The 229,276-nt window shown below is 40.8% G+C and overlaps 7 protein-coding genes across 14 annotated transcripts; 1 reads left to right on the plus strand and 6 right to left on the minus strand.

Annotated features, from left to right (window-relative positions):
- Positions 1–6,402: 6,402 nt before the first annotated feature.
- On the minus strand, positions 6,403–21,248 carry ppp1r13l (protein phosphatase 1, regulatory subunit 13 like). The gene is made up of 13 exons (XM_058634409.1): positions 21,075–21,248; positions 14,383–14,445; positions 14,154–14,278; positions 12,448–13,030; positions 11,935–12,027; positions 11,740–11,828; positions 11,114–11,486; positions 10,014–10,468; positions 9,655–9,792; positions 9,085–9,218; positions 8,496–8,662; positions 7,983–8,176; positions 6,403–7,885 (listed from the first exon to the last, which is right to left on the minus strand). The coding sequence occupies exons 2-13, from the start codon at positions 14,417–14,419 to the stop codon at positions 7,850–7,852; spliced, it is 2,424 nt and encodes an 807-aa protein (XP_058490392.1). The 5' UTR covers positions 14,420–14,445; positions 21,075–21,248; the 3' UTR covers positions 6,403–7,849.
- A 25,656-nt stretch (positions 21,249–46,904) lies between these two features.
- postnb (periostin, osteoblast specific factor b) lies at positions 46,905–61,197 on the minus strand. Of its 3 annotated transcripts, XM_058633700.1 has the most exons (22): positions 61,029–61,197; positions 60,455–60,553; positions 56,076–56,140; positions 55,681–55,838; positions 55,419–55,583; positions 55,186–55,332; positions 54,809–54,950; positions 53,733–53,945; positions 53,373–53,507; positions 52,730–52,878; positions 52,466–52,602; positions 52,184–52,314; positions 51,967–52,097; positions 51,269–51,371; positions 51,080–51,147; positions 50,824–50,869; positions 50,674–50,703; positions 50,096–50,248; positions 49,965–50,015; positions 48,882–48,944; positions 48,766–48,804; positions 46,905–47,106 (listed from the first exon to the last, which is right to left on the minus strand). In XM_058633700.1, exons 1-22 carry the CDS (start codon positions 61,145–61,147, stop codon positions 47,078–47,080), a joined length of 2,373 nt encoding a protein of 790 aa, XP_058489683.1. In that variant the 5' UTR covers positions 61,148–61,197; the 3' UTR covers positions 46,905–47,077. The 3 variants fall into 3 exon arrangements, with proteins under 3 accessions (XP_058489683.1, XP_058489684.1, XP_058489685.1); XM_058633701.1 differs by lacking the exon at positions 50,674–50,703; XM_058633702.1 differs by lacking the exon at positions 48,766–48,804.
- Positions 61,198–66,267: 5,070 nt separating this feature from the next.
- On the minus strand, positions 66,268–79,953 carry LOC131462462 (short transient receptor potential channel 4-like). Its single transcript, XM_058633699.1, has 11 exons — positions 79,696–79,953; positions 78,056–78,468; positions 75,248–75,766; positions 71,444–71,780; positions 70,131–70,270; positions 69,708–70,021; positions 69,402–69,597; positions 69,094–69,288; positions 68,854–68,895; positions 68,647–68,736; positions 66,268–68,090 (listed from the first exon to the last, which is right to left on the minus strand). Exons 2-11 carry the CDS (start codon positions 78,428–78,430, stop codon positions 67,608–67,610), a joined length of 2,691 nt encoding a protein of 896 aa, XP_058489682.1. The 5' UTR covers positions 78,431–78,468; positions 79,696–79,953; the 3' UTR covers positions 66,268–67,607.
- A 14,887-nt stretch (positions 79,954–94,840) lies between these two features.
- frem2b (FRAS1 related extracellular matrix 2b) lies at positions 94,841–163,725 on the plus strand. Its single transcript, XM_058633825.1, has 24 exons — positions 94,841–100,083; positions 101,205–101,294; positions 128,951–129,097; positions 134,323–134,553; positions 137,139–137,264; positions 138,365–138,616; positions 148,232–148,381; positions 149,271–149,480; positions 150,017–150,214; positions 150,304–150,468; positions 152,634–152,816; positions 152,922–153,052; positions 153,185–153,340; positions 154,282–154,585; positions 154,805–154,936; positions 155,436–155,767; positions 157,972–158,164; positions 158,263–158,367; positions 158,534–158,661; positions 158,766–158,900; positions 159,466–159,592; positions 160,052–160,239; positions 160,350–160,496; positions 161,477–163,725. The coding sequence occupies exons 1-24, from the start codon at positions 95,073–95,075 to the stop codon at positions 161,981–161,983; spliced, it is 9,348 nt and encodes a 3,115-aa protein (XP_058489808.1). The 5' UTR covers positions 94,841–95,072; the 3' UTR covers positions 161,984–163,725.
- A 1,168-nt stretch (positions 163,726–164,893) lies between these two features.
- On the minus strand, positions 164,894–183,474 carry LOC131462800 (tripartite motif-containing protein 3-like). 3 transcript variants are annotated; one of them, XM_058634327.1, is made up of 13 exons: positions 183,289–183,474; positions 174,687–174,859; positions 173,057–173,297; positions 172,770–172,921; positions 172,477–172,657; positions 170,952–171,681; positions 170,006–170,109; positions 169,755–169,922; positions 169,508–169,676; positions 168,225–168,284; positions 167,890–167,960; positions 167,635–167,775; positions 164,894–167,029 (listed from the first exon to the last, which is right to left on the minus strand). In XM_058634327.1, exons 2-13 carry the CDS (start codon positions 174,830–174,832, stop codon positions 166,877–166,879), a joined length of 2,316 nt encoding a protein of 771 aa, XP_058490310.1. In that variant the 5' UTR covers positions 174,833–174,859; positions 183,289–183,474; the 3' UTR covers positions 164,894–166,876. The 3 variants fall into 3 exon arrangements, with proteins under 3 accessions (XP_058490310.1, XP_058490311.1, XP_058490312.1); XM_058634328.1 differs by lacking the exon at positions 183,289–183,474 and adding an exon at positions 176,189–176,418; XM_058634329.1 differs by lacking the exon at positions 168,225–168,284.
- A 1,176-nt stretch (positions 183,475–184,650) lies between these two features.
- On the minus strand, positions 184,651–193,071 carry LOC131462965 (FH2 domain-containing protein 1-like). The gene is made up of 12 exons (XM_058634556.1): positions 192,762–193,071; positions 191,243–191,665; positions 190,480–190,541; positions 189,678–189,780; positions 189,502–189,587; positions 189,314–189,414; positions 189,155–189,225; positions 188,954–189,061; positions 188,789–188,859; positions 188,586–188,703; positions 188,351–188,515; positions 184,651–188,251 (listed from the first exon to the last, which is right to left on the minus strand). The coding sequence occupies exons 2-12, from the start codon at positions 191,618–191,620 to the stop codon at positions 187,019–187,021; spliced, it is 2,496 nt and encodes an 831-aa protein (XP_058490539.1). The 5' UTR covers positions 191,621–191,665; positions 192,762–193,071; the 3' UTR covers positions 184,651–187,018.
- A 1,555-nt stretch (positions 193,072–194,626) lies between these two features.
- Positions 194,627–202,537, minus strand: LOC131463209 (arfaptin-2-like). 4 transcript variants are annotated; one of them, XM_058634977.1, is made up of 10 exons: positions 202,323–202,537; positions 202,035–202,143; positions 200,979–201,087; positions 200,213–200,275; positions 199,534–199,620; positions 199,304–199,407; positions 197,773–197,994; positions 197,529–197,686; positions 197,255–197,429; positions 194,627–195,914 (listed from the first exon to the last, which is right to left on the minus strand). In XM_058634977.1, the coding sequence occupies exons 2-10, from the start codon at positions 202,131–202,133 to the stop codon at positions 195,759–195,761; spliced, it is 1,173 nt and encodes a 390-aa protein (XP_058490960.1). In that variant the 5' UTR covers positions 202,134–202,143; positions 202,323–202,537; the 3' UTR covers positions 194,627–195,758. The 4 variants fall into 4 exon arrangements, with proteins under 4 accessions (XP_058490960.1, XP_058490961.1, XP_058490962.1 ...); XM_058634978.1 differs by lacking the exon at positions 200,213–200,275; XM_058634979.1 differs by lacking the exon at positions 199,534–199,620.
- Positions 202,538–229,276: the final 26,739 nt, after the last annotated feature.

The following is a 229,276-nucleotide window of genomic DNA, read 5'->3' on the forward strand; positions in this document are numbered from 1 at the left end:
ACTCTCCACTGTCTGCTGTCCTCCCTCTCTCTCTGTCCTCCTCATATTGTTTGGTGGCGTGTAATATATTCCGCCCCCAGATGCATCAACTTCTTTCTTTTATTCATTAACCTGACGGTGAACCGAAACGACATCTTGTTATAAATGTACAAGGCCAGTGGAGCAGCAGCTAATCAGATCAGACAGTAAGAAAATACCCATACCAGGGCATATTCAACATGCGCACACACACACACATGCATACACACACGGCTGTGTCTCCATGACAACAGAGGACATTAAACGACAATGACTTACTTTTCTTGAGATTCACTCATCTTGTGAAACAATCATGGATTTTGTTGATTGATCATACTTGATGTTGAATCCAAGTGACATACTGTGTTTTGTATTGATCTTTGTCTATAGGACCATTTTCTTTGTCTTTACCTGTCTACAATATGTCACAGAAGGATGGGGGGATACATCCAAAAAAAGAGGATGAGCAAGACGGAGGATTGGATGGTGGTCTTTGGCTTTTGGGCAATTAAAGTGATTAATGTGTCCCACCAAGTGTGTGTGTGTGTGTGTGTGCGTGTGGTTAATAGAGACAGATTAAGAATAATTGCTGCTCTGTAAGTCTGTCTGTAAAATGGCTGACAGAGGCTGAGAACACCCAGAAGGGCTAGAAGAGGAGACAGAGTTAGATAGGTTGTTTACACAAAGTGATGATACCCGGAGAGGACAGTGAACCACCGAGAGGAGGGAGGATGGATGGACAAGGGGAGAATGGGGGGAGAAAAAAAAGTTATGTGACAAAGCACATTCAAGTTCACAGAACAAACAAAGGCTTTGCTAAAAGCTTTCAAATCCGTCTTGTGTGTGTCCCGACCCAACCTGCAAATCCATGCCAACATTAAGTCCTTGGTTGTCCTTTCAATATAGACCTGAGCCACGGTCTGAGTCAAAAGAATGAGGCCACCATTAAAGAAAATGTGCATGTTTGCAGTTTCGATGATACGACAGATCAATGTCAGCCAAGTTCCAGCTTGCAGCCATGTTTACCCCCACTTAGCAGAAAGACTGCACACGGGGGAGGGAAAACACTCCGAGGGTTTCGGAGCAATTAGTTTATGCATTGTGGTCATGTCCTGACGGCACTTAACATCTTACTAGTTCTGTCCTTTGCACACAACGTCATATAACTGAGTGAATCCCGGCTGCCTTTGTAGATGCATTGTAACCGACTGTGTCACAAGTCCTTATAATATTGTCTTTCCTGACTAGAGTTTTTCCACAATGGTACAGTTCAGGTTCGACTGAGAACAGTACCTTTACTTGGTAGGCGGGGTGTGGGCTGTACCTGTGTCAGTGAGATACGTAGCACGGCGTTGTACCGGTGCGCTGACAACGTCAACAACGTACGTCATCCAGCAGCTCGGTTTTTTTCTGCTTAGTTTTTTGTTGAGTTTGTGACTCAACAAGACGTCGAGCTTTGTATGAGAATAGACTGCGGGTGTTGAAGAAACAAGACTGTCCTCCAATAAAACGTACATATAGGCCATATGCAGGAATTACGACCTATGTTTACGTTTTCAAAACCAGCGCCCCTAGCGGTTGTATACATAACAGCAGCCACTTCCGCCTTGGACGCAGTATCTAACAATGGTTAGATTCCTAACCATACCACCTTTTTAATATTTTTTTTTTCATTTTTACTGCCTAACCCTGTCTTTTTTGCCCTAACCCTAACCTCAGTAACACCTGTGCATATTCGAGTTGGAAAATGCTAGTAAAAACATACCTTTACGTCGTATTCAGGGGTTTGAAAAAACGACCCACAGTTACGTTTTCAGAAAACAACCTATATGTACGTTTCAGTTGGAGGACAGGTTGGAAGAAACACCGATCGCAAGGGAGAGACGATTTTCTGTCGCCCAATCAGCTGACTGTTGTGGGTCTAGCTCCATCCGTATCATACCATTACTCCGCTAGTGCATGGGAAGAGTACCAAAAACTTGGGACAGTTACTTTGGTACTATTCCTAATAGAAATGCAAAAAATACAAACCAAACTGTTTCACTTGGTGGAAACACGCATATCAGAAAGGATGTCATTCTTCGATTCAGTAGTAGACTGCTGCTTCCAAATGGGAAACGCACAATCTGGCTGGTTTGTCCATTTGGGCTACTGTAGAAATATGGCAGCACAAGATGGAGGCCCTTGCCTATATTACATATGAAATGCCTATTCTACGGCACACTTTATTCAATTTCTGCCATTAAAACTGTTGTTTTAAAAATGTTGCACCCTGGACCAGCTTTGTCCTCATCTCCCAATTTTGCTCTAATGTGTGACATTCATTGATAATTATTTCCTCTATGTTCCAGATGCAGCAGTGACTCAACGTCCTATATTTATCATTTCATCACTGAATGGCAGAAAAAAAGATTGATAACTTTGACTACACGTACAAATTCTAAGCACATCCTGCAATTAAGAAGTTCTTTTTTTTTCCCCATCAGTCTCCTTCATAAATCTTTTGGCAGCAGGAGGCACTGGGGACACGTTCAAGTGATGTCAATCCTGACAGGAATTTCTGTGCGAAGAGACGACAGGGAGAAGGAGGGAAGAGTTGAGGAATGAGAGTGTTACACATTGGGTCAACCCCTGGCAGAGTGAGAGCGCTTAAGTGAAATGGTTCTCTGTGGGAGAGAGACAGAAAGAGGGAGAAACGGAGAGGGACCACTAACTGGCCTGGTGTGTCTTCCAAGAAGATGTGATGATTAAAAAAAAAAAAGTGAGGAAAGAGAGATGACAGAGAAACAGATTTTTCCTGAATTAAAAGCAGAGGAGGAAAGATGGTATAGACACTTTCTTTTACCAGTATTTCCCTAGCCTTCACTGACGACTTGTCATCCTGAAGGCCTGAATGATTTATTAAAGTGCGGAGTGGCATAGAATAGGGCAGCAAGGCAAGCTCTGATTAACTAGGGGAACGAGGGAGGACAAGCACTCCTCTATTATTCATTACTCTACAGGAGCAGCGAGTAGGAGCATGGCTTGAATAGCAGAGGCCCGGGAAAGCAAAACACATTTAGTGGTTGCTATTTTCTCATTCCGCATTCTTCATTAAAAAAAAAAATCCCCATATTTGTTTGCCCTTGATGCTGGACTCAAGTGGAGTTGTATGTTTCTGCAGGGCCACAGATGTGTCTGCTCACCTCAGCGTCTGAGTGAGCATGGAGCATACAGGCAGAATACACACACACACACACACACACGTAAACAAAATGCATGCATAATGTTTTCCCCCCTGAGGCAGTTTTCTGGCTGTCGTGTTCAATACTCACAAACACAGGGAGACATATGTCCAGTTCTGGTCTGCACTGGACAAGACATGCTAGGCTTTGTTCTATGAGACACACACATTCTAGTACAGCATTCCTAGTGAGGACACTCATAGACATAATGTATTCCTTAGCCATTTACCCTAAGCTCTTAACCCTGAAGAAGCCCTTAAGGTCACGAGGACCAGGCACAATTTCTCCACAAAGATAGGTTTGTGTGTTGTAAAACAAAAAGAAAAAAACATGTACACTCATACACACATTCTAGTACAGCATTCCTAGTGAGGACACTCATTGACATAATCGGCATTCCCTAGCCCCTTAGAATGTGAGGACCAGCCTCACTTTCACAAAATGTCTTTGTTTCCTGTGGTTGACTGTATGTGCATGCCTTTGTTGTTGATAACAGGTCTTGCTGAGATCACACTCTACTTCCCTGTTGCCACTGTGACACAACCAATCTTCTTAGCAGTCTAACTTAAAAGGCAAAAACATACAATATTGATGACCTGTGGGTCTTCCGGGATCCAGTTGCCGTCGGCATCAGAGGCATCATGTAATCCTCATGTCTGCAACAGTGTCGGCATGCATGCATACAAGTGTGTCTCCATACTTTAGCCTCCATCAATTTCAAAAAATAAGAAATGAGGTCCTTCTCATTTATGTGAATCTTTTTCTGTTGGTCAGAACATCAGAGCAGGTGTCGCGTCGTAACGCCATGGTTGACACGGTTGAGCAGTTTATAGATTATCCTTGCATTCGTCTGGCAGGGTTGCCATCAAAATGAAAATGGTGTGGCGTTCTCTGAAAGTTATTGCATTCCCTTTGTAATTTCTCATCATTCCATCTTCCCACGCTGCCTCTGTCATTGTCTCAACTCTCCCCTGTTGCTCTGCAGAGCTTCACTCGGTCTTCCCTTCGTGGCAGGGTCGCTCTAAGTGTTCTTATGTGTTAAATTGAAAGCAGGAGTTAAGGGCGACCCTGTCGTTTCGAGTGTAGCTCGGAGCAGTGACAGGCCCAAACAGGCTGGCTCCGATAATGACCAGCATGTCTGAAATCACAGCACGTTGAGTGTGTAGGTGGGAGGTGATGAAACAGAACTGCATGCAGTGAGGGGAATGAGAATGAGATAGAAATAATAAAAAGAAAAGTGCAACCACGTCACAGATTGGACGAGTGGCTGCACTCCCACCGCTGCCACCCTGAACCAGCTGGCTGCAGACCACGTCAATAACAGTTCATTTTGCTCCATGGTGGCCATAATGGGGTTTCAATGAGGCATCAAATGAGTTCTGCTTGAACAGAATCACTATTCAGCACAAAACGCGTCGTTGCTGCAGATACAATTCTTTCTCCGGAGCGGCGGTGTCAGGGAGCAACAATAAGAAAAGAGTGACTGTACGTTAAAAGCTGAGCAGACCCAAAGAGAATTTATGGATGCAGACAGGAGGAATTCGGGGAGTCAAACTGATTCATAACGGCAAGTTTCGTTTAGACCGGTGGTTCTCAAAGTTTTTCGAGTACCACCTGAGAAAATATGGAGCTCTCCAAGTAACACCATCCGTTTAAAAATACAGTGGTGTAAACAGGCCGAGCAAAGTCAGCTACGGGCTTTTCACAGGAGGCAGATTTATTCCCACTATTTGCTCTCTTGCCATCCTCATCTTCCTCACATATTTCAGACACTGGAATAGTGATATTAGATCAAGATATAAGGGGACTCCGATTATTATTATTTTTGTAAATTTCTCCCCTCCATTCCGATCATATGATATATACAGTAAAACGGTATTTCTGATTTTCCTCCAAGTACCACCAGAAGAAGCTTGTGTACCACTGCTGGTGCATGTAGCACAGCTTGAAAACCTTGACTGTAGAGCAGGGGTGTCAAACTCATTTGAGTTCAGGGGCCACCTACAGCACACTTTGATCTCAAGTGGGCTGGACCAGTAAAATAATAGCATAACGACCTATGAACAACAAGAACTCCAAATTAGTTTCCAATGTTTTATATTTAATGAAGTCTCTTTTTACAAAACATGACATTTCTTGAGAAAATAAGTGGATCTAAAAAAGCACGAACATTTAGTCACAGGTATCTGGAAGTGAAAAAATATAGTATTTTATATTATTATTACATTCTCATTCATCCTGTGGGCTGGATTGGACCCTCTGGTGGGCCGGTTCTGGCCAGCGGGCCGTACGTTTGACACCCCTGCTTTTAGAGTGTGCATGTACTGTGGGTGGAAGCCGGAGAAAACCCACCCACATGCAGAGTTGAGGCCCTCAGATGAACTGGGATTCTAACTGGTCACCTTCTTGCTGTGAGGCAACGATGCTAGCCACTGCGCTTCCCAAAATGAGGGAAAAGTTATGTTGGAATGATATGATATCACGGTCTCTTACTCATCCACTCTCGATGGTCTTAGAAACATCAACACCTTGATGTAGTTGTTGACTTGGATAAAAAAAAAAAATCTAAAGGCTTCATGAATAAAGATGAGACTTAACATGAACAGTGTTTCCTCATCAGGGCCATGTAGTCGAGTTCAGGAGAAGATCCATGTCAGCAGAACATTATGTATGCCGCCACAGGTCGGTGCAGTCCACTTAACTCGCGTGAATAATTCACCAGGCAATCTGCAACACTACGGCGTCTCCCCACACTCGGTGTGTGAGTAAATAGTTTGCTCCTGTGTCATCATTTATTTCCCTTTTTTGTTTCTAAAAAGAAAACAGCAGCCATCTTCAAACAATGTTGACACTAATCTTCCCTCAGGACTCTGTTGAAGCACAAAAGTGTTGGGTGTTTTCTTAATGCCGGCGAGAGTCAGCAGATCAAAAGGCTCAAGTCAGACTTAATTAAAAAAAATATAAATCATGTTTTTTCTTAAAGTAATTATTCTTATGTATAAAAGTGCAGCTAATTGATTCATTAAGAATCAGAGCAGTCGCTCGGGATATCCGCGTAGGATCAGAGGAGACAAAGGAAAGTAGAGCACGGGAATAAATACACCTTGAACAAACTACAAAGAGGATTTGAACGCAGAGAAATGCAACTGCACAGAACAGCTTTGGATCAGTGGTGCTTTTACTGCATATTAGTTTACATTTGCTGGTAGTATTTGTAAAATATAAACTCTACGCTGGCGCTCAGTACGTAATTGTACAGTGTCATCTGCTGGTCAGTAAAGGACATTTCACAGTCTTTATTGTAAGCCACAAACACATGTCCCCCTGAACCCAACGACGCATAACTCGTTTATTTATCGAGTATCAACAATCTCTTGAGACAAAAGTGTGACATAAAAAAAGCTTCATCAAATACGACATGTCCACAAAATGGCAAGTTAATTGTCACAGGAAACAAACACACTCTCCTTAAGGAGAAATATCCATGTAGGTAGCATAAAAAATACATAACAGAGGGCAAACAGTGTTGCATCCAAGCAGAAACAAGCCAAATGGATTCCAGAAGATTGAAAAATACTAAACAGCATCACAGGTAGGAAAGCATCTGTCAAGTTAGAAAAAAAAAACAGCCACTATGACTGACTAAAATCAGATGCCATGGAGAAAAGCACAAACATCTATTAAAAATTAGCAAAAACCGCGATGTGTACTGTTAGGGCTGGTTATAGATGAATAACGTTTGATACAGTGATAATATAATTTGGCATGGACTTTGATGCTGATTCCTGAATTATTGTTTTGCCAATTAATGCAAAAAAAAGATGCTGGTGTGATTAACTCCTCAGGAATTGAAGTTTAATGACGAACCTTTTTCCCCCCCAAAGTTTTATATTCAACCCTATGTACTGTAGAGCCCAGTTGACCTGTAAATAACCAATAAGAGACTTTCCCAGACCGAGATGTCAGTACGTTTGTTGCTGTTAAAAAAACAGAAAATGTGCATTTCTGCTTATTTTAAAATCATGGTTGCACTTCAGAATGTCCTTTGTCATACGTTGGGAATCATTGCCAAACAGTATATATCAGCTGATACATAGATATCAAGACATTTTTAAATGGCTAATATCGGCCCCTTTTTTGGACATGCGCTGATGTACTTGAAGGATTTTGGGAGTAAAGGGAACAGCAGCTCTGTGTCACCACTCTCTTTCTTAAAGCCAGTAATTCCAGTAACCAGTAGGTGGATTGAGCTCATTGGAGCTGCCTGTTCTCTAAATAAACGGTTGACGGCACACTGGTGAGTAGTAGGCGATTAGTAAACAGCCAGTGAGTCAGAAATGTCCACTTCTGACTGGAACATCAGGAAATCTGGGTCCTTGAGTAACCTTTGGACTCTGCTTTAACAGAGCCAGAACACAGGATGCCATCAGATACACCCCTCATCATCGTTAGCTGAAAATAAATACGGAGGCTTCTCCTTCAGCATTTAAAGTCTCCTTGAATGGCAGATCAAAAACATTTTTGTCGTTTCCTGCAGCGAGACGCAATCCTTTCAAACAGTGTGAAGCTTTAAAACGGTTTCTGAGACTCGATCATCGGGATGACACTCAGCACAGAGACTTTGGTCGGACCTTTGGGAAAAGCTGAATAAAAAACAAACAAAAGGAAAATTATTAAAAGTCCTGTTTCATGACAGACAATGTGGTAAGAAAAATGAAAAAAGTGACATTTTTATCTTACCCCAAAATAGTTGTTGGGAACTAATCCCTCCCTGCCACAGAGCGAGGCCCACCACCAAGCTGATCCTTCCGGTTTCTGCAGGATTGTGACCATGTCTCCCTCCCTGAAGCTCAGCTCATCAGGTGCCTGAGCCGGGTAGCTCCACAGAGCATACAGTACCCCGCTGTTCTCCAATCCCATAGCCTCCTCCACACCTGATATCACACAAAACACCTTCGTCAGGGATATAGACATGGTCAAAATAACCTGCCGAAGTTCACACTGAACAAGCACAGTTGTTGGGGTCAGTATTTCAGAAACTGCAGATCTACTTGCATTTTCACACAAAACCATACAGAGAATGGTCTATGGCAATTTTCTAAGCGAAAAATGCCTCACTGATGCAAGAGGTCAGAGGAGAACGGTTTCACAGGAAGCAGCAACTGTCAAATCGCAATATCTTGTGATTCATTCTTTTAGCAGTAAAGCACAATTCCAAGTATGTGTGTGTGTGTGTGGGTGGAGGTGCCTCACCCTTCAGGTAGCTCTCGCACTCCTCAAACCCAACAGCGTAGGGATCACACTTGTGTGAGGCGATAGCCCCGTCACTCTCCGTCATGGCCATGACTGCAGCGCCGTTCCTCACCAAAAACTCACACAGAGGGCGGTCATTACACGAGGCTGCGCAATGCAGGGGAGTCCTGTGGGCACAGAGGAACTAATTAAAAAAACCTGCAATGTTAGAGAGAGTGTTTAACAGCAGAAGTTGGATGTGTGGATTATCACTCATTTGGTTTTCAAAAAATGGTTTAGCCCTGTTTTCCAACTTTTACTGGAGGACCAGATTCCAGGTTTACAGAGATCTGCTAGGGTCTGTGTTACAAACACCCATTTCAGCTTTTTGGTTCACCCTACACAGGCAAATCCACACCCCAGTGAGAAGGATACTGGAGATCTGGATATTCTCGAATCCAGTTGGTGGTACGCTCTTGTTTTGGTCAAAAGAGACAAGAAGAGGGAAACCATGGAAACTTGGCTGAGGTTGTATGAGAGTGCACTAGTAACCACACATGTGAAACATGGTAAGTATGTACTCTACTGTATTTTTAAAAAAGTTTTTTACCAGCCGTGGCTGTCAGGTGAGCTGACATTGGCTCCGACGCGAACAAGGAAGTCCACAATGTTGTAATGCCCGCCGCAGACTGCGTTGTGAAGGGCAGTGATGCCTTCGTCGTTCGGTTGGCTTGGGTCGCTCATCTGTGGAAAAGGTTTTTACAGATTCATTCCAGTGAATCCAGAACAAGGGAGTTTTTTTTCTGACTCTTAGTTGGATTCATCCATTTTTGTTAATAGAACTGATGAACTTTAATTCACGTAAATATAAATATCAAAATATAACATCCTTTAATGCTTCAAGTCCAAGGTCAGGACTGGTGCAGCCAGTGACACCACTTTTATTTCAGACAAACTTTAGGATGAAGAAAAAAAATTAGATAAAGAGGGAAACAGTATTTTAAGAAAACGTTGTCAATTTGACAAATACCATGTACATTATTGATTTTCATGGTTATTCATCTTAAAGTCATACTTTTCGTGTTTAGTAAATTATATAGAATAAAAATGTGCATTTAATTATTGGTGATCTGTATCATTGTCAGTGGTATAGAGTATGTTTACACACACACACACACACCTCCTGAACTGCTCTTTGCACTGTGTCCAGCTCTCCAACCAAAGATCCGTCCAGCAGCAGAACCAGTGGGCTGAGCCGAGCTCGTTTCCCAGAGACTTTGCGCTCTCGAATGGACAGACGCAGAATGGAACGGTAGCTCTGAAGAGACAAAAAACCTGCTTAATTTCATAAAGTAAAACACCTGACCAAAGAGACTTGTTCCACCAGTTAAAACAAATGCATTATAATCTGTTAAATATTCATATTACCATGTAATGTAACATTTAAATGTCTCTAAAGGATAATCATACTTTTTTTTTTTAAAACATTATTACATAATCACAGGTCATTGTGCCATCAGTGTCTGCAAGCCATCTTACACTGAAATCAATGGGAATCATTGTGGATGTCTGGGGGATTGGTGCAGGAGGTGTAGCACTTTCCTCTCCATCTGAGGAGCTGCTGGTCTCGCTACCTTGCTCCCCCTTGTGGCGGCGGCCCTTCCTGCGAAAAAGCTTGTCGATGAGATTTTTGTACTGGTTCGGCTGATAATGCGAAGCCCTCTTCAGGGGCTGTGACTGGTCCACTGAGCCACGTCTCTTTAGCGCCCGCGGGATTTCTGCCCGGATACGTAGCAGCTCCTCCATGTCAGGGATGACCTCGATCTGGGCCTCATGGGCCACCACTGGCTGCAGCCTGGTGGGGCTCAGGGGTCGGGGTGCAGGGGCCGGAACTTGCTCGACTGCTGGCATGTTGGGATTCTCCGAAATCACTGGTAAGTGATGCACTAAGTCCAGCCTTTCTAACTCTGCATCTATATCTGCTGGCTTCAGCACTGCAAATATGAATAGCACAGCCCGTTAGCATGTCAAAGTTAGCTGAACAAAGATCCTATGGATGTACAGTAGTAAGGCTGTCACTTTTCTGTGGAAGGGCTTAAAAATGTAATTTAAAATATACAGACTAGAAACACATCAGACTGTTTGTAAGTCCAGTTCTGCCTGCCTCCACATTTGCTCATCAGAAGAAGACAACAGTAATGTTTTTCTACTTTTGCTGTGACCATGGTGGAAGAAAATCTGGTTCCATAAAGGGCGAAGTAACAAACAAATCTACCGACTCTTTCGGTCTCGAGCTGGCCCTTCTGATTTTAGGCTGATTCAAACAGATTATCTGGATCCCTGGAATCTCCTCCCTCAAATCGTTTGATTAAACACCAAATATGCGGTCCTGTTTCTTGACTTGATTGTGTAATCTGTGCTTTCTCAGGATTAAATCATTGACAATAGGTTACGTAGTTCGTTTAGTCTGTGGTCTCTCACATTTTTAAAATCAAGACAGATTTGAAAGTCCTCTAGTGTGGCTCTGTAGTGTCTTTGATGGTACAGCATGTCACATAATACTCATTCAAACATGACTTTTGGAAAAAGTGACAGCCTTGGGGTTTAGTGTTAGTGTGCAGATGTCAACTGTGTTTTACCATCACTGTATATTGCTGGCTGTCTCAGCTCCGGCGGCGGGTGCTGAGGCGGGAATACAGGATGGTGGAAGAATTCCCTTGGGCCGGGTCCAGATGTTTGGTACGGCGACATGTCCCCTTCTCCTCCCATAATTCTCGGGTGGGTTGTTGACATCACTCTCCAATGGGGATTTTGGAGACGCATGATAACCGAGAGAGGGATGGGCTTGCGCTTACGGGTCTCAGTAGATGTTGGAGGTATAGAAATACGGGAGATGATGGGCTGAGGGTGGTAAGGGGAGTGAACTGGGGACGAAACATCTGGAGGTACTGTTATACGAGTGTTACGTGCAAGAGAACCATGGCTGTACTGGAGGGATGGAGAGCGAGGATCCTGGAAAGGACAGAAACGGGTATAAATTCTTGTTAATCCAAGTCATGTTGGATGTTTGGATATTGGATATTTCCTCATCACTTCCATTAACATTTGACTGATCAAAGTATGTATGGTAGGAACTGACAGCCAAAGAAAAAAAAGTAACACTTGACTTCTGTTAGCAGGTGTTAAGAGTCATATTGCAATGGGATTACGGTATTATGTCTGCTGGATGTGAAACTCGAAGTTTCTCCCGATTAACACCACCCACCTTTTTAGGGCTTGGGGCTGGAGGAGGGCCATCAAGGTTGGATTCTCTCCAGCTGCTGTTTGGCACAGATGGCCGCAGCCACTCTGTCTCTGAAATGAAAAATTGTGAAGAGTGATCAGTGACCTACTCTGCAAGACTTCACTGACACTATAAAAGTTGAGAAATTAGCACAGGAGGTAGCAGAAATCAACCAACTGTCATAGGTGTGGTGAGGTTTCCTCTCATAAGACATGTCAAGATCTGTCTCGTTCCACTTGCTAGGAATCTTTTGCCGCTGCACACCCTCATCTGAGAGAGAGAGAAAATAAAAGCACAACAAAAACAAAAACTTGAGTAGGTAATCACTTTAAAAAAAAATTCAAAGATTCAAATCCTTTAGGGTGGACTGACTGGGTGACACGTGGCCTTTTTCTATTTGGCATTATTCTGTCAGGAATACTCTTGTCATAATTAAACCATGGAAATTCAGACTTGGCACTTGTGTATATGCTCTACAAATGCTCCCTGGATTGGCCAAGCAGCATGCTAAGCCAAACAGGGAACACAACGCAGGAAACCTTTGATTTGGTTTTTGAATAAAGTTTCAAACTTTTGTTCCTGATGAAATCTGATTATAATTAAAGTTAACTTATTACCAATATAGTGTTGTTTCTTTGGCCCACGACTATCAACATAGTATATTGATGCTGGATCAGTACAGCCACTTACCAGGTTGCCGGAAACCAAAATTGCGTGGGAGTGTCTGCGACCCTGGCCGATTGAAAGACAGTGGGGAGGGGCTTCTGTCCGGACGAGGTGACCTGCGGCCCATGGTGCTGCTGTCGTAAGGGCTCAGCAGGTTGGAGGAGTGGAATGCAGTAGCGCGAGACGATGATGAATCAAGAGGAACAACTGTGGGGCTCGCCAAAGGGCTTTTATCAGCATAACTGATTGAACCTTGTGGGCTCCTGTCATATCGATTAGGGGAAGCACGCCTTGGGGAAGTCCGTCCTGGGGACAAATGCCTTGGGGAAGATCGCTGTGGGGACCCACGTCTTCTGGTCAGTGGTGACTGTTTGGGGCTCTGCTGGCCGTAAGAGTAACTCTCAGATCCAGTTTGAGGAACTGAAGATCGTCCCTCTCTGAGGGGTGAGACTGGACTGGTGGTGAAGACGGGGGAGGACAAGCTGTTTTTGTTGCTGTAGATGACCGAGTCCCCAGGATAGAAAAATGATGACGTCTGGGAGGAAGGCATAGAGCTCGAGCTGCCATTACTGCTGGAACTTGACTCTCTTGATCTGATGTCACTGGACTGCAGAAAAAAAAATTATAAATCTTGAAAGACATTACAAGGAAGCACCACTGACACCACACAATTCTACTAGACACTAAAATATGAGCACACTTATCATGTATACACACATTTTTCATGTATACCAGCCTAACAAAATAATGGATATTTTATGTTGGTTAAAATAACAAATTGTGTGGGTGGTATTGTGGTTAGCACTCTAACTCTCACAGACTTCATGAAAAGCCTCATGCAGAAGTGAGGCTTAACAAAAATTGTGTGAATGTTGGTCATGTGATAGACTGGTGACTTGATCAGGGTGTACAGCACCTCTTGTCTTGTATCAGCTGGGACTGGTGACCCTCAAAGAATTGAAACAATGACCAATCGAAACGTCCTCAGCCAGGACAGTAGGAGATACTTAAGAAAGAATCCCACACATGTACAGTTCATGAACCCATTTACATGCATGCACACCTAAGGGTTTAATTGCAGAGACTGAATATTGTACCTGTAAGGATATTTGTATTTGTGTAATAACATCAAATACACCATATTTAATTCCTGCCGCCAATGATCTGGCATTCCAAATCATTGGTACTTTTCCCACTATACAGTTGTAGCACAGCACGGCTCTATAAGTTTGGTTCATTTTCCATTACTATAGTACCTTCTCAATGTGGGCGGAGTCATAGCACAGCTACACACAAAAATGACACCAGGCTCCTCTGTACAATACTGAGATTTTAGAAATTACCTTGCTAAATACTGGACATTAACGTATGTTTTCAAGATTTATTTTATGTCTTCTTAACTGATCTACAGTTCGGCATCTTGTGTCGGATGGCGTGCTCATGACTGTTCTAGTGAAGACACTCTCTGCCAATCAGTGGCCGGCGGTTTGTTGATGTCACATTTAAGTATGGCTCAGCTCGTCTGGAACCTCGCCAGAGCAGGTACTAAAAAAATACCAGGTACTATAGCTAATGGAAAAGCAAAAAGAGCCATGCTGAATAACTCCTACAGTGCTGTGCAAAAGTCTTACAAACAACTAACTAAGAAAATATTCATTAATTGCAGCCCTACTACAAACTAAATTAAGATCTGTAATTATGTATGTGTGTGAGTGAGTGTGTGTGTGTACCTGGGAAACAGACTGGGTGGCGTTGTTGTTGTTGGATGAGGCCTCCTTCAGCATGGAGTTAAACTCTCTGGATAACTCATCCGCTGTAGCCAGTGACGCATTAAGGTCATCATTTATGGACTGGACTAAATTTAAAGCAGAGAGGCCCAAAAAGAACAATTAGTAAAAACATATAACTCTGGTGTGAACAAACAAACAAAGACACTGAGGCAAATCAAGATAAACTCACACAGCATGCTGCTGCCAAAGCTCGTCTGAGAACTCATGGCTGTGAGGTAGCAGCGCTCTGCTCCTGAAAAATAAAAAATAAAAAGCTTTTAGGAGGAAAAAAAAGTCTCACACCACTTTCAGCTAATAAACATTTGTATGAACAAGCTCTGCTCTCTGGTTCCTCCCTTTCTATCTGACTAAGACTGACTCTGCAGCCGTGATTCTCTCTCTCTCATTGCTGCAGGCATCATGCTCTTTCTCCACCTCAGGCACTTTAACAGTGAACAAATAGTTTGTCAACACATGACCCCGACGTCTTTCATGTTTTAACAAGCCACAATTTCCTCATACCTTTCGACACTTTTAGGCCTAGAGTTTAGCAGCCCATATCTCAGCCCATAATAAACCCCCGTGTAGGAGAAGTGGCAGCAGTGCTGAGTCAACCTCGCCATCTGCATGAGAAACCAGGTGTTCCAGTTTGCATCACGTATGGTGGGTCTGCTGCAGCTAAGCCAGTTTCTGGCAGACCGGCGCGATGAAACTCCAGTGGGTGAAGGATCACACTCACACTCCAGACGGCACGTCAGATGACTCATTACAGTTGAAAACTAATGTGCTGAAGCCAAAAGAGTCATCAAGGGCCTTATAGTCACAACTGTAAAATATTCGTGTTGTGACATCGACGCATGACAATCCGGAACGTCATTTTTGGATTTCTGCTCATTCACAAATCTTTGGTCGGTAAACAGTCAGTCTCTGTTTGTGGAAAACGAGGAATCTGCTGTGCAACATTGAACTGTGAACTATTTAAAACAAAACTACTATCGGCTACTGTTAAACTGAACTAAATTAGCAATACAGCCACAATTAGTTTAATGTCCACTCCGTGTACATGTTTTACTTGTAAAATCACAAGTTTTAACCTTCATTTGTTCACCTGTGAAAAATATCTCCACATCTGTTTTCTTCCGGGACATTTATTTTTTTTTTTTTTAACAATTTTTATTGACCTATTCTTTATATCCATTCCGATTGATCACTCACTTCACAGCTGCTTTCAAATCGTCTCCATTTACTTCCCATTGCAACTTATGCACCCGTTTCTGGTTCATATGTGGTTGTTATTTGTATTTTTTTATGAAGTTAAAAGTTCTTTGAATGAAAAAGGTATTCATTGTTTCTTCAATTTCAATGGATACTAATTAATGAAGCTGGAGGGTGAAGCAATTTCCATTAAAAGGTGATTTATGTAAAAAATATTTTCACCAATGACCTCCAGTGTTTAAAACACCGCACTCCTAATTCAAAACAATGCAGCAACATGGTTGGAATGACAGCTATGCAGTCTATGTTCATTGAAAGCATTGTCCAAGTGTGTCTGCTTTAGCTGCTCATGGAATGTGAGGAAACCACATGGCGACAACAGACCGTAAATACACTCTACACTATACGTTAAATATCTACTGAAAGAAGTAAGAGTAAGAGAATGGGAAAGAGTAATGGGAGCTCTGTTTTGTTTCCCTGTCTTCATCAACTTTCATTTCCACTTTTTTCCTCCTCTGGTTGAGATGTTTCAGAGAGGGGTGAGTGAGGCTTTTTAGGATAGACAACGTTTAGCATTTCTGAAGCTTACAAGCTGCATTATTGGCTGGTTGGCAGTGTGTGGTGCTGGCACAACAGACCAAAACAAAACTAAATTTGAAGCCAGTAAAATAATAAAAAAAAAAAACATTGTGACATTTTGATGATTTTTATCAACACCTTGTAGATAAAGAGACAGGAGTAGCGAGTTCCAACCCCAGCTCGTCATTAAACCCTAAACGGTACAATTGTTGTGTTTACGCCTCCAAAAACTAGACCACTGTCAGTGAACATCCAGACCATTCACTGGATAAACAGGGGGTTGAACATTAGCCAGGGACAAGAGGAAAACATGTGTTATATAAGGTCATCAGACCGAGGCAGACTCATAATAACTGTTCTCCACTGTTCGCAGGGAGTCGTCATGTCTCAGTCAGGCCTGATGACAGGCTCACATTCCTCACCGCTCCTCCCTGTGAGGCATTCAACTCTCACACAGCCTGGGCCGCTTATCTCCATCAAGAGCAGCTCACACATGAAGAGATTACACTCTCACTGACTCTCAAAGGTCAGGCTGATGCCTCACTCACTCACGCAATTCTCTTTCCACAGAAGTTCAATGTATTGTCAACGCGACGGGTGAGATCAGATAAGCGATAATCCTGACACCAAGAATTGATATTTTAAATTTAAAAGACAATGGCGCTCTAATTTGGCAATTCAACTCAGCGGCGTCACTGCTTAATGAGTCCTGGCAGTAACTCTTATCACGGGAACGAGGCTTAATGTCACGCTATATATCAGTGCTGTTAATTTGCATATGTTGCAGCCTCTTTGCTTTTTCCAACAAACAAAAGGGAAACCGATTTATCCAGCCACCTTGCACATTGTGAATCTTTGCTTTTGGTATCACCAGCATTCCATAATTGAGATCAAACCCAAGGGCATTAAATCAGATGAATGTTGCGCTCTTTAAATGCACATACAGATGATATAAACGTCTTTATTTGCTTTTCTTATCAGCTCATTTTACTACTGTAGTAGTAAAATAAAACTAAGGTGACCTAGTTTCCTATGGACTAAACTTGAAGGTCTCAGGGTGCAAACAGTACAGAATATATAGGTGAAAGCCCATAATATTTTATGTGTTTTATATTTAGGGCATTTTTCTTCCAGAACATTAATCATCTGAAGTTTTAAGGAGGACTGACAGCTTGTGGTCAGCGCTGTGGTTCTGCCCTCAGGCTTCCTGACCCGCGGCTGCGCTTAGGTCACTTTCTCAAGCGGAGTTTCCTGGAAAACCTCACCATCATTTTCTTTCCAGTTTCTCATCCAGCACTGAGATTACAACGTCAGCTGCTGTGGCCCTTTTTAAAATTAGCTCTCGTTGGTGGTAAAATCAAAATGAGTGCTCCAGAGATGAAAACATGACATTGTCACACAAAAAAAAAAAAAACCTGGCAAGTAAGAATCTTAGTTAACAGACACTTTGAAAAAGCAGGGAGAGCCTGTGGGAAGCAGAGGGAAGATTTAAGGATTAAAAAAAAAAATAATCATTAGCTTTGCAGAATGCCAGGGTGTGTCTGACCAACACTACAAGCAGCTCTTTCTTCTTTCCTGTTCCTTTTCACCGATAATGCTGGTAACTGATTCACTTGTTTGTGCTGAATTCTTTATTCCATTAATTTCCTCCCTCTCCTGTTTCACAATTGTGGCCTCCTCTTTCATATCCTTCCCTCAGCTCTCCGTCTTTGTCTAAGTTGCACTCTTGGCAAAGGAACTTGGCCGAGGAAAAAGAAATTCCTGGGACTGAACAACTTTGTAGGTCACTTTTTGTTTAGCTTTGACGTGGAGACCGACAGTGCACGTCTGGCAACGTGTCCTCATGCAAACACCGGTGAATCAGCACGTCCTTTCAATCGCTTACCTTTAAAAAATAAATACAGCGTAAACACGAAATGAGGGCAATTTCATTGCGGACAAAGATAACGTTGGAGTGCAATGTTTACATTGGCTTTGGACTATCTGAACTATTCCTGGATTCCGAGCAGAGTTTGGCTAATTTTGCAACTGCAAGTGGGAGTTGTTGTGTAAAACATCAGGAATCTGTGTCACAAAATAAAAATGCATCTCCACAAGGAATCCATGCACTTACAATCACTTGACCTTGACCTCACGTGACAGAGGTAATTACAGAGTGATGTTGCAAGGTTTTTAACTAGTTCCCTTTTGCTTATTTGACCTTTTAACCCCCGCACTGTGCTCGTACTGTGCCTGCAGGCTTGAAAATACCTCAGCGTTGCTTTTCAGTAGCCTTGAGTTGAGTTTTTTGGGTCTGTGTAATGTCAAGAATTTACATTCAACTTGACTTTTTTTTTTTTTTTAGAACCAGTGGAGTCGCCCCCTGATGGCCATTTAACAGATTGCAAGTTTGAGACACTTCCACAATGGTCTTTCTTTGTAGAGCAGAGACTATGTTTGTGTTTTATGGAAAAATAACTTTGCCACCACATTCAATCTTCCTGCTCTAATGACACTACCTAAGCAATGACTTTCATTTGACTTGACCAAAAACTGACATGAAATAACAAGCCGTCCTTTTCTCAGCTTTCACAAGTCTGACTTGACTCCAGAGTGACGAGTTCCTCGCTGACATATGACCTTCCACAAATAGCTCACAGAAACAGTCATGTCCCCGACTTCCAGTATTTCATCAACTCTGAGCTTCTGATACTGAAACTCCACCCAGAGCCGCACCTTACAAAATACTTGCTGTTCATCCTTTTCTATATACAAACATGCACGTAGCATTTTCTATTCACGGCAGTGACTGCTGCTGCCAAAGAAAACAGACCCAAGCCGAGGATGACAGGTCGACTCTGCAGACAATGAGAATGGGGATCAGGAACATGACTGAGACTACAATAAATCAATTCATGATTACAATATACGGTGCCTTAATGTATCTTTCTGTCAGTTATGGCTTTCTCTGACTTTGGTAGCTCCCTCTTGACTTCTAGAACACTTTTCTCCACAGCTTGTGACTCAGGAATCTCTCGGTGCGACACAACATATCCCACATTTCTGCAGCAGACATGTTGCATGTCGCTCCGTCCACTGCCTGCGGTGTGTCGTGCCCACGCTGAGGTTACACAGGTTGTTCTGTCCCAGTCATGACAAACGCTTAATGTCTGTATGCTCGCATGTTGGTACACGCATGCATTTAATCACCAAGAGGAAAGTTGAATTGCAGGTGACACTTTAACGACTTTGTTATAAATGAAGTTGACAAAACGCAGCCCAACTGGTTTCGAGTCGGACTCAGAGCAGAACACACACACGTTCCTCTAAATACACAATGACCGTTTGTAAGCGCACAACCCCTGTTCATTTCCAGTGATGTAATGTTTCTTTCTTTCTTGTAACTGAGATTTTAATGTGCATTAATTGCTCTTACACGGTCACTTGCGCACTATTCTTTGCTTGCTCTGATTCTTTATCATCTTTTTTTTTTTTTTTTTTACTCTAAAGCATTTAAGATTAGGGTTATAACAATTACTAGTGTTCAACAAGTTTGTACTTTTGTTGTTTGAGCTTCTTAAATGTGAATTATTTCTGGTTTCTGACTTGAGGATATGGTCATTTTGAGTTTGGAAAACACCAATCATTTCCTAACATTTTTTTTGGACCAAACAAGTAATATAGATAGATAGATACTTTATTCATCTCACAGAGAAATTCACAGTTCAGCAGCTCCAGAATATGTTACACGATAGAAACATAAGAGGCATGCAGGTCTATGTACAGTCTAAATATAAACTGAAACATATGTATAAAAAGGAAAAAAGCAAAAATTATATAAAAAATATAAAGGAAATGAAAGTGATCATTAGTTGCCTTAGTGGATAAAATGTACCACACAAATGAAACTGCCTCATAATACTGCATGGCCAACATCACACAATAATAACACATATGTTATCAGGAAAACACACTTCAATCTTGATAATAGTATTTTTACAACATCAATAAATCCCAATGGTTCTTCTCATTGGTTGCAACATAATATACAATGATAAGCCACAGCATTAAAGGTCCAGTGTGTAACATTTGGGAGGGTTTGTTTGTACGTGTATAAGCCTTTTATATGTACTTTACTAAAGGGCCTCATGTTGCACTTCGCAATGAAACAGAAGCTTATGATGAATAAGAACAAACAATTTTATATTTTTTGGTATGCGAAGGCCACCATAGTTCTGACGCACTTGCGAAACAAAGGGCTGAGTCCACAGTTTGTTAAACTGTGTAGTCTCACCATTGGACGGCACCAGTTCTTGTGGCTGTATATAAACATGTATACATTTATTACTGTACGTACACATTGCGGCTTGAGCAAAACGAGATAACATTACGTTAAAGTTCATAGACAGACAAAGTTACCAAAAGAACAATATTGTTCATCCGTTTCTTTATCCACTTGCAAATATTCCTTGTAAGAATGAATGAAATGAAGAGTTTATTGAAAAAGTGCATTCACAAGTTCAATATACACCGATCAGCTGCAGCTATTGGTTATTTTCATAACTGATTCATCTGTAGATTAAAGTTATTTGGTCCATAAAATGTAAGTCACCAAAACTATTATTGTTCTTTGTTGTATGGAGCAAAGTAGTCAGATATTCATATTTAACTTGTTTTCATTATTGTTTACTTAATAAAGCGTCAATGACTTGATGGATCAGTCCTAATATTGGAAACAAATGATTCGTCTTAATGTCTTAATCGGTGTATGGTGATGAAGTTGTTATGAAAAGGTGTGTGTGTGTCTGCAGACTGTGTGGAAACACGCCAGAAGAACCAGGCACTGAATGGTAACATCTGATTTCCATTAGCTCGAGACACAGAACTGAACTCCTCCTCGTTCACAGCGAACGAGAGGAAAAACCGAGGAAAGACGAAACTAAAACACGCGTCTTTAAAAACACAAAACCTGCAGCCGAACATGGTCAGAGAGACACCAGGACAACCGCGACTGTTAAACATTACATTACAAACACGCATTTTGTCACGAATGTTCACCACACACACACACACAGCAGATGGAGGTCTACAGGGAGAGCGGTTTCTTACCTCAGTAGAAACAAACAAAAAAAGTCCTGTTTTTATTCTCTGGAGAAACAAAAGTGAGTCGTGTTCAAATGTGCTTCTCTTCCTGTCTTTGGCTGCTCTGATTCTGAGGCTGTGTGTGTGTGTGTGTGTGTCTCCTCCTGCAGAGGAGGCTCCAGACATTTAGTCATAGTGACTGTGGCTCACAGTCAGTCAGTCTGTCAGTGAGTCCAGCTGCTGCTCCGCCTCTCTGTGCTGCTGCTGTAACCTGAGACAGGTGAGTCCAACACAGCTGCTCCAGGTGAAAGACGCTCCATGAAGGAAGGAAGGAAGTAAAGTCCTGGCCACATTGTACTGTTATTAAAATACTCTGATGAAACCAAAACATGAGTCACAAAGACCTTGTTACTTTATCTCTTGTTGTAGGACTAACATGAACGTCAGACCCGGTATGAGTGCATGTATCATTTTCTTTTACTTAATATTGGCATAGATATACCGAGTATTCATATAAAGACAGTTTTATCATATAAAACATTAAAGTAGAAAAAAAAAAAAAAGGCCTCGAGAAGTTCTTACTTTATTAAAACTGTTTTCTTTCCTTCTTTATTTGATTGTCTTATTTTTAACATATTCAAAATAAAATAGAAAAATTATAAACAGGTATGTTATCCTGGTAAAAACAAAGATGCTCATGCTGAACTTTACAGCGACCTTTAACACCAAAGAGTGACAAAATAAATGTTTAAATAGATTCAAACACTGTAAACTTAAACGCATAAAAACAAATTAAAAATCTAAATGATACAAAACTTAATTCCTTCTCAAATATTTAAATCTAAACGTCTAAAAGTGTCCATGACAATGTGACAATGTTGGATTTGTTCTCAGGGTCTCCCTACAGTTTGTTAATGGTCAGAAAAAGTCACAGTAATGTCCAGTGCATTTGTTGACATGACAACAATACCAGTGAGTGAACTCTGAAGTAGAGCTGCAAGGGTTAATTTCTATCATTTTACACAGGCTCGAGCGGTCAGGTGATGCGTTTCAGTGATTAGCGCAAGAAAGATATGAAAGCGGATGCTGAGGAGGCACCGACACACCAGGCTTTTTGATTGACTTTCTGAAGCACAGCAGGAACTTGAGGTATGAAGTGTCCAACACTTAAATCATGTGCAAGCTGTCATGTGTAAATGGCACGAAGACTGGCTCGCGCGTAAAGTGATAATACAGGACCTCCACAAGATCACAACATTCCTCTGGCCAGAATTTAACCAGGTGAGAATGTTGTCACACTCAGACAGGAAGGCCTTATGTGCTCATGCCCGCACTCTTCTGCAAGCCATGGCTGCAGGTGCACCAGATGTGGAGAGTCGAGACCAAGAGCTCTCCGGGTCAAACCAACTCCTCCTAGGCCTAGAGTGCCTAAATGTTACGATGTTAACAGAAGACTTATTTTATTTCTTTGTTCCAACTTCCAAGTGGCCTATGTGCAGTAAATGTATAAATGACTCATTCTTGACAAGAGCTGTGTGTGCGCACATTTGAATCATGGCGGGCTGTCAATCAAAATGTACTTGTCGAGCTTGGGCCTAACTTGAGATCCAATTAAAGCTCTAATACAAAGATTTTACTTAATATCAACCTGATTTATAAGCTCATTCTATGCACATTGTTTGAATCACTTGATTCATGAACGACATGACTTCATTGACACAGCCTGACAAACAGCAAGCTCATACAGGTCTCAAACCCAATCCAATGATGCCCACTGCTCACACAGTGGGCATCATTGGAATGCATGATTTCATATTTAACCGTTTTGCATGTCTTCCGTGTGCGTGGGTTTTTTCCGGGTTCCTTCAACAGTTCAAGTACATGCAATATGAGGATCAGATAAATTGGACACTCTAAATTGACCGTAGGAGTGAGAGTGAAAGCTGAGAAGTTGCACGCCAAAGCCAATGTGTGTTTATTACAGTCATTTGTTGAGTTGGAAAAACTCCTGTAAATAAGTTTAAATTTTTTGGCGTGTTTGCTGTTGCTCATTGACACCATTTTTTGTTTTACTTCTCCCCACAGGGTGGGAGTGAAGTATCGTTTTTGGTGGCTGTATGTGTATCCGCACTTGCCAACATGACCAACAGAGGGCGCCATAGGCTTGTTGCATGAATGAGGTGAAGTCTGCCATCTGATTGCTTTGTTTTAAATATGTTTCATACGCCTCAAATGTTAAATTGAACATGCAAACTCTGGTGTTCATGTGCAACTAGTGTTTTTTTTTCTAAATAAAACAATTTGGTTTCCTTTATAAATTGTCAATACACTATTTTAACATGCAATAAATTGTAAAACTGCCAGATATTGAAAGTTATTCTGAAAAAACAAAAAACAAAAGGGCAAAAGCACTTCACTCACAGAACATTTGGTCTATTTTACAGTTGAAAGAAGCAATAAATAATAATTTTGAGGCTTAGGTGTTAAAGGGTTAATGTATTTAAGTCTGATTAAAAAGTGGGTTTCATGTTTCACCATTTATTTTGTCATCGTTTTTGATGAGTTTGTTGCCCCCAAACACAGCATGACACTATAACAGGAGTCAAATGTTGCTACAGTAAAACACAGTCACTTTGTTATAACCTGGTTCAGTTCATATTAATCTCACAAAAGCGTATTGAACTTGTCTGTCTCTGCTGAGGTTGATTAATGCCTCCTTATATGGAGGCCTCAGGAATCACACACACACACCGGTGTGATGATGTTGGGAGATACTCTAAGTAAAGTGGGTCAGATTTGTGACCAAACCAGTGTGAGAATATAATACCATCTAGTGGTGAGTGAGAGGAAGAGAGCAGATTTGTTTGTTTTTTTACTTCCAACAAAAGTCCCTTGTTACTTCTCCACTGTTCAAAGAAACAAATCCAGTTGGAAATGACGACATGAAACAATCCAGGATTGAAAAACACTGCCATAGAAAGTACAACACAAAATAAAAACACTTGGACATGTACTCCAAAAACAGGCAGAAACTTAGAAAATAAAAGTCCAGGACTGACCATTTTTTTATACATATATAAAATAGTTCAAAGTGTAAATGTGAGAATTTGTTTGTGTCATTTTAGAGTTCCTATTTTGTAATAAACTCAAACAATTCAAATGCAATTTATTAGTCTTTTATTCCTTGAAACTATTATTGCCCAAAACACACAGTAATATCAAAGAACTGCCAGATATTGAAGGTTTACAGCCATGGAATCAAAATAAATCCAGGAGGCCTGATTATAATTATGGTCAAAGGGTTTCAAAACATATTCCACCAAAATCTAGACACTTTGAAAGAAAACTAACTGTCTCCACAAGCAAATTCCACCACTTAACTATGACCAGGCCTCAGGGGAAAAACCTGATCACCACATTATTAATATAGAACCTCCCTCTTCCCAACTCCCAAGAAACAACCAGAAACAACCCATGCTAAAAGCATATAAAACAAGTATAGCAAAAACAAGCACAAAATGTCTGTGAGTGCTTCTAGGAGGTCCACTCACTGCAACTGAGGATGATCAGGCCACTTATACCTTGAACTTCCTGTGCAGGACCAATCAGCTTCCAGGATCCTCAAGCACGCACACCTGCAACCCATCTCACACTCACATGCCGTGTGTGACACTTTTATTCTGCTGTGGCTGTGACGCCCCCTGCTGGTGGTACTAAAACTTCATTGTGAGGAATGAAAAAGAAAGAAAAGAAAGGAACTGGAAGAAATAAGGAGAGAGAGAGAGACGGGATAGAAAGAACAGCAAGTGGTGACTAAACGAAATATGGAGAGAGAGAGAAGGGACGGTAAAAAGGAAAACAATAAAGGACAGAAGAAGGAAAGAAAACCAGGATGAAAGGAGGACAGACATTAAAGAAGGGATGTAGGGAAGAAAGAAAAAGGGAATGGAAAGAAAGAAGGGACAGAAATTAAAAAGAAAGGATGAAGGAAGGAAGGGGAAAAGGAAAGCAATAAAAGGTGGAAAGAGGGGATGAAAGAAGAAGAGACAGAACCAACAAAAAGTGAAAGGAAAGAAAGAAGGAATGGACAAAAAAACTACTCACACAGGGAAACCAAATGCATGTGGTTTTTGTGATATTTGAATTTAATGGCAGTATAAATTTCGATTTGATATTTAATTTTTGTTTTATGGAATACTGCTGTGGTGAACTCAGGGAAACATGTGTTACTTAACTTAACTTAAAATAATCCTGCTGTTGCTTGTGAATCTTAGATTAAATCTTGTCTCAGTCAGGTTTGGATCTACCAGGTGCTTCTCATCACTGTAATCAAGACTGCTGCATTTTCTTTCTCTGCTCATCAGACCAAACTCTCTCTGCTCAGTGGTGCGTTTAAGCCCTTTTTTTGGCCCAAGAATTACATTTTTTTTTGGTTTTCCATGTTTGGTCGTCTCTGACTCTCCTGTTCACCGTCATCAGGATTAAATTCCTGTCAACGAATATTCCTTATTAATCCTTTTTGGTTAGTCCCTTTACGGTTTTACTCACCCAACAAACACTGTCATTGATCATTTGTTTTTCATTTCTTTTGTCACGGTCACATGCAACATCTGTGGAACAGCTGGGGAAATATTTAAACTGGTACTAAAACCCACTGTTAGATGTGGATAAATGACACAATTAAATGAAACATGGCATAATAATGTCAGCAATGTTACTTCAGATTACACAAAACAAGATAACGTTCCCCTGAAGCTCTAAACATAACGTGTCAACGGTTATTTCATGTAAAAAACTGTCGGATAAACATGCGCAGGAAGAATGTGGTGATGTTTTTGTTTAATGTATGTTATATAATCTCCTTTCTATCTTTAAGTGATAAGTGATTCTATAAGTGATACCTTGGTAATAACAAAGGGAGGATGTGTGCACTTATATTGATGATAATTATTATGGTTAGCTATAGCAATTCTGATTAACAAGCTATTATTTCTGGAAATAACATGGTATCAGTGCATTATAATCTCCTTTTTAACACATTATTACAATTGTTAATATGAAAATAGAAATTTCATTCGAAATAAGGGATGGGATTTTCCATAATATTACCTCCCTATTTCAATTTTCTTACCTCAATGGGAAGCTTCACATGCAAATATAAAGCTCTGCATATAAGCTTGCATTTGAAACTTTAATCAAGACATTGATTAATTAATGTGTTATACAAATAGGTTGATCGGTCATTCCGCACGTTATCAGCAGAGGGCGCCAAATCATGTCTAAATTCGAAAAAGATCTGATCAGATGTTAAAATGGAGGAAAGGCCACAGATTGTTGTGGATTCAAGCGCATGGAAATTTTTTCTGTAGCACTTCATAACACGATCAGGATTGCAGATCATAAATTTGCCTTTTCAAAGCAGAAGCAAGAGGCAGTAAAAGCCAGCAGTGCAAACCAGTCCGTAATTAATCACACATTGTTTCTTGACCCCGTTTTTACGATTTCAAAAAACGGCTGCCAGTTTTCTGCACGAGACCAGATAGTTCGTTTTGCCTTGAGCTCAAAGAAAAACAAACACCAGTTTCATCACCGTTTTTTGAGATATTCCCACAGGGAATCTTTTATAGGTGATTGTTTCTATCCTGCACAGAACTGAGCTCAGGGATCAGTCAGGATTTGCTCTTCACACACACACACGACAGTAATGATATCACATCTTGTTATGAGTCACACCCAGTGACAGTTTTGATCGTGGACACATTTCTTTCATCAAAAAACTGAGAGTCTTGTCCTCATGACTCTCAGTTTTTTTAAATATTCTTGAGATAAAGTCGGGTGAGCACCATTCAGAATAAGATAAAAACTGAAATAAATGTTATGTGTGTGTAGTTGTATGTAAATCTTTAAACAACTTTATAGTTAAGATTTGAGGGTTAGAAGTAGGTTTAGGTTAAGTTTAGATTAAAAGTCAAGGTAAGGGATTAATTAGTGCTGGTTAAGGTTGGGCTAAGGGGTTAGAGAATGAGTGTCCTCACTACAAATGCTGCACAAACTTGTGTGTTTGTGTTCTTGTACGGGTGGATACTTTGGCTAATCCTCATGTCGAGGCTTAAGCCTAACCCTAACCCTTAGTTTTAGTGTCAGAATTGTGTTTAGGTTAAGTTGTTGTTTGGGTAAGGCATGTAGTTGTGATGGTTAAGGTTAGTATAAGGGGCTAAGGAAAGCATTATGTCTATGAGTGTTCCAGGGTTACAGGGTTCGGGTAACTACTGATTCTGCACAAATGTGTGTGTTTCTGCAATTGTGCATAACTTTCACATGTACCACTAAAAAAATCTTGTGCCAAATATTTTTTCTTCTTCTGTGCAGTCCATGTTTGATGCATATTCACCATATGTTTAATTGTTTTTATTCAACCTTGCCTTCCGTTGTAAAGCACATTAAACTTCATTGTAAGTTAACTTACCATTGACGTATCGTTCTTCAACCCAGAGGTCTTCAACAGTTTGACATCAATTTTATACAATATATATATTTGCATGAGTTTGGGGGTCCTTGGTCCTTGAAGACCCCTGCTTTAGTTTATTTATATTAAACATTTTCAGTTAAGTTATGAAGCTTTAGTGCATGTTGATCCTTACTAGTCAAATGTTAACATGTGCAACTGAACTGGTGGTTTTCACGTTGGTTCACACATGGGCAACAAACGTTTGTTAAAGAAAGACCAAAAACTAGGTCACAGTTCACCCTGATCGTCAGGAGCCATTGGAGACACCTGTGAGGTGTTCTCTCAGCTGGGAGCTGATGATAATCAGCTGGGCTTTATAAGGAGGAGGTTTGTGTCGGCTGCCACAGAAGGGTCAACGCCACCAGTTGCCTTTCTGTTAGTCCATGCTGCCATGTCAATGTGTTTGTAGTTTTGTTGTGTGTCTGTAGGGATGAATAATCCTCTGCCATCTTTTAGAAAACTGGGGCCTGTTTTATTTTTGACTCTTTGCTGAAATGTGCATTGTTTGTTTCCTATAATTCACACACGCCCAATATCAAGAAATGTGTTTTCTGGGGAAACGTGTGATCTTGATCACGTACAAAGGCGGTTTCCATTTGAAATGAAAAATAATAACATTTCAGATGAAGTTTGGTCAGAGTGCAATCTTTTGCCAGAAAAACTTAAAAGTCAGCACAACAGAACAACATGGTTGTGTTCACTGTAAATAATAACAATTACAGACACAATGATGGTTTCATCTGTTTTTGTTTTCTTCTTTATTGCTTCTTTGGTCCATGAAAATAAGCGGTGTTAAAATTTTATCTAACCTAAAACACCATGTTTGCTTTCCTTGTGCAGAAATGAGCCTGAGTAAATGATTCATAGTGTGGAAAACCAGCCAACATTTGAATGATATGCATGTGTTCTGTGCAATAAAAGTGTATAATATTGTCTTTAGATTTAAAATAAGTATAATGGGTAGTTTTCTGTTGCTCTGTGGATCTTTTGCCAGACTTCATGATGTTTTATCACACATTGTATGAATAAGTAATGGTTTCTGTTAATGAAAAACACAATGACAGATGGTGATGTCAGCTCTATGAGTCATCTGTATGTATATGTGTACGTCAGGCCTTTTGAAATTTAACCAGGGTCAGAAGTCAGAGGGAAATAGCAACCGCTCAGATGTGAGCGAAAAGGTAAAAAAGTTTCCTCACTCGTTCGTCTCACCTGTGTAAACACGCTGCTGCTTGTTCGACAAAAGCAGAAGCTTTTCTTCGATTGGCAGACGTGCAAATACACAGCATTGTTACCACACTTTTGTTGTTGTCAATTTTTGTTTTTAATGGCAAATATGTTTTTTTGCACCGTGTCAGTACCTGCAGCAGAATTGTACAACTCGGTGTCAGCAGCACCTGCGAGGCTGTAACTGAATGAATGATTGGCGCAAACACAAGTTACAAAGGTCACACATGAAGGTGAGCTGTAAAGAGCAGTTACTTTTAGTTTCATTCCGTCACTATAACTGAGGCAGGTTTTACATGAGACATTATATCAGGTGGAGTTTTATGCAGTTCCGGAAATATTTGAAATGGCTTACAGGGTGGAACAGTGGCTAGCATTGTTGCCGCACCACAAGAAGGTCACCAGCAAACAACCATATTGCATGTTTTTGGACTGTGGGAGGAAGCCGGAGAACACGGAGAAAACCCACACACACACGGAGAGAACATGCAAACTCCATGCAGAAAGACAGTATATACTGCATTTCTCCTCGTCTAAGTCCCTTAACTAAACTACTAACAAGACCACAATCATTATTTTGACACGGAAAAAGTGTCTGCATCTAAATGAGGATGGAGCAATAAATGGTGATGGCAAATACAAATTTTCTTGTCAACGGTTCAATTAAAAAACAAAAAACACAAGGAGCGTCACATAGTGGATTTCCTGTTTTTGTGATAAACAGATTCATCTTGTTTGGTATGAGGGATGTCACAAATCATAACTGAGCCATTTGGAGGAAAACACGACCAGGACAAAGTGGGGAAATCAGACAACACCTGCTTTCAGTAATGTGTCACAACTCATGTTTTCATTCTTTTCCTGCTGATGGTGAAAAAACAAAACAAGAGGGCAGCTGCGTCCAATGTCTCACATTTTTGTTATTTTTGAGACACAGATGCGTCCCTTGCGCGCACACACACAAACACACACTCCTAATAAAAACCACATGATTTATTTCAGTTCCTAGCAGACATCAGAAGACAAATTTCCCCCCTCAATTCACCACCGAAGCTCATTGTATAAGTTACTGTCCCCGCTCACTACAATAAAATTCTCCTGATTGTGCACCAAGAACTGGTCTGGCAGCAAGTAATTGGCTTTACATCTACAGCAGTGGTCCAAATTTATAACATAAAAATGTTTCTCGCGACTTCTCTTTCCCTGCGTGAACCACTGACCACAAGACAACCACGACAGGATACAATTACTGTGACAAAACACAGAGATTCCTTATGATGATGATGGTGGAGTTGAGGCTCAGGGTTCAGCTCTTCTGTCTTGCTGCCCCATCATCATGGGGAAACTGAAGACACTACATGAACCATAAATACACACTGTGATGAGAAACAACCTGTAGGTGTGAGGTCCCATCAGTCAGCATTTTGTAAGTATGATTTCAGAGAAATGTTGTACTCGGTCGATTTTCTCCTAACTCAGGAGGCAGATTTTTTTTCTATTCCTTTTAAAAGTGGATAAGGAGAAAATGGAACCGAGCACTACACCTCCTTGTAAAATTGTCTCAGCCAAGTGAGTTATTGGCTGACAGATCCTGTTTTGTTTCCAAGGAGCTGCAGGGTCTTGAGCTTTCATGCAAGAAGTTGAAGCAAGGTCCTCACATTGGGGGAAAAAAAACACACACTGTCCCCAGTTCAACTGCTGCGTCTGCCTGCAAGTGTGCTAAATGGGGAATGGGGTTACGGCCAATCTGATGCAGGAGTGATAAAGTATAACATGAAGGTGAACTTTCAGAACTCCCTCACTGTAAAAAGTTGCTCCAATAAATCACTCGGCTTTTAAAAGTTATTCCCTCCTGCAGAGGCTATAGTTAAGTCCTCGCACTGCATGTATAAGCACTGAGAGATAACTGATGTCATTTGCACTAAACTAAGGTATGTTTCCTATAAAAATTCAGCTCAGGAGGTTGTTGTGCCTGGAAGTCATTTAAGGTTTAGACATTCAGCTCTGTACAAGTCCCAAATCCAAGATATTTAACTCCAGTCTGTCCTTTTGTTCCTGCGTTCTAACATTTTTTTTTCTATCACAATTTTGAAAGTTAAAAGGAGCGCCAGAGTCTACTTTGGCTGCCGTAGCTCAGCTATCATGTGGTTGTGGATTATTCACAGCCTGAAGTTTTTTTTGTTTTTTTGTGTCTTGTAGTGACGCATAATTGCAGCTTCATTAAATGCTGATAAGATCACTTTTCGGTTGCCAGGTCTGGAGCTGGAGAAACATAGATGTAAGTAGTCTGATCATTTTTGGAGATACAAGTCAACAAAATGTGCTACTGAATGAAGGCCTGTCGTTGTGAAGCCGTGTCTGAGAATCATGCTCAGGAGTATAACGGAGGTAAAATGTAACCTATATTATTTTCATGCTTAAGTTCAGTTCATTTCCAAGCTTTATTGTCCTATAAGGGGGAATTTGTGTTGGTATTAAAATAAATAAAAGACTTAGGTCAACATAGACATAGCCAAAGTTCATTAGAACTGCCAATAAAGTGCAACAGAAAATAATAAGAACAGTTAAAAACAATTAAACAATAAAAAAAAAATAAAAACAAGTCATGCAACTGGACCTGAAGTGACTGAACATAAGATCAGGCGCACTAATGACCAAGCCAGTAATGGAAAACTTACAAACACATGCACACATCATCGGCGCATTTTCCCAAGACAGTAAAATATCATTGGCAGCAAAGTGTGGGAGTGAGGCCCAACATATCAAGTCTGCTACATCAACATGAAGACGGCCAACAATCGATCTGAGAGGCAGGAAAAATATGAATCATATCAATTTTCTTTTTCTATGTATGTGCAAAGATATAATCAATGATGGGACTTTTTAAAGATGCTGAATGAAACATGGAAACTATTATTGGGGGGGTTAATGACAGATTAAAGGACACAGCTGTAGCATTTCCAAGAAAACATGTGTCCCCGAGAGAGAAGCTCATCACGGTGGACCAGGTCTCCAAAGTGAGTGTTGGAAAATGTATGATTAATGAACTGTGAAAATACCATGTCATGTAGGACAATCACCTCGTCTTGTACAGATGTGTGTGTGTGTACAGCCTATAGACTGTATATAAAAATGGATGCAGTCTTTCGGTTGTAAAAATTAAGTCCCGTTGTGAAGCCTCGACATTCGTGAATTTACAGACGTCATCTGCAACCAGGTCATGCTCGTATGTGTCGTGTGCTCTACTCTCTGGTTTCCTCAAAGTGGGAGCATCATTTACAAACCTGAAATCATGTTCTATCGAAGACGTGAAACTAGCGATTGAGTCCACAGGAAAATGTTTACTGATGTTATAAATCAAGTGAAAAGTAGACGCTCATTTTCCCCAAGACATCCATTTTAAACGGAGTTCGTTTTTTTTGAAGTTGTGACTAATTGCTTCTACTCGTACTTGCTAGACATCTCTTTTCAAACTGAAAGACCATGTCCAGTCTTTATGTCAATGTTTGTAAGGAAGACAATGACTGCCATGCCATAGGGCTGGCTGTGTTTGTGTGGCTCCTCTTCAGCTTCTTCCCACAGATTTGGAGTTGCGTTAACTGGACAATGTGAACTGACCATACATGTAAATATGGGTGTGAATGATTCTTGGGCTCTGTAGCTTGACCCAGTGATGGGAAAATGTCACCTGTAATTGGCTCCAGCTTCTGCCACAACTCTCAAAGCATACACCATATAGATAATGAATGAATAGATGTGTGTCCTACTGTGAGCAGCATGGTTGTAAGCTACACACACGACTGCTCCCCGACCCATCTCTCAAACAGCATCATAAAGTTTGCGGATGATACCACCGTAGTCGGGCTCATTTCAGATGGTGACGAGTCTAACTACAGAGATGAGGTCAACAGACTAACAGCGTGGTGTTCAGTTAATAACCTCAAACTGAACACCACTAAAACAAAAGAAATAATACTGGACTTCAGAAAGGGCAGAGCGGCCCCGACCCCACTGCACATAAATGGGGACTTAGTGGAAAGAGTCCACTCCATCAGGTTTCTGGGCGTGCAGATATCTGACGACTCTCCTGGACTGTCAACACCACGGCGGTGGTAAAGGCCCAGCAGCGTCTCCACTTCCTGAGAGTGCTCAGGAGAAACAACCTGGAGGAGAGGCTGCTTGTAACCTTCTACAACGCCACCATTGAGAGCATCCTGACGTACTGCATTACAGCGTGGTTCGCAGGGTGCTCTGCAGCAGACAGGAGAGCGCTACAGAGGATTATAAACACAGCCCAGAGGATCACGGGGTGCTCTCTGCCTAACCTGGAGACTATTGCCAGCTCTCGCTACCGAAGCAGAGCTGGAAACATCATCAAGGACTCCTTCCACCCAGCTAACCACCTCTTCCACCTGTTACCCTCGGGCAGGCGGTACAGATCCCACAGAACCAGGACTAACAGGCTGAGGGATAGCTTCTTTCCCAGGGCCATCACAGAACTAAATAAATAAAAAAAAGCAATTTTTTTATAGTGCAATAATCTGATGCTAGTGCAATAATCTGATGCTTCAGTCACTTTGTTTACACAAATACAGGACAATCACTTCTCTCTGCTGCTATATTTTGTTATCTTGCTGCTATATTTTGTTATCTGCTGCTATATTTTGTTATCTCATGTTAATGTATACATAGTCATAGTTTCTGGAAAAAATGTAAACAACATTTCTTATTCTTATTTTATTGTTAATATTTTTATTTCTCTTTTAAAATTGTTATTTATATATTTGTATTTTGCACCAAGGGAGTGGCACCCAAATTTCGTTGTCCACAAAATAACGACAATAAAGGCTATTCTATTCTATTCTATTATGCCTGTTTTGTATGCATTATTTTTTATAGCAATGAGCAGTGTTTCACAGATGGTTTTGATCGCATTATTTCTTTCCTTTCCATGGAAATGTTTCTGTGTTCAAACTGAGGACTTAATTGTCAGTTGACCTGCACCTGTGCAAGCTCTGCCTTTATCCAATTATAGATGCCAGAAGGAGGAACTTGGAAGCTAAAGACCTGGAGAAGAAAAGGGACGCTGCCAAACATGAGCTCCGGTGAAGCAGTGCAGGTTTTAGCCCAGGGGTTTGGACTTGTAGATTCCTCCTTCCTTATGTGTTCTCTCTGGTAAGAGCGTGCAGTCAGAGAAGCCAAAAGTATTATTAACCAACACAACCAACTCCTCACCACTGAATTCAGAATAATGCCCTCAGGTGGATGTCTTATCCCTCCATCCACAAAAACCAACCACTCATTTCCCCTTAAGTCATTCAACCCAGTGGCCCCCAGACTGTTAAGACGGCACCATCTGTAAAATAACTTAATATTCTTATTCCTCCTCAGAATTTTAGTATTCATTTCTTCCATTGTTGTCTGACATAGCCAGCACCTGCCCTGGCCTCTGTTTTTGCCCACTGGGACAAATAAAGTTGTCTGATTCTGACACATTTTAATGGACTATTTGTCCAGGCTACACATTTTTAACCCATGATTTTAGTACATTGCATTGTGGAACTAACCGTACTATTGGACACTGCAATTTGGGAAGCTTATAAGTACAGTATATAGATATAGCACACCAGGTAGAACAAGTGCAGCTGGTGTACCCGTTGGGTGTAGAGGATTTGTAACATCAACTACCAGGCTGCTGGAGAGGATGGGGGCCTCTAAGACTCCCAGATAGCATCCAGATGTGGGCCATGGTACGTCTGGTAATGATGTGGCACTGCCAACTTTAATTTGGCCCAGACAAAATAGTTGTGAGCCTAAACTGCCACCACATGTGAAATGACAAATGTGGCGAGAATATCCTTAGACAATTGTGGGCTAACTTAGGTCGCTGATTGTGCCACACTGGTGATACAGTGGTAAGCTTGTGGCACACATCTGGCAGACAGGAGTGGGCTGCCCAACCGCCATCATTCCACACGGTATTTGGGCCAAATGTAAAAGTGTTGGGTACGGACCGGATCTGGGCGCCAAAGATTCTGCTATGTGAATCTGGTGGAGGCTGCTGAGCTAAGCAGTAACTGGATTTGGCAGAAAAGGGAAGACAACTGGCCTGCAAGATGTCCAACATGAGGGGTAAAAGTGTTTGTCCCTGGAGTCTCTGCAGTGACGCACTTCACGCTGGCGTTCTTTGATGCTGGTGTTTATTCATAAAATCCAAGCACATGACTTATTGCGCCACTGTGCAGAAAATCAGTACAGAAAGTTCCAAATAAAAAAAACACTACACTAATGTGCCACAGTGTTGAAAAACCTGTTTGCCCTTCCGGGTCAAACAACTGACAACAAACTCACCTTTTATACCTGGGGACCTCATGTTACACTGCCATCCAGTGTACAAACTGTGAACTACAAATAAACACGGTCTATATCTGTGTCCTGTACCTCCCTCCGATCAGGAGGTTCTGTTTTTCGCTGCATTTGGTTTGTGTGTGAGTAACTTCATTCAAAAAGTAAGGAGGAATTTTCGACAGATGCAGATTATGACTGAGGAGGAAATGACTGGATTTCCTCTGTCCCGATCTGGAGAGGATTCTTTTTTTTTTTTTTTTTTTAAACAATTGTCAAACTTGTGATGGGAATGTAGTGACACCGTGGAAAACTGTGTAACCTTGGTGAAGGTTTGTGTTTTTCGACTGCTTTCATACAACACAACCCACAACAATAACATATTGCTGTACGATACCAATGTCACCACTTGCCCTGCTTCACTGCGGTTCACAGCATTCTTGGCCAAAGGAAAAAAAGACTTGTATTGAGCATGCCAGCACAGATAAAGGAATTCATGAACTGCATTTGGGTGTGGCTCTGCCATATTGTTTCATCTCAGTGCTACAAGAGTCAGTCAATTCCCCCTTTAGGGCCTGGAAAACTTGACATTTATGAATGTAAACTCCCAGTTTTCATGTATGAACAACCCTTTCAGCTTATGTCAGGATATTCTTAACCTCACAGCTGTGCAGCCCTCCGTTAATGGTGATGGTGCTCCTTTTTAAACTCTGTCATGAGCTGGATTTCCCCAGTTAATATCACTGTCCAATCAATTTGTTTCCTTGTTTTCATTTAATTAAGTAAAATGTCAAGTTTATCTTAAACCTATGAGCCCTAAACATCGTAAATAATCTGAATATCACGCACTTCTGACATTACAAAGACTGATAAATGGATTTTCATGAGCTGTTAATTCAAGTGAATGATTAACAATAAATCAGACTGTATTTACAAAGGCTATAGAAGGCTGTTTCAGAATTGCTTTGCTGAAGGGGGAAAGCTTCCCTGCACTCGGTGTAAATCTTAGCTTATAAGGCATGTGCATACGAGCAGGTTTCTGTAACAATGACATGTGCTTGGTAGTAAATCAGTCTAGTATGTGACATACATCAGTGATCAGTACATGGAAAGCATCCAGTACAATAAATGGCATCAGTTCAGCAGGAGACATCTTGTTCCCAGCAGGTAAATGTTGTCTGAATATAAGGAAAATTAAACAATGTTGATTTTGAAGCAATTAAACTCATCACACATTACATTTGCAGTACACATTTTTGTTGCCCTTTTCTGCCTCAGCTTGGTCTTTGTGAACAGAAATGATGGAACATTAATTTGTGCGGCGTCCTTCATCTGAAAACAGGCTCTGTCAAGCAAAACTATCAGAGTGAGGGAGTGTTGCATGTTTTCTTTTCTTGGGCGTTTCCTTGTGATTCCACTATACAGTTTCAACATGTTTGTTTTTTTTTCTTTTCCATTACTGATAGTATCCAGTACTTTTTTAGTACCTGCTCTGGTGAGGTTCCAAGCGAGCTGAGCTGATACTAAATGTAACGTCGACAGACTGTTGGTCAGTGATTGATCAGAGAGTGTCGACAGTGGAAGAGCCATGAGCTTGACGTTTGGCACAGGAATAAAACCGAACAATGCCGAACTGTAGATCAGTTAAAAAGACGGGACGGGAAGAAGCAGGAAGAAATCTCTCACAGAACCAGACTCAAATGTGCGGCCATCTGCCTCGACTGGTTGCGGTGAAAGGACAAGTGGGGGTAGAGAAAGTGTGAGAGAGGGGTGTGAGGTAGAGAGAGCCATAACAGATATTTAACAGTTGTGTCATGCATTATAGATGTCAAAAACAGTTAAGTGCTGTCAAATGTACACCAAGTAAACACATGGCTATATAACTGAATCTGTGAATCTTTGTTGTTCAGAGGAGAGAGACAGTAGGACAACAACAACAACAAAATACACGTATGTGTAAGCGTGTTACCAGTGCTAACAACAATAACACACATTTGGCTTTATCGGATTCCATCATACAACTCGCCTCATGTCAACAAACGTGATGACGTTATTGGAACAGTGGAAACACCAGTGCAGTGTGACATTCGGTGCCAAGTACTCCCTCTCTACACATAAACTCTGTGAAGAGGGATTGTAAAAACATTTTCAAAAATGTGCTTTCTCAGAGATGGAACCCACAGTTCTGTATGAAAAGCTAGAAATGCACAAATAAAGCTACGTTTTTAAAATGAATGCTCACCCGCGCTTATCCCCAATTAGTTTCAGTGTGTCCAGTTAACCCACTTTAGTATTTAGCCAGTGCTCACCTGCTAGTTTGTCTCATGTGAATCCAGCAAGCTTGCCAGCATTTTGTCTGTCTTTGTATGATGTCCTCCCTTGTCTCTAGTCTCTGTTCTTCTGATGTATTTGCCAATTTTGGACTGAGTAGTCTGATTTTTGTGGTCTACTGCATCTGAGAATCCAAGATAAAATTTGTCTGAAATTGAAAAGGAGCATAAATAAATGCTCCTTTTTTTTTTAATTTACGTTTTTATGTTGAAGGAATTTCAAGCTGTTGTAAGCTATCCCGAAATGTTATACTGTTTTTTTTTTTGTTTTTTTTTGTGTGCGTCACATTGGATTTGTAGTAATGGGGAAACACACTGAGCCATTTCACACTGTTCCACTGCTTAAGACAGAAGAAACAGCAGCCTGGAAATCTGGACCTTGGATGCACAGGGAATCCCATCTACGTGGCTCATGGGTCCCAGAGGCTGCAGGAGGAGGAAGGGGAAGGGGAAGAAGAAGAAGAGGAGGAGGAGAATGATGCACGGACATCTGATTTTTCAAGAAAAAAGCCCTATCAATCCTGTGAGCAGAAGCACCAAAAAAAACCACACATAAGCCATTAATTAAGAAGAGATTATGAGGTAAATCCATGCACTAATGGCACATGTGATTAACAGTCCCTAAAATGGCATAATTAATTAAAAAATTGTTGTATTCTCTCCTTTAGATGCTGTGCATTTGTTCATAAATCTGTTCTGATGCATTGTTACCGCTGAGAAAACTCTGAACACTTGGATCCCACAAAAAATAAGTAAAGACAAGGGATTACAGCTGGTTTGGACCACAGAAGAAGTGCCTTTTGGGATTTAGTAACCATGTAATGGCTCTTGTAACGCTATATGGGGTTCACCAAAAACAGATTTATGAAAACGAAACGGTCACATCGCATGTACAGGAGAGGGTGAGATGTGTCAACCTCAAAAGTCGACGTCCAAACATGCGAGGTCCTGTCTCGCTGTCTCCACTACAGCCCCAGATTTAATCTCAACTTTCTGTAACATATTTTTAACTTTCCAAGCCCAGGGCGAGATGACCCAGGAGTCAACATCACTCAGATTATTACATCAGACTAAACAAAGCAAAGACATTTAGGTTGGAATTTACAGGTGACAGGTTCCCTGAATAGCAAGATGGAAAGTGTGCATGTGGAAGTCTGCGAAAGCATTAAAGTTCACATATTGTAATCAATCGATGTGATTACAGCAACATTTGGTTGCCTTTTTATAATTCAGTGAATTCAGGAATAAATGATGGAATAGAAAAATGAAGAACTTTGTGTATGAATGGTAGTTACATCACTGACAATACTGTACAGACTCTCTCTCCTTTGGCACAGTGGGAAACATCTGGAATTTTTTTTCCCGTTTCTCCACAAGGTCGAGACATGAAAATAAACCACAAAGCCGAGCATGTGTAGAAGTCCAATTAAAACCACGTTGCACTTGCCCAGTAATAAACTTCCCCCAAGCTTTCACTGAAGCCAAAGTTTATCAAGCGAATGTCCAGAAAAAACAAATTGTCTGATATGTGTGTAGAAGAAGTCTGTGCACCAGAGGAAAGCAGAACGGTCATACTAGACTTTCTTCTGCTGTTTTGAAGCACAAAACCTGAAACATTTTTCAGGAGTTGAACCTGTTTCTGCATGAAAAGGATATTTACTCACTCACTTACTCATCTTGTACCGCTTTATCCTCCATATGAGGGTCACACGGGGTGGGGGTACTGGCGCTATCTCAGCTGACATGGGGCCAAAGGTGGGGTTACACCCTGGACGGGTCACCAGTCCATCACAGGGCAGAGACAAACAACCATCCACTCTCTCACTCACACCTACGGTCAATTTTAAAGGGTCCAATTCTGCCTAATCCCCCCCCAAATCTGCATGTTTTTGGACTGTGGGAGGAAACTGGAGAACCTGGAGAAAACCCCCAAACGGGGAGAACGCGCAAACTCCTTGCTGCAAAGGCAAAAGTGCTAACCCACGACACCAACGCGTGTCAACATTCATTACACAAAGATGAGTTACATGACACTTCCATGTCTCCGTATATTGTTGCAGGGATTCTAAAGAGTTAAACTCATCTTTGTGTCATGCAGAATTGTCCTACAAGCCAGGGCGTATGAGCGAGGCTTTTTGATGTATTTAGTTTGGCTCAGGTTGTGAAAGGTGTTGAACCTGTAGGCGATTTGCAATTGCCTGTAAACGGGGGGGGGGGGAATAATTGTGTCCTCATATGTCCTTTCATCAGCACGCAGGAAGATTCACGCTGTCAGGAGCTGTAGCTCACAGAAGGTCTTTGGGTCAAAGTAGAAAAGTGCTAATTTGACATATTTTTAAGGGAACACAACGGCAAAAACAAGATGTATGGGCTGTCAGTTGTGTGGCTGCACTGACACTGGGATTCACTGGGAATAATCCAAACACTAGACCAGAAATTATTATTTTGGTTTAATCCACCTGTGTTGGACAGTCTGTTCAGGAAGCTGCTGTTGTATGCTTTGAGCCACTTGTAGAGTTTGTAGTAAATAACAACAACCCTGCAGCTGTTGGTGGTCCAAGTGCCTGTAGTATTTGTTTTTTGTAATTCATACTTTAAAAAAAATAAATAAATAAAAAAATCTACCTCCTGTTGCTTCAGAGATGTGTTATGGTACCACAGGAAACTCATAGTGACATCTTTCATATAAATCTAAGATCCCAACCCTGACTTGGAAAGTACACCAGGAAAAAAATTGATGTAATGAATTATCCGTGTATAAAAGGCTCTGTTTCAGGAAAAATAGATCTCAACCAGAAATGTTCACTGAAAGCTACAGAAGAAGCTGTCAACAGACAAACAATTTTCAGTTTCAGTGGAAACATCACTGAGTACACACTGAAAAGACTAATGCTTTTGTGTCTGAATGTTGCGTAATGCGTTGTAAGTCACTGCATGGTCAGTACAGGTTCATGTTTTCCAGGTCATTTAGTTTGAAAATTACTGCAATACACAAATGTGTCACTGTGTTTATGTTACAATCATGTTGGAATCGACTACAGATCTCACTCTCTGTAGCGTGCCGTCATTGTTCCCGTGTTTGACAAACTGGCCTTTTACCACACATTTTTATCCTGCGCCGAGTTCCAAATTTGCCTTACAGATCCACCATCCATCCATTTTCTACTGCTTTATCCTCCACAGGAGGGTCGCAGGGGTGCTGTGCCAATCTCAGCTGACATAGGTGGTACACCCTGGACTGTTCACCAGTCCACTGCAGGGCCACATATAGAGACAAACAACCAGTCAATCTCACTCTCACTCTTGCCTTGAAAGATCCAAGATGGTAATTATGGAGAAATTATTTTCTCTGAAGAGCTCGCTTTCCTTTTTTAATTCTTCCATTTAAGCTCAGGTCTTCCAGAGCTTTCACAAATGAATGACCCAGAAATTTAAATTGCCTTTGCTCTATTGTATCTAGGAGTTCTGTCTCCATCCCAACTCGCTCGACAAGCACCTCCTTGTTTGTAACTCGGTCAACGAACAAGACCCAGAGCACTCATCGGTAAAACCACATTTTCTGCTGTTGCAGTGTAATGTTTTTTTTGGAGTTTCAGCACTAAGCGACCATGATTCACAGCTGTAGTGGAGGCTTGACTAGACAAAGGCTTTGAGTAAGCGCATCTTGACTGTGATCAATATTTTTCAAGACAGATCTAAGCTTGTTGGATGCGTCTTTTTGAAAGGCTTAGATTTGTTTCTCGCATCATCTGAGGTGATAGAGCTCCAATTTAGCGGGACCTCTGACTTTGAGATGACCGTGCATTTCGTCATTTTACTGTCGACCTCAAGACCTGTGCTTGAGTCACTCACAGCATCGAAAAGTGCTTGGCGTTTGAGTGAGAAGGACTGTATCATCTGCATATCTAAAATTGTTGATCTTGACACGGATCGAAATAAGTTGGCAATGGTACATTTACCTGTAAATGTTCATTCATTTGTAATGTCTCTATTTCCAAAAAGAAATACTTTTAGCTCAGCACAGTAACACTGTTAAACTTTGTGGGTTCAACTCAGTACAGTATATGAATATCAGGTGCCATACGTATGTGATTCACACAACTTTGAGTCAAACACCATGAGGATAATAAAAGAACCCCTTCTTCTTCAAACAGAATTATGGCTTCTCAGTAGCAATAAACAAGAGAATTCTCCATAATGTGACCCGATCTCAACTGAAGTCTTGAGAATTGACGGGTTAATCGTTCGCTGGCGTTGCTGCACATTGAACTCCCAGCTGAGTTTGACAAGTGGCTGTTGTTGAAAAAGAAACGCACATAAGATTTATGTGTACATAAAGTTGTTATACATTGTAAGCCTGGCAACGTGATTTAATCCATATGTTGATTTACTGCGTTGTAATGTATTTTTCTTTTACACTAGAGCCAAACTATTGGTATTTTGGACCTGCAGAGACAAATATAATGACTGTCTGTCTGTTTCTCACTGGACAGAAATGTTTTTTTTCTATTTCCACTTAGTAAACACAAACTTGTGGGTAAGAAACCAAAGTGATGTACATACTTTCACATGGAAGAATAAAGGCAAATTTAGAAAATGGGAAAAAAAATATCCTCCTAAATAAAATGCTTGGTGAAAAAAAGTAGTAAATTGTCTATTTGAAACATGAACCTGAATTTTTATTGTTTTCTCCCCCTTTTTGGCCCTCAGACAGTTACTCCTGCACTCGGTCGGAATGTGACAGATTATGTAACTTTTCAATTCCACTTATATGACACACACCACATGACGGAAAACTGAATTTGATGGGATCCAGGATTTCAAATGAATTATGTAACAGCCACTCAGATAAAAGAGAAAAATGTGGAAGAGCAGATCATTTGTTTCTCACGGTTGAAGTTGGGTCTCTCAGCGTGAGAGAATGGAAGTTTCTTTTTAATATTACTTCTGATGCTTAATTAATTGTATTTAAAGCAGTGAATTTATGTTTCTTATGGTTATTCTGTTAAATTTATGAAGTCTATGTAGATTCTCACAAATCCTAGTCCTATTGTTCCCTCAGTGTCATTAATTTAGACACAGTTCATGCACTAAATCTACAAATTTAGAATCCATCTCCAGTTAAAACTGCATGTTTATCAGTTTGATGATATCACAGCTCACAACTGGAGCCTGCAGTACGGGGAAGAAGGCGCAGCTGCTCTGTGCTGCGAAGGACTCGCCCAAGACTTCCAGGACATGGTGTTAATTTCTTTTCTGGATGTGACAGCTCACACTTGTGGATACTCAGACACAGTAAACAGAACACAGAGTGATGTTGTTTTTCTGAATAATACAGAAAGATTTCATGAAACCCCAAATGTAAAAAAGGCACCATTGCACATGCCAATAAAAATGATTGTGAAATTTTGTTTTTTTTGAATCCATATCCAACGGCACTTACAGGTTTTAGGGATACAACTATTCAAATAACCATACAATCACATGATCAGCACAACTCAATTTCATATTTAAACACCTTTTTGTACCTTTTGGAACTGCCAAAAAGATGAACAAATCTAACTCCCGGTACATTTCTGACAGATATAATCCTGATAATATGAAAGACCGAAGATGGACTTATAAATCAGAACATGCCAGTGCTTTAACCTGGTTTATAAACTGTGGGGAAATAATCATGTTGACTTATGTTTTTATGGCTTAACACCTCATTGGATACCGATCCTGAGAACAGGTGTTTGTCATTCACTCCTGAGGAAAAGCAAAATCCACCTAACTCTTCATGGGGATTGAGACAGAACAGTGAAAGCACACTAGACTTGTGTATAAACTGCTCCACTTAGAATCTCATGTAGTGTAGTGCAGAGTGGAAGTGGGAGCTGGCTGATGTGAGAAGCTGGAAATGTTTTTGAAAGGTAAAAAAAAAATCTTGTAGCCTGAGGTGCGTGCTCACTTCTTGACGGTCTTATAAAGACCTGGAACACTTCAATGACCCCGACACTGTCACTCAGGACATTCCACATTCATGTTGGTTTCACTGTGAAGTCGATTTCAAATGGCTAAACTTACATAATGTGCAATTGCCCGCGCCGTCTTATGTGCATATTGACAGATTTTGTTTTATCATGACCAAGTCTATACACGATGGTACTTTCGTGGAGACCCGTCCAAACCGCGGTGCCAGGAACACGTCAGCTCTATGGAGCCAAATGCTGCATCCAGATGACGAGTTACTTTCACACAGCTGCATTCAAGGCATTTACAGGCGCAGCCAGCGAGTTCTTCTGCAAAGCTAACGTGATTGATGTGGGCTGATTAAAAACAGACCAAAACCTTCCCTGAACTCCTGCAAGTGTAGGTCAAATGAGGTGTACGTACATGTATTCTACATGGAGAACATCACACTATTTGTCATACCCCCCCAAAAATACACATGTAATCTTCCAGCATTTTGAAATGTAATCCGACATTTCAATCATCCGTCTGCAGCGGTGGAAATTGACAAGTTAATTAAACACATTTTCCATTAAAGAACACTAATATCCACAGAGTACATGACATCTGACCCGTCCCACGTGGGATTATACAGAACAAACTGTCAAACATCAGTAAAAAATGGAATAACGATAAAGATGGATGCATGGGATATTAATTAAGTGTTTTGTCAATTATTGAACTTTGGATTTTCTGTCATCTGCAGAAATAATGCAGTTTATTCTCAAACTTAGTTCCAGCTGCTGTAAAACAGTAAAATCAGCTCTGCACCCAGTCGACCACATCCATTTAGATCCATTTAGTTAGTTTTATTTTTTGTGCAGTTTCAATCCCACATATAACATAATGCATGCATGATTTTAGATACTGTATATTAGGCTTATATTATTAGTCAGTGTAACAAAATAGAGAAAGTGAAATATATGGGTGAGCTTCTCTATAATGAAAGAAAAGGGGGAAACAAAAACAACAAAACAATCGAAGTCAACAGAAATTTGACTCTGTTGTCCGTGAATGCAGCGATTCCATAAATGACTCTGTAATTAATTTGTAAAGCTGGGATGGCTGCCGAGATCAGAGTGGAAAATCCAAAGCCACATGGAAAAGCAATAGGATCTACCCCAGCAGATGTTTTCTCGATTCTCAGTCAGCGTTGTAAATGTATAAAATATTGCCGCTTGTGTCAGTTTGGCAGAAAAGCTTTCACTCTCTCTCTTGTTGCAAGATCTGCATGTTTCTGTAGCATAATGGCAACATATTACAAACTGACAGGAGGAGGAATTATTTCATTCTTTTTGGTCACGGGGGTTTGAAACTCTGTATTAAAACCACATTTTCTTTTTACCGTGACACTCAAACTATTCAATCCACTGTAACATGAACTGATACATTAAATCCCTCCTGAAGGGCGCACAGACCACAGACACCCTGCATAGATTCACTAACTTTCCTTCCATATTTAGGCTGAAATAAACAGCTGCATATAATCACCGACATGAGGTGATTAGCATTTAATTTATAAAGGAGCAGCAGGTTGTACTGACAAAGATGTCAGTATAACCCATGATATGAAGTGAACACCACCTCTGTCAATACTAACACAACATGTATTGATTGATTTATATGTTTTTGTGGACATCTTAGCTGATGAGTTCATGTTTTAGACTTTCATTGTTGATTTAAGCGCAAAGAGGCCGCCAGGAGACCGATCACAGCCAAATACCAACAGAGCAAGACAGGTCAAGATTTAGCTGAATGGCTGGAACAAGATCCAAGCCATCACTGCCTATGCCCTTGCCAGTAATAAGATGCCCCGCTGGCATACTTGCCTGGCCAAAGGAAGAGACAGGAGACGCCTACAAAGGTGGCTGAAAAGGACAGGGCTAAGATCCTATGGGACCTCCAGATCCAGGGATATATAGTGATCATCGATGAGCAGCAGAGGAAGGGCAGTGGTGATGGATGAGGCAAGCCCAAGCAACACCGAGAAGAAGGAACATGAAAAGTTACCAACGGCTCTAAGAGGAGCTAGAGAAGATTATGGGGAGTGAAGGCAACTGTGGTCCCAGTGGTGAGAGGAACACTCGGACCAGTAACCCCCCCTGAACTGGGAGAATGGCTCCAACAGATTCCAGGAACAACATCTGATATCTCTGTCCAGAAGAGCACAGTCCCAGGGAACGGCTATGATACTACGCAGAACCCTCAGGCTCCCAGGCCTCTGGTAGAGAATCCAAGCTTGGAGGAGACACAAGACTGTCCAAGTCTGCGAGTGGGGAATTTGTTGTCATGATAATACACTTTACAAAGTAGGATCCATCTCGGGATTGAAACAGTCACAGACTATAGTATGGATCTAAATGTGTGTTTAAAACTCATTTATACAGAACATCAGTTGGTTTTTGTTCCTGCACCTCTGCTCTGACTGATGAGCCATTATTTTGATTATAGGACACAAGATTTCACTTAAGCTGTCATGAGAAATATGACTGAGTAAAGCAGAATATGAAAGAACATTGCCATGTCTTTGTGAATTCAAGCAGTGGCGAAGCAGCTGCCTGGCTCTTAGAAGCCGGTTGCCTAACTCCCACACTTACTTTTAATGTGTAATGGCAGCAAGACAAAAATAAATGGTTTACATTTTACCACATTTGTGGCTCTATCTTGGCACTTGCTCAGATTTTTTTTCCATTAATCGAAGAGGTCATAATTTGCAATGTGTTGCTCATGAAGGGAAGCTGGGTCCAATTCAAACGCCTCAGCACACAATGTAACCTCAGGGCAACTATTTAAAACTCTCTGCATTGTTACAAACATCAGCATCGCTAGGATTTACAACCACTGTTCTTCATTAATGTCGCTAAAACTATAATCAAATTTGTTTGGGTTGAAATGAATTACAGCCTTGTTTTTTTGGTCAATCTAAACGAAACCAATGTTGAACATTCTCTTCAGAAAACCAGTACAAATTGGCTTATTTATATCAAAGAAAGCATTTTATTGGAAGATGTCAGGAAAATAAAAAAAGAGAGAACCTGTAGCTGTATACATTGTTCCAAATTATAAAAGCACTGAGAACATTTACACAAATCTTTGAGCAACTTACAGCCAGAGAAACTAAAAAAAATAATAATGAAACAGTTAAAGCTCGAAAACCCAACAGCAATTTTCAATTCATCATGCTGAGATTTACAAATCTTCCCAAACAGCTAGTAAACTCATCTTGCATCAACCTTCGCCTTCCAGCAAAGTCATTGGGCAGTTTTGAATTGAAATGCTTTTATTGCTACCCTAATGGCTTTTTTAAGGATTTTATTGCTACCCTGTCTTGCTCCGTCTTTAAAGTCATGCCAAAATGTTCATTTGAACAGTTTACACACACTGATCCAAAAACCCCCTTATCAGACATTGCACACTCATTTTAGGTATACATACGTTCAAAGCACCATTAAATTGTTTATGAGAATAGTTTTATTTTTTCGTCAGTTCGGCTCATACTTTTTTACAGTATGTTTTGAAATCACTGACATTTTCCGTGTATCCGCTGTACTGACACACAAGTCTCAACCTCTGGGTCTGGAGTCTCTCTCTGCCTTCACAAGGTCGATATTCTCATCCGTCCACGCTCATTGACTAACTCTCCTCCTGTTGCCAGCTGGTTAAAAAAAAGAAGGATGGAAACAAAAATACATGTCAGTCAGCCAGCTCATGTGGAATAGATTACTATGTTAATGCAAGCTATGTCCTGTTTTGTTAAGCTTTTAAGCTCTGATCTCATCACTCCTCACCGGGAAACACCAAGCTCAGCACAGCAGGGGGTGAGGAGTGATAATTATAACCTCCCCTCCTGAGGAGGAGTGTATAGACACAGAGCCCACAGGTGGACGCTGGCAAAACTGTCAGGTGAGCAATGCAGCGGCAAGCAAGCCAGCAAGAAGATAAAGAAGCTCTCAAGAGTTTGGTACTTTTTGTTATCTTCAAAAAGTCTGATCTCTTGCCTGTGTGCAGCAGCCGACGGAGAAACCCCAAACATAATCTACAAATCCAGTTTTGTAATTAAAGCTGCTGTCCGTAACATTTGGTTGCTGATTATGTCATTATTCTGTCTCTGTTTGGTCTTCAATATTGGAGACATTATGTGTATGCTGCATCTGAAATTGTCAAGCATACTATCAGACCTGACTCAGGGGACATTTGTGTCCCATCACATTGCTGAATGACCTGTACAATTCACTTCTGAAGCTTTTCATGGACACTTCTTTGTGTCGTTCGTCATTCTCCAGCCTGTTCTGTCTTGAAGTTTAAGGAATCACTTCCTGTGTGCAGTCCAGGAATGTCACCGGGTGACACGATATCTATCCCCGCTCTATAGTCCTAATTTTCATATTTAGATCTTATTGGTTAACTCTGTAGACTCTTAAAAATCGCCATTATAGCTCCACACCTTGCTTTTGTGTGTGGATTTAGCAAACAACATAAAATGTGTTATTTATTGAGCATGCAGACAGAATGTTCTATATTTGGACAAAGCCAGACTGTTTCTTAGCACTGGCTGCCGTTTCAACAAAAACATAACAGATGTCGTCTCATCTTAATCGCAGCAAGAAAGAAAATGGTCTATTCTTTAAAGTACAAATGTAGGCAGGAGTGGGAAAAGTAATTCAACCCAGGGATTTGTCTCCATCCTCCAATTTGAACTAGTTAAAGAGTTGGTCAAAGATAAACAGAAAACACAGACTTGTTTCTGATCAATTTGAATTTGTGTGCATTTATAAACTTTTTGTAAAACTTTGAGCAAAGTCGTGTTAGGCTGGAGAAGGTGGAAGAGAAGAAAGGTGAGTCAATAAATGTGTAGTTTCCAGTTCCCTGTCTGTGTCTCTCTCCCTCTCTCTCTCTCTCTGTCAGTGAAGGAAAGATAAAGCTCCTCACTTCTTTTTCTTCTACCGGTGGCATCTATCCAATGGAAATACAGCTTTAAAAAAACAGTGGTGGCTGACTGTATGTAATGCTGTGGGTGTGGACACACATATGCGTGCGAGTCGCAGCAGTTCAGAGAGCTAGTACAGGCTTCATGCACAGGTGAGGAGGTTAGAGTCGCGCCCCAAATGCAAGAGCTCCTTCAACTCTTGCTTGTTGGCGACCATCGAGCCACCGGCAAATTTACTGGTTCTCCCGCAGGTAGGAAAAAGATGCCACGTTAACACAACAACGACAACAACAAGCGGACTCGAGCTGACTGTGTGAACTAGCACACATGCTACGCTGCATTTAATACAAATGCAGGATTTTCTTTTTCACCCTTTTTATTTTTTACCTATAACTCTGCGGGAGCCAGTTCTTCTTGTAGAACTCTCTATAAAGGCAAACAAATGCGTAAGTCACACATTGGGCTTTAATTATTTGCTGAGCTGTCCCAGCTGAAAAACCCACCTTCCATGATTTTGGTAAGTCTCTCACTGTCCAGACCGGCGTTGCCTTCAATGCCAGTGAATTCTGGAAAAAAGAAAACATCCAAGTCACGTGTAAGTGACGTTGCCTTGAGAAGTTACCCACTTCATTATTTTAGCCTAATGATCATGTTGCAATGAGGGTAATATTTGGTTTAAATCATTAAATCAAATTATCATTATTGTCCACTTTCTCGTGTAAAAGTGGTTTGTAAATACATTTGCTGGGGTTTTCTGAGATTAGGGTCAAATAATAATCACATGCTTGTCTAAACCTATGTTAAATTGGCTTTCACTCCTGTATGAAATGACATAGCCATTAGCCTCGAAAGTTTGTGGCAAACCTTTTTACAATGTGGGGGATTGTGTTTAATATGTTAACATGCAAAGTGTAATAGTGTGTATAGTGTATAGTCCTAATACAGACAGAGAATTTACTTGTGGAGGAGAAAATCGTTTTATTGGCCATGTAGGTTACGTCTGACTCCGCCTCCATATCTTTCTGTATCTATCTATAAGCTAGTGCGTATTGAATCAGTTTCCTGTTGAATTTTATGTCATAGAAAAAACAATGAGATGGACACGAGATGGATCTGTATGTTTCATACCTGCTGTACATGTGAATCGTGATACAAATTAGATGCATTAGCATCTTGTGGTTGCTGTGTTGTCAGTGTTCTTTTCTGGCAACAGTTCTGCAGTTTGATTCATGTGCAAAACCGATTCCAGTCCGACTAAGCGTAAACATGAGTAATGCCCTTCCTCTGCTTCTCATCGATGATCACTATATCCTTTGCACCTGCATTATCCAGGTTAGTTTACGTTAGTCCGACTTAAACCGAGCTAGTCTTAGTCAGACTAACAGAATGCATGTAAAGCAACTGATTGTCAGATCTAAGCTATTCTGACGTATTGGTCACATCACAATTCACAAATTATGCAAACAATTACTGGGGAGTGGTGTTTCGGTGTTTAATGCTATTATTTTTTTTAGCAGACTCACTTCGGTTCAAAAGGTTCCTATTTAAAGAGGTTTTTCAGATTTTCTTGCCACAGTTTCACTGACCTTCCATTGCGATGTTGGTGCTGCCACTGCTGACTGAGTACTGAGGGCCGCCTGGAAACAACAGCATTCATTCAGTTCTCAAGACGATAAATGATTAAAAGCTACCAACTCATGCCATATATAATATTTACCTGAGACAATCCTGGTGACTTTGGTGAGGGTTGGGTTATTCTCGATTACTCTTGTGACCTTGGTCACGGAGGGCTTTGCTTCAATAACCCTAGTAACCTTGGTGACACTTGGTTTGCTCTCAATAACTCTGGTCACTTTGGTAACTTCAGGAGCTACAAGAAAATAAATAAAGAAGGCACGTTTCACTACACTGAAGTTTGAGCGAGCACAGCATTGCCCCTCGATGCAGAGAATCTCCCATTTGTATGCAGGTAACATAACAAATGGACCTTTCACTGGATCAGAAAGGTTGCCATGAGATGTGATTCATAATCAAAAAATTATACTAATTATTTTTAAAAAATTAACGCTAAATAAGCTGTCAAACACCCTCATATGTGCATGCGCTCATATACTATGTGTGAAATTATCTGAAATTAACAGAAAGGTGACTGATCTGTATGTGCGGCAGCCTAACAACCTCCCTGTGTTTTAATCAGTTTCATACTTAGAACTATTTCCTTAACCATATATAATCTGCCCAAATTCACTGATTAGGAATCACATGCTGATGATGACGTTATCATCACTACTGTACCTGCCTCGACGACACGAGTAACGATCCTTTCTGATAATAACAAGGAGATATAAAGGCATTAAGCACAGCAGAGAATCAAATAATTAAGAACTGATTTCACAAATGGAATTGGAAGCAGAAAATAACTAAACTAGCAGTTTTGAAACTTACTCATGAATGTGAGGGGAATTTCCTGGTATTTGAATCCAGAAATGTACTGTAAAAAAAACACATTTGACAAATCAGATTAAAAACTGTACTTATTGATTGTTGTTTATAAAATGTGAACACTAATTTGCACTACTACACGTTCTTGTCTTGTAAGTAAAAAAAGAAAACAGTTAAGTCACTTTATTTTGGGAAAAAAAACAGCAGGCTGCCTTGTATTTAAGCTTTTTATAGATTTACAGTAATTTTTATGTGACACCTTGATTTGCATGTAGCTAATGAGCCTCTTCAGTAGCATCATAAAATCCTGGCTTCCAACTGGGATATCTGGAAAGAAAGCACAACGCATGAATCAGGCCTTTTAAGGTAAAAGCAGCGGAGAGTGAATCTGTTGACGTTTATACAATACAAAGGGGATATGAAAAGTTAAATCAAAGCAAGGTTTTACCTCCGGGATACAAGACTTGGTTGACAAAATGAACCACTCCGTTTGTGGCCATGATATCAGAGTCGGGGACTTGGACAGAATTCACTTGTACAGTGTTGTTTGCCTGTGGGCGACAGTCAAAACAATTAAAGACAAGCAAACCACAAAACGACCTGAATGAACCTGTATAAGCTCTATTATTCACTGCTTTACAGTAAATATTCTTATTAACTCGTAGAAGTCACTGACTTTTAAGTTTTGTGGGATGATTGCTATGGATGCCACCATGAAGTAATTACCTCCGGCAAGGTGGAAATGTTTTTGGCTGCGTTTGTCTGTGAGCAGCTTTGCGGAGGGGCGGATTTGGATAGAATTTTCGGGCGATGTATGGACCAAAAGGGGTTTTGGCAGCATTCTGTTTTGACACTGAGGAAATTGAGAGTGCTTTCATGCAGACACAGTTCTGGTTCTGGAGTCTCAGAACCTTGGTGTTTTCTGGCAAAACCAGCTTAAGAGGAACCAAAGTGGGAGGACATTACTCCGTGTTACTCAGGCGGAAGTAAACACAACACAGGTACTTTTTATCCAACCAGAGAAAAAACAACTATTTTTTGGTTCCAGCTGAGAACCAACTTTTCAGCCCTGCTGGTGTGAAAGGGCTATGAGCGGCCTTGGGATTTATAAGAAAGTAAAGTTTTCTTGCTGCAATAAATACTTACAAAAATCAATCTGAGATTGCTGCCCTGCAAAGACTTGAGCAGGTTTGTCACTCCAGTCTCCAAACCACCACCAATGTAGACGCCGTTGCTGATATGATACAGAAGGATGGTTCTGAGTGCATTTATGTCACCTAAAAATAAAGAGAAGCAAACGCTATGACATTCACATCAAGCAAAAGTGAGTTGTTAGAACCAATCAAAATTCACAAGACCCTACCCTTCAACAATTCCAAATCGCTGCTGCTCAGAGAAGCGAAAGCCTTATCACTTGGGGCAAACATAGTGAAGTCTCCCTCCTGTTTCAGCAGATCGGTCAAGCCTGCAGCTTCCATCAGCGACAAAAAGATCCTGCAGCACAGAAGAGAAAATAGTTTTGGAGCTGTTAGAAAAACCACTGAGGGTTGATGGTCTTTTAAATTTCCATCCCTTGAAAAGATACAGAGAATCACAATCTGAGTATTAGGCTGCAGTTTAAAACCACAGAGGATTTTGTACTTACTTGAAGCCTCCGTTAGATGTCAGAATCTCAAAGATGTTATTTTCAGATGGTTTCAAAAACGTCCTCATGAGGTGAAGCGCTCCATTGCTTCCTTCCTTACTGCCCCTGATCATACAGGAGTTCTCAATGCACACGGCCTGCAGAAATAATCCACAAGGCAAGAAGATTAATGTCACGGCTCAGAGATGGGAAAATGACTGCGATGATGCATACAGTATGTGTAGGCACAGTTTTTCTGGCACAAGATCAGAGAGGAAGACTCACTGTGCGATAGATGAATACCCTCAGCATTTTTCCTCCAATGGTCTCGAGCATCTGGCCGTTGTACAGCTGTCCCAGGACAATCTTGTTCTTCAAGATGTGATTCTCCAGGATGAGCTTGAACATCCTCTGATCCATGGACATCATCTCAGCTGTAGAAGAAAGGGGGTGGTTTTATATTTCCCCATAGAATCCAAAAATACCACCAGGATTTTACATCTAAATTGTTGATGTTAACTAAATAAGATGTTATATTTATCATCATTCTTGTTATTTTCACTGTGTCTCGTGCTTTGTAGGTTACAGGCAATTTTATATCCAGCTGCTGCTGCTGCCTTTTTATTCTTTACACCCTCTGAAACCTGTCTGGTGAAAGAGAGGAAATGATCCTGCTCTGATTTTTCTTATACAGACACAAAGCTCTCTTTGAACGAGGTCCAACAATGTTCTCTGGAGACGTGTTTGGTCTTTCATGTCATAAAGCGTCTGCAGTAAATTCAAAATTTCCCCAAAGCTCCATGTATGTACATGTTTGTTGGCTTGTGTGCCAGCACGCAAAGGGAAACAGGAATATGTTCCCCTTTTATTCCAGACCATGACTGAATGTAAAACAGCCGGTGCTCGTACTGAGCCGTATGCAACTCACTAGTGAAGGCAGCGTTGAGGGGAGCCAGCAGAGTGTACTCGGCCTCCGGTCTCATGGCAGCAGAAAGACCCAGCTCGGACACCATGTCGCCAAAAGTCGACTGGGAGCTTCCCACCAGCTCCATCACCTGTTTAGCTTGAAGGACATTCAGACACTATTTAAATATGGATTTATTTAAAACAGGAGAGGACTATTCACAACACAATGATGGGAACAAAAGATAAGCACCACCATGAGGATGCATGAAATAGTCAGACTGGCAGGGAAATCAGTTTGAAGCTGTTATTTAAAAAAAAAATCAAAACATCTTTATGTGATGCCCGCATAATCTTAAATTAGCACATTAGATGAGAATCTTACCTGAGTCTGGCATGAGCACTTGGTCGATAAGGTGGATGACACCGTTGCTGGTGACAATGTCCTTCTTGAGCACCATCTTGACGCCGTCGACAGTTAAACTTTCGCCGTCACAGCCAATCACAATGTTGCTGCCCTCCAGCGTCTCGTAAGTGCTGCCAGCGATTATAGCCTCAGAGCACTGGACTGAGTCCAGGAGATGGAAATTCAGAAGAGCTAAAAATAAATCAAAACAAAGTTTTAAAATCCGTGCATTCAACATAGAGTAAGGTCAGTTGACAGCAAGGGGCTGTTTCATGTTCTCTCCCATGTTACAGTACGGCTGAGGATAAAATGCCCTGGGAACCTGGAGACCCTTTGGATCCCTCGGGTCCTTAACTGAGAAAATGTGTGATTTCTTCATAGCTCTGTGATCTGATCTCACTTCATATGCGGAGCTGTGGACTAATAAAAAGAATATTTGTGTTGTTTCCAACTTGACCAGCTTGTCCAATAAAACAGCTGTGTCCTGTCTGTTGGTGGTATTCACGCAAAACAAGTGAAAGTTAAAAGTGGCGCAATACTGTACGACTTTGTTTTTCTGTTTCCCCAATTATTTTATCAAATCCTAACATTCACTGATGGATCTTCATGGATTATTTGACAACTGACTACCTTCCTGTGTAATTTTCACTGTGTACTCATAGTGGTACAATCCTTTCAGTACAGTATATTGATCCTGTCAGTGATGGTGTTGAATTGTGTGTTGCATTGTTTGACTTTCCATCTACAAGTTCATGCTATGACTATAACAAAAGCTGAAGCTATTTTCATTACTCTTGAACCCAGCTATGTTATGCACAGCTTGCCAAAACTGTGTAAGTCCCAGATCCACTGTGGTAAAAAAAACAAAAAAGAGACACTATGTGTGCGTGGTCGTCTGGAAATGACCGTTTCTTTTCCTATATCATCATCATTTAATATAAATGTAGCCTTTGTCTGCTACAGTTAATAAAAAGGAAACCTCTGTTGCTGCTGCCATGTTTTAAATGGCCCCAAGGAGCTGCGAACAACCTTGAAGTATAAAAGTCGGTTTTTACCTTTGACCGCCACCTCGTTGCTCTGAAGTCTCTCCAGCACGTCGATGCCAAGCTTCTCAAAGGCACTGTTGGTCGGGGCAAAGAGAGTGTAATGTCCTGGCTCGCCCAGCTTGTCCAGCATCCCAGCAGCCATAGCCACATCCTAGAATGTCATTCCATCAGCATAATCAGGTTTAGTGAACTTCATTTACAGTCCAGGAGAAACATATATAGGAAATGGACATAATAACCCTCTGAATAAACAGTACTTTTTCTAAGTCTGCATGTGTTCCTCAGATCCTTATGTCAGTTTCAGTGTCTGTTTGGTTTTAAGTTGCACACTACAGTTTCAAATGAAGCAGGACTTGAAACCAGTGTCGTGTTTGTTGTCTACTCACACCCAGAATTGACAGGTCATCATCAACCTCGATAACATTCTGGATGGTGTTTCCGACGGCACTGATCACGCGGTCGATGACGTGCACGACTCCGTTGGTGGCGACCTGGTTGCCGTGGATAATCCTGGCGCAGTTTACAGTCACCACCTGCACATGACACATGTTTGTTAGGGTTATTCTGGTAAAAAAGAAAAAGTAGAACTATATAGAAACCAAAATGTAATAAAACTCACCCCATTGGAATAATGGTTAATAAGGAGATTAAGGTCATTGTACATGGAGGTGACTTTCAATCCGTTCTTTAAATCTTTGGTTAAGAGGCGTTTGTTGACCATGTGATAATGCAGAGCGTTGTACAGCTCAATGTTGACATTGCTGACCAGTGCACTCTTTATTGACTGTTAGTTGAAGGAGAGAAAAAAAAAACAAGACATCAAAACCTCCCAGAAACTGCAGTTTTCTTCTTATTTTCTGTTCTTAGTTTTTAGTTTTCACCTCATCCAAATTGTCCCAGGCCTCATTACTTGGAGCAAAGAAGGTGAAAGATCCAGATCCCTCAACCTCAGGCCTCAGCTTTGAAACATCAGCGTATTTCTGAGTAGATGTGGCTTTTACCAGGCCCAAGGTGCTGTACACATGGTCAATTGGAGCCACTAGGGAAAGTTTTATAATAAGCATTAGTAGGAGTCAGCCTGTCTTTCTGGAAATAAAAATGGGAAACATTTGGGGCATCAAAAGACAGACTCTCCATGTGCGGACAATATGCTACGGCATGCTCTTCAAGTTTATTTGGTCTGATTTCAAAAATAGCACATGGCTGCTTTACAGTTGGTGCTTATGTCCTCGTCTGACATTCGTACATTCGTTTTAGCAACTTTGGCACACTGTACCTGCAGGGCAACCGCGCATGCCGTCCAGCATCATGTACCCGGGGCAGCACTCATACAGCACAGTCCTGCAGGAAAAACACACAGACCACAGATTCGGGATCATGTCAAGGACAAACAAAGAGGTGTAAAAAAAAAAAAATGGTTGTGTTTTTACGCCAGCCTTGTTTTCATGCTGAATCATTACTCAACATTGGTCTCCGTGCGTTCACTGTTTCCAGATGGTACTCATTATCTCTTTCACTGCTCAGATGGCCCATGTGATCCAGCAGTTTTTGCCAAGAAAGCTCTAATGGAAAGTGTGCCTGGAGGATTACGCTCCCTTTACAGTAGTGGGTTTATATTACGGAGAACTCCTCTTTGAAGCTTAACAATTAGTTTGGCCTCGACTTGGCATTTGGTTAACCTCAGAAGCCTTACGACCCTGGCCTTGAAAAAACTTCAGCATAATTAGAGTTGAGTTTCAGGAAATGTTGGTTAACACAAGAAAACTTTTGAAGGTTTGAGATGTGCATGGGAAAGATTGACTACAATATTTCGAGTTGGAGCCTAATTTTTTGCCACTTAATAAGCAGGGAAGATGTGTCTCAGTGTTTTCTCCTCTCTGTGAAAGCATTAGATACCGTAGCCTAAGCAAAACAGTAAAATCCAAAGTGCAGCTGTCGGATATAAACGTGTCTATACTCCCTCCATCAGCGCGTTGGAGCATGTTGGAACCATAGCATTGTTTCCATCGCCTGGTAAACCAGACATTTAAAGATCTAGTTTTCATCAAATAACTGAAGGGTAAGCAACAATAAAAAAAGACCCCCATACATGTACCTATTAGGTATAAACAATACCACATGTGTATGTGTAGTTCGCTGGGAATTTCATTATTATAGTTCACTTGGCTTTTACAGTCAGAATACTTGAACGGTAAAAACGAATTCTCCGCCAGTTAAATGTGATTAATTCCATCACTTTAAATCAAATCCTTGTGTTGTACAAATTGTTTACTGTTGTGCACAACGGTGCAACAGGCAGATGCATATTTGAGTGGAAGTGTAATCACTCTGTGATAAAAATCTAGCAGAGGGAAGATGGATGTACTTTGTTTGAGCGCTTCAAAGTCTCTCCTTGTCAGCACTTTCCCTGTAAATTCTGCACAACAGGAATGCTCTCTCTCTCTCTGTGTTTGCCATTTGCAGCACAAAATGAACAATTGGGACTTATTCGGCACACTTAGGCACAAATGATCTGGTGAAGTAACTGCTACATGTGCAATGATTGTAATTATTTGCACTTGTGCAAACACCCCAGCAACAAGGTTCCCAATATTTAAAACAATGACATGTGCGCACTTAATGTCCTGTAAAGCATTTTTGAGAAAGGTTTATGCACACAGATAAATTGGATTGATGTCACAGTGGTGCGGTGGTTAGCACTGGTCCCACTCAGCAAAATCGACTACAAGGGCCACTCTGTGTGGATTGTCCTTATTTCCCCCACATTTGCGTGGGTTCTGTGAGGACACGGTTTCCCACAGGCCAAACGCAAGCAGACTGGAGGGTAACTGTGTCATTGTTTCTTAAAGTCTCAAATTCTACCTGAGCGGACTAAAATGCAGTTTCAAAAATGATTTCAAACCAAATTAGAGTCAGCTGTGTTTCTAAACAAAATTTTGATGGCTCTTAGATCTAAGAGAAGTGTGGGTGGCAGATGTATCCTAAGTGCTTAATTAATGTGTTTCACTTGAAAACAGATGTCAATCACATGGTGTCCACTCATTGTTCTGTTGAGACCATTGACCTCTCAGAAGCAAACGTTTACTGATATAAATCAAGTGAGAAGTTGATTCATTTTCCCAAAGACTTGCAAACTGAGCTCTTTTTGCGACCACTGGTGTTGCCCCCGTTGGCTAACTGCTACTTCTTTTCCACTTCCGAGACTTTACTTTTCAAACCAGAGGGCTGCTATGTCAATTTCTATGATGAAGCCTAGGTTCAATGTGAATGGTTGCTTTTCTGCTGACCTTGACCTCTCCAGGATGAACCTTGTCTCTTATCCAAAGTCAGCTTGGATTGGCTAAAACCCAGACGCTCGCAATTGAAGCATGAGCTTAGAGAATAAGCAGTATTGATAATAAACAGATGATTTGTACAAATGCCACAATGTGGCCAGTGCTCCGTGGCTTTTATGTCCTGCCGATGTCTCAGACAGGGTATGACCAAGGCTTCTGGTTCATGGGTAATTGAAACACTCAGACTGATGCATGAATCAAAAATGAACGGAGATGGGGGGACTGGGATGAGATCACACAAGCCCCATTGGGGCAATGTCAGCAAAAAAGCCCTTGCTACACTGCTTTTTTTCCCCAACACAACTGGGACTGTGGCTGGCCATGAAGATGGAAACATCTGACTTGTCAGCATCTCTGCGAAGGAAATGTACCACTAAGAATCAAGATAGGTTTGTCAAACATAATATACGGCGTGTGTGGCTCCCCTCCAATTCAACCCGCCATTAATGGGCACTTTGTGAGTCGGTCACACAGAATGTTCTTGTCGACGGCAGCACTGCTGTGGAAACAGAAATGTTCTCATTTGTTGAACTCTGACTTTTATTTTCGTGTTGAACGGATAGACCCATAGGTACATTTTGCTTTTAGATGACCTCTGCGTGATCGTCTGAATTTTGGGAGGTTGGGGATTGGACTGTAATTTCCTGTGTGAAGCCGACCATTAACAGGGTTTCTTTTATGACCATTCCACAACCATAACAGCGTTTTTTTATATGGTAGCATGACAACTAAACTCATCTAATCTCAAGGAAATACGGTTTTATCCACGATAATCTTTCCCTAAAGTAGATTATTTGACTAAAACTGGGCACACAGTGACTGTTTCACAAACTTAAAAAACTGTTTTTTTTATTTTTACCAGTATGATGAACTCATGGCATATAGGTGGCGCTATCTGGGCAGGGAAAAACCCGTCAGACTGTGAATACATAAGAATTAGTGTCATCTAATGGGGAGAGTGTGGATTGCAACAAAAGGACTCCTCCTCTCACTCAATTTCCCAAGTGCTTTAGGGAACTACATTCCAGAAAGGTCATTTACGACTCTTTTAACACACCACTCTCCAACTCTCTGCCCTTTTCTCCTTCTTCTCCATTGGTTTATGTATCAGATTAATGTTGGTGGAGCTGTTTTTCTTGGTGTTAAACGTCCACTTCGACATGCAAAACAAAAGCTCTGGCTGCACATAATGTACATAAAAAAGCATTAATAATTGTAATATATGCACCTATATATACATAATTAAAAGTACGGCTAATTTGTTTCCATTTCTGTCAGTAACCCTAAATCGGCTTGAATTGAAATTCTGATTGAAACAAAAGAACAACATTTTGTTAGATTTGTGAGCTCCTGGGAAAAACCTGAGGATGAGAAGTTTGTGTTTCTTCGAGGAAGGTAAAATGCTCTAATGTGATAAATCAATTGAGTTTGTGTTGTCATTCCTAGCCTTCTGTACATTTGGCGTCCCCCAGTTTGTTCTTGAATAAATGTAATTAACATTTAATTAGAACAAGACAAATTGTTCATGAGTAAAAGTTGTAAACAAATAAAAATGCCTCAGGCTCCAGTGCAGCTCTGCATAATATGTAACTCTTACTGTTTCTCATTTAAGCCACGCTTTCACGAGATCTTGCATCAGCACAGTGTCTGAATCCGTAAATCACTTCGCTGTCTGAATTCAACTTTTGGTCTCAGCCGTGTTTTGATGGATTCCTTAGGTCTGGATCAAATTTTGATTGAAATTCTCTGTTGAGTGCACAGAGTTCATCATAAATTTCAACTTGGTAGTGCTAAGCATGACTTAGACACAATGCAAGCACAGGGGGCAAACTCTGTGTGTGTGTGTGTGCGCAGACATGGCTTTGATCCATGTTTAAACCCCAAACGTGCTGAGAAAGCTGAACGAATTACAGACATAAAAAAGAGAGCTTGCCAGAGTGATTGAGGTGAACAGTTTTCCATTCATGAACACAGGCAATATTTTGCAGGCACATCGCATGCTCTCGAGTCAGTGGTTCACCACTGTGGCGTCCAACAATGATGCGGGACTCCGAAGCCTAACTTAATGTTCATTAGAGCCAATGGGACCAGCGTTCTATACAGAGAGTTTTAAAAGCTACATCCATGAATGTGTTTTTCATTTTACGCAGCAGTTTAAGTCCAAGTATAATAGCAGATGTCCGTCTCTATGGAAACATTTTGTTTTCCATCTTTATGGAGGAAATGGTAAATAAGAAACAGTCCCAGAGGGCTTTCCAAAAAAAACGTCTTAGTCACTGGATTTGCTTATGATGTTAAGGAGAAACAGTACAGTACATACGCTTTCTTTCCACAGATGGCCCCTTGGTACCAATTACGACAAGTGCTGAAGTACTTCTTCTTGGTCCCCATGACCTGCTGGAGTGCACAGACATTGGGTCTGTGGGAGTTGAGGGTGAAAATGGGAATAAAGTGTTAATCAGCAGGTATAAAAATACATTTGGGCAATTACATTTCAATTGTTATGAGTGCAAAACTAAGGACAACAAGCAGTTAGGTGTGAATGATTATTTAGTAACTATACTTTTGCTGCATGGCTGTGAGCCCAAACGAAAAATTCTGATCTGTTAGAGATGAAGTTGTTAGATTTTCAAAAAATGATTTGACTCCAACCCTACAGATTTGCATCTTTCCTAACTAGGAAACAAAAATCTGATATCTTTGAAATAAGAGTGAAAATACAAAAAAAAAAACACATTTCCTGCACAAATGATAAATAAATAAATAAATAAATAAATAAATCATGCTTGCCATGCGCAGGATTGGTTCAAAACTGTTACAAATGAAAATAAGACAAGGCTGCAAAAAATATCATCATGGGAAAAAAAAAACAAAAAAAGAAGTCACAAACTTACCCCTCTTTTCTTGCTCTAATGCGACTGTGGGCGACGATTTTGTCATAAGCTGAGGACTCAGCCTGGTCAAATGTAGAGAGCACAAAGAGTGCAAAGGCAGCGACAAAAAGGGGCTTCATACTTGATTTCTCACTTAGCTCCTCCAGACCCAGAGTAATGGTGCAGACTCAGAGTGGGAGTTTATATACTGTAGCACACTTGAGTCTCACCCTCCACTCAAGGAGGACGGGCAATCTATCATACATGGCCCAGACCACCCTGAACTTCTCAGAAACTATGTTTCTATACTGTTGCTTCATTTATTTATTTATTTCAATGCATTTCCAACTTCTTATAAATGCAAGAGAAAGAACACAATAATCAAATAAAAGAGGAAAAATAGACCAGAAATGAATCAGAAAAATAGAAACAACATTGAAAATAATTAACACAGTTTAAAAATGCGTGTAGTCACATCATGTCCTGGAATAAGTGTCTCTATATACTTATATTATATTAAATATAATATATTATAATGAATATGATAAATAATGGGTTACTCTAATAATTTTCACTACATTTTTTGAAAGGGCCTCCTTTAAATGTACGACCATCCACCTGATTAAAAAAAAAGATATAATACATGTCTAGTGCTCACATATTATTGTATGCATTTGTTTGTGTTGTTTATTTGACACATTATAGACTTAAATATAAAATCACATTGCGTGTTTTGTTTGATACTGGTCCAGATTTAAAAAAAAGGTGAATTTATTGTTTTTAAAGTAATTGCACAAGAAGATAAAGTAAAAAACAAAGTGGTTGAGTGTTTTTAGGAGCCCCGGGGCTTTCTGCCACATCATATACATATATTCCGAGAAGACGGAATATTTGAGATGCAGAGTCAAGCTGCATCTTGTCATTTATTTGGACTGCAAACAACAAAGGTGAAGAAACACCAGAAGAAGATTGGGTGTGTTTTTCTGCAGAATGTATTTTGCACCACCTAGTGGTGAGAAAAACTGGGGGCAGTGTAAGTCTCACAGCATTCATGCTGTACAGCTATAATAATTAAAAATTCAGATGTCAACTGTGAGGGCTGGGGGATCATTTTCAAATACACACTTGAAATCTGCATATCTATCAAATCACATGTAGTGTTTTTTTCTTTTTCGTTTTTATGAGACAATTCCAGAAATGCAAAGCTGTCATCAAAGTAAAAGGCGGCTAATTTGAATAATCAAAAATTTAAAGCATATTCTGGTTTGTTTACCTTTTTGTTTACTGCATAACTCCCCAAGTGTTTCTAAATAGTTTAGATTTATAATCTTAGATATTTAAGTAACAAAGGAGAAAAACAGTTAATCTGGGTAATAACTTGAAACACATGGAAACTGCTATAGTTGTGACATATTTTTACATCATTTGTGAGGCTCATGGCCAAGAGGACAGGAATTGGGCTTGTCACAGGAGGGGTCGCCGGACTGGACAGGTCAAAAGCACCCAATTCCCATTGCTCCCTGGGTGCAGATATGTTCCTGTGCCTGGCTTGTGTGTGTTCATTACTAGTGTGTAAAAAAAGATGTGTTAGATGAGGTCAAATTCACAATCACTAATTGGTGTGTGTGTGTGTGTGTGTGTAAAAATAGCTCATTCTAATAACCCTGAAAATCACTGTTTAAAACATCACAAGGTGTGAAAGTTTTGCGCATTAGCGCAGTGCTTTGTTACCCACAACAGCGCACACAGGTGGCATCACTTACACAATCCATTTACCACATGTTGTTAAAACCTACTGGCAAACCAGATGTTCCAGCTGTGAACAGGCAAGTAATGTACTCTTTGTCAGTGAAGTCAGTGGACTGTAAAAAAAAAAGACAGAAATGGACACAATCCAGTACTGCAGCACAGATCTGGGCTCAGACACCGCAGGCCTCACATGTGTAACTACATATTTGTTTTCGTGTAACAGCAGATAGCGGCTTATTAGGCAAATCATATAGACTAAAGTGACACTTTCACAACAGCAGCAGAGGCTGGAATACATTAACTTTACAATCTCAAGATTCAAGCAAAGAAGCCGGGTCTCAAACGCTTGCCTGCACGGACCGATAATGACACTGACAAGCTCACCACGGCGATAAATAAAAGCAGTGTGACATTTACACTTGAATGAGAACAGCCTTTGTCTGAATCAGTCACTTTCACACACCAACACAGACTCAAACACTGCTGCTTGTGCCACAAAGAATGGATGAAGCAACTTTTCATCCAAAGCATAGATTCCTCTCTTTTGTATCTTGCGAAGAAAAACTCCCTTTAAAAAGATGAAATGAATGTGAGGAGGGGACAAAAAAATGCAACAGCAATCTAAAGTGATTTCTTAAGACATGGTGGCTACAAAAACTTCCCCAAAGCAGCCAGTGATTGGCTTTCTATAGATCGTGTGATTTGCTCTCGGCTGCTATGGCAACAGTAACCCGAGGACTTCCGCGGGCACCCCAGGTTGCTTGCAGCATCAGGCTGACATGACTGTGCAAGTGTCATTATTTGCGTTACTAAACTTCAATAGAATAACAGCCATAAAGCAAACCACCGGTAACAGTTTGCTTATAGAGAGACTAATTACTGTGAAATAAAGTCAAAGTCAGTCATTAAAAGTATAAGCAACACAGCCGGCGCGCACAGTCGATACAGTGAGGCCGTTGTTTGTCCTTATTAAGCCCACAATTCTGCAATAACTGCCTTTATATGCGAACACATCACTAGAGGGTGCTTGATACCTAAGGAGTCTGAAATAGAATCACCAAACCATTAAAAAGAGCTGGACACAACTTACATCATAAAAATGCTTCATAGTTTATGTAAAATCCTGGATCTGCTTGTAAAATGCAGTTAAAGTTTAAAGTATAATTAAACCGTGATAAAAACAACAACAACAACACAATGCATTAGAAACTGAAAATAAAAACATACTGTAGTTAATATTCTTTCACTGCTCTTTAGTGACATGAAACTATGATGTGAAATGCACAAAACAATAATGACTTGTTGTGGGAAAGTTGTGTAAAAGCCCGTTCTTTATGAGGAGACGTCGAGGTGCGATGATTTATTTATTGCTCAAAGGCAAAGAGACTGAACGGGCGAGATGTGAATAATGCACCAAATTTGCATTTGTTCCTGCAAATAAGAGAGTGGAAGTGTATTAAGTTATGCTTCTCGGAAGAAAAAAACACACAAAAAGAAAAGAATCTCCCAGAGGGAGGACGTTGATGTAAACTGTGCACCACTAGATCACCCAATAAACAGCCAGAGTGTAATAAACTATTTACTCAAGTCTTCTCCGCAGTAAACACGATAAGAGGGAAAGAATTCAGCTCTTCACAGAAAAAAACACTTTGTGCAACGGTTCCACTTTATTTCTTCACCTAATTTGACTCAGTTACTCTCTTTTCTTAATGTTAGATTCAAGAGTCGCTCCAAATTATTTTTCAAATTAGGGAAATGGAAAAACAAAACAAGGACTCCAGACAAAACACTCAGAGAGCGCAAACCTCTGCCAAGCCCGATCAGTTTCACATTCAGATCACCACTAACATTTAATGGTTTCTTCCTTGTGCCATAACCTACATCCCGAGAAAATCTAATCAAAATCGGCTCCTAACTTTTTGAGTTATGCCGCTCGCAGACAGAAAAACCGACCGCGCCAGCAAAAACATAATCTACTCGGTGGAAGTAATTACAGCCCAGTGGTTGTACGCCTCGGCTTCACCAGTGCAGTTTCAGTTTACACAATTTCCTTCCAGACTCCTCTAATACAGTATGTGCTCTTTGACCTAAAAAGGAATTAAATATTCAAGTGGTTAAAAATATATTTTATGAGGCCACGGTGACTTTTGACTGCTCAGACCTAAAAACAGGAAATCCGTGAGTCCTAGTTAATCTGTGCCCAAATTTGAAAGATTAAGATCATGCATTATCTTAATCTTAACCATAAATCATCACTGTGTTTTTGATGATGCTCTTAAAAACTATGGAATATTGTAGTGTATTATCATGTGTAAGTAATAGGGACATGGACACAAGAGCGAAATGTGGATCATTGTGTGGGGTTGTAGATTTGTGGATGAGGATTATGTGTGTAGGGGAGTGTTTCCCATCTCTTGGATGAACATAACATTTTTTCCCCCCATCAATATTCTTATGGCAGTCAGACAGGGATCTGATTTGACGAAGTTGAATGACCTACTCAATGGTTCACATGACAAGCCAAGTCAAGTAAAATGACAAAATCGAGATAGAAGAGGCGGGTCTTTAAAAGTCACAGCTTCAAACTTGGCAGGTGATTTACTGCGGGCACCACTATGTGGAGTTTGGATAAGTTTAGATAATAAATACGACAAACAAACTGACACACATTGAACGGCTACTACACTAGTTCATTGAAATTGGGCATCGGCATGTTTAATTGTTGAAACAGTTAGTGCGGAGCAATCTATCATGAGTGAAAGGGGTCAGATTAGACCAAACACCAGAGGAAGTCTAAGGCAAACAATGTTTTGTGAGGTAACAGTGTTCTTGATTACTTTTTTTTTTTAACCAAATTTGGCAAAATCTCCTCAAAGTTCTCCTGAGATTATGTGCTGCCAAGAACCAAGATGATTAGTAAAGTCATCACAGTGACCCTGACCTCACTCACTCACATGAGGGTTGCGAGGGCTGCTAATCCCAGTTGACATTGGTCGAAAGCCAGGGGGAAAACCTGGACAGGTCTGCCAGTCCGTCACAGGGCCCACATATAGAGACAAACAACCATTCACTCCCAGGGTCAGTTTAGAATGTCCAATTTTCCTAATCCCCAAATATGCATGTTTTTGGACTGCGGGAGGAAACATGGAAAAAATCCATGCACATACGACGAGAAAATGCAAACTCCATGCAGAAAGGCCCTTGTTCCGACTGGGTCACAAACCTGGGTCAGTGCTAACCATTACTGACCATGACCTTTGACCACAAAATCAAATAACTTTGTTATTATAAAATAATAATAACAAAAAAGGGATTGTTTGTGCCAAATATGAAGATATTTTTTTGGAGATAATGTGTCTACAGACAACCTAGAAACATGTCGCCTTTGGCCACTTGCTGTCACCAGACAATTCAGCATTAAAAAACAAACAAAAGAGAAGAATGAGCAGCAAAGGAAGTCAGACACACTTTTTTTTATTTGATTGTAGAATAATTCCAATATATGTTTGCACAATAGCAAGACATTGCCATAGGACCCATTTGCCTTTGAGGTTGCGGGTACAATACCTGGCCAAAAAAAGTCACATACTGTAATATTTGACTAAATTCAATTTCATGCGGCCCAGTTATTTCCGTATAGTTTTTGCATTATTAATAGCTTAATTTTGCATCATAAATATGTTCCTATTATGTATCACTCCATATCAAAACACACATTTTATTTTGAAATTCTATGAAATATCATAATTTCCATATTATGGTTATAAATAATTTTTGGCTTGTATCACTCATCCCTACTTTTTTTTATTGACTGGCCCCTGCTGACCAATCTAGATACTCAGTGTCCCTCAGGTCATTTGACTTTGAGACCCCTGGCTTAGACCATACAAGCCTCTGGGGGGCAGTGTTTGATCTGAGGTTAGTTCATTTGGTCAGTTTGAAGTTCTACTGTGTTATATGTCCAAAAACAATGAGGTCAGCTAATTGCCTGAATAAATGGTTTTGGGGCATATTTCAAGATAACAAGGCGGTGATTCATTGGTCACAAATTGTGATCTAATAGTTCAGGGAGCACGAGGTAAACTTTTTCCTCATGTATTGGACACCACAGATTGCAGCTCTTGAGACACTGAGACATTGTCGAGAAGAGTGCTGGAGAAGACTTGACAAAGCCGTCCAACTCTCCATCCATCATAAACACAATGATCTTGGCAATAAGTGAATGCAACTGTGGATTTGAAACAGTGTCGCAACTTAAGTGTGCCTTAATAAAACTAAAGGAGGGCCAAGAAAATGGGAGTCTGTGACTTTCTTTCCCCCTGCCAGGCAGTGCATATTAGCTGATGAAGAGCAGCTGAGGAGGTTTAAGAACAAACTTCATTGTTACACTGACATCATCTCTTCCGCTTCAAAGAAAACCAGGAGTAAAATTTTCCTAACTCACTGATTTCTTATTAGTTTTTCAATCAGTCAAAAAGAGCCAGATATAAGAAGCAGTATATTTTGTTTTCCTTTTGACAGATTTAAGACACATTTCAGTATTTTCAGTAAACGGTTCAAGGCATTTGAGTAGAGATTAGGCAACAGGGTGTCTTTGTTCTTCAGAACTAAGTATTCAAGGTCAAAGGTGGACCATACTGAGGTGTGTCACAAGTCCCTGAGCATCAAGTCACCAGGTCATCCTCATCCTCACTCAGCAATGTTTGTCTTTCTACTCAAAGATGAATGCATGTTATATCATATCATTACACGATCTGATGCAGGATTTAAACAGAAAACAACTACAGCACTCTTTAGTTTTGAGAAGATTCATTTCAATAAACCAAGTCAACAATGACCGCTTTGGTGGGATTATTTTTTTTGCTTTTTTTGCCCCATTTTCACCTCCTTGACGTGCTCTTTGCAAGAATGTTCAGTCGCCTGGATGTTCCTCTGCACCGTCTGTAAGACCTCCACAACTACCTCCCCCATCTTTTGTCCACCAGATCCTCCTGAACTGTTTGCAGACAAAGACGTTTCTTTGCGTTTTTTAGGCCCCGCCTCTGAGACATCGTTGGATAGATGTGTCTGTCCAATAGTGAACAGAGTGATTTCCCCATTGTTTGTCCTGTTAGTGGACATGGAGGCTAAGTTCCTTGGCGGGGACAGGATTGTATCGAACACATTCAGGTTCTGATCCAGCTCATCGGTGGGGAATTTGGGAGAGTATACGAACGGGTTTCCGGGGTATGCCATGGTGCAGCTTGCAACGCTACTTCCTGCTCTACCCAGAGATTTACTCTTCATCATTCCCATGACTTCATAGCGGAAGCTGGAGATGTCCTGCTTAAGCTCCTAAAATAATCGAGAACCAGTGATTAAACAACATAGCTAATGCAGCAGTGGACCATTGCGTATAGCCAATAGGTGTTACTTTTATGAATGAATGTATTTTTATTGAAAGAAAAATATGAATAAAAACAGGAATAATCAGCTAAATACATGCAAAGTCAAAACACAGATGAGTCAACTCACACTGACATGACACAAACACATTTTGATGGATTATTATTTTAGTGACTTTCTGATGTCATGAAAGTGTTTCAGAAATGGACGACATCATTTTAGCTGTGGTGTGTGTGGTCATCCAGAGTTTTAACACACTTCTACTACTTCTGCTAATACTTCTAATCCAGCTTCAGTCTTCTTTGTTGATTAAAAGATACTGCAGTTCCTCCACTGTACCTTTCCAGAAATAAGAGTGGTTTCCGGAAACTGTGCCACTGGTTCGACAGAATAGCTGTGAAAGACACATGACCCCATGGCATGCATCACAAATCCCCCCTGACCAACCCACCCACCTCGCTCGCTGAACATGTAACTAACTGCGGATTTGATTTTCAATACTGACCTTGAAATTCTCTTCTGTCAGCCCCTCTGCTGTCTTGGCAGCTCTGATCTTAGCAGCCACGTACCGCTTCACAAGGTTCCTCATAACCTCCTAAAACACACACACACACACACACACACACATTATTTTTTTTATTTTTTTATAAATGTTTATAAAGGTTTTGGAAATGTCTTTTTTTTTTTTATTTATTTGACAAGACATTACTACCTGATACTCGTGGTTTAGTCTCACATTTCTGGCTGCACGTGTCTACAATTAAAGAAAACAAACAGGTCAGTTAACTAAGCAACAATAAACACTTTCACTTCCTTCATAATAGGTCAACCCATATGAATTTTCAATCAAGTTACTCCCAAGGTCTTAATTTAAGGCAATAACATCAGACAGAATAAATCAATAATTGCATACAGTGGTGACAACCCAGACTGATCTCTACAAAGTCCTTACCCCTACGGATTCGAAGGTCTCCAGTCTCTTTATGCTTGGTCTCCTAAACAAACACGTCTTTATCCATCTCAATAGATAAAAGACTGATTTTGGACTGGGTATTATATTAAATGGAGATGGCAAAGTCCCCCCTTCTTCAAAATAGCTCATCCATAATTTGGTTCTTGCAAATTTCCACTCTATATCTGCATGGTCCTGGAAAGAGTAACAAACAGCAATTTATCAAAACGGATAAACACTTTTCAGAGGGAAAACAAGAAAAATTATTCTGGAAAACTAACAAAGCAGGGAGGGTGCACACTACTCACAGCTATGTGCTGGTAGGAGTTGTTCATCATTGCAATTAGCATGTTCAGCAGCACTACAAGGGAGATCACATTGTATGTGCCAAACATGGTGGTGCCCACAAACTCGGTGAATTCATGTTGTGGTTCCACATTGGTCACATAGAGGGAAATCAGGCCAAACAAAGACCAAAATAATGACTGCAGAGTCTCGAACAGCCTGCAAAGCAAACAACATACATCACCTTCTGCATCTCTACATAGAAAAAAAAGAAGAAATTAATTATTGATCATGCAAATTTGTCAGGAACAATTTGTCCAAGAACTTGCGTTGAGAAGGCGTTGTTTTGTTCATTACAGCGAATACCCTTGCATTTTTTGTCCATATCTTTGTCATAATAAAAGTACAGCTGGTTGAGGCCATTGGCGAACGCTAAAAGCACAAGAAAGTAGATGAAAAGGAACTTGAGGATGTCCAGGAGCATTCGACCCAGTGAGATCTGTAAGGGTCCCAGATGGGAGTTGGCAGTAAAGAGGCAGATGAAGCGCAGAGAGCTGAAGATGTTGGCAATGGCAAACAAAGCCTCTGCCACTAAAGTCGGATGCCCCATTTCCCAGTTGTCTCTGAGTCTGGGGCCATTGTACTGTAAGAAGAAGAAATAAGGAAGATGATGAATAAATGGTCATCCAACCATTCATGCCGTAATGCAACATTATCAAAGCAAACGTTTTCCTCTGTAACATATACAGTACCTTTACATAGGCAACGATCTTCAGAGAAATGGTTGCAAGATACAAGGCGTTCATTATGAAGTCCAATAAGTTCCACCAGTCATCCAAGTAGTCTTCGAAACCATTGTCCCACATCTGTTTGATCTCAGTCCACATGAAGCCTTGGAAAGATAAACAAACACAAGACATGGTCAACACAAGACATCAAACAACATGCTGAGAAGATACTAAGTGCTTCTGATTGACTCTCGTCAAACATGTCGGACGACTGTGTACTGTTAGGCTACATACATACTGTACATGCTACCTTTCCATTTGAAAATAGCATTTTCATTTAAAAAACAATCTGCAAGCATATGAGTATTTCAGCTTCTTATCAGAAGTTATCTGTATCCAACTGCCACAATTTATAATGTCTGTTTGAATAGAAGTCTATGAGAAAACTTGCTTTTTACTTCCCACTTGATTTATAAAGTCACTAAACATTTTCCCGAGGAGCAAATGTCTCAGTCGCAAGTTCCATCTCTTTTTTCATGGAACATGATGTTCAGTTTGTAAATGGCGTTCCCATTTCCCCACATGAGTGGGAACCAGTGTGATTGCCGGGCCGTCAACCTAGCACCGATCAAATAACAGATCCTGATGCTTCAAAGGTGACATCAGGACCAGCTGCAACTTGGCTGTGGCTGATAAAAACCAAACAGGAAATGAATGCGGGTCAGTGTTTAAACTGGTTTAAAAAATTACCTCTCAGGTAATAGGCACTCAGTTCACCCAGCTTCCCAGCCATGCCCTGTTACCACTGGTGTGCCCTAAGGCTCTGTCCTGGGACCCCTTCTTTTCCTATTTACCTCCTCCCCCTTTACAATATCACTGCTATGAGTATGACAGTGAGCTCTACACTGTCACTGTCCCCTCTGCTTGACACTCAGAATCTCCTCTACTTTTCAAATCCAGACAAAAAGCCCATCTGTTTAAATTGGCATACAAGATTTAAATATCTCCACACTCTGTCATCCCTCACTGTCTTCTGTATTTAACTGCTCTGTCTTTGAGTTTCTTGTTATTATAGTGTGTGAGTATTTTACTCTTACATTGCTTTTATTATTTTGTATGGTTTCCTTAGGTGCCATGAAAGTGCCTTCAAATAAAATGTATTATTATTATTATTAGTGGCATTATTGTTTGAAAACTAAGCCACCTGCATTTTTCCAACTTCTCTGTTTTTGGGGCTCTATAATGCTGAGGTAGTGTGGATGGCAGCCTTTTTCAGAGCAGAATGAACATAGCTTTAAATGGCCCTTGTGTCTGTGCTTGTGTTTGTTACACATTACCAAGCACCCAAGGCAGGATCATCCATTCCACAGTGGTGGGAGCTGGGCCCTGAAAGTTCGGGTCTGCAGAAGATATATGCTGCGAGGCTAAAAAGAGCAGGAAGAGGAAGGTCATGTAGGAAGCCGTGTGACAGATGAACTTGATGAAAGGCCTGCGGATGAATAACCCATAGTGGCTCTTTGGAGAGATCAGGTAGAAGATGGATAACAGTGGAAATAGCAGGCCAATGACGAAACACGTGATGAGTTTTCCTGCCCAGTGGCGCCTCCTCCAGCCAGGGAACTGATCGTACCACCGAGACGCCAGCAGCTGCTGACAGTTAGGCTGAGCGACAAACTGAGAGAAAGAAACAGGAAGAGAGAGAAACAAAAACATTCAGAGACAGAACAGTTACACGTCCCCATCATCTAGACACTAAACCCCGAGTCCAAGTGGAGTTTTGAGTACACGGTGTACAAGTCCGAGTCATCATATAAGTGTCCAAATCGAGTCTTGTTATACACTCGCCAGCAAGTTTATTAGGTACACCTGTTTAACTGCTTGTTATTGATAATATCTAACCAGTCAATCGCATGCCAGTAAGTGCACTTAGGCATGCAGACATGGACAAGACCACCTGCTTCAATTCAAACTGAGCATAAGGATAAAGAAGAAATATGATCTAAGTTAATTTGAACATAGCATGGTTGTGTCTGAATATTTCAGAGGCTGCCAATCATGCACAAACATCTCTAAGGTTTACAAAGAATGGTCAGACATCCAGTCAGCTGCAGTTGCAGGGTGAATATGCCGTGTTAATGGTCAGACTGATTCAAAATCATACAACCAAGATATGCTGAAGGTCATCTCTAAACACACAACTTGTCGAATTTGAGGCAGATGGGCTTTTATAGCAGGAGACGACACCAGAATAAATAAATGCACAATAAAGTGACAAATGTTTGAAGATTATATTGTCATCTATAGAGACGGGTAGAAGGCTGGTGAAGTGGTGGTCTGTACTGGAGAGAAAAGGAATCATGGTTAGTAGGAGCAAGACAGATTTCCTGTGTGTGAATGGCAGTGAGACACAGGGGTCGACCATCCAAAGAAATGGACAGTGCACAAGAGAGGTGTAGACGAGATTGCAGACAGGGTGGAGCTGGTTGAGACAAGTGTCAGGGTCTGATGTGTGTCAGAAGGACAGTGAAAGAGAAGGTCTACAACCTGGTGGCAACAGGAGGATGAGCTGTAGGTGACAGAGTTGAAGATGCTGAGATTTTTGTTGGGAGTGACCAAGATGGGCAAGATTAAAAAGAAGCATATCCGCAGGACAGCTCAGGTTACAAGGTTTGCGTTTAAAGTAAATGATGACCCACTGTGGCAACTCCTAAAGGGAGAAGCCAACAGAAGAAGAAGACCTATTAAAGTGGCCAGTGAACAAAAGTGACCAATGAACAGTCTATTATACAAATACATACCAATATCATATGCCAAATCAATATGGCCTACTACAAGAGATTATACCAAACATGTCAGAGTCCTTATCACAGCTCCAGCCCTCGTAGTTCACATGGAGTTACAGTTTTTAACCTTTCAAACTGAGGTTGAATTTCTAAAACAGAATGTGTCTGGACCAAAATTGCTCTACATTGTTACACACATGTAAAACACATTGTGTTTCCCTGTTGTCTCCAACTGCCCCAGGCACATGATGTTAAGACAACACAGACTCCTGAGCTGCCCCCTGCTGTTCATCCACAGCAAGGGCAATACTGAGGTTAAAAACATTATTCTGCAAAAAGACCGAGACAAGAAGAATTAAGTGAAGAACCATTACACAAGTGAAGTGCACAACTGAATGTCAAACCTATTTTCCCCATTCACATCTACTCTGCCCCTTCAGATCTAATATAAACACCATCTGTGGATGGTGATGGAGGCTGATTTCACCTTTAACCACATTATGTCCAAATGGTTCCCCATCATGACTCTATCTATGAGGCAATACGCCGGGATTGATGAGGTCATCGAGCAACACAGAATCGGACATACGCCTCAGTGTGGCTGGAGGCAAAAGGTGGCATCTGACCACAAACTGTCGAGGAAGACCATTTTGCAAGGTAAATATCACCTTGTCACATCACTTCAAAACCAATATTAATCCTGTGCTCTGGTATGGAGGTAATGATTAAACTAATAGCACTGAATTCCATTTGAATGTTAGTTGCACAAGAAACACTTCAGATGTGATCTTAAATTAAGCTCTCAAACGTCAATAATGAATAACTAATTATAACATTTTTAATCTCCCACAATGTTCTGCACATGCAGTTGCTCCAGGGAAACTTTTGTGCACAAAGGTTAAAAACTATTATAAAATATAAAAATCTAAGTGAGGAAGCAGGGAAGCACTGAGTTCTGAATACATTAAAGGAGCGTTTCACCATCAATAATGTGGACGTCCACCAGTAAGTGCTGGCGGTCGGCGCAGTCAATTATACTGCATCACTTTGGGTTCTTTTCTTTACAGGAATCTAAACAGCCAATTCCTTCGAAAAGCCCAGCGTGCGGACACGTTGTTTGTGTGGTTGTTAGCATGAGAGCGCAGATGAACACAACGGTGTATACACATTGGCTGGACACAGCAACTGCTCACTGGCCACCTCCAATTTTATTTTTATTTACTGCCTAATGTTTGCAGCCGTGTGGCTCAGTCTGGAAATATATATAACGTTGGGGATTTGGTGCACAAATCTGACAATGGTGACAGTCATCTTTCAGTTCGATCAAGGTAATAGTACACTCTGTCAGTATCTTATTTTTGAAACTGAAACTTATCAGAAAACATTTCCATGTCATCCTGAATTGTAAACTGATCTAAAAGTGAGTCCTAATCTCATGTCATCTGAGGAGGATCCAAGTTCTCTCCATCTTCTAGACTCTAGATAGAAATCATTGCAGTGACTGTAAACTACTTATAACATTTGTGCTGCTATAGGAAACAACAGGCTCATGATTAACACATCTTTGTTAATTAGTTTTCACAAGCCATCAATACTAATCTTCTCTAACAATCTTAAATAATCAAGGGCGCTAATAACAACATACTCGCGACAATGAGTTGCATATTCAGTTCAATTCAGTTCAGCACAATTACTGAGAGTTACTGTTGCTAAAATCATGAGCCAAAATGGGTAAAACCCATTGAGCTCTCTGTTTAAAAATGTCTTTACAACATACTAATATACTATACTAATAATTACACATTGAGGTCCTGCATAGCAAGTAATGCAGGAAACAAAACGTATCAATTATGATGTTTTTAATGTTGTCTCCTCATTTCTACATATTTGACTAAATTTCATTTTTTTATTATGTCATGTGTGTCAATGTGTAATTGTTGGTCGCTCTCTTTCAAAACAAAGGGCACAAAGTTGGGAATTCTATCCAGCCGTTAAATATTCCTCAGAATACGTTAAAAGACAGTTAAAAGGCTCCCTCCCCTATTAAAATATTATGAGTTTGTATTTCAGGGAAATGGTCATCACTTATTCCGTCATTATCTCCAATTATCTAATTGTCATGGGACTGTCTGAAAGTGCTACTGTAATGCATTTCTAAGAGCCAGCCTGGCAATTACATGTTGATCTACGCTCCCAAAGGACTTGTCCACCCCTTTCAGGCCATTTACAGGTTGTCTTGGCGATGTCCTTGTTATCTAGTCCCTGTTGTTCAAAGAATGGAATTGGCCGACTCATTTCATGCGGTGCTTGTGCGATAATATGGAACAGGTCTTAAGTCTGTACTTTTCTTGAACGTACCTCTTTCTGGCAGAATTTGATAGCGAGCTTGAGTCGTGCCAGATCGCCGCCGTTCTCATCGAGCAGAGGATTGACGTCATCCCGGTGGTTAAGGATTGTCTCCAACTCTTTGGAGCTTCTGGTCTGGTCCAGGAGGTCTTTTGCAAAGTGTTTACATGTATGCGACAGCTCCTCGTACTCCTTCTTGTACTCTTTCTCCATTGCACTGAGCTCCTTCAGCTCCCAGCTGAGCTGAAAGGCCGTGAGGAACGGATCCTCGCTGGAGAGAGCGATGAGGGACGGGCTGGCGAGGGCCCTGTAGATGTTGAGACGGGAGCGCGAGTAACGCAGGCTGTCCATGTCTGAGCCAGACATGCAGTCCTTGCAGTTGCAACGCACGGCATGTGGCTGAGGTATGGAGACGCCTCTCTGCAGGAGCAGTTTGATGATCTCGTAGTTGTTGGTGTGGGCTGCGAGCACGATGGGAGTGATGTCTGGGGTGAAGTCTGAAAACTGTTTTTCCTGCAGAACTGGCGGGACCTTTTCCAGAACAGACAGAGAGAAACAAACATGAGCAGACAAAATAAATATACACCATATGTCACAACCTAGAAAGTGGATGTAGTCATTTGGTTGCCAAACTAAACAGTTTTTGAAACCTGAAGTTTAGAGACATCAACCAGGCACCTATTGGACAATATCAGCTGTCAGTTACACTATGTCTCTTTGCCTCCAAATGGAAACACAACTTAAAAAAAATGATATCATGCTCTATGGAGGAAGATTTGAAAAGTGAGAAGTAGACCGCTTCTCCCATAGACTTTCATTGAAATGGCATTCCAATTACTACTTCCATCCAACTTCCTTGGCTTTACCTTTCAAACCAGAAAGCTACAGCCCATTGATATATAAAGTCTACACAGTCAAATTTACAGTGTAGGAGTCAATTTAACATCAGTTCAGATGAGGAACAAATAATAGATAGTTTTATTTTAGCATCAAATTAATACCAAAGTAATTTGATTCAATACAATTCCAAAGTGTATCGTGTCTTATTGGCAATGGCGTTAAACTGAGTGTGAACACAGTAGAAATGTGCTGTGTCCGATCACTGCTTTTCAAACCCACTCACAGGAAGTGAGACGACTACTTTGAATGGGTCTAATTTCATCTGTCTTGTGTCTCTAACCATCTTCTCTAACAGCAAGTACACAGCTAATGGCTTGTGGTTCAGCTGGCCACAAAAACATCTTCCTGGTTGGAAGCAACTACACCCTTTTTCTTCATACATTTCTTCTCTTCATACACCAAGTCCATTAGGGGGAAAACCAGCAGTGTTTGACAAAAAAAAAAAAAAGATAGGAAAAGAAAACACATTTACAACCAGAGACCCAAAAAACAAGAGAGACTCAATCTCAAACAGCAAATCAAAGCGTGTCAGTGCTGCAACTTTTACATGGAGCACAAATAAAAGTTACATGTTATAAAAATAAACTTACACAGCCATGCCTGAGACTGAGAGAAGAAGAAGAAAACCAGTCATGTTCCCTTTTCATCTACTGCACCAAATTTCAATGTAGAGATTTACTTTTGGGTTAAAGAATCACTAAAGGAAAGACACTATTAAAATCAAAAGAGATGTGACCATCAGTTGGGTAATTATCTTAAAATGAACCAAACAAAAATAATTAAAGGACATTAGTAACCTTCAGTAAGCAAAACTACTCAAAATATATTTAATTTGTCCATTGTGGATTATTGTTATAGCCCACAATGTAATTGTTATATTGTAATAGAGCTGACCCAGCTCCTGATATCAATATAAATGGCTCATTGTGGAGTAATGAAAAACAACACTTCGTACAATCAAGTGCTTCAATTTCTGCCAAATTAAAACAATTCTAGCTACATTTTACAGTTAAATAGGTTTCCTCACAAATGCAAATACATGGCAACACATGCTCATGTCTGTACTTTGTTCCTTTTCCTTGTGAGTGGAATAATTTAAAGGGAAGCAGCACTAAGTCTCACTTAATAAGACACCTCTGTCAAAACTGCAGAAAATGCTGACATAAAAATACAACTTAATGGACGTCCAAGGACACTTCACAGAACAAGCATTCAAAGGCATTTAGTCTGCACTGCATCTCATTAGTAGTTTTGAATAAAAATACTGTATAATAATCAATTCAATTTATGGATGAAAAACTCGTTTTTGCTGCACTTTGCAGCATTTACAAAGTCCCTGAGCAAACTAACATAATATGTGAGCACTACTCAGCTGATATATTAAAGATCAGTGGTGTGAATACAGAGCTACTACAGTACTATAGGTTATGGATGAACAATCAATGGTTTTCAAATGGAAATTGCAATTGCATTTCAAACAACGCAACCAGCCGATCGCAAAGCGTCATACGTGTCAAGCAGGACAAATATTGCTCTCCAAAAAGAAGAAATAAACAGCCTAAACATGACTCAGCTAAAATGTGTCCGATATCCAGCTGATTAAGGGTTAAAGGGTTCACCCTGGACAGATCACCAATCCACCGCAGGACCAATATACAGATACAAACAATCATTCTCTCACAGTTACAGCTACATGTCCACTTAAGATAATCTGCATGTTTTTGGACTGTCGGAGGAGGCTGGATTACCTGGATCCACAAAAAAGGCCCTCAGTCTCACCAGGATCCAACATCTAGGCAACAATGCTAGTCACTGTAGTACCATGTGACCCATCACATTTTCTCCCCCAAATCATTCTGCTCTCCTATAGCTTTGAGGTTACTGAAGGCAAAATGTACAAGGGAAGTGAATGCGGTTCACCTTTCTCTCCCCACGCTTCTTGTGGTTGAGCAGCAGCTCCACAGCGCCCACCACCTCTTTGCGGATGGCGTGCAGCAGGGCATCGCCCACATACACGTTATAGCTGAGCAGCAGCTCGAGGATCTCCAGGTTCTCGTTCTCGATGGCGATGAGCAGGGCGGTGCGGCCCAGCGGGTCGATGCAGTTGATGTTGATTCTGAAATAGATCTCAGCCTCCTCCAGGGCTTCCTTCACACTCGAATAGTCCCCCTTCTCCACAGCGCACAGGTAGGCCTTCTCCAGGGCGGAGAGCTCCGACTCGGCCCGCACGATCCGCAGGGGGATGTGGTCCCGGTATGCTGAGTTGTCAGTTTTTCCATAATACAGCTGCGACATTGTCGCTTCAAGATTTCCAGTGTTCCAGATGAGAATGACTGAGAAATAAAAAAGAAAAGTGGAAATGTAAAAATAAAGAGGTGTGGGGAAACTTTACACAACAGGCTGATTATTAACTGTATTCTTATTGGTAAAGGTTAAACTTAAATTAAGATTGTCTGTCTGTCATGATTAGGCATGGGATGAGATACTGAATCTGACAGGATACTTATCTAAAGTAAAAATATCATGGTATTGTGAGCTCTAAAATGTCACCTACTACAGCCATCAAGCCATTAAAGACAATGACTGCTTGCAACGAACCGATTTTATTTTGATGAGTCATTAAAAGCACCTCATACCTTTGGCACAGTATGAAAGTTGAAAAGTCAAAAGCTTTAGTGGTTTTGATACTTTGACTTTTAAACACTGCGGTGTATATATGAAACCTGTTATTGGCCCATACTTCATCATTACAACCACGTTTGCTGGACAATATTGTAATATCACAATAAACATTATTAGTGCCAACATTGTTTTAAGATAATTAAAGCCACTGATATATTTATAGTATAGCATAATAATGAATGTTCATCCTCTCAAAGATCAATGAACTTTTAATTCTCAAAAATATTCAACATTGGAATTGAAATGGGGGAAAAGTATTATAATACTAAAGACTCTCAGCCTCTGTTTAAAAAAAATAACTGAAAGAATATATAAAGAAAATGTATGAACTTTTCATCCAGGATCTCTAGTGGTTAATACCTGCAAATCTTTCACTAAAGGGTTTGAAAGATTTGTTTAGTTGAGCAAACAATGAAAAGCACTCAGTGATTCTCTTATCGTGTAGACAGCAGTCCTAATAAAGATGAGCTTGGACATAATTGATCGTACACTGGAGACATTCACTTATAACAGCTGCAAAGAGTCAGAGGAAGACAAGTGCAAAATATGACTAGAATAAGCAATAAAATAAGATTTAAAAGTAAAAAAAAGTCAATAAGGAATAAGATGAACTATGAAAATGACAATTAAAAAAAGCATTATTATCACCATATTTACCTTATATACAGTACAACAAACACATTTGCAGACAGATACATCTGTACAGATACACAGTCAATATAAAACACTTGTTATTAATATATAGTTTGCATTATAAATAGTTTGATGATGAATGTTAGCAGGTAAATTATTTAAAATAAGAGCAGATTTCGAATGTTTGATTAACATTTAATCTAGGGTTAAATTCCTCATGCATTTCAATAAACAGAAAACTTTACCGTCCTCCTGTTGCTTTCCACTTTGGATTCACTCATGAGCCACTCGCAGGAGAACTCAGGGCGAAGGCAGTCCGGAAAGAAAGTTGCGCGGACGTTTGGATCCTCATCATATCACTGAAGTCTCCACAGTAACTCTCGCGTAAAACCCCACTCTCCTCGCCCTCACGTCTGTCTGTGGAGGTTTTTCCAGGCACACAAATTTTGAGCGGCACGTTTTTTCTTCTTCTGCAGAGTGCGTGCGTCGGAGCACGAGACGAAGATGAGATGCGTTTAATAATGACATCTGCTCTGGCACAGACTGTGCGTAAACTGCGCTCATCAAGACGCAGCTTCAGCCACAACCGCGCCCATTTTTTTTTACTCCTGCAATAAAATCACCAAAAGTACCGTTGTTGTTGTTTACTAGTGAACAAAAGTATAGACAATACTTTTTATCAACATGTTCAGGGGCTAATTGAGTATAAAACGTGTATTAAAATTAGTTTATCCTCTGTTTTCTTCTTCAGATGTTGTATTCTGTATTTTTTTATCACAACAGGTTAATTATTCATTTTTTTAAGCTACAAACTGGGTATTACATGCTTTTAATAAAAACAGCAACAAAAACATTTTCACTTCTTTATTTGGCAAAAAGCACCACTGTTCTCCTTATACTATTTACTTTATTATTTACTTTTAATTACATGCTGTATATTCATTTGTAAATACAACATCGGATATTCAAATTGCAGTCACAGTTGTTTTTGGTCACATTTTTTTCAATGTTAGCTCTTAACTTCAATAATATTAAGAATAAAAATATGAATAAATGTTATTTGAAGGGGCCTTTCATGGCACTCAAAGACACCGTACAAAATCATATCAGCAATGAAAGAACAAAACACTGAAACATGCCTATGCAGTAATAATAAGTCAGAGCAGTTAAAAACATTGAGAATATGGTGAGCACAGTGACAGGGTGACAGATAGTGAGAAATGAGAGATACTTAAATGTTGTATGCCAGTGTTCAAATGTGCTACATTCAGTGAGTTTAGGCCTTGGAAGGTTCACAATTTTGTTTTAATTTTGTCAAACAAACCTCAAACCCCTTTAGTTTGTGAAGCTCCAGTTTATGACTTTAAATGATGTGGAGACTACAATCAGGATGGAGATGCAGTTATGCAAAGACAGGCTCCAAATACAGTACATATAAGGACACAGATAGAGAATATCATGTTTATATATCAAAAAAAAAAACATAAAGAGGCTCTCTTGACTGTCATTAGAACCAATTACACGATTTAACACAGAGGAAACACACATGCACAGAATCCCTCTTAATGTGAACACAACACATCATATCCCCACAATCACCTCTTTCATATAATGCCAAAATATCCAGACTATTGTTTTTCAGTCATGTATTTTTGCACATTAAGACTTTATGTGTGGTTATCTGAGGAAGCCGCAGCAACATTATTCCACTGTGGACCAAGTGGAAGATCCATTTCTCAGTCTCAGACACTAACGGACAGTAGGGGGAAAACAGTGAGATCAACATCCCTCTTTATCCGGCAGGTGTGTGTGTGTGCACAGTTGCTAAGTAACCTCACGATAGACAGTCTGCTTTGTGTTCCACATCCATACATAAAAAGAAGGAAACTCAAACAATGCTGGTGAAGTCTGCACAGAGGATAGTTTTCGGTTTGCTCCAGATCTGAGGTTTATAAATAAAAACTCATAACCTGATATTAATTTAAATTTAAACTGACTTCAAGGTAAATAAGATGAGATAATGTCACATTTTATTCCTATTATATGTGTATTTATCATGAGACACAGTGTTATTAATGTTTTAGACTTCATTCTTTGTTGTGTTTCCAGCACTTTGGCATTTGGAGCATTTGAAGTAACATCTCACTTTCATCAGTTCCTGTCAGTGTAAAAATACACTGCTGTGATGACTAACATTCACAAAGTGTGTCATGCCGCATGACTCACATTCACTATTCCCTCTTTCGCTCTGGATCAATTGTTGTTAGCATGTTTTGAGATGTGTGCGTGTGCCTTTGTGTACTTTTGACACATACAGTGTGTGTGAGGACACTCAATGATGCGACAAACTTTCCTCGCTCTGAATCAACAGGATTTCTCACCTACAGGATTTGTAGTCATTGTTATTATCAGTGCAGCTTTCATCAGCTGCACCATCTAATCAGCCGTGCTGTGACTGAATACATTATATACAAGATTTAAAGGGGATTTTCTCATGCGTGCACTCTAAACCCTCTTTCATCAGAGTTGCTAATGGCTCATTGTGCACTGATAACAGAAATATGGTTGGCAACCTTGAAAAGTGGCTTCAGTTGGTAACAGTCGAATAGTTAAATAAAGTTAAATCATTCATTTCAGTGAATTTATTTGAGTTTTACTAATTGATGCAAATTGTACGTTACTTTTTTTACCTATGTTGGACTTAATGGACAAAATTAGCTTATGTTCTTCAAAATAACATGTATCCTTCTATGTTGCAGATTGGACAACATTTGATTCAGAGTTTTTGCACATTGAAGGGAAAACATATGCAGGAATGCTGCATGCAAAATTTGAGGAAAATCTGATTTTTTTCCCCTGGAAGTTAAATGTGAGGACAAAAAGCACATGCATGTAAGCCAAATTTAAAAAAAAAAAAGCTCACACTCTTAAAAAGAAAGACAGAAATGGCTGGATGAGGCCAATTTTTCTAATGTTGTACAGTGCAAAGATGGAACATGGAGGCAACATGAAAACAGGCATCAAAAATACAAACTGATGGGGGTTCAGCCTTTCATCTGGATATGATACAGTATGATAAAGAGCAGAAATTGAGTGTCATCTTCAAGATGGCAGGTGAACGTATGACTGGAAACAAGGAGGTGATGGGGTGGTGGGTAGTAGAGTGAGTTGTGGGTTTGATTCCTGGCTCCACTAGTCTACATGCAGATGAGTCCTTGGGCTGCATGGGTGTAAAACTGTAGTGTAAAGACTAGAACAGCACTAGAAATACAGTTCACACTGCAAAGATAAGGGGTAACAAACAACTCTCGGGAGGGGAGACCAGTTCATGCCACAACCCAGTGAAATAAGATGGTAATTTAACTGACTTAAATGATCACATTGGAGAGAACACAGAATTAGACCACACAGCACATTTAAAAAAGTGGACGCAGTATTTTGGTCATCTGCCTGAGGACAACCCTGAAGTATGATTACACTGGAAAAAAAAAAAATCAGTTTGAAGTGTAGATAACCCTAACTCAAGTTAATGCTTTCAATCTCTACTTCCTGTTCTTTTCAATATAGTTCAATCCAATCCAACTTTATTTATAAAGCACATTTAAAACAACAGAGTTTCACCAAAGTGCTGTACAGTCTAAAATCTGTATGTGTAAAGTAGACATAAAAACATTCAATAAAACAACACAAACATGAAAACACTCACAAAACAACATAAATAAAAGTTCCACTCACGAATGAAAACAAATAAGAGATTTAAAAACAGGAATAGAAGACATGATGGTTTTTTTTTGTTAATTACATCCACATTTAGAGGGAAATAGTGGATAAAGAACTTATGTCATTAGTGCCTGGTTGCAGGTGACGACTGTGAACATCCAGTAGCAAAACCTCAACGCGGTGCCAAACCATGAAGCGTCAAAACAGGTGTTCTGTTTTCTGTATTATGGGTAACATCACTACCGGCTGCTGCTGCTGCTGCTGCTGCTGCTTGATTTGGACTAAGAGCTCAGTCAGTAATCAGTCGCCACACGACTCATTTGCACAGGTAGATGCCAGTAAATGAAAAGTCCATAGATTGGGTTGGACGCTCGCTCGCTGTCACAAATCACTTTGAAACAGGTCAAAATATCTGCTGTGTTATTGGCGGAAAAAAAGAGAGATAGCGGAGCACAGCCAGCTGTAGAGTGTTTGTCTCAGTCTCAGTGAGCACCAACACCTGGAGCAATAACAAGTCAGAAAAGGCAGGATTTAATTTGGCTTTCTTAACTGCAGACTGGCAGCTCCACAACTCGGTGCTGACATACTCTGACAGTTTCTAGCATGAGTTTAATTGAATGCAGCAGTTCGGGCGTCAGGATTCATTGCCTCCAGCTGAGTGTGCCCTCTGTAGTAGCAGCAGAAAAGGTTTGTTTATGAGGGCATGAGCTTGTTATGCTCCCCCCCCACTTCAACTGTCCAAAATGTGCAGAAATAATAAAAAATACACGTAGAAGTACAAAGATACATGGCACACAGGAATCACTATGATTTAAATGAATAAGACGCACTGTGCCCCGTGAGCTTGTGCAGTGCAGTGTTAATATTTATTTCTCTCTGATTTATTAGTCTCCTGGATTAGCAGATTACTTCCTTTTTGAATAACCAGACATTTTCAAATTAATTTCTCATGAAATGTTCACATAAAAACCCTTTATTACCAAAAAGGTCAGTGACAAAGGTAATAAGCGATACTATAAGGATTAGACAGAACCTCAGGTGACAACATGAAACATCTAGACATTAATAATGCATGGACACTTCCTGTTTGTGTGCTCTCGCCGCTATAGCACAGTTAAAGGGCTTTGACTGCTTGAAGATCTTATTGTTGAAGTTTTGTTTTCTTGAGATTATGTTTTAGTTTTTTTTTTATTTTATGTCATGTTTTGTTCAAGTGCGTCTTAGTTTTAGTGAACTGATTAAATGTCACGTCAAATACAGTCAACTAGCAGATAATTCAACAGGAACAGGAGGAGAATGAATTCAAACGAGTAAGGAAATCAGGGTGTTTCAGTCTTAAATATCAATAACTTCCTTTAGTAATTACCGTCCAAAATACAAGCAGATGCTTTATTTTCCATTTAGTCCCATGCTGCTTTTATGTGCGAGAGAAGAACTTGGCAGCTGTTGTACAGTTTTGTATCCTCAGGAGCATTTAGGGCAATGTTTTTCTATTTATTTATTATTTGCTAATGGAATGTGACATTGCTATTGCACTAGTAATATTTGCAAACACAACAAAAAAAGTACTACTACTGCTATTACTACCACTATCACCACTATATTAATAATTATCTTAAGGTCATGTTTTTTTTGTTTCTTTCTGTCATCTTTCATGTTTCCTGTTTTATTGTGAAACTATAACCTCTCCTCGTTTCAGGCCACTTCACTTCCTGCCCCCGTCTGTTCTCCCTGTTTTGATTGTCTGCCCCGCCCTCGTTAGATTCACCTGTGTCTCATTGTCTCCCTCCACCTCATGTCTATAATCTATATATGTCTATACACAAGCTATCACTTGTGTATATAAGCTGTGTTCCCTTTCCCCTCTGTGCCAGTTCGTCTTTGTACCTCCGTCTCAAACGTTCCAGCTTTCTTGCAATTCTGTTTTTTTACAGTCTGTTTACTGCTTTCCGCCTTCGCCTCGCCTTGCCTTTTTGGATATGTTTGCCTGAACTGATTGATCTTTGTGTACCCAACCAGCCTTTTGAGATAAGTAAAGGGATTTTGCTTTGTAACCTGAACCTGTTTATTGAGTCCTGCTTTTTGTTGAAATTCCCCCAATTTTATTCAGTGATTTCTGATTCTAAAGAGATGTGGCGGTGGTGGGGACTAAAATATCTGTGGGAGAAAACTCCATAGCAAAGGTTTTTAACATTGCCCTAAAGAAAATAATGACACTGCAATTGACTGAGTGTATTACTGAACTCACTTGCCACTAGAGGGCAGGGACAGAGCTTTTTTCTCTGTCAGACACACTGAAGAGTCTCCAGGGGCACAGACTTTTCTTTAGGCCACCAGACCACTAACTGATGACATTTTCTGAAACGTCTCTCTCTTCAGATCCACATTACACGGCAGAAAAAAAACCCTCATCTCCCTGTAGCGTATAAATATTCTCTTTGAGTTTATTGTGTAGATGTTTGAGAATCATCTAAATCTCCAATAAAGGGTTATGTTCAGTTAGGGTCAGAAAATCTGGGCCAAACATTGGTTAATGATGTTTGCTGTTGCAAGCGAGTCCTCTGGCCCCATTTCCTGGGTTTCGTGTTGATAACTGCATTTTTTTTTTCTTCTTAAAGCGTGCAGTGACTTCAACTCTGGAGCGCCTGCACTTGGACTTTATGTCTTTAATCTGCATATGATGAATAATACACAACTACAGCATGCTTAGAAAAGGAAGTATGTGAAGTTCTTAGTGGGAAAACCGCTGAGGACATTAAAAAGAACTTTAATATCAACTCCTGTTTATGTAAGCTATCACTTGTGTTACGTTTTACAATACACGATCATATTACCGGTGAAAATGAAAATGTGTTTACACTCTCGAGCGAGATCATTTTCCATAAGATGTGGAGTCGAGAGCCACAATTTCAGATGCAAACATTTGCGGTTTATCCGCTGTTTGCAAAGCGATTTACAAAGCTGCCAGTGATTATATGACAGTTGAAATATCCATAACATTTGTTTAGTTGATATTTGCTCCGGCATAATTGAGCATTTATTTGAGCTCATAACGAAAAAGCATTTTGCGCCGCTCATACGGAGATATTTGCAGATGTATGGTGGAATAAATAAATTCCTCTTTCAGATCTTGGATTTCTGATGTCAGGTCATAGCAACTCATTCCAGTCCTGCATGTCAATTAGATGTAGTGTGCCTGGGCCAGATTTCAGCCCCGCTTCTGAAAATGAACCCTGATGCAATAGTGAAGCGGCAGCAGAAATTCAGAGTCATTAGACGAGGCCTTGGGCTCATTATAAGCTTCCAAACTAACCCTGGAGGTCTGTGATGCTGAGTATGAGCTTTGAATCACACGAGACACAATTGTATATGCATTTTGTTGCCCTCTGTGAGACTGGGATGTGGTGCCGCCCTCCACTGTTACCCGACAGACATCAGAACACAGTGTTTTCTAGAAACAGATTTTTAAGTAACTCCTCAGACAACTTAAGCTATTTTTCCATGAAAAGGCATTTGCGGCTATTTTACGGGTATTTTCAGCTGCGACCTGCGTCAAGATGAGAAACGTGGACCATTTTGTGAAGTTACATTTTGATTTGGGCTTCACAAATAAAGAAATGCTTAATATTTCTGGCACATCAGCACCACATTACCTTTAGCATCAGGCTTTGAAAAGATTGTGCAAGAAACTGAGTATGTTTCTAAGAAAGAATCACAAACACAGACCTGGAGAAAATCATGTCTTCTGTGGACTGGCAGAGGAAATGGTTGGTAGTGGTCGAATGCAGGCTGCATCGCTGGTTACATCTGTGTTCTGTTGCTTTTTTATTAATAATACATTAGATAATGATAAAATAATCTCATAATATTATGTCTTTATTATCATAATATTATGTCTTTATTCTCATAATATTATGTCTTTATTCTCATAATATTAATGTCTTTATTCTCATAATATTATGTTTTTATTCTCTTAATATGATTTTATTCTCGAAAGATACATTTTTTTTCTCTCCAGTTTGGTCCTAATACTCCATTGTACCATACACTCCATACATGTCTTTTTTTGTTTTTTATTTCTGTCATAGCTATTATTACATTATTACATCATTAGTAATCTACGTCCAGTAGATGGTGCCCTTAAAGGCCTGTACCTACAGCCAGCTCTGGTGACTTGACCTGAACAATGAAAAGCTGTTTCGGCACATAATAGCCCAAACACTAGTGCACACTGTAAGTCTGTCTGCAGGGGTTTGTTTACTACACTGGATGAGATCAGCCACAGCACATCACCTGACAAAAATGAACTTGTCAGTTTGTGTGCCGGTGCCTATTACTGCTCTCTGCAGGGGTGTGTGTGTGTTTACTTGTATCTATATATTTGTGAGGACCGGCAATTGTAAAGAAACTATAGAAGGTGATGAAAGGTTGGGAAAATTAGGACATTTTGATTGGTGTTTACAATTTTCAAGGGCTTTATTTAAGGGTTAAAATTGAGTTCACTGTAAGGTTAGACATTTAATTAGGTTAGGGTAAGGGTCTGTAGTAAATGCACTGTGTTATGAGTGTCCTCACTATGAATGGAGACCAAGAATGTGTTTGTGTTCAGTGCTGGAGTTAAAAATCACCCCTAATCCCCATAGCTGAAACTCACATCCATCATGAGGCATAAAAAGCACCTTGTTACAACACTTAACGCCAACAGATGACAGCTGACTCTGGCGACTGGGGGGCTAATGGTGAGATTAAGTCAATTACAGCCTGGCAGGGCGATTTAGAAATATTTGAGACATTTCCCAGGAAATGGTGGAACAATGGGTGCTCACAGACACTGTCACAGCTTGGCAGGAAATATTATTATGTCAAACTAATTCCATCAAAATGTGCAAAGTCCTTTGTCTATAAATCTTGATTTTTAAGATAACAACAAGAGTTTAACACACTGTTGAACACACTCAGTTCTGAGCAAGTGGATAATGTGGCTGCTGATTTATTTCCTGATTTGAGATTACACAGAGCAGAGATTACACTCAAGATCAAAATCCTTTCAATTTTATGGAATTATTAGCGAGGGTTTGAAGACCCGGGTTTGCGACCAGGTTGGAACAATGCACAGACTTTGCATGTTCTCCTTGTGTGTGCGTGGGATTTCTCCGGCTTCTCCAGTTTCTTCCCACAATCCAAAACCATGCAGATTTGGGGATTAGACAAATTGGACATCCTAAAGGTGTGAGTGTGAGAGCCAACGGTTGTTTGTGTCTCTGTGGCCCTGTGATGGACTCGCGATCTGTCCGGGTGTCACCTCGCCTTTTGCCCTATGTCGACTGAGATTGACACAGCAGAAGACGAATGGATGGAATCATTTGTCACAGATTATGGAGGACAATGCGTTGTCATTTCATGGGGCTACCGTCAATAAATTGATGAATTAAACACTTCTCCCTTAAACAAGGCAAGTGACCATAAATGGTGACTTCCGTGGATGTCCGAAATGGCATCGCGATGCGGCCCAGTGAGGATGGAAAATCACGTGACTTCTCTCAGCCAATCAGACTACATCACAGACCGGTGATGTCATGCTGTTGGATCAATCAGCAGGTTACCCTTAAATGTCCCTTAGATATCAGGGAAGCCAGCTCACCAGATATTTTTAAAAGAAGACTTAAAACGTATCTTTTTAGTCTTGCCTTCAACTAGCTCCTTTTTATTCCACCCTGTGTTGTGTTTTACGTGCATGTTTTAGTATTTTTTTAAAGTTAAAATAGGGTTTTAACCACTTGACTCTATAGCCTTTTCCCCTTTTTTATTCCACCCTCTGTTGAATTTTACTGTTTTATTTGCACCTTTTGTTTTATTTCAAAGTTGTTAGCTTTTAAATTTTATTTTCCTTTTATTGTGAAGCACTTTGAGCTGCAATCCTTGTATGAAAGGTGCTATACAAATAAAGTTCTAGAATCATAGTGGTCCAAAACAGGGGCCTCCACAACTCGTACAATAAGGTGACTGTACTCTTAAAACTATTTATGTTTTACAAATGATAAATTATTACAGATTTATACAACTTTTATCCAATATTACAAAATACAGTACATGATACAGGTTTTTCTTCTTTGTTAGTCCCTTTGGGAAATCACACACCCTGCACAGTCCCAGCGTCTGTTGTGTTATAATCATGAGTGAAATCTGACAGTAAACTTTGCCTGCTGGTTTTTCAACAACGGGAAGAGGTCACGCGGTGACTCCCACCAGGTGATTTCTCATTTCTCTTTTCTACTGCACTGTAAAAAGAAAAAGAATGAGTTCAAGCCCGCAGGGTGGGAATACATTTTAAGTGCCTCTCAGTTTTAAAACTCATCAGGAGAAGGCAGACCTGCAGGGTATCTGCCAGCAATCCCATTAAATGATGTAACCTTTGACATGAAGGGATCCACACCTCCACAGGAAGCCCACATTTTAGATGTTTTAATAACGTGTGAAAGTCTAAAGTCAGAGACTCAGTTTTTTGGCTACGGATGAATGATTAAATGTCTGCTGGTGTCCTTAACTGGCACCATATCGGTCAGGTTAGGTAGAATACAATGATGGAATCAGTGTCCCGGCAATTACTTTTTTTTGCTGTGAACAGCTTTCAGGCACAGTGTTACACATCAAACTTTGTTAAAATCTCTCTCTAACACAATGTCCTTACAGGAGTTCATGTGCCAGCATCTAACAATAATTGTGCAAAATAAACATGTTTTTCTTTTCTTTTTGTTCATAAAAAACAAGCCAAGTGAACTTTAAACTGTGCTAAATTTCCCAAATTCAAGCCGATTTTAAACATTTAGTACTTTTTGCTCAGGTGTGTTTATATAGTTGGTGAAAAGGAAAGACATTTTACGACATTGCCGGTATGATTAAATAAATTGTTAAAATTTACCAAAGGCACATGATCAAATACATTTTGGAATGAGCTAAAGAACTGATCCAGTCTTGATGGATCACATTGATTGTCATTGTTGACACGTTAGCGTCATGCAGAAGCAGACACAACGGTAAATAATACTTGGGAAAACAGTAAAGCATTAAAGTACAGTATTTAACCTGCTGCCAGTCACATGACGATGATGTGTGCTTGTTTTAATCCGCACACTGTTTTTGCTGTGCCCATTATAATCAACATCCAGTGCAATATTTTTAACACATACAGTAGCTCCTCTATTTTTGTGCTACCAACTGTGCATGAAGACAACATCTGTGACCTTTAGACGTTCTAAATTTGGTATTCTAATTCACAGATAAAGAGATGTTTGAGGTCTAAAATGGGACTTCAATCAAAAACCTGTCACAACATCACGTCTCTGTTTCACTCTGAAAATAAAGCTTTATTAAGTCTGAGATGGAGGGTAATATAATGTTGTCACACACACACACACACACACACACACTGGAGTTCACCCTACTCTTCTTCCCTTTGTGTTCTGCGCTGCACTTTGCGATGAACCTATTCTTAATGTATGCATGCTGTAAATAAATCTAACTTGACTTGAAAGCATTTGTGATCACTCTTGCCATATGTTATGGTCACAACACATGCGTCTACATGTGCCCGGGGGAATAGGGGTGCACCAAAAAAGAAGATTATGATTAAAGTTGACTGGTTCCACTGCCTTTTTAGTTCTGCAGTGTCCCCAGAGTCACATAAGCTGAAGAAGATGGATATGGATGCCAGCACGGCTGTGAATTGTATTTCTATACCATACACAATTGACTTCTTTATTAGAGGGGGACATCAGAGTATAGCTGCTGCCTGCATTCCGGCTTCAATCATCAAAAGAATTGTTCCTGACAGATACGTAATGAACTAAAATAGCCTTGAAGAGTTCAGTGAGGCCGGGGTTGTATAATCTCCGAGGAATAACCACCGACCGAAAATAGACCTGCTAAATCCATGCAATTGTCGGAGTGGAGTCACGTTAGCAACGGCGCTGGGACAAACAGTGGGGTTACATGAAAAAAAGAAAGGCCGCAGACACAATGTATACATTAAACAACATCCACACACACACACACTTATATACAGCACATATACAATTATTAAATTAAATGTAAAAAAAAAAAGTGTGTATTTTTGTTTAAGATAAGATAGATATTTATAAGCGTGTTACAATGTAGGCACAAAATAATAAACGTGTATTTTGACATCTACGAATATACATTTTCTACTTCTTTCCAGTTCTATATTTAGGGGTCGCCGCAGCAGATCGTCTGCCTCCATCTTGCCGCGCGCCCTGTGTCCTCTTCTGTCACACCAAACATCTATGAATATATAGAGAAGTATTAGATACTGAGGTAATAAAATAGAAATGTACAGAACACACAATATAGACAGTAAGAACCAGAATATAATACAGCATGAGCTTTACATTAACAGTATACATCATTCATATCAAATATAGGTTTAGTAGGTTATGCACTTTTTAAAATGTTACGGATGACAATATTTTGTTAAATAATTTAACATAAGAAAATATTATAATAAAAAAAAGTCAACATTGCCTGGGAAAACTTTATGCATTATTGTTATTATTATTATTTTTTTGCATTGTCTCTGTCAAATAAACCAATGAATGTATAGAATTTACATTGTGTAGCTTTGCATAACTAGGTGTATTATAATATTAGAAAAAAATATTTTATTTTTTCACAGAGATTGGAGTTATTTTATTGTTTTACTGCTCTAAAGTGCCATGGTCACCTCAGTATAGGGAAATATGATGCGATTCTGTTCACCTGTAAATTGACTGGTTTGTCGATTTTTATGCAAACATGAATATTACACCCTCATTTTGATGTCAGTGTTACATGTAATGTAATTACAATGTTATAACATGATATTGTAAACTTTTTATTATTATTTTTTGACCTGCACATCTATTTTCTTGTGCAAGATAAGAAAATAAATCTTTATGAACATAAATTGATTTTTTTTTATTAGATTCAGATTTTAGCTGAGAGTGAGCACACAGATGGTTCATCTTAAACGCCCCCCCCTCATTATCCATGTTGCAGGTTGACAGGGTGATGTCACTTCTCAGCACTCAAGGCGCCAAGCATGATGTATATGTCTGTTAACACGGCTACAATAACAGTGGCGACACTGACAGCAGGGGATATAAGCCTCCCAGGGTTTTGACAGGTTGCTGTGTGCACAGTGAGGCAGAAGATTGAGAGTTAGCCACACATGCAAACAATCGACCACACAAAAAAGCAAAGATTGTTTTAGATTATGGATGCATCTAATGTGAATGCGCTTTTATTCATTTCTACGAGGCAGTTGGTATCTTTGAGCTGCTGAGAGAAGCATATTTAGCTGTCACCAGAGTCATCACAAAGCAAAACAAACTGAGTCTGTAGGCGCTAACAGCCACAGAGAAAAACCAGAGGAGCTCTCTGAACAAAGAGCTTTGAATATTTTGTTGTCAGCACTCGGCAGCGAGAAACTGCAGCCTAAAACCATCTATTGTTATTCTGATAAACATTCCACACAGTAGTACACAAAAATGAGCGGAGGTGCAATATTTCAGCCCAATTCCCATCTGCGCCAGACTTTCTGCAGCTTTGCCCTGCAGTAAATCACCTGCACGTCAGGAGGAAGTGGAACTGGGATTCTCACTTCCTTTGGAGACTGACAGCTCCATCTTTTAAGCGGGATTGGTCATTTACAACAAAACTGACGTAAATAGGATATGACAGAATATCATCAAATTTCCTCTCACCACTAAAATAAGCCTGAATGCTTGGGTATGATTCAATTCCCTCTCTGCCACAGCTGCTGTCAGAAACTTCTATTCATCTCCTTTTTCATTTTCTGTTGTAACCGAGAGCTGTCAAGGCCTAGGGGGCTGCGCCGGGCCTTGGCTTTGCCTGTCTGTGTTTATAATTGCACTCTGTCAACACTGTCCAGTGCGAGTCAACGGCGCGGTCTGTTATGGCAGCTTCTGTGTACTGATTTCAACACATGCCAGCTGCGAGACAGTTTGTATGTCATTACTGTGCGACTATAGGAGGCTGCGGACACAAAGGTTGCAGCCATGAGCTTGTGGGTGGAATGAAAATCATCTGAAAGGGATCAGAGGGGACTGTGGAAGTCAGATTCTTCCTGGCAACATCGTTGGCATGGGAGCGTGGGTATGTGTGTACATGCCATGTATACAAAGGCCGTGGGGCAAATTGAACACACGGAGCAGCTGTTTACCAAGTTATGTAGAATAATTCATCACAATGACATCAGATGTCATTCGTAGATAGATAAGATAAGGTAATCTTTTATTCGTCCCACATGAGGAAATTTGCAGTGTTACAGCAGCCAACAATCACAGGTAGAGAGTAGAAATAAAGACAATTAAATGCTATTAAATAGCTGCAAAAAAAACAATATGAAACAAGATAAACGTCAATGGCTTTGCTATAAACAGTATATAAGGGAAGACAAGTGTCTTAATTAGCAGCATACATAAAACACTCCTAACATGACCCCACACACTGCTATAATGATATTAAAAGAACGTGTTAGACTAAGAATGAATTAAAAGGGGCAGAATAACACTGTTTCTCAAAGTAAACTAATGTGCAGTGGCACACTTTGTGGTAAAACTCGACTGACTTTCCGTATAATTGAGTCATTTTGACCTGCCCTGCTGTGTCTGTGCAGCGTCTGTGGAAATGTGTCCGGGTTGAGTGACAGAGAAGGAGAGGCCACTTCATCATGTGTGGACTTGTCAGGAGTCAGGGGAAGATTTTTGCTCTCTTCTTTACTTCTGACACCTGCACTGAGGACCTGTGTGATGTGGGAGGCAGCTCAGGAAATAGGGCAAATGTGTCACTGCCTGCATGACACCAGCGAACAGAACTTTTGACTCATGCTTATACAGGGAAGGAAGGGAGTGTGGGATATGTTTTGCACTGCGGTGGGATGATAATATGGTATCATGTCCAGTGTGGAAGTCAGTGGGCAAATTCTTTCCTCTCCACCAGCTCTTCTTCACATACGCTTTTACAGTGACTCCACTCCGTTTTTGTGGACAGAATCTGTCCGACACATGGCAAAACAGATTTGATTTCTCCACCGTAATGATGGGCTTGAGTGCAGAGTGTCCTCCCTCTTCAGTGGTGCAAGCCACAAGAGGGAGACAAAGATTTTCCCCCCGTCACATTAACAGTCAAGCCTCTGCTGTACAGCTACACTTGTGCTTGCTTTCCATCTTCTGTTAGTCATAGTGTGGGGAGGCTGGAGCTGTGATTACAGAAATGCAGGAGGAGGACGTGTTTAAGACATTTTAGATAGATAGATAGATAGATAGATAGATAGATAGATAGGAATAAGAAATGCAAAATATGAATGAAATATTAGAATAAAGAATAAAAAATGACCAAAATGTGCAAGTGAATAATCCAATTTGAATATTTGACAAAAATGTCATGTCCCTACATTCTTCAACCTGAAGGTCCAACCCACGCGGAATCTTTTTTTTTTTTTTTTTTTTCTTCCCCCTTCTCATCTGCCCAGAATGACACGGTCCACGTCCATTTAAAACCTGGCAAAGGAATTCCTGCAGAGATGTGAGCCAATGAGCTGCGAGGAGGGCGTGACTCTCCTTACTCCAACAAAAGCAGGAGTATGAAGTTTAGGTTATCAGTGCTCAGCTGCTGAGGGAGAATGGTGCACCTCAGTGTGAACGCGCGCGTCTTTTTAATACCATCCAATTCTGGGCTTACATTCTCGCAACTTTAACCGCCGCGGGTTACTACTCAGTCAACACGTTGCGTGTGGAACCGCAGAGGACACGCGTGGAACTTTGCGCGCGCGCGCGCACCCAAACCCACACATACTCACACACACACACACACATACACCACACAAATGGCTTGGATTATCCCCCCGCTGCTGCACGGCTCTGGCTCAGCTCTGATTCTGCTCGCGCTGATTCTGACAGGTGATGCGGCGGCGCAGGTTTTTGACAGCTATGGATTATCTTACGCGCTGAGATCGGAGCTGACAGAGGACACGATACTGGTCGCCAATAACGGGATCCGCGTGCCTTTCGGGAGATCGGTCTTTGTTGATCCCATCAACGATCTGGTGATCCAAGTTCAGCCCGGTGATCGATGCAGCATAACAGTGCTGGACAGTGACCCGCTGTCCCAACGGCCTGGACACCTGTCTCCGAAAAAGTTTCCCTGTGAATTTGGCCCCAACGAGGTGAAGTACTCTCACTTCGGCTCCAGGAGTCCCCCGAGGGACAGAGTGAGATTACAGCTCAGGTATGACACCCCGACGGATACCATTATTATACCTTTCATGATGGAGGTGGAAGTCATTTTTACGCAGCTGGAAGTACTAACCAAAAATATGCCACTCACCGTGGAGAGGCTGCTCGGCACAAGTAATCCCATTGATAGAAGAATTTTAGAATTTACCTTTGATAGAAGAGCACAACAATGCAAAATAGCTTCTCTTTCCAGTGGCAGTGTGTTGCCCAGGTATGGCAAACTCGTGGATGAGGACAGCCTGGGAACAATGGTGGACTGTGATGAGTTTATTAAAATGAACATCCGTTATGAGCACACTTTTGCTTTGAAGTCACCAAGCCGAGATTACATTCCCATGCTTGTGGAGTTACATGATAAGGAAGGCAATTTGCTCAAGCAGGAGTTTTTCCAAATTTTGGTCCGGATTAAAGAGGGAGAGGAGAACACGGCCCCTAAACCCAGCTTTGTGGCAATGATGATGATGGAGGTCGACCAGTTTGTAATGACCGCGATAACCATGGACATGCTGGCCGCAGAGGATGTGGAGTCTAAAACTGATGAATTAATTTTCAACATCACATCCCCGCTCTCCTTTGAGGAGGGCTACATAGTGAGCACGGATGATAGGAATTTACCAATAACCTCGTTTTATCAGGGGGACCTCAAAGACTTGAAAATCGCCTACAAACCCCCTGCTGTGGATTCAGACACTGAGCGGATTTTCCAGATTGAGTTTGAGGTTGTGGACACAGAGGGGGCTGTGTCCGACCCATTTGCTTTCATGATTGTTGTTAAGCCAATGAACACGTTAGCCCCTGTGGTGACGAGAAATACTGGTCAGTTACTCTATGAGGGTCAGTCCAGACCTCTGTCTAGCTCGCAGAATTTGGAAATCAGCGACGAAGACAATTTAGATCGAGTCAAAATCACTGTCATTGATGGGCTGAGGCACGGAGAGTTAACTGTTTTGGGCTCAAGGAGGAAATTTTTCACCCCAGCTGACCTAGACGCTGGAGTTGTCATTTATCAACACGACGGCAGCGACACGTACAGTGATAATATCATTTTCAGAATGACAGACGGCACAAATGAGGTGGAATTTCTGTTTCCCATCACTGTTGTGCCGACCGATGATGAGGCTCCCATAATCAACGCTAACACTGGTTTGATTTTGTTCAAAAACCAAATGTTGCCCATCTCCTCTCTCATGCTCAGTGCAGCAGACATCGACTCAGAGGATTCTACAATTAAATTCACAATAGAGCCTCCCTTTTCTACCATTGGGCAGGTGCTGCTGCGTCAGTCTGAGGCCCCGGCAGACCCATCAACATGGAAGTTTAATACAGACGATGAAATGTACGAGAAAGCGGTGACTGAATGGCTGCAGGAGGATATTACCGACGGCAAAGTGTTTTACAAGCACATTGGGCCCCACAGCAGCAGCACTGTAATGGATCAGTTTGTGTTTAGAGTTCAAGATGACAATGACCCACCAAACCAATCAGGCGAGAGCGCATTCATTATCAAAATCCTCCCTGTTGACGACCTCCCACCTGAACTCTACCCTGGCACGACTCTGCAGATGACTGTGCATGAATATCAGCTCACATACTTCCGAAAGAAATTCCTACATTACACTGACTTGGACTCGGAGGACCGGGACCTGAGATACACAGTCATCCAGCCACCGACCGACACAGATGAGAACAACCCTGTTGTTCTGGGAGCTCTGGTGTTAACAGAGAGGCCAGACACGGAGGTCGCAACTTTCACACAGGCACAAATTAACCACCACAAAATAGCGTACAAACCACCTGATCTAGAGCTCGGAATTACCTCTCATGTTTTGCAGTTTAAGTACACTGTGGAGGACGTTTCTGGAAACAACATGGAGGGGGTTTTCACTATATTTTTAAAGCCTGTGGATAACAAGCCGCCTCAAATAACCAATTCTGGGTTCACTCTGCTAGAACGTGGTAGACATATCATTACAAGGGCTGAGCTTTACACCTCAGACACAGACACAGACAGCCAACAGATAGTATTCACTGTTACGCAGCCGCCACTGCATGGTCAGATACAGTTTACATTTACTGGCATGACAAAGGGGGATACTTTCAAACTAGAGGATATTAGAAATGACAGAATTTCGTACATCCATAATGGGGATGAATCAACAACTGATTCAATACAAATTGATGTCAGCGACGGGATCCACGTTGTCCCAATTATTATAAAGATTAATGTGAAGCCAGTGGATGATGAGACTCCAACTATCAGCCTCCCAGCTGGCACAATTGGCTCCTATATAGATGTGCTGGAAAACGGAGCAACAGAAATCACGAGTAATGTAATTCAGGGACGAGATGAGGACACGGACGACCTACGCTTGACCTTCATTGTTGAGGACCCGCCGTCGTTGGGTGAAATCCTGGTCAAAGGTGTCCCTTCTGGCACATTCACTCAAGCTGATATTATTAATGGCTTTGTGGTCTATGCTCATACTAGTGGGGAGGTAGGCTTTACCACAAAAGAGGACTTTTTCAATCTCACTCTGACAGATATGTCTGACGAGTGGACAGTTGGAGGAAATAAGATCACAGGTGTGAGAGTGCACGTAACTATTCTTCCTCTGGACAGCCAGGCTCCAGAGATCTTTGTGGGGCCGCAGTTCACCGTTGTCGAGGGAGAGAAGAGCGTCATTCATATTCTTCATATAAGCGCTGACGACGTCGACACCCCCGATGATGACCTCCTTTGTACAATCATTGTACAACCGACATCAGGGTATGTGGAGAATATCTCCCCAGCCCCTGGCTCCGAGAAATCCAGGTCTGGGACGGCCATTAGTGCTTTCACTATCAAGGACATCAGACAGAATCACATTTACTATGTTCAAAGCATTCACAAAGGAGTCGAGCCGGTAGAGGACAGGTTTACATTCAGATGCTCTGATGGCATCAATTTCTCTGAGAGGCACTTTTTCCCCATCTCCATAATCCCCTCTAATGATGAAAAGCCAGAGATTTACATGAGAGAGTTTGTAGTTATGGAGGGCATGAACATAGTCATTGATACTCCCATTCTGAACGGTGCTGATGCGGATCTCCCCACCGATCAGCTCACATTCGTTATCAGCAAACCCCCCAAGCATGGATTTATTCTCAATCAGCTCACCACTGGCACCGTTCCTGTCTTTAACTTCACCTTGGATCAAATCAGGGAGGCCTCCAGCATAGTGTATGAGCACGATGACTCAGAAACCACAGAGGACAGCTTTGATGTTGTTCTCACAGATGGAAAATTCAGCGTGGAGAAAACAGTAATTGTTATGATTATCCCCGTGGATGACGAAACCCCAAGGATGGCAATCAATGACGGACTTGAAATTGAAATAGGGGATGTGAAAATCGTAGACAGCAATATTTTAAAAGCTACTGATTTGGACTCTGATGACAGCACGTTAACTTACATTATTCGCTACGGGCCAGGTCAGGGTTATTTGCAAAAAACGACACGCTCCGGGACGTTGCAAAATATCACAGCTGGAACGAACTTCACGCAGAATGATTTGGATCAAGGTCTGATTGTGTACATCCATAACGGACAAGAGGGGATCCGAGACCTCATCAAATTTGATGTGACAGATGGCATCAACCCATTGATTGACAGATACTTTTATGTGACAGTGGGTGGCATTGACATGGTTTTCCCGGACGTGGTCAGTAAAGGTGTGTCCCTTAAAGAAGGTGGCAGGGTCACTCTGACCACAGACCTGCTCAGCACCAGCGATCTCAACAGCCCAGACGAACATTTGGTTTTCACAATCACCCGAGCTCCAACGAGAGGCCACTTGGAGTGCACCGACGCACCTGGGACACCCATCTCATCCTTCACACAGCTCCAGCTGGCTGGCAATAAAGTCTACTACATTCACACGTCTGACGATGAAATGAAAATGGACAGCTTTGAGTTTGAAGTAACCGATGGGTACAACCCAGTGTTCCGCACTTTCCGCATTTCCATCACCGACGTGGACAACAAAAAGCCTGTGGTAACGGTGCATGGCCTGGCGGTGACAGAAGGGGAGAACAAGCTTATCACGCCTTTTGAGCTCACAGTGGAGGACAGAGACACCGTTGACCGCCTCTTAAAGTTCACAGTCACTCAAATCCCAGTTCATGGCCGCCTGCTCTTCAACAACACCAGGCCTGTCTCCTCCTTCACAAAGCAGGACCTGAATGAGAACATGATCAGCTACAAACACGATGGCACAGAGAGTGCAGAGGACAGCTTCTCCTTCACTGTCACCGATGGCACTCACACTGACTTCTTTGTCTTCCCTGACACAGTATTTGAGACAAGAAAGCCCCAGATAATGAAGATTTCAGTCCTCCCAGTGGATAACGGGGTGCCACAGATTGTCGTGAACAAGGGCGCACCAACTCTGCGGGTCCTGGAGACGGGTCACCTGGGGTTCGTTATCACCAGTAAGACCCTTAAAGCAGAGGACAGAGACAGCATTCAGAACGCCGTCACCTTTAGGATTACTGTTGCCCCGGAGCACGGCTACGTGATCAACCTCAGCAAAGGAAATGCCACAGTCACCACTTTCACTCAAGGTAAGAGAGCTACTTCTAAATGCTTTCTAATCCTGTGACATCCTGTTTTGATTTTTCAGCACAGCAGAGACTCGCAGTGATGACAGCTTTTAATTCTCAGAGTTATTTGTGTCCTTATTTTACATTCGCTCACTCTTCTTGAAGTATTACCCTCTGTAGAATGCTGATTTCAAACATAAAGGTTTTTGTTTTCACTCGAGAGAGCGAGTCTATTCTCCGAGAGGAAGTATGTCAGTGCCTCAGGCTGAACAGCTCTCACTGGGGTAGTGCATATTTTGAACGATACCTAATGTATTTGACTTTGGAAATGATTTGTACATTAGTAGTGTGATTTTTTTTTTTTTTTTTTTGGATGCGGCACCAAGATCATTTTAGAGATTATGATGAATAATGCTGAACATGCATATGTCAGAGGGAGGGAGGCATGGAAGTCCTGGCCTAAATCAAACCACTGCAAACTCTAGTCATAGTGGAAAAAAGGTACAGATCAAACAAACGAGAGGTGGTGACTGGGGTCAGTGGTAAATATTAGGCTGGCAGCACCAGTGTGCAGTCAATACTCACACATTGCCTGCTTGCATTTACTGAGTCACTGTGAGATGATTTCCCCAATAGTTCAATATTTCAAGAGGTTTCACAAGCGTAAACAGATGGTAAATAAAGACACCTTCTCCTGGGCATTTGAAAATTGTGGCCATGCATTTTTATGTGTCAACCCTTGGAAGGGATAAGTTTTGACATCAAATTTTGAAGATAGAAGAGGCTGTAAACGTAACTATCTTCTTGATCCAGGGCTATAAAGAACCCACGTCTTAACTCCACACTATTGGGATGGCAAACAGGACTATGCGCTTGAGCCCCAAGTGTCAAGCCATTCTTTATGATCGCTGTCATACCAAAGCCTTTTGGATATACAGCCCTTGTTACCAAGCTTCCCCTTTTCGCATCCACGTGACACTGTGCACAGTGTGCTTGTTTCATTCAATCACACAGACCTCAGACTGGTTTTAATAACAAGTCTCAGACGTGGACATTGACCAATAATCTGACTGGAAGCAATTCAGACTCATTTTACCACGTCATTAAAGCCAAACAAGTGACAAATGCATCTATCTTTTCAGCTGAAATTGATGACATGAGCATCTGCTACATTCTGAGGGATGGTGACAATGCTACAAGTGACATCTTCTCTTTTTCCATTGTGGACAAAGGTAAGTTTAGCATTTAAACATTTCCCTCACACACAGCTCTTTCTATTGACTTGTATTAACATACTGTGTGTATATATATATATATTTTGTTATTGACTGATTATTTATTTATTGCCTTATATACGGAGTTTTATAAAACACCTATTTCTCCATGCAGAGAAAACAGAACGGTTGCTTGTGCTTCCCGCCGAGTCTAATTTAGCATAACTACTGTGTAAAAGGTGTGTGCACAGATAAGAAGAATTCATACATGGATTCACATTTTTTGCACAAGTACGTGAGAGAGCGACCGTTCAGTGGATGAGAAATGAAGAAAGTCTACTATTTACAGATAACTCTCGCGTGCTTCGCCAAAGATTCAAATGTCACAGCTTCCCGGATTGTTTACCTCATTATCGGAACATTCATATTTGTCTTACTGTGCAGTATACTGTAGGTAGCTCAGAGCATATCACCCCCACCCCCCTCCATGATCGCCCATTCTTTTTTTTCTTCCAATCTGGGTACACAAAGTGACAATTTGAGTAATTAGGAGAACACTCAGCAAAGCCCCGTCTTTCAGCTGCAGATATGTAATCAGGAACGAGCTGAGTGAATGAATGCACAGAGGCATTCGTGGCAGTGTTGTTGATTAGCAGAAGCAGCGTGCCTGACGGTGTGCCCTTTCTGTTACCCTTCAGTGGTGACGAGTGAGCACAAAAGATCTCTCTATTCGGGGCCCTCTTTTCCCACGAGCACCTCGAGGGCCCCCTGCATGTATTCTCATTTCTCTCTCTTGGGACTAATTTGTGGCTTTGCTCAAAGAATAGGTAAACATCATTGCCAGCAGGTGGATGGGTGTGCTAATGAGAGATGATAAAAGTACACAGGACAAGATGATTCTGAGTGACAGTGCTTCACCTGAGCTGCCGTTCACTCCTTTGTTCTTGAATGACGTTCAGTCAGTGCCTTTGTCGCTGTCTCAATCAGGTTATTTGTCACGGAAACGTCTTGTTGTCGCTCTCCCCGTCAAGTTCCTTTTCATTCCTGCATTCTTAATGCTCGATCCTTGAATCCCAAAATAGCCGTTTATCATCCAAGCCTGTTAATTAAAATGATTTTCCTGCACTCCTGCAGTAATTTACATTACTTTTAGACTTGACAACAACACTCTGTCCTCAATAACAACTCGCTGTTATTAAAAAAAAACAAAAAACCTTTGCAGTTAGACACATTACTTGTCTGCAAAATGTCATCTTTGAAATTGGATTGTGCTTCATAGTTGCACCTAAATTGCTTGACAAAAAATGACGAGGAGTCTTATTGGATGACCCAGCCGTGAGAAGTCGAGGCAGACGGTGAACACTTTTTAATAACATTTAAGCTGTGCTGGTGGCTGCCATAAATCCCCAGACGGAGCCTCCAGCTCTTTGAGCAGTTGTGTTGCATAGCGTACGCTGGCACACAGCTGTACTCTGTCATGTTCAGCAGTGGGAAACATTCTCCTTCTCACTTCAAGTTCATTGGCAAGTTTACCAACCGCACCCGGCGTTTTTCAGGGTGAAAAGGTTGCTTTTCATGTTGCAGCTGCTTAGCGAGTTTAAAGGAGCAGCTGCGCTGAGCTGTGAGTGTGCACGCAGCGATGCTCCTGCTATCACCTGCTGATTTACGCGTGTATATTAATAAAGCCATGGACGCAGATAATGATAATATTATTTTATTATTCAATGTATTTATACATGTTGTCCAAAAACGGCACACAATCTCCAATCACAAAGAGATTTTCGCAATTCTAGATTAATCTAATAAATAGATACGGCTTGGTACGACTGTTCAGTGTGATGCATATACTGTATAACAAAACCTTGAATACCTATGTTGGTGTTGTCCTTTACCTCATGTGAACAACTTTAACAGCTGTTAATAAGACATCTGTGCTGATGCAACCAGCTATAACCAGCCGTTAAAAAAGAAGCCTTCGGTGACATCATGGTCACAGGATGGCGGTGCAAACATTTCTCTTAACAGCATTTTGCCTCTATCTTTGAAGAAGTAACATCAGATTTTAGGGGTTTTAGAGATTATATAGCAGTTCATTTTTTTCCTCATCTGATTCCAGAGATTTTGGCCAGTATCAGACTGTGTATCGCGTTGGCTCATCTCTACCAGGAGACATGCTATTTTCAATGATGTATTAAATGTGTAAAGCAAAACTGAGCACCAGCATATCAGACAAGAACAAGTGCTATTGTTACCGCACGCACATGGGTAAAAATAGATCATGAAAACACGAGTCCAGGAGGAGAGGGGTGTTTTTTTTCGCTCACTGAGAAGGATTGCCTTCAGACGGAGGCTCTGAACTGCTCTCTGTGACGTCCACGCGGCTCGTTACTCAAGAGCGTCCAGAGCAGAGCGTGAATATGACGAGGGGCTCTTCAATTGTGCTTGTCTCTTGACCACGGCTAAAAAAGCCATCGGAACTCTAGGGCTCTGGGCTCCAGTGGTTTCCCGTAGGTACTCGAATGCAAAAAGAGGCTCAATAACAACACTCATAAAAAGAGAATGAAGGATATTACCTTTATATAATATTATATAATATAATATTCGTCCCTGTCAGGATTTGGCATGCGTACGTCTCATTACCGTAACGTCTAGACCTTCTGTGATCTGGGGATCTGTCAGCTGAGATTGGCACAGCACCCCCTGTGACCCTCATGTGGAGGATAGAGTGGTAGAAGATGGATGGACGGATGGAGCTTTGCTCCCTTTAACATTTTTTGACAACTCAAGAGCCATTAGATCAAAATATATCCAGACATTATGGTAATAAGAGGGTTAAACATGAAAAAGCTAGAAAAGTAGTATGGCAGAAGCTGGAAATAACAAACTTCACAAATATTAAGCACTAAATAATTGTCACCATTTTCTTCTCTCGATGTCGTTTTTTTTTTAAGCTTTCTGTCAATTTGGCTGCTGTCGTACGTTTATCTTTTGCCGCTGCCTCCGAATCATCACTGCATCACACAAATGGCAGTTATTGGGATTCTGCTGGCTGCGCTGTCAATTGCAAAACCAAGCTGTCTCACCACCTGCTCTCATTACAAGGACGACACTAGTTTAACCACGGCATGTCTGCTTCACAAAGGTAAAATCAATGGATACCGTGGAGCCATTCATTACACACTGCTCGAATACTCATAGCGGCTTGACAGCGTTGCTGTTGATCCGTTTCCCAGGTGGATGGATTGTCTCAGGACTTGGTACAAGGCACAAGCTCAGCTCTCACATTAAGCTGCAAGGCCTGAGTTCTTCCTGGCAGCAATGCCTTTGCTACTTGAAGAGTCATTTGAACTGTAAATGGTGTTCCCAGGGCCCAGATTTATGCCTTTGTTGGACCTGGCCTACTTTCGCCCATTGTTTGGCACAGTTATCAGCATATGTAAATATTGGCTGCAAAAACTGACCTGCGCTTTTTTTTGCCCATGACACTTAGATATTTCAGAACTGCTAAAAGTGTCTTGATAAATGTGAGACTTGTAGACAAGTTGCTCTTTCACTCTGTTAACTTATTACATAAAGAAAAGTACTAGATTGGACTTTCCGCCACAAATAACAATATGGCAATTAGGCTGCATCCCAAAATGCTTATCCGTTTTAATTAGTGCGTCACACAATAACAGGATTTGCAGCGTGTGTGCTGCTACTTTCGACTTGTTATTGGTGAAACAGACTTCAGATTAATACAGAATTCACATCAAAATGATGCTGCCCATTGTTTTAAATAGACAATAACTGTATAATCACGGGTAATTTGTGGAGCCTCTGTGCCATTTTTCTCATCATTGTCTCCGGTTGATTTTCTATTTATTTTTTTTTCCATTTCACAAAACTGCCACCGTTTGCAGTCACAAATTGTGCCAAAAACGAGATGACAGTGCTTGTTTTCTCAGCGCCGCTCGTGTGTGCTCGCTATTTGTCAAGCTTGTCAGGGCTTTGAATGAATAATCACACAGGAGTGAAATTACACTTATTCATTTGTGTTGGAGAAACATCACACCTGGACAGCAACATCATGAACAGGGGTGTGTGTGGGGCCAGAAACCTCTGTAATTACTTGGAAAGTGTCTTGTTTAGAACTAAATTGGTGCGTGTGTGTGTGTGTGTGTGTGTGTGTGTGTGTGTGTGTGTGTGTGTGTGTGTGTCGAGGGGGCTGCTGTCATTCATTCTAAGACAGTTAATTGCTGTGCTTCAGCAGACTCCAGCCCTCCCCTTGTCTCCTAGGGATTCAGGGGCATTCAGGTGAGCTTACCTGAGCACACACACACACGTCTCTGCATTCCCAGGCAGTTGTTTGTGAAGCAGAATCTCTGTCTGCCTCCGGCCAGTCAGTCAGCGTCGGGGATGATACGACTGACAGATACATACTGCTGGGGTCTTTGTTTTTCATTCCAGCTACTCGCTACCCCCCTAATTTTTTTTTTCTTTCACTGAAATATAAGAAGGCACCAAGAGATAATTGATTTTTCGTTTCATAACAACGCACTCCTTATGCACGGGGTCAGAATTTCAAAACTCTCCACGGATTACACACGTGACTTGCGATACCCGTAACAAAGTAGCAATATGGGATTTTAGGAATTATTGTCCCATTGTCCTTAATGGGAGCAGCAGACCACAATAAAATGCAAAAATACCACAAATACCAAAGTACCACTTTTTTTAAATCCGATACGATACAGATATCACAAACGCGAGTATCTACCGATATCGATATTAGTCCCATACAGTAATTTTAGCACATTCGTGCTGAGTCGTTTCAAAGACATAATTCTCCAACTGTGTAACAAATATTGTTCTCCCAAAAAGAAGAAAGAAACATCTGTCCGGTATCTGATCCACTGATTTTGACCAGTATCGTACCGATACCTATATTGACCGATACCGATTCCCTTCCCTAGAAAAAACTAAAGACACATTGGCTTTCAGTAGTTGGCTTACTTAATATTTCCTTCCTCACTCTGATGTGTCATAGGAAAGTTATAGCAGAGACAGATTTAAAAAAACAAAAAAAAAACAGTTTGTTACCTTAAATAGAAATACAGATTCTATGCATATAAAGACGTTTTGGCTAATGTAAGTAACAAAATATACAAGAATATTATATTTTTCATCTTCTAAAGGTGATATTGAAGATGAAATAATCCAAGTGTAGAATCACATGATCTGTTGTTGTTTATCAATACCCCAGATTGAGCCTTTTATATTCATATCAGTATCGGGGTCAGATCTATGCCCACAATGGACAAACTAAAGACCTTTTACTCATTTTTGTACATAAATGTATGTAGTCCACCGAGTACAATAGTTCTGTTTTGTTTTGGAATTGGCTCTGCACTGTAACACGGATCAAATTCCTGACTGGATCATCCTCTTACACAGAGAGGAATGTTTCCCCTCTTTCTTTGTAGTGCACGTCCACAGCTCCCCTTCTCTCACCAGACATGTTTTGTTTGTTATTTTGTCTCCGTGTAGCAACATAACTTCAGGTCTCCGTGAGTACCCCAACCTAATAAATCCTCCCAACCGTTTGGGCCTGCACGAGCATCTGCTGTTGTAAATCATATACACCGTCCATGTTATCCGTGTGTTATCGCTTGTCACGCTGAGTGCATACTAGAGTCCATTTCTCTTGTTCCCCTCTCCTGTCTAATCTCAGGTTAGGTGGGATTATCTTTCTTCCCGTAGCGTGCTAGAGCACAGCTAAAGTAAGCGAAAAACATGCACTGACATGCCATTGTGAGGCTGGAATAGACTTTGTGTATCCTATAATACCCTTCATCACACAGCAAGTGATGACTTTGCAGTTTCACTCTGTGTTTCTATCCTGTTATTAATGAAATTGTTTCCTCTACACTTTTCTTGCGGTGCACAACATCCCTCCATCCCGGAGACCTTCCAAGTGAATCACCATATGCATGAAATGTGCTGCAAGCTCCGGCTAATTACATAGCCGGTCCAGTTGTTGTGTTTTTTAAGGAGGTTTTATAGTGTCACGGTCCATCTGGGCTGCAGGTCATAAAACTATCAGGAAGTCATTTTATTGTTATGGAAATTATTTTTGTGATAAAACATTTGGGAGTTGATAACAGGGCTATTCCTGGTTAGCAGCTGCTTCACGCGGGGATGAAAAACTGAATTACAAAGAGGATTTAGGCTAATCGTTTTAGATGCAGAGTGATTTACATGGCTCACTGGTCCCTGATATCTTCACTCGCTAACTTTGAGTTATAATGCTCTTCCCGTCTGCATTGCAGTTACACTCGCAATGTTTATTGCCCAACGTAATGAGGTGTCTCTGCACATTTTCACCATGATCTGTGTGTCTGAGAAGAGCAGAAAGTATCACTGTAACAGCCTGCTGCTCATCTGTGACAGATCTGAGCCAGCGTAATTCATGACGTTTTATTGTCTCCACTGAAGTGGAGATTTGCTCATGCAAGTGGCAGCCCACTGTGATGTCACCCAGTGATTTTTCTCTAAATGAGACCGTCATTTACAAAAATGGATGCTTTTCTAAATCAAAGAAAACCTGAAACTAATTTCCTCAGGATTAAACACAAGATTAGGCTCCTTTTCTCAGACACTTGCATATAAAACCGTCATTTTGCAACCGGTAACGTCGGCCCCCCGATGACCCATCGCCACAGCACATTTTCAAACACTTTCTGGGTTCAGAGAACACATTCATTAGTTTTCTAAACAGTCTGTGTGGTTTAGCCTTGATTTCTCTTGGCTTTTGTTTGTTGGAGTACCCTCAGCTCGGCTCTTATTTTATGCATCTTTTCATTCAAAGCTGTTTCTTTTACTCTTCGCCGCAGATTAATGTCAGTGTCAAATTAAAGTGTCAGAAAAGCCTCCTCTGCTTTCTCCAACGTGTGAGCTGGAAACGGAAAAGACAAGTCCTAAATGTGTTAAGGAAAGATATTTATTTCAAAGAGCAGTGGCTGTATTAAGTTGATTTTACATGTTGGCGAGGGTGGTATAAAATATAGAATTTGGGCTCGAGTAAAGAAGCATTAAACTCTTCATTTTCTCTGTGGAACACAGAGGGGAAAGCCTGTTTTAATAACCTCTTTCCTCTGTTTTAATGTGCTGCTCAAGTAAGTGCTCGGAGCCAAGGTTAATAAAGCTAAGGCAAATTCCCAAAAGTATAGAAAGCCCAGGCCCAGGCTTGTTCCCTGGATGATGATATGTGTCGTCATACCTGCCTTAGGATATCACTCTACCAGAACTGAGGTTGTTCAAGCACTGATGCTGGAGAAAATCCTCCTTTTGTGGACAACATGTGCAGGGTGAAGTTTGTCTTATCAGTTCAGTTCTGACAGTCAGGTCTCCCATCAACCTCACTAACCCCTGAAGAATACTTGTACAAAATACACATCACTGACGACGGGAGAAGAGGAAGAAAAATATCTCAGGAATGGAAATCTTAAATGCTCAGTGAAATGAGACTGGGAAATCCAAATTAAAGTCTCGGTGGCAGATGTCAACATTTCCGACTTGAAAACAAAGGTTTTGTTTTGTTTTGTTTCAAAAATACCCAAAGAGGCTCAGAATACAAACTGTGCTTTTTTTCTTTTGGTACAAATGCAGTTGAAAAATAAGTGGTATAAAAGTTTTAAGCAAAAACAATAAAATAAAACAATGCTTTTTCTTGTATGTGTTCAAACTGTGGGTTAAAGCAGACGTCAGTTTAGTGGTGAACATGTTTTACTTCTGGAAAGCAGACACAATTTAACACAGTCGATTTCATATGGGAAACTCGGGGAGACAATCTTTCACGGGCACAGACCGAGGAGATGTGCCGAGAGGATTTTCATGACCAGGGATTTTCTGTTCACTAGATTTCTACTTATATTTCTGCAAAGAGGTGATTCAGTGATGAATGAAATGAGGTCTAGTCAAATGTCTTTTATACCACTGGCCAAAAATTGCAAAGAGATGGTAGTGACTTGTACGGTGATCACACCACTTGCTGCAGATATAGAACGTTCAACAAAAAAAAAATGAAGTGACACAGCATGCAGTTCATATTACACTCACAAACCTATGTATATGTACAGCGCACAAACGTCTGTCTTTTTTAGTTTCTTGTTTGATTGTGGGCCATTATAATTACAACAGTGAGTTGCAATTATTTTATGACAAATTTGACATTCCCAGAGAACAGCAGGATGTTTGAGTTAGCGGTGCGACAATTGCTGCTGTGACATCCCTTTTTTCTACACTGGCAGTTTTTTTTTTTTCTTCCCTTCAATTTTAGCAAAATCACTCTAGATAATGTGTTTTTGGCCGCTGGTTCTGGAGCTGCTCCTTTCAGCTGTGCTGCATGATAAGTTTGTGACAGCTTGGCTAAGGCTGCATGTGGTGTCACTGCTGCATCCAGCGGAGCCCGAGTTTTGGGATTGGTTCATATCCACTCTTTTTATGCAGAAACATTCACACGCAGCATCCAGCATATAGCTGTCTGAGGGCCAGCTGTCTGATGCAACAATCAGAGATGAAGCTGGCACGGCTAAAATGATGCATTAAGATGCTGGGCATGAGCTATAGTTAAACTGCTAACTGCAATGTCTTTGCTCTCAAGCGGTTGTCTCGTGATTTGGAGTGCAATGGTGGGTCAGGGAAGAAAAAGCACAACCTCAATCAGTTCATTCAGTACGTGACATTCGTGTTAGTGCTATTAGACTTTTAAAATGCATGTAAAAATGTCAATAAATCCAGATTCTGCAAATGGGAGTCAAATTATATAGGATGTATATGTTCAGGTGGACTTGGATGTCCTTCCCAAGTGCATGAGATCCCACCTTTAGACTTGGACCTGGAAATAATAGAGGGATAACACTACAGTGAGGAGAAAAACATTTTCAGACCGACGAGGAGACTGAATGAATATTTCAGAGTTCATGAATGGTTGAAAGATGCGGAAAGGCACTCGACGTGGTACCAACTAAACTGAACCAGAAACAACCCACTACTCACATATTATCACCTCCTCGTGTAGCAGAGGCAGACACACGTCGTTTAATAAATACATCGATTTCCCACGTGTCCTTGTATACTGAGACAAATACAGCAGTCTCATTAAATGGCCCAGGCTGCAGATCAGTCTGTGTATGTAAACATACTTAAAGACATTTCAGTGTGCCAAGAGAAAAAAATATATGTGTGTACAGAGGGAAACTGAAAGTCTTTCACACTTTGAAACAGACTCTCTGGGGAGGCTTTTCATTCCATAAACTCAAAAGCGGAACGCACATGGTAGTCTTGGGACTAGCAGGGCTCTTGTCACATAAAAGGTGCTGATGAAACCCTTTGGGGATTCTGTGTGTGGATAAAGCTCCATCAGCTCCAACAACCCCCTTCCTCCACAAGTGGAGTCTGATCGGCAGGATATGACAATTCATCTCGTTGACAAATGGGAGGGAAGAGCAGCCAGAGGAGATGAAAGATACAAGTGCTCTGTTGGTCCCGGTACTGATGGGGGCAAGGCGTCAAGCTGCTTCCTGTCATCTGCACTGATTGCATGCATGTGCTGATGTACACTTCTCTCTGCAAACACCGCCTGTGTTGACAGGCTTGCGAGGGCTCAAATGTAGCAGGTGAGCACCTCAGGCACTCAGTGTCGTCTGCATCTGATTGGAACTTTATTTTTTTGTTTCTTTTCTCAAAGCTTCATTAAGAGTCAACAAAATACTGTGTGGCGAAGTCTGTACCCCACATTTTCTGCTTATCTAAAAATACACGACGGCCTCAAACTGTGCGGCTGTGCAAGTCGCAGAACATTCCTGTCTGAAACTCGGTGTGTTCCCCCTCAAGCAGCTACAGTGTGTCTCTGAAAAGTCAAACTTTTCACATGAAAAATGGTTTCCAGTTGCAGCGCTTAAAAGAGCTGTCATCAGGTGTCTCGCAATGCAGGTAAAAGCAATATTTTATGGTAAAATGTAGCTGCCCCCATGTGAATCAATCAGTTATGTGATGGTTTTTGGGTTTTTTTCAAAGCTGTTAACCTTCTTATGTTCTAATTTCATTGTGCACATGTAGAGAGAAGAGCTTAAAAAGACAGGGAAGAGTTCAAAGCTTAGATCAACCCTCCCCCCATGAAGAACACTGATGAATGTTTTTTCTGCCTGAAACTATACAGCCCATGTCTGGACTTATCTTAGTTTTGGAGTAAAGAGTTACATATTAACAAGCAAGTGCGGAGAGGGGAAACAAAGAGTAGCCACAGCGACAGACAACTGACAAGTCCAAACAGAGGTTACATTTAGCCTCTCAAATCCGTAAGTAATTGGCTGACACCATTGCAATTGCTCTGTTATTACTGCTCAATGAGCCATTGGCAAGAAGAGCCCCCCCTCCCCCCCAGCATATAGAGCTCCTTTTCCACTAACGCTACTCGACTCGACACAGCAAGGTTATTTTGCTTTTCCAATAGCGATAGTACCTGGTGCTTTTTTTAGTCCCTGTTAATCTCCAACAATTAGCGAAGGAAATGTCTAAAATCTCAATGTTTAACAGAGGAATCTGGTGTATTTAGTGACAGCACTGCTCAAAGGAAGTGATGATTAATTAACTGATTCTCATGATTCAGTCACACTGAAAACAACCTTGTTTGTGTGTGTGTGTCGTGCGTAAAATGAAGTGACAGCAGTTTCATGCAGCCATGCTGTTGTGACTCCGCCCACGTTGAGGAGCTACTTTATTGTAATGGCAAACCAACGCGCCGAGGCGTGGCAAGGCGAGCTGGGACCATGTCGTGGAAACGCTGCACAGTGTTTCATTACTGGGGGAGAACCATCAGGGGCTTGGGATACATCTGGGATAGTCGGCTAACAAATGTTATTTTCCTAAACTTGTGTAAAGGTCATTCTGTGTGACAAAGGTCACAGATAAAGCTGTTGGCAACAATGCAAATTCTGCAATGACATTTTGCTCCCTTGTCCTTCCGATCTAATATTTTTCAGCGTCTATGAAAATAGAACTCATCACTTCTTATGACTTAATTTAATTCCTTGTGGGTTCGCGGTGCTCTGCTCCTGACTCCACACTGTGCATGACGTGTTATCACTTTGAACGTCATGGCAGCTCCGATGCAGAGAGAAGCTCTTTGAAGCCTGTGATGTTTACCTCGTGGTGAGAGTTTCTGACACATTTGATCTGAGACAAATTTTCAACGTGTTGTTTGTTTTGTGAAGTATCCTAGTTGTGAGCTGTACTTGTCTTCATCAGTGAGCTTCAAACAGGGAGCACTGCACTTCTCTCCAATGCTGTTAACATGTGCAGCTCGTTTACACCAACATTAGTAGGACTAAGCTGACATTTGGACTGCTAAAACTTTCACTGCATTTTACTGTCTTTCACAATCTGCACTAAACAATTTTTTGGTAACTCCTTGAATGGTGGCCGGTGCAGATTTGAGTGTAACATAAGCTGTTAGTCAGCGACTGTGTTTAGTTGTATTTAGTGCAGACTTGTTGACCTGGAATTGTGTGACGACATAAAAGTTCATTGTTGTTTTTGACAAATGGAAGTGGAGTTCAACATCCATCATTTATCTGTCTGTCCGTCTGTAATATTGATCATTTAAGGCTTGAGTGCTTCTGGTATGGGAGGAAACACATGCACATTCCACAGTAGAGGTCTACAGGTTCATACCCACAGCTAATGTGAGGCAGTGGTGCTATTTTCGCAATTTGAGGTCTTGCAACAGGATATCAGCTGTCAATCATATTGGCGTCCAACCATAGGTGCTGTGCTTTATTATCTATTGTCCTCTAAATGGCAGCATCATTTACAAAATTGACAGCAGGTGCTATTGGAGAAGACCTGAAACTAGTGATTGATACCACTAACTCCTCAGGAAAAGGTTTAATGATGTTGTAAATCAAGTGAGAAGTGGCTCATGTTCTTCCTTTTCCTTGCAACCAGCAGAGTTTCCCCCTGGGGTCTATTCCGTATATTCTTACTTCCTGATTATCTTCACCCAGAAACCAGTTCCCCAGCAAAAAGTACATCTTTTTTTGTTTGTTTACAGTTTACATCACAGCATAACATCATCATTTTAATAATCACATAATGTAGAACATGTTTTTCTTTGCACCAGTGTAGTTTCACTCACTCATCTTCTACCGCCTTATCCTCCACATGAGGGTCACCACAGATTTCATCACAGTGCAAGTGTCTGTTTCTCCACGAAAACATGTTCCTGCATGTTGTTTGTTTCCATTGTGACATTCACATTGTACAAAAGTGGTTTAGATCTAGTGAAAAATATTTCATGTTGATGTTTTGAGTGTGTTAATGAAATTTTGCTAGCATCCTTTAAAGTCATCTGCTTTCAACATACTTTTTTTTTTAACCTAGTTTCTTTTTACAGTGCACAGGCTAATCTTCAGTCAGATTTAACGAGAGGGAGACAATAACAACAATAAATCCTTAGATGTTTTCTCACTTCTTTTCAAGAATGCAGACTAGCACACTTATCTTTAACGTGCAGGCCCGCACAGTTGTACTTGAAGGCTCCTTTTCACCACTCATGGACAAAGAACCAAAGAGTCATTTAACACTTCTTTAGGAATTACCGTTGCAGCTTTTCAGGGAGCATTTCCCTCTCAGGCAAAAGCCTTTTCTACATGTGAGGATTTGCAAGTAACAACTGTGAAATGCAGCTCTAACATGTCGTTAGAAATGAAACCGGCCCTGAGAATAGACCTGACAAACACCCGGCTCTATTAGTATGGCGCTCGCGAGTCTTTGGGACTGCGCTGGGGCTTTATATTCTATGGCCTCACACTGCTGCTTTCAGCAAACAGTCCACCATTATTCGGTCTGACAAGAGAGCAAACACTGTGCATTCAGGGGTCAAGAAAAAGCCCCCCCTTCCATCGTGCATCCTTAGGCTGCTTTGTTTTCTCACACATTTTCTGAACTCCTTGTTTCCTCTTGTTAGTTCCTTGTTAGTTCTTTTCTATTCGGTCACCAGCAGCAGTGGTGGTCACATGTAATACATGCAGCTCCAACATTATAAGCCTTTCACTACCATGGATGAGTGGGATCTTTTTTCTATATCGATCTTAAAAGTCTGTAAGGAATGTAAGAATTAGTCACACTGTAGCCAATGGAGGACTCCTCCGCTCACCTTTCCCTCTCCCAAGAAACCATAGCGGCCTTTGCATACCACAAAGGATGTTGCTGCCTCGGCAAAGTGAGGCCCTGTTCGTTAATTTAGTTTACTGATGAACAAAGTGTTATTTTTATGCTGCTACAAATTAAACCCTTGGCATAACTAATTTGTCAAAACACCCAATGCCCTTCCTTTGCCTTTTACCTAAACTGAGTGTGCTTTGTAGTTTATATTTCTTTTTGTACCAATGTGTTTGTTATACACAGGTATCATTAAATTAAAAGGGGTTTCTCACAACATTTCCATTACCATGAAATTGCCTGCCTCGTTGCATACAGGTTTCTCTTTGTATTACTTTTCTCTTTCAGGAGTGGTCCACAGATAATTGCCAAACTTAGGACTCACACTGTACATACAGTAACTGACTGGTAATGAGTGAGAAACTCTCCATTTTTAAATCCTCTGTGACCTTTATCTGCGAATGCAGACGAAAAGAACCCTGCAGCTGCTAATTCAGCCTTTTGTTGTTATTTCGTCTGCCATGGAGAGCTCAGGCTTTTGCTTTCCAAACCCTGTGGCTGACTGTTAATTAAGACACTTGAGGCTGCATCATTCTTTGACTGACAGGAATGCCATTCAAGGGCGACCAGGGAATACTTTGTCTGACCTCACCCACACAATCAAAGCAAGCAGAGCCCTCAGCAACAACTTTAATACCTGTTTTTGCTGCTGCTCTAGAAACTCAAGGTCGGTTAATTGATTTATTTACCTTCTTGCGCACAAATACTGGAGCATCAGATATTTCATCTTTTCAGTGTTCAGGTGTAATACTCATCATTCTTTTAAGCAAGGTCAGAAAAATGGTCTCAATGTGATGTCGAATTTTTCTAAAGGGGATTTACATAAATCATGATATATTTTTTTTAATAATTTTAAAGGAAATACTTTTGAATAACTAGTGCCTATTCAACTCAAAGCAGACTTTTCTGAGTCCTGACCTCAGATACTCTGCAGAACACACTCTTTCCCCCAATTTGGAAATCAACAACTTGCGACCATCGGCCGCTCGCTAATCCTGAGGTGTTGTGGAAGATTCTGTTTCAACTCTTCTTTCCAGGCAAGGCTAATAGGATTACACTTAAAAACTTAGGATCATTGAATGTACATATGTGACTCCAGTAACTGGTATGTTGACCCTTGCAAATATCCAAAGATCTGTTTTTTTTTTGTTTTCTGTGGTTTTGAGATTTCTTTTGTGGATTCATATTTTTCAACAGATTTATCTCAGTTAAAAGAAAATCTTTCCAAGCAAAGTATTCCCGTGTTGGTTTTCTGCGAGTTTTCTCTAGCAAAGTGACAGATGACATCATTTGTAGCAATGTGTGAGGACACTGGAGCGTAAAGCATGATACCCAGGACAGGAGTGACCTTTCCTAACAATTGTTTTGTACAATTCTGTACAATTCTGCCACATCGCTGTCCTTGCGTAAAGGAGCCCCTTCTGAAATTGGAGCTGTGGGAATTGTTCTCTGGGAATTCCTTCCAAGGGGAGGGGCTTCTTTGCCGGAACAAAGTGGCGGTTTATCCTACAACCGCGTGCTGCAATTTAAATTCATTCACAGGAAGTGTGGCGACAGGATGGTTTCCTTCTGATAGTCGTGCTTTTCGAGGACAACATTATAGAAGTGCTTTAAAGGCCCTTTTAAAAGGCTAATTTAATTGTGACCTGTAAAGTCAAGTGCTATCTACCTTAAATACATTTCTGTGGCTGTTGGCTAGCAGCGCAGCATTTTCAAAAATGCATTTCTGTCCTTGATCTCGTGAACTATTCTATTTCTGTGCTAATCCGACCATTGCAGGAGTTATTTGCCGGTCTGCTTCATTTGATTTTTTTAATGAATATGATTTATTTCTACACTCGTAAAAATAATATGATCCCAAAAGCCTAAATAGAATAGATGCCTATTCCCTCATGCGTAGCATGTTTCTGTGGAAATTAGCCGAAAGTCACACATGTGAAAAGACAAATGTATTCATAATACAGCCATTGGTAATTTACAAAAGTTGTTTCTTACTTTGTATTCCATATTCGAAAACAGTACAGAGTTAGCTCATTTCTATAGATCTGAAAAAGGTTTACCTGCTGAGAGAAAAGCTTTTCATGCTTTAAGCCCTGCAGTGGCTGCCTGACCCAAAACTTTTGTCTGGAAAGTGCCTTTGGCCTTTTCTTTTTCTTTTCTTTCTCTCAAATATCTCCTCAGAGCGACCAGTGTGTCAGAGTGGACGCGGAGGCGACAGCGTCCAGAGTGGACCCTGCAGAGTGTCCAGATTTACAGCTGAGCGATTCCCTTAAAGGCTGTGCCTGTAGAGAAAGGGTTTAGTGCGTGTGAAATCTTAACAGTTCTAAATCTTTCAAGCCGAGGCCAACTCCCCGCCCGTTACTGCTGATACAAGGCTTAGGATGATTAGACGCTATCGCTCTCTCGCGCTCGCTGCCCTGCAATGTGCGTTCTTTCCTTCTACGGGATTATCATATCCCCCTTTTTCCTTAATTGGAAAGGTAAAAAAGTATGCTGATATAGTCTGGCACATAATGAGGCTTAAAAACAACTAAACTAATAGACTTTGTGTAAACATTGTAACGATAGAAAATTGTCACTGTTCATCACAGGAGCAAATCTATTTTAATTTCCTTTGAGGAGAATTAAAAATTGATTTTTCCCTAACTTAGCTCACAGAGAAACTGCTACACTTTTCTAAATGAAAGTGAAATGTGGGCATCCAAAAGGCACATATGCTACCCTAAAAGAATGCAAAATTGATTAAATTAAAGCATATAAAGCCTCTTAAACATCCCAAAGATGCTACAGCATCCATCATCAACTTCAATATAAAAGTATTAAAAGGTTAAATGTAGTGACAACTTTGTTCTTAGAGGCTTGAACTTTAAGGTTTGTCCATGGACTGTGAAAGGAAATCGTGTGTCCTTAATAGCATGTGTTTATTATCCAAGCACCGTGAACGACCTAACATGCACGTTTTTGTCATTCATTGACCTTTGAGGGTGGAGGTATTTTAACCCTGACACGGTTGGAGGTTGGTCAGCACCAGAGTTGAGTTGTGATACTTGGGTTTTCTCGTCGGAAGACATTGGGACTAGGTCAGGGCACTGGCCATACTTTCCACATTGCATGTCTACGGAGAGTTGCTTAACATTCCTGATTGCCCATATACAGCCCTGGTTCCTTTCATACTAAAAGGAGCGATAGCAGCAATTCCCAGCAAGAGTTTGCCCAAGTTTGTATAGCCTTGTATTCTTTGAGTGACGAGTTTTGGGACCCAAAGTACCTCCTTGCCTAATCTCATTAGGATCCATAGTTACCGTCTTGTTTGTTGTTTCTTATGGACCCAAACAAGCTTCTGTGGAATCAAACTGTCGGGTTGCTCGTCCATTTAGGGTCGGCAGGCACCATTGCAGACATTTATGTCGCACATACCTCTGCGACATGCAGTCACAGACTTACCCAGACCTCATTAGAGAGGTGCATTTCCCATTTTGATCCGTTTCCCTTACTTCTTTCTCCAAGGAACTGAGATACAATCTACCACCTACGAAATGGGACACCCCTTCAAGAACACACTAGACTCTGTTCAATAAGGAGTTTTTCTACTAGACATGCCATCAACAAACACAGCTGCTGTTATATCTCTTACATAGGTTCTAGGCATTCTTTGTACTTGTCGGAAGCAAAGTGCAGACAGTCTACGTACAGACAAAGTACATACAATAGACTGCAAATGTACATGTTTTATTGTGCTAACCAATGTATGTTAAGGCGTGTTTTCACCGAGTGGAACGGTTCAGTACGCCATGTATTTCTTTCCGTTTCCATTAGGAATAGTACCAAAATAATCAGCTCCAGCCGAGCCACTGGGTACCAGAGCATTGGTACGGTAGTAGACCAGCTCCACTCATGACAGTCAGCTGATTGGGCGACAGAAAGGCGTCACTCCCAAAGAACTGGGACACCCGCGGTCTATTCTCATACAATGCTTGATGACTGGTGGAGAGAAACAGCCACAAACCAAGCAGGAAAAAAAAGGCGTAGCTGGATGTCCTCCATTGTTGTTTGTTGTGTTGTTGTCTCTTGTGTCTCGTTCGATGTTTGTTGTCATTGCACGAGTACGACGTCCGTACCATACCGTACCAAACCAAACTGAACTGTACCATGATGGAAGCACAGCTTTAGCCTTGTAATGGTCACATAATTAAGTTACTTTGGATTCAGTTGTTCTGGAAATCATCTTGTAGCCTTAATTTGAAGTGAAACATCTTCATTTTAAGGTCCAGTAAGCCTTTACACTGGGATAAAGTTAAGTGGTAGGGACAAGAAGTGAAATGGGATTGAGTCTAATTTAACTGTTGGCTCTGTGATAGATTATCCCAAACGACAGTCGTTTTTCCAGCAATTTCTAGTGTTAAAAAGCAACAACATACTTAATCTTTTCACAGCCGTTTCCCACTTCTGCTCAGGACCAAGGCAGTTGTTTGATTAAGAATTAAAAACTTTGAAGAATTGTGAGGTAATTATGAATAAATCTGCTTCAAGGATTCTGTGGCTCCCAGTGGAGGTGCAAAAACTCCCTATACAGCAGTTTGTTATGCACATTATTAAATATTTCTGCTCCTGTATGAAGTGTGGGAAAACTTGTACGCCAGCGTAAATGAACAGTTCCCCCACTGAGGCACGGCTTTGATTCAAAAACAGTGTTTACTGCATATTAGGCATTTCTCTGCTCTTTGTGCCTTGATTTAGGGCTTTGATTATGCTCTGAGTTAACTGTCACTAAAACTTATAATAGTCAACATTTTTTTGTAGCTGAAAATTAAAAGTTGATTCAAAGATCGAGCTGACTGGCTTGATGAGCTCAAACTGCTTGTACATTAGCGGTGTAATGATTCTTCAAACCCATGGTTCAGTTCATAGCCAAAATGTTCCTTCGCTGCTGACTAGAATGGGCCCGGAGGTCTGCAGTCTCAGGGTCATTATTCATCTTGAGCTAATTACACTAACCTATTACTGCAGGCATGATTGGACCAAAGATGCCACTCGCAGCTGAAAGACAATAAAATAGTGTTCATGTTGAGACAAAAGACAGTTTGCCGTTTAATACTTAATACATAGCTTGGCCATAAACCCTTTTCTTAAAGTATATAGTAGAGTATATAGAGTTTGTATTTAGATTAATTATTTTATTGAAATTAAAATAGACGATAACATTAAAATCCACCAGGATATCACAGTGAATTGCATGAACTTTACACGAAGCAGGGTAAAACTAAAATCTGAACACTTCACTGGTCCTGCGCACATCTGTCTTACTATCTAGTTGAATGGTATGTTGTGTGACATTTTATTTTTAGTTTTACAGTTCGGAAACTGTTAGCACACAGTCCGTTTGCAGTATATGATTGCTAAATATTTTTAGCTGTATTGTGTGCGTTAAACAGGATTCCCTGGCTGGTCCCAAATTATCCCGACTAATCAGTGTGGTGCTGCCTCTGTGGGCAAGGGCCCGCCTGTCTGTCTGCATGGCTGAATGAACAGATGAGGGTCCATGGGGCATCGCGGCCCCTTCATGGTGACCAAATAAGGACTGTCTGCAACATGTATGCAGGGAGGGGGAGACAAGGACACTAAGTTGGCCGAGTCCAGCCTCTCACATTTGTTGGCCTCTCTCTAAAGGTTTCCATCCTTTATCACGCGTCCAGTACATGAGTGTAGAGAGCTTGTGTCTGTGGAGCTACATGACCTGTACAGGGGTTTTGTGTGGGGTTAATGGAAAAGGCTGGTTATGTGCGCGAAACTGTGGAGGCTGATGCTGTCAGACCATGAAAAAGTGCTAAAAGGCCTACATCAACATTAAAACTAGATTTCCGCAATTCCGTGCCGAAATTTCTAGTGTGCCTGCAGTTCTTGCGGCATGTGTCTTCGCGTGCAGGACTTGTGCTGGTAAAGGATTGAGTGGTATTTTGGTGGAATCACCCTTTGAAAGAGAATAACTCATAAACCCCTCCCACTCCCTGATGCCCCCTCCGCCTTCCGAACACCTGCGTTATAAAATCTAAAAATGTGGATTGAACCTTTAAAAGCATTTAGACAGAGTGGTATTTTGGTGGACTCACCCTTTAAAAACACCAAGTTTTAGAGGAGATAACAAGACGGATCAGAGAGGACTCAGACGCAGAGGCCTTTTAATTGTCTTTATTGGCACTCGTAAACAATTCTCAAGGCAGGTCCTCTTTACTGAGGAAAAACAAAAGCGTGGCTATGAAAACCTATAACAAATTGCGAGCGCAACGCTCTACAAGAGAAACGCTGTGGAACTATAAACGCGGAACAAAAAAATCACTCCGAAGAGGAAACATACTCGGACTAAGGTTATCATGTAAAACTTAAACAGAAAACTCTCCAAACGGAGGAAAACACGGCTCTAAACACTTCAAAACAAAAGCTAACTCAAAAGCACAATCCTAATGATTGGCGATCCTTAACCAACTAAGAATGAGATAAAAAACAAAACGCAATCTAAATGATTGGATCTAACTAATAAAAGGTAAGTCACAAGCCTAGTGATTGGAGTTCCTAAAAGGCTGTGAAAATTAACAAACAAAAAATCTCTCCCAAGGAGGAAAACAAAAGCTATAAATCTTAACTAAGGTATCAGCTAACAGGCTATGATAAGAAAACTTACAAAATAAAGCATCGCTCACCAAGAGGATCAAAAACTTGAGGATTCTGGGGCTGTGACGAGGCGCTATGGTGATCAGGCATGGACGAAAACACACTGGCACTGAAACAGGGGAACAGGGAGTTTTTATAGTCCACATGGCTTAATTGTCAGCAGGTGTGTGTAATCAGGGCCGGCAGAGGAGGGGGCGGGGCAAACTGCTGGAGTGACAGGAGAGAGGGAGAGAGAGAGATTCACAATCCCCTCTGTTTCCCATTCTCACAGAGAAAACAGCATGTTTTAAAGTTGTCATATCTCAAGAACGGTTGATGATAGAGATAAAATTTTTGGTTTGTGAGCGCCAGGAGGCTTTCAGCAGCTCCCATCTCAAAATTTGTGACAAACGGGCGTGAATTGACAGAGAAATCACAGTTTTAAAATCACCCTCATCTTGATTTTCCACAACTCCAAAGCAGACATTTTAACATGGGAGTGAATTGAGACTGTGACCAGAGTTCTCTGTGCTTTGAGGTGATTTTAAGAAAAACTACAAGTCATATGAACATGACAAACACACACAGGGTTAGACGACAACCATGGCAACATTTTGATGTAAAAATTGTCTCTGTAGGTTGGAAATTGTGGGCAGGAGAAGAGTTTGTTTAGAAGTTTTTCTGATTATTTTGCTGGATCTTGCTAGAGTGTGTCACTCTAGCTCACACCTAACGACCACACACACACCCATTATAAAATCAGAAAGCTTTGAAAAAAAGTACAAAACTTAAACTGCGATAGTTCAAAAACCGTAACATGTATCAAAATGTCGACTTAGGTCAGAAAAGTCCCAAGTCTTGTGACCCGTTTAAACTTCCAACCACACTTCTACGTTAAAGTATGACGACACTGTGATGCTCCAAAGCGGGCTTGGTTTTTTTCGGTCTCCCATCCACTTCAATGTTAATTTTTGTTCAGTTTTTTGTAAATATTATCCCAATGGTTATATGAAAATCTTAGAAAAGTCATAGCACACCATTCCCGGTCAAGGCGCACATTTTGATATAACTTGTGTTGGGGGTTTCTCAAAGATGCAGGAGGAGTAGCGTGCCGAAATAACGGGAGGGCGCGAGAATAAAAAGCAGAATAAACGCGCACGATTACAAGAGATGCCTTGCAGCGCAAGGCATTCTAGTGAGAACCCTAGGGTTCTCACTAGAATGCCTTGCAGCTGCAGGCACTAATGACTGCTATATAAGACACATTTCATTATATGGTGAAAGAAATTAGAATAAAATGTGGAAAAAGGTTTGAGACAACATACAATATTGCCGCACATCATCAACATAAATAGCACGTGCAATAAGTTGATTGATAAGATAATCATGAATGTGCAATTTGTCTTAAGCTGTCTACCTTTGCCAACATACAGTCCTGGTGTTTTATTTTAAAGTACCAAGAGCCTGCAACCTTCTGCCCATACCAGAATACTGAAGAGTCTTAGACAAAAAAGATTCTTAAGGCTCACAAGAGGGCAATACGTTTAATAGTCTTTAATATTTCATGTTTCTGGCATTAAGATGAAGGCATCTGGCATTTGATGACATTGGTTCATCTGTTTCCTTTTTCTGGTGCACTAATTCCACGTTTTTTGTTATTATGGACAGCAGGCACATTTATTCACATTTTGTAAGAATAAAACATATATATATATATTTAAACCATAAAGAAACATTTGGTTGTCAATGCCGCAGAATTAGAATAAGACTTATGTATACATACTTTTGCCAGTGGCTAACATTGGTGGCAATGTTTCTACAGCTAGCCAAATGGACAAACTAGCTCTGTATGGTTAGCACTCTTCATACACTGATACAAATGTGTATCCCACCAGTCCTGCCTCGCTCTCAGATTGAATGGGTAGAATTTTTATTCGTTTTTAGTCACTATTTTTATCATAAATGCACATTGTCTCTCCCTGAGATCTGTTATGCCATTGCACTCCTTTATGCCAGTCCTTTATTATTGCACAATTTTTTCCCACTTTTGCACATTTTACATTTTATGTTTACATTACATTTTATGTTTACATTACATTTTACATTTTATGTTTATAATATTGTTTTTGTATTGTATTGCTGCTATGTTAAAACAATTTCCCTTCGGGGATGAATAAAATATTTCTATTCTATTCTATAACTTGTGGTATCATTGTATTGCTAATGCTAGGCTAGGCTAGGCTAAGCTAGCTGCCTGTATTTCATGAAATATGATGAAAAACATGCAGCTAGCTAGAACTTGATGTGCTTGTTGACTACGACATGTTTCTGACATGGCTTCCCTTTAGATGGCAGTAGAGATTACATGTTAAACATTTAGATTATTGCAACAATATATTGTCCGGGGTTTTCATATTGTCTTATCCCTGATGTAGAAGTATAGTTCATAAATGAATAAGAAATGTGAAAATATGAACTCCTCGTACACGTAATGAGAAGCTTTTGTGATGCTTTTCCCTTTTCGAGTGTATGTTTCAGCCCTGAGCTCTGCAGTACACTGCAAAGACCCAGAGGATACTGATATTGTTCACTAAATTCTTCCTCAGTGCGATGAGTGCTGGTTAAAGATTAACTCTGGTGTTTTCCTTGGGGCCTCTTTGAAGTGGACTTACTCCCGCCCTTGCTTATCTTAATTAGAAAGAAATCTGGAGGAGTGAAGTGGTCTTCTGGAAAGCACCTCCACTTCGCAGCTCCCTGAACGCCACACTGCAGCTTTTCCAGGACTCCTAAACTCAATATTTGCTCAGGTGATGGCGCGGGAACTGTATGCCCTGTAGTGTTTAAACTGTGAACATGAAAGATTTTTTTCCCCCTGATATTTGAGTGCACAGCTTTGTGATGTATCCTTGCTGTCACACCTTGCTGGATATGAAAAATAAATAATTGATAGAGCCGGTTTGTTTGTGAATATAGTTGAAGACAAACATTGTGATGTGATTCATCTTGAAAAGGACAGCAGTCTCTCTGAGGCTTAGATTAAAGTGCTGTCTCTTTCCTCTGCGTCATGTAAAGAATTTCCCATTGTCGCCATTTTTCATTGTTATTGAACTATAAGAGGTAAATTCTACCAATAAACAACCCTGCAATGTCTCCTGTCTGAGATGCACATGATCTATTTTGCTCATTTATCTAGAATTACGCTTGGGATCGACGGCTTCTTTTACAAACATCTGTGCCACCGTGGGAAGTCAGACAAAGTGCAAAGACCTTCTCTGTTTCTGTTCGCAGAGGACAGGCTCCTTCACGACTCAAAGATCACACATGCAGCGTTTAGTGGTTGCATGCGTGCCGTGCCGCTGGCTTTAATCCAAATGGTTTTGGGAGGTCCTGTCATACACAGGTTATCCGTCTCCACATGACTGATGTGGGACACACAGGAAACAAAAAACCCTACACTGTGGTAAACCTCAAACATGTATGAATTATTAAAATGTATCACTTGACACATTTCTTTGTGTAAAACAATAGTACAAAGAACCGCAGTGAGCCAAAAATGGTTATATTAGTATTAGTCATTTTTCCTAATCTTCTTTCTTATTGTCTCATATCAGAGATTCCTCCAGAGATTTAATGTTCATATTTTCTGAAGTTAGACTGACGTAGGAGACAGTGTCACCAAGTTTATTCAAGGGTAGTGTAATAGTGTGAAAGGCTGACAGAAAGTGTCATTATTTATAATTGAGATTTTATTGTTTGCGTGTGTGTCCCAGCTCAGAAAAACAAATTATTACTATAACTTCAGTATCAGCCTACAATTTCATGCATCATTAATAATGAAGGAAACAATTCTTAGTGTTAGCCTGTAACAAGGTCAGGGACTCGCCAAGTTCTACGCAGCTATTTTTTAAAACGGTGCCCCTGAAGTCATATCACAATATTTTCAAATACATAATAAACTCTTTTCATAAAATCTATAAAATAAATGATTCAAAATGTGCTGACTTTGCTGTGGGTTGATTCAGAGGTTGAAATGGAGCTATAAGTTACAGGAATGGCCTTTGTTTTCTGTGTTATTATGAGTATTATTATCATTATAATTGCATTTGCAGACTTAACCAGGACTGCACGGATAGAGAAAGAAAGACATTTGTTATTGAGCATCCTTAGTCTTCACAACTCAATTTCCTAAATCTAGTAGGAAACATCAAAGTATTGCTGTGTGTTTATGATGAATAAATTAGGTCCTTTTCATCTAAATGGTTCAAATGAGTTGTTGGTTTTGAGGCAGGGAGGAAAAAAACAACATTGCACCCCTGTGTTTTTCCTTATGCATCATACTGGTGTTGTCCTTCTATCCCAGTTATGGCACCATATTGTCAAAATGGGAAGTGCATTTACTCAGTGAACGCTATTAGATCCAAAGGAAAAAAAGCTCTGAACAGGTGCAGAGGACACAGTCGCACACACAGACACACTAGCTCATAAAAGCATTCACCCTCACACACAATAAAACACCCAGGGCGAATGTGTATAGGTCTCCACATAGCCATTGAGAAAGGGAATGGACAGAGTGGAGCGTGTGGCAGGTCGTGACATATTTACGAAGCGTAACAGCTTGTGTGGGGTGTTGTGGACTCTGAGTTTTGTGTTACACGCTGAGACCTCAGAACAATACCCGCGCACACTTCTGGCAATTTCACTGTTATTCCAGCACTTTCAGGACTGCCAGATTCTTAATGGCAGTCGCCGCCGTCCTTATCCAGTAGCAGCAGGCAGCAACTCTCAAGTTGCATGATACATGCTCATGTTTAAGAACCAGTCAAGCTCTTTAGACCCTTTACAATAATAAGTACTTCCTTGATTTGACGAGTGGTGGTAGTCATTGTTTTTTGGCACACGGCAGACATCAGAGGCTGTCTGCAGGAAGTATTGTGGGACGGATCCAAAAGCATTAACTTTGGCTTTTTGCTGCTTAAACGTGGTGCCATTCTGTGCTTATGTGTTGTGCACCTACTTTCTACACAGACACGTCAGTCAAAGCCAAGGGAAAATCAAGTTTCTGTTCCGACTTAAAGAGGCACAATGTAGGATTTCATTTAAAATAATGTCTCCAAGATTATTTTGATTGCAGTAAGTTTAATATGTATGGGTAATGGCTGGCTGACCTTCTCACATGAACTCAACCAAGTTTCTATGGTAACCATCTCTCTTGCCTTTTTTTTTTTTTTTCAAAATAAAAGCGTGCCCCAAACTGGACTGCAAAGTGTTATGCTATAGGGAGCATTAGCAGTTGGCGTGAACTGAAGATGTGCACGCATTTGTTTGTGTAGGGTCTGCATGGACCCACACAGAAATGGGCATGTGATGAAATTTACATCACATGGACACTAGGGGACCTCGTGAAAAGTATATGATCCAGGCCTCAGAGGATCTGTGCCTAAAAATGCGTTCTGCTCAGTCATAAAACGACTACGATACGTCCTGATAAGAGATGAAGGAAACACGTTAAATTCACAATTTAATATTTAATTTACAATTAAATAACAATTTTGGATGTGTTGTGGAAAAAAAGTGTAGTTTCTTGAAGAATCGTCGTGCAGTTCTTGCAGGATTGGTTCCTCGAACTACCTGGCAGTCCGAGGTCTCTGGGAGGAAGGATGTTTTACCTGTAGCCCCTTTAAAGTATCAATGATGCTAAAGTCGATGTTTCATCAACATTAAAGATTGTTTTAGTGATATTTAAGGTCTTTATTTAAGTCTCCCTACATGGCTGTGACTCAGGAGGTAAAGGGGACTCATCCACCTGCCAGGAGGTCAGCAGTTTGATACTCCATCTTCATCAGTCCCTGTGCTGAAATGTTCTTGGACCAAGACACAGAACACCAAATTGCTCCTGATGGTTGTGAATGGCTTTGAATGTAAACACACTGCACACGGATGCTTTGTATGCATCACATACTTGTGAATGAAAAAACTGCTGTGTAATGCGCTGTGAGTGTTCGTCAGTACTGGAAAAGCTGTGACATCTGTATTGATTAGGTCGAAGGATGAGTGGCATATCAGGAACTTTTACTGTTTGCTACATCTCTGAGCAAGTGTGTGTGGATTCCAGTTGTTTTTTAAGGCCCTACCCTTTTATTTATTCTTTTTTTTACATTTTAAAGAAGTCTGAAAAAAGGATATCCTTGTTTCCCAAATTCTGAAACTTATCATCCTCTACCTTGTTGCCAGGCAATCTTTTATATCTTTTTACAGGAGGTTGGTACTCACTGTTTTGTCCAGGGATCCTTTTCTCCACTGCTTCTTCAAGGCTCTTTTCTCTATAAAGTTAAATATCTTGTTGCCACATGGACTAAAAGATGGTGATTTTCTTTATTCTCAAGCCTTTGAACAACTGGACTGTAGAAGTTATTGTTGCTCAACTTTGGCCACGTCACATCACTGCTCATCACTCAAGTGCTTGGCCAGAGTGAATGTAGCCTTGAGGTGTATCGATAGGCCTCTGAGATGTGGTATCCTGGACCACATGCAGTTATTTTTGAAGAAATTGTCAAGAAGTCAATGTCTAAATGTCTCCATTGCCTCTTCCAAATTAAAATTAGCAGGTGTATGTATGTAACCTAGGAGAACCTGTTAAAAACATTACAAAAACAACAATACCATGGGTTTTAGTTAGTGTTACCGTGGTAACTATTTACTTTGCTCCCTTTTTCAATCAACCTCTCAAATGGTTAGAAGGAATAAATAACAAATATTGAACACTGTCCACTGTTGAAAGTAAGGTTCTCTACAGCCAAAAGAAGAAAGCTTATCACAATTTGTAGTTTGCTTTGCTGCCAAAATGGAAGAAGAAGTTTTTGCAAAATAAGTACTTGCAGGTGTTTCCATTGAAGGGTGTTTTGCGTATGAGCGACATCCCATTTCCTCGTAAAATCTCGTCCTGCGAGACTCCACTTTGAGGAAGATGGCCGAAATCATTTTCCATTCCTGTGGTTTTGGAACAGTGATCTACTGCTGTTGCTATGATTGTTTTCAAGTGTTTCCATTACACTTGTACCATAAACTTTAATATCAACACTTGTGAAAAACTACCTCATAGTAGTAGTAGAAATGTTTTCGCAATGTTTGAGAGGTTTTTTAAATGTAGGTTTTGCGCATTTCTACCCAACTCAACTCATGTTGTCTTTTTTTTCTCTGCTCTTGAGGACTCAAAGCTTATATTTTATTGGATTTTTCTTAGTCATTATTTAAACAGTCAGCCAGTGCTGTAGATATTATAATATTAAAGTGTCATATAAATTATGTATGAATCAGTAGTGTGTGTACGACTCTGCAGTGTTTCCTTCATGCCTGTGTGTTTGATGCCCACGAGTGTGTGTGTGTGTGTGTGTGTGTGTATGAGTCTTTATGGTCAAATGCAATGCCCTCCAGGACTGTAGCGTCGGCCTTTGAATCCAACTTCAAAAGACGAAGGATAAAAAAGCCCAGTTCAGACAGGAAACAGACACCTTTTATCTTAATTAGAAATGAAGCAGAAAGAAAGCACAAACCTTATTTCTTTCTCTTTTTTTTGTGCAAAATTGCCGCCTCTGCTCCCCTCGTACCTCCCCACTGAGTGAAGTCAAGTCCTGAAGCTATCCAAGATATCAGTATAATAATGGGGTGTTTTATTTAATCTTTTCATCTTTTGTTTCCTTTTGCCGTTTCATCTGTTTTAGGGAGACATTTGACGTCACATTAACGGCGCTAATTATTTTTGTCTGCAGGAGGAAACGCGCTCAAGAACCAGCAATACCGGCTGAACTGGGCATGGATATCTTTGGAGAAGGAAAGCTACGTGGTGGATGAAGGGGTGAAGTTCCTGGAGGTGGCGCTGAAGCGTCGGGGCTACCTGGGGGAAACGTCATTCGTCAGTAAGTACACACATTAGCACATGTATTAGATAGATAGATAGATAGATAGATAGATAGATAGATAGATAGATAGATAGATAGATGTTTTCAGTTGGGAATTGAGCATATTGTTCACTCAGGTGTTGTGAATTTAATGAATGAATAAATGCATTTAAGAAAAAAAAAAAAAATAGAAAAGAAATTACTTTAATAATCCCTGAAGGGAAATTAAAATGTTGTAGCAGACAGTTTTGCAACAATGAAAGCAGGACAATACACTTGGCATTACGGGGACAACCGGATCCTAAACACAATCACGATGATATTAAAATGATGAAGAAGGATAACAAACTGGCTCGGAGACAGTGTGATCCATCACCGATAGTAAAAGTAAATGACTTGAGGTTATACAGTGCTTAACAAATGGATTAGACCACCTAAACGTGCACCAAAACATATTTTTCAAAAACGTGTTGAAAACTAAAGCATTTTATTGATTTATTTGACAAAATAATAAACTGAATTCACCTTTGTATACCCACATTTGAGCTGTCTCACTGCGCTTCTTCTCTGAGAAGTCAGAAATGAATCAAGTATAGCATTCAACCACTAAAACTTATGTTTCTGTTCAGGAATGCAAGCAAATAACTATAATTTCACACCTGAATCAAGAAATAATAATGTGCTTTACTATTTTTTTATGTTTTTTTTGTAAAACGTTAAATTTGAAAATTCATGGATAACAATAATAATGATATTTGAGCATTAAACTATCATTACGGTTCAAGAGCTTCTACATACTGGTGTATTAACCATTACTGAATCATTTAAAATTATTTTGAAAATCACCAACCTTGTTAATTTAGGGCAGCTGTGGCTTTGGGTGGTGGTCAAATACAGTTGTGAAGCACTGCATAATATTATATTAAAAGAAAGAAATATTAAATAAAAGAGTAACATTAGATATGCTTATCTCTATGTCGTGATATAAAACCACTTGCTCTTAGAGAAACAACAAAGAAAGACGAAAAACAAATCAGACGCACACTCAGACACACACAGACACACAATCCTTGTCAGAGGATACAGTTTGGGATCCCCTCTTTTGTTTTTTAACTCAGTGGCCTCAGGGCCAAGACTTTGATGGATAAGCCACCCCGGTCCACACAGACACACCAGACAACCTTTATAAAGGCAAGGGTCACGACCTTTCACCTCTGTCATTTGGCCGGTAATATATTCCGAACACACGATAACACAGGCAGGATCGTCCTTTGGGAACTGCAAAAGGTCACATGAAGTTGGCAGCCATGGAAAGACACCAACTCTAAATGTTAGTCGAGGCAGTTTACTGACTGGAAGTAAGTGAACAAAACCTGTTTGTACTGTCAAAACAGCCAAAGCATTTATGAGTGAGAGGAATTTTTACCACTGGCATGAATGGTCTTTTTTAGTGCATTCATTTATTCTGTCTATAAAATGAACTAACTTTAAAGGTCAAATCCCATAGAATATTTATTGTACTGTCACGTATAACTTTGCGTGCTCCGGAGCCTCAGACTAATGACGGGTCTCTGAGGTGATATGCAAATGATGCTGACCTTTATAGCATCTCACCCTGCTTCTCAGCGAGTCACTAAAATTAAATAAAAAAAACACACACACACCTAGAAACGCAGATCGTCATCTCATATTCATATGCTGACATGGAGATAATTCAGTCTAAAAATGAACTGTATGGAAACGACAATGTATAACAATATGATAATGTTAATAATAATATGTATTATTATTATTATAGCGGCTCTCAAAATACAGTTACAAAGTGATGTACAATCAAAACGATCTCAAGTGCTCAGCCGTAGCACGACCTTATTTGGTTCATGACATTCATTTCCTTATTGTACTCATTTACCTGTAGTTAATATAATTGGTCATATTATAATCTGTCCTCTCTAGCAATTTAAAGTGAGGACCCTCATAATGCGAGGACATAATGCATTCCCTGGCCCAGAGGTCTCAAACCTGTGGCATACGGGCCACATGCGGCCCCCCAATTAATTTAATGTGGTCCGCCACTTAATATCAAGTTATAATGAGTTATTTCTGTATGTTTTTTTAATGAATAGATTCATTTTGCATCATGAATAAGTTTAAATTGTGAACTATGTGTTGTTCCATATAAAAAACACTTCATAAATATTATAATTTCTATATATTGTTAAACTTTTTTCACTTGACCAGCCCCCTACTGACCAAAATAGTGAGTTTGAGACCCTAGCCCCTTACCCTAACTCTAATTCATCACCTTAACCTTAACCCAATTATATCCCTAACCCCAAAAATGCCCTTTAAAGATGTGAGGACCACCCAAAATGTCCTCACTTTCCCAAAATACCCTCTCTCCAACAAACACAAGAACACACACACTTTAGTGAGGACTAAAGCAGGCAAATGTCACTGGAACAATAACACTTGTCAGTGTTTGCACAGAATATAAATGGAAACACTCCGGTATCAAACCACCAGCATTGCAGTCACAGTTTAAAGATATGCTGTGCTATAAAACACACACTGCTTTAGCTACACTCCTCTTTCTCCTTCTTTCAGCAGGAGTCTGCTCTTCTTTCTCTCTAAACCTCAGTCAGGATTATATTTTACTGAAAGTGACCCTTCAAAATACAAGTATTGGATTGGGACTCAACTGTAAAAAGATCAGAATCGGGACCGAAATAGCTCATTAGGATATCCCTAATTATATAACTCAAAATATACAGCGGAGGGAAAACAGCAAGTGTAATATTCAGCAAGTTTAAATATTCAGTAAAATCACCGAAGGACTTTTTTGGAGTTATAAAACAGCAAGGGAACTTGCAGCCTTGAGCTTCTCAGTCCGGTTGTTCCACAGCCGCCTGGAAGCCTGTGATTGAAAACGATGTGTCAACGTTCAGTTTCGACCTGCTGTAGATCTGGGAACAGCCAGTAAAGAGGTGTCTGAAGGATCTCGGGGAGCAAGAAGCAGTTTGTGGCTTTAAACGTTCAGTTAAATAACCCGAGGGCAAGGCTGTGTGCAGGGCTGTGAAAGTCAGCAATAAAATGTTTAAAATCGGTCCTAAAAGAAACAGGTAAAGTGTTGCATAGGAAAGATTGGACTCACGTCATCAAATTTCTCGGTCATGGTGAATGTTCCAGGAGCAGAGTTCTGGACAAGTTGTAATTCAGTGATTCAGATTTGACTTTTACCGATGCCAGTGAGCAGGGAATGGCAGTAATTGAATCTGGAGGTGTTGAGTGAAAAACCTTCTAAATAATTAAATAAAAAATGGTCTGATTTAAGAGATATCTGAGCTGGTGGAAACAGGATTTGACTACTGACGGACTATTGTCTTGTTTTGTATACTGTATATTAACTAAGTGTTTTGATGTTCCTGTCGAGGTGCAAGAACACAACAGAAATCTCTTTGCAAAGTAATATTAAACAACAAAACAGTACATTTTTCAAACAATTATCGCATGTTTTGATTTTTTGGAGCACTGCAACAGTTTTATTCGCGGTAGCATCATAAATGAAAGGAGCCTTGCTTTAAGCTTGCACTCACACTTGCACGTAAGTGCCCAGAGACAATGTTCTTCTATTTTCAAATATATATATATATATACTATTATAAGTTTTCATTTGAGTGCTCTCAAGTCCAAACTGTAGTTTTTATTCTGCACAGTTTTCCCATTATTGAAAGCAGCATGAAGGGTAATGATAATGGATGGGAAGAGGACGACTGTCCTCTCCATGCCGGTGATGGAAAGCTCACAAAGGAAAGATGTCATTTTTCAAAGCACTAACGTTGTTGCTTTAACAACGTCCTCCAAAGTATGACTAACAAAAAAAGATTCCTCTCTCGAAAAGTGGTGCCACCACTTGTGTTGTCCACTTCATAATATTACAGCCAGTGCGGATGTTTTACATTTGCAGTCTGAACCAAACGTTTGAACATAAAACATGTCTATTGCATTTGCCCCAAAGGTTAAAATCTCCAGAAAGTAACAAACTTTTCACAGTAATCGTTCTGAGTTCCCATCGTCCTCTGCTGCAGTGAGGAGAGGAGAGCACCATTTTGATTAACCAGCGGAAATAGGCCACCAGAGCAGCCTGACAATTCAAGCCACCCATCTGCCTCATTGTTGCAATGAGATTGTGACTGATCACAGGCCAGTGCATTCTCATTTAGAGTGAGGGTAACTCTCCTTTCCCAGCCGCACCTGAGGAATCACTGATCAGAGGAGCCCACTCATGGACTTGTGCTTCACTGGTCAGTGCAGATGGCACCGGTTTGGAGGCCATGGCGAGCGCACCTGCCACACTGTCTCGGAGTGACTCCTGTGATCAGCGCCATCCAATCCGCAGCTTTGTGAGGGAGATGGAGTCAGGAGAAAATCATCCTCATCCTTCTCCCAGCAACCCTTTGAAGACTGCCGATTTTCAGGCTCTGTTGAACTTGGCCATTTTTATCTCGGCACATATGAGCGCAAGCCTTTCTCCTCCTGTCTGTACTTGCATATCAAAGCCCACGTTTTATTTTCAGCTAAGAATAGAATGGTAATTTACTCAAGAACCAAAACTCAGGCTTTTCATAATCGCTGGCCTATTGAAGGTCTTGTGTGCAGTCATGATTTGATATCTCAGCTTTTTAATCCATAATTTATGGATTTAAAAAAACAACAACAGCATTTTAGAAAAGGTTCCTGTTACTCAACGGCTTCATTTAGCACAAATAATTAATTGCATTTTTTTTTTTACATTGGTGACAGCCTACTGGATTCACACGGGGCGTGCAGCCACATTCTTTATATTAACTGCCGGACTCCCTGCTGTGTGTTCTGTGACCAGTTAGCGAAAAACAATGGAGAGGCGATGTGACATTTCACTGGCTTCAGCACTGCCTCTCAACAGGAATCCTGCAAGTGTCACTGCAATAGTGACTGTGAAGCCCATCAAACTGATCACGTGTTAAAGGTCAGACAACAGAAGTCACCGTCTCGTTTCTTCTGCTGAAACCCGGCTGACATGAGGGATAATTGGCTTCGAGCTCACCAGGCTTGATTCAGTGGGAAACTGAAACTCAGTAGATGTGCACATGTGGGGTGTGGGATTTCACAGGAGATAGATAGAAACACAAACACGTATAAATGAATGTAATGCAGATGTTTTCTTGATTGACAGTGACAATAACCTACATATTCTTCTCAAGGTATCGGCACAAAGGATGGAACTGCAGAAAGGGACAAAGATTTCCGGGGGAAATCTCAAAGGCAGGTGCAGTTCAACCCCGGTCAGACCACGGCCACTTGGAAGGTTCGAATTCTGTCTGATAGCGAATACGAAGTCTCGGAGACCTTTCAGATTGTTCTGTCTGAGCCCGTGATGGCGGCACTTGAATATCCTGAGGTCGCTACTGTGGAGATCCTGGACCCTGATGATGGTGAGTAGTGATGTCATGCTTAGTGATTTGTGTTGTTGTTGTTATTCTGTCTATGTTTGGTCTTTGAAAACAGAAACTATGTAACGTTGTTTGAATGCTGCATCCGTCATCTGAAAACGAGCTTTGTCAAGCAAAACTATCAGTCTTGCATGATAGACAGGGGCGGACAGGCACAAGACTCATTTATCCTATCGATCTACTCAACCTTTTTTTTTTGAGCAGTATAATTTAATAGTGTGACTTTGTGTGGGCTCTTCTTTGTGTTTTCACTCATCTCACTTTACTAGCACATACGGAAAATAAATCCATTGTAGAATAGACAAAAGGTTTCTGTTGTATTTTGAATAACAGGCACACCTATGACAAAGTTAGGAGTTAGGAGTTGTGATTGAGTTTTGGGACAAATGAGTTCCTGGATTAATTCGATTTGCAGCGTTGAACTCTGTGTCATCTGGGTTAGAGCTTACAGTATATTCACACTGTGGAACATAAGACAGAGTGCAGAGGACTCTCTGCACATGTTTCAGTAAACACTGTTGATGATTTCCTTTGCAATCTGGACCGACTTTGTTAGCTTAGCTTTCTGTGCACAGAAAGGTTCCCAAACCAGGCAGATACACCTTATCTAATATTGACTTCCTGAGAGCATCAGAGCACACACATATTAAGAGACCTACCTTATTCTAACATGAAGCCTGAGAAGAGCCGCGAACAGCTTGAACCCAACCCGATAACGGAAATTGCTTAATAATGAGAAAAGAGCAACAAACAAATGTATTGAGCTACATTTTCTTCCCACGAGGACAGATAAACAAGGTCAAACATGAATGGAGATGACCGCACTGACCCACACCTGCATGTTCAATGATCGTTATGCAAATATGGAAGAAGCACGGCGTTCGTGAAAACTGCTTAAATGATTGAGCCGAGATAGGGAGTTGTACAATATAAATAAAGATGATGCTTCGTCTGCTCTTCCCAAAGGGCTCCATGGGGTAAACAAAAGATGAATTTGCTGTCAACAGTTTATGGTAATTATCATGTTTAGTTGGAGCATTGTTTCACAAAATATCAGTCTCTGTAGGGCAATCGACAAAAACTGGCAGCTATCTGTCTCTCTCTGCAACAAACATGCGGAAATACTGTTTTTATTTCTCATACCTGTAACAGCCATACTGTTTATCATTATTATGCATTTCAACCTCTCAAGGTCAAAGAAACTGTGCTGGCTTTTCCACTGAAAGCAGAAAATGGGATAGCCCAAGGGCTGCCGCCATGAAACAGTGAAGAATTAATTATTTCAGGCGGACTAAAGTGGCTCGGACCAACAAAAAGACAACAAAAAACAGCTGTTTGAAGCATAAACTGAACAGTGGCCACGTGAACTTCTAGAATTGCGAGCATGGACCTTGGGTTGTAGAAGGACGGGTCATGTTTTTTTTTTTTTTTTTTAAATTACTAGTACCTTTTTATTAACGTGCATGACCATGATTCTCAGTGAGAGATACAAGGCCTCTTTCTGAGCTCTGCGGATTTCATGGCTGAAATGTTGCAAGCACATTCCCTTTCTGGCTGTTGTACAAAGCTCAGAGAGAGACAAAGAGATGGAGAGTTGCCAGTGAGTTTCACTCTCACTAAAAAAAAAAAAAAAAGGCAAATGGTTGAACATGCCGCCGCTTGCAAACACATGGCCGTGTTCTTGCGACTCACGACAACGCTTACGTTGTTTTGTTTCATTCTGTAAAGGATTACCGGCTATTTTCTTGAGCAGCGGTATCTCACAGAAGACTTTATCACCGACTGATTCACTAATCAGCGCCGTCTCCCCGGGTCACGCTGCATAAGCCACGTCTAAGCCACAGATAAATAATCAGGAGATTTTCTTTTCTGATGAAATCTAATTGAAGCTGTAATTCCAACCCGTGATTAAAGGTTTCTGGTGCAAATAATGTTGATTTTCTTTTTCTTTCAGCCCACTTTTCCTTCACATTCAGACTTGAACTTGAACAAGTGAATTTCCCACAGATGTTCTCCATTGTTGTTTCAACAAACCCATATAATGTGCAGAATCCTCTCCGTATAACATTTGATTTAGAGCGAAGTAAAATAAAGATCAATAACAAAAAAAGAAGTAGAAAAGCCGAGAAGTCATAGCTAAAAGTGTGTACTTATTATTCTTCCAACGTTCTTCCTTTTGAATTTGATCTTGCTGTTAATGTGTTGCAGTTCATTGTATTTCAGTGCTTTTTTTTATAGATTGTTTACATTATGTTAAACATCTCCATGGTAACAGTGAAATCCACCAGCTCCAGACGTCATTATTACACCAGAGGATTGTGGGTGTAGTTCTTAACTTAGTACACGAAAACACATTTCTAATGTCTGTTGATATCACTTGGACTTGGTTTTATAATACCGCAGTGTGTAGATGGTCATAGACATTGAAATACTATTTTAAAATATTTTTCAACTGTGACAATGTGCCGTGTGTAAAGTACAATAAGTAATCATTATATAAGTAGAGAATGGGATTTTATTTATTTGTTTTCTTTTTAAAAACTATGTTATGTGGTGTTTTCTTTCAGAGTCAACAGTGTTCATACCCTCGGCCGTGTACAATATCGAGGAGGACATTGGCGAGCTGCTGATCCCTGTGCGCAGGAGTGGAGATGTCAGTCAGGAGCTCATGGTCATCTGCTACACACAGCAAGGTAACACAGGAGCATAAGTGTGAAATGTCAGCGGTTTAAACCCTGTTCATTCTCTGGAATAGAAACCTGTCTGCGAGTCTTGAGGGAGAGAAATGTGTTATGTAGTGCTGCTTCCTCGGCTGGGGCCCTATGCTTATCGCTCACTTTGCCTCCACGGGTTGCAGCAGCAGATGCTGAATGAGGAAAAAGAAGAAAAAAACGATAAAAAAGAGTGGAGATAAAAACAACTAATGGTGTCTGCGCTTAAGATTTGATAGAATTACTTTCTTGCACTTGCACAAGTAGGTGTGAAGAGACAAGAAACCAGGAGGTGATTCGCCGTTCATCATCAACTCGATGGCAGCTGGTTGATTGTCACAAGATATCACCTTTAAAAATGGAAGTGTGAATTCAAAAGGAAACATAATGTAAGGTCTCGGCCCGACTATATACAGAGCTGCTGCGATTTGACACTATACAATTAAATGTAATTAGAAGTTAGAAAAGTAATTAAAGAGCAAACAGACAACTTTGGTGTCATGGTTCTAGTATCAAGAAGGTAAAGGTGTACTTTTCTGCCACCAAAGAAGTTTTCAATTCCACCAAATCTCCAGTTATTTTCTGAGCTACATGACTCATGACTCCCTCTTCATGGAGTGAATTCCTGTTTGAGATTCATTCTCTATCCTTATCTGCTTTTGTTTTTTTTTTCTCTTGTGAGGTCGGTTTGTTTTGTAAGTTTGGCTGTTCTGGCAGAAGTTTGGCTCTTGGCTATTTATGCCTGGAAAAATCTTTTCTTTTAATCTCTCTCTTGTTTTGGGTACGCGGTGGGTGTTAGAGGTGCTCGGTGTCATAAATCAAGTTGTAATTTTTTTTTACATAAAATCTCCCTCCAGTGACCAAGAGAATACAATAATGACAAATATAAGCACGCATGATTTAGTTTCTCTCTTGTCATTACACTGTGCAGAGTAAACCAAAAAGTTTTCAATTTCTTCCTAAGGAAATAAGTCATGCAGCATGTAAACATTGTTCCGGACAAAAAAAAAAATACAGCATATATATTGATTTTAATGTGAAGTTTTTTTAATGCTTTGCTTTCTGTTTTCTTTGCGCTTCAGTCACGGCCACAGGCACCATCCCCGCCACGGTGCTCTCGTACTCTGATTACATCTCCCGGCCCGAGGACCATCACAGCATCCTGCGCTTCGACAAAGGAGAGGCGGAGAAACTCTGCCGGGTCGTCGTCATTGATGACTCCCTGTATGAAGATGAGGAAAGCTTCAACGTCTCCCTCAGTATGCCCATGGGGGGACGTCTCGGCTCCGAGTTTCCCACTGCCAAAATTACAATCGTGCCTGACCTAGATGACGGTAAGATGACATTTCACCTGTCATAAGTGTGATATGCAGTGCGATACAGTCTGAGCACATGTGGCCCTTCTTTGTCCGTGACCAAGACACATGTTGACTCCATCTTGAATGAGCTGAGGCACAATATTATTCACCTCTGGTTAAAACCTTAACTAAAGCCAGTGTTGTTGTGTTTTTTTCTTGGCTGGAAGATTTGTTTTTATCTGATATAGTTGGACCTGTTACAGTATTCGTGCAGTCTCTTTTTCTGGGTGTAATGAACAAGCACTTTGGCAGTCTCTTTTAAAATAGGTCTTTGAGCTAGTAAAGGGAGTCTCCTCAGGTGCAGATAGAGACACAACAGGCACAGACAAGCGGGCAGACAGACGGAAAACATGTTGGTGTGTATCTTTTTTTTTCTGTGTGCGTGTGTGTGTGTGTTTATGCTTGTCTCCCAAAGTCTTGGTTAGAAAACGTTTGAGTGTGTAAGCTTCCTTCCTGGAGGCAAAAGGCTTTATCGCATATCTGCAGGCTCAGACTGGAGGGCTGATAGTCTCCCATATTTTCCCCGACGCCCTCTTTGTTCCCCAACACCTGACGGCCATTTCTCAAATCCCTATCACTCCGGGTATCTCCAGAAGCACTGCTGTGAAGTCAAGACTGTGTGATAGCAGGCAGGCAAGCTCCAGTGGACCTGAAAAAACACTCTTTTATTTCTCTTGAATCTAAATAAATTTGAAACTAGATAAGTGGAGTGATGGTGCAGTATTCAATTCAGCATCTGTTATCTAACTCTAACCCTAACTCTATTTGAAAATTTGTATTTTTTTCCATTTAACAGATGTGATTGAGGTTTCCAAATCCAACTGCTTAAATAATTTACTTTTACTGACAGTAAATAAATAAATAGTGTGTTGTTTTCATGCACCATGACAACTTTTGAATCCCATCAGTCGGCCAAAATCTTCAGTGTTTATAGTAGCACTTGTTTTTTTTCTACTTCAAGTCATCTACTGTAGTAGTTTTTCAGAAAATTGTCCGAATCAGATCTTGAATATATATAAAAAAAATTGCAAAGGTTAAAAAACCAACAGTCTTCGAGGCTCCTGCAGCAGCAGGTTTAAGAGTGTATAACAGGTTGTTTGGGACTTGAGACAAACACACTTGTAGTGGATTTGTTTGATCTGCTTGTAGAAAGGGAAGTTTTCCAAGGTTGGAATGCTTTTGTACTGCAGCAGCAGCAGCAGCAGCAGCAGCAGCAGCGGCAGTAGCAGCGGCAGCAGCAGCAGTAGCAGCAGCAGCAGCAGCAGTAGCAGCAGCAGCAGCAGCAGTAGCAGCAGCAGCAGTATCGGCAGCGGCAGTAGCGGTGTAACCTGAGCATAAGCTCGGGACTTTTTGACCCCTGCTGCTGTTGAGTGTGTATACCAGACAATAGCTGAGACACACTTGTTGTTTTCATTGGATGAAACTCAGCAGTCATTGCACTTTCAAACTGTGTCACGGGGCTTTATGAGTGTCTTTGTCATGTATGGCTTTACAGCTACCAGAGGGCCTACTGAAAATAATATTGATTCATTTCTTTTTCTCCCTGTTGCTGATATTTTTTTATCGGGCAAAATGCATCCACCACTTCTCTCATTTACCGGATTTATTTAAGGGTCGCTGATTGGTGGAACTCTTTTTCAAAAAAGTGACTAGCAACGTAATGTGGAGAAACTAATAAATTATGAGGACCGGGGGAAAAAAATCGCATCATGGTCTATCTAATTTAATTCAAGGCTGAACAAGATTATATGTGTTTTGTGAGTTTATATAAACATAACTGCATAAAATGGGCATTAAAATACAATTTAATTTTGTGCAGAATCTCATCATGGCAGATTCTGTGATATTGTAGCATATCTTATTGTGTTCAAATTGATTTAACTGTATAAGTACTGCATAGGACAAGATGGATCAACTTGAAATAGATTTAGAAGGACGATGAATGACTCATTTTGTAAGGCAAAGTTTGCTCAAACTGATAAATGACATGTTTATATTCATGCTCCGTATCACCGCATTCAGAGTTGAGGAAGTCAAACTCTATCTTATGATTGCTCCTGCCTCACAGAGACTCAGTCAGTGACTTTTTATGAACAGTGACTTGACTGTGTAATCCAATTTTTGTTGCTTGAAAAGTAAATTAATATTTCAACAAAAAAAAAATGTTTTTGCTCCACTGATTTATGACTTCCTGGCAAGCCCTTGCCTACATTAGAGGTGAATTATCTTGCAGAAACAAGACAAAAGGAGCCTCAGTGCATCATAGAATTAACATGACGCAGACTGACAAGCATTATTAGCACTCTGCACTCTCCTGCTTTATCTGTAATCAGGTTTTCTCTGCCTCTGTCTTTGTACGGGTGGCTTGGCGTCAATCAGAGTCTCTTTATGCATATCAGTTTTCAGAAAGCGGCAAACGCTTCAGGACCAGAATACAGCCCCACTATTGTAGAAACATCCTTTAACAGTGTTTTCCATTGTAATTCTCAAAGTCTGCTGTTAAGACTTTCAGGTTCAATCCCATTTCACCCCTTGGCCCTACCACTTAGCTCTACCTGACCATTTGTGCAGGCATAGGCCGGGTATCCTGATTATTGCTGGGGTAACATGAAGTATAAGGGCTTACCAGCTTCTCAGGGTCATATTTTAAGCGCACTTTAAGGAGCTTTCTGATGTTCTTACAAGCACAGAAGATGCTTTCCAGCATGTCTCTGCTTTGCTGCAGACATACTACGTTTAATCCACAATAGCTCCCTTTTTCTGGCGACTGCATGTTGGATCTATGTCGCATTTTCTTACATGATGAGGTATTATGTTCTTGTCTCATTTCATAGACGTTGATTTTAATTACTGCTCTTTTCTAAGGGGGGGGGGGGGTGCCAAGAGTTACGGGAAGGAACAGGTATAAAAATGAGAAATGGGATTGGACCTCACTGTGACATGGAGGGAAACTAATCCTGGTGGTATTGTGTTAGATGTTTGATTGGTGTTATAAAGAAGACACCTGGCATCAGATGGATTGTCTCTACACACGTATGCATCACAGATACAATATAATGCAGCGACTCCTCAGATTAGATGCTAGAGGTGTTTAAGTTGCCAGCATCCACTGAATTAATGGGACATGAAGAGTGTGGAGAAATGGGGTAGTGTCAAACCTTCATATTCTCTCGAAGGAGGTGATAATGAAATGACTTGAGCACTGAAGGTGAAATAAATGGTAAATAGCTCTGAGGCAAGCAGAGCAAGACCAATCTCTTGTGTGGAAGAGAAGAAAGGTGGCATTAGATTCATTCCCCCTCTTTCATTCCGCCTAAATTCTTTTCTAACCCCACTCCACTAGTGAGACAAATAGCAGCATCTATTCCATCTTTGTCAGCTCTATTGTAGGAATAGTTTTCCACTGGGTCAAGCACATGGCAAGTCGGTGCCATGGCTCAGCACCTGTTAGCACCTACTAACATTACTGATACCAGCAAAAACCATTAATGTCAGCAATATATAGTTTTTCAAAACGGGCAAGCCAGGGTAACACAGTATTGTGAAATTAGAAGCCACAGGGCACCAATGCTCACTCCGTGCTCCGTGCAAAAAAACACCGTCTTGGCCACCTATGATACAAACACATAAAAGAAACCACACGCGTACAAGAGGAGGCAGAGCTGGTGCTGTGTGCCAATACTCTGATGGTAATTAATGTGATTCTAAATTCAGAGAGTATTGCTTTTACACCTTAACGAGTTAAAGATAAGATGAAATTACCCTTAATTGATACCCATGGGGGGAATTCTGGTGTTACAATAGTAGCAGCAGCAGCAGCAAGTCCAGAATAAACACAGGCTAAAAACAAAAGGAAAAAAGATAAAGAAAAAGTACTACAGAATAGAAGAGAATAAGACTATAAGAAGAACAACGTTTAGAAATGCTACTAAAGTATGACAAAATATAATATCATATACAATGAGATGTGTATATAATTATACTAATAATTATAAAATATAATATTATTTCATATATTGCACTGTAATGATATATAGATTGTAATACATTGTTGTGTAAGGAGAAGACAAGTTTGCTGTCCAACAAAAAGATTAATTTCTGTAATTAGCACACCTTCACCGGCATAAAAGAGAAATTAGATTTAGCTATTTATCTTCCGTGGCACAGTAACTGATGCCTGCAAGGAAAATTTGCTGGAAATTGATCTGACACATTTGGCTCCACATGACTTAGATTAATTCAGGAAAAAATAAAAACGATAAATTTGTTTTAAATGTAGTATATTTCCCTTAAGTTTCTTCTGGTCTTCTATGTTGTTCCATTGAAGTATAATTATGTGACTATGAATGAACACAAAAGTGTTGCCAGTTGTTTCATAATAACAGTATTCTAATATAAGAGATATTTAAGGGATATTTAATGTGATATTAATAAGAAGCATGACAAATCTCTATCATCTCCATGGTGTACACCCTATGGTACAACTGCAACTCTGTGAATGCAAGTAAAGCAACAAGTTGTTATCATGTCTTTTGATCATGGAGGAAGTGTAAGGTTACAGTATTTGCCCACAGTCTCGCATATATCCGTGCTGGATTCAGCCTCAGCTGCTGTGCTTGCAGCTTGACCAGACCCTCCAGCAAATATAATTGTCAGTCTGTGTGGGTGCAAAGGTGGTTAGGGATCATTGCTGCACATCAGAGCTTGGCTTGTTGTTCAGTTTGTCTCTGCTGCAAAAGGAGAAGATCTCCAACTCTGCACATTTGTCTGTCAGGTGAGGTTATACATCTATAGGAAAGCAAAGCAGGCCACTGCCCTAAAGGCCCCACATGTCAGGCTGAGTACGTGTCGCCTGCTTGGCGCTAATGTGTTGTTCATTTAAAGACAACTTTCTGAAAATGTCACCAACGTAAATGGATGTGAAGATGTGGATAATGCCAGAAAAAGGGATAAACAGAAGCTAAACGGTCCAAATAAAAATTAAGATCCCTGGCAAACCTTGAAGGACAGGGAACAACAAGATTAGGTAAGGATGAGTTTGCACACTGGTTGTTGTTTTGAATCACTAATAGAATAGAATAATTTAAATATAAAACCAAACAGCCTCTTGAGCTCTTATCTGTCTCTTCCTAATCACTGCACACACCAGTCTGAGACTAATGCACACATAGACATGCTGTGCTGGAAATCCCTTGAAATCAAGCTTTAATACCTTTGCCATGTTGTCATCTATTTGTGTGTCTGCGTGTGACTGAAGCATAACTGAAAAAGTAAAGAACGAATGAAACTGGGTGAATTTTGATCAGGATTTATGGGAGAATTGATTTGATTTTGGTGTGGTTACAGACCGGCATCCAGATTTAGGATACATTTTTTGAAACAAATGCTAACCTTGTAAGATAGTGGAGTGTATTGACGCTGTAGGAAACTAATTGGCCTGGCAGAGGTCTTCACTGTCGACAGGTTTGTAACACCAGAGCCAAGAATTCTGATTTTTTCTTTCTACTTTTGCTAATTTTGCTCTCCCCTGAACCTACAGTGGCATTTGTTTAACTGAACAGATATCATTCTTTTAAGACTGTAAATATCTAATCTAAAACTAACCTAAGTCTAGTTATAACCATGTGTTAACTGATTTGTCAGAAAGTCAGAGCCAACCAAAATGTCCCCACTATCCAAAAATGTCCTCCATCCAATGGTCCAAAAACGGGTCCTCACAGTATGCAGTGCACAAAAAGGAATGTCCCTTTAAATCAAGCTTATTTATTCCAAATACCAACATATTTTCCAACCAAAGACATAAATTGTCATTTTCTTTCTGTCAGCATACATTTTTGAAAAGACTGTAAAGTTCACAAGCCGTCTGGGTATTTTACAGTAACACACATTGACAGCTGCTTTTCTCAAATACCTGCTATTTTCCCAGTGGCAGACCATCTGCACATAAACAGCTACATCCTCACACTTCTCTGGCTTTGGTGAAACTTGTTCTTTCTTGCAGAGGTAATTGCTGTTTAATATCGACTCTGCATCCGGGAAAAAAATGTTTTGGTGGTTGGCGACGTGAGACATGAGGATTCTTGTCCAGCAGGACTTGACTCGTGCGTTTATAGTCTTGTGTCAGTTACCTGTAAATTTTGTTCCTCTTCTAAAGCTGTGATTATGAGCTGTTTTTAAAGATGGGCAGGTCCCGTGTGTGTGTGTGTGTGTGTGTGTGCGCTGCATCCTGGAAGGGGATGAATCGAGGGGTAACCCACAAACCCTGTCATTATGTTTCACCTGGATTTCCATTCATACTGCTATAAGCAGATGTCCAAAGCACTTAAGCCCAAAGGTGCTGACTTTAATCAACAGACTTAATACACAAGGTGCAGAGGCTGCTTTGAAATGTTCATGTTTCTCACAGACGTGGATGTTTAAAGTTGATTCTTTATTGAATATGAAGCTGCTGTTTTCGAGGCTTGTGCTGATGGGGAGAAATGTATCGATTGCGTAGACGGTAGAAGAGCATCTGCCAAGGCTTGACTGAATCTCACCATTGGAGAAGCCACTTAGCACTGTGGGAATGCCATGCAAAGTTCAAGTGAAATCAAGCAGTCAGTGGAAGTGTAACAGTTCCCTGTGGGATTCTTGTGTCTCTCCCTGTGCCTCTTCTTTTATGTTCACACATATGCTCCAGCCAAGAATTTCCTTTGTTTGGCTTTATGTTTTGCACTTTTTACACAATGAATTAAACAACATAAAGACTGTTTCATGTGTGCTTTGAGTTTCTCACTCGGGTTATATTATCTGGAGTATAAAGCGGTAGATAATGGATGGATGTTATATTTTCTTTAGTTTCCCAGAGCGAAACATTAGGGTCACTTAAACATCGCCATTGTTTTATTGTTTCAACCATCAAAACATCAAGAAATGTACATTTAATACTCAATGTATTTTACATTGTATTGTGTACAAGTATCGAGGATCATGATAATGCAATGAAAGGTCATAGAATAACAACACATTTTTGAATAAATCCACACCTAAGATAGTTTAACAGTATACGTCTAAATCTGGATGGTCTTGCCTTACATTCAGGAAACCTTAGACGTGCTTTGTGGCTGCGGAGGCTGCTGCGGCCGGGCTGACACAGCCAACGGTTTACCTTTCAGCTAATGGGCCGTAGCTCTTTGATGTTCACACTTTGTCTGCAGCACAGACCTTATCTGATTACTGGACTTGTACAACAGGGCCCGAGTACCTGGCTGCCAAACTCAGGCGAGCAGATCTGATTACTCCTTGTGTTGGGACCCTGAGCGGCAGCAGCCAAAACCGTCTTTGTTTGGTTTCTCTTTGGAGAGAACCTCTGGCAGCCGCGAGCCTCTTGATGCAGCACACATTGTCCCGGCTGTGCCCTCAGACGAGATTAAAGCCTACAAGTTTTCCTGGCGTTTTACTTGCACTTAAGAGTAACATTATTTCAACCACAGTGGTGGCTGCTCTGAATCCAAAGATTTTGCCTAACAGCTCTATTTCCTTCGCACAACCTGTCTGCTCTTGCTGATATGAGGTTGTTACCCACAACACTGACTTCATTAAAATGTGCTTAATCACGTGAAACCCAAAGGACTGCAAAGATTAAACCCTTGATTACACTCATGTGAAGCACCTCGGCACAGAGGCATTCATGGTTCGGCCACAACGTGTGTCAACATACTCCAAACCACTAGGCGGCATACAAACATTTTTGTCTTTGAATACAGGAAGTCAATGTGATAATATTTGCTTTAAATAGTGGTTTGGTGAAAGCCAATATTTCTTATATCGACTGTCAGTAGAAATGTGCCATCAAAGCTGAGCTTAGGACAAAACTATTTTTATTTAAACGTTTAAGTGTCTTTTTCCACAAACCTCTCACATCTACTAGGCTAAATTTAAGTATTCCATAAGATCGATAGAAGATAGATGTGTGATGTTTACATGTGACTTATTTTCGGTGTAAAGGAGTTTTGAGTTAAAGCTCCTCTCCAAGAATTCAGCATCACATGATCTTCTTCTCTCTGCTCTTGTCGAGCTGCTTTTGGGGCCAAATCATCTTGGCCAGTCTTTGCTTGGATGCATCTCTTGCTTGTGAAGAAGTGCCAAAAGCCGTGGTGATATTTGGAGCCCTCATGCACACAATGCACAGCCTAAGATTACATCATTTCAGGATTACATCATTTCTGGCTTATGCAGCATCACGCCGGATTTATTGTGGCATATCAAGACAAAGTTTAAGTTTCAGTAGGCAGGATTTCTGGATTGAGTCTGAAATGCCCTGTTGATTTTGATATGTATGTCATTGCTTTGTCTTTCCTATGTAGTTCATAAGTGGTAGCCAATTTAGTACATCGACCTTAAGTCACTGCAAACACTTTTTCTCAGTGTAACAGCCAATAGGAGCGCTGTCTACCTCTGACCTGCCCTGTGATTGGACAAAGTCCCAGAGCTTAGAGGAGGAGCAGAGGTCTAGACGCTGGTAGAGTATTATACAATTAATGTTAAATAAGGCCAAACATGTGTTGTCTGCCCTAGCTTTAATTGCAAATGACTAAACACCCTTTTTCTTGGTCAGTAATTGTACATGGCAGCACTTCCAGACTTTATATTGTTGTTTTCCTCATGTACTTTGTTTTTGTTCAATGCAATTACTCACTTCAATATCCCCACTTTCTTTTTTTGTCTCGCACTGTGATCAGAAACAGCTCACTTCTGTTTTGTAGGTGCAGAGATCCATTGTCATGGAAACCACAACTCTCCCCATGGCTGTCGCAGTTTACTTAATGTATTCATAATCTGGTCACAGTTGCATATCTTTACTGCTCATTAATGGCTTTTTCACATTAGTCATAACAATAATGCATTTGGTCAATTATGAGGATGTAAGTATTTTGTATGTAATAGCTGCTTATTTGTGTGGGGTTTTGGCCTTTGTTATATTCTTGTCATTTCTGTATTGCCACATTGGACTGTAACTGACTCCCTGCAGAGGAAACATGGAGGCACAGGCCCTGAAGCAACTGTTTCACAAGCAGCATGTTGCAGATTGTTGAGAGGACACATGTTCTGAAAGGGTTAAAGAGAAAACAGTGGGTGAGTTTGGCTGCAGTGGAATCTCGACTCATAGAAACAGTAATTGCAGTCAGGCAGGCCCAGGCTGGCACATTGAGCTCTACATCCCCCAGACCTCCTGTCAGGCCTCCTGTCTGCCTCTCAGACCCATCACTATCAGAGTCAGCAGCACCACCAGTCTCATCCACAACAAAACCAGGAAACTCAGCTCCGCCTTCAGGTTGCATTGGGTCTCTTAATGTAACTGTCAGATGTAGAAATCCCCCAAAATATCATTCCAGGAAGTGAGAAAGTGCTGTTTAAACACCGCAATTACTACCTAGCTGGTGTTTTCGATGGCAAGATTCCCTTAAGTTTCTCCTGTAATCAGAGGTAATCTTACAGTGTATGCGCGCTATGACAGATTTAACTCAGCAATTACTACGAGTATCCTGTTTGAAACAGCTAAAAGATGATTATGCTCATCTCATTTACCCTCTGCACTGTTGTTCTTCCCAGCTCCCGTCTTCTACTTTGGGAACACGGACTACCATGTTGATGAGAGTGACGGCTTTGTGGAGGTGCAGGTGTGGCGGACGGGGACAGACCTTTCCAAAGCGGGAACCGTCACCGTGCGCTCCAGAAAGACAGAGCCTGTCTCGGCTGAGGGTATGTGTCAGTGCAAAGGCACAACTTTTCCCTGACAACCTTGGGTGGTTAGTTCTAGCTCTAACAATAGACTCAAGTTGTCTATCTGTCTATCTGTCTAAGGGGTGCGAGGAGATGTTAACACTTGATATGTAGGGTGGATGAACCGGGGAATGTAAACATTGTTTTAGACGAGGAGGAGAGAAACCAATGGCTTTTCTGTCAGTCCCTTGAATATACACAGTTAAGATAATTGTGGTCTGAGTGAGGGCAGGGCTTAAAGAATGCATTATAGATTGTTCCGTGTGTGTCAGTAAGTGCTTTGGACTCAACCAGTTGCTAAGTCAACCTCTCACTACATCCTCTATTATTTCCTACCCCCAGGCAGTCCTCTCTCCTCCCCTGCACAGATGCATAACATCTCTGCGCTCGCCCGTGTTATAATTGTAAAAAATGACTAGCATCTCATAATATGCAGCACGTTCAGAATGCTTACACACGTAACTGGGTCACAAGTACACGAGAAAAGCCTGCGGGCAAAAGGGTGAGCTCTCAATACCCAGTCTCTTCAAAGAATGGCAACGAGTAAACCTGTATGCGCTCGGGGGAGAGCTCCAGTTTCTCGCCACGTCCTTTTAATCACACAACATATTCCAACCGTTCATGGCAATCAAACACGATATATAACCTGTCATTTTGTCAGCATGTAGGGTATATACCGTTTCATCTAACTCACTGCCTGATACTCTCAAAGGAATTCTGAAGAACTGCACTGTACCAGCACTGCTGTTGAAATAAGATCAAATGCTGTCCATTTGTGCAACAGTGTGTCTACTCTCTCTCTCTCTCCTTTGAGCAAATCTGTTCTTTGAAACAAATCTGACCTATATTTGGTTTTATCATCGAGCAGCTGGTGTAGATTATGTGGGGATCAGCCGGAACCTGGACTTTGCACCGGGGGTTACCATGCAGACTTTCCGTGTGACCATCCTGGATGACCTGGGCCAGCCGGTGCTGGAGGGACCAGAGAAGTTTGAACTGGTCCTACGGATGCCCATGAATGGGATCCTCGGGGAGCCGAGCAAGGCCACCATCCTCATCAACGACTCTGTCTCGGACTGTGAGTGAATTTATTTTCTGTTAATCAGAATTTGTTGATCGTAGGGCTGGGATGATGTGTGTTTGTTTCCTCCTGAAATCAGTGTGACCAAAATCAAAGCACATTGCATGTCACAGGCTGCATTTAGCTGCCCCCGCAAATGATGAAATAAATTAAATTAGGCCAAGTAGGAAATACTTTGTTTTGTAGCTTTGATGCCTCAGGGTTCACTGAGTCTAGTGCTGTTAGAAAATATATTAAAATGCTGGGCCAATATGAATAGACTCTCTCAAAACAGGACACGGCACAAATGTTAGATTTCAAATTAACATTCTTCAAATGAGACTGAAAACATTTCTTTTCAAAACCATGGATTGAAAACTCTAATGGTGACAACTTCCAGTACTTTTTGAGGTAAATTGGTATAGAAGTAGAAACGCCACAACTATGGAGTAGATTTTGTGGCATATTGGTTTAGGTTTTTTCTTTAGTGATATCTGATGTTTGCACTGTATTTACACTGACGTTGATTTTTGTATTTAACTACATTGTTCCAGTGCCAAAGGTGCAGTTCCGCAATGCCGTGTATGTGGGCAACGAGGACTCGGGGAAGGTTTCAGCCGTGGTGTATCGCAGTGGTGACATCAGCTACAGGTCCACAGTACGCTGCTACAGCAGACAGGGCACTGCCCAGGTCATGATGGACTTCAATGAGAGGCCCAACACGGATGATTCCATTATCACCTTCCTACCAGGTGGTGTAGAAAATCCTCACACGTGTCCACTCTTTAACGTTATTAATTAAAGTCATTTAAAACATGTTCACTTGGCTATTTTCTTTCAGGGGAGATTGAAAAGGAGTGTGTACTGTTACTCGTGGATGACACGGAGCACGAGGAAGAGGAGGAACTTCGTCTTGTGTTGGGAAGCCCTAAGAGTGAATCTCCATTTGGAGCGTCTGTCGGAAAACAGAACGAGACGCTCGTCAAGATAAAAGACGAAGCAGACAGTACGAATGCTACATTTTCTTTTTGTACATTGTTCCTCACACAGATTCTAACATTTGTATCCTGTTTGCCTCCAAACCTGCTGGAAATATAGAGGGTGTTATGATATAGACAGAGACCAAGAATCTTATCTGGCTACAGCCACACGACTCAGTTTTTGTTAAAAAAACTCATACATTTTTGCTGGATGTATGTCTGCCGTCCACATTACCCTGGTGTTTTACACCCCCCCTCCCACCGCCCCAAAGGGAGCAGTTTGAAAAAGCTGGTGGCTCTGATTTCATTTGAAAACTCGGGAGCTGCATTTCTTTAGTATAGACAAATAAAAGTACATACTGTACCTTTGGAAAAGAGGATGCAGTTTCCCACATTCACCTCCTGATTGGTTATCATCCACTTTCAGTTTCAACCTTGTTGTTGGTCTAATTACAGAAATCTTAGTTCTTAATTTTCACCGATGTCATTTCTCCGTAAGTCATTCTCTCTGAAACCAAGCAAACAACTGCAGCTTTATTGTCATGTCTATGCCCAGTGCTGCTGATAAATGCTGTTGGGCATAATAATTTAGTATGGACACATAACTTCTAAAACAGAGCTGACATGCGGTCAGAGATTGTTTGTTAATCAGGAGCTAGTGGCTGCACCTGTGTTCTCCCACAGCTGAGGGCAATCAGCTGTGGGAGGTTATATAAAGGCAGGTTGGAGGTTTGGTGCTCAGTTGGGTTTCTGTCTTCAGAGGGTTCACATGTTCAGTTGAATTTCTGTTTTTCAGTTGGTTGTGTTTTCTCCCTTTTAGTCATTTATCTTGTTTGCCAGTGACTTCTGTTTCAGCTATAATGTTGATATAGTTTGTGGTTAGTGCTATCTTTTAGAAAAACCCAGTGGTCCATTTTGTTGCAGTATCTTGACCTCCAGATTTTGTTTTCTATGGGAACGTCAACGAGGGGGAATTCTCGTTTAGTGTTTACCACACTTTTTATATGGGGACCCACCTTTTTAAAGATGACAAAGCGTCCTGACCCATTTCACAGTCTTAATAGCGACAAAAGCAAATTTGTGCACGATATAATGCCTTTTGTTTCCACTGCCATTTCTGTAACACCTAATATTTCAAATGGATAAACCAGCCATTACCGAGAAATATGGAAATAGATGGGGAAAATATTCAGCAAATGTATTTGTCGACCCAAATAATAAATCAACAAGGCGATCAGAGATGGCAGATTTTACCCCATTCATGCAACAAGCCTCTGTCGGTCATTGGCAAGTGCAGAAACACAAACACACGGAGCCACTAACAACAATACTTCACTCTCACTCCATGGGGTGAAATAATAAAATCGACCTTGAACCACCTGTGGGTCCCAACCCAGTCTCTGGGAATACAGTAACTGTCGAAGCTGATCAGTTAAAGGTCAAAGCTAATGGCGTGTTTCCACTGGCTCTACTCTAGACTCCAGACTGCCAGCCACTGGCTGGCCAGAGTGCCGACACAGAAATCAAGCCGAACAATGCCGAACTGTAGATCAGTTAAAAAGACTTAACAATCCTAAAAAATGTGGGTTAATCTCCAGAAATTACCAGGGAAATGTTCAAAATCTGTGATTGGCATCACAAACCCTGCCACTGCAGTTTCATGCAGCCGTACAGGGATGACTCCGCCCACGTTGAGTAGGTACTTTTTTTGTAGTGGCGATGCAACCTAAACCGTGCCATGTAGTGCCGATGTGAGCCGGGCCCAAAGATACCGCCATAAGTTAAATTAAAGGACCAGAGCCACAAATTAGAGCTAATATTGACCCGAAAATGACTTTCCATCATTAACATCATATAATAATAATAATAATAATAATAATAATGTCTTAGATATTTCAAACTGCATTTTAAGGTATCTATGCATACTATATCACTGCACACACATCCTTTACACATTGAAAAGTAATGGCATGATAATTATGGCTGGACTCAGAGGTCAGAAAATCCTGTCATATTGCAGTAATGCTATATCCATTGTTAGAAAATATAAAAGTGAGCATTGCCTGATGCGTTTCATGGAAGTTAGATCAGATTCACCTCTGGGGCATCAAATTAAGAATCTGGTGGCTTTGATATGTTGTGCTGCCATGTTAAATCTTACAGTTTGCTATGATTCAAACTATTTTCTCAGAGGCTATTATCAGATTTGGAGGGACGAAATTCAGTGTGAACGAGCCAAAGGAAAGTGGACAAGTGTCTGTCGTGAAGATCCCAGTGCTGCGTGTCGGAGACACGTCCAAGGTGTCTGTGGTCCGAGTTCACACAAAGGACGGATCTGCTACTTCCGGGGAAGATTACCATCCCATATCTGAGGGTAAATAATAGCGGAGGGGCTTTTCTTTTTTTTTAATCAGGACAGCAATAATCTGATTTTTTTTTTTTTATCACAATATTTGTGAAATTTCTCCTCTCCCTGTAGAAATTGTGTTCAGAAAGGGCGACACTGAGCACTATGTGGAGGTGGAGGTTTTGTACGATGGCGTCAGAGAAATGAGGGAAGCGTTCACTGTTCACCTGAAGCCTGATGAGAACATGGTGGCGGAAACAAAGGTGAAAATCAAACCAAATTGGCGTATAATTTAACTGTCAAGTGTGTTACTGCCTGGCTAACTATCTCATTACAAGGTAGCAGCAATTTATTCCTCCATTAACACCCTTGCACTCCTTCTTGTCAATCAACAGATGAGCAAAGCCATTATATATATCGAGGAGACCAACAGCATGGCGGACGTCACCTTCCCCTCGGTGCCTCGGGTGGTTTCTCTGCTGCATTATGATGACATCGGCAGGACCAGAGACTCCGTCCTTGTGGCTGGATATCCTGTCATTTGTGTCACTGTATGTCCCAACTGATCTGATTCACGGTGAAATACTTTTCATTAGCTGACAGGATGGCGGTCGTGTAGTTGGCGCTGGTGGAGTCTCCGTGTTTAGATTGGCATTCTTTGCAAGTCCATGCAGATTGAGGTCAGGTGAACTGGACTCTAAACTGCCTGTAGGTGTTAATGTGAGTGTGAACAGTTCAGACCTGGTATTTATATCCACTCTGAGATCTGATCACATGTGTACAGCTCTGAGGCGCCGTTCACACCTGGTATTAACATCCTATTTGGAGGATTAACGTCCTCAGTGTCTCAACGTCTCATGCAGATATCGCCATGTTCCAATCCTGTCTCCTGTGACCGAATGAGATCGTATCTGGTTTCATTATGTGTGTAACGAGCGTACAGATATGTCTGATATAACATGTGTCTGTGCGGGTAAGAGACGGAAGAACCGGAGTGTGATGATGCTACTGTGACATGAAATGAGATTTTAACCAGTAAAAAATAAATTGTATATTAATATTGTGGTGGTGGCGGCTACAGATAAATTATAATTTAGTCCTTTATCAGTACTGCAGGGGGAAATTTAACCCATCCTCTACTAGAAACCTTCCCCAGTGTCGGCTGTGACTCGCTCTCTCTCTCTCTCTCTCTCCCTGCTATCCTAAAAGGACTTTTCTAACTTTAACTTTATGTGCCTTTCTATTCAGGTACATGCTTATGGTGAATTAGATGTGCACACTTAGCTGAATTATGATCACCCTCTGTGTAAGCTCATTAGGAGTACACAGAAATATCTATGGCTGTTGCAGTGGGTTTTTAGGGCAGTTCATTCATATATTCATGGCCGCTGCAGTAATTTCTTGGGGTTAGCTCATTCATATAACGATGGCCTCTGCTGTGTCTTTTCTGGGGCAGTTCATTCACAAGCATGGTCTCTTTTCCCTTTTCCAGGCTTGTAACCCCAAGTACCCAGACTACGACAAAACAGGCTCCATCTGTGTGAGCGAGAACATTAACAACACCCTGACCCATTATCGCTGGCTCGTCAGTGCCCCCACCAGCCCCGACCGTGTCACCAGCCCTATGAAGGAAATCGACTTCAACACCTTCTTCACTTCCTCCAAACTCATCACTTTGGACTCGGTCTACTTCCAGGCCGGTTCCAGGGTCCAGTGCGCTGCAAGAGCCGTGAATTCTAATGGCGATGAAGGTCTTGAGCTCCTCAGCCACATAGTGTCCATCAGCGTGGACGAGGGTGAGCGCAGCCCACTCTCTCGCTTCAAATATTTAGTTCTGCTTTTGGAAACAGCCCAAAATGATGAGCAGCCCAGTGGCTTTGTTCTGCTCTCCCACAACAGTACTCACTGTCCTTGCTCTGACAGAAAACTGAAAGATTAAAGAATTTTCTGTGGAGGAATTTTTTGGGGAAAAAAAAAAAATTCTTTGATGTTTTTCTTCTTCTGCGTGGTTGCAGGAATGTGCCAGCCTCGTGTTTCAGGCACAGTGGGGGCTGAGCCCTTCTCTGCCAAGCTGCGGTACACTGGAGGAGAAGACACAGGCCACCCCAACCTCATCAAAGTGACTGTCACCATGCCACACATCGATGGTGAGAACCACAGACAGTGGAAATATCATATACACCACATTCCCTCCGGTCAAAAAGGGTTTTTCACTCATTTTCACTAATTGTTTTCCGTTAATTGGCATCCGTTCTAGGGTCAAATGAATATGCAATTCATGCGGCTGTGGGCTCCGATTGGCATTAGTGAGAACATAAGGCCTGAGTGAACATACTAATTGCTTCTGCGTCTGCTCAATATTTGGCAGCTATGTGCCATTACTGGCACAATGCTATGACAACGATTCATCTTCAGCACTCACTTTTTTAAAACTTGCTACCTGGCTCAATATTTTTGTATCATCAATTGGATTGTCTGTATTATAGATTTAAAAAGACGCTGAAGTAAAAGGGGCAAAATAGTATTCCCAGATTCATAAATTCCCAAGTTTTAGTGTGGAAAAAGATAATATAGACACAAGCTATTGGTTTGAGGACGTATTTCTTTTTAAAGAAGATAATTCAAGATTTATCTTGCATCTTTCAGGTATGCTCCCTGTGGTGTCCACACGGCCCCTGTCTAACTTTGAGCTTACACTGAGCCCTGATGGTACCCGCGTGGGTCACCACCGCTGCTCTAATCTGCTGGACCACACAGAAGTCAACACTCGCTATGGCTTCCTCACGGATGCCACCAAAAATCCGGAGGTAATTGGTGAAACTGCTCCGTACCAGTACAGCACTGCCCTCAGGGGATCCAGCACACTACAATTCTACAGAAACCTCAACCTGGAGGCTTGTTTGTGGGAATTCAGCAGCTACTACGACATGTCTGAGCTGCTCAGCGACTGCGGAGGCACCATTGGGACTGACGGACAGGTAAGCAGCCCCACCTTTTGAGCTTCAGCTCACCTCTGACCCCCCTTTGTCATCTGTAGACGTTGAGGTGCCTGGAGTCAGGTCAATAAAGCTGTCGAACACCTCGAAGGACAGGAATGTGGATTTAGTCGCTTAAGTCAAACTCATTTTCCTTCCAAAATCCACCTGTTTTTTTCAAACCTGGTCAATCATTTGCAGCCAGTTTAAAAACTCCTGCTTGCCCCTTTGGTTTTCCATTTAAAGACTAAAAGTAAATATTTGTCTAAACAGAATTATTGTCTGTCAAGACCCACATTAACCCTAGTGGTAATGACTAACCCAGCACATTGCTTCCTCTTAGTTTCTGGCTGCACCAATTACGTGTCTTGTCCAGTCAAAATCCAGCCACTCATTCAAAAACATATGCGTTTGCTTTGTAGGTGCGCGGTGTTGTTTTTTTATGCGGCGTGTCTCTGAGTCCTCTCTCTTTTTTTCCTGGCACACAAAGCAGCCATCAACATTTGCATTCACCTTGGAAACCAACTGCTTACTTGCAGTTAATTAAGGCGCAGTGTTGATGAAGTAGGGTCGGAGGAGTGCACAGGAATATCACGCTGAAACCCACTGAGGATTATTAATTAAAGCTCTACAGCAGTTTGTCTCTGAAGTTATATAGGAACGCACACGGGTTTGTTAATGTAATGGGAGTTTCTCAATTTACATAGCCTTAGGTTTGATAGCGAAGGCGTCACAGCTGATAGCAGGCTTCACCAACAAGGAGAACTTTGTTGCCTGTAGCCACGTGATGCGAACTTGAATGAGAGAGTAATAAACAGGTCCTGACGAGACAGCAGGTTGCTGCTAGTGATAAAAAAATAATATTTACCTCGACCTCGTGGTAAAGAAAATCAATGATGGTGAGCCTTTTGACAGCCTCTCTCTTCATTGATTCCAGTCAAGTCTGATTTAAGTGTATTACCCACAGACTACTAAGTCACAATATAAAGCAAACCAAGCAATAAAACATGTTCTTGTCCCTTTTGTCTTTTTATTGAGATTTCCTCCCTAAGGTCACTTTTGAACAGAGCTTCAGATACTGCTTTAGGATCTGTAAGAAAGGAACAAAGGCAGAAAACGCGGCCTTTTGTTAACTGGCACTCTGTGACCCGAGTGACCCTCAGTGGGGCTGTCAGGCTGAGCGTGGTCATTTCTGTGCAGGTCAGGGGGCCCAGTGTCATGTCACAGCAGTGCCCAGTCTCAGGAAAGGGCCCAGCAGGTTGTGTCAGAAGGCCATTCTGCTAATCATTCGCCTGAGCCCTTGGCGCCCAGAGGGGCAGGCACGTCTCCACACGAACGCAGAAAACCAGTGCAGGCAGGCAATTCTCACAGGTCACAGGAAAGTGCAGATACCAGAAAGGACTTTCACTGCACACAATCCTTCTGACCATCTTTAGACGGCACCTTTTTTAGAGAGGGAAAGATTTGGAGGATGTTATCTCACAAGCGGCAGCCTTTTAAGGTTTGGACACATTTGGTTTGCAGCTGACTTCTCTAAATGGTAGTTCTTCATTTTTAAATACAAACAAATATCCCTTAGAACCGTCCTAAAATGATTTTTGTTTCATGTCTAGACAGACGGAGACAGTAGCAACATTGACCTAGTGAAGTAACGTGAGTGCAATCAGGTCAACACAAAGTGAATCTGTTAAAAGTAAATTCTACTGCTCAAGAAATGGAATCTTCGAGCAGTTTGACGAGTTGACTTATTGTCCCCGCCCGCCCCTGCACACAAACGCACCCGCACTCAGGTCTGATGGTAATGCTCGACATAGCCCTTTTTACAAATAACGTTACATCTTCTCTGTCCACTAAGACCAACAACAAAAAAATCACCAGGGGTTACACATTGCAGCTTTAAATTAACGTAGATAAAGATGATTTAAAACTGCACGACATCATTTGTAATCGTTAGGGTCCATGAACACTCTAGTCAATCCAATAAATCTTACAGCTGCAGACCATCCAGTGAACTTAATGGTGCTTATACTTCACATTATTATTATCATTATAAGCTTGTTCTCTTCGTGAGGCACGTGGTGCAATGATTTGCTTTATTGTGCGCTATATTCAGACTCGGTGTTGGATGTAGTGCACGTGTATTTGTGTGTCTCTGTGTTCTCTTCTCTCACGCAGTGTGTTGTTGTTGTTGGTCTGATTCACTGCAGGTGCTGAATCTGGTCCAGTCCTATGTCACACTACGGGTCCCTCTCCATGTGTCCTACGTGTTCCACTCCCCCGTGGGAGCAGGAGGATGGCAGCACTTTGACTTGCAGTCTGAGCTGAGGCTCACATTCGTGTACGACACTGCCATCTTATGGAGGGATGGTATCGGTAGCCCACCGGAGGCTGAGCTACAAGGCAAGTCTTGGAGAAAAAAAAAAAAAGAAAAGAGAAAGCTGCTGCTAATGTAAAATGAATAGGGAGCAAAATTAAAAACGGTCTCCCTGTCTTTGCAGGCGCCCTTTACCCAACCAGCATGCGCATAAACGGTCAGGGACGACTGGTGGTCAACTTCCGCACCGAGGCTCGATTCAGAGGCCTTTTTGTGTTTGCACATCCAGGTACAGGAAATGTGTTGATATTAAATGACTGTTTTTAGGTCATTTTTTTTCCATTAAGTGTAAAGAACTTTAACTTATCATGTCTTATCATATAATAGAATTTAATTCTTGCATATTTTACACAGTGGTTACTGATTTTTAATGCCTTTGTACTTCTATTTCTCAGCCTCTCCGCTCACCTCCATGGTCATGTGTCCGGACCACCCCGGTTTGACCTTTAACGTCAGCCTCGTGAGGAGTGAGCCCACGTACAACCAGCCGATCCAGCAGTGGACTTTCGTGTCTGATTTTGCCGTGAGAAAATCTTTGTTGTTTAGTTCTTTGTGTTGTGTTTTTTGTTTTTTTTTCTTTTGTTTTTATCACACCTGATATGCACTGAATGGCATGTTCCCTCACAGGTGCGCGACTACTCTGGCACATACACAGTAAAGCTGATCCCGTGTACGTCCCCTCCCAGCCTGGAGTACACCATCCCGCCTGTGTGCAATCCGAGAGAGCCGCTAACCTTTGACCTGGATATACGCTTTCAGCAGGTCACTTTTCACAAAGTTTTTTTTTTAAAGTTTTCATGGATGTTTATCATCAGAGTCAAATGGCATCAGTATTGTTGGGAACGCAGGCCCCAGTGGAAAAAACTCATTTCTTCTAGTGACACAAATAACAATATTATGTTCTGGCAGTTTCTTAGTTTTTAAATCTAGGGACCGCACTCATTATTTGTATTATTTCAAGACTCCGATCAACTGAAAGATGGACTGAGGTAAAAGTCTAAAATCCAGCTCCATGCTGTTGTTGCTTTTACTCCTGACACATGACCCAGGGTCATAACACTTGTTTCTGTTTTGACATCACAATTCAACCACTGACATTGAAGTTAATTGCCTTCTCTCAGTGGGTTAAACTGGGTTTAAAGATCCTGAGTAAACCCACTGTTTTTAGTGTGGAAGAGGCTTCACACGGACACATATCTCACACTTTTATTTCATCCAGCTTCTCTCAACTATTGAGTCAGTTTCGGCCGATAATGACTTCCACTAGACTTGTTTTTTGTGTGTGTATGTCTCTCACGATGATTTGTGTACGTCTGACTGCTTGCAGGTCAGCGACCCCGTGGCTGCCGAGTTTAGTCTGAACACGCAGATGATCTTACTCTCCAAACACACACTCTGGCTCTCAGACGGCTCCATGGGCTTCGGGCAGGAGAGCGACACTGCCTTCTCACCGGGTGAGGCTCAACTGATTCAATTAAATGCCAACATATGTCTTTAAATTATAACTTATAGATAAGTAAATGTTTTAAGATAAAGCAAAAACATGGGGTAACCGGAAGACAATTAATGGCTGTTTCGGTGTATTTTATTAATTAGCTCCTCGTACCTCAGGCCTCGCTGCTGATCAAAAAAAAAGAAATGTTGCTGTTGAGCAGAAATGCCATTATCTCCTGACTCAACCGGATGAAAGTGAAAGGATAATGAGGCCTCCATGAAAGGTCATCTCGACCACTTTCATGCCTTTTGCCCAAAACAAGCTCATTAGAAGAGCCTGAATTTTCATTTTGTTGTGTGACAAGCTCTTAGCAATCTTTAAGAAGTCCTCGTCGTTCATGTGAAGGTAGAAGACTTGTCTCTGAATGCTGTTCTTTATATTACAGAAGGTTGACATGTATATTTTTTTCTTCACACAGGTGATATGATTTACGGCCGTGTGATGGTGGATCCGGTGCAGAACCTGGGCGACTCCTTTATCTGTAACATAGAGAAAGTGTTCCTGTGCACCGGCGCTGACGGATACGTCCCCAAGTACAACCCCAGCAACTTTGAGTTTGGCTGTTTGGCCGATGCTCCGTCACTACTGTACAGATTCAAGATCATTGTAAGAAACAAAGTATTTTATGAATGATGTTGTGTTTGTTTTGTGTTTCATTTAGAGGTCACTGGGTTGTTTTTTTTTTTTACCTTGTGTTTTCCTCTCTCTGACTCAAGGACAAAGCCCAACCAGACACCCAGGCCCGGTCTTTTGGCAGTGTGGCGTTTAATGCACGCCTGGCTGTGGACGACCCCGGTGCTTTAGCTCTGGTGAGACAACCGGGCGCTGACGGTTTCAGCATGGATTCCTCAGCTCTCTTCCAGGTTTGTATAAAGGCCAAATACCACAAACATTATTCGGTACACACGCTTTTATCGGTCCACATTCTCACGTTTCACAAATCCACGACTCATGAATGGGCTTGAGTTTGTGTGTGTTTTCAGCCTCGCTTCAGAAAAATGTGAACACTTGTTGTTGTTGTTGTATATCTTTTCTATACGTGGACGGCAAGTGAAAAGATGAAGCTGAAGATGTGGTGTACTGTACAGTAGAGACACAGCGAGAGTGACCTTTAAACACATTCTCCACTGACATTTTATTTTTTTCTGCTGGAAGAGAAAGAAAAGACTCTGAAATGTCACTTTCTGCAGTCTCATGAGAAACCATGGAAACTGGAAAGCATGTGAACATATGATCTGGCCCTGGTAATGCACCCGATGGCAGGATCATTGTAGTCTTTTTCTTAAAACGTGTGTCAGTATACACACGTTTAAAGCTCTGCAATTTGTTTCTAAAGCTCCTTTTTATCTTATTTGTTGAAATAATCCTGACATCCATAAATAAATAAATGCTCCTCTGAAAAAAATAATCTGGTGTCTGTAGCCCTGGCAATATTTTAATAGAGGAGCATTTTTTTCATTCCCCTTCTTACGGTAATTGAGTAGTTTTTTGTGAGGTTGTTAAAATCTGTACTTTAGCTCGAGTATTAAACTAAACTTAAAAACATATTTTTTCAAAAAAGACCACTGTTTCTTTCTAGTCTACAAAATATTGAACACGACAACTAAGACTCTGTAATTGACTTAATAAATGAACCTAAGGCTCTCAGTGGTTACTGTGCACCAGTAAGAGCAGCAGAATTCACTCCTGAAACTGCAGAGAATCGAACATGTGAGAAGATGATAAATTCTGTTTTAGACACACTTTAGGTGGAGAAAATAAAGTAAAAGGAACTTTAAGGCCTTAAAAATGACCCGTAAATCCATATTTATTTTAAAGAAGACTCCACTGTCTCTCTTTCCAGGTGTCTACAGGGAGAGAATGGTACATTCACACCATCTACACTGTCCGATCACGGGACAACGCCAACCGCGGCATAGGGAAGAGGAGCCTGGAGTACCACGCGCTGAGCCAGCCCACAAACCACCTTCCAAAGACTCACCGTCGCACCCAGAGATCAAGCAGCGCCGTGCCGGAGCTCATCGAGGAGATCGGCGTGAATAACAACCGTGGCACAAACATCCTGCACATCGCGCTGGACCGCAGCAGCCAGCGGCGGACGAGCCCGGAGAGGGAAATCGTCACTAAAGGACTCGTCCCGCACGAGGTCAACCAGAGAGACGACGGCGACGACAGGCTGGTGCTGATGATCGGCGTCTTCGTCAGTCTGCTCCTCACGGTTCTCATCGGCATCGTGGTGGCGCTGTTGGTCCGGTCCAAGCGCGGCAAGAAGGACGTGCCCAAGACGTCCAGCAGCGCGGAGCCCATGATGACACACGGCCTCAGTAACAGTGACAGCTCTGAGGTTTAACACACCGGACTGAAGACTGAAGAGTGTTTCACTTAATATTCTTTCTTCTTCTTTTTTTTCCTTTTTTTTTTGCAAGTGCCTCACGTTCTGTCAAAAAATGGAAGATTGTGTGTGTGTGTGTGTGTGTGTGCGTGTGTTGGTGTGCGTGAAGCAACACAGATTACAAGAGCTTTTGCTTCTTTTCAGAAAATCTACTTGAACTACGGGATGACTCTCGCGGCCGGGCACTGGTCTGGAAACTAACACATTGTGTTAGTAGCTGTTTCAAGGCACTTGTCAAGTCGTCATCACCCACTTATTGATTTTGCTTTTCGATGCCACTTGATCCAAAAAAAACAAAAAAAATACATGTGTTGTGTTTCCAAAGGTGCTACAGGAGACGCCTGTGAACTTGAACCCAATAGGTCAAGAGAAGTCGGATGTTTCGGATGCTGTAGTTATCGACAGCAGGCTTGTACGTTTTTTTTTGATTTGCTGCATTCAAACACTGTTGCTACGTCACGTACACTGGCGCCAAACCTGTCTTTTCTTCGTCCTTAAATTCAGTGTGTGCCTAAGAACTCACGGGACGTCTGTTGTTTTCTGTTTGTCCTGTGTGATCAGCCTGACATCAGACTCCAATGATTTTTCTCTTTTTTTTTTATTTTTATTTTCCTCCACTTGCTTAAATATGTCTTTGTTCATGTTTTGTGCATGCATTTACTTTTTGTATTTTTGAGATTGTTTTAAATTGTAAGAAAAGAAAAAAAACGGTTGTGAAAAGTGAGTCTGACCTGCTGTGTTTCCACCAATACGTACGTCCCATTTCAAATCAGAATCCATCCGTTTAAGTCCCCCCTGATATTCAGTTTTTGAAACCTTAAAACTACCACTAAATCAAATAAAAAAACGACCATATTATGGTATCAATGTGACTGTTGAGACAGCTGGTCTGCAATGAAATGGTGATTCCAGATCATGTTATTTCAATAAGAATTACTTTCACTCTTGAGAGGGAATACAGTAGTTTATATGGAAACACATTCTTAATTAATTTCACTAAAAGGGAATTAAATTTTCAGCCTCAATCACTGTCTTTCTCCCTGGTTTATTAGTATTTTATTTATTTTTCTATTCTCTTGTTATTTTAAACAAATATCTAAACACAAATACTTCTTCAATTCTGATTTGAACCAGTCGCTGTCAAACCTCGTTTGTTACTTTGACGTTGGTCACAGTAAAACACCGTACAGACTTTGTATGTGTCAGTGTTTGCTGCTTTTGTTTGTTTGTTTGTTTTTCAGATCCAGGCACCGGATTGCCATAAAATCTGATTACCTCACACTATCGCATAAGAGACATGTCACTACGTTTTGTTTAATGTTGCGTTTATTTGCAATTTTATTTTCAAATCGAAACCAATTCTATGCAACCTGTGATATCACACCTTCATGAAACGTTTACCCCGATATGATTTTTATTTTTTTTTTATTTCAGTGCACAATTATGCTTGCTGATTTAGGTTCAACACTGTATCAATGTACTGTGGTTCTTTTTCCCTCCCACTCTGATGCTTTGAGTGCATTTTGAGCTTTTTATGCACATGTGTATATATATTTACTTATGTATTACCTATAAATATACCATTTGGATGTTTTGGGAATGGTTATTGTTAAAGAATACATGCTGTATGTGCTGTAAGTATTTGTAACATAGACCAGAAGCACAACATGGTCTGCAAATAAATAATTTTTTCAAGAAAATCATCTTGTTTTTCTTCCTTTGTGAATCCTACAGCTGTGAACTATTACACATGTTAATTGACATTGACATACACAGATCATTGATCCACAAGGGCATAAATACGATTATACTTAAATACTGCTGTCATTGATCACCTCAGGATCATTAAACTGCAGATTATATTAAACAAAGGCTCACACTCCATTTCCCAAAAGCATCGGGGAACTGCCGTGACTTTCATGTGCCAAAAAGAGTCTTTTTATTTAAGAATCTGCTTAGAGTGAGTCTGTTCAGGTTGCTGCACTGCAAAAAATGAAAATATGTACTAGTGTAATTGACTTGAATTCAGTGTATTTATTTTTTGGACTTTTTTAATTTGACTTGTTTCAAGAAAACTTAAGAAGTGCCATTTTCTTGCTGCACTGGCAGATAGTATAGCTTGAAACAAGTCATTTTCCCCTAATAGTGGTTATTACATGTCATTTTTGGTTGGTTTTGGTTATATTTTCTTGTTTTTTTTAGAGGCCTTTTTTGCAATGTGTAGAAACACGGTAGCACAAGATGGCAGACTGTGCATCAGGGCCCTTGTCCAAAGTTCACAGGTTTATTCTAAGGCTACAAAAACCTTTTTTTAAGCCATTATACAATAATAATAAACAATTAAGTCAATTTCTGCCAATAAACCCTCCTCCACCACCTGATTTTTCCTTTGCTTAATTGATGAGAAAGTAATCAACTTGTTTTGTTGCTCTGGAGATTCCATTTTCCATTCTCCAGTGTTCTATTTTAACTCATTTCATTTGAAATTTGGTCAGTTGTATCTACAGTAATTGTCTTCTGCAGCTACAGCTATATGGTATGTTTCACATATTTCTATATATCTTTCTCCTTGTATTCATTTATTTTTGTTCACACATGAAATAACAGATGTAAATAATAATTTTAAAGCCTGAATGTGTGACCTATAAACACACAGCCCCAGGATGTCCATATAAGGAGTTGTGTATCATTCCCATGGCAATTTACCACGGGCGCACCTGCGGCACAAAAGGATTAATTTAATTTAACATTGAACTCTTTATCTTAATCCTTCAGTGAACCTGTAAATCTAAACTCATATGATCTAGTTTACTCTTCATTTCCTTATGTAAGGAAAAATCAGACCCTCTGAAAGAGCAACAACACGAGTAAACCATGTGCTTTTATTACCAGTGCATATTAGAGAAAACAAGATTGTTTGCATGTGGTGTGACACGATCAAACGGCGTAAGGTTAAAATGCTTCAGACTCGTCTCACAAAAAGTCGGGGGGGGGGGGGGGGCGGGGCCTCTTGACTCTTAAAAGATGTCCGGGGCTTCTGTTTGGCAACAAGTCAAACATCAGAGCAGGTGAAATGAAGAGAAGCAGCTTCCTGGTTGACCTCACTGCTGAGAGCAGCTTATATCCCGGAGCACAGAGAGTCTGGTGTTCAGGTGTTTTTAGCACAGTTTTATTGGTAATTACAGTATATCAAACCAGGAAGTTGCTCCTCTCTCACACACACCTGGCCTGTTTTGCTCTGGCACCAGGGTTTATGATGACTTTACATAGAATGAACACTGGGGGGAGCAAGAGCAAAAAAAACCCAGCTCTACTGACACAGGTCATGGCTTTTATGTACTGCAGGTGAAAACTCCTATCGAGCAGTCGTTTGGGAACATAAACTAATCATAGGCAAGTGACACAAAACCATTGGTGACTCTGCTGGCAAACGTCCTCTAATAAAGTAACATTTCTGTAATAGGTGAAAGCGAAATGAACAAACAAGAAAATCAAAAAACAGAATTCAAATTCCATCCCAAAATGTCTCCAATCTTGTATTTGTGGAAATCAACAGTTTTCTCACAAAAAGTCTCCAAATATCTCCCACAAAATAAGTATTTAAAGTTGTACTGACTGATATGGCGTTGATCTAATTTGGCTGGATTTCCTGAGATGTGTCATATTTCATATTTTGGATGCATTAGCAACTTCAAACAACAAAGCTTTTCTAAATATTAAAAGCATTGCAAAATAGCTTTTGGAGAAGATCTGCTGCGTGTGTACATAAACATGGATCTAAATGTTCCTGATGTGTGTGTGTGTGTGGGAAACTGAATTCTGCTTTAAGGTAAAAATTCCCTTCAAGGGACTGGAATAAAACTGAAAAGAAGAAGAGAAACAAAAGCACATCACTTTAGAAAAATAATTTGTAAATGCTGAACTAGTGTATAAAATCAAATAAATTAGCTTTTTTTTTTTCATTTTGCTTCCCCCCCCCCGTTTAAAACAACACATATTAACACAAATTAGTATTGTGCTGCTTACATTAGCAATAAATATGACACTTTTCTTCTTTTTTTTAGCATGTGCTGTATGCAGGTTTTTCAAAAGCACACTTAACGTCGTCGGTATTTGTTTTTTTCTTGTTAAACAGCTGCCAAACACGTTTAAAATCCCGGAGTCCTTGACCGCTGCTGCTCTTCTGAATCTTTACTGTGTTTGAAAATCATAGCACACACATACCCAGTGATCTAATATACACAATATACATTTATGTATATACAGTACATACAGCAAATCAATGCGCGGATGGTGATGATGATGAAGATGATGATGACATTTGCCCTTAAATGACAGATTTTACATTTCTTTGCTAAAGAAGCACACTGCTGTTTGTTTTTACTGTAAGCGTTAACTAGTTCATTCGAGAAGCAACTGATGCGTATGCGGTGTCGTTGCCTAGGCGATAAAAGGCATAAAAAGAAAACTTCATGCATTTGGACAAGTTATGGCTCATTATTAAATACTTCCATCTCCTTTACTGTCTGGGTGGGGGGTTTCTTCTTCTTATTATTATTATTATTATTTTTATTATTAACAATAATAATGATAATAATAAGACCTTCAACACATGTTCTGTCAAACCAGTCCTTAACTTCATGTCTGACGCTACATCATCCAACTTCATAATCAACCTTGAATACACGCGGTAAAGAGGAAACTCAGTCACTTTATAATATCCGGTAGATCAGCTGATGTGCACATTTAAAAAAAAAAAACAAAAAACAAAAAAAATAAAACAAAAACCGGCTGTACTGGAAAGGTCATCGCACCCCGTGGATTACATTGGTTGTGTCGCCGTCAGTGCTTCTACTGCAGGTAGCGGTAGACCTTGAAGCAGTGGTTCCCAGAGTCGGCCACTGCCACGTGACCGTCGGACGTCAGGGCCAGGCCTTGCGGGCCGTAGAGCGGGTCCGCTGTCGTGTTGATGTAGGACAGGAAGGAGCCTGAGCTGTCGAACACCTAGTTGGTGACACAAAGTGCAGAGGAGCTTAAGTCATTAAGTCATTAATTACTTAAGTCATTAAGTCATAAAATGACCATGGTTTGTCATAAGGGGTAAAAGAAACATGTTAAAATGAAACAGTGACTTCACTAAGGCCTTTTTGTGCTGTACAAAAGAATATGGCCGTGGTGGTTCAGTGGTGGAGTGGGTTGTCTTTCAACCAAAAGATTCTAGGTTTGATCCCCAGCTCGTCTAAATGCCAATGTGTCCTTGGGCAAGAAACTTAAGACTAGAAAACTACTATAAATATGAACCTAAAAAGCCTTATTACCTCACTACTAAAAACAAGGGAATGTGTGTAATATGTGCACATGTTTCTTCTGGACAGTCTTTCAGTCAAGATCTCTTTTTCTCTCTTTCTTTCTTCCCCCTCTCTTGTACAATATAGTTCTATTCACATATGTCTGATCTTTATAAAGATAAAACTGTGTTTGTACATGAACACTGAGTGGGTGCAGCTCCTTGTCTGTATTGCATTAACAATGCAAACTGTAGGTTTTACAAATGGCCCCCTTTTAAGTGAGTGTCAGGCTTAAAGATTCAGCTGTTTCCTGGAGCTAACCTGGATCCGGCTGTTGCCCCAGTCGGCAACGATGATGTTTCCATTGGCGTCCACAGCTACGCCTGTCGGGGCGTTGAACTGCCCGTTCCCCTCTCCATGGGAGCCGAATTTAAACAGGAACTCCCCGTCAGCATTGTACACCTGCACACATTACACAGGAAAACGGCAACATTACAATCTGCTGGGAAAAAAACCTCAAAGTTTGTTCAACTACAAATTATTTTACAGCAACAGTAAAGAATGTAGATACTTTACCTTCACTGAATGGTTATGGAAGTCTGTTACCACTATTTCATTTTTGTTATTTACAGCCACAAAGTGAGGACCTGGAAACAGCAGAGGAAACAAGAGAAGGAAAAGGGGGGAAAAAACAAAATGTGTCATCCACTGATTTTAAAACGTATGAGAGGAAGTGCAACACTATTTTTGGAAGTTGAAAAAAACAACAAAAAAAACACACAGTGTTCACAAAGAGACTCTGAGAGCTGACGTGGGACAAAACGTGAGACATGACAGAGCGGAAGCATCAACATGGAAACGGACAAACATGAACTCTCAGAGTTCACACTCACGGTGACGTCATTACTTACTGAAAACAGGGCCAGATTTACTAAGCTTTTGTTCCAGTGCAATGTTTGCACCACTTTTTTCTAAAAGAAAAGAAAAGGTTTCAGGTGAGAAATGAGGCGGAGGTTTGACCGGAGGCAAAGGCAGGAGCACAACCATCATACGGTGTATTTTACATGCAGGTCTTAAAAAACCATGATGGTTGGGAGCTTCTTTATCATTACAGTCGAGGATTATCAATGCAATCATGAAGAATCATTTCCATAATTACATAAACATCAGTGCATGCATGTCATAGATAAACCAGGGGTCTCAAACTTGACATCTTTATAACTTACTACAAAACAGCACAAATAATACATTTTAACTTCACTTTTCCCCCCAATGTGACCATATTTACTAAAAAATGTGACTGTATTTGTGAAATATTTTAAAACTATATATCATGAAGTAATTGATTTAATGTAGAACATACATTCCAAATGATAAATAAACTTTTCCAGGCTTTAGGAGACTTAACCCTGAACAACCACAGCATTCTGGCAGTGCACAAGAACAATTCCAGACTTTTCGTTCACTATAGGTGTTCTTAATTTGTGATATTGCACCTATACCTCATGGTGCACCTTATGTATACTGCCAGAATATTTCTACGCTTCCTTCTTGCTGCTACACGGATATAAATAAGATCGGCCTCATATCTCAAACTCTTTGCACCTTATGTAAATACTGCCGGAATATAGTGATTGTATTCTATTTAAATTTCTGACTCACCAGCTTCCTTCGACTAGTTTTGTGTTTGTTGAAAACTACCCCTATGTGCGTTTGCGTTGCCCCCCTGGGGGACGAATAAAGTTTTTTGAATCTATTTGAACTGAACTGAATAACAAGGACAATGCAAACAAAAGCCGTCCTCATTTTTAGTTTCACCTACTTCACCATAATTCACACTATATTCTTTTTACATTGTAAATACTATTTTTTTTCCCCCTTTAAATAAAATTGCATATGTCAGCAATTTAAATATAATCAATTAAATTAGAATACAAATATTTTAGAGGACGGATTATAATATACAAAGAGGGTAGTTTGAGACCCCTGAGCTAAAATAAAGGACATGCAGATTAATATATATATACATGTTTTTTTTTTTTTACAAATGAAGATAAAGTATGAAACATTAAACAAATCCGTAAATCTGGCCCGATAACTTGCTCTGAAAGTGTCCTTTGTTGAGAATCCCAGTGTTTACCTACAGTTAGTGATAAAACTGTGCCCTGTAGGTGACTGCAGTTTGACGCGGTACCTGCGAAGTGTCTGTCGGACGTCCCTCTGGCTCCAAACTTGGTCACCAATTTCCCGTTTGACTGGAAGATGAAGACGCAGCAGGCCTTGTTGTCGGCTGTGATGATGTGTCCATTCTTATCCACGGCCACGCCTTTTGGTCCCATCAGTCTCCCGGCTCCTATTTTGCTCTGTGACAAAGAACAGTTTGGTCATTCACTTCATTTATTTATATGATTTAACGATTTCTATGAGGATTTTTCGCTCACCTTGAACTTTCCGTCCGAGGAGAAGATGCTGATCCATCTGTTGTCGTAGTCGGCGACGATGATGTCGCCGTTCATGTCCACCGTGACCCCTGTGGGGCGCTGCAGCTGCCCCGGTGACCGACCCCTGACCCCAAACCTCATTTTAAACTGACCATCGTTTGAAAACACCTAAAACAGAAGAAATTCAATCACTTCTTAATTCAAGCCATTTAAATGTTTCTTTCCTGCTGAGAAGGACAGAGGACACTGACCTGTATGCACTGGTTGTTGCTGTCTGCCACAACAATGCGTCCATTACTGGAGGTGGAGATGCCTTGCAAGTTAGTAAATTCTCCTTTATCTCGCCCTCTTGTTCCTGTCGTATCAACGAGACATTATGATTAATTCTGATATCCAGTATCTGTATCAATCTGATTCTGGTAAAAATCACTGTATGAAATATTGGAAAAAAGGAACTCCTACAATTTATATTATGATGAAAACGTCCTAAATATGACCTAAATGCTTCACTCAGGATGTAAAAGGAGGCTTGTTGGCCAGAATCTAGGTGAGGAATGCAGTGATTATGTGAGCTATGTGGACTTAATTTGAGATTAAGAAAAATTAAGAAAATAGCAAAATACATGAGTGCAATTTTGTAAAAAAAAGAAAATTGCATCTGACTGCCATCAGTACTGGCATCCAGCATGGAAATATCAGAACGTTTATATGTTAGAAAAGCTGAATAACTGTGTTAGTCCAATTAAAACTTTAAAAATGCATGAAAACATGTGAGTCCGACTGAAATTGCACTGAATTGAATTTCTTACAGTCAGACTCAGACACTTGAAAAACACTGAACGGAACATTTTTCCACAGTTCCACACGAAAGCGAGGACATCATGGTGAAATTGGATGAGGAGCAGCAAGTTTATGGTAGAAAGAAAGAGAATAATGTGAATACCAACATGGTACCAACAAGCCACTGACTAAAACTGTTTTGATTTGTGATGATATACATAAACCATGAAATGCCTTTACCCGGAACAGGGGCGTATCACGTATTTTGGAAAGTAATTGGAAAACATTCTGGACCATAAAATGTTTCTAAAAGTGAATTCTCTTCATTAGCAGTTACACTTAAACATCAGTTTAAGTGAAAAGCATCACCCTTAGTTTCCATCATTAATAGTAGAAGTAGAACAGTTATTCACACACCCACTCTGTAGATCAGCTCATCCTCTATTGGGTTTTCCTTTTTCTTGGTGGTGCTGTACATGCTGGAGGGTCTGCGGACGGCCTTCTGCCGAACGTGACCTCCCCCTCCACTCGGCGACTTCACTCTCCTCTTCACGTCGTCCGGCGACTGCAGGACGTCTGACGGTTTGACTGCACGCAGGCGGAATGGACTCCCCCTCACGGGCTGTTCATACAGCAGCAAAGAGAAGGCGTGTTCTCCCTCTGAGCGGACGGTATATCCAACCTCGTAGGTGCCATTTTTGTTGTCCGCCACCTCCGCCTCGGTGCACACTCCATCCGCGGCCACGATCTCAGCCCTGAGGGCGGCGTTGCCGCTCTTCACCAGTTCTCCATCCTTGTCTTTAGTGGTGACGGTGACAGTGGTGTGTTGGCCGACCAGTGCGTGTCGCAGGCCTTCACCTGTGGCGACGCTGGTGTGGCCCACAGCCCCGGTCGTGATCAGCACACCCAGGTTCTGGATGGAGCGCCGCAGCCCATCCGTCTCTACCTGGCATTCCAGATGTCCATTTTCGTGAGGATGCTCGGGAAAGGTGTGCCGGGCCAGAGCGCTGACCCGCTCGCTCATCTGCTTCTGGACCAGCAGGACTTCAGTGGCGCTGCCGTGGCTCAGCGCCTGTTCTGTGAAGTTACAGCTGCTTTGGATGTTTTCTTTACCCTGAAGCAAAGATGTCAGCTGGGTTTGGAGCACCTGAAGACGAAAGACAAAGAGATAAAGGTCGATTTATGGTGCTTAACAGAGACATTTAACAACAATACAGATGATAATGTTGAAATTATGAGATCAGATTTGTTTGAATAGTTTAGAAATGAAGGTTTGTCAGCTCCACTAAGGGATTTAAGAAGACTTAAGGACTTAAAACTCAAAGATGTTGGTCCCTGATTGTTCCATTGAGAAGTATCTTTGCTGTAAATAATTTTACTAGAGAAAAAAGCAAGATTTAATTTGTTCCAATCTTGTTTTATCAACTCACAAGTCAATCAATCCAATTTAATTTTATTGTGTTATGTTCAGATAACAAAACACCTTTCATGCAAAATTGCGGTACAAAGTGCAAACAGATAAAAAAGTCAATTATGAAAAACCCCCAGCCGTAAGATAAACAATGAAATACAATATACAATATTTCACAGAATTTTCAAAATAAAAGTATTTGTTTTGATTCAGAATGATATAAAGTTCCTGATAAAATCCATTTATGACGCAAAAGGAATATATTACAAACAAAAACATACAGGAATAACTCAGTGACGGGCTGCGTGAAACCAATCTGAGCGTCGCGTGTGGCCCGCGGGCCGCAAGTTTGAGACCTCTGTTTAAGGTGATAAAATGCTGATCCTGTAGTTGTTTTCAATGTGGCTTACAACTAAAGTCAAAATCCATTAAAACACTAAGGTATTTAACTGCGTGTATGAAATCATGGACAATTAAAGCAACATCTTTTGTCTCTACAATAAAAATATAAACATCACACAGACTTCTTACCTTCTGCTTGGTGCCACAGATGTTTTCTACTTCATTAATGAGCGCTGTCTTGCGTTGGTGTAAAGCTTTCTCCAGCTCATCAAAAGTGCTGCTGATTTCAGACACGGCGTCATTTTTCCTCTCTGAAAGCTGCTTGGAGATTTCGTTCACCAGCTCAATGGCAGCCGTCAACTGAGGTAGTCTGAACACAGGATAAGACTCTAAATTAGCATCACTACATCTCAGAATAATAATAATAACAATAATAATAATAATAATAATCCTTCATGGATCAAAGCCAATGACAACAGTACCTGTTGCGCACAGTGTCCAGCTGGTTCTTCAGCGCAGACTTGTGCTGTTCTAGCACATCCCTCAGAGGAACCGTCACATGTTCCCTGTGTTCTCCCTCTGTGCACTCCAGACACATGGCTGTTTCACAGGACTCGCAGTAGAACTCCATCACCTGCAGGTGGTGCAGTGGAGCAAGAGCACAACAGGAAACATGCACAGTGTTTTCATGAGCTGATCTTTGCTGAATTGTGCACATTACACAGTATAAATACAGTGTAATAACTTTGGTCCTCGCGTGTAAACATACCTTGCCCTCGTGGTTGGGGCAGGAGAGGGGCTGACAGGCTGTAGCTGCACTGGCCGACTCGAGAACGTTGCAGGCCTCCGGTCGGCTGCACTCGGGGTCTCTCTGCAACACCTCCATTAGGTTTGTGATGAAGAAGTTGTTCTGCAGGGCTGCCACGCCCTTCTCAGGCAAGATGGAGGTCTGTCTGCATACCGGGCAAGACAGCGTCAAGGACTGGGGCGGGATGTAGTTCTGTAAACACCTGCAGACGAGAGAGATGAGATGTAAACACAAATAAATGAGAGATTTCACCAATCGCACCCCCTCCTATAAGCGTAATAAAGAAAAACACTAAACCTGTCTTTTAGATTTGCCTAGACTCGGGCACAGCAGAGCAACCGAATTATTTAAGCGACTGCAAATCAAAGCTGTGGAAATGAGTTCCTGCTGCCAACAGTGCTGTGTCATTAACAGCGCTGTCTGTTTTCTTGCAGCCAAGTTCAGTTGGTCGGTGTCTTACATCACGTGGAAGCAACAGCGGTAAGAGAATAGCTGCTGAAAGGGGTGTGAATTTAGGTCATTAAACATAACTTTGGCAGGGATGCATTTACAGACCGTCTAAATAAAGACCAGGATCTGGGGTCTTTTATCTGTGCTTGGTTTCCCAGTGAAAGTGTGGAAATGCTGGGAAGCACACACACAGATCACAGACCCAGTAAAAACCTCAAACCCACTCTTCATCAAAGTAAAAATACTAACATTTAAGGATCTGATTGACTATAAATCTATTCAAATGATGCACAGAGTTAAAAACCAACAGCCATTAGTAAGAAGAAGAAAAACAAACTTAACTGCGTCACAACATCAGGAGTTAATATATTAAACAACTGCACAGCCTCAGAAAAATCTATAGATCTATAAAACACATTTCTGGGCAGATATGAACAAAATGGTGAACTGGAATAACACAGCTTGATTCAATGGGACTTTTGACATTTGTTTTTGCCTTTTTCTGTTTTTATTTGTTGGTTTTAAGGCTTAGCTTTGACTATTAGAGCTTAGAATGAAAGAAAAAAAGGGGGGAGGGACTTGAAAATGTCCTTATTTCACCCCATGTCCTTATACTTGGAGAAGGAGTTGCTGTTATTTTGTTGTTTAAGTGAGAAAGTGTTCTGTCATTTCTATTTCATTGTATTTCACTCATCAAAATATCTGAACTCTTTGGGATTCCCTGGTTTTCTGCATGAATTTGTCCAAAAATGTGATTTGATCTTCATTAAAGTCGCAAGTATGAACAAACAACACAATGTGTGCTTCGGCATATAATACACACAAATACTTGGAAACTCATTAAACATTCACGATGCTGATGGAAAAAGAGAGTGAACCCCTAAACTAATGACTTCATTAACGCTGGTAAGACAACCAGGACATTTTAAATGGTTTGCATACTTTTTTTCGAGCCAATTTATATTTTATAAGTTTAAATTCAAATCAAATTCAATAAATCTTACTGGGAACTGCACTGTTTTGAATGTTATGTGCAAATAAAGCGATGGACTGGCGACCTGTCCAGGGTGTACCCCGCCTTTCACACTAGGCCAGCTGTGGATTGACAGTGAACGAATGGATGAATGATCAGTGAACTTACTTCTCGCAGAAGGTGTGCAGGCAGGGAAGGACCTTGGGGTTGTGATAATGGTCCAAACAGATGCTGCAGACCAGGAACTGCTTGTCTATCTGCCTGACCACAGGGCTGGCACTGCCGCTCTCACGTTTAGCCATGGTGACGGACATTCAAAGGCAGCACGGGGAACACTTACCCTGCAGACACACACAGGAGAAACAGGACAAAGGTCAAGAAAGCCTTAAGGAAGCAGCATTCAAACTGGTTCAGGAGGGCGTATTTGCTTATCCTCAGTATGAACACGAGGAAGACATGAGTCATAGCATTATAAAAGCTCTATGTGTTGGTATTTCATGCATTCCCTCCCTGTGTCTGAGGGAAGAGCCAGAAGCTGTTTGACTTGTAAAGTTTTAAACTTGAGCTAAAACAGAAGGGGGGGAAAGAATTAATACATCACATTTGTGATTATTACCACGGGGCAGATCCCAGAATCTCAGACAGTGCAGGAGCCAACAAGTCTGTGCTGTCACCGGCGCTGTTGACGAAAGCACTTGTTTCATGCGTCATGTTTCGTTCAATATTTCGACCTCATACTCGACTTCCTGCAGTTGCGTGAAACTGTATCACTGGGTCAAGCACAGATTATCTCATCTCATCGTGCCTTTACGACGTCGTACAGCTGTCATATTGTAGATAAGCACACGGAGGATAACATGAACCCTAAAGACACAGATGTGCTGCTTTAACGTGGTCAGTGGACAATGTTCATCGTCAAGTGTCAATTTAAACCAGTGATTATATTTCACGTAGTAGATCATTAACTTTGAATATGAGTGTTTGAAAAAATAACAACCTATGAATTGTTGAATTTAATTTCTGTACTTCTGTTACATAACATTACATCATATCATAATTGTTTTATAAAATGTATTTTATATGCTGCTCATGTTGTAAATATAAATTACAACTTTATGATTAATTCGGGAATAACATAACATTTCCGACTATTTTACTGCCATTTCTCCTTATGTCATTATTGAATAGAAGAACCAGAAAAACATTTTTCAAGAGGTGTGAATCAAACAATCATATGTAAAGTGAATTATCTACTACATGAAGTACAACATTGTGATGCATCTTAAAAACAGAAACTGGACCAGACATAGAAATGATGAGTATTGTTTTCATGTGACTGCTTGCATTGGCCATGTTGTGGATTAATAAAGGAAATTGAGTATGACATGGAGCAAGGAATTGAATCTAGGAGTCTTGTTGACATAAAAGTAAAGAAATCACATTGTGACAACAGTGAAGATGCACGCCCATAGTCATCACTCAGAGTTCAGAGTTCAGATCTGGGATTCATGCAGCTGAGAAAATATCTAAGGCAACAACATGGTTATAAACAGAGCAGAACACGCTTTAAGTCTTTGTTCATTCTCCACGACGTCGGCTGTAAATAACGAGGGAGAGACCCGTCATCTACAGCACATCCTGGGAAAACACATGATCTCATAGCAACTCACCACATTACCCGTTAATGCGTCACAGTCATGACCATGACTGTACAATTCTTCATCCTCGCCTCATCTTTGCTCCACTGATCACTGATCACTGATCCACCAGCGGGGTCATGTGTACATATCATGTCTGAGGCTCCATCTACACAACTGCACGTCATCACAGCAGCGACATCTACATGAATGTCCCCACTCGACATGAAACGGTGGGTTCCCTGTCACTGAGAAGAAGGAGAGGAAACAGGAAGCTTCATAACGGCACTCCCTGAATTCCTACTCGTTCCTTCTCTTGACTCCCAGCTGGCTGAGTTCAGGCACCACCTGTCTGTCTCTCACTCCGTCTGTCTGTCTGTCTGTCTGTCTGTGGGGAGATGTAAAGGGGAGGGGGGGGAGGTTGAGTCAGAGTGAGCCTGTCTCACAGCTCACAGGCCTTGGACGCAGCTGTCCCTCCTCTGCAACACATAGCGGCGAGCTCTAACAATGGCATTCCTGCTCTGCTTCACAGTTTACCACCCCACTCCCACATGTCGTCACTGTCCACACACGATTTGCATGCCACACAGCATCAGCAGACGCAAACGTCTTGCAGATGGGGATTTTCTCACACAAAACAGCTCCCCATTGTTGCCCTACACTCACTCTGCAGGGCCCTTTCACTGTAAACACACACAGCCTGACTCCCCTGCCCCAGAAAACCTCTTCCCTTCACATGGACATTGAACTGCAGCAGCTGAGCAGTGACATCAGGAGGAAGCTTGAGGAGCCAAAGTCCTCAGGCTCCTCCCCTCTCTTTCCACCGGCAGGCCTCTGTCTTTATGGCTGCAACAGCAACCCCCTCCTCCACCACCACCTTTGCTTCCCTTCCTCCCCAGCCAGCCTGCTCCCTCCTCGGCTCAGTTCCTCCCACTCGCCTCACCACGAAACAAGAGGAATCTTTTCTCTACAAGCAGCACTGACAGCCACTCTCATTAGCCGTGCATGTGCTCATCAAAAAAAAAAGAAATAAATGAAAACAGACAAAGAATGAATTTGCTTTACTGGGTGAAAACACAACTTCACATGAAGCAAAACCTGTGTCAGTCTGTTGAGTCCAGAAATAAGAGGAATAATCATCATGTTAAAAATAGCTCTGCTAGAAATAGCATACAGTATATACAAAAGAATATCAGTGACAGAACAGACTCAAATCTGGAGTGTGTGCTGTGATGCACGGTTGCAGCATGTGACCACAATTCCTCTTCAAGGCTTTGAAATGCACAATCAGCGCTTCCTACAGATGAGGACAATTATCCGAGTCAGTGTGCAGCAGACGTGTCTCTCTCTGTAGTCGAGTGTACTGTACGTAAATCTGCCTGCAGAAAATCCACTTAACGTGACTGTTTGTGAATTCGGCCAGATTCTCTCTTGTCACTCTCACCTCGCCTCGCCTTCCAGTAAAGTGGCTTAATGTCCACCTGCAGGGTCAGGGCCCCGTCTGCCACCTGGATTACTGAGGCCGCGGTGAGCCACACCATCACGCCCAATCAAGTCAAATCTGACTTAAAGCAAACGTCCCGTGTACTCGCTCAACTTGACCTGAAAGCAACGTTCAACCATCGCCTGTTCAAACACCGGACTGCAAAGACTCTGAGCATCGTTCAGTTTGAGTTTGATTTCAGAAACCTGAGCTGGAAACATTGCTCAGTTTTCCCTGAATGTGCTGCTTGTGTCTGTAGTTTTATGTTCACATTTTACAGCAATATAAAGGACATTTTTCAGCTCGTGATAAGTGGATGTCATGAGGGATTTTTTATCCTGTGGCTAAGAACAATTTCCCACATGGAATCACCCCCAAAAAATGTCAGACTGAATAGATGGTCTTCTTCTTCTTCACACCCACAGATGTTTTTAATTATTCAGGATCCCTATTACATAAGTGTCTATGAAAAGTGACCTTTTATTCCCAGAGTATTAGTGTAGTTCATACACTATATGTATTTCACGAAAACTGATATAATAAACTATTAATTGATTGGAATATTTCAGACCTGGTTTGAGAGAGTAGATGTTTTTTTTTTAATATTAATGTTTTTCTTCCACACTTAATTCCTTTTATTCACTCAGTGTCAGTGCTGAAGAATGTAAATCTCACTGGCACATAATCTTGAATAAAACATGGCTGAAAAGAGAATAATACTGTGCTTGGCTCAACTTTATAATCAATTATTGAAAAAAAATAATAATATTGCGACATAAAATAATATACAACACACATATATGAACTCTATGTTTGAAAAAACTAACTGTGTTCATGTAATATCATCATGACAGATGATAAATAGCAAAAGATAAGTTACAAACTGGTCCTTTAAGCTGCCTGTATGCTCCCTGGCAGGTAGATTCCAGGATGTTTGCTCTCCAAACTCCATAAAAAAGTATTTTTGTCTTCCCTTCCTCTTCCTGTGTGTGAATAAGAAGCAAAAAAGAATCTGTTTTTACTGCACTCGTGTTAGATTATAAGGAAAATTAAGACATAAATGCTGAAGAAAGCATCAGATATTTGATTAAAGACGTGCTCACAGTAGGGATGTATGTGCTGTACAGGGAAATACGCTTTGGCCTGTGCAGGATAATTATTATTATTATTATTATTAACGTTGTTTCTGAATAAACTCAGTCAGAGAAAGATAGAAAAATTGAGAAAAACACTCTGAGGTTGACCACAGCGATTCATTACTGACCATAATGACATAACTTTCCACATGTCACGTGTCAATGCTGCAAATATCTCCCTGAGCTTTAACCGCTTGTATTATTTACTTAAATGTACTCCAAAGTGTGTTTTTGTGTCTGTAGTTTTCATAAGGCAGATAATTAATGAACACATGGGAGACTTGTGATCAACACGTCAGTGCACAGCTGTATCGGATTACATCCGAGTCAGACGGGGGTCAAAACCCGACTGATTGCATTTTCTCTATTTCTACGAGCAATAACAATTCATAACGACCGCATGCTGCTCTGGAACAACAAGGCTGATAATGTGTGCACAGGAAAACAAGAAATCCACACACTCAAATCTCTGAAAGTACATTTCTGTGTTAAAGGGGCTGCAAAGGTGCCTGGTCCCTGTGATGACTCATCAGTTATAGCTCACGCAAACGCAGAAAACCTTCAAAAATAACAAGCCCCCGTTACAGTTCACTGCATCAAATGAAGGAATCCGTCTCAATGCATCAGTCTGTGTCAGAGCAGTGGACTCAGATAATGAGAGAAAAACAGTGGGAGGATATAATACGTGAAACTCATGTGAAAGTGCAGTTTTCTTTCCACGCTCACATTATTTTCCAAAAGTGCAACGAATGCATGATTCAGAGTTCGTACGTATAGTTTCGCCGAGTGCACAAAACGTGCAGACCAGAGCTGCACATGCATAGAAATGGACTCCGCGCCAAGACGACACAGCAGACTCTGGATTGTTACGATCCGACAACTTAACGAGAAGAAGAAGTGACCACACTGCTTCAAGGGCGAGTCAGCAGAATTTTTAATCAGTGCTGACACAAAAGGAGGCAATGGTGTGTCGTCCCCCCCCCATTTCCCCCCCACCCTGACGTGAGCTGAGCCCACTGCTATCACAAAGACTGGCAGAAGACAATGCGGCACGCAGGCAGTGAGTGTTTCTGCAGCAGGAACATGAACTGCAGTTTTTTATTAAAGGACGACCAGAGCACAGGCTGCTGCTGCTGCTGCTGCTGCTGCTGCTGCTGCTGCTGCTGCTGCTGCTGCTGCTGCTGCCTGAGACGCTCGCACACCTGCAGTTTGAGCTAAAATGAGACCGTGTGGTGTCACGTACAGTGCGGTGACGCACATGTGTTGTACATGTCGTACGGGCTGACCTGCAGTTAGACAGAAGAATTGGTGGGGGTTGCAAGTTTCAGACAAAATGCAAATGGCAATAAATGTTCATAATATACAATGAACCAGACGTGATTTCTCACAGGACAAGATTTACTGCATCAGTGCTGAATGGCAACAAGATTCACTTAAAAGCAGCTTTGCTTTTAAACATATACAAATGTCCCGCACATCCGAGGTCACATTGTGTTGATAAAACTCCACACGACTCTCTCTCTTTCCATCTCAGTACAGAGGTATTTAGAAATGGTGTCCACCGGCAACACTGGCTGTGCTGCACACAGGAAGTGATTTGTTTTATGTCAAGACACACGGAGGCAGCATCCACATTGCAATAGTAAAGCAAAGTGGCTGCAAAAACTGGTTGAAATGTGACTGAAAATGCAAAGAATCGTCCATGAAAAGTGCTCAGTCAGTCAGCCCATTTTCAGATTCTTATAATATCACCTGATTCAAAGAGTCAGCTCGTCATGAAGCTCTGCAAACAACCCACTCATCTGAATCAGGTGTTTTGGAGCAGGGAAACATCTAAAACATGCAGGACAGGGGTCCCTGAGGACCAGGATTTGGAAAACACTGTTCTAAAATGTTCTATAATGTGTTAAAATAAAGTTCTTTTCATATTATTTCTGCAAGTATTTCAATATGTGGCATGTAAAGGGTTAAACTATCGTTGCATCATTTCTGTCCATGAAGACCAAACAGAGGCAGAATAATCAACATCAACATCATAAAAGTGACTTACTGCAGCTTTAAATAACAGGGAGTTCTGCTTACATTAACTGACAAGGCCCGTCCTGTAACCTTTAAAAATAATGTCCCAGGCTACTGAAGAGGATTATGGCCAAATGTCAACTTTTAATCTCAGAATTCTGACTTCAATCTCAGCAGTCAGGATGTTTTTATACAATCCTCATAGAGCCAAAAGTAAACTGTAGCCTGGGGCATAATATTTTTAAATAAATAAACTTTATCTTTATATCCTGTTTAAACAACCTTCTGCATTAAGGATGACATTTAAACGCTGAGTTTTTAAGTCATCGTCACAACAAATAGGCTGCATTGTAGCTTCTTATGAAGCATGAAAACGTCTTTGCAGTGTACACGATGTATGTGTCATTCATCCATTCACACTCATTAAGCAGCTCACACTGAGACTTGACGGCTCTTAAAGGAGCTGGGGTTTGATCCAGGAACCTTTCCAGGAACCTTTCCAGGAACTTAAGGACTCTATCACCATTAGTGTGCCCTGCATGCGCCGCTCTGTCCTCTCACTGTGATGCTTTTTCCTGAAATTATCGATGTCAACCTTTACACTGGGAAACGTTTCTCTGCAGCCTCATAAAGTCTCATCTAATATTTATCATATCCATAATGTCGTGCGTATTTAACAATAAAGCAAACAAAGTCACGACTGGTGACTGAATGAATGAATGAAATCAGTGTGATTCAGATAAAAATGTCTTAAAGGACAGAAGATGAGCTTTGATCAGTGTTTAGAGTGAAAGCCCAGCAGATTGCAATCAATACTCATCAATACACATACATTAATGGAGGTCCTGGTCTAAAAACAGAGCCTTTAATCATTTTTATCAAGGAAAAGAAAGAAGAAAAATACTGTTTACTGTTCTTCACTCACTCATCTTCCACCGCTTTATCCTCCACATGAGACTCAGTGTCAATTAATGTCACATCTTTAACCTTATTCTGTACTTTATCAATGGTCAAAATAAAGTTATTCCACGGTAACAGAAGTGTTAGAACTTACACTTAACTTAAATCGCTGTTGCCTAACGCGGGGAATTTGGTGATTTGAGTAAAACATTTGAAGTGAAGGCTTTAGTTCAGTAGTTTCAGAGAAAACTCTCTAATGATGCAAGAATGAAATCTTATAAGATGTGAATTGTTTCGATATTTAAATAATTTTTTTTTTTATTTGCACAGAGGAATCACAAATGAATGATGCCAATGTTCATTATAAAGACTCAAAGGTTATTTATTTTGCATATAACACATTTGCACGACCTGTTTTAAGTGTTCAGTTAAGTACAATACAACAAAAAGATTTAATATCGTTGGTTACAAAATCATTCTAGCAAGTATGGAGGGCAAAGTTACTTTGAAGAACCAAATGAATCAATATGTATTTGCCCTATTGGGCATGAACACAGAGGGAAATCTGGACAATCTGAGCTCCATTGATGACACTTGATTCAACAACAACAAAGATGTGCTCAAATATACTGTGTCCTTGTGCCCTATGATCAACAGCAGCACTGTCTTCTTGCACTATGACCATCAAAGAGTCCCCGTCAGACCCTGGAGCATCAACGCAGACAATGTAACCCCTGCTTCCAGTTTAGCACCCGAGACAGTTTGCAACCTTCCTGTGACCCTGCATGTGCAGGAAGGAAGCAGCCAACCATTTCCACCAACTGCATCATCATCATCATCATCATCATCACTATTACCGCTCATGTGATGTTTGGGATAGTTTTACACAAAGATGAGTCATCTATCCAAAACGATCAATGACAGAAGCACGCTGGACCATCTGTCCACAGTGGTGAGGGAAATGATGCAGAGTTGTGTTGCTTGTGTCGCTGCTCGTACAACGCAACAAACAACACTGACACAAGCAAACAACATGCTGATTCACATGCTTCCAAAAACGTTCAATATCCCCCCCCCTTCACCCCACACACACACACACACCATCCAGATTCAGATGAGAACCCCAATGAAAGATCACTAATCCTCTAAACAAAAGAGCACGAATGCTTGATTACAGAGCCCAGCCCTCAGACTGCAGCAGATGCCCACCTGCTACAGAGAGGCAGCCAGAGCCGGAGCTGGGAGCTAAAATGGAGAAGTGTGTGTAGGCTGGATGAGGAAGCAATAAAAAACCTCAGCAGAGGAGGGTTTTGGTGCAACAGCTGCTCTTTGAAAAAAAGGTTTTTTTTTCTACTTTAGGTTTAACATAGAAGCAAAATTATTATTAGTGAGTGCAGCTCATCTCAGGCTTCACCGTGCACAGAAGCTGAGTGAGATACAGGGCAATCAATAATTCATCTGCTCCCCATCGCCAGTCCTTACAGTATGTGACTGAGGATTCCTGATCATGGCACAAACAGGATGAGAAAGCAGAAATGCGATACCATAAAAGAAGAAGAAAACAAGTCTGAATGCTCCGGTGGTTTTGTACTCACATGAATTCCCAGCAGGAGGGAGTGCAGGGTCAGCATTGCAGGCTGTGGAGAAGTCTTCTCATTGTCAGTGTCCCAGTCCTTTACAGCAGAGTGCACACACACACACACACACACACAAACGCATACACACACACACAGCAAGCGACAGAGAGGAAAGGGCAGGGTCTGTCTGGGAGAAGAAGGAGACAGTAAGGAAGAGGAGAAGGGAAAGGAGGAGATTAAGGGAGGGGTTTGCTTGCAGTATTGGTCAGGCAGCTGGTGGGAGGAGTCACGGAGCCCAATAGCATATGGAGGGGGCAGGACATATGCAAAAAGTGATGAAATCTCAGGAACTGACTGAGGGAAAACAGTCTGTCTGGTGCAAAGGGGTTTGGCTTCTTCGGGTACCACCCAGTTTCCCTAAAAGGACAAAGGATACACTTTATTGCTTTTAAGGTTTGAATTACTGGGATGCAAAGAATTATTGGAGTGTAAAGACAAAAGGAATACACAGAGCGTTGGCTGTTCCTGAGCCTCTCTGTCATGTGATATTCCCTCTAAAGCTCATGCATCAGCAGTTTTTTTGTTTTTTGTTTTTGCAGTCCGAACCCAAAACATTCCTCAGAACAGATGTTTTTCTTTATTATTTAAAGATGTATTGGCTCACGACCGTGCCAACACAAGTCAACCTCTTACTCTGAAACTGAACTCAAAGCTGTTAAATGTGAACCTGTGAAATGTGCAGAAAGAAGAAAACTATGTACAGCAGGAAACTGAGACACGCAGAGCCACAGCGAGACATTTTTCATTGCTTTTTTTTGTTTCTGCATAAAACACATTCACAGCAAAGCTTCCCTTTGAACAGCTTTGTTGTGAACAGGGAAATTGCAAATGACCATGTAGAGTCTTTGACAACAGGGAAATAAGACAGTTTGGGGCGGAGGCAGAGCGTGTGTGCGTTCACTGCCTGCTGCTTCAGCTGGAATCAGGTGGTTGAATGCAAGTTGGGGTCAGGGCACTTGATGAGTCTATTTATATACATAATTATGGACAGGACAAAAAAACACTCAAGAGAATGATGAGGTAAACAGTCTAACCTCAATCTAATGGAAGCTTAATCTCTCTTTCTCTCTTAATTGTGGGAAAGTGGGGGGATGGTCAATATACACATGTACGTATATGTGTGCTTTATGTAAATTAAGGCTGAATGATTTGACATATATGCATATATGCAATTCATAATCTTTTAAAGTCAAATTTCAGTTCAGTCTAATAAATATTGTCATAAGTGACTAATAATGTGTTTAGTTTTATATACAAACCAAAGATATTCATTTAACTGTCATCGGGAAGCGGAGGAAACAAAACATTTTTCACATTGGAGAAGCTGAAATCAGACAATTTGTTTTTTATTTCGTCAAAAACAACAACGGCGTTATTGATGAATTTAGTAGTCGTCTAATCATTGATTAATCAATAAACAGCTCCATGCAGCCCTTTGTGTGTTACATTGCAAATGAGGTGCAGCATCAACACGTTATCTGTAACGCACGGACGGAAACTTAAAGATATTCATTCTCGTATAACATATTTGCGTTACATTTTTAAATGGTGTCAAAATATTTAAAACAACATGTTTACATTTAATAAGCATCAACTTCTGCCCTAAATGTAAACCCTTAGGAAACAAGGTGGCAGTGTGTTGTAATGTGGATGCACTCACTGTGTGAGGCGGCTGTGTTGGTGCAGGCAGAGGGGAGTTTGTTGGGGGTGGGGCCTGGGGTGAGGGGCAAATACAATCATCTCTGGGTTTCATTCTGCAACGCGAGTTGCCATGGAGACTGCTTCCCATCGCCGTGGTTTAGTCAAGATGGCTGCTGCATTTGCCAGACAGCAGAAGCAGAAGCAGGAGGAGGAGGAGGAGGAGGAGGAGGAGGAGGAGCAGGGGCAGTGATCAGGCAGCACAACACAGACTGTGGGTGCAGTAACTCCACATTTCTGTTGCACCAAACATTAAAACCTGTCAAATTAGTTTGGGCAAAAATTATAATGGGCTAAACCGCTGACAATGGATTTTCTTTACAGCAGCTTTTATTAAGACAACACGCATAATATAATCACTGCTGTCGACAGCAATTACTTGGCATTAGATAGCCACATAAGATAATACAGTCAAATAATAGGCAGCATGTATAACAGAGGGAGTATGATTTGAAGTTAAAAATAAGTATCAGTGTATTTTTATGTCATAAAACAGGCTCTGAAGGGAATTAAAGTGGAACTGAGAATTCTATGTAATAACAACAACAACCGCTCAGTAAAATAGATGCTATTTTTATATTGTTCATGTTTACACAAAGATGAGAAGTGTTCTTTGTTTTGTCTTAAACCTGAAAGCTCTCATCACTCTTGTGAGAGAGGAACCTGCAGTAAAACTGTTTTAAAATGAGACCGAGCCACAATGCAAAATAGAAAATGCTTTTTCCCCTTCCCCGCTCTTTTCAAACAAATTACAATAATACTATTCACACAAGCTCATTCAGAGTGGAGCCAGCATTGTATATGTTTATATATTATATCATTTATTTTTTTATTTCTGAATATAGAGCAAAGGCAACAAAAGAACAGGTGGGGATTAGTTAACCAAACTGTGTGTGCGTTTATTTTAACACTCTCAATCACAATTTAGCACAATTTTTACTTATAAATATTATTATCAAATAAATATGACATGGATAATTATTTACATAATTATGCGAACAGCAGGTAAGCGTTCAGTCAGATATCTGGACATCATAGTCCTGAAATGCTAACCTTTGTAACTGTTTATGGCACAACTCCCAACAAAGTTACATAAACAGATGCAAATTAACATATTCAGTGTGTCGGGGGGGAATAGAGGCGGCCTGGTAGTTTCCAATAACCTCTTCATCTCTCTGCCACTGACAGTCTGTGGCTCAGCTCTGCGTTTGCAACACTGAGCCATTTAAGACCGAAACAATGGCTGAATTGAATGAGACCCTGAGAGCACGCATGTCATGACCTTTTGCATTTTCGATGTGCATGTGTACAAACAACAGCGGCGGGGGAGAGAGAAACAGACATCCATCGTTTTAAAAGAGAAAACAGAGCAAGGAAATCTATCAAAGTATCAAAAATAGCAATCAAACTGAGAATTAAATACATTTTTGAACAATCTACCATTATTCAAACACTTAACATTCAACGTGTATTGAATAACACACTGTAATAACTGACTGGTTCATCCATCGGATTCCAAATTGTCCAAGAAAATGTTCTTGCATTCTTCTCATCATTCCCTTGTCTTACTTGACACAGACCCTCAAATCACCACCACCCCGTTTCTCAACAACATTACTGTTGCATACTGCCATCTAGTGGTACAACACACACAATGACCTTTCCTCAGCAAAACACGACCCGACAACTTTGCACACTTTCTCTTTTTCCCACTTTCAAGCCACTTTCTCTTCCTCCATCTCATTAACATTTACGACATCGGCGAGGAAACTATTCCCTGACTTTTAAGTCCCTGCTGAGTGATGAAAATATCTCCTTTGATTTTGTCACAGGTTTTTTCAGCAACATCTCGGGTCATTGTGACTCTGCTGCATCATCGTGCCAAACACGCCTAAAAATCCCTGAACAGTTTTCAGCCACATATAATGTGTGAGGATGAGAATCTCTCACGTTGCTTTACAGGGACTTTAAAAAGCATATGTTTTCCACTCTAAACCTCAGAACTGCTGCCTTTATGAACCGTTTCCTTGCTGCTCTGCTGTTTGCCAATATCTCCCAGGCGTTTGAAGAAGCTATAAAACAGTCCAGAAGTGTCGGTCTTATTCCACATACTCTTGGGGGGAATATTTTCATTATTCTTTTGCACGTGGTTCCCTGAGGGTTCCACTGACTTGCCCTCTTGGTTTTGATCCCCGTGTCTGTCATTCAGAGCATGGTCTGAAGGAACATGCGGTTGTTGTTCGGCATCAGATTGTTTAAAGTTGTGACACGTGCCGGGAAAATCCAATACTTGTTTTGAGGGATTGGGTTCAGCAGCGTCTTCAGGAAGTTTCCCGTTTTCTCTTGCCGTAGGATTCTTAGGCGTCCTGATTGGAGGCTGATCCCACAGATCGTCCTCCTCCTCCTCCGTTTTCGGGATTTTGGAGGGGAGAGTATGGCGGCGACTAATGTTACATGAGTTGGAAGAAGGATTGATCAAAAATCTGATCAGGTCCTCGTTGGTTGGGTCTCCGGGATACCGGTCTGTTTCCTCATCGAGGGTGCGCTGACGAGGCAACTTGGAAGTCGCACTGGGAGATTTCTGATTTTCCAGAGAAAACTCTGCAGACGAGACACTGCCCCGGCTGTTCTGGTAGCGCAACACTTTTTTAGATGCCTCGCGCAACTTTTGTGCCTCCTCCTCAGTATTGTCCTGTACATCCTCCTCCTCGTCATCATCAGGGGTGGCCGAGGAGGAGATGCTGGTGGTCCTATTGTTTGGATGTGTAAATCCTTTCGAGTCGTCCTTTTGGGTTGTTTTCACCTCTGCCTCATGAGGAATGACAGTCTCTGCCTCGCTGACCTCGCCAGTCGACTGGTCTTTGCTTTGTGAAGACGCCTGTGTGAGCTCGTCTGCCGAGTTCCACTCTTTTCCGCCAATCTCCTTGGTTTGAAATGAGCCACCTGTTTTTTGATTAACACTGAGGAGATTTGCATGTGAGGTAATTTCTGATAAGCTTCCATTCTTTGGGCTGCCGCTCGCAGGGCTTCCTTGAGTGGACAGGGGTCTCCCAGATCTCCTGCGAGAGACACGATTGGTAAGGAAGTTCTGAAGTACAGACTCCAATGCAACACCCTCCATTTCCTGACTGGAGCAAGTAGCTGTGGACCTGCGCTTGACAGCGCACTGCAGTCTATCTCTGTGTCTCCGCGTCACCTCTGCTATCTCCCGGGCCTTGTTTTCCTGCAGGTAAAACACACACATATTGCATTACGTTGCTCTAATTTACCCCAGATGAAGAAAACCTACCAGAACATATAGAGTGTATATAAATATGCTTACATGCATGGCCCGGAGAAATCTTTCACAAAAGGAGTTGAAAATGGAGCAGCATTCCTCCAGCCTGAACTTCTCCGGGTCCTCGCAGAAGTACTCAGCCACAGAGTCGCTCACAGACTGCAGTACCTGAAAGTCGGCCTCTATTTCTGTCAAGCAGAGCTCAGCTTCCTAGAAGGAGCACAGATAAAGACATCAAAGCGCGCCATCGGCATCATAGTTCACACAAACTCAGTCTCACCTTTAGAAAATCTTCCGTCTGTGCCTTCAGGTCTTCCTGCTTCAGCGTGTACACCTTGGCATCCTGTACTTTCTTTAACTGCCTTCGAAACTCTGCTTCAACATCACCTTTATTTATCCTGAAATAATGAAGAAGAAAAAAGAATAATTATAATAGAAGAGCTAGTGTTAAAAAGTGTTAATGTTTGCATTTAGACTGTTTACCGTGCAGCAGCTTCAATGCTTTGGAGTTGTTCTGGAAATTTCAGCAGGGCCATGTCTGACTTCTGAGCTTGCTGTAGTGAATTTGTATAACAAGTTTGTATAAAAATAATCACAAAAAAACAGACTCTAGATTCCAAATGCAGTGAAATGATATCAGATACTTGCCATCACGACATAATGCATGAGATTCATTCCAGGTTTGTTTGCTTTCGTGTCCACTAATTTCAACAGAGAAGCCATTCGGAAGCCAACTGCACTGCCTGCGTAGCTACCCTGTGATCACATTTAATACAAAAACAATTAGAGATTCAATAAAAAAAATAAAATAAAAAAACAAGAATCTGCTGTCACATACTTTAAACTCACCGCATTCATGTAATTTCCAGTCTTCAGTACGAGCCGGATGATAGAGTGGAGATGATCAGACTCCAGCAGCTCTGGAAGAAGATTCACAAAAATGGTGAATTCAATATCTGAGCTCTGATTAAGTTTGAAAATCAGGAATCCAGGAAAACAAACAAATACCATTTCCAGCAGTAGTCAATGTGCCAATGAATGTTTTTATTTCGTCCATGAGAGGGAAGAATTCCTCTTTGAGCACCAAACTGCCGAGACGCTCCTCATAGCTGTCGGACACGGAATTTCCATCGTTAATAAATCAACGCTCACTCTCAACAAAAGTGATACCTGGAATTGCACCACAGGTATTTCACCTTGGAATCCTGACCAGCATTAGCATGAACAGATCTGCTTCAGGGAGAGCGAAATGGTCGCCCTTAAAATTGACCAGCTGCTTCACCTGCATACAGTGGAAAATCCGGGTCAAATCAGAAACGGAGAAGAACGTAGAAGGTTTATATGACACAGTAGAAAGAAATGACACCAGTACCTCCATTTCATCTGGCATCAGCTTGCACAGCTCCCTCAGTTTTCCAGAACCAAAACAGAGACTACTTCCTGATTTTATCTCTTCAATCATTTCTTTTACAGGCCTGTGGGGGTGAGGTGGACAGACAGACGGTGGGGGGTGGAGGGGTGGGGGTGTCAGTTCTTTCATCACCAGATATTTTCATGTTTTTCATCAGGGCGAATGGGGCATTTCATGAGAGACGTTTGTCATGTTAATACCACAATTGCATTGCTGGAAAACTGTGGGCCGCTCAGTGTAACAAGCCTCTACCTGCACAAGCATCTTTGCAAAATTGCAACACCCCTGGCATGTCAGTCGTCAGCAAAACACATGACGTAAAACATTTCTACTTTTAATAGAGAAAGACATACACACACTATCGTTAGACGGTGAAGAGCTACAGTAAATTGTTCTGTTCTGCTGATTGTGACATTTCCAACTATTGTCACACAAAGGCTCATCATATATGGTCACTGTCAACAGTGCTGGGGTATTTTTCCATTTCCTGTCAGATCTGCACCATGTGCAAAATAGCCTTCAGCATTATTTTTATAATACATCCACCGTAATTGACCTGTGGGTTTATCTTAGGGAGGCAACCTGTTGGAGCTGTGGAGCAGTGTATATATCCGACATGCCAGGACACGCTGGCACTGAGCGGTGTGTGAGTGTGAGGCAGCCATGTCTCAGAATAATCTGCGCGCCTCATGCCCGTGTTGTTATACTGTACATCGAAATCCTGCCGGATTACCGAATCTCGAGTATACGACCACTGACTCACCGCTTAAATTGCTTCAGGAAAATTCCAACGTTCATGCTCCTCTTGGAGCTGAGGATGGAAACCTGAAAACAGAAACAGACCTGGATGTTATCAGTTTGTCAGTTGTGGGGTTGATTTCACTGTTGTCTGGAGCGGTGTCAGAGACGCCTCATCTTTCCAAACAGTTGAATCCAAAGGTTAAGAATTCCAAGAGTTGATAGTATTGAATAATCGGGGAGAGATACCAGAGAGGTAAGTCATTTTGAACGCAGCTTTTTCTTCAGATACAATTTGACCTCAACTCAGCCACTAGTGACAAAAACATAGATGCCAAAAGTTGATTTTGTCTCTGTGGCTTAACATCACAAAGATGAGTGAGCAAATAATAGAGCACAACCCGCCTTTAGCAAACATATATTTAGAATTAACTCCACCCATGTACTGAGGGATTCTACATCAAAAGACAAGACAGTACAGACAGTACAGTTATTGTCATCCTGGAAACATACTCGTACAATTTCAAGAATTCATGTCATGATGAAGTGCTGAGGGGAATCACTGTAAGAATGTGTCCTATTTAATCTCAACTTCAACCCTACAGAGGGAGAAAATCAATCCAGCTCAACGTGTCAGCATTTCACAACACAAATCCAGCCGTTTCAATGCATTGCAACTGGGGCTTCAAGGGCCAGTGTGGAAGAATTAGTATATAAAGACATATAAAGGTGAGAATGCAGATTGCAACAGATGTAAAGAAAGGCCCGGTATATATGACCATACTTACCAATTCCCCTCCTGAGCCAGCAGTTACTAGTTTCTGGCGATTCAGGGCCTTGAGTTTTTGCTGCTTGTGGCTGAAAAGCTCTTCTATGTGGTCAGTGTCCAGCTCATATTCTCCATCAATCGCATCCGAGGTCCAGATGTTGTGCTTTCCTACCACACTGTGTTTGGGAAGGGTTTCCCAGTTGAAATTGCGCATCTTGGAGCGCCGGTGCTCCCCCTTGGGAAAGAGACCCAGGCCATGGAGGCCTGGTGGTGGTGGAGGTGGTGGTGGAGGTGGTGGAGGAGGAGGAGGAGGAGGAGGAGGAGGAGGAGGAGGAGGTGCTGGTGCTGGTGCTGGTGCTGGTAGAGATGGGGAAGTGGGAGGACCTCCAGGTTGCATCTTTTGGAAAAGAGTTCTTCAGAAGGTGTGGGATACTTTCATGATCTGCAGGATTAAAGCCTACAGTGAATTTGCAGGGAAATACAAGTTGTGCGGAACGAGTGTTTTTATAGAGAGCGAGTGGTGCAGCCACTGTGCAGGAGGACTGACACAATGTCGTCAGTTAGGATGATGCATTCAGACCGAAATACAGGGTGTGGACACAATTACAAACACTCCCTCGCTACTACAGCTGCAAGCAACTGTGTGCAGGGAAGGGTGAAGAAGCAAACACAATCCTGAAAAATATGCAAATCACCTGGATCTTATTGTAGACTGAGAGAAACCTCTTGGAAGTACTGTTAACAAGTGTATGCTCTTCTGTTCTCTGACATTTAAGTTTAATGTTGGCTACAGGGAGACTGCAACATCATGGTTGGAAACCTGTTAACTAAGTCCATTGTTGCTTACTTATGCTGTAAACCCGTGGGTCCCTTTTGTCTCTCTGGGAAATGTTATAATAGGTATAAAAACATTCAAAACCATGGGAATTGAGCCTGTGTGACATGTTCTGTCACACAGGTCTGGTCTGCTTTGTTCCAGTAGGACAATGGAGTCATGTGCTCATGTGTATAGCTGGGAAAAAAACAACTCCCTGTCTTAAACTTGACGTTATTACATTGAAAATAGTTGATTTAGTCCAAGTGACAGAAAACTGACACCATCTTTGGTCCTCCAGAGGTTTCACTTTAAATACTTATCCTCTCACCCACCAGGATGGGGTTATCATGGAATCAATCTGATTTTATGGCACAAGTGAGCTGCCAAAACAATAAAAAAGTGTAGCTGTCGCATGTTATGAAGGGCTCTAAATATGGCTCAAAGGGAAAGTATCTGTGTCCACTTCTGTTGCTACTACTGAGTCAAAACACAACCTGACCCACAGAGATTCTGGAAATACTCCTTTGCTATTCTATACAGTCATTACAGCAGATCGAATTATTTTGTCAATTTAAATTGAGTGAATAATGTTATGAAAAAGTTAGTAAAGACAGAGTCACACGCGCCTACACGTCTATTATCTTTGTAATCAGCTCCCACATCTAAAAATGCTATTCATGTATTTAAATCTTTGTCATGAAAGGTCAAGAAATCCACTTACCTTTGGTTGTGAGTCGGCAGCGTTATTATCCTTCATTATTTATCTGTTTGCGTCTCCTCATTGCCCACTCACTCTTGTCCTGACCAGGTCCACAGCAGAGAATGACATCAGGCAGGAAAAAGCAAAGTGTGTCGAAACAACCTGAGTGTGCTCGACACGCCCAGGAAAGACATTTATGTCCACACACCTTCCCACCAGGAGGGATTATGGGCTTTTTTTTCTTTCTTACTGAAGTGTTTTGACTTGTTGGCTGCAGTCTATGGCCCCGCCGTGTTTGCTGTCCGGCAGCTGTTCTGTGAGCACTTCGCTGGATTTATAGACTCAATGACCAATGTGATTAAAGTCCTGACTGATAGGAAGAAGGAACACAAATCAATATCTTAAAGGTCACTTTTTAGGTCCAGAACACACACACACACACAAAAAAAAAACTGTTTCAATCACACCTTGAACATGCTACTTCAAGATAATCAGCGTCTCACAGCTGAAACGTTTGTATAGCCTATTACTTTTTGTTGTCTCAGAAAATGCAAGATCACATAGACACGCTTTGGTTAAACATTAAGCCACTTGAGCAGCTCACACAGTGATATTTGTTTGAATGTGTGCAGCAGCAACATCAGCAAGCACTTCAACTCTGACCTGAAAATGATAAGCCCTGGCAGTGATAGCTTTCATTCCCTTTGAGAAACCTAAAGTTAGAGTTTTTTTGTTTTTTTCCCTCAATGTGTGATCGATTATAAAACATTGCTTCATTTGAATTTCAGTGGACTAACGTTTACCTACAAGTCACTACAAGAACGTGTTAAATTCACTCGCCCACCTTTCAAGATAACCATTTTCTCTGTAAATCTGCCTTTAATGTAGGGCGAATCTTTTCAGAATCTCTGTGAAATGATGTTTGCTGTTGAGTCAGTACAAGTGAGCGTAATCTTCACTCATGCTGAGATCCCCCCGCCCCCGCCTGTAAGATTAGATGTAAATAAGCCTTAAAATGTGAAAGGGGAATTTTAACAACGTCTGCGAGACAGAAAGTCTGAGGCAGTCATTTAATATACGTGTTTACGCATTCTACTAAGACCAAACGTGCGGGAGCTATTTGTCATTTTAAGATAAATCAGACACTTATTGAGGCCTAATGAGGTACAGTTGAGATTATAATAATAAATAATATATTTAATTGTTCTGTACTGACAACTGGGTTTAGGTGGGTGAGGAAAAGGGAATCATCCAAACTTGTATTGCTGCAGAGTGCAGACACTTCATAAATCCTGCTTACTTTTCATTCACTGTGATAATATCATTCAAAATAGACTTCTGTGTCTCAAGAGTGCGCACAGATACCGAGGGTTGTAATCCAGAACTCATGTGGTTTCATATCCTCTAATCCCCCATTCACTTTTCCAATGTGTTGCCATCTTGTACAAAATGAATGGCTCTATTCATATTAATTATGTGCTTAAACTGCCTGAAACTGAACTGCATAAAAACACAAAACAGCACACTCAGCTCGCCAGATGTTAAGGACGATTGTACACCCCAATACATTTGCCTGCAGCTGACAAACTGACTCTTAATTATTGTTTAAATACAACAATTAAACCATATGGACAACAGCTGAAAGCATGTTTTGTTGTGCTTTGTTAATCTGGTGAGGTAAAGGAAAATTAAAAAAGATGATTTCCTGTAAATAAATGACCTAAATGATGAGCACAGACCGTTCTTTTGTACTGTTTTGTCATATTTCATTTACTTTAAAAAGAAATGAAACTGAGCTAGTGTAGCACACTAGTGTGTCTTGTTCACAGAAGTGCATAATTCATTAGAAAGCAGGATTTATGAGAATGAAAGTCATGTACGGCACGTCAAGAGATATATCACACTGTATTGCCATATACGTACATATTACATACATTGTGGGTTTTCTGCATATACATCTGTGAAAGCTTCCCATATCAAAGGGGGACAGAATTGTGTCAAACCGCACTGGTCAGTGAAACAGAACATCCAGCAGACTTTATTGGAAATGAAGAATAGGACAAAGACTAGGTCAGCTAACGAGAATTTAAAAGAGGTTGTTTTTTTTTTACGTAACGTGGAGAATTTATGTTACAAACACTGGAAACTGGAAATAAATCACATAAGACAAGAAGATACCTATTCATACACCCTCGTCTATGAAGAGACACTGAATTTATTGTGATTGTAATCATGTGTCTTTCCATACACTGTACTGTACGTGTTATAAATACTTCGAAAATAAGCCTCAAATTCTGGCACGATCTGCTCACACATGGTCCACTCATACACTGGCCGCTGTGGTTTCGTTTTCGATTTCTTAACAATGGCGTGTTTGTGTTTGTCATCGAGTTCTGAGGCTTGATTCCATGTAAACGGTGGAGTAAAAAAGACAAATGCCGGATTTGTATCTACACATATCAAATCTGTACTGTAGGTAATTACGATTTATATCTCGGGTAAGAGAATATTTCACTAGATTCACTATGTTTTTATCCCTCCTTTGCAAGTTAACTGTAAACTGACCAGTCCACAAAACCACTATGTTAAATCCCGGTGAGTTTGATTCAAAAACTTTCATGCATGCATGAAAATAAACACAATTTCAGACGGTATTTTCATAATCGTTTTGACATTTTCCCACTGACGTTTTAATGCGATTGGAGGAATTACCTGATAACGCTTTAGACAACATTAAAAACGAAAATAAAGCATGTGCAAAACTGCTGAGGACTTGGCCTTATGTAATCGATTGTGTACCTAAAAGAATAACTAAAAGTAAAAAATAGGATATTTTGCGACTTAACAACATAAAAAGTAAATACATCTGATGTGTAAAATAAGTGATACTGTAAAACTTTACAAAACTGATTTCTCTAGCTTTTCCATCTCACTGGCCACTATTGATCCTACAATATACTCCATTACACAGCGGCGATCTTGACCGTCTAACCTTAATGTCGGCACATTCTCCCCCCTTTACTGCTCCTCCAACCAGGACGGCTTTTGTGATCCTGGGGGCTGCAACTTTACATTGAACTGTATCAGAGTTTGTTCCAGCTGCTGCTGGTTGCCAGCAAAGTAAGCTGAGATGGCATTATGGAAGAGAAGCAGCTGCTTGTGCATCACCTTCACCTGGAGAAAACAACAGAAAAGGAGATGTCAGACGTCAGCCATCACAAACACAGTTTAGAAAAATGTCTAAGATGATGTTAACTGACGTCTCGAATCAATTCCTAGAGACGCAACTCAAAAATAATCTGTACGTTCCTCTCAGATAAAGTGTCAAAGAGGATCTGCAGACGCGAGCATTGTGTGTGATGTGCTTTATCATTGAAGTTATTATAATCTAATTTAATAGCATGGTTTATGGGTCTGTGCCTCTTTGCACAGTAATTATTACTGCGCTTCCCGTAGTCTGACCTGCTCTCGCTGATTTTCCCCATTTTAAAATAATTTGCTTTTTTTGCCTAGATGTAGAAATAAAGCAGTAAAATCACAAAATTAACTTAAAAAATATTAGACTTAACAACGTTGTCCACATCTTGAAAGCCTTTACCTGCCTTTAATCTGGTGGAGATTATTGCTGACCTGTTTCAAAACAATATTGACTGACTGACAATTGTAAGCTTTTAGGTGAGGTTTCCATTTTATGCAGTAGTAAAACTTCACTAATCCTTTGTTTGGTGGAAAGGGTTTAGTCCAGTTTAGTCTGTTTTGATGCATTTCAGTAACTTTGTGTGTGTCCTATTTTGTGCTGTGGCAGTGACAGTTCACGTCTGGGTTCTGTGTTTTGCTGTAGTAGCAACTTTGGTTTGACTCCTTTTGGTTTGTGGCTGTTTCACAACTTGAATTTGTCTTGTGATGTTTTTATGTCTGGATTCTGCTTAATGTCGATTAGATCTTAGATATTCTATAGCCTGTTTGGTGGTACAACATAAAAAAACAACCAAAATGTAAGCATTTTGGTTGTATCGAGCAAGGGGGAGGTTCCTTTTTTTCCTTGTGTGTATGTGTCTTGTGTGTATGTGAGTGTGAGATGGGTTGCAGGTGTGAATGTTTGAGTGAATGACATGTGGGAGTGAGTCTCGGTGGATCCTGCGAGCTGATTGGCCCTGCACGGGAGGAATCCGTATAAGAGGCCTGCACATCCCAGCTGCAGTGGCCCCCAAACTGCTCACAGCCAGACTCCTGGCAGACATTTTGTGCTTCGTTTCAACAAACCTTTAAAATGATTTGTTTTACTTGTTGCTGGTGGTTTCTTGTTGGGACGAGGGCGTCTCCTTAGTCTTGTTGCGATGGTTGTAACAAGTATGACTATGACAGTGATAGAAAGAGTGTGATCTCTCATCATGTGTGTCTGGTGATAACTGCCTATGTAATTTTATGCTACTTCTCTATGCTGCCACCTATGGAAACTGAGTAAATATCCATTTCTAGGCATTAAAAAAAGTGAGAAATTGCAGACTGCGAACCTTGTTTTCCTCCAGGAATTTGAGTTTGATGGTGACGTCACTCCGCAGCCTTTCATATTTGTCTCTGTGTATCTGGTAGTCTTGCTGAGCCATATCGATGCGAACCACGGCGGCTGCATCCCTTGGGCCCAAACTCAGCTCCTCCAGATCAGAGCGGTAGGCGTCAAACTCAAGTCTGTATGTGGAAAAATAGGACAAGGCAGTCACGGGCGCTCATCTACCAGGCGATCGCCCAACATTCGGTTAATTCCAATCAAAAAAATCAGTTTGTTACCTTGCATTTTCATAGTGCTTAATGGTCAACAAAGTGTCCTCCATTGTTTTGTTGACCAAGGTGTTGACACTGGAGACAAAGAAGCTAATGGCGCCGAGCAGAGCCTCGCCGTTCTTACCCAGCAGCTTCTGTGTTTCTGCGTTATAACCAAACTCATCCTGCAGAGAAAAACTCAGCTTTTTCACCAAATCACCAATTAAACGTTCAGTTCGTGGGGGAGTGTGCGGCTTTGGCATCACCGTACCTGCAGCTCTGGTGACTTCTGGCTGAGGTCGGTGAAGGTGTCTCCTAAAGCCTGCTGCGTCTGAACCATGCTTTGAAAATGATCGATGAGTGCGGTGGCGAGTCTTAGGATCTGCTCATACTTGCTCTTGGTGTCTCTCAACACGTCAATCTGAGCCTCTAGTTCCAGGTCTACTGTTCGGGAGCCTCGGCCAAACCGCTCGGAAAACATCTGTCGGGTGCACTGAACAGACAGAAATGTCAAATGCTTTGATTACCGTACAGTTTGCATGACATAACTCGATGTCTTTTATTTGGAAGTCGTGATTACGGAACACATGAGTGACGAGTAGGTTCACGCACAATATGATCTTCTACCAGAGGACCCCCCCCGTACTGCGTCAATAGAAAATGAGAAATGACGACTTAAAGCTACAGTGCGTCATATTAGTCACCCTACTGAGGAATTCTGGGTAATTACCAGGAATACTTCCGCATTTCTACATCATGTTCTGTATGTCTCTCTCACCACCCCCGCCCATGCCACTACCTAGTAGCATAGAGCATTTATCCTGCCAAGCTACTGGGTAGAGAGCTGCAGAGCAGTTTGACAGGATAAATGCTCCTAACTCGCTGGGAACATTTATCCTGTCAAACTGGGGCAGGTGTTTGTTCCACTACTGTGGGCATTTTCAGCCATACTGCAGTCTTCTCACTAGCTGGAGTTGCTGTTTGTGCTCCCTCCCTCGCGTTTTGTCAGTCTTGGAAGTGAAACGGAATCACTTCCTGTGTGCAGCATGGGAATGTTGCCAGGCGGCGTGCGATCTCAAAACACTGCTTGACTGCTTTACTGTGTTTGTCAGGAAAGCAGTAAAACACAGTGTCACGTGGGGGCTGATAGGCTAAATCACCTTTGTGTGGCAATGGCTTAAGAGGAACCAACAATCATTTATAACAGAGGTGTCAACCCTGCACATGTATTACACAACATTCCATATTAGAACAAGCACTTTTACTATGACATTTCCGTGAAATGTCATCATAAATATCGTTAATGCGATATCATGGTGGAATATTTTGTCATCAGTTTAAGCTCATATCACCCACCAGCAGTTGTTTTTACCCCACGTTTTTCTCTAGGACTGGACAGACGAGACTAGAGAGTCATTGGCCCCCAGGTCATTTGCATTTGACACCCCTAATTAATACATTTATATAGCTCAGTTTATATTCTGCAGCTGAAGAACTGAACTTTTCTGTCTGTGATCTCGCCAATGCTTTCCATTTATATCATTTCTTCTTCACTGGTATAACGGTGTTATTTTGTGTTCAGGTTTTTCGCCCTAACACCTTCACCCTGTCCCAGTCTGATTGGTTTATGTTGTCACCGACTCCTACTCCTGAATTGATGGTGACACCCCAAACTGCCCTTATGTAACAGTTATGTGACAGATTCCTTCAGATTCCTTTTCAAAAGTTTATGGGAAAAAAGAAAACAGAGATAAATAGGAGTAATACCCACTCATTAACTGTAAATACACAGGGCCCAATACCTTGTACGTGTTGATTCCCCATTTCTTCACACTATCCAATTTCTCCACAGCCACACCACGTGTAACCTCTTCAGTTGAAGAGGCAGGATTATGGTTTGATGAGCCTAAAAGATAAAAAAAAAAACAACAATGCACCTTCTAATCAACTTCATTCCACAATGAGGCAGCGATTTTACAGAAATCTTGTGGGACATGAAAGAGGACAGTGTGGACATGAGCCTGGGTGATACCTGGATGCTGGGCTGTGTGTTGGGCAAGTCGACTGGCAGCAGACTGGCTTTTAGGCAAACAAATACCTCTGGATTTCATGCGGATGTCTGAAATGAGCATGGCGATGATAAAAGAGTGAAGATGAGAGGAAGCCTGGCGGTGGAGCATGTGTCAGAGGAGCTTGTCAGTGGGTTATGCAGCTGAAGCGCTGAGGCGGCAAACTGAAAGGTAAAGGTTAGTCTCTGCGGTGGAGGACACATCATGACGGGGTTTTTGAAATAATCCAACGTGCGGGTAACTCATGCGGAAAATGGATGAAGAAAATGGACTTCAGGGCATGAAAGGCAAGTGCCAAGCAATGACATTCATTGGAAACATTCATCCGAAGTGCATTTTACAGAGGTCATCCTTAACAGACACCGACACAGCGATACATTTCACGTGAAAGGCCTGTGCTATGAGGTTAATGCAGCCCTAATTTTGACAGCTGCCAAACTATTCCTTGCTGTTGAAGCTGTGAGTTGAAGAGGAACAAGCAAGACTGCAAACAATTCCCTTGGTCAAGCAATATCAAAAAACGTTTATGGGGGGGGGGGGGGGGGGGACCAAGACAGACCAACATGTAAAGGTTAACTTAGATATATATATGTTTATTAAAAAAAAAAGGTGAAAAAAAGGGTTGTTGGGTTACACAGCCACCTGGTCCTGATGCAGGGGCTCGTCTTCTGTCCAGATACTCAGGGTTGAAGCGAATTGCAGGCCCTATAGGATATGGATGTTTGTAACATGAACCATGAGCACGGAGGTCAGCAGCGCTCTAGTGACACGTTCAAATACAAGGAGGAAACAGTCTTGGTATGGGAATTAGGTAATGACCGCTCTGTGACTGCAAAGTGGAGAATCATGGGAGGTAGAGGTAGACCGATTCATCTGCTTAATTAATACATTTCTATTAATCAGCCACTGATTACAAATTATGCTTTTTTTTTGTTTCAACACTAAAACTTGAGTCTTCAGTCAACCTCTATTGGGGAAATCTTCAAAACAAAGAGTGAACAGTTAGTTTGATGCACCCGGTTAAGTTTACTGGTCTGTGGCCTTATCAAACTGCCATAGTTTTTTTTGATCATTTCAAGTGATGCAACCACCTATGCAGTTTTGAAATGTTTGCAGAACAAACTGCATTTGTACTGTGAACAAATAAACAACACAATAGAAAAACAGACACACACCTCCAGTAAAAACATTTAAACTGAATTGTACGAACAAAATCTTCATAGAGCAGCAGTGAAAAAGCAGGAGAGGATCTGCACACCTTAAATCTGACATTTGAAAGTATTTTTTTTTTTTACTGCCAGTGACGTTTCAAGCACAACAGGCTCTTCCTCAGATGCTTTTTCCCCACAAGAATAAACAACAAAGCAAAACCTATGTGAGAAATGGCATCCAGGTTTTCTGGCAGTACCTTTGATGGCGCTGGTTGGAATGATGCCCCCTGCTGGCCCTCCATAACCTCCAGAGACAATGCTGGTTTCATTCAGGTTGGGTCCAGAGACCATCACCTGCTGCAAATCCTGATGGAGTCACAACAAAGAAGTTGGTTTTACAAGGCAAGAAATACTATCACAGTGTTCATCGTGTTATAATTTCAAATGTGAAGAAATTGTGCATTTATTTTGTAAAATCAAACTAAATAACCCAGGTAACATATGAACATACCTACATACATAAAAGATTGTTAACATGGTGTTTAATTATCTATATAAAAAAAAATTGTATGTTTGTATGTTTTGTATGTGATGCTACTGCTACATTGACAGCCACTATTATTTGTTCATAATCGTTCACTACTATTACCATAAGCTAATAACTGATCTCACCAGTGTTATTATTGTTATACAGTAATTATATAATATTTATTTACACAAATGTGTGCTGCATGTGTAACGTACTATCATTATTATTATTATGATAATTGTTGTTTAGTATTTGATGAGAGATGATGACAGAGTCCACGTTACCATGTATTTCATAGTTTGATACCGATCGATATTAAGTGGATTGTGGAAATTGTGCTTTTGATTTAAAAGTTCATGTATGAACATGCATTTTCGGAGTCCATATATGTGCATATACATATGTCCCCTTGTTTTTCCTTATTTTAGGACATGTCTCCTCTTTGTCTTGTGTTTCATTCTGTATATGCCCTTCATTCTATATGCCATTAAAGTGATGCACTTGGGAGAAAAATGAAGCTACAATATCAGACGTAAAGAACACAAACATACCACGTGTGTGGAGCGTAGGCTTGTGTTTTTAATACACATCTATGTGACTGGCTTCACTGTTGTGCTGATAAATGTAGTGTACATACAGTAGCTGCAGGCCTATGTGTGTTATCAGGCCTGTGTGGGTGACAGTTGGCCTTTAACCAGCAGTCACAGTCACACACAGTAAGAAACAAAGAAACAAAGTCTTGCATAGAGATATGCTGATTCAGGGGTGACAGTGACTGACTGACCTGCTCCAGGCTGTCATCCTCTGGCAGAGTCCCCGTGTCTCCATTGCTGTTAATGGGGATCTCCATGGTAGCAGCCTTGCTCATGATACTGTCTGCCATTATGAAATCTCTGCAAGAAAAGCAGCGCACACTGACACATCAACACGCAGTCTGCACTTTAATAACAGTGAGAACGACAACAAGGCTGACACACAAACACAGCTTGATGCTAACGTGGTTGATGCTAACAGCACAGCTGCTGCTGCTGATGTGGCTGTAAAAGAAAAAAGTGACAGCTAGCTTCCTCACCACTGTACCAGCGCAGAAACCTGACACTGGCCGCGTCCGCAAGACAAAACAAGCCGCAGTTCACAGAGAAAGCAGACTTTGAATGTCAGTCAACGTCAACGGGACGGGACACTGTCGTCTTTAATCGTCTGTCAATGCTGCATCCATGATTATTTGCCCTGTAACATTCACGTTGTCCGACTGCTTCCATTTAATACAGCCAGAAAATCCTTGAATCCAGCCAGCTAGCAGCTTTACAATCCTTTCAAATTAAAAGTTAAACAGATCGTTTTAATGCATTTATTAGAGGTGTGTTTATGATTTTAAATAAAAAATACTTTAAATGTTTGCCATACATATTTTGGAGGGTGAAAAATAATACAAATACGAGGTTGGGAGCGCGTGTTGCGCATACATGCTCTTATTCTGAAGGATTATAGCTTTAACGTAGCATCACCGTCGAAACCTCTTTCCCTGGCTCCATCTTCCACGTAGCGCATTGCTGACGTTGCTTTGGTACCTGAGCTGCAGTACCGTGCCTCTCCGGAGGATGGCACTATCTGCCCACTAAAATGGAAATATTCAAATTCTGCAGGTAATAATAGCTCATCTGGATTTGTATTACAGATACAGTACAGGTAATTTGATTCTCCCTTGGACAATTCATTTCACGTTTCCCATGTATTATATCTACAATTTAATTTTGAACTGTCATAATTCCAGGGGAATTGATATCTTGGATAATTATTATTTAGTTGCAGATGCCAGAATGTGAGTTGTGGATAACTACTTTTTTAATACATATCTATACATATCTATACTAGTTATTGGCTGTTACCTACCATGCACCAGGCATGCACCACAATTCTTAACACATTTCTTGTGTTAAATTATGCCAAAATATCATTACATACATTACATATACAAATGCTATTATGGATGTTAACTTTATATGGTAAATAAAATATCACACACAGAGTTTGACCCATCTATTACCGCAAAGAAAGTGACACAAATCTATATTATTGTGTTTTCATTTGTGTCCTTTACTCCTTATTTATTTATTTTTTTTATTTTTTAATAAAAAATGTGTCTTATAACTATACTTTATTATGATAATGGAGAAAATGTATACATTGGAAATTATGAGACACAGTGGCTTAATTTTTTTTACAACACTTACTTGAAAGAAATTAAGCCACTGGTGCCACATGTGTTGTATTAATCATCGGGACGAAGGTTGTGGCATCCTGCTTCATTGATTGCAATATCTCTCAAAATCAAACTGTGTAAGTAAAGTCGTTTGTTTTCTGATGGGAGAGGCCTCGTCCCTGTAAACTGACCACACTTCTAATTATTTGCCTCATTTGTTTCAATCAGGGATGCTTGGAGAGTGCACATGGTCACCAAATGTAGGATGTTTTTTTTCTCCTGTAATCGCCCCAGCTCCAAATAGAGAACCAACCCTTCACACCCACCCACAACCGATTCCTGTCGTAAAAAATAATTAATATTCTTTGATTTGCAAATTTTCCCGCGAGTGATGTAATTTTAAAACATCTAAAATATCATGTGGAGCAAAAACAACTTCCTCTTCATCGCCTGACTCAACTTTCCTATTCAGACATCGGCACATGACTGAAGTTGACTTCTGCTTCTCCAAGATCAAAGGGAACAAAATGGCAAATGATGAAGCCGAGGTTATTCATGTTTTTCTCTTAATCTACAAATCAACATGTCAAAGGGCATCTGACTGACAGGATACTTTCTCGGCTTTTGATCCTCCTGCCAAAAATTCCTGGATGTTTTTAAGCATCATACTGGTCGGGGAATGTGGTGCACCGTACACAAACAAAACACACTGTATGTTTCCCTTTGCACGTCTATGAACATTCTGACCACAACATTGCGTAAGACATCTTGAAACATTAAAGCAAAAAAAAATTATACTACTTTTTAAAAAAAAAGTTTCTTTTATACTATGAAAACAGATGCGTTTTTAACCCGTTAATATTCTAATATGTTTACCACTTAATCATTTATGGAGAACTCAAGGTCACAGAGGTTTTAATCCATTGTAACCTTGAGTTAAAATACGCCCAGTTTAAAGCTACAGTAAGTAAGTCTGTTCTCTGTAGAAGAACTAGATATTTTTTTTTTCACTTTTCAATTAGTGATGAACATGCATGACTGTAAATCTAAGCAGTCTTAATGATTGCCCTAATTATGTTTATCACAGTTAACAAGTGGCACAGACCCGGCCCCTTTTGGACAACACCAGCTGTCAATCTTCCTGGTGTCCATTCAGCGAGTCGTCTTTCGTCGCGAAGTGGGTTCGATTCCCGGCACCGCTATAGTCTTCACGTGTCCCATGGGCAAGACACTTCACCCCACACTTAACAATGTGGGGTGAAGTGTCACACAATACCCATTCACACACTATCGGCACAGCCATCGGGAACAATTACTTTATCATTACATCTTCGAAGTCTCATAAAAGACTATACACCCGAAGAGACTTAATGTTCTAATATTATGTTACTGTCATTTCACCTTACTTCTCAAGTTGAAAGGATTCGGGCGGAAGCACTTATAAAATGAGAAAATGGATGTTTCCAAATGTGATTTTATTATGATAATAATTTAATTCAACAGCCTGCTCACTGAGCTGAATCACAGACCTCTTTTTAAATCAAAGAATCCTTGGTCCCGCATGAAATATGCATGTGAAGGTAAGCAGTGATAGATTTGGCCTATTCATTTGAAATTAAAAATGAATGCACAGAGTTGTAGGTCACAGACTTATATTGAATTGCATCGAACTGTTTGGCCCTGAATCACATATTTAGATATGTGATAAAAGTTGCACACGCCTACTTTACTGTACTGTTTTGGATCTTAACACACGTACTACACATCAAATGCTTATCAGTATCAGAATATAGTTAAAGAGAGCGACAACAGCTGAATTCACAATAATGTACAGCATGAGGTGTTGCTAGAGCTGAAACAATTAATCGATTGAGCGATTATTAATCGATTACTAAATTAATCGATTAATGCGTTTGAAGATTTTTTCATGATTAAAACAAGATTTCCGATTGTTTAAGCTTCTTAAATGTGAGTATTTTCTTCATTTCTTTGCTCTGGATAACAAAGAAATCATTAAAAGTGAATCATTTGAGAACATTATCATTTCCAGTTTTGATGAACACCGATATTTTATGGACCAAACGATAAATCAAGGAATCGAGAAAATAATTACCGATTAATTGATTATGAAAATAAGCGTTAGTTGCAGCTGTTGCTGCTGTTGTTAAAATCATCTCAAAGCTAAATGTAGTCAAAGGACAGGATACCTTATAGTCCCAATTTAGTGAGCGAAGAAGTGAAAGGGTGTGTTTCGACTTACTATTTGAAGAGAATGACTGACTCAACATCCTATAGCTCCAGTACCTTTGACCTCCACATAATTCATGGGCCACAAGCAGCTGGCTGCTGCTGTTGTTGCTGCTGCTCCCGAGGCTTGAATTTTAAAACCAGTAGCTTTGAGTGTATTATTTTTTTTTGAAGTGGATGTAACGGAAATGATGTGCAGCCTGCACTTCTTAGCATTGCACAGGATTGCGAGATGTAATGAGGTGCTCAAGGTTTATTAAAGTCGAGGTTTTATCGCAGCCTCTCTCACGTTTCACCTTCGCGACGTGATAAACATCACAGATGTAGCTCCGTAACAGTTTTATACGTGAACAAAGGCCGTGGTTGGAGGTGGAGGTGGAGGTGGAGGTGTGGGGTGGCTGAGTTTCTGCCAGCTGTCAAGCTCCCTCTATATACTTTCAACCTTGGATATAAATTTTAAAACTCAAAATTCTCACACAGAAAAAAGGAAATTTACTGTCCCTATAAATTTACAACAAGGCCAAATTATTTTTTTTTAAGGCTGAAGGCGGGGGGGGGCTCCTCAGAGGCCGTCAAAAAAGCCAGGGTAGGCAAGTGAGGGGGAGCGTGAGATCTACACCACAGTGTACCCTCCCCCATGTCACTTTTAGAGAATAGTTCATCTTGTTTTTTAATGATCATTAAGCACAGTTCCAGATGTTGGGCAGCAAATGTGTCCCCACACAATTCCCCACACACTGCAGCAGCAAACAAGATGACGAGAGCGAGACGGGGGAATCCAGAAAATCATGCGTGGCAAAGCGATGGTGCCAGCATGGGAATTACAAACAGGGCTTGATTTTTAAATTACAGGGCATATGGAAGTTATTTTAATGGTGTCTCTAATATGCCATTTTCGAGCAGTCTGTCAACCTTTTTCCCAGTTGGTGGTTCTATCAACACGGCAATTCATTATGATAATGGATGCTTGGACGTTGTTAATGTTGATTGTGGATTCTGTGAAGAACACAACACATTATCAAGGACAATATCCTGTATATTTATAGGCTTTAGTGAAAGTGTAGATATTGTTTTAGGGTTGTACATCAAATTTTCCACTGACAGCAAAGATTAACTTGACTGACAGATGTGTTTTCATATGCAGAAAACTGCAGACATGAAGTCTCTGTTTTCCAAATTTTTTTCTCTATCCTCTTAATTTTGAATGCTTTAATTTAGGAATACATTTGGGGCTGTCAAGGGTATAACCATTATTTAAATTCAGCCCAAAACAACTGAGGGAAATAATATCAAAACAAAAACAAACTCCAGGCTATCGTTGAGTGACACCTAAAAAATTTGAAAGTAGACCCCTCAACCTCAGCGCATAGTGCGTCTGAATCATTGCGTACAATGACTACGGCTATATAGCGTGAGAGCAATGCCCCCCATAAAATGCAGGCTCTGCTAATGCTCTGATGTTTCCCATTAAAGTCACCTGCATAATCAGAGGGACAGCTAGTCAAGAGGCCCCAAATAAACCGAGGGGGCAATTTAACAATTGTAAATCCCACAAGGGCTTGTTGGCATTTTCACTGAAGTGTTAAAGCAGTTGTTAATTTTGTTTTCAGGAAGGCTACCTTTGGTTGAGACTGTGGTCGGGATATGCACGAGAGGGCATGTTTATTTTCCTTATAGTGTTTACTTAGATTGCCGTGCAATTTTCCCTTTCACGGGCCTCTAATTGTGCAAAGTCATGCATTGTAGTTTCCTGCTTTTCCCTTAAACCATGAATTAGCAACTGCAATGAACCCCTTTGTGATCTACGTATACAAACGTACAATGCACCTTCATTTTCATGAAGCGTCTGCAGCGGTTTAAATCCAGAATGCTCACGTGTAAAGTATATTTCTTCTGTGTGTGAGGAAGTCCTGACACACAACAACATTTCAGTTATTGTACATAACAACCGGAGAGCCAGAACTTTGTTTTTCACATTCTTCAGCCGAGCAGCTTTGGTGCATGTGCTCCAGTTGTAAACATGCCGCTTCTCCAAGTTTGGACAACAATAACTACTGAGTCATAAAAACACTTGTGCAAAAAAATAGGAAAAGAAGTGTGTTGTAAATATTCAAAGCGGGGTCAACTGTGGACACGCACGCAGCCATATGTCTACCGGTTGAATCATAGATCGAAGAAGTTGCTGTTCTTGTCGGAAATACTACAGTCTATGATCATAACAAGCACAGCGCTGAGCCATTTCCTCAAATCCAGACAGTCATGTCTTCCCTCCTGTTACTGTATAATCAGGTCCAGGTTTCAGTGGAAGCAGAAGAGACTTAAGTGGTTCTGCCATCATTAAACTGCAATATCATTTCATAGATATTCATATTACTGCTTTCGAGTGAGCATTGAAGTTCTTCTATCTAACGCTGAATACAATGAAAAACAGACACAACTTAATCTTTATACTTTCAAACATTTATGAATTATTCTGCTTTACGCACACCGTCTATCGCCCAATGTCAGCTGAGAAAACGGATGGATGGATGGATATTCTGCTTTACCTCCATTGATCACCCCAAGATGCTTCCATTGGTATTTCAAGGGACATTGGGAACCCTTTATATTAAACCAAACTGAGGCAAGATAGTGGCCAAGTTGTTAGAGTCTCCAGTGTGAGTACGAAAAAAAAAGGGGAAGGGGGTTCTCAGGAAATTGCTGTTGCTGTGGATTTACTAATCAGCTGATTTCTGTCGGCTTCTCTCAGTTTGGGGCTTCTCCCAGATACTTGCCTGCTTTGCCCACCTTATTGCAACTCATTTCCAGGACTTCTCATGACTTCGAGACTGTACTTAAGCTTTGTGGTGTAGACTCCCCCGAAACCACCACGCCACAAACAGTTAATTTGTGCAGCAAAGAATCTTTTTTTTCATTTTGCTCTCATGGAAGAAACCTCAGTAGAGACTCATCAGGCAGAGATTGCTTTTTATTAGACAACTGGGGAAGGCAAATAGGATCCATTTCAGTCCAACATGAGTCCGACACTACAACGAGTAAATCAATGAAAATATTCAGTAACAGATTTGCAAATGAAATCAAGGCCTGTGATAACTGAATGAATGAATGAATGAATGAAATGTTATTTCCCCAAAAGGGAATTTGTCTTGTAGCATAGAACAAAATCAGTGACAACAAGTACAATAAAGTACAGAGTGCCAACGTTTGAGTGTAAGATCAGAGCTATATATTCCATCAATTTAAACAAAGTCTAAAACAATTCAAATTCAATTCATGTATTTTATGTCTGATTACAATAATTACACATGTTTGTGGATTAATGTTTAGGTATCAAGAATTAGTGCCCTCTAAAGGTGAGACTGCAAACTGTAACAAACTGAGGACTCCTCCACTTCTGGCTGCTGCAGAAACATGGACCACGATGGTGGACTCTGTAAAGCAACACAGTTAAAGGTGAGGTTGGAGTTTGATTGATGCATCACAATCCAACTGATTTGTTGATTCATGGGGTGTGAAGACGATTTTAAGCAATACAGTAAAAAGAAAATGATTTCCCCCCCTTCCTTTTAAAGTACACATCCTAAGACTATCATAAAATATTGCTTTTATTCTACAGAACATACTTATGGGCAGTATATTCACTTTCCCTTGTATCACACGTAGGAACATGAGTTTTGGTTCAGCACAGTAGTATATTTGACCTCACAGCACACGATACCCAGCAAGTGGAACAGCACCTGTACATGTCCACCTCTCTAAATCACAACAGCGGATGAAGTGTGATAAAACATATGTGGAGGCGCGCCATGTTGATTAGAATCTGCTCTCACCGTCTGTCACCGTCAGCTCAGACCCGCGACTCTCTTCCACCTGGTACCTTTGTCCAAAAGTCCCCACACTCCACATACGTGCACCGCCTCTCATTAAAATCAAAGCTGCCACACAGATGTGCCTGTGTTGTTTAATGGCTCGGCTACAGGCCTATCTGCTCTGCACAAACACCTAATGTCCAACCTTTGCCAGGTTCCTGCACTTTTATGAGGCACATTACATCCTGACTGGTGTCTTGCTGTGTTCAAAGTGGTGTATAAATCTAAGTAAGGAAGATGAGGAACCTGAGCTGTGAAAGAATCTACAGCAAAAAAGAAACCCAAAAACTACTGATATTCATATTTTAGCTTTACAAATTGGTACATTAAGTGAAAACAGAGATGTTGTTTTTGCAAACTCTGACGTGAAAGTTTCTTGGAGCTCTTGAATTCCGAAATTGCATGCGTGCTCATCAGCTAGTCCCATCGTCGAAGTTTATTTTACCGACACAACATTTGTGACGAGGATAAATATTATGTCACAAATGAAAATTGTTACATTAACAAATCCTCTTGTTTTTATAATATTTATTTCCACAGTAACACAAGGGCCTCTGTGCAAAACATGTGGACTGACGCGTATGTGTTGAGTCTGTCTACTTAACTCTCTCTTTTTTTTTTTTCAGAAAGTGCAATATTAATATTGGGATCAGACTTGTGTACATAAGTTGAAAAGTTGCTTGTTTTGTCACACCAATAAAGACTTGACATGTTTTTTCAAACTCATTGAAAGTGAGTTCCTCTACTGGGACGACAAATAAAGTACTTTTTTTCCCCTTTATCCAAACGTATGGGCAAAAATCCGCCCATTAATCATAGGATCGGCGGTTTGCTCTGCTGTTCCTCTGTAGATCCTTGGACAAAATGTTTCCTGCTGAGCAGAGCAGCACGTGGTTGCTTTAACAACACTGGTGTGGGTGAATAGGTGTTAAGTTCATGAGCTGCTGCTGTGAGTGTAAAAAATGTTTAAGCAGTCTGTGTGTGTGTGTGTGTGTGTGTGTGTTTGGGCTGGAATCGATTAAAAACATTCCAATAAAAATGATGAATTATGTCTCTTAAATGACACAAGTTCAGCTCGTACAGTGAGAACATTCTCAGACTGTCTGTTCTTGTGGTGTCTTTGAGTGATATGCTATTCAACGGCATGTCCACATTTCTGGAAGTGTTTTTGTTTAATGGAACTGCCAACTGTGGCTAGGCTGAAAAATGTATTGTTTGATGCTATTTAGAAGCGTCACGAGCCGTGGTTCCATGCGTCCATGCACCCTGAGCAGATCACCAGCTCATCACATACAGTAGCCTACGTACAGAGGGAATAATGACGCTATTAAAAGGACCAGTGTGGTACAGTTGGGAGGGATTATTGGCAGAAATTGAATACACTGCCCCTGAGTATGTTTGCATATGTGCATAATAGCTTAAAAGAAGGTGTCATCTCGTGCCATCATTGCTACGAGTCAGTGCTAGAACAGGTCGTCCTCTCGCCAGATGGTTTAATCTGAGGCTCTGCTTGTTGCACATACTAATGTGTCCCTGGGCAAGACACTAAATCAAGTTGCCAAGTAGCTCCTGGTGGCTGCACTGACAGCATGTGAATGTCGGAGGATGGCGAAAGTGTTGCGTAAAGGGCTTTGAATGTTCATCGAGACAAGACAAAAGAGAAATGCTATACAAATACAGACCATTTCTGGAGTGGAGTCGAGTATTACTAAAATTGTATCATGAAAAATAGTAAACAAATGAAGAATGACACATAATCCAATGAAGAAAACAAAGGAAAAGGCACAGAGATTAAAAACAGTTGAAGAGAAGACATAGTTCTGAATGTGTGTTGACATACAGGCCACGTTTCCCTGATGCATTTCTTAAAGGGAGGAGTAATCGGAGGAGTCCTCTATTGTTGCACTCTGCAGTCTCACTCTAAGGGTTATTTATCACCAGCATCTTGAACCCCAGCAATTACTGTACTTTCTTAGCTTCACCTCTGAATTCTGGCCTTGCTTTCCTCTGCAGTGTATTGACGCGTCCAATGAAATCAGTGGCTAAACCCACAACCGGGAAAACAATGGACGCCCCAGATTAACAGCGCCATAACAGGCCATTGACAGGTGTATTTTCAGTCAGCGTGTGCTCTGAAAGACGCAGAATGTGTAAAAATCTGAAAAATGAGCGGGTCCACTTCCTCTATTTAGAGCCGGAGCCATTAAATACACGTGACCACTGTAGAGTAGCTACTCATTTGACCCAGAAAGCTGAATTTACCCAGAAAGACAAAAGCCAGATGTTAGTGGGTGTTAGTCAGATTTTTGTCCAGCTTATATTGGAGCCCTTTTTGCCAAAGGTTAGGTGGAGGAAATTCTGGAATATGGATTACAGCCCAGAGCTGCGATGGACTCTGCCATCTTTGGTTTATAAATGTGCATATAGGGCCAACAGTTTCACAGGGAGGGACTCACGTGCACTAAAATGCACACGCACTTGCGCGAGTGGCTGGGCTGGCGACCAAAACAAAGAACAGAGAAGCTCATATTACACCACACACAGAGAGAGTGACTTCATTCTCCCACCGAGGACGCCATTACACCACTCGACATAAAAAATTGTCGCCGGCTGCTATGTTTAAAATTTAATATATAACAGTATAACTTTTTTATAAAGTTTCTGTTTTCAACCAGACTTGTAAATCAGAGCACCACTTTCAATCCAAGAGAAGATCACAGAGGTCTTAATCCCTGATCAGTCTTAAGCCATATTTATATTCCACTGCGTGACAGTTTTGATTATTGGTGCTTGACGAAACTTTTTTTTTTAATTTATGCTTTAGTGAAAGTTTTTGGTTTCATAAATAAAAGGACTGGATTGGAAGTGCAAGGAAGAACATATTTAGAATTCTCTTTCACCGAACTGTCAGTGAAAGTGCAAGAAAGGGAGATGACCAGTCTGTCAAGACAAGCAGTAAAGAGAGAAACTGGGGAAATGTGTTTGGATAGAATGGGGATGGCCGTGACCAGTCACACTTGTGTGTGTTTGAAAGACAAGTCAATTCTACTTCTGTGCATTTAAATGTGACCGAGTGACCGAGTGTAAATCAAACTTTAGTCTGCACACTTGTGTTTGATATGGACTGTTTTACCTTCCCGCATTTGGTTTCAGCCTGTGCTTTGTTTCAACAGTGGGCACATGCAACACATTTTTTTTGTATATTGAAGTATTTGAATTTCAACCTCTCGTAAAATAGTCCTATCAAAAATGTGTCAAAGTTGCACAGTTGAACTCCATGGTACAAAAACGTGCATATTCTAATCCCAGGTACAATTTGTTTGAGATTTGAGAAGATCAAAATGTATAAAAAAAAAAAGAAATCCAAGAATCTATTACCCAGAGCATCATAGAAGTTAGAAATAGTTAGAAATAGTTAGAAATAGCTGACGTTTGCAGGGTCAGAGTTCAGTCAGACACTTCCCTCCAAAACCTCTTGAATGTAAAGATCTTTTAATTTAATATTTAATAAGGATATGCTACATTATTTATAATTTTACATCTTATCTTTGGTTTATTTGGTTTTATTATGTTATTTTGCAGATATATGGCTTTAATCTATATCGTGCAGCCCCCAGGTCTTGGGAGGAACTATCAATCCTATTCCTTTCGAGTCCTGCCAAATATACGTCATGGAAATAATCAAACCTGATCCGACTTCAAGTATGAAGGTAGCACGCATTCCATATGAAATGCTATAGGTCAGCTATAAAACTGGGTCTGGTTGGATGTTTGTGGTTTGAAATCATAATGCGATGGTGGGAAATGTTGAATTAGGTCAACATAAATAAAACAATGGTCATTTGATGTGTCAGGAAAGAGTGTTTGATGCATGGCAAGGGTTCATTTTAGGATGAAGGCATAAGTTGGTTTCTAACAGTTGCAACAAGTGGGTCAAAATTAGTCACCAAGACACTCACTAGGCTGTTCTCTGCAGAAAATACCACACCAAATGCATTCATGCTCTCCTGACAAATAATTGGTTTTGCTTATGTATGACGGTGGGAGAAGTCAGGCACAAATTCAAATTTACTTTCACATCTGCAGGGTTCGGCGCACGGGAAGGAAGTCCGATAGAGCGGAAGAACAAAAATCACTGTGCTTGAAGGCAAAATCAATTCATTAAACTTACAGGATGGGTTACAACAGAAACGACGGACCATCTGGCAGGGAGTGAAATGTGAAGAAAGTTTAAATGCCACTGAAACACGAGTGAAGACTTAGCAAGTAATCAAGTTGTGTGACGGAATTACTGGGACTGGATGAGATCAACAGCCAGAACGAAGGTGTTTTCTAATAAGACAAGTTGGTCCTCCCTTCACTCATTTGTGGATAAGATTTTGACAGGCTTAAACATTTAACATGTCATTTTTGGTTTGGTTATCCATCCAGAGAGCGTCTAAAGACTGGAGCCATTGGTGCCAAATAAGTCGTGTTGGACGTCCGAGCTAAGGCTGAGCCCGGCCACTCATTGTGTCTGCCTGGATTCATGATCTCATTCTTTCAGTCATTACCCACAGCTTGTGACCATAGGTGAGGGTTGGAACGTAGATCAACTGGTAAATCAAGAGCTTCACCATAACAGACTGCCCTGATCCGCCTCTCAATCGCCCGTTTTCACACCCAATAGTCCGCTAGACTCCATTAAGGTTCCATTAAGAGTGGCTGGTGTGAATGCACCCTATAAGTCTATTTCCTTTCTACCCTGTTACTGTTAATGTTTCTTCCGTCAGATGATGCTGTCAGTCCCATTTCTGCTTTTTAGTGCCCGAGATGACTAGAAATATCCACACGAATGGTTCTCCGAGTTTGCCTTTCATTTTTGAGATTTTATTTTTGCTGCATTAAAACATTCATTTTTATGCAGCAGTATCCACAGTACGTCTGGAACTTTTTCTTGAGTGCCTCTTTGCCTTTTTAGCCATTCTCCAACCTGTTTCAGAGACTCGCTCAGAGCTGATTGGCTTAATCAGCACTGTGTCCACTCATTTGGCAACACCTTTCAGTTATATTTAAAAAAAAAATAAAAAATCACTACAGCTTTTAAGTATGGCTTGGTTAGGGTTAGGTCTAGACACACAGTCAGACATTAATTTTTGTCTTTAATGTTTAATACTATCCATATGTATGGGCATTATGTGTTAGATGAAACTTCAGTCCTCATGTGCTGCTGGCAACATTAAAGACTGTTTTTATGTTTGGGACTCAAAGGAACAAGCAGGCACTTTCAATGACATTCTTGTCTGAGTTAAAGTTTCAAAGTTAATAGTTTCCTACGCGCAGTAAAACGTTTAGCAATTTTGAACCATAACTTTTATGGGATGCTGAGTTTGTTACTCGCCGCTCAAAGCAGCTCCGGAATTGCGAACAGCTTATAATGATGAGAGAGATTCTATGAAACAACATCAATATTTTCCAAGTGAAGTGCAGAGAAAGACCCATAATCACGCACAGGTAGTGGCCACTATCTGTTTTGAAGGGAAATCAAAGTGAAAGCAGATGCGATTGGAGGCTAAAATATTTTCCACTTGAAGAAAAGATCTCTCTTGCTCAGAGCTCTCTGTCTCCCAGTAGCTGGGATTCTTCCAGATGCACGGCTGGAGTAGTGAAGTTCAAACTGCTTGGCTCCCATCGTTCCCACCACGCTGTTGCGGGGAAAGATGCTGATTTACAACAGAGGCACTGAGCAGGACAAGCCCATGCCTGAGATGAGGAATGTCACAAAAGAACTCAGACACAACAGCGTGTTTTTGTGTGTATTCTGGTATTTTTTTTGTGTTATCATATCGTACATGTGTACAGCTGCAGCTGCAGCTGCATCAGAGGGAGAGAGATAAAGCACACATGAAGTTAATGCTGAGACAATCCACTGTATGTGTGCAGTCATGTCAGGTTCCAAAGGCTTTCATCATGCAAGTATTTTCTTTTTAAATTTAGTGACATTATATCCTGTAGGGCCATTGTTGTCTGTAGCATTTAAGACACTGCACACCCTCACATGTGTTTTCATTTACTCTGTCTGATCTTAACAGTTTGGCCAGAGCAATGCTGGGAATAAAATGACTTATTTTATATGTTTTATTCATTTATTTAACAAAGGGTTTGGGTGACCAACTTATGTTAGAATTTAGCAATATGTCATAACCTCTGATCTTAAGACTCCAGGTCTTCAGTTTCCCAATTTTCGGGTTTTATCTTTTTAATTTTCCTTGTGTCTTGTAGGTTTTAGTTCTTCCTAATGGTTGAACCTGGTCTAGTTTTACTTTCTGTGTTGGTCCTGTTTTCCCTCCACTGTGATTGTTTGCTCTGCCCTGATGTGATTCACCTGCCTGTGTCTCATGAGTTGCACCTGAGTTCAATTCTCTGCGCTCTCCACTATCTTTGTCGGTATCTGTTCTGGCTTCTGCATTTCAGATCTTGTGTTTGAAGTATTTTTGTATTTTACAGTTCATTTTTATTCTTTAAGCCTTTATTTAACCAGGTTAGTCCCATTGAGATCAAAGATCTGTTTTCCCTGGTCGACAGAGAGAAGCTGCACGGCGCGCTTCATGTTTTACCTGTATCATCTCCTCCTGCATTGGATTATTTTTGCCTTTTGTGTTTAGTTTGTTTTATTAAAGACTGTTTATCCTGCATCTGGGTATTATAGTTTGCCTTCAGAATAATTGAAAGTATTAGTTAGTTTGGACTTAAATATTTTGTCAAAATGTAGGTTATGGATATCTGATTTTAACAGTGTACTTTTTTCTTTGGAGGAATCATGATGTATTAGTACAATTCATGTTTGTTGTGTTTGTTATGCTGAAATGATGCATTTTTATTTGAATAAATGATAGCTATAAAAACTCAAATCTCTCTCTCACACGCGCACATTTTGTGACATTTTATATTTGACTCCTTCCAGCTGACTTTTCACATTAAAGCAATAGGAGCACTTTTCTTTTTCAGTAAATGCTCAACACTCAAGCACAGTATACTTTCACCTCAGCGAGCCACTCACTGACAAATGAGCTGCACAGGGCACGGTGGAGTTTTTGGATAATAGACACCGGAGAGGCTCTTTCACGCCTGCCTGTAACTCCCACATATAAACAGTGAGCAGAATAAATGTCATGGCGCCTGACCCAACTATGGAGTGAATGTGAGGGAACTGCACTCCGTAGTTGACGGAGATGATGGAACAAAATCAAAGACAATTTACACAGAAATGGATGAAAATGTTGCTGCTGTGGTAACCAATGCGATGCTGTCATTTTTAATAATATTAAAGTTACAGTGCATAACCTTTGGTGATTTCTGGGGTTGTTTATGTTGTTATTCCGCCTCTGTTTGGTCTTTGTGAACAAAAACTTTTGTAACATTATTCTGGATGTATATCTTGGAGACTGAAAATACTGAGATCTTGGTTTGAGGATTAACAATGAGCATATTTGAGGGACCGCTGAGGGTATTTTATGTTGTACTCTATATACTTTACCATAACCAATGTTTTACCTTCACTGACTGATTTATATTGTAGTAGAAATGTTACAGTATTCATCTACTTATTTTACAAGACCTTTGGCTTTCAGAGCCGTTGGTAAGACGACTGACAATTAACCAGCAGCACAGTGGTCATAAAACTTGCTGTGTCCCCATGCGGTGATTAAACTATACGCTAAGTGTTTTCCACAGCTTTGCCCAAAGTTCTCAAAGAAATGAGCAAAAAGTTTCAAAAGACTCACTCCAATTTCAGTTTAAAACATCAGGAAAGACAAATTCTCTTTTTCCAAGGTCAAAACCAATTCTCCTAGCAGCCATTTAGCCTCAAAATCATTTTCCAAGGAGCGTGATTGATCGCCTCATACTCCTTAATGAGCAATGCAACCCAAGAGGGACATAGAGTGATAAAATCTGAGCTAAAAGAACGAGGATGATAGTGATGTTTGATCAGAGAGGAGGAAGGCTAAGGATGACCCCCTTAAATCAGATTCATACTATTTAATTACTTTTTATTTAATAGATTTCACATATGAAGCAGCCTGGAGCTTTCTATCACTTCATATTCTGACAACAGAATTGGAATCTCTAGATTTTATCTGATGCACTTCAGGACTGTTAATCATGACAAAAACAGGGAAATCAATTTTACACAGGGAGCTGCAAAGTACATGTGGAAAAAAACAATCACTCACATACAATATAACTGATAAAACGGCATAGGTTCAAAGTTATTTGAAATTGTCTAAACTATGAGGTACAACTGATAAGGAGTTTGGTCACATGTTGACAGGAGGTATTTTGAAAGACTAACGACAAAGTGTGATCGACAACACAGAGAATATTGTTGTGAGAAAGGGAACTCATAAAGAACAACGGTTTTGAGAGCTGACCCTCAGGAACGAGACTCTGGAGAACAGTTTGTTTTGCATACAACGTAAAGGTTGTTAATCTGCACCCACTTGATCTTGGCATCCCAGGTGCATCTCATTTCATGGTTAGAATGAAAACCTAACTCAGCTTTTGTTTCTGTGAGAGCAGGCAGATAAAGCAACTGCTGCCAAATAACTCTATTGTATATGTTTAAAGTTGAAAATGGTGCCAGGAATCACTTTTTTGTGAAAGTTTATTTGAGGAAAGTTACTTTTATTTTCTATTTTCAAGCGGCATATGTAGCGTGCACTGGATAAAAATGATAATAATAAACAAAATTCTAGAGCTTTAAGCTAAACTCATGCTAATCACCATCTCCTCTGTTTCTGTGCACCTTTCGGCTAACATTGCCATCGTGTTACCATAGTTACCATAGTAAGCCTTCGAAACAAGAAGTTATAAAACCAAAGAAAAAAAACACTTGGCAACTAAGTGTTGCCATATGTTATCAATTCATTATGTGTGCCATTATAATCCTCAAAGCAGAGAGTGTGAGACAGAGTGTGTATTTGATATAAACATCATCAGGGATCATCATAAATTATTCTTTCTCCCTTGGCTGCAACATTATTACTGTATACCACATTTTTTTTCTGCTCCATAGTTTTAAAATGTGAATGAGAGAATGTGTTCAGCGAAAGATGAGGTTTCTATGTATCAGCTCATTGTTCAAACTTCAAGACTGGCTTCTATATGCTCGCGTCTGATGGGACTATGTCGGAATCCCTGTGGCAAAGGAAAACACAAACACAGCCGAACACTGTTGTGCTGCGTGTCATCCACACTGCACAGTGAGTATAAAGCGCGGTTATTAAAAAAACAGGTCCTGAAAGGAAACAGGTCCAAACAAAGACAGAGAAATGTGTCCATCATTCTGCCAGCGTGGTTTTTAATCCAAATAGCCCGGAAGTCACTGTCAGGTCTTTCGTATATTTTGATGTCAGGGGGTTAATAAGCTTCAAGGATTAGCTGTCAGGGATTTCTTTATGTTCTTAATCAGGTGGTTGACTGGAGAATGTTTAGCCTTAAATAATTGTGTCTGCAGTGGAGTGGAAGCAGGTGAACCTTTCAAAAATAAACTTATAAAAGTGACTGAGGCTGTTGTCAACCACCAACTGATTCATATTTGTCAATGTCCCCTGAGGGTCATGTTGTGTGCTGGCTGGAATATAATTTCAGATATAATTATCAGAGATGATTGCTAATGTTCATAAACCATGGGTAATTGCAGGGCACCACACTGGTACCTGCCATATCGGTGTTAATATTCGTCTCAATTATAAGAAGCACTGAACTCTGGACTAAACAAAAATCCAATTTTGGTCTCTTTGTTCATAGAGTGATACAATTTGTGGATCTGAGCCTGTCACCTCTTTTATACCTCAGACAAAGTACACAGCAAAATATGTGATGAATCAAATCTGCTTTTCAGTGAAGTTTTCCTTTACTGCAGTCAAAGTATCAGGAAAAAAAAAAAGTCTACTTGCTGAATTCAAGCCAACCAAGGTGTGACCGGACATATTTAAATTGCCAAGTGTTTTATGAGCGGTCACCGGGATTCAAGAAACCATGAAGTTTTATGTAGCCCTTTATTTTTCTAAGATCCTAACAGTCATTAATCAAAGTATGAATCTGCCAAAAAGGAAGGTTTATCATTTATTAACCTTTAAACACCCAGGAGGAGATAAGGGGAGATTTTAAACCTGAGTGGTTTCCAGACTTTATGTGTGAACTGTCTTGATATAAATGTGGTTGCTTCATAAATGGACATTCTAAATGGAAAACATGTTTTGCACAGTTGTGACACTTTTAGTTTCCAAGGTACCTGTGTCAGTCAAAGGTTTGTTTGTCAATCAACAGCTACAGGGGGCACCTGTGTTCTCCTGCAGCTGAGGGCAATCAGGCTTGGAGCTTATATAAGAAGGTTGGAGAGGCCGTGTCCAGTTGGCTTTGTTTGCCTCAGGCATCGACACCTTCAGTTGATGCTCTGATTTGTTTCTGTTTCGAATGTTGTGGGTTAATTGTGTTAAGAAAAGATGATTTCTCCTTTTAGTCATTCATTTTGTTTCTTTGGGGATGTTTAGAGTTTGCTTTCTGAGGAAAATGAACTCCCTTTTTGATTGTCTATTGTTTCATGTTGTAGACTCATGGCTGACATGTCTCTGCCTAACACAACACACACCTGCTGCCAACCACTGACCATAGATGCCAAGTTCTCCTCACCAATCTTAACCAGTTTTTAGTTAATCTATGAAGCGATCAGTTTCTTGGTCAACACTCTGTAACCCAATCACAATTTGTAATTCTTGTCTGATACCTACAAACTTATGGGGTATGATTTAAGACTCTGCAGTTCACAAAAATCCATAAGGGATGGTTTGAGGACACAGGTGGTTTGGACAAGGACTGAGGGAGGTTATCTGTATTGAAGTAGAGAAGCCATTGCTCAGAAGTTTGTCGTTCATTCAGTGGAGAATTTCACAACTAGTAATCCTTCATACGACTCTAAAAACACTTTTCAACAATTCTGAGATGAACAGCCTTGATAACAATCCCACAAATGCTTAACCTTTCATTTGAGTCCAGTTGCCCTTGCTTCAACCCTTCTTGAGTGATTCCAATGGTTTCATTCTTTTGTGGGTGCATAACATATTGGACGTTCCAACATTTTTAAGAAAATATACAGTTTATTATCTGATTAAAAAGAAATGATGAAAATAACTGATGCCTTATTTTGGTCCTCTTACTTATACCTGTCGGCACATGTTTTCATAGTCCCAGATTTATGTCCTATTGGATGTATATTGGATGTATATTGGAAGCTTAGAGGTGTCTGCTAAAGCAAGTGTTGAGTGCTAAGTTCCTCAGTTACAGCAGTTGGACTGTGGGGTTGGTTTATCAGACCAAATATGTCAACAAAGTATGTTTAAAAGCCACTATGAGGCTGTTTTCCACCTGGATATTTTACAATATTTCTCCCTCAGCACCTGTATCCTCTTCAGGAGATGCATGTTGACTGATCATTGTGTGGGGAATTCTGAGATTCCAGTGTATACACGCTCATTTTTTTCCCTGACGGTGTCTGCACATTCTTTCTTAAACCAGAGTTTACTGGTGTTTTGTTGATTCACTTAGAAAAGGGAGTCCGGATTTGTTTGCTTTCCGTCAAACAAGTAAAATATCCAAGTTGTTTTCCAGATATTGAACTAAAGAGAATAATAATAATCCCATCTCTCATTGAAAATGTCAGCGGAAATAAAATATATTCTAACGAATATTGTGGGCTTTAAAGTTTGAAGAAAACACTGTATCCAGTACATTGATTATTTGATCCGACTTGTTTTGCCTTGTGGTGCTAAGACACATTTGCAGATGTAGAGAAGGCAGTGGGAATAATACTTTTCTTCAAACATCAAGCTGGTTTTTGTCTTTCTGAAATCTTACCAAAAACATGATATCATTATAATTCCCAGTGGAGGTTTTGGTTTTGGCAATAACAGATCTAATAAAATGTGTTGAAATAGTCATGCAGGTGATTTGTCATGGGATATCTAACTCTTTCTCTCATCATAATCCAATTTGATAGAGTCGAGGGCTACATGTTCTCAATCAAACTCAATTTCTCTGATTCACTTAAAAAAAAATCCCCTGCTCAGAAAAAGGACATTGTGCGAAACATTTCTTACCCAGATGTGTTTCAGATAAGATGCCACCATTAACACAAGATTGTGATTGCCTGTTGTTGAAGCCAAAGTTCAGTTTTGTGAGGATTTTAATCCATAATTGTTGAATGTTCAAGGTTTTATGTGAAAAAGCAGTGTCTCTGGAACCATTTGGTTTCTTTGACTTGGCGTGCAAGCGCACTACAAATTAATTTTTCTACATGAATAAAAAGCACCAGCAAGAGCAATATTTTATTTGAGATGTTTTCAAGTGGGTTACAAGAGGTCATTGTACTGGGCTTGGAAAGTCTACAGTGTCAACTATCCTTAAGACATCTAACCGTGTACACTGCTGCTGCACAGTGAATTTGAAAGGGAAAAGAGGCCTTTGTTTTGACAGAATCAGTTGAAGGTACAATGGTTTTCCTACTAGAAGTTTCCCATCCCCGAATCAGTGACGGGAAATGCTTCGTCATCAGTGCAGCCACACACTGCTGTGAGTCATTATCCTCTTCCACCACAAAGCTCTCCATTTTCATTCATGCCATAATGTTTTGGCCCATCAGACTGTCAGACTGTAGCATCTCCTGCCTAAACGGGCATAATTATGACTCCTGTCATTATAAACCCAGATTAGTTGTCAGATTTAACTTTTTTTTTTTTTTTTTGTCGTTGTAAAAGTCTTAAAAAAACATTGCATCATGATTTTAATTTACGTGCAGTTTTTCAGACAAGATTCCGTGGCATTTTCTAGCCTCTTTGTAATACAACAAAGTAAATCCTCGCTTGGCATGAACAGATGTCCTCACTAAAAACAAAAGGATAACATATGCCAGTTGTAAAATCATACAAAGATTATTTTTAATACTGTTGCTGTCAAATAAATTAAGGGGAATTTTCCTTTACTGAATCATCTGAATTTTTCACTGTATTTTTGTTGCCATCATCTTATGTCATCATAGTTTTACAGTGGCCAAAACTGCTTTAGATGTAGTGGATCAGAAATGTTTTATTATAATCCCTCCTCTTAAATGCACATACGTTGTTTTTTAGCCCAACATTTTAAATGTTCTGCTACGATTTGTCAAACACAAACGCCTCATACATTCCAAGGTCACATTATCTGTCTTCACAACAAACCATTTCTTCAACAATGACTCCCCAGCAACTGACAGAATGGCAGAATAGCTACGTAGCGTTGGCATGCTTTGCTATACTTCTACAGCAGCCCCGCTAACATGCAGTGACTGATGAAAATGAATTAACAATGAGCGCTGAATTTGAATGCGGTAATTTAATCATGGTAAATTTCAGACAAAAGTTAAAAAGGAGCGAAACAAATCAAAACAAAGTAAATCCTGGAACACAAGCAGATGGCTCGGTAATGGGAAGCAGGTTGGAATGGTTGCTAAGTGACAAGGGCTAAGACGAGGGTCCATAGTTTTGGCCGCAGTATTGCAGGAAAAACACTTCTCCTCCCTAGTCTGAGCCGCCCTCTTTCCTCATAATGCTGTGGTTCTGACGCTGGCGGGGCAGGACAGAAGGCTGGGCTGGCCAAATGAGAAACAGACCCCCTTCACCCCGGTATTGCCTATTTCTCCCTGTGGCTTTTTTGTTTTCAAAGAAAAAAGTTACTCCCTCCAAAAATAGATTCGGGGCTCGCGTGCCAATGGGTTTTGAAACCTTTTTTTTCCACTCCCTCCAGTCACGCAAGTAGCCTGGCAAGATCTTGAAGAGAAAGAAAGGGGAGGAAAACTAGTAAGAAACAAGAGGATTGAAGGAAGGGGGGGAAATCTCTTGAGTGTTTGGAGAAAGGATTGTGGTAAGCTGAGGATGGAGCATCCCTGGAGCCGGCCCTCTGCTCAGGGAACTAGAAGCAGAAACTTCCATGCAAACTGCAGGTATGAGGGATTTATTGGTAATCCAAGCATAAGAAGAGAGACCCTCACTCTGTTCTGGCCTCATTTTGACTGAACGGTAGTCTGGGCTGCTCCACAGAAGTGTCTGATCCTTACAAAAGGACCTGCAGACAAAGTAGTTCACATTCAAATGCAAAGATTCCCATTTCTCGCTTCAGCCACTTCACCTCACCTCAATTTTCCCACCCATTTCCCACCCATTACTTGTCCTTGACTTGAGATCTCTGCCTTTATTATCAAAAGCTACTGTATGTTTAGATGTTTTAACATTCAACAGTGAAAAGGTCCCATGGCAGACGTTCTTTTGTAGAACCCATGTTAAAACCATTAATTCCTCCAGTCATTATTTTTTAAAGACTGCAAAGGTTTTCTACAGCTTGGGAGCGATGAAAGTTCTCAGTCTGAGTAAAGATAAACTTTGGAGCCGGTCATCAGACTGCATGAACAGTGTGACACTGTGGCATCCAGTCCTAAGTGCATGTTTAAATGAGCCACTCTAAAACAAAATTACTCCATAATTTGTCTGAGCTCTTAACCCGTGCAGGTGAACTGTGTCAGTCAGACAATGAAAGATGAAAGTACATATGCTAATAGTTTGACATTCACTGTAGCACTAACACTGCATGGCCTCCACAGAGCGGACACAAACCCAACATACAGAAACAAGCAACCATGGACAATTTAGATTGTGTTACCTAATTGGTCCATTGTTTAACAGTGAGGAGAGCTTATTGGCAGAAATGAGTACTGATATATGTTTATATACATTTAAATTATTTCAAAAATACAAATTGATTTGTTGTGTAGCCTGAGGAGAAGCCTACATTATTATTATGGTAGGAGAAATGCTTTACAGAGACCACCATGTTGCACTCATGTTTACAGCAGCCTGAACTGACGTTTGTTCAAATAAAACCTGATGCAGGAACCAAAGAAAAACGAGTTGTGATAGAGTATTTAGGAGGAGGAGTGGAGGACTCTTACATCTGTTGTTTGGTTTTCTTAATGTCATGTAAACGTTAGTCTGAGTAAAATTGGGTTTGTCTTAATTGGGCTAACATACCTGGAAAGTGGGATTCATAGTCCGATTACTCATGTATGTATATGCTTAGTCGGACTGGAGTCGGACTTGGCATTCTGCGCATGCATCAAATTTCCTCCCCAGACTTTGACTCTGAAGTAGGAGTACAGCATATAAACTGAAGTACTGTTGCTGGAAATCATCTTTCTTCGAACAACAAAACCGCTAGAGCCATTGTCCATCTAATCTGTATCACGATGAACATGTACAGAAGAACCACAGTACGATCCATCTCATCATCCTTCTCCCCGTTCACACTTTGTAAACCGAGGTTAACAGGAAACTGATTCAATACACACAAGCTTATACAGAGATACAGTGCCACGAGAGAGTTTGCGTGAGTTTGCGAGAGTTTGCGTGAGAGTGTGATATGTTCAGTTGGTTTGACAAATCGTGTAGTATATGATCGCTCCGTCTTTCAATCGTGATCAAAAATCTGCTGAAATCAGTCAGTTAGTGTGTACTCCAAGTCTTTTCAAAATCATTAAGACAATAAAAGTTGTGTAATGTGTCCCCAGCTTAAGTCGGACTACGGCCTTAGCTCGATTAAACTGTGCATGTAAACTTACTGACTAATTCTTAAACCTTAAACCTGGACCTTTTCAATTGTAACTAACTTGTGTTTTTTTTTTTGCCTTCTAAGATGAATCATTTACGTGCTAAGGACAATTTTACTGGCAAAAGAATTTACTATTTGCTAAACTACCCATCGCATGCAACAATGCATCCATTGTCAAGTGTTCTCTCAAATGAAAACATATTAAAGCTGAATTGGAAGACGTATTTTGGCATTATTATAAGCAATAAATCCAAGTCAAAGAGAAACTAATTTGTGCATCTTTTGGCTGTGTCAGGAAACTTTTGACCAATCACAGGGCAGTTGGTAGCGAGAGTACACTCCTACTTTGCAGCTACACTTGTCCCTTCTCTGCTTACACTAAAAATTAAATATATACAAGTAATGTATCATATACAACATGGCCAAGTACTTGCATTAATTAACAATTTGCCTTAGTGGTCATGAATCACAGCATAATCTACAATGCAACTGTCAAATGAGCTATTAAATGAGAAAAGCAAGTATTTTTCTAAGCTTTTTATATATATGGGTGCAGCTCTTGATTAATGATATGACATAATTCAAGACACTCAAAGTCAAACACTACTTCAGAAATTCATTAGCACCTATTGTGGTAGAAAAAAAATACACAACTACTAGAAGTTTAATATCTGGAAAAGATAATTATTCAACTTTTACTGCTCATGCTCAAAGTTTTAGAGAATAAAGGAACATGAAATATGTCATTGGAAAAGAAATACGATGCCACTTCAGCAGTAACAACTTATTGTTTCACTGGGCTGCAATAACAAGCACAATGCATGAAATTAGATCATTAGCGCATACTTTGATCATAGTGTGGAACTGATCAATATGAATGAACACTTTTTGTTCTCCAGCGGGTTCATGGGTTTCGAAGCTTGATGAAAAAGCAACTTTAGGCACAAATAACACACGAGTACAGATAGTTTAACGAACACACTGAAGGCCACTGTGTGCTTTCAAAAACGGAAGGGAAATAATACTGTTTTGTAAACTTAGGTGTTGGGTGATCTCACAGTATTGTCCACTGTGAGAAATAACTTTTTACTGCCTCCTGTGTAAAACTTTGGAAAATGTGGATAACAAGAAGAATGTTCAATAAGGGGCATGGCCTTCACCTAACCCTTTGGGAGGGAGCAAAAAAAGAGGCTAACTTCAGCAAGAAAATCCTATTTTTTTTCTCAAATCATATTTTCAGGCAGATACCAAACACTGTCAACTGAAAGTGATTAATTTGACTTTGTCAAATTGTCAAGTTGCTCTTGTAGTGTTTGAGACGTATTTGTGTTTGTGACACGTCTTTTAAAAATAGATGAGTAAAACCTGAGATCTGGCTGAGATTTCTCATGTACTATATAAGACTAGTACAAGTATATTGCAGTGTTTTTTTGCTGCAGTAGTGGTGCAGCACTTGTATTGTGTCGCATTAAGACAGCCCAAAATCTGATTTGGTGTCTAGACTGAGAAATCTGATTTAAATTACACTTCAAATCCCCCTTTCAAGTGGGGTTTGAATCAGATTTTGAAAAATCAAGTTTCATGTGTTTTCAGTTTATTCAGTTTTTGGAGAGAGAACATGCAAACTCCACACAGAAGGTGTTGAAATGGAATTTTAAAGCTTCAGTGTATAACTTTTCTTGGGTGTTTGTGTTTGTGTGTGCTGTCTGTGAACAGTGAAGCATTATTTGTGTCGCTTCTTTCGTCTGAAATTCAGCTCTTTCATGCAATACTATCAGACCTGACTGAGGGAGCGTTTGTGTGTATACAGCAATAGTGCAGTGATGTATTTATGCCTTCAAACTGCCTAATGTTGGGGTTTTTTGGGCAGTTCTGAAACTTTTCCTGGCTCTTTTGTGTGTGTTTTCAGCCATAATTCAATCTGTTTGCAGTTGTCTTGCTTTACTAGCACAATCTTGTTAACGCCTTTCTGTCAAACACAATTCTCTGTGCAGCATGGCAATGTTGCTAGGAGACTTAAGCCCTATGGAGCTGATGGGCTTAATCGACACTATGTGAACTCTCGACAGGATGTGGTTACCGATTTCTCCCTGTAGCTGATACGAGTGCATTACTAATGATCACGATGGACAATATGGTATAATTAAGATTCCTGTTAGCAACCACAGGATGTGATAGACCCCAGGTTGAGACAGTTGAAATCAAATTCAGTGATTTTCACTGTAATGACAGTAAAGAAATGTCTCTAAAAGACGAAGACGTTGGCTCGGTGAAGAGAAAAGGGCAGACTGGCACTCATAATTGAATGTTAACAGAGTCGCCTCCTGTGTATTCACTTTGTGTTGACGAGAAAATGATAGATTCCATTTGGTTAACTCCAAGCCTTTAATTTAAGCGTTGAGTAATGACTTGGCTTTTGCCCTCTTACCCATATAATCTGACTTCAGTTGTGTATATACTGGCCTCTGATCCAAGGTGCTCGGTTTGGGTCACGGCGTTCGTCTCATAACCTGTGTCTGTGATGAAACTCAGACTGTGTGTATCATCAACAAACCGTCCAATTCAGCCGACTCCTCCCATATTTCCAGGCCAGGGACACACAAAAAACACAGCACATGAATTCAGCTCAGTGTTGTAATTGCTCAGAATGAGGTTTAGGTTTCAGCTACTTGACCTGTTAGAGGCAGACCTTGGAGTGGGAAACCGGTGCTGGTCCAGTTTCAGCTCTGTTTCATCAGGCAGTGAAGAGTGTTGTTCAGCCTTTGGCAACATGTGATGTAAATGTGTGGGTGGGAGTGGATGCAAAAACAATACACACACAATGTGAGCAATTTTAAATTCTCTTAGCTGATGCCTGATACTTATAGAGTATTTAACTGTTCTTTCTGCTAGTGTTTCCTCACTCAGTGTAATCCATCCTACTAAGACCTGCATTTCACTTGATGTGTTTCAATGACATGGGTTCAACTGCTTTTAGGCTAGCTGAGGACTGCACTGCAGTAACCTATAGAGCTTCAGACTTCACAATTTAATTTGTTTACACCAATGAGTTGGCAGGAAACGCTTCGGCATAAATGAAGAGTGCCAGTGCCAATTTCAAGCTGTCAGAGCTCACTGCACACCTCAAATTCAGTGTAAGACCTATATGTCTGAATTTGACAGACTGAATATGAATGACCCGTATAATGCCCCCAGTGCCTTTCACAAGTATGGAAACAGCCAGAGTGGGTATTATTCTAGATCTGCAGTATCTTGACATCTGTAACTATCTGATACACGCTCCCTCATCCAAATCCTGACAGTGATTAGACATCAAAATGAAAGCATGTAAAATAAACCTATACCTGATTTTTTGTGATTGCAATAAGAAGAATGCAAGAGTTATTCAATAATTCATGAATGAAATAGTGGGGAACATTCAGCAAACACATCTCCCATGACCCCCATTTGTGTATTGCAAACCAGTCTGTGGAAATGACTGATGTAGAGTCTCCAGTTTAATGGTTTCTCTCTAAAGTACCTACCAACCATTTGGATTTCAAACTTTTGGGCCAACTATCTTTATTAGTATTTGAATTGAAAAGCAGGATGGAAATAAAAGTGGCCCAAGAGCAAGTCTCTGCAATCATCTTACAAATTGAATACAACTGTACTGACAATTTAATGTGAAGCATTTTTTTTTGCTTCCTTGGTAAGTGGGTGCTATTTCAAAGCCTTGTGCTTTGTCTAAATCCGTGCCCAGGTAAATTCGGCAAAACCATTAGACAGACGAAAATGTGACTTTCTCACGGTGGATTTCTCTTAATATGACATCTGAGGGCCAAATTACTTTGTAATGTGATTTTGTTGCATCACACAGGACGGTCTAAATAATGCTTAATGGCTACCATTAAATAAAACATTGTCCAATTTGAATTATATTTTCTTAAGATTGGGACATTTAGTGGGCTGTTTGAGGTCAACATTTGTTTTTTGTTTTTTTCACATTTATCCTACTGCCCGAGGGAATATAGGGAGTTTTGAGTTTTAATGTTT

The sequence above is a fragment of the Solea solea genome, chromosome 7 (genome assembly GCF_958295425.1).
Source record: "Solea solea chromosome 7, fSolSol10.1, whole genome shotgun sequence".
Classification (NCBI taxonomy): Eukaryota; Metazoa; Chordata; class Actinopteri; order Pleuronectiformes; family Soleidae; genus Solea; species Solea solea.

What these genes read in the sequence shown, in the direction of transcription:
- frem2b (XM_058633825.1), top strand. Translation starts at nt 95,073, where the DNA reads ATGGCTTGGATTATCCCCCCGCTGCTGCACGGCTCTGGCTCAGCTCTG. An exon ending in GGGGGAAACGTCATTCGTCA is followed by an intron (nt 129,098 to 134,322) that starts GTAAGTACACAC and finishes ATTCTTCTCAAG; the next exon opens with GTATCGGCACAAAGGATGGA. An exon ending in ATCCTGTCATTTGTGTCACT is followed by an intron (nt 153,341 to 154,281) that starts GTATGTCCCAAC and finishes TCCCTTTTCCAG; the next exon opens with GCTTGTAACCCCAAGTACCC.
- LOC131462800 (XM_058634327.1), bottom strand. Translation starts at nt 174,832, where the DNA reads ATGTCCGTCACCATGGCTAAACGTGAGAGCGGCAGTGCCAGCCCTGTG. An exon ending in GCAACAACCAGTGCATACAG is followed by an intron (nt 169,923 to 170,005) that starts GTCAGTGTCCTC and finishes CTTCTGTTTTAG; the next exon opens with GTGTTTTCAAACGATGGTCA. An exon ending in TAAATCTGGCCCTGTTTTCA is followed by an intron (nt 167,961 to 168,224) that starts GTAAGTAATGAC and finishes TGCTGTTTCCAG; the next exon opens with GTCCTCACTTTGTGGCTGTA.
- LOC131462462 (XM_058633699.1), bottom strand. Translation starts at nt 78,430, where the DNA reads ATGTCGCAGCTGTATTATGGAAAAACTGACAACTCAGCATACCGGGAC. An exon ending in GATCCTGCCTTGGGTGCTTG is followed by an intron (nt 70,271 to 71,443) that starts GTAATGTGTAAC and finishes TATCTTTCCAAG; the next exon opens with GCTTCATGTGGACTGAGATC. An exon ending in ACTCCTACCAGCACATAGCT is followed by an intron (nt 69,289 to 69,401) that starts GTGAGTAGTGTG and finishes TACTCTTTCCAG; the next exon opens with GACCATGCAGATATAGAGTG.
- LOC131462965 (XM_058634556.1), bottom strand. Translation starts at nt 191,620, where the DNA reads ATGCAACCTGGAGGTCCTCCCACTTCCCCATCTCTACCAGCACCAGCA. An exon ending in TTCCTGAAGCAATTTAAGCG is followed by an intron (nt 189,781 to 190,479) that starts GTGAGTCAGTGG and finishes TCACCCCCACAG; the next exon opens with GCCTGTAAAAGAAATGATTG. An exon ending in TCATGCATTATGTCGTGATG is followed by an intron (nt 188,860 to 188,953) that starts GCAAGTATCTGA and finishes AATTCACTACAG; the next exon opens with CAAGCTCAGAAGTCAGACAT.
- LOC131463209 (XM_058634977.1), bottom strand. Translation starts at nt 202,133, where the DNA reads ATGGCAGACAGTATCATGAGCAAGGCTGCTACCATGGAGATCCCCATT. An exon ending in TCCAACCAGCGCCATCAAAG is followed by an intron (nt 200,276 to 200,978) that starts GTACTGCCAGAA and finishes CATATCCTATAG; the next exon opens with GGCCTGCAATTCGCTTCAAC. An exon ending in AGAAGTCACCAGAGCTGCAG is followed by an intron (nt 197,687 to 197,772) that starts GTACGGTGATGC and finishes TTTTCTCTGCAG; the next exon opens with GATGAGTTTGGTTATAACGC.
- ppp1r13l (XM_058634409.1), bottom strand. Translation starts at nt 14,419, where the DNA reads ATGAGTTCTCAGACGAGCTTTGGCAGCAGCATGCTGT. An exon ending in TTTTGGTTTCCGGCAACCTG is followed by an intron (nt 12,028 to 12,447) that starts GTAAGTGGCTGT and finishes TCTCTCTCTCAG; the next exon opens with ATGAGGGTGTGCAGCGGCAA. An exon ending in GCCAGCAATATACAGTGATG is followed by an intron (nt 10,469 to 11,113) that starts GTAAAACACAGT and finishes TCATATTTGCAG; the next exon opens with TGCTGAAGCCAGCAGATATA.
- postnb (XM_058633700.1), bottom strand. Translation starts at nt 61,147, where the DNA reads ATGAAGCCCCTTTTTGTCGCTGCCTTTGCACTCTTTGTGCTCTCTACA. An exon ending in GCCATCTGTGGAAAGAAAGC is followed by an intron (nt 56,141 to 60,454) that starts GTATGTACTGTA and finishes TTTTTCCTGCAG; the next exon opens with GACTGTGCTGTATGAGTGCT. An exon ending in TACTCGTGTCGTCGAGGCAG is followed by an intron (nt 50,249 to 50,673) that starts GTACAGTAGTGA and finishes ATTTTCTTGTAG; the next exon opens with CTCCTGAAGTTACCAAAGTG.